We start from the raw sequence: 258,896 nt of genomic DNA on the forward strand, positions 1-258,896 counted from the left end.
TTACATTATTTTTTATTTTCTTTCTTTCTTTCTTTCATTTGTTGTTTGTTTTGTTGTAATGTAATGTATTATGCATATTTTATTTTATGTTGTTTGTAATTTTGTAAAATTTTAATATTATATAGGTGGAGGCTTCAAATAAGCCCAGTTGGCTTTCTGCTTCTTCCTGCACTGTGATATTCATTTATCTCTGTTATGTTTGTTTATCTTTAATTTTATTATTTGAATTGTGCAAAATAAAATAAAAAACTAAATGTTAAAAATGCAATGTATTCAAACTATAAACTATATAATTCATAATCTGCAGATAGAGTGGATGTTGTGGTGTTACAGGATTAGAGCATGGGGATTGTTTTCTCACACTATGACTGATGTTCTTCAGGGTGTGACAAGTCTGAAGTAATGTTCCCTGCCAATTTTGTAATGGAAAAAATTCCCATACCCGCTTTGTGTGAGTCTTTTCATGCTGAAATACGAAATACCAAAAACCAGGTTGTCTTTTAAGTATTTATTCTCTGCGCAGGGAAGGTTCAATCATCACAACAGAATGCGTACAGTCTCAGTGAGGAAGAACCCTGAAAAAAGTGAACCAGCTTTCTTTATACAGAATGAGCAAAGGTGGGGGCCGATGGCCAATGTTACAGACATTTCAGTCTCAGACTGATAGGAACAACATTCAAAAACAAACGGTCAGCAACCAAAACAAGCGGCCCAAAGAAAGGCCTTGTTGGTGGAACATTCTCATACATTCTCATACATAGTTATCTTTGTGAACAGGCAAGAGAGAACTCTTCTTCTGCACAGCAGAGACACCGTGAAGTTACTTATGCATGCATACAATATACTGAGTAGAAATATATACTACATAAAAAATTACCATTACAATTTCAAATACTGATTAAAGCCGCTTTTATAAATTTGTGCTTACTCACCTGGACTAAGATGAACTGCCTGACCTGAGACTAAGCAGTGTTATGTAGGAGTGTTCTGTGTACTGCAGTGTCTGCATCGGTATACAATGGGAACTTGGAGGAGGTCAACAAGGGCCCAACAAATTTTGCCTCGATTTCAGCCGCCACTTTACTACAAGAGACTGTCTCTCGCTCTTTTTCTAGGTCTCTCGCCCCTGGTCAGAACAGCTGTTTTGCTCCAGAGGCATTGTGGGTCTGTGTTGCTGTGGCAATGCCTCCAGTTACGCCAGCTGCTGTTGATGTCAACATCGCTACTGGCTACCACGATGAAAACAACATCCCTTTCATCATCACAGTCTCTGAAACGGTCAGGAGTAAAACCTTCATTAGCATAGATGCAGGATATTGTGTGTGTGTGTGTGTGTGTGTGTGTGTGTGTGTGTGTGTGTGTGTGTGTGTATGTGTGTGTGTGTGTGTGTGTGTGTGTGTGTGTGTGTGTTGTTTCCGTCACCACAAACCAAAATGTCTCTTTGTCTCCTCCACGCGCTGCTGCGTTCACACACTAAAGACTTTTTTGTTCAGAATAGAAAATAGCTGCATTTTTCTCAGTTTCCCTCCGATGGCGTTCAGCTGACAGGAAGTGACCTCACTGCTGCTCTAGTCTCTGATTGGCTGGAGGTCATTGCTGCGGCTCTCCGCTTACAGGATGTCCCATTCCTGCCATTCTGTCTCACTTCCTGTTTGTTTATTTTAACCAGGAAAATAAACATCTGAATGGGAAATTCTGGAAACTGGTTACAATGGAGATTGATTCCACACACAGGCACACACACACACACACACACACACACACACACACACACACACACACACAGCTGTGTGCAGCTTACAGCTGGTTGAGAAGACTCCCTCACTGTTTGTTTGGGAGAGATTTGATATGATAGAGATGTCAGGAAAACATTCAGCAGACATCATGTTAAAATATTCGAGATGATCCGCTCTGATCTGTGAGGTTTTAAAAAGAACACACTTAAATTGAGTAAATGTTTAGCCGCATGTATGTTGTGGTTCAAGAGTGTGGCCTTTTTTAAAATAAAAAACACTTTTTATAGTAGAGATGAAATGAAAAATGCTTTTTTAACCCTTCTAGATCAAATCCCTGATCATGCTGTGCGCCTATATAACAATATAATGCAAAACAAAGGACAAAAAAATCTATTTCTTCATATTTGATATCATCTTTTCTATCTGTAAAACAAAATGTGACACATGCTTACATGAGCTAGTACCAACCAATTTCAACCATCCATCCATCAATCAATCTGCAACTTTTAGTGACAAGAGAGGTGTGTGTGTGTGTGTGGATTCACAGTCATGCAAAGGATTTTATTCAAATCCTTCTTGTAGCTGTACAGCACTTCAATATTCTGTTTCACGGGGGGCATACGTCACAGTAAAGAGGCTAAAGATACTCTAAATTCCTTTTCACTGGGACTTTACGTAGCCTTCTTTTTTAAGCCCTTCCAAAACTACAACAGCGAAAGTTTGAGGAACGGATACGTCAATGTGTTTTTCATCGGCTCTGAGTAAGCTGCAAACATTAGCATGTCAGGCTAACTACATGCAATAGTATCAGTGTTACTTCCATGGCCAAAGAGCATCTCATTAGCTAAGACTCAAGAATAGTCCAACATATAACCCCCATTATAAAACTACAACTTGCTGCTTTTAAATGTTTGTGTTAAGATTAAGATTAAACATATGACATTTACATGCTGCATGCTGCATGTTAAAAAGACCAAAGGTTCCTGCAGGTACTATTCCTGGGAAATACCTGGTTCTCAATTCTCTATATTCAGACCAGAGGACAAGTGCAGCCAACCATATACTTAACAAAACATCTCATATATCCAGGAGAATCTTGAGAGTTTTATTTTTAGTTATTAAGGACTTTCCGTAATCCAATCAGGAGGAAGCAAAGCCTTCCCTCAGCAACCACTACTTTAAAGCGAGTAGATGGAGAAACAGTTGGTGGCTGTATAAGAAAGATTGAGCAACGCAGGAAGAGAGAGCAGTGTATGTGTTTGTGTGTGCGTGTGTGTGTGTCCAGGATGTTATTTTTTTCTCTGACAGGGGTGAAGGACGTAAACTCTTATTTTGACAGAAGGTCAGTGTTCAGGGCTTTTATTTTGATGTCCTTTAAACAGGAGAGGCCTTGACAGAGGTGAACTTGAGGAAGAGGGAGCGACGGAAACGCAGGATGAGCCAACATCTGTTGCCTCCCCAGCAACGCCCAATCCAAACTAGCGAGCCTCGCTGTCAAAAAAGCATGTTGCTATGGTCACCAAAGTATTTATAGGCAAAACCAGCTGTGAGGAAGTGGCATGCATTGTGGTGACCTTTGACCTATCTGACACATACATTTTTTCCAACCACTGACAGATTTACTCAAACTTTCTTAGAAAAGCTTCTCCAAGTTCAAATCCAAAGTTCAATTACTTTCTTGCAGCTTGCCAATCACAGCGTGAAGTGGATGTTAATGTCAGATTGTCTGTTTTGGAAAATTACAAACATTAACATCTTTAAGGTGTTGGCTGACATCAGCTCTGTTGGTGTATACTGGCCCTTTTAATGTCTTCTTCCACGCTAACAGCTCTATGAGGCTGTAATAAGACACAGCGGTGCTTTGAGCTGAATGCTCGCATGCTCATGACGAGGCTAAGTAATCCGATGTTCAGCAGGTACAATATTTACATGTTTTCGTTGTTTTGTTTTGTTTGTTGTTTTTTTACAACATATTAGCCCATCTTATGCTGCCTATAAATGGGGTTGTGTTTACCTTTTTCACGAGAAGAGTCCATGTCAATGCCCCCCTCTTGTGGTATTTGCAACCTCCTACGTGGAAATCTTCTGAAAGCTCAGAGTTCATGCGTTGTGACGTGTTTGCTGACGTTGAGTTTTTTGGTGGATGGTAAGTTAATGTACTGTACTTTTAGTCGTATACATTTTTTCTTCGTAATTCCATCATATGCCTGAAGAAAATGTTGATTTTCCCAACAGCCTCATCTTTTTCCTCTGTCATTATGCCTTAGCATTTCCTGTATTACATTAGGGGTGGGGGGAAAAATCGATACAGCATAGTATCGCGATATTTTGCGTGGCGATATTGTATCGATACACGGACGCCAAGTATCGATCTTTTATTATATAAACTATTTTTTTTTTTTTTTTTGAAAAATCAAATCAATTGCTTTTTCAGTCCACTAGATGGTACCGAGTTGTTTTCTGGTGAGGTCAGGAAAGGTCCCGGGTCAGCGTGATTGGTAGGAAGTTGGTCAAAACAAAGATAGAGACATCTGGCCTCACAACGGGGTTAAATCTGCCAACAGTAGCAGGCTCATGGGGAGAGTGCAGCGCATAACTGTCTCTCTGCCCTTGACAGTTCAGTTTGTCAGATTCATGCAACATTTATGACATTGTTGGTCAGTCTGTCTGCTTGACAATCATATTTTACTGCAATAAAAATGATTGAAGTGAGATGAACAGACTGAAAACTTTATCTTATTAGATAAAACATGTTGACACAGTTTTCCTTGAAAAGTTGAAAAAAGTAATAAATCGCAATATAGGCCTATGTTATCGCAATACTCAGAATATCGCAGTATCGTGATAATATCGTATCGTGATCCAAGTATCGTGATAATATCGTATCGCGGGACCTCTGGTGATTCCCACCCCTATATTACATACATCCCTTACATCCATCTGCTAGCTTGCTAAATTGCTAGCAAAAAAAGAACATGAGTCTTTTGGCGTCCATGTTGTTGTTGCCTAACAGCAGTGTTTTCATGACTTAACCACTTGAAGGGTAAGCATATCGTGTACACAAATTCCCATGTCTTAATCACGTGCTCACAAGGTCCGGTGAAGGCAGCATATGTTTAACATTTTATCATGCTAAGATTAGCTAATTAGCACTAAACACAAAGTACAGCTGAGGCTGATGGGAATGTCATTAGTTTTCTAGGTATTTGGTGACAAATAAAAGTATTAGGACAGAATAAAATTTGAACCTGATGATGGCGCTAGATGCAAAGTCAGAGGATCAACAATGATTATTAGAATTTATCAAGAGGTGGATGTAAGTATCTGAACCAAACGTCATGGCAGTCCAGGAGAGAGTCCTCTGGAGAGCACGAATGTGATCGGTAAATTTCATGACATCTTAATCAGTAGAGGCTCTGGACGTGTTTTGAAGCACTGTCATCACCATCCTGAGGCTATTTGTGTGTGTGTGTGTGTGTGTGTGTGTGTGTGTGTGTGTGTGTGTACGTGTGCGTGCGTGTACGCGCGCGCGCGCCATGTGAGCGAGTTGCATTCAGGTCACCATGTGATTCTGTGATTCCAGAAGGACCAACAGGAGAAAGAGGTAATTTCGCTGATGAAATACAGTCTGTCTTCAGTCATGGGTTGAACGTCCTGGAGATATATGGGTCACATGACAGGAAGACATGTACAGAATGAAACCACACACAAACACATCAACAATCTGACAGGATCTCTGTATGCTGATTTAGACGTCAAGACGACAAAGTGACTTACGCTATTTCATGCCATCTTACATGCAGTACATGCATGACAGTAAGAAGCAACTGGACTGATTGTTGCCCTGCTGACGGGCATCAGATGAGAAAACGCTCCTTTGTGTTGATCTGCAGGGCATTTAGTTACAAAGAGGTATTTTGTAATTTTAATTTAGAGGACTTGTAACTGTGGCGGGCATTTTTAAGCTTCATAGCACAAACAAACCCACAACGGTTCAAAGGCGAGCTGTCTGATGTGGCCAGAAGCCTGGACTGGACCGTGGTGTCACCCACCAGGGACACACCAGTTATGTCACTTCCTTTTGTGTAGATCGGTTTTCATGATGAACTACATCTGCATGCGTCCGATGACGCCCTGTGTCAAAGCATAACGAGACACATTTTAGAGGACCGACATAAGAAAACAGCCGTAACACAAAGCGTCCCATCAGGAGAAAAAAAGCTTTGCTTCCGACAGCCTGTTAATGAATCATTAACAGTTGGAAACCAGTAAGAGAGCTGTGGGAGACGACACAGCTGCTAAAGGGAGTGTGTGTGTGTTTTGCAGTTAAAGACACTGCAGTCTCTGTGTTAATGCTGACATCATCATTTTCCATACCGAATAAGGGTTTAGGATGAATGAATAGAAGAAGCTCCCAGTAGATGAAGGGAACCTCCGATTCGTCAAAGTGAAGGTCAAATTTGTTTTAATTGCTCCTTCATAGCTTTTCACAGTGTGTCATTTCAGGGACGTTTGTCCCGCTTGTCACTTCACTGAACTACATACTGTGTAATGATGCTGACAGTGCACTATTCTGTCACTTTAATTAACTTCATCTACTGCTCTGTGTTACCAGATTGTACAAGATGTCGATCAAACTGTGATCCTCGTAAACCGCAGGTCTAGAAGGTTCTGCATACAAAGTCAATGGACAATTCAAATGGGCACAAAAAGACTTCAATTCAAGTTGAAGGAAGGAAGAATGATTAAATGATCGTGGGTATGACCTCAGTGTTGATGGTATAGAACAGAAGGTCAGAGGTTCAAACCCCAATCCATCAGATTAAATCTGGGTGGCGAAAGTGAGAGAGTAGTAGTAGTTTTATGTAATATTGTATGCTCCTTACACAGCCGTGATACTAGATGGTCGTGGATCAAACTTCATTGCTGATGACCAGAGACCAAGAGTCCTTCATATTAAACTAAAAGTATGTTGTTTGTCCATACCACTAGTGATTTGGGTAACCCTTCATAACACAGCCCCGATTTACAGTGTAAGTGTGTTGTATGAATTAGGTACCAATAAGATACTTACTGGTTCCTATTTGTACTATAATGTAAGTACAGAGAAGGAAAACAAGAGTTTTCAGTACTTTTGAGTTACAGTACCGGGAAACACAACAGCTAGTTTACTGTACCCCCCACAGTTTTGGTGGCAAATTATGTACGTTATTACTTGATTATTGGTTTTATTGGTTTTATTGGTAATCAGTGTTGGCACCATTTTTCCCGATGCTAAATTGTGTTTCTCATTACTGTACTTTGTGAGTAACCGGTATCATTTATTTCTCCTCCTACAAAGTGCCCACTTGTTTCTCCCTTGATCCCCATAGTCTTGATTTTAAAGGAGCAGTGTATTAAATGGCATCTTGCAGTGAGGTTGCAAATTGTAACCGACTGAATACCTAAGCGTGTAGAGACCCTACGGTCTTTGGTTTTTCCATTCTGGGCTACTACAGAAAGATTGCGGTGCAACATGGTGAAAGAGGACCTGGTCCGTATGGAGATATAAAGGGCTAATTTTAAAGCAACGAAAACACAACAAGCATTAGATCCAGGAGATTATACACCAATTCAAACATAGTTGTGAATACTATATTCATTTCTGCCAATAGAGCCCCCTGAATACTACACACTGGCCTTTTAAGTACTTTATTGATACCTGATTCATACAACTAAATTACACTGTAATTCTCAGGATGTCTTATAGAGTCTAATCATTAGGATGATTGTGCTGTCACTTGAACGTAAATCGTCTTGTGGCACTGCCTGAAATAGCCGACGCTGTTGGCTTTCTATGGAGGACAGTCTGAGATAACTATTCTTACTTCTAAACTGTTGAACACACAGTGTAAACACACACACACACAGGAGCTTCATTAGAGATATTAGTGTGAGCCCGATAGCTTCCTTCCCCCCAACACACCGGCACACAGCGACCACAGGAGGTCACAGATATGAGGCCAACAGCTGGATCCAACACACACACACACGCACACACACAGATCCTTTCCTGTCTGGCAGGAGACCAGAGTGGGACAAGGTCTTGAATATGTGTGTGTGTGTGTAGTTGTCAGGGATGTCATGGCCACAGAGAGATAAAATTCACGATGAAGCCCCCCTCCACACACACTCACACACACACACTGTCTCTAACTGCCGTTTGAGCCAATCAGATTGTCTCTCACCCGTCGGCTCTTGAACAGACTATCAGTTTCCCCCCAGGGGAGATTTTAACTGCAGCTCATTAACATAATTAATTGATGCTCGTTAGCTTAATGAAGCTGCAGGTTAACAGACAGAACAAAGTCCTCAGTGTTCATTAAAGAGTCTGATGCAGCAGAAGATTTCACACCAGCTCTATGAATAACTAAACAAACGTGTGAACAATCAGTGACAAATTAACTCTCATTAGCAGTGTGTTCAAGACGATTTAACAACAGGAACGGACAGCATATCTGTCATGTGAGCGTCATCGCCTGTGACTGTGAAAAAATCCAACAATACCTCAATGATACAATACATGACAAAAATAATAAAGTACACACTAATAAAACTATGGAGACCATTTTCATCAATGGTGGAATGAAACTGAGTACATTTACTCAAGTATTGTACGAATTTGATTTACTTTATACTTGAGTCTTTTCTTTCATGGTACTTGCTACTTCAACTCCACTTAATATTTATTCTGCTTTTTACATTCTATTATTTCACAGCTTGAAAATGCACAAGTACAGCTGAAACAATTAGCCAATTGACATAAATTGAATTGGCCAGTATGATAATTGCTTTATGACATTTTTTTCCCTGTTTCCTGCTTCACAAGCTAAAGATTTGCTGTTTTTCCTTTTTAATTGTTGAAGGGGTCACCACAGGCTCTGGGTAATTGTGACGGCATTTCTACTTTTAGAATTTCTACAAACCAAACAATCAATCGATTTAATGATGACAATAATCAGCAGAATAACCCGTAACGTATAAGAATCATTAATTGCAGTACTTGAAGTATATTTTGCTGATTATGCTTACATACTTCTACTTAACTAACATTGTCAGTGCAGGACTTTTACTCGTAAAAGAGTATTTTAGCAGTGTGCTATAATCTGAGTACTTTCTCCCCCACTGTTTTTCATTGAACTGATTTGATCCATATTGACTAATAATAGTCTGGGGATTGTTTTGTCTATTAGACAGCGAGCGATGGCCGCCTCTCCCTCCATTGTTTCTGATGTAAACACGACGGCAGCGGCGAGGTGAGAGAGCACGACCGCCGCCATTTATTGCCTCCGCCTGAGTAAACGACGATTGAAGTTTTTTAACTTTTTCCAGAAATATTTCAATGAGAAGAAAATGGTCTTGGAGCAACATAAGCTTCAAATTCTGATTATCTTGGACAACGAACAACTTATGATATTAGTTAACTAAATGTGGCTGTATTAACCATGTTTCGTGATGTGTCACATAATGCTAAACATTTCCTCCGGTTTAACACGACACCACGCTTACTCTGTGGTAACATGATGAGGTTAGAGTCCGTGGATATCGCCAACTTGCATTGTGTGGTAACGGTCCTTAATAGGATCGGATGTAGCAGGTACCAGAGGCTTCAAACACCTGCGCTTTGTCACATCCCTCAAGCAAAAAAAAATGCTTTTGCGTCTTTACTCAATGAGATTCACCCGGTTTTCAAGTACCTCCAATGTAAGTTGTGATAGAAGATTTCTATGATTAATCAGTTGTTCACATTGTGCCACAAATGGACCCAAATCTCTCCATTGATCAGTCCGTGCTTTGGACAGGGAAATGTGTGGGTAAGAATCCTCGACTTGGAACATTTCCTGTTGTGTGGGTGAGAGACAGACAGACACAGCAGATTTGTGAGTTGACCAAAACAATGTTGAACAATGCAAAGTGTCATTCACGTCTTCAAGGAAAGCGTCAGCATATTGGTCGTCAGGACCAAAAGAGACATGTGAAGTGCAATGAAGGTGTTCAGGGTTCATGCGGACAGCATGAAAAGAAACACGAGAGTCAACTGCATGAGTCATTGCTTTTGCATGGTCAATGGGAAGCATCCATTGATAGACATACAGTGGGTCAACATGAGTGTGTTGCAACATTTGTTTCACTACTCGTCGTCTCACTACTTTCAAGCCGTCAGGAGAAGATGTCAAAGAGATGCCAAATGAGCACATCAAGTCTCTGCCCATCAGGTTAATGGGACAGAAAGAGGAAAGTAGAAACGAATGTTTCACTTTAATGTCAGGGTCTGGGTCGGTCACGTCCGTGTGTACACTTGTCATTGGAACAGTACATTTTTCTGTAACAGTTAAACCTGAAGCCCCTTGAGAATAGACATATCTACCACTCATACTCTGATTAACAAAATGTTTTTTCTGAATAACAGAATGTGTGGCCCCTGAGTCGACCAAAAATGACAATGTTTTCCCATTTACAACCACATCAGTGAGCGGCATTTCTTTAAATGGTTCCGTAGAAAACTTTGCATATGTGTGTGTGTGTTGTGCTTGGGGTGTTCGTTCATGCTGTTGTTCTAAGTGTTTGATGATACTGAGTAGAGCTGTATGCTGCTCTGGAGTGTGCGTGGGAGGAAGCAGGTCTTCGTTGCGAGCAAATGTGTGTTTGAGTGTATCGTGCATGTGTGTTTCACTGGATGTGTGTGAGTGTGTCATGCATGTGTGCGTGTGTTTCACTTTCCGTATCTGGCTGAGTCATTGGAGCAGAAGTCATCTTCCCTACACACGCACCACCTCCCTCCCCCACATCACGTCAGTCTGAAGTGCCGAATTGGTGCAGGTCCTCCCTTTCTCCTTCTCTGTTGTCACGTGGTTGGCGTTTTGATGGCCAACCTCCTCTCTGGGCGGGGTGAGGGGGTGGGGGTGGGTGAGGGCAATCCCTGCGCCAGTGTCCTGATTCGCCACAGCGGTAACACACTTAATTTCCTGTAGGCGGGTCTCGTTGTGCTCCTGCACTGCTGTTGAAAGATGTTCTCCCACGTCCCATTCCTCGTCCGCGAGCCCTATGTTGCCCGCTCCAGTTGCTGTTTCGTTGGAATGTTCCTCTCTGACTTGCTGCTGCGTGGTTTTGCATTGAAAGCTGTGATATGGCTTGAAGCATAGAGAGTTGAGATTTCTCCATGGTTATTTTTGTGCACTGATCTTGGCGTTGTTGATTCTCAGTGTGCATTTGGTAATTGTGTTTTGCATGTTTTACCACTTCTGTGAGTCTGGCGTCCTCCAGGCCTATTACTGATCGCTCAGTAGCGTACCTTATGTCGGGCAATAGTCCATTCATGAACGCATTTTTGAGGTGCGTTTCCCACACTGTCATTTGAGCTTTTTCTGCAGTGGATGGTTCAATTATACCACCGTGCGCTTGGAAAGCGGTGAGCATGCGTTGGTAGAAGTCCCCAACAGGTTCATCTTGTCGTTGTTTGGTGCTGTTGATGAGGGACATGTCGACTTTAGGTGGAAACTTTAAGTCGATGCCGGTGCAGAGCGCGGTCACGAAATTTCGATAAGGAGCGTTGTCTGCGTGGTCCCATTCAGGTTTTAGCAGTGTTGAGTTGGCTCCTGCTGCGAGGAGATAGTCTTTGATCGTGTTGTGGTGGACTGGACCAGCATGCAACATGATTAGACGGTTCAGTTCTTGTCCTGTGGGCAGGAACTGTTGGCAGAAGAGTTTAAATACCGCCGTGAATTGTACTCCTCCCGTTATAGGGGGCAAGTGGGCCGAAGCTGCCATGATGTCCGAATTCGTCCATGGGCGGAAAACGAGGTGCGCTGCTCCGTCCACTCCTGGGACTTGGATCATGGGATAACTGCTGCTGTTGTTATCGCTGAAGTTTGGCTGTGGCTCTCCCCCTTCTGCGCCTGCTGGGCTGAGAGAAAATGACCGAGCATCTCTCATGTCCCAGCTGCGCGGGTCAGTCCACTGGAAGGAGTGAGTCTGCTGTGGAGTAGTTGTTGCTGGAGTCGATGATGCAAGAGGGTACATTGTGAATGGATTTTTGTTGTTCTGTGGTGGTGTAAACGGAGTGGCCCGCAGCTGACTGTTCTGATCATCAGCGAGTTGCTGTTGTGTGTACAGACGAGTATCGCGCCTGTCAGTCAGTGGGCCTGTTTGTGGTTGTGAGGTGACAGCCGGAGTTGGTTCTGCTGGTGGATTGTATGGTGGTGGTTGTTGTTGTGGTGGAGATTGGTGTGAGGTGACAGCCGGAGTTGGTTCTGCAGGTGGATTGTATGATGGTGGTGGTTGTGATGGTGGAGATTGGCGTCTGCATGTGTCAAGAAGAGGACCTCCAGCTCCCGTCAAACTCGGATACAGGGAAGAAGAAACAAAAGGATTATTGGGATTTTGTCCCGTTTGGATCAGTATCGTGTTGCTTTTTATCAGTCACTTCTTGTTTCACACATGTCAGTTGTTTCATGTTCTGTTTTCTCTCCCGACATTCACTCTCCGATTCCCACTGAACCAGACATTTCTGGTTTTTCTCCATCATTTCTAAATCTTTGAGTCTCACATTCTTCCTCTTTTTATTTCTCAGGTCTTTCACTTTAGCTTCTAAATCCCTTCTTAACATTTTAAGTTTCGCGGAACTTAATGACCCGTTCTTTGGAAAACCAAAAGTGCATGTCCAGTAATTTAGACACTCTACACATTCTTCACCATATTTTTGTGTCATCATAGCCACAATTGGTCCCTCTGGAACATGTTGTTGACTCTGTTGTCCACCCATTCTTTCAGGCGTGGTAAGTACTTTTATTCTTTAAGATATAGTCGTCACTATAAATATTAGTTTAAATTCACACTTAAATGCACACGTTCAAGGACGACGTGGTCTTATCAGAAATGGTCTTATTTATCAGAAATTCACACTTAAATTCACACGTTCAAGGATGACGTGGTCTTATCAGAAATGGTCTTATTTCTATCCGTGGTCAAGATATCTGTATTACGATCTTTAAATGTTTTGTATTTAAAGTACAATCGTTATTGTCATGGTAGTGCGGGGCTGGACCCAAAAGCAAGGACTCGGAGTTGGAGTTAAACACAATTTTCTTTATTTGCCAGAGAGAGGTGTGGGAGCTGGGCTGGCGTCCTCTGCGGGCTGGTGGCTGGTTGAGGCAGTTCTCCAGGAGAGTTCCGGGGGGGGGGGGGGGGGGGGGCAGAGAGGCTGTAGCTGGGGGGGAAGCACAAGGTTACAGACGAGAAAGAAATACAAGTCCAAGAGGCCGTAGCTGTCGTTCACGGAGAGAGAACAAACGATCTGGCGAGGAGTTGAGGGAGAGCTGAGTAGATATACTGTGGGAGCTTGATGAGGGAATGAGTTCCATGTGTGTGAGTTGATTGGCAGCAGGAGGGGGAAAGGAAGGCCACGCCCAGGCAGACACACCTGGGACCATGACAGTACCCCCCCCTCAACGGGAGCCTCCGGGCGACCCGCCGGGCTTGTCAGGATGGGTCCGGTGGAACTCCCGGACGAACTCAGGATCCAGGATGAAGGACCGAGGTACCCATTGCCGCTCCTCTGGGCCATATCCCTCCCAGTCCACCAGGTACTGGTACCCTCTGCCCCGACGACGTACGTCCAAGATCCGTCGAACAGAGAAGGCTGGGTGGTTGTCGACCACCCGGGCGGGAGGTGGGGGATCGGAAGGAGGGCAAAGAGGGCTGGAAGAAACTGGTTTTAATTGCGAGACATGAAACGTGGGGTGGATCTTCATAGTGTGAGGTAGTTTTAGCCTGAGAGCAGTTGGGTTGATTATCCGTTCTATGACAAAAGGGCCAATGTAACGGGGTGACAGTTTCCTAGAGTCGGTCTTCAGCGGGATATTTTTGGAAGAAAGCCAAACACTCTGACCTGGTTGGTATGCTGGGGCAGGGGTCCGGCGGCGGTTAGCAATGCGCCGGTTGCTGTCGGCAGAGCGGAGTAGGGCTTCGCTGGTGTCTCTCCAGACCTTCCGGCAGCGGCGGAGGTGCATCTGCACCGATGGGACAGCCAACTCGCACTCCTGGGAGGGAAACAGAGGTGGCTGATAGCCCACAGAAGATTCAAACGGAGACAAACCCGTGGCAGCACTGGTCAGCGAGTTGTGGGCGTACTCCACCCATGCCAGTTGCGAGCTCCAGGTGGTGGAATTGGTGGCGGTTACACACCGTAGAGCAGCCTCAAGGTCCTGGTTAGCCCTCTCCGACTGGCCATTGGTTTGCGGGTGAAAACCAGAGGAAAGACTGACCGTTGCGCCAAGAGCACGGCAGAATAACCTCCATACCTGTGAGATGAACTGTGGGCCACGGTCAGAGACTATGTCCAGAGGAATGCCATGGAGGCGGAAAACATGGCTCACTAAAACGTCGGCGGTCTCACGGGCAGTGGGCAGCTTAGGAAGGGCCACAAAATGAACAGCTTTAGAAAAACGGTCGACGATGGTGAGTATGACTGTGTTACCTTGAGACGGGGGTAGACCGGTTACAAAGTCTAGAGCAATGTGGGACCAGGGACGGCTAGGAACGGGAAGTGGACGTAGTAACCCAGCCGGCGGACGATGGGAGGTCTTCCCTCGTGCACAGACCGTGCATGCAGCAACATAGGCCCGGGTGTCTGCTTCCATGGATGGCCACCAGAAATGTCGCTTCAGGAGGGACAGGGTACGGTTCATCCCTGGATGGCAGGCAAAACGGGAAGTGTGCACCCACTGGAGAACCTGAGACCGGACAGAGTTAGGGACAAACAAACAGTTTGGGGGGCCGTTACCTGGGTCTGGCTGTGTCCGTTGAGCCTCCCTGACCATGGATTCGATCTCCCAAGTAACTGCCGCTACCACACAGGTAGGAGGAAGGATGGAGTCTTGGCTGGGTAGAGAATCCACCGAGACATAAAGGCGAGAGAGGGCATCAGGTTTCGTATTTCTAGAGCCGGGCCGATAGGTGAGGGTAAAATTAAAGCGGCCAAAAAACAATGCCCAGCGGGCTTGACGGGAGTTGAGGCGTTTGGCCGACTGGATATACGCCAAGTTCCTGTGGTCGGTCCAAACCACAAAAGGTTGCTCTACTCCTTCCAGCCAGTGCCTCCACTCCTCCAACGCAAGCTTGACTGCGAGTAACTCTCTGTTGCCAACGTCATAGTTGCGCTCGGCTGGGGAGAGGCGATGGGAGAAAAAGGCACAGGGATGGAGTTTCTGGTCGGAGGTAGAGCGTTGCGAAAGGATTGCCCCCACTCCACTGTCTGAAGCATCCACCTCCACAATGAATTGACGAGAGGAATCGGGCTGAATCAGGATGGGGGCTGAGGTGAAGCTACCCTTTAGGTCGTTGAAGGCAGACTCCGCCTCAGGGGTCCAAGCGAAGGGGATGGAGGTGGACTCGAGTCTGGTTAGAGGTGCTGCCACCCTGCTGTAGTCTCTGATGAATCTGCGATAGAAATTTGCGAAGCCCAGAAAGCGCTGTAGCTGCTTTCGGTTGGAGGGTCGGGGCCACTCCGTCACTGCCTTGATCTTGTCTGGGTCGGCCCTTACCCTCCCACTCTCAATGATGTAACCCAGAAAGCCGACTGAACCAGCATGGAACTCGCATTTCTCTGCTTTGACGAAGAGCCGGTTCTCCAACAGTCTCTGAAGGACCTGGCGGACATGGGAGACATGGTCGGACATGTTCTGGGAGAAAATAAGGATGTCGTCCAAGTACACAAAGACAAAACGATGGAGGAAGTCTCTTAGCACATCATTAACCAAGGCTTGAAAAACAGCGGGAGCGTTAGTGAGGCCGAAAGGCATTACCAGATACTCAAAATGTCCGAGTGGAGTGTTGAAGCCGGTCTTCCATTCGTCCCCTTCCCTGATTCTGACCAGATGGTAGGCATTCCTGAGGTCCAGCTTCGTGAAAACCGTAGCACCCTGAAGAGGCTCAAAAGCAGAGTTTATTAGGGGTAAGGGGTACTTGTTCTTTATTGTAATATTGTTTAATCCACGAAAATCAATACAGGGTCGCAAAGAGTGGTCCTTTTTGGAAACAAAAAAGAATCCAGCTCCGACAGGGGATGAGGATGGTCTGACTATGCCAGCTGCCAACGACTCCTTGATGTATTTCTCCATGGCCTCCCTCTCAGGACGGGACAGGTTATAAAGCCGACTAGACGGGAGAGGAGCGCCCGGGAGAAGATCTATGGCACAGTCGTAAGGGCGGTGAGGAGGCAAGGAGAGGGCTAAGTCCTTACTGAACACAGTCCCAAGATCGTGATACTCCGCTGGGATGGCGGACAGGTCAGGAGGCTGAGGGCTCGGTGGTGATGTGGTGCCCTCTGCAGGGGGCAGTGCTGACTGCAAGCAGGCAGAGAGACAAAAGGGGCTCCAGCTAAGGACTCTCCCTGCCGACCAGTCGATGTGTGGGTTGTGCAACCTTAACCAGGGATGGCCCAAGACTAGCGGCGAGTTAGGGGAAGAAATTATGTTGAGCCGAATAATCTCACTATGGTTACCAGACAGGACAAGGGACAAAGGGACTGAATGATGGGTAACTTGCGCAAACGGCTTGCCATCTAAAGCAGTTGCCAAGAGGGGGGACTGTAATCGTTCTAAGGGAAAACCAGCCTGGATGGCCACATCTCTATCTAAGAAACTATCCTCAGCGCCAGAGTCGACCAAGGCTAGGAGGGGCAAGGATAGTTGTTTGTGACAAAGAGTGGCTTGAATCAGCAACCTAGATGGGAGTGACTGGCTCGGGGAGCTGGACTCTGAACTAGACAGGGAACTAGACGGGGAACTGGGTTGGCTCGCCAGAACCCCCACTACTACTGGCGAGCCCTGTCTTTTGGGCGGACTGGGCAGAGAGCAATGAAGTGACCGGACTGGCCGCAGTACAGGCACTCACCCACCCTCATCCTGCGCAACCATTCAGCAGGAGAAAGATGAGCCCGGCCCAGCTGCATGGGCTCCTCGCCAGGAGGAGCAGGGTCTGGAGGCGTGGAGGGATGAGCCGGCATGGGGTACTGAACCGGGATGGGGGGTTGCACTCCCCAGTTAGCTTGAGGTGGTGACGAGTGGGAGCTGGCAAACTGACTGGGACGGCCGGCCCTCTCCATGTGTCGCTCACGCAGGCGGTTATCGAGCCGGATAGCTAGGGAAACCAGAGAATCAAAGTCTACAGGTTCATCACGAGAAGCCAGTTCATCCTTTAGGTGTTCGCTGAGCCCATTCAAAAACGCCCCTCGCAAGGCCTCATCGTTCCATCTGGAATCCGCTGCGAGTGTTCTAAACTCCACAGAGTAATCAGCCGCACTTCTGGGGCCCTGGCGAAGGTTAAGCAAGCGTCTAGCCGCATTACCAACGTGGTCCGGGTGGTCGAAAACCCCCTTCATCCTGCAAAGGAAGTCTTCATAGGAAAGGGCTGTAACTGCCAGATTAGAATTAACGGCTTCTGCCCAGGCTAAAGCCCTTCCTCTCAACAGTCCCAAAATATAGCGTACCTTGGAAACATCGGAGGGGAAGGTCAACGGCCGCTGGCTAAAAACCAGAGAACACTGGAGAAGAAAACCTCGGCACCTACCCAGGTCTCCGGAGAAGGGTTCAGGGTCCGGAGCATAGGACTCTCTAAGTGGAGTGGGTACTTCCGGGAGCAGAGCTGGAGAGGGCTGGAGGCCGGGCTGTGCAGGATCAGCTGAGGGAGGCAACCGAGAGGTTAACAGAGACACTTTCCTTGTTAATTCCGCGATTTGGTCTACCATTGCCCGGTCGTTGTCAAATAGGGTGTGGAGATACGCTTGATGTTGTCCGAGTAAGGCTCCTTGGCTGGAAAGCGCCGTCGAGACGGTGGGCTTCTGCACCGGTTCTGCTGGGTCCACTGCTGGGTCCACATGGCCAGATCGTTCTGTCATGGTAGTGCGGGGCTGGACCCAAAAGCAAGGACTCGGAGTTGGAGTTAAACACAATTTTCTTTATTTGCCAGAGAGAGGTGTGGGAGCTGGGCTGGCGTCCTCTGCGGGCTGGTGGCTGGTTGAGGCAGTTCTCCAGGAGAGTTCCGGGGGGGGGGGGGGGCAGAGAGGCTGTAGCTGGGGGGAAGCACAAGGTTACAGACGGGAAAGAAATACAAGTCCAAGAGGCCGTAGCTGTCGTTCACGGAGAGAGAACAAACGATCTGGCGAGGAGTTGAGGGAGAGCTGAGTAGATATACTGTGGGAGCTTGATGAGGGAATGAGTTCCATGTGTGTGAGTTGATTGGCAGCAGGAGGGGGAAAGGAAGGCCACGCCCAGGCAGACACACCTGGGACCATGACAGTTATTTCGTAATTACAACTCTGTCTTCCACCGTAAACAACTCGATGATTGATATAATGCCACAAAATTTGTTTTATTACCCTACTATAATTTCAAGTAAAAGAATGATACATATTATCAACACAAATGCCCAGACAAATAAACACACTCTGTTTCCCGTCTCTGTTTGTTCGATTATATTACGTAATTCTGAATTTGGATCGGTAAGACTTTCGTCAACCCGTAAACTATCAATGATTGGAATTTCAAAACCCTTACCCGGTATGAAGAAATTAATTCGTTATCTGGATCGGTGTGAAGTCAATCAGTCATCCTCGGGGCGCCGGTCCTTTCTCTCTGTGTCTAATGAGGTATCAGGCAAGATCGTTTTTTGTGGATCCTGGAAAGGCCTTTTCCCCGGACGTCCTTCGGAGTCCTGACGGACGTTCAACCGATCCCACTTCTGACACCAAGTAATGATGGAAGATTTCTATGATTAATCGGGAGAAGGGTGGAAGTTTTCAATCTGGATCAATAAACAGAGTCTCGAAAGAATCAAAGTTGTTGGTCTTTATTGCAATAAAGAGAGAGCAGTCCCAAAAACACGTATCTCGGTGTACTGTGAGAAGGCTTCTAAAAGGTGCAACATTCAACATCATTAGGCGTTATCGGCGTCAGACCACACTGACTGACCCTCGGCGGGAAGAACGAACCGTCCGCGGGAAGCTCCCTTCCTGGCGAGCACAATGGCTGTTGTTCCAGACGGGATGTGACATCATCGTGAAGGACTCAGGGACAGGAAGGAGCTCTTGTGGGTGGAACTCGCCGTCTACTGTTTAAGTGAAGCACGGAGCGTCGTGTCTGTCCACCCATCTTCTGATCAACTTCCACATCATCGTTGTGTATTCAAACTAATCCTGTTGACATTCTTTCATTCTCTGTAAGAGGAACGATCACAATAAGAGAGGAAGGTTTATATAAATAGTCCCTACATTTAGTTATGGGGCCAAAACGGCCAACATTAAATAAATAAATGATATTCAGAAATAAAGAACCATGAATGCATTTAAAATAGATATAGATAATGAAAAACTGTACATTCATTTCATAAATTACCAAAACAAATCTCAGTATTATTAGATGTTCTTACCTATTGTCTTTATAATGCAGAGAATTTTGGAATTTATTACTTAAGGATTTTGATTAATTTTCCAATTTTGTAAGTTGTTCAGTTTTGGTCAATTTGAAATACCAGATTTTTTTTTTTGGACTGTTCTGTTGTCTTCACAGTCTAATCATTTAATATCAGGAATATAGAGCAGGAAACACAAGCAGTCCCAGCTGACCAATCACAGCCCTCCTGCTCTCCGTGGGGCATCACTGCAGCTCTGAGGTGTTGTTTCAGGTTTGAGCTGCAGAGTCTCCACACCAGTCTCACACGGGAGGATAAATCCAGCTGTGTTTGGTTCAAAGTGTGAAGGCTCAGGCATCACTCTGTGCTCGTCCTAACCATCAAAGACTGCATACAAACGTGAACACACCAGACTCGAGCTGTTCAGACTGAGAAAAGATCAAATTGTCAATATATCAGATAAAAAAATTACCTGCTCATCTTTACACTTATGTGATGATACTTTTAAATGTTGGTCTCATGTTCTCTCTTGCATAAAAGCCATGACTCAAATCTGATTTATCTATCCTTCAATGTGATGACTTTTTGTCATTCAGGCATATGAGACTTTAATGTTACTGTTCCTTTCGGCTTCATTTAGACATGACAGCGCATTTATAGAAAGAGCTCAAGCAATATTTGGCACCTGGTGCATGAGATGGATCAGAGAGAGAGAGAGAGAGAGAGAGAGCAAAGCAGCGTGGGTTAAAAATGTTATGCATCAATGTCATCATGTAATGTTATTAGCATGCCTATTCTGCAGCCTGTCTTATAATACACCATATTTGTCACCCTGCATCAGATTAGATATGTATGTTGTTGAGAACTTTTTAACTCTTGTTGCAAGATGCACTATTTCTCTTCAAAAACTAAGGCGAGCTTGTTGGTTGACTTGAATAAACACAAACATGCTGTTATTGTTCAGTAAATCTTTTTTCTTTCTTTTTTTTCAATACATGAAGGAGGACAGTGTTTAGAAAAGAAAGAGCTTCTAAAGAGTCTCACTGTGTGTAGAGCCATTTCCTCAGTTACTGTGTGTGTGTGTGTGTGTCCGAAGGCATCTTCTTCAGTAACAGCTTGTGTTGCCTGTGGGACAACACACACACAGAGAGTCTAACTGCTGCAGGCCTATAGCTCATTACTGATTCAACATATGGCCACACACACACACACACACACAGTAAACAGTCTCTTTCCTATAATTTTGGCATTCATTACTGTTGTATTTGAAATAAGACAGACTGACGATATGAACTCTGACCCAGTTCACTGGGGGGAGTTTATTTATGTTGAGTTGCACAGTCGGGACTCCTGCATCGTTCTGTGATCAGTTTTCTGGCTTCAGTAAACAGTCGTTTTTTTAATTGGTCTTGCTCAACTCATAGAAAATCTAAAATCATTGAGTCGAAAGGCAGCTGGGTCTGAAGATGTTTCTTTTCTTATCTGAGAGGCTTCCTCGGTTCTCCTGACTGGTGAGAAGTCCCGGACATTTTTAACCTTCTTTTTTTTAATTCTGTCTATTTTTGGCATGTTTTCCGGTCATTCTGTAACATCCAGTCCTCTCACACTGCATCCCTTGTCTCCCTCTGAAGGCCCTGAAATACTCCAAACGGCTCTGTGTATGCTGCCGCACAGGCACACATGTGCTGTCGGTTTGTACGGTCGTAAAGTTTGCGAACATCCAGACCTGGGCTGATGACAGAATTTATCATGTGGAGCCTCACTGCTCCGCGCTTTTTTTCTTTCTCTGCTGAGAGTTATAGATGAGAAGATTGATACCACACTCTTAATTAACTGTTAAATATGAAGCAACAGCCAGTAGCCTGTTAGCTTAGTTTAGCACAAACACTGGTCGGATTATTTCTTGGTTTCTTTTGTGGCCAGTGACGTCTCCACTGGCCACAAAATGTTGAACCACTCCTTTAACTCAACCGTTGTTCTGTGGAGGCTGCAGACAGATCTGTTCCACCTCTGTGACACACGTCACCAGTAGTGGAAAGTAAGTAGATTCACTCATGTACTTTACTCAAGTCCGGTTTAGTTGTGCTTGTGCTTTACTTGAGTTTTTAAAAATACAAAAATATTGTACTTTTTACTCTACATTTATTTGATTTATAAATTAAGCTACCTAGCATTATTTTAAGTCCCTAAAATTTGCCCCAGCTTTACCAGTTGCAACTTAAAGATGATCTTAAATAGGCCATCTGAATAATGAGTAGTTTTGTTTTTTACTTGGGTAAAACTTTGAATGCCTGACTTTTACTTGTCAAGTTTATTTCTCAACTGTGGTATTCTACTTAAGTGAAAGATCTGAGTACATCTTCCACCATTGGTGTACTGTAGGTCGGTGTCACTACCTGGAATTGAACCCCTTGATCTCTGGGGAATTGTTTTGCCTTGTTTTTTTTTTAACTTCTTCTGCGTCTTTAACAAGTTGATGTCACCTGAGAGTTGGTGAGGTCACATGACCGAGTTGTCCAAGACAAAATGAATCAAGATGAATCGGTGTGAAACCACCTGTGAAGGATGTCGGGACACGGTGTCACACTCTCGTCCCTCCACCTCCGCTACTTTGGCTGCATATTGTTCTTATCTTTTGCTCCAAAGTGGTGACCGACCCTTTTTGCCACGGAGCTTTGGAAGGAAACGAAAAAACTGGCTTAAAACATATACTTGCAGGCAGTTTGTAATAGTTACTGTGAGATAGTAACTATACCATTGACCACAGAGCGCACACACACACACACACACACACACACACACACACTCTGAGGCCTGATGGAACCAATTAGCCGACGTTATCATGGCCTGGAGACGTCACAAGCTGTTCAGACACCCCCTGCCTCCCCTCCCTCCCCCGGGGGGTCTGTGCATGTGTGTGTGTGCGTGTGTGTGTGTGTGTGTGTGTGTGCGTGGGTGTGTCACTGCTAAAATATTTACAGTCCTCTGTGTTTTACAGTTTATATTACTGACCTACATTCATCACTGTGTGTGTGTGTGTGTTTGTGTGTGTGTGTGTGTGTGTGTGTGTGAGTGTGATGTCATGGCTCACTGTCAGTGACCTCAGCTACAGGAACATCTCCATATAAGGCTGCGGACACAGAGCTTCACAGTGCTGTGTGTGTGTGCCCTCATGTTTTAAATCAGACATTTTTTGTCTCTCAGTTCCAATCTGTGTGTCTGTTTACCGCTGTTGCTAGGAGACAACATTGCCATCAATTTTGACATTAGCAGGTAAATGGATATTAGAACAATATATAAGGGCTCATTCCAGTATTTTCAAAGCATTGTCCACTATTTCTATAGTAATACTGTTAATAACCAAGTTAATGTGATCTTAGGACATGGAAACATCACTAAAAAGAAGTCGGACAAATTGACGATCAACTGATTGTGAACTAACCTCTGGGTTAGACAAACTTACTTTGAAGAATAGACGAAGTTGAACAGTAAAACTTTGACCCAAACTGTCATCACAGTTCACAGTCCCACTTCCTGTTTAAATTTTGACAGTTGGATGACGGACTGAAGGCCTTAAAGTAAAATAAGACCCACGTTGTAGTAACCAAAATTAATTATTATGTCTTTGGTTTTGCCTGCTCATAATGAAAGAATGACGCTGTTGAGTACAGGGGATATTTGGACTGCACACAAGAATGAAGTTCATCTGGTTCTGGTGGACTTGGTCCAGACCTTGGTTTAGAAATAAGGTCATGCCGAGTGAGGAGTTCAACTTTGGTGAACGTTGACAGGTGAATTAGATTTTTGAGGGAACTGAGAGCACTGTGTTGCACAACCCACTTTTATTTTAACCTCTTCTGTCAGAGAGGTTGAATAAAAGTTATAAACTGTTCCACGAGAGAGGAATGGTTAGCAGACTCCTGTCTGACGTTGCAAATACTGCCCCGTTAGCAAACAAGCTACCTTGGAGAACTACTCTGACTGACTAAAGCTTGCATGCATTCATTGCATTCAGGCTGGCTAGTGTGTTAGCAGTCGCCAGCTGCAGTAGTTTACCAACTAGCCAATCAGAAACAAGCATTTTCTGTCACAGTAGCACAGTGCGGAAAAGGTTTAATTCAACGAAACATGAGGGGACATTTTAAAGGTTTGTATCTGATGTGATCAGTGTGTGTATGTGTGCGTGTGTTTGTGTGTGTAATAAACAGTCATTTCCTCCCATTTTCAGTAATGTCAGCAGCCACGCCCACCTCCTCCATGTCTGACCCGCCCTCTCCAGACCTGTACATCCTCACACACACACGCACGCACACACACACACGCACACAACCTACTCTGAGATCAAAGTCCTCTATCTGATCAGGCTGATCAGTAGATGTGAACACAGCAGGGATCAGCTGTCTTTTAACATACAACAGATAACTCATGAAGTGAGTTTAATCTGTGAATATGTTTGTTATCTTGTGGAGCTCCATCAGCAGAGAAGACAAACAAACCGTTACAGACCTCTAATCTGTTGTTTATTCGTTGCTGCCTCAAATGTATCTGCTTTTTGTCACTTGCTTTTACAGAATTGATGCATTTGTTATTTCTACATTTTTGGTTTAATGCTTTCCATTTGCTTTATTGTTTAGTAGGGATTATTTGTTTCCACATCAAAATAAACCAAAGATCTAAATTGAAACTTGAAAATTAAAGTAATCTAATCTAAAAATATCTAAACAAAAGTAACTTAACTTCTAAACTCTATTGAAGAACTATACTAAATTAAATGAACTTAAAAACTAAAATAAATACAAGATAAAGTTTCCATTAATTACTTCCTGCTTGTAAAAGTATTTAACTTAATGGGTTGAACATGGCATTTTGAGGTAATTTCTGTTGTTTCTCTAGATTTTAGTTATCACGTCACTGCAGATGTTGTCGTTGACAAACTGTGTTTGTGTTTCCGTTGTCATGACGACTGCACCAACATTGTGAAATGGTTTCATAGAAGTTAATAACTGCTGGAATACTGTATATTGAGAAACTTGTTTTCTGGGTATCGCTAGGGTCACTCCTCTACGTCTATAAAAACTAACACATCTGTGTTTTAGGAAACTGTAAAACTGAAAAAAGCTGACTCTTTTTGAAAGAAAAGACAACACTTAGTAACAATAGTTTTTAGGTTTTATTCCCCCTGGTCTGAATAAATGATCAAATGCCTCGACTCCAGTCAAAGACCAGCTGACAGGATGCACTTACACAGTTGCTAGTAGGTACACCTAGCTAAAACCAATGCAGCCAAATAGTCAAGTCAATTTTATTTATAGCCTAATGTCACAAATTTAAGTCAAGGGGATTTAGTAATAATACAACAGTCCTGCAATTCTTCCCTTCATTAAGGTTACAATGTTCAGTGCTTTTTAAACTGTATTGTCATGTTGGAGCATGTAGTTTGTTGTGAACCGAATTGAGTTTTACTGACAGGTGTTTCAATTACTTTGCCCACCTCCATTTATATCAATGAGCGTCCACTAAATAACAGAAACACCTCTGTGTCCTCCAGCTCATCCAGAAGTCAGTTGTCGTTTACACATGTTTTATAGTAGAACGAGTATGAAATAGTATTTATTACTGAGTAGTAATTGTGGCTCATAACCAGCTGTCAATGCGGGCTGATGCACTGTGGTGACAAAATCATATGAATTCAGGTAAATAACAGCAGCTGTGGTGTGTATTTGGCTATAATGACGTTTAAATTCCCTAACTCTTAACCCTCATTGGACAACTTCCCTCTTTGTTTTGGAGAAGCCCAGTTTTTACCCTGAACACACTGAAATGCCAAGCCAGAGGTTTAAGATCTATACACTGTTGAAATGGTTAAAAAAGTTCAGTTTTGTTGGGAAAAAATGTTGTTTCAGTCTTGACGTATAGAGCTGAAACTGAGATCAAATTTGAACTGGGACTGTGAGAAAAAAAAAAGCGGAGGAAATGAAACAGAACAGAGGAAGTGGTGAAGCTGTTTGCTGAATCTGAAACAAACAGCCACTCATGTAGCACTGCATGACTGACAACTGCTTTATATGCACCTAATTGTGTATACTGTATATAATAACTGGTCTTACTGGCAGTGCGCTTTCAATCCTTTTAGAGTGGAAAAGCACAGAAACAGGAATGGGAGTTCACATGTTTTTATCTGCTTCACATCTTCTGTCCTCCCGTCCCTTGACTGTCTGCCGTGACCTCTGACCTCCCGATTGCTGGCTGTGCGGAGGTTCACAGTGACCTCAGTGGAACCTGCTCACGGCAAAAGGGATGCAATCAGTGCTGGCAGGAACACTTAAGGCAGCCAGTATGTGTGTGTACAGCACAGCTACAGCTGATAAAGTCTGCTGACAACAGTTTTCATCTCAGCAAAAACGTACCTTTGGTTTTATTTCAAGTTTTAAGAGTTGGTGTGTGAGGAACACGTTTTTGTTTAATTCTTAGATTTTTTTTATATATACCCAAAATCAGTATGAGTATAAAAGAAAACAGCCACATTTTGTCCACTCGCTTTTCTCGACAACCGTTCACCTGATCGACTTCACACATGGCAGGTGTATTACTGAGGACCTAGGGGAGAGCAGTGTTGACTGTGAAGGTGCTTGGATGAGAGGTTCTCGAGAAAGCTGCAAGCAGCAACACCCAGCATTCGCCCAAATGGGCACTGCATAGTGACAACAAACACCCTTCAAAACATGAAGGAAACGTTTTTTCTGCTTTCCCGTTTTTTAACATAAGGGGTCTCAGAGTGTGGGGGAGGGTGGGAACAGTAGCTGGTCAGATTCCAGCATAATAACTGCAGGGTCATTAACAGGAAATATCAACAAACAAACTGAGTGGACGTGTATATGTGTGTGTTTGTGTTTGAGTTCCTGTCCGCCATTCACGCAAACAGTCTACTCCACAACTGTCTTTCTATCTGGGGCTATTTATATTTATATATCTTTTGCACTGATGACTTTCTGTGAAAAGTCGTACAGATACTGTAAATAAACTTGAAATAGTTTGAACGTTTGAAAAACGCTCTCCCTCTTTTATTTTCTTCGTGTCCCTCGATCTGGTTTATTTATTGATGGCCGGTTGTGGTTGGAGGCCTGGAATGAATCACAGAGCTGTTAGAGTTCATTAGCGACTGTTTCAGGACAAATACTCTTCATCTGAACACAGTTAACACCAGCTGCTCACTGATTTAAATTACTTATAAAGTCATTGTTTACTGCAGTAACAGTAACTGAATAAAACAGTTTGGATCACACAAAGTAGTTCTGTGTAAATATTCCCTAAAAATAAATTCTACAGAATAATGGCGGGATCAGTTGACTACCTGACTAATGTCACAACCCGGGTCGTCACACTAACTACCAACACAGAAGAACTGATATGATAGATATAGGATGTATTCACCACTGGACTACTTTTTCTTCTTTTATTATATAATTATGTCTCCTCTTCTTTTACTGCTGACGTTTTTTAGGATTTTTTTGTCATCTAGGTAACAACAGACAAACTAGCAAGACTGACGGTCCACAGACATGCTAGCAGCTCTGTGAGGCTGTACCACAGACAGTCGATGAGGCTGTATTTGGGCACAGTGGTGCTTAGCGCTAAATGATAACTCTGGCATTCTAACACATTGGCAATGCTTTTTATTATATAATGTTAAACATGTTCACCATCTTTGTTTGCTGTGAAACTTTGTACGGACGTTCATGATCCCCAGAGGATGAAGCCTATGATGACTGCCTGACTTTTCTTGTCATTCTATGAAATATCATAATATCCAATCGATTCTTTGACATATACGTATGGTTCACAGGCGATGTGTCCTAATGACTCGATTGGTCCTCTGACTTTTCAAGAGGAGCCATCATGAGCTTGATATCTGTGGTTCAGAGTGACATGTGTCCACAACTATTAGATGCCATGAAGTTAAGGTACAGACATTCTTGTTCCCCAGAGGATGAATCCTTATGACTCTGATGATCTAGCGCTTTGCCCTACTTTGGTTTATAACTAAATACTGCAAACCTAATGACATTCCCATCATCCTTAGCTGCAGCCTTTGTGTTTTTATGCTCATTAGCCAATGTAAAAACTAAAATGGTCAACATGGTAAATACTCTGAGCATGTTAGCACGCTGACATTAGCATTTAGCTAAAGCATTGCTGTGTCTAAGGCCCTACAGCCTCACGGAGCTGCTAGAGTAGTTATAATCACTCCCTATTTACTGTATGTGTATATATTTATTTGATTTGAGTGTGAAAATTCTGTGTGGAATAAAAAAGAGTGTTGATGCAAAATGATGAGGATGTATAAGCTTACATACCTAGTTACACAGTGAATGAGTTTGTTTGTTTTTTACACAGCCCTCTGCATCAGGAATCCCGCTGTTTTACGCAATGCTAATGTTGCACTGAACACCGCGATAATTACATCTTGTACTACAAGGAGCGTCACTTCAACTGAGCAGGATTACAGACCACATGACAGCCGTGACGTCACAGTGAATGTAAATCAACTTTAAGTGCACTTTAAGTACGCTTTTAAAAACTGTTTAGTGTCCTCCTGCTCAGATCTTTTACGAGAATATTTTTGGTAAAAGTAGCAACATTGTGGACATACTTTGTTAGAAGTTAGAAGTCCTGCATTCAACATTTTACAAAGTAAAAGTGTGAGCTTCAAAAAGTACCAAAAGTAATAGAAGGCTACTTTTTTGTGCCTATTTTAGGATCGTATATATTACATTACTGGGGGATATTATTGAGCCAAATGTAAGGATGACAAAAGAAGTGAAATCACGATGAAACAATAAACAGTAGTGTCCAACAGAAACAAAAACAAAAGTCACAAATACACACCAAAAAAAAAAACAGAATCAAAAACACACATTATGCTACATTACTTATATGTTGTAGCTGGTGAAGGTGGGGCTGATTTAGTAGTAGCTTAACCTATAATAATATATCATGATTTATCGGTTGATTATTCTATCTGAGACTGGAAAGTGACTTAAGTTATCAAATACCTGTGGTGCAGTAAAGAGTAGGCTAAAATATTTCCCTCCCAAATGCAGTGAGTGATGGCAAAACATGGAAATGATATGCAGCCTACAATAGGCATTCCACCACTGTGTTCTATTGTCACATCTGTAACATCTGCACAAGCTCTGACCAACATATTCCGATTGATATTCATGACGCCATTTGTTTGCTTAATTGTTGTTTCTAAAGTTGTATATTTGAGGAGGGTATTCTGTGTTTCAGCGTTCAGACAGTAGAAATCTGATTAGAGCCACGCTGACTCCATTCACACTATAGTGATAACTGAAGAGGAAACACCCCGAACACACACACACACACACACACACACACACACACACACACACACACACACACACACACACACACACAGAGAGAGCCGCGTGCACACCCTCGCGCGCTTAAACGGACATTGCGCGGGTGGAGAGGAAACACCGTTACACACACGCACAGACACGCACACACAATACACTCGCGCGCACGGAGGGACGGAGGGAGGGTCTCCGCGCGCTCACTTCTCAGTTTCATTGACTTCATCTAAAACTCAAATGAACTCTAGTTTGGGGTTTTCCTCTTCAGCTTTCTTCCACCCAGCTTCACTTTTTTTCTGTCTTGTCACACAATCCCAGAGCCTCGTGCGCTCCTCCAGCCCGGTTTCACGCACGAGACGGTTAACGGACCGAGGAGCAACAGGAGGTTTCCACGAGCGTGTCACGCAGGGAAACGAGAAGGATTTAACGGATACTTTTTGGAACACACTGGTTCTGGTTTAACATCTGCTGTCTGGAGGTGGCCCACTGATTCAACATCTGCCCACCGGACCCACAGTCTGACCCGGGATATCTGCTAACGGTACAGTAAATTCCCCGTTAGTTACACGAAACGATGACCGGTAGTCGGTTAATAAATTAGTGCTCGGGCAGAAAATTAGTGACTGACAGAGTTGATGAAGAAACGTTTTCAGCCATAAAAACAAACATTCTCTCCTTTTAAAACTATTTATTCTAAATGTTGTATTTATGGACTGTTGGTCAGATTAAGAAAGGTTTATACATTTACTGTTTCTTTATAGACATTTTAGATTCAGAACTGTCATTGATTAATCAATATGAATCTGTAAATATAGCCTTATAATAAGAGTAAGGAAGGACATTTTTGCTCAGTAAGAGAACCACAGCGTAAACATGCTCAGTTTCAAGTCCTGATATCAAACTTTTATTAATTACAAATAGAGTTAAGATTTCCGTTGACACGGCCTGACCAAGAAGTTTGGGGGACCTCTGCCAAAATGTGTTCCTCCGACTGATTCTGTCTGATTTAATTATTTTTATTGTTGTTTTTTTATAGAATAAACAAACGTGTTGAAGGGTAACTTCTCAACCGGGATCTTATTTTCCCATGTTTTTGTGTTTAAGTGATTAATGTAAACGACAGTTTTTGAAATGGGTCCAGTTTTGAGGTACAGCTGCAGTAGGCCTAAACGGGCTACAGTGTAATCGCTCGGTGCAACTCCATCAACGTCAATGTGCTTCCACTAAAAGTGCTTGTTGTCAGATTGTTACTGATTACTGATTTGTGTCTCTCTGGTGTCCCTGCAGTCTGTCGTCCATCATGCGTCCCTCAGCGGGCAGCATGTGTGTGCGCTGCAGCCTGGTCCTGGTTCAGGTCCTGGTCCTGATCCTGGTCCATCCTGCAGCAGGGTACAGTCTGGATCAGGACCACAGTCTGGAGTTCAGCGGCCCCTCCTCATCCATGTTTGGATACTCAGTCCTGCTGCATCGCCATGGAGCCCATAGCTGGTATTGATCTACCCTTGAACTTATTTTGATCTACTATTGATCCTTTGTTCATCGTCTATTCCAGTGGTTCTCAAAATTTTTCTGTCACGCCCCACTTTGGAGGAAGAAAAATGTTCATGCCCCACCACCCCAACAAAACTGTAACAAAATGGTCCATGTTGAACTTTTATTGAAATAACAACATTTTGTGACTCCTCCATCTGTGCTTTTTCAAATAATAGAATAAAGAAAATTGCAATCACTTTCAAGTAAACCAGATTGCTCCATCAGACAAAAACAAATACAATGTGCAATCACTTTGTTAGAACAATGCAAATAAAGTTATATCTGTGCAAAAAATAACTAATATTTGGCAAAAAATAGCTTATTGTGGCTGCAATTCACCTGTTTTGCACTGAATATCTTTCTAAGATAATAACAATAAACTGCAACCTGTGCAAAACTAAACAAAATGAGTGCAGATATGTGTGAGCCATATGCTCACACATATCTGGAGCATTTTATTTTAAATATGAGCTTTAAAATGTAGCATTCTAAAAGTAAAATAATAGCTGTGATAATAGCTGTGATAATAATAATAGCTGCGCGTGGGACTGTTGGGACTGTTAGTACACTGGCTGTGGTCATCACGGTGAACAGTGATGAGAGGGCATGTGAGCCCTTGTTGCTGTACTTTATCTCCTTGGAGCAGAGGCTGCATTTAGCATACCCTGCCTTATCAATGTATTTAAAACACTGTGACAGCGGGAAGCTGTACTCACGTCTGTTTAGACCTCCACCATTATCCAGGCCCAGCTCCACCTTTATCCAGGCCCAGCTCCTTCACATCTCAGCCCTGCTTCAAGCTGCGCTACAGACAGCCTCCTCTCCCTGAAGCTCTTTGACCTCATCATCTCATCAGTATCTGGGCCTCATGAAAGTTATTCTGACCACGAAATCATCTCATTCTACTTTGAGTTAAAAAACAACCTCTACGGACCTACACGATTCACGTGGATGATATATTTTGATTCAAAACGGCGAATTTCGCCGAAAAGCGACAAGTTTGCAGGTATAAATAAAGTTCTTGAAATAAAAAAATTCTGCATTTCCCCCTGCGCCCCACCTGCAATACCTCCGCGCCCCACTAGAGGGGCGCGCCCCACAGTTTGAGAAACACTGGTCTATTCAGTTTGTTAATCCTCTATTGGTCTTCTGTTGATCCTCTGTTGATCATGCTTGTTGATCCTCGTTTGACGTGCCATTGGCCCTATATTGATCTGCTGTTAACCCTCTGTTGATCTGCTAGAGATCAGTAAATTTAGATCCATTTGATTGTGTTAATGATGCTCTATTAGCTGTCATCCTCACAGAAGGGATGTGAGGATGCATGTGTTGGTCTGCATGTGTTGGTGTGTGCATGCTAATTAGCCAGTCCTTGTCAATGAGAGACGCTCTTTGATGCTTCACACACAGATGCCATTCAGACACTGAGCAGACACAAAGACAGATCCTGTCTAACTGTCTCTCGGTCTGTCTCTCTCTCTCAGGTTGGTGGTTGGAGCCCCGGTGGCAAACTCATCTTCCAGCCCGTCGGTTCGATCTCCCGGAGCCGTTTACCGCTGCAACATCACCGCTGAGTCCCGCCGCTGCCACCCCATGCACGCTGGTGTGTTTCTGTCTGTGTGTGTGTGCTGTTAAGTCTTTTCTCCTGCATTTGAAACTCTAGCATGTTCCTCGCATTATAGAGCAAAAGATGAGGAGCATTTTCTGAAGCATTTCCTATCTTACAAAGCAAAATTAGGTCAAATAATTCCCAGATCATACAGTAGTGCGAAGCAACACAAACACACACAAACAGACACACTAAGAACCAGTCTGAACATGACTAAACACAGTATAGGACTCAGATGTCTACCATGTTAACACTATCAGCTGGTCAGATGTGGCCTTTACCAGTGAAACACCAATTAATCACCCGTGAAGGCTGCATGTGTGAAACTGTTGAATTCATTTGTGTGTGTGTGTGTGTGTGTGTGTGTGTGGATGTGTGTGTGTGTGTGTGTGTGTGTGTATGTGTGTGTGTGTGTGTGTGTGTGAATGTGTGTGTGTGTGGGTGTGTGTGTTTGCAGACGTTCTGAAATGTGGGAAGACATGTGATGCAGAGAGTGATCACCAGTGGCTGGGAGTCAGTCTGTCCAGACAACCTGGAGTCAACGGAGGACATATCCTGGTAACACCTTCTTTACCAAATGCCTTGCCTCAAATTGTCCTGAGACAAAAAATATATGTGAAACACTCAGAGCCTCGAGGCCTGGACGCTGTTTCCACAAACGTGTCCTAAATGATTTTATTCTCTTATGAAAAACAGAAAATTATGCACATTAAATCAGTGTAATTTATATTGCCTTGCACAAAAAAAAAATAGGATTCATCGCTGTTCTCCAGCAGTGACACAGCGAATCTGTAGCTCTACACCCATCCTGTCAAGTGTGAATAAAGCCATCACGGAACATTTACACAACACAAAGCTCTGTTTGAAAACCTCCTTTCAGGCTATTTGTGAAAGAGGCTTTACATTTAGACAGTGACTGAAAGAATAACGGCTTCCCTTCAGGTTTAAAATAGGCTGATGAATGGGCTGATAATGGTCGATATACACACACACACACACACACACACACAAACAAATACACAAAAAAATGACATGGGTCATGAGAATAACTACACTCAACTGCTAACTTGTGATTGTGTTATTGTCAGTAATGAGTTTGTGTCACATGGCGTTTGTATGCTCTGTGTGTGTGTGTGTGTGTGTGTGTGTGTGTGTGTGTGTGTGTGTGTGTGTGTGTGTGCAGGCATGTGCTCACCGCTGGAAGAACGTCTTCTACTCAAAGAAAGACGGCCAGAACCACAAGCTGCCTAACGGAGTCTGTTATCGCTACGGAAATGACCTGAGGCACGCCCAGCCCATCATTCCCTGCTACAGAGGTACAAGAGCACTTAACAGTGTTTGGTATTATAACAATGATGATTATTGCCACTTTTCAAATGCATTGTGACTAACAGAGACCCCTCTGCAGTTTGATGGAGACACGTTTTGGATTTTGAGATTATGTCTCACTTCTTTCGTGTGTGTCTGTGTGTGTGAACACAGCAGCTGTTCAGCTGCAGAACGAAAACATTTGGGTTTTATCTCCTTATTTATTTGTTCACCTTCACCCCTCGACATGTCTGTTCGTCTCTTACAGACCACCAGAGGAAGTTCGGCGAGGATTATGGGTCGTGTCAGGCCGGCATTTCCAACTTCCTGACAGAGGTCAGTAAGCTCCTTTAAAATCCTCTTTGTTTTCACAGTTTCCACTGAATGTGATCCATCTTCTGTAAAACTTCAGACGTACATGATGTTGTTTTTTAATCTGTAAACTATGTGCTCTCTCATTGTTCTTCCTCATTCTCTTGAAATGTAGCAGTTTTTTTTAAAGAGAACAAAGACTTCCTGTGACAAAAGATGAAATGTCACAACTCCCATTCTTAAGCAACAGATGTAACAGATATTTAGAGAAATGTCACGTGTATTACCGAGATACGATAGAGCTTTTTTAAGAGATGTACGTCACATTATATCATGCCTGTGTCTTTCTCAGGATCTGATCATCATGGGGGCCCCGGGGACGTCTTACTGGACGGGTTCAGTTCTGGTCTTTAACACGTCCAGCGGGGGGATGTCGGTGTACCTGGACGACGACGCTGGAGCCGTCAGCTTTGGAAGCTACCTAGGTAACAGATACACCTGCTACTGTACACCTCTGTACCTACTGTAGTCACTGCTACAGTACCACAGCCACAGAACTATGCTACTGCTGGTGCTATTGTTCCTACCTACCTTCTGCCTTCTTTCTTTTTTTTATCCCCAAAAAGGTGAGACGTATCAGTCCGTTGCAGCTACTAAAACACAGATAAACTCTGACTCCCAGTCTAAACAGGATGAGTTTTGTTTTGAACAAGTCCGTCTCATATAATTTAATTGATTCTACACAGAATATCTACACAGACTTTTTAGTCTTGTCTATTTTCTCCACACTTAGGCACATAACTACAGTGATTGTGTACTCGGCTCTGAATGCTGCCAAAACGCCACTAAGCCCACAGCAGTCGTGTAGCTGAAAGCCTCCTGTGTGCTGACAACACTACTCACAGAGGACTCTGATGATGCGCTGCCTGTAGACTGCGTGATAGTGTTCAGCTGCATAAAACCTAGTTGCATGAGACAGTTGCCATTCAGTTAGTATTCAGATATTTGGCACCTGGCGCATGAGAGGAAGCAACGTTACTGCTGGAAAGGTTTAAGGGTATCACAGAAGGAAGAGTGTTTTCTGTCCTCCCACATTTTAAATCCTTTAATATTTGAATAGTATGCGGAGACTTCATCATGCAGTGCTGATGTCGGTCAAAAAATGACCTTAAGTTACATCTTATACAAACCAAATATTTATTTCTGCTTCACATTCAAAGTGTTCACTGGCCAACCGCTGGGAGGCTTTTATTGTGAATCACTGTAAGAAAGGCAGGTATTTATCATCAGGATTAAGCGGGTCTCTGATAGCGGTGTTGTTGTTTGGTAAAAAGTGATCTGCTACAAGATAAGCATGTGTTCTGCACCATTTGGTCGGCAGAGCAGTTTTAAACATTGCAGGGAGGAATAATACAAGAAGAAGCAGCCACAGTGGGCTTCCTAAATGAAGATATCATGATGGTAAACAGCTTACACCATGCCGCGTTGTCCTGTGCTACAGGTGCTAGGAAGCTCTAGTGTGAAGTTTACATTTTAATCAAAACTTAAATGAATTCATCATTTTCAATTGGTTAATCCATTCAGCCTTTTCTGCTGCTAATTCGGCTACAGATCACTTTAATTGAATTAATTATACCATAAGAAAATTATTTTTATATACCGCTAGGAAGTACTAAAAAAAATGATATGTTGATAAATAATTGGTCCCATATTGCCAGGTAAAACCTGTATTAAATTGCATTCTCTGTGTTTTAAAAAAACTTACATTTAACTTGGTGAACCCTGCGAAACCTTGCATGTAAAAAGTCACGTGCATACATAACCAAGAGCCAAGTTTCTTTAATCCTGATTCAAGAAATCAGGATTACATGATAAATTACGAAATGAATTATCTGCAGCAAGACAAAAACAAAACCATGTCGTGTGATGCTCACTCAACAGGAAGCTGAACAGAAAGGTGTGATGTTCTTCAGATGAAGGCTGTTTCTCTTCTCTGTAAACATCTTCACTGTTCTCACCGTGTCAGAAAAGACTGACGTTAATAGTAAGACTGATGAGTGTGTGTTGTCTTCAGTTAGGAGTGTGTGCACAGCAGTTGAACTCGATGATCAGCACAAATAAACAGGAAGTAGTGGTTTACACCAAAGACGGAAGACGGATGTTCTCTTTGCGTTTTGCATAGACTAAAATTTTCAACCATAACCACTGTGTCAAACCCTAACCCAAACCAAGAACCTTCATTCAACCAAGAGTTTCATTTTTACCTTTCAAATCTTAGTTTCACATTTTAAGCCTGATATACTCTAATAATGATTAAGTGCAGATGATTCATTGATTCATTTGGATCGCCTTCGGTTATTACCGTGTGCTCACATTTGATAAGGGCCACCAACCCAACAGTTTGGGAATCAAGTAGTATCATCTTTAAATGAACTTGGGTACTTTCCACCACTGCAAAAGTCTCAACATGTGACACTGTGTCCTGCTGTTGTTCAGGTTACGCTGTCGGAGCCGGTCCTTTTTTGAGTACTGGTACTGTGGAGGTGGTGGGTGGAGCTCCGCAATACAACCAGAAGGGCAAGGTGAGACCTTATATACAGTCCATGGGTGAGACCCACTGTGCCTGTGTACCCATCTACCTGTCTGTTTACTGACTGCACTGAAAGTCTGAATGTTGGTTGTGTGTGCAACTTCAAGACAGTCGGTCTCGTTACTACTTCCTCTTGATGGTGTTGTGAAGTGTTGATATTGTGTAGTGTTATGTACTTGTGATGGTTGAAGTCAGTGTGTGTCTTTGTGCTGTGCAGGTCTTCATCTTCACTATTGACAGCAACATGCTGCGAGTCGTCTCCGAGGTCTCCGGAAAAGAGGTGAGAAGCCACTTAGCGTTAGCATCCTCCACTCAAAACAATGGTATACTTAGTACTTGGCTTGTGTGCGTTTGTTTCGCAGCTGGGATCTTACTTCGGCTCCAGCGTGTGTGCCGTGGATCTGAACGCTGATGGTTTGTCAGATCTGCTGGTCGGCGCTCCCATGGCAACAGGCGTCACTAGGGAGGAGGGAAGAGTCCATGTGTACATCAACCAGGGCAATGTGAGCACACACTTCAACACAAATACTAGTATTTATCTGACCCCTGACATCAGGCTCAGGTTATTGTGTTCCATGCTACATAGTAATCTATTACTTTTGTGAAATAGACCTTTTGAGACACGGTTTGTGTCGTCTGTTTCCTCACAAACTGACTCTGTCTCAGGCGAAGCTGTTGGAGGCGGAGTTTCAGCTGACTGGCAGCGATGCCTACGCCGCCCGGTTTGGAGAGACCATCGCCGACCTGGGAGACTTGGACGACGACGGTTTCCGCGGTAATGAGCACTCCTGCACAGCCTGACCTGTCTGCTTTTATTTTGGTGGAACCATTTCAAGTATACACCACAGTACTAATACTACAGCTGCTAAGACCATTACAAATACTAAAACTATTGCCACTGTTAACAGTACTGCAATGTACTACATCTTCTACTATGTCTGATACTATTAATACTGCTTCTACTACCACAGCAACTACTTCTGCTACTGCAGATACTACTTACAACTTATGGACTACTGCTATACAACAAAATGTTTCTTCTGCTAATACCACAGCAAACACCATAACTATAGTACTGATAATAGTACTCCAACACTGCTTATACTACTGACACTGGCAATATTATGATTCTACTAATAAGTAGTAGAAATAAATAAATACTACTTCTCTTTCCGATACTGCTAATAACTGCTAGTACTACAAACTACTACAAATACGTTACTTATTTTGATACTGCTAAAAATTACTCTATGCTACTACTGAAAATACTCCTCTTTCTGTTGTTACTACTACATAATACTACTGTAATAATAATACTAGGCTACTCCTGCTACCACCACTGCAAACATACATGTTACTAATAGTACTCCAAAACTGCTTACTATTATTTATGATACTACTCCTAGCATTACTTTAAAAGCTTGTACTACTAACACTTCAGCTGCTTCAGTAGTAGCAGTAGTACTATCTTCAGTTGTCCACTAAGTATTTCCACTGGAGCAGGTAGGAGTGCACATCGTTGCTCAAGGGCACCTCAACAATGGTAATTAGGGAGCTGCTCTTTGAGCTGCTCTTTGATTTTCTACCCAGATCTGCTGCCTCAGAAATTATCCTACAATACTACTAATACTACTACAATACTTTGATGACTGCTACAGCACTGAACAACCAAAAACACATACTGTTGTATATTTTACGATTCTTATCAAGGGTACACATCCACCCACCAAAAACAGTAACTGCAACTTCCTGATAACTAACATCACTGACTTTAACACAACGCCCTCACACATACACACACACATAGACCCCCCACCATCATTAAACCACGTTCATTAAAACTGTAATGACAAACTGTTGCCGCTCTGTAACTGAACCTGCCTTCTAATCTGCCACAGCTAGATAAGTTTGTGTGTTTGTGTGTGTGTGTGTGTGTGTGTGTGTGTGTGTGTGTGTGTGTGTGTGTGTGTGTGTGTGTGTGTGTGCGCATGGTCCAGAAAAAAATACAGAAACTGTTTGACTTTCAGACCCTCACATCTTCAAAGGACTCAGGTTAAATATTAAAGGACCATGCTGCTGTTTTCTCACGTTTATGTACTAATCCTGGATACTTTCATCCTGCTGAACATTTTACAACAGGGCCTTGCCCACACACACCCTTTACCAGTGGCGGGCCATGTGTTTTATACCTGGGCCTTCAGTGCTGTCCTACTACAGTTGAACCACCTCCTAATAACCTCATTATGACGTCAGCATGACGGGATGCTTCGTCATTAACGGGCAATGCATATTCTCAAAATCAATGTAATTAACACAATGAGAAGAACAAACTCACAAGAACCAGTCACATATAAATTATTTATGTGACAACAAAGCAGGTAGAATAACATAAAACCCAAATAACACGATTCAACAGGCCTCTGCACATTCCAGCAAAACTACGGTGCTAAAACACGCATTCGGTCACACACTCAAGGGCACCATTCAGATATTATTCACATCTCACAGACCCACCTCAGAAAATTTGGACCTGACCTCCCAGAGGATTAATTAACCACATCTGCAGCAGGTTTCAAGTCTCTGAACGTTTTGTAGATAAAGCAACGTGAAGCAATGGCTACCTGGAAGGAAAGAAATCAATTTGTAGGTTTAAGGTTGAGGTAACGCTGGGGGCTACGGAGAAAATCAAATATAACATCAATATACCGCCCAGCCCCAGATTAAGTTTAGGCTGATGGGTTAGCTAATGGAGACAGCAATAGTCCTCACAAATGCAGTAACATGAACTTCTCTGTGTGTGCAGATGTGGCGGTTGGAGCCCCACAGGAAGACGAGCTAAAAGGAGCCGTCTACATTTACAACGGCAGGGAGGAAGGCATCTCACCAACTCCATCTCAGGTACAAATAATAATGCTAATAATAACAATGCTAACAAAAAAATGAATACGTCAATGAATAAATAAATAAATATAATTATAATGGATTTTATGATTTGATTTTATCCCTTTTCAAGATACTTTAATATACTTAATAGATAATTGCAGTTTATTACAACTTGGCTAATAGTTTCATTCCTATCAGTTGTATGATGGGAAACTTGTGTGTTTTGTATGAATTATAAAATGATTAGATACCTCTGTGTACAACTGTGTAGTCAAATGAAAGGAGAAAGAGAATAGATAGAATAGTTTGATTCAATAAAAAGATATCAGTATTATTCTCAGAGCAAAGTAGTGTAGATCTAGAAGTTTAGGAACCGAAATGTATTCGAGCAAACACAAGTGTAAACCATCGCTGCTCATTCAGGACACATACACCTTCTGTTTCTACAAACTGAGTGCCAAGTTTGATGTCATTAAAAATGATGCAAGGCAGGCAGTAAGACTATCCTCTCACTTGATTCTCATGATGACGAATATTCAATTTAACCAGGATTCACTTTGCTGAGTCCGAAGATGAAATTTGAATGAACTTGTTCTGTTTTGTTAACGTGGTTTGTGTGTGTGTGTGTGTGTGTGTTTTCAGAGGATTACTGGATCCACTCTGGGTCGTAACCTCAGGATGTTCGGCCAGTCTCTGAGCTCTGGCATTGACATTGACGATAACGGCTACCAAGGTAACCTAAACAACCACTTCCTATGTCACAACATCCGTCATGTTGTACATTTAAACCAGATTAAACTCTCCGTCTCTGCAGATGTGGCGGTTGGTGCTTTCCTCTCAGACTCTGCCGTGGTTCTCAGGTAAAAGCTGACTGTTCTTTTCAAACAGGACCTAGAAAAGCTCCAATTTCTGTTCTGTCTCCTTTCATACAAGTGTACAGGAAGGAAGCTTCCTTATTTTAGCTGATTTGGAAGGAAATTGTACTGCAGGGGAAGCAGGACATCCTGTTTATCCAAAAGCTTCCCAACATATTGTGGAAAGAAATCTTTGCTTTAAATAACAAGATTTTGTCGAAGCAGATTCCTGATTGTAAATAATAAGATCCATACTGTTTTCAATCCACATGAAATGACTGCATTTCAGTCACTATGCTGTAATAATTTCTCTGAATGTGTCCTGTAGGACCCGTCCGGTGATTCAGGTGAAGGCATCCCTGATTTTGCCCGAGCAGATTGACCAGCGGGTGGCGCTGTGCCAAGAACACAAGACTCCAACTGTCTGCTTCAATGTTACCGTCTGCTTCAGTGTCAAGTCCAGACAGTTCAGGGGAGCTATAGGTACTGTAAACATACACACAACCCTCCAAAGTATTTAAATGCAGCGTATCCCTCTTATTATAGCAACATCATGTAGAGAAAGGGCTGCTGCGCCTACTTACGGTTGCGAAGCTATGATTGGCCGGTTGCTGTTTAGGGGAGGGGTTCAGGAAATGGTCAATTATATTGTACATAAGTGTGTATGACTTACCTACTGATATTGAAGATTTTCCCTCTCTCTTCAGATCTTCAATACAATTTGACCTCTGACCTCCTCCACAAACCATCTTTCCCTCATCGTTTCTATTTCCATGGCAACGGGTCAGCCAATAGCACAAGGGGGCGTGTGAGAGCCCGACATGGACAGCTCACTTGTACAACACACGTGGCTTACCAAAGGGTAAAAAAACACATATTCACTTGAGCAAAATATATATACAGCTAATACTTTTAATTTGGGCGTAATACCATGATTGGATTAGCTGTGGGGATGCTAATTTTGTTTATTCCTCCTCTGTTCCTGTTTGTTTCTCCTACAGAAAGATGTGAAGGACATTTTTACTCCGATCAAGTTTGAGGTTTCTTACAGTCACAGAGAAACAAACACCCACAGAGCCTCTTCCAAAACCTTCCCTCCATTAAAACCCATTCTGCAGCAGAGCGCAGGACACCAGAACACTATCACCAACCAGGTAGCGACCAGTGCTAACTCCAGCTAGTTACAGCTTGTGCTAACTTTAACCAGGTGCAGGCTAATGCTATCACCAGCAATTTAGCCACTTATCAAAGGGAGTTGCAAGTGGCGGTGTCTAGATGTAGCGTTAATGTATTATTAACTAGAAATGAATACTAGCCTACAGTTAACTTTTGGGTTGACTTATATTTACTCATATGTGCTACTGCTACTACTACTACTACTGTGTGCATTGTGCTGTCGCTAAATTAAGAATAGTATGTAAAAAAGAATAATGATAACTAAGCCATCAGTTTCGTGTTGGAACAGCTTCCGTGTCAGATCGTTCTATCCTTCACCAAACTGATCTGTGTTAAAGGGCAGGAAACAGCTAATCTGATTTCACATGCACACACGCACACACACAAATACACACGCGCGCACACAAACGTGCATAACTGAAAATGACTTCCTGCTAATCCAGATGTGTTTACAGCTGCAGCTCATTAACCAAGATCAGTCAGCTCATCCTGAGTCTGCATCATGTCCCACTGACTCATAAAAACTGAGCAGGACGGGTTAACGTGTAGGAATTTGCAGCTGGAGTTATTCATCAGCACATTAGTCATCATCTGTAAGACTGGGCTCAGAGGATGTAATGTCATCAATGAGGAAATTTATGACATTCATTATTATTATCATTGACGTCATCAATAAACTCACGGCTTCTTTTTCTCTGCCAGACTTGGTTTGCTCGTTCCTGTTCGCTGGTCAACTGCTCGACCAACATGCAGCTGTCTGCTCAACTAGTGCTGCCACGGTAAGAAGAGTCACACACACATACATACACACACATACACACACACACATACTGTACATACATACACGCACACATACACAGCAGGAAGTTGTGTGTGAATTATAAATAAAGTGACGGAAAGATGAACAGATTAAAACGACAGCAGTATTGTATTTTATTAGTCCAGTTAGAACACATAAATATCAGCCAGGAGGCTATTCTGGTCATAAACTAACATATGATGCTAATTAGCTGCTGGCTAATTCTGGAGGATTCATTTAGCAGCAGCAGGGATTTGATTTTGTTTCTGGTTGTACCATTCTGGTTTTTTATGTTTGTCAGGTTAATGTACCATTTTTGTGTAAAATATGCTCATTGGCTTTTCTTCTCGGTTGTCAGGATGTGGCTTACCTAGCTTAGCATAAACATTGACCTGGCTCTTACTTAAGATAAAAAAATATACTACCAAAACAGCAAATAGTCATTTTTTTGTCTGTCCGTGTGTGATATAACATGTTAATTGGTGAGCTGTAAAGATTCTGGTAGATATATTTTTAAACTATTGCCAGGCTAGCTGTTTCCCCTTCATGCTAAGCTAAGCTAACCGGCTCCTGACTACAGTTTCATATTTAACGTGTGCAGATATGAGAGTGCTTACCGATCTTGTCATCAAACTCTTGTCAAAGAATGCAGATAAGCTTATTTCAAAATGTTAACCTATTTCTTAAAGTCAATATTTTTGTTGAAAAATACTCCTGGTATTGTTGTTAGCAATGTTAGCCTTTGTCTCTGTGATGTGATTGGTTGTTACATTGTCAAGAAATGTAACAATACATCGAAGTTTATCATTTCCTTATCGGGAAAATGATTCTATAAGGGAAAATGTTACAATCATTTCTTTTGCATAATCTTAGTGTTTGTTGTTGTCATGAGTCAGCAGCTTTGCTTTGATGTCGGTCTGACTGGAACATCGGTGTTGTTGTTTATCTCGTTGTTGTTTGTTGTTAGTCAGCAGCAGTACTTTGCCCTCGGCTCTGGACAGACGATCATGTTGAAAACCTCGCTGCTGAACTCTGGGGACGACGCCTTCCTGCCGAGACTGACGCTGCGTTTCCCCGACAACATCCACTACATTAAAGTCCTGCAGAACGTGAGTTTAAGTTAAAATCCTGAGGATTCAAATCCTGGTTGATTTGGCGACACCTGTGGTTACCGCTGGTAACAGCAGGTGTAGTTTTATAACCAAACACTCAACAGAAGAGCAGCTGGTATATCTGTTTACAATGCAGCCAAACAAACTCACATCGTTTTAATAAAGAAGTCAGCCAATAATTTGCCATTTCCCATCATGCAATGAGACAACTCGATCTGATTTCATGCTGCAAGTTTTTGACAGAATGGTTTATATTTTTACTGGTAATTAATGAATGAACACACAATTAATGGCTGTCGCTGAAAAAAAATCCAACGATAAATAAAATCAAAAACATGAAATCTAAAGAATTATAACTTGCTCACAACATAAACTCATTACTCACATCTCATTAAACAAAGTGCGCAAACTGTCTGTGTGTGTGTGTGTGTGCAGCTGGACAATGTGGTCAGTTGTGATGTCACACAGGAAGTCAACAGTACAACGGCAGGTGTTGACTGCAGCGTCACCAGCCTCCTCCTCTCAGCCAACGCCCAGGTAAACCTCAGCCAATCACACACACCTGGATTGAAATTGTTTATGTTAGGTTAGTGTGGTAGCATGCTTAAAATTAGCACAAAATAAATGGATGTCTGAACCACATTTCATGGCGATCCATTCAATGGCTGTTGAGACTTTTCACTCCAACGCACAAATGTGAACCTCATTGGGGTTCACCAAAATCATCAGCATTAGCAGTCTGCGAGTCATGAATGTCATAAATAAATAAATGTGTGACTGGGACAGACGGACATTGCCGTCTTTAGAGCCACAGTTCGCTAAAATGATCCTCAGCCCCGTCTAACTCAAAACTCCCTGTGGATCAACGGTCAGATCCAGCGTGTCTGTACTTTTTGATCCCCAGTGTTTTTCTGGTCAGCAGATATTTGCTGTATTTCCTGTGTCGCAGTTGTTTCTCAGAGTAAATGTTGTGAAAGACGCTGTTGAAATATTTGAGTTCCCCCCAGAGAAAGACTGAGCAGCAGTTTTAAGGTGGATGTGAAACGTTTAAACTTAAAGAAGAAGATGAAAAAGGAGTAAATACACCAGATTAGAGTCCACAGTACAGGAAGGAAAACATTTATTGATCATCCTGCAGCTGTCCACTTAAAAATCACTGACGCATTTCCTGTTTCTTGCAGTTGAACATCAACTTCCTATTGGACGTCAACCAGAACAGCACACCTGGTGACGTCACCATTCACGTCAACATTAGCAGGTAAGAACACTTCCCCACCTCTCGTCTCCACAGGTGAAGAAAGTCCTCAAACCCTTTACAGGAGTAAAAGTATAAAATCATCCACAGTAAAATAAAGTTATTAAAATGTATTAAATCTGTTTTCTCCTCAGTGATAACTATGAGAGGGAAGAGTATCTCCTTGACAACTTCGTCAGCCTCTTCCTTCCTCTCAAATATGGAGTCAACATTAACATCCACGGGTGAGTCGGCATTCATTACTATTATTCCCTTTAAAAATAATATCAGTAATAATATATAGCATAGTGCACTTTTCAACACCCAAGTGTTTCGCACAAGGTAGCTAATTAAAGTCAGCAAAGTATAGAATTATTTAATTTTATGATGAAACAAATCACACCAATTCCAGTGATGTAAGACAATTTTTATTTTTTAAAAGATAAAAAATAAATGAGAGACCATCTTGCGATTGGAATCACTTCGGCCGCAAAGCCAAATTGGGCCAAAGGCTTAAACTGTGGGGGCCAATGGCCTCTTCCCTACTTCCCTTGCTTGGACCGCACACATCTTCAGACTCTGCCTTCATTTTGATCTTAACTTCACACCTGTAATGTTTCCTGACTGCATCATGCACACTTGTGATGCTATCACTGTGACAAAATCTGTCCACAGACGGAGATATTAATAGACACACAGACTCACAAGGTGAAAACAATACCAGCGTCGCTGTCGTGGCTGGTCATAAGAACAAATTCAATTTCATTTTATCGCAAAATGCAATTCAACTAAAAAGAAAAACTAAAATACGGACAGAGCTCTCTGATAAAAGCATGTTTAATGAAGAGAGTGGAGGCTTGAGATGCTGCAGATAAAAACTATTTTTAAATAGTTGAAGTGAGAAAATGAGCAATTAAGCATTTTAATATTACTTCAAATATGCAACATGAAATTAACCATAAAAATTAGTTTATATTGTATTCTCTTTCCTAATGTGCACAGTCCCAGCCAACACACACTAATCCAACACCTGCTTCCTCTTGCTCTGATCTCCATCTAAAGTAAAGAAGTGTAAAGAAACCCCCAATGAGACTCATGAGTGAGCTCACACAAGAGAAGATGACCTCAATAACTGAGGCTCATTGCTGAGAAATTTAGCAACTGTATTCCACTTATTTAAGAAAGTATTAAAGTATACAGGAAGGGGACACGAGTACTAGTACCATTACAACATTAGCCTTTACCAGCTTCAACTTTTATTATTTCTTTATCATTTATTTACAAAAGACAATTACAAATACTTAACATCCCACCTGTTTTGACTGTTACACATCACAACAAAATCAAGTGCTTAAAGGAAACAAGCAAGCAAGTAAAAAAATTATATAAAACGTAATCTAAAAAACAAATGAAATCCATCAGATTAATCATCAAGACAGCCATTTCTATCATCTGATGGGATCGTTTGCATATCGTTATTGCTGTAGCTTTCACAGAAGCATGAAACAGAAAATCTGAATATTAAAGCCAAGAAAATATATTTTTATTCTGGAATATGGGAATGAATGTACATTCAGCATTTAGTTTGTTTTAAATGTTTTTACTTTAACTAAACTTTTCTAGTTTTTAGCTCGGACTAATGTCCAAGGTTTGTTTAGTTTTCTTTCTGCTTTGTGAGAAGACAGACTGACAGACAGTTGGATTAAGTTGCCATGCTGAGCTGTTGGATTGAGTGTTGCTGTCAAATTTACAGTTGAACACAGACTTCTACAGCTGGAGCCCACGCTATAGTGCACCAAGGCTGAGAACAACATTGTTAGTGCGTAGCCCCTCACTGACTGTCTGTCGTCTGTCCTGCAGTTTTGTGACTCCCACCTCATTTGTGTTTGGAGATGAAGACACAACTCCGGTTGACTGCTACGCTGAACGATTCAACTACACATACAAGGTATTACTTAACCCTCTTCTGGTTGTAAACTGCACAAAGGAAGGATGGATATGAAGCAGACGTCAACGGTACAACACCTCTTTTGATCTATGTGAAACTATTGTACCGTCGTCGACCAATCTAATAAGCTTGCTTGCCAATTAGCAACCATGTAATACTACTTTATAGTTCTACTCTACTACAATTCAGAGGGGAAACATCTTAGATTTCACTTCCCTTTTTGCATTTTGTTGATCTCTTCTGGTATATCTGTTGTTTTGTCTGTCTGCAGGTGTTAAACTCTGGTCCCAGCAGGTCTGTAGATACTGTGGTTGACATCGCGCTACCGAAGATCCTCACACCGAACCGACACAGACTGCTGCAGGTGGTGGACTGGCAGGTACGTCCAGCGCAAGCAACAGCAGCAACACAAGCAGCAGTGACTGAAGTAGACGTAGCACAGTCAGTATAAGAACTATTTGCAGTTTGAGCTCCCTCGCAGGTTTTCTGAAGACACATTTCAATTGCCAATGTTTGAGTTTACAATTTGCTGCCATCTTTGTCGGTTACTGGAGCCAGAGAAACTTTTGGAAAAGTAGGCGGGAGCTGAAGTAGAGCTGGATCGTTTTGGAACGTTTTGGAACATTTTGACGCTGTGTCAGCCATTGTTGTAGCTTCTTGTTGGAGCTTACGATCTGGCACCTGGTACCTAGGGTTTTATAAAGGTTGACGTCCAGAAATGTCTTGAACATAGTAAAATAAGAAAATGTAACCAGAGGGCAGGGACTCCTGCAGATACAGAGGATTTATATCTACTCATCGTGCCTTGAATAAAAGAAGCAAGCAGCTGAATAAGAACTTTGCCTTAATAAAATAGTTTTAAACTGGAAAATAAATATTTAAATCAGGAAACATCTTTTCAAAGAGTAAATCAACAAGACTAAGAATCCGTCTGGACATTTAATGACAACTGTCAGAACACTCAGCTATGGTGGTTGCTGATTGGGTAGAAGTAGTGGTTGAAGTAGTATTAGAAGTACAGTAGTAGTACAGTAGTAGTTGTCACGTCATGGTAAATTAATTTGTGGATATAATATTAATATATACATTTTCTCTCCCTGCAGTCGTCTCACGGTGTGTGTTCGATCAGTGACACGACTATTTCAGTCCTCGAGGACTGTGATGTGCCTCAAGCTTCCTTCATCAAACAGCTCGTCTTCTTCTTCTCCTCCACCTCCACCCGCAGAATGGTACACACAGCGCTAGCATGGCCAATCATTTGTGGCCGAGATATTGAGATGGAGTCAACGGTCACCACCCCACTGGTCTATAGTGTTTGAACTTCAGTCTTTTTCTCTGTGTGTGTGTGTGTGTGTGTGTGTGTAGTTCTGTGGCCGTGGCGATGAACTGTGTGAGCGGTTAGTGTGTCGTCTAGGTAACCTGGAGGCGGGGAGAGATGCCTTCATCCAACTGGAGATCAGACTGAACCCTGCTGTACTACTCCAAGCTCCGGTAACACACACACAGATTTCTCTTTTAACTCAAACTTTATGAACTCATGTGTAACTACAGTGGTTGTGTGTGTGTGACTCTAACTGATGCCAAAACGCAGGTATCCTACACTCAGTACTGAGCCTGAACGCATCCCTTGTGGACACAGACCAAGGAACAAAGCGGCTGCACTGCTAACATGCTGCTTTCACGACGCAGCCTGCGTAGAAGCGATGTAAAACTGATCCAAACTAACCTCAGCTGATCTATGCTCAGTGACTGCAACTCAGCGCTTCCTGCAGTAGCTGAAGCAGCAAAAACAAATTCAGTTTCTTTAGTGGGAAGGGTTTTATTAAGGGAAGTTACAGGAAGTGTTGAGTTTCAGTTGAACAACCAATACTGTATTTGTCCCTCAAGGCGTAACTCACAAACAATTCATTCACACACAAAAACACTCTCAAAATCAAGAAAAGAAGTTTAAGTTCAAGAAATTACTCAAATGCATTTCAAGAAACGGATTAAAAACTCCTGATGTCTTTCTCAGGGGCGTCACGGTGTCATGAGGCTGGAGAGCACAGCAATGATGTCCAATCCCAGAGAAGGTCCTCACACCATCCTCATCACCGAACAACCTGCAGCGCAGGTAAAACACCTCGACACCAGTCAAGACCCAACACCGCTGTAGAGTCAAGCAAGAGCTCATCTATGTTTTCAACCTGGAAATGTGTCTCCATTTCTGTACGTCTATCTATATTCTAGCTGTCCCCAGTAATCATATACTGTATGTGGTACATTTACAGGTGGTGGTAGAAGCTCTTTTTACCCAGAAACCCACAACAACAGTGAAAGTCTTCATCATCGTGGTCAGTTTAGTTTTGGGTCTGATGATCCTGGCTGCTCTCATCTGGTGTCTGTGGAAGGTAAATTATATACACTATATCTTTTTTACCATAAAGTATATTTTAATATAACGTACTGGTAAACTCCAGTGTATCATAATATAATGGTACTGAATGGTCCACCTGTCTGACTACCTGTGTGTTTCTCAGGCTGGTTTCTTTAAGAGGGAGTTCCAGAAGAAAGAAGAGGAGGAGGAGTTCAAGAGAGACAGCTGGGACTACGTCCCTAAAAACGACAAAAGAGAGAGCACTTCATAATGCCGGCTGCCTCCTCTGGCCACGACCTCTGACATCTGACCATAGGATGAAGGCGTTCACATTGTGACTGTGCAACAGTTCCAATGAGATGAGACATCTGTGCTGACGGATGGATGGAGTGCTGCTTATGAAAGTATAGCAAGCCAGTTTGTCTAAAACATTAGAACAATACTGCTGGTGAGCATCATCAGCCAATGAAATCCGTCCATTACAAGTCAGCTGATCTGACTCTCAACAAGTCAGGTGGTTTCATCACATACCTGACAGTGAGATGGGTGACAAAATGTCTCCAGTGAACACACCTGAACCTGACCTTTCAAAACTATTTTGCCGGTTGTGCCTCCACAAATACAGATGATAAAGACTTAAAGAGATGGCAGCGATGGACGGAGGATGAAATAAAAAAGGGAAGTGAACCTGAAACCACCTGTTAGAAGGCCTCGAAGCTTCCTGGAACCCATCGAGGACAGTTATCGATGACCGCCATTTTGACTCTTAAGAGGAAACTAATCAAAGGACAAAAGGAAGTGACTCTGATGACCTTCGATCTCGGGCGATGGAAACCTGGCCTCTGATTGGCTCATAGCTCTCTGGAAAACCCTCCCTTTTGTCTGTGTACATTATTGTTTACCTGCTGACCAACGCTTCATGCACTGCTCACGCACGCACGCACGTGCACGCACGTGCACACACACACACACACACACACACACACACACACACACACACACACACACACACACACACACACACACACACACACACACACACACACACACACACACACACACACACACAAGTAGAAGTGATGGCTGCTGGGATGTGCTGGTACAGGGTGTTTTAATGGACGCTGAACATCCTCACAGTGTCACTTCAGCCTGTTTTTACCTTATTATTTTGAGTTTTTGTCCCTCTCAAGGCCCGGTCAGTGAGATTTCGTGGCACTATCACTTCAATGGAGGCTGATAATGGAGTTGCTCTCAAGGCAACTGTGGTGAACCGCCTGTAGGTGTCACGAAGACAGAAATGAGCGCTTCTCTTCCACTTTCCTCCAAAGTACAACTACCATGTGACATCAAGTAAGGCTTCAATAGTTTCTGCTTGTTTGGAGATACATTTAACTTACAGAGCGCTTTTTGAGACGCTTACAGATGCTTTACGTGAAAAATTAAATCCTGTAAGAACGCATATGTACCACAGTCTCACTGGAACTGATCTTGGACCACTTGGTTCAGGTTAATCCAGATCAGGCGGCAACCTCCGGTTCTACCGAGTGAAGCCGATGCGGAAGTGTCTTAAAACTTGCATTCTCTCTAAAGACCAGCAGGGTGCGATTCCTCTGGTTGCAAAAAGAAGTCCGATTGTATAGAAGTCTATGAGAAAATGAGTCCATACAGCAGGGTATAATTTAGGGCGGGGCTACCTTGTGATTGACAGGTCGCTGCCGCTACCAGAGCCGTATCCGGTGTTTCTACATCACTCCTCCGGATTCCAAATACGGTAACTTACTTTCATCGGATGCAAAAAAGCCAAGATGGCGATGGACGATCTGGATCCGGACTAAACTATCGGTGTGAAATCTCAGTAAAAGAAGCAGCTTGTCGGGTCACAGAGCCACAGGGTTGGATGACTACTTGAAGGAATGTTCAAAAGCAGTTTTAACTGTCTGTATTTTGTGAATGCAGACAGTTAAAACAGCTGCCACCCTCCATTCTGTTCTATCTATTTAGTACAAATGCACATCACACATATTAATGTGTTAATTAATATTTTAATAAATGAGTTTGTTTTATTTTTATGTGAAGTTGTTCTGCACTGGAAAGTCTCACTGCTTTTATCAACACTTTTCTATTAAAATTAAGGGTTTTCTATTTAAACTTTTTCTTGTTTGTTTTTTAATCATCATGATTGCAGCTGTTACACTAAAAAACTGCAAGACTTTCTAATACAAAAACAAACGGCTCTGTTATATTAAAATATCTAACTTTTACAGTCTTTGGACACTTTAAGTTCATCCAGTCTGGTTCTTCTCATCTGAACAGAAAGCTGCTCGACTATCACCAACAAACATTTATTATTATTATTTAATCAATACTCACAATTTTGGATTATATGAACTATTTTTAGCTCACACGTTTATAGTTTCAACTACTGATGATTGTTTGCTCTCTGCAGCAGAAACAGTAATTGTTCATGAAAAAACAAAATGAAAAATGTAATAAAAAAAAAAATATCAATATTATTAATAGAAGAGCTGGTGATTAAAATGCAAACATGAACTTATACAAAAAACATTAATCTCCATCCTCAGGTCAGGTCTAGAAGTGTGAACCCTTTGAAGCAGGTAGTCTAAGGTTAAAGTTACCTCCTTGTTAATAAAGCTGCAGTAATCAATCATACGATGTGAACAGAAAGCTGCAAAGCTCTGTCGCTACTTTTATGTGTTTTTGCTACTGTTAATCAAACTTCTACGTAAGTTGACATCGCCATGGAAACAGTAATGACCTAGAGAGGGCACTGTTCAGTCAGTGTGGTTACCATGGCGATGTGTCTTTGTCCTCTGCCGGCCTCAGATGCAGCTGCAGGAGACGGTCGACTCGGCCTCGTTCACCTCCTCCCCGTACAGAGTGATGAGCTGCGGGTGGACCCTGAACGCACCACGTAAACACACACTTTAATTACATTACATTACAGTCATTTAGCAGACGCTTTTATCCAAAGCGACTTACAATTCAGATTCTGTCACATTTCTACACCGTAGGCACAGCTACAGGAGCAATTTTTGAATTAAGTGTCTTGCTCAAGGACACATCGACATGCAACTAGCAGAGCCGGAGCCGGGGATCGAACCACCAACCCTCTGATTAAAGGGCGGCCCTGCTCTCCACTTAGCCACAGTCACCATTTAATATGACATAGAGTGATTATTTAATGAATGTATAACTGGTATTGATTGCCAGCCGTGGCACTGACGCTGGCGGTGCATTGTATTGAGTCTGAGAGTCACGAAACCTCACAGGTCTGTAGTTGAGATCTAAATGAAGGTTGAGTTCAAGATCGCTGTGGTCCGAGCAAGGGCATAGGAAGTAGGGGGCATGGAATGAGGAAAGGACCCCGGCCCCACACCCCAAATATCCACCATTGACTCCATCGCAAGATGTCTCTAGTTACTTTTTAGTTTATTATTTAGCTTCAATTGACAGATAGAAATGTGAACACGTCACTATGGATATTTTTTGGAAATTGTGAAACTTTTCCCTTTCTTCTGACCAAACAAATAATCAATTAATTAATATGATTGTTGGCAGGTTAATTGGTATTTAAATGAATCGTTAGCTGCACCCCTGTTTCACTCAGCATTATAAATCATAATAATATGATAATAAATTATATTTACAACGCATACCTGACAAGCACTTCGTTAGCAATCTCCACCAGCTCTCCGTCGATGTTCCAGGGGAAGGCGGCTCCCTCTGATTGGATGATGGGCGAGGTTTTGGACTCGCCCTCTTCCTCACTCTCCTCCTCTGACCAGCCAATCAGAGAGCGGGGGGAAATCCTCACCGCTGACACGACTTGCGTCTCCACGAATGAGAAGCTGAACTGCAGACAGATAATCAGTCAAGACACAGAGAGAGTGTGTGTGTGTGTGTGTGTCTTCACATGTCAAAGGTCAGCTAAGGAGGATAGAAAGCTCGTTAAAATGCTTGATTATCTGGAGGAGTGACTGGGTTTGTTTCCTATCCGCTGTCCTTTACGGTCTCTGGTGTAACACCATGAAGCTCCAACAGGGGGCAGCAAAGACCAACAGACAGACAGAAAGACAGGCTGTCGCTCTGTGTCCTGTCTCCTGTCTTCTCCTCAGGTTTGCTCTTTCTTTATTAAAATAAAGCAGATCGTTTTTAAAGTCTGTTTTTTTGTGGTGGAATGTCAGTAACTTCATTTACTACAGTACTTAAGGACAAATTTTCCATTTTGTGGCACCTTATACTTCTACTCCACTATATTTCTCAGCGAAATGTACTTTAGACCCCACTATGTTAATTTGTTAAAACATGAAGAACTTTTAAAATGTGATATATGCGGTGTATATGCTATGGTATCTAGCTTAAATGAGTGATTAATTATTCAGTGACAATTTTTCATGCAAAAATGCCAAGCGTCTAATAGTTTTAGCTTATTATTTATGATCATTTGCAGCTTTTTTTAAAATTTAAATTAGAATAAACTAAATCATTTTAAGGTTTGGACTGTAGGTCAGACTCGACAACGGTAAAGGTCTCATTTATCAGCTCTTGGTAATAACGGCGGACATTTCTCACTGTTTTAATAATAATTTGTTGCAGCCTGATATAAAATAGTTAGAAATGAGCTCCACCTCAACAGACTACGACAGTAAAATGCTGCGTAACACCCGTCTTGTCGTGTTTGACTGTGAGCTGTCCGTCTCTTCACCTGGATGGAGGCGAACAGGATGTAGGTCAGCGAGTAAACAGCCTGTTTACTCCGGAGGACGGGGAACACCACACTCTCAGTATATTTAGTAAGTGGGTTAGTGTGCGATCTCACAGGCCAGGCCAGACCGAACCAGGCTAATCCACTCACCAATAACTAGTTTGTTTATTTTTATCTCTTTGAGAGGTGGAGGCTTAAGGACGGCGATGTCAGGAGTGACACAACACAGCCCGCATTAGGGATGAGTTCGGACAGCTGGCTCCATTTTGGATCCGCTTCCCGGGTGGCAAAATACCTGGAATTGTCAAACCAGGTAGCGGCATCTCATTTTAGCTGACTGTTGCTAGTTTAAAGTGAAAAGCTTGTCGAGTTAATGAGGTGGTCCTCTACAGGTGGTGTCTCTATTCAGCCTGATGATTGTTGGAGAGCGAAATCCCTCTCAACACTAAACACTGTACAACCACGAGTGGACGGTGTTTTATTTATTTTTTTAAGTTGAAAATGAACCAACAGAGTGTTGACTCGTCTCTAGAGAAATGATCTTGTCATCAATCGCATTTTTACTCTGCCTTGTCTCGTCTCAGACAAAAAGGACTCAGGACTTTCTTTAAAGACAGACAACAACTCTCAATGAACTGCATTGTCTGATTCATTTGTTAACATCAATACTGTTAGGATGTCAGATTCCTGTGATAATTCTCTGTGAGTGCATCACTACGTGAAGCCTCTTTCACTTTGTCATTTGACACATTTGTGCTATTGTAAAAAGATAGTGATTACAGCCGCTTTAAGAATCACCCAGTTTAACTTTAATTCATATCATCGCTTACTACAGCTGTTAATTAAATGTGTCAGATACATTTAATAAACATTTCATGTTTGTGTTTTTGCCCCCTCTGCCAAGAAAAAGGGATTAGACATTTCAAGCCTTTAGATACTTTTAAATGTTGAAAGGTAAATCTAATGAGATCTGATAAGAGATTCCTAAGAATTTGGATTCCATAAGAAGATTCGATACTTGATTTTCGAACCCCATCCCTAAATTCCAAACAACACTGTAAAATGATAAGCAGTAGTTTCCATTTTGTTTGGAGAGTACAGACTGAGAGGGTGTTGATTGACAGCTGCTCTCACCTGTCCACTAGAGCTGCTGTATCTCTTCAGATGTTTGATGAACTCTGACCTGGAAGTGTTTCCCACTGCGATCAATGCCGCGCTGCCATTTGCCAAACTGTCACAAACAGGGAGTGGAAAAGTACGTTCAGGAGCAGAAACACGGTGACATAAACCTGCGGTGCGTTCGAGGTCACAACGATTAACTGTTCGTCAGGTACCTGGTGTTGGGAGCCAGTCCTCGGGGTGCGTGTGGACTCAGACAGGGGATGGACATGATGCTGATGCTTAGATACAGGCCTTGATTAGTGGTCCAAGACTCCTCCACTTCTGTACCGACCAATCACAGAAAACAAATCTGTAAATTCAAACTGGGTCGACAGAGAGGGAAATCTGAACCAGCTGTTTTTAATCTCCTGTCCTGATTGGTCTCACCTGACTCTGGGTCCTGGTCTCTGAGAAAAGAGATCTAATTTAGTTTTGAACTTAAGACAGTTTTGCTTAAAGAGAATCAATATGACATGTATAAACACAAACGCTATATCTCTCTACAGTAGAGTCTTAGTGCATTAAAGTCTTAGTGCACCAAAACAACATTGTTGGTGTGAATGAAGACGCCCTCGGAGTCTGTAGCTCCGCTGAGGTAAAGAATCACCAGAGCCCACTATTACAAAGTCTTAAAAACAAAACCTAACTGCGTTGTTTTACACAGTGCTGATGTCGTGTGTGTGTGTTTCTCACCTGTTTGACTTCTTCGCTGGTAGAAAAGACAGTTGACAGTCTTCTGGCCTGAGGGAGACAGAAGAGAAAACGAGGAATGAGGAACCAGAGTAAGAGCTCTGTGAGGGTTTACTTAGACACAGTGGTGCTAAAAGCTAGCATCAGCATGCTAACAATGAAGGTACAAACAAATTTACCATGTCCACCATCTTGATTTAGCCTGTTAGCATGCTAACATTTGCCAATTGGCAAAGAGGACATGAATGTCTGGCAAAAATGTCTTGGCTATTTGTATCAAATACCAAATCCAATACGCCGCTAGCATGGCTGAAGTGTACTTTTTAATATTTTAAATTGTAGTGACATATTTATTCAAATCTGAATTCAAGTCAGTGAACAATTATAATATCCAAAATCACCATTTTGTTGTAGTGGTCTTAACATGTGTGTGTGTGTGTGTGTGAGTGACCTCAGCCTCGCCAGCGTCTTCACGAGAGCGTACTCTCGCCTCCGTGACGACGGCATCCACCTCTTCTTCTCCGCCCGCGCTAAGCTCCGCCCACCGAAGCCGAACATGGCGGAGAACCCGAAACACACCAACTGACCGAGAGACGAGAAGCTGCACATGTCCACCTGCTGCAGGTGACCTGCACACGGACAGAGGGGGAGGGGGAAGAAACACGGATGAAAGATTATTTTTTAATTATTTATACTTATTAGGAAAACTTAGGACCCTACACACACACACACACACACACACACACACACACACACACACACACACACCTGTAAGAAGGCCAAGTGGTGAGAAGCTCATTAATATTCATGAGAAGCAGCACAGAAAGAGGTCAGGAGTGTGTGTGTGTAATATCTATAAACCTCAGAGGAATCACATTGCAGTAGAGTGACCAGTCTGGTTGTTATTGCTCCAGTTTGACCAACATGGCTCTATATCTATATATTAGTCCAGTCTCTGAGGCATCACAATGCAAAGGATATTTACAGCAGATTTAGGACAAATGTGTCTTACTCAGTGAAAGACGAAGATTAAAAGACAATCTGTTCCTTTTAAAGTGGACTTATCATGAAAAACTCACGTTCCAGTTGTTGATCACATACATCTGGGTATCTAGAGTGCTTACCAACCCTCAAACTGTGAAAAAAAGACAACCCAGTCATTTTTTTGTGGGCTGTGGATCAGAAAACATGTGATTCAACACGCCATTCAGATGTGGCTCCCCTTCCTATGTCTCATGCATCATGTTCCAGTTAGAGTAAAATAGACCATAACGCAGAGTATGCTTTAGGGCGGGCTTACTGTGATTGACAGGTCGTTGCCTCTACCAGAGCCATATTCAGTGTCTCTACATCACTCCTCCACATTCCACATATGGTAACTTTTGTTCTTTAGTTGTGAAAAAAACAACAACATGGCAACGGCCGTAATCCAAGATGGCGAAATCGCTGATCTCGAGGCTTCAAAACGGCAGTCCACAAACCAATGGTGACGTCACGATGACTACGTCCACTTCTTATACACAGTCTATGGTTTAGACAGACAGGATGAGAAAAATAATATGTTTTTTAAACATTAAAGCATGTGAACATGTTCCAGTAGAAACCCAGAATACAAGTTTAAACCTGAAAATGAGCATGTTATGTCCCCTTTAATGTTTTCCAAAGCAGGAAGATGATTCTGACTTGAAATCTTGAAATTCTCTTTTAAAAGGTATAATCCCTCAACAACAATATTCTTTAGCGTCTGACACAAAGCAGCGGAGAATGGATTGTTACATCGCTGTGTGTTTTTATGTGGCACCTTCCTGCAGGTTTGTGAGGAAATATGGATGTGTTTATTTGTGCTTTAGAACGTGACCACCTTCAGACAATCAAAAAATAACATTTTATTATTCTTTGTTCTCTCTAGGTAAGAGTATGTTGTTGAAATGTATAGCACATTTCAACAACAAGGTAATTCAAAGTGCTTCACATAAAACCATTAAAAGCATCAAAACATAAGGCAAAAGAAAAGGAGATTTAAAAACAATTAAGAACATTCATTGAAACAATAAAAACGCCAGTCCCTCTCTTCATTCCCTCTCTTCATTCACTCTCTCCCTCTCTTGTTGAGCCGGAGAACAGCAACCCTTTAAATGCTATAAGAACAGAAACAACGTGAAACCTGAGCTGATGAAGGCCAAGATTTGACTGAAAACTAAATTCAGCAAGTTGACATATTACTATGATTTTTTCACTGTTTATTTACACACAATCATTGAGGTGTTGTAAATGTAATTTACTTCATTGACCTTATTTCACAATTAAGACCATTCAGTAAGATGCTCTACAGTCTCTCTCTCGCTCTCGCTCTCGCTCTCGCTCTCGCTCTCGCTCGCTCTCTCTCACACGCACAGGCACACACGCACACCATGCCATCTGGCCACATACCTGCTGTAACCTACTGAACTGCTCTCTGCCCACCTGTCTGTCTGACTGAATGCCTGTCTGTCTCTCCGGATAGCATTTGATTTCCTCTCCATATGGCATGTTGTGTGTGTGTGAGTGTGTGTGTGACGGTCAGTCTCACAGTCGGTGTGTCAGTGAGATCAAACCTGCAGTGCTCCTTAAAGCTGTAAACAATGTTCATTTTGCAAGTAAAAAATATACTGGAGAGTTTGATTTCCAAAAAAAAAAAAAAAAATCATACTTTTCTGTCTGTTGACTGATCTTAATTGAATACTTTGTCCTGCTTTGGCTTCCTTTTTGGTTTACCCAATGAAGCGACTTCATGGAGTCTCCACTGGTTGTCGTGGCGACTGCTTACAACCAAAACATAGTCTGGCACATAACCAACTGTAAAATGGTGAATTGTCATTTTAGAAATGTGACATTTTGCGACATGTTAATTACTGCGCGTTAGAGGTGCTGGTAGGTGGATTACATTGTATTTGGAGAGAGCCAGGCTAGCAGCTTCCCCCTGTTTCCAGTCTTTATGCTAAGCTACGCTAACTGGCTGTAGCTTCATACGCACCGTACAGACAGGAGAGACATGCTGCGATGTGCTGCCAGTTACAGCTCAGGTATGTTGTGTCGTGAACACACCTGAACTCACCTGTAGTCCCCTTCGTGTCTGTGGGAAGAGCTTCCTGCCTGGGAACTTCAACTGTTTTCTATTGTTCAGGAGTTAGTCTCATTTGTGCCACTGAATACTCCCATCTGTCACACACACTCACAAAACCTAACGAGCCGCCAGTCATTCAAACACAGCAGCCTGTCCCGCTGCCAGCTGATTAGTCGGCAGGTTTACCTGAGAGGTGAAGGGGGCGGGGTTACAGTGAGCAGAGCAAACCTGTGATTTAGAGTTAAACTGATCTTTGCTGTTAGACATCTGTCTGTGTGCCACCTCCAGAGTCCAGTCACACAGTCTGTGCGTCTGTTTGTTCTCAAACAATCTGAGTGACCATCAGCCAATCACGGCAAAGCTAAGCAAGAACACAAGCTCCTGATTGGCTCCCTGTGAGTTGTTTGAAGTAATGTAAATCGTAACCATGATGGGGAGGTGACTTTAGACCTGGAACAAGTAGACTCACACCAGGATAACATGAGTATAGATCTATAACAGGTAGAAACTACAAAGGACGATAGATCTGGAATAGGTAGAACCCACCCAGAACAATGTGACTGTCCAGAGAACGCAAAACCCATCAGGGATTATTAGTAGATCATTCTAGAACAGGTAGACCCCAATGAGTAACAGCAACTATAGATCTAAACTAAAATAGACCTGACATGGAATGGTGTGACAATATATATAGAACAAGTTGAACCCAGTCAATACAATGTGTCTACAGATCTAGAACAGGTAGAACCCACAAAGGACGATGTGATGGTAGATTTAGAAAAGGTAGAAGCCACCCAGTACAACTCGACTTTAGAACTAGAAGACGTAGAATCCACGATGGACATAGTGACTGTAGGTCTGGGACAGGTGGAGTCCACCCAGGACAATACAAACTGACTCACAACAGACAGAACCGACCCAGAATGTGACTGTAAATCTATTACAGGTAGAACCCACCAACCTGACTAAGCTAGAAGAGGTATATGCCACCCAGGAGAACACAACTTTTGATGTAGAAAAGGTACAATCCACCGAGGAAGAACCAAGAGAGCCAGCAGGTAGAGTCCAACCAAGACGACAAAAGTCTAAACATAGAACAGGTAGAACCTACCCTGGAACCCATGGTTATAGATGTAGAACAGGTAAACCCAACTATACCCAACAGGTAAACGTAACATTAGACACACAACAGGTAGAACTTACCAAAACCAATGTGATTATAGATCTAGAACAAGTAGAACCCACCGTAGCCAATGTGACCATAGACCTAGGATGTTGTACCTACAGAAGAAGAACAGGTAGAACCTACCCAGGACGATGTGCAGGGCTGCAGTGACTGGATCTCTGACTCCATGAACAGAACAGGAAACCACGTCTGTAGAACCTGTAACGATGGACAGACAGACAGTTGATAAAACACCCCGTCTGGCAGTTTCTGATGTGGATAGATGTGTTTCTGCCCAATGTTGGTCTACAGTGTTTGGTTCTATATGAGGATGTGTCCTCTCTCTCACCAGCAGGAATGATTCCAAGTGGCAGCAATGGTTTCACTGGTTTCTCTGGAGAATCAGCATCCAGCTGAGCTCTGAGGACCAGAGCGTGACACAGCTCCGCCACCGACCCGTCCCCACCAACACACACCACCCTGACAGACAGGTGGGCAGACAGGTATAGTCAAACAAATGATTTGTGTCTCTGTAGAGCTGTCTCACTCATCCATTAGGTCCAAATAAAACGATGGAATATTATTGTGAAGTTGAAGACATTTTTGACTGATCTTAACTTTGGATGGCGGACAGTTAATCCATCGACAGTGAACGCTTTGTTTTTGCCATCTTTAACAGGTATCCTCAAGCTCATGTTCATCCAGAAGGGGGCATGGCTTCTCCATAGGACCATTGCTGAATATTTCCTAACTGACAATAGCACTCAATAGGGCTGGGCATCAACCCTCAATATTCTTTTGGTACCGACCAAAATGTGTCTGTAGTTCCAAGGATCCAAAGCTGTTCAGTACGTAATGCTGGAGCTGTTTTTCACATTATTTTTTACTTGAACATCCCAATCTAAATAAAAATTAGACTATTTTTTATTTAGACAAAAACACATTTAGCATTTGAAAATGTTGGCTTCTTTTGAATATATATATATATATATATATATATATATATATATATATATTTCTCAGATTAAGTTATCAATAAAGTGAAGCGTAGTTAAGGCATACGTGCTAAAACTTAGGTATGGAAAAATGGTGTATGAATGATACCCAGCTGTAACAATAAAAGTCTAGTGGATTGTTTTACTTTGAGACAGACCAAAACATAGACAGGAAGTACGAAACTCATTCAACTTAAATAATTATAGAAGGCTACATTTTTATATTTCAAGTCTTCAACCAGAATTGAAAAAATTGCACTCGCAGTAAAAGAAAACTAGATTGAAATATATCAAAACAAACTGAAATATTTACAGGTCTGGTCAAAGTGAACACGATGAGTTTCAATTTGAAAGGCATCAATAACTGTTGGGGCTGTAGCTACACTTGATGTCATGTCCTCTGATATTTCTCAGAATTTACCTTTTTATATATATATATATATATATATATATATATATATATATATATATATATATATATATATATATATATATATATATATATATATATATCATATTATTACATAAAATATTTAATACATTTTTTTAAACACTTAAACAAAAATGAACAGGTAGGTGGCTAAAGTCAAAAGTTTCTTTTGAGATTTGGACAGGTGAAGGAGTTTTTGTATTAATGTAATAATAATTATTATTATTATTATCATTAGCAGTAGTAGTAGTAGAGGTAAGAGACAATAATAATAATAATTTCTTCATCGTTTTAACAGATTCGTCCATGTTTTCAGGAGCTCATTAATTAAAAAGCGAGAAGGCTCATCTTCAGAGTTTGTGTTTCCAGTAAATGTGAAGTAAACAGACTTCGCCTCCGCCCCCTCCTCCTGTGTGTGGGATTACCTGAAGCTCCGGTCGCCAAGGTGACAGCCAGCCTAATTGGCAAATGTAGGTTTCAACCAAATCCTCACCAGAGCAGACACACACACACACACACACACACACACACACACACACACACACACACACACACACACACACACACACACACACACACACACACACACACACACACACACACACACACACACACACACACACACAGCAGCAGCTAGCTTAGCAACGCCGAGCTAATCTGCTCTAAGCACATTAAGCTTTATGAGGGCTGAGCACAAAAGCTGCTTACACACACTCTCTCACACACACACACACACACACACACACACACACACACACACACACACATAGAAGGACCATCATAGATAGTGATGATGAGTTTGATCAGTGTTTTTGTGCTTTTAGTTATTGTCTTGAGTTATTTGTCTCAGTAACATAAAATATTATTTAGATTTTTCATTTTGATTTCATTAGTGAGGTTAGCTGAGTTAGCAGTTGCAGTTTGACCTCACCTGTGTGTGTGTGTGTGTATGTCAGTGTGTGAGCATCACGATCTAACTTGCGTGGAAGAATAACATCAGAATGTCAGAATAAATACCCATTCATGCAAACTTCACCACAACAAATTGAATTAATATAAACTGTGGCATATTCACAGCCAAGTAATCAATTTAAAATCACAGGAGAGAGACAGACAAGGGACAACTAACCCATCATATTCATCCAGCTTGCATTCCTTCATCACTGACAGAGCATGACCTTTCCGTTCTGTCACTAGAGAGAGAGAGAGAGACAGACAGACAGACAGACAGACAGAGAGACAGGAGGAGAGAGGGGGAAACAGATGGAGAGACATTGAGATGGACAGAGATAGAGTGTTCATATATGTGTGTGGTCACAAGGACACACGCATGTGTTCGATGGCTGCCAAAAACAAAAGTGGGACAACGGATATCACACCATCTGCTTAGAGGAGTTGAGAAGATATGAGGAGGAGAGGGGAGGAAACAAGGAGAAATTGGGAGGAGAGAAGATATGAGGAGAGGAGAGTGGGAGAGAGGAAACCAGGATGAAAAGAGGAGAGGAAAAAAAGAGAAAATATGAGATAAAGGGAGGAAACAACAAGAGGAGAGGAGTAGAGGAAAGGAAAAGAGGAGAAAAGAAGCGGAGATGAAACTAGAAAAGAAGAGGATAAGGAAAGGAGACAAGGAGAGGGAACAAGAGAGGAGATACGAAAAAAACAAAGAGAAAAGAGGAGACAAGGATGGAAACAAGATAGGAGAGGAGACAAGGAAAGGAGAGGAAGTAAGAGAGGAGAGGAGAAGGAGAGAAGAGGAGAGGAGCAGGTTGTCTCCCTGTCACAACAGATGGGCTAGGCTCCACCCCCTGTATCAGGTTACCTAGCGACCAGAGACTGCCATTAACTCTGACCTTTGGACCTCCTCCACATACACACACACACACACACAGATTTCACATCGTCTTCTCTAATATAATAAAGAAGGAGGGATTGTTACAAGTATTAAAACTACTGCGACAGCTCTGCTGCACGTACACATTATTTTATGACAAATCCAAAAATCAGGTAATAATACCAATAATATGCACAATTGTTCTTCATAAAGATGATCAGCAGATAAATAAAGTGGGTGGACTGACCAGTGATGTCAGTGCGGACGTCGGCCATCTTGAAGAGCGGAGCCACATGTTCTCTGTAGATGTGAACGGCCTCCTTCTTGTGGCTGCTGGGGTTGATGAACACCTTTAGATACCTGGGACGACTGCTGGACACTGCACGCACACACACACACACACACGCACGCACACGTAACGTTGTACAGTGAAAATGGTTTGTTTTCAGCCTTGCCAGTGGTCCGTCCACCACTTGGGTCTAGAATGAAAAATCTCAACAATTGCACTGGGAGTCACCAGAGGCCCCACAATATGATGTTATCACGATATTTAAGTAACGATACAATATTATTGCTATTTCTAACATTTTGCAATATGCTTAGTATTGCAATATCAAATTTTGCGATTTATTACCTTTTTGCATATTAGGCAGTTCATCAACATCAGTTTTATCTAATAATTCAAATGATTAGGAAATAAATGATTGTATTTGTATTGATAGAAAAATCTTGGTATTCTTGGTCATTTAAATAATGTATTATAAGCTGCTTAGAGCTATTGTTAGAAAGTTAAGCCTCTCCAATATCTATTAATGTTGCTTTGAAAACATCTCCTTAAAAAGACTGGATTTATTCGTTTCTCACCAAAACTACATTTTACATGATTATATTTGAACACATCATGATAACCTTACAATGCTCATTTTTACAGATTTGAGCTTAAACGCACCACAATTTAACCAATGTTTATGCCAAGCTATGGCCAAATCGGTTAATCCCCACATTCCTAATTGCAATATTAATAGTTTGTATAATAAAAGATCGATACTTGCTGAACTAAGATGGTGAATGTTGTATTCCTGCTAAACATCACTATGCTAGCATTATCAGTGTTAGCATGCTGACGTTAGCATTTAGCTCAAAGCACAGGAGTATCTAAATACAGCCTCATAGCGCCATTAGCAAGGCTAGTCTCCTCGGATGTGTCTGGGAAATTTAAAAAAGGAGTGAAAGATGTTCCTTCTCAATTTGCCAGAATTTCTAGCTTCTCAATTGTGAAGATTTGTTGCTTTTCATTATTTTATATCAATGTAAACTTAATATCTTGAGATTTTGGACGGTTGCTTTGTCCCTCTAGTCATGAAAATCCAAAAGCTAAACTAGCAAAAGTCTGGATGATGAGTAGTAGATTGTGCTACTGTGATACCATTCTAACGTTGCAGAGGTCTGTTTGATGCAAAATATTCAGCATATCTTTTCCATCCCCAACACTGGTAGACAGTGTGAGCGTGTGTGTGTGTGCGGTTACATGGTATCGTCTCCAAACTACAGTCACAAACACACACCCCTGACCCCCTGTACAGCTCATCATTAGGCAGATTTAGAGGCCGCATTATAAATCCCCATAGACCCGCACAGATCAATACACACACACACACAGGCTCCATTATCCAGATCATTACTATAATCTGTTCCCAGAAGGCTGTGACCTCGCCCTGTTAATGACCCACACTCACATGCACACAGTGCACACCTCCTGCCATCACTCATACCCCACGGCTCTGACCAGGTTTCTCAGGAGTTCCCGTGAGGACTCAACACCCCCCCCCCCCCCCTCGCTCTCTCTTCTCTCTACTGGACCCCCACCATTACCAGAAGTTCCACCCCTTTGGTGCCCCTCCCCCCAAAAATGTAGACCGACCCCACCATTAACCAACACGATTCCACTACAGCATTTATAGAACTTCCATTCCTACCCTGGTTTATAAGTGTCACCTCGTTGAGAATGATGATACTAGGAGCCAGGGTGGCAATGGCACTTGGGACTCTAACTACCCAACTTGGATGGGGTCCGGAGGCAGCACTAGGAGCCAGGGTGGCACTAGGACCCAATTAGCCATTCATGACCAAACTGTTCCATGTACTTTGGAACCAGAGTCTCTTATCTCCTGAACTAAAAGTCCCTTTTGTACATTGCTGTTTGCATTTCCTCCGCATCTGAAGAACCATGACCATTATGCAAATAGGGCCGAGGACTGATATAGTGTTGATCTTTGTATTTACTGTTTACTGTGACCCTGTTGTTTGAGCGGATGTGATGAATGAACGTAAACTAGAGTAGCAGAGATGGAAAGGAGACTGAAAGCAGCTGTCTCCATGGTGGACAATCTGGTAAGCTCTATCGACCACAACCCTCCCTCTTTGTCTCTCCACATAACTCCACAACATATCTTTGTTTCTAAAATGAATTAGTCCAGAAATCCCCTCATAATATCATGAAAAAAAAGATGCTTCTTTTATTTCCAGAAGTTGCCTTTTAAGGTTTTCTTCAGTATCAAAGTAATCTAGTGATCCTTGTCTGAACCTCCATGAGTAATTTGCACAAACACGAACAGCTAATAGCTAATTCGGCATACTTTTAATGGTGCCAATTTGGCCAAATGTGAACCAATATAGACTTTTTACAGGAAGTATAATGTTTGTATGAGCAGATTAATAACCATGGTGTCAATGACAAAAATATTAAAATGATGTCACTAAAGAAAATAAGGATTCTGATGCCTGAACTGGGTCTCTCTCTCTCTCTCTTTCTCTAAGTGATTGTTGCATGATTGATGCACTCTCTCTCTCTCTCTCTCTCTCTCTCTCTCACACACACACACACAAACACACACAGTCTCATAGGAAATGAGGTCATTCCATTTGTTGATATGTTTCTAAGAAGAAAGGCAGACAGACAGGTACATGTGAAGAGATCAAGTATCCATCAGATCATCTCCTAACCTCGGCCAGCGGCAGGTTGCTATGGCGCTGCTAAATCGTTACCATGGTAAACAATCCCAGTGTTGAGGACTGAAGAGTGAAGCTGCTGCTTGTTGTTGACAAAAACAGATTATATCTTGGTGCAGACTACACCGAAGGTCAGCGGACAGAAGTAATCAAATACATGTAAACACCGTTTACTCAGAGGATTACAGTCAAAAGATGTTTTATAGAGACAAGACTTAAAGCTAGCGTGAGTAATGTATTTGTTGTGTTTTTTGAAAATTCTCATTACATCCCGACAGCAATCAAAAAAAATTAAAGGCTGTGACAAAATAAATGAAAAGAATCTGGTATCCGTGGCTGTCGCAGAACTGTAATAAGCCGGGCCAAACAGCAACGTTACTCAGAACCTCTCTGATGGTTCTGAGTAACAAACCATCCGGCGGGTCAGGTTAGTTTTACACGCAAATTACAAAAAAGGCAAATAAAACTGAGACGAACAGGTGGATGGAACAGGTATTTGATTGTAATCCAAAGTATTGGACAAATTCTGACCTGATGGTGCTAGATAAGAGGTTCAGGGATCACCAACATTATTATTACAATTCACCCTGAGGGGGACATGAATGTCTGTACCAAATTTTTATGGCAATCCATCCAATAGTCCAAGACATTTCACCACAAATTATAAACATTAACCTGCTACTGGCTCTAGAGGAAAAGACAGGGGATCACCAAAGATGGTTGGATTCATCCTCTGGGTACCATGAAGGTTTGAACAAAATGTCAAGCCTATTAGGGGTTGAGATATTTCTGTCTGGACCAAAGCCGTAGACTGACTGACTGTTTGAGTTGCCAGGTTGCATCAAAAGCAGTGTGCAAATGAAAGGGGGTATCAAAGGTTTGAACATCTGATACTCTCTGTATATTGATTGGTTACTGTATGAGTGTGTGCTGCTGTGCAATAAAGTTTGTGTCCTGTCAAACTAATAAAGCCTTCAACCTGAATATGAAGGAGGGATTAAAGAGAGAGACAGGTTTCTCTCCTCGTGTCACTATGGAGACACTCGCTGACTTCACGGAGGCACCAGTTAATATGTAACACAGAGACACACAAGGCCATAAAGCAGTTCATACCTCCTCTTCATGTTAAAAGAGACAAACTAGAAGAAGAGAGCAATCATTGCATGTGCTCACTGTGTCTTCGGTAGTAAAACCCTCAGTAAAACCAATTACTGTGATTCTGTGGTTTTTACAAGGAGATGTCTAAATTAGAACTGAAAGGATTAGTCGATCGGCAGCTATTTTAATAATCAAACAGTCGTTTGTCATTGTTCAAGAAAAATTATTCTATTGTTCCAGCTTCTCCATTGAGAGCAATTGTTGCTTTTCTCAGTTTTGTATCATTGTAGACTGAGTAACTTTGGGTTTCGGACTGTTGGTCAGACAAAGCAAGACATTTGAAAAAGGCTTCAGGGAAATTGTGATGGGCATTCATTTTCTGGCATTTTATAGACCAATAGATTAATGAAGGAAAAACAATGCAATAATATCATGTCAAATCAAAAATGAAAAACTCTTATTATAAAGTTTTTTCTTTGCATCTGTTGGGTGTTGCTGTTTACTGGCCACTAGGAAGTTCAGATCGCGGAGTTCCCCTTTGGATCTGGTTCATTATGGAGTTCTTCTATCAACTGAACAGGCTTCTCATTTTTAGCCCACTGTGCCTGTTGCTCGTCAAGTTGCATTGTGGGTAATGTATGACAGCAGCAGCAGTCTCAACCACAATTACACCAAAAACTGTGTTTCTGCCTTCTAAGCCAAGAAGGTGATTATAACTCTTAGAGTTGGAGATATCTTAGCTTTTAGTTGACATTATTAAAATATATATAGAGATCCCGATATAAGAGAAACGAAGAGATTTGGATTTGATGAAATGCTACTGACCCACATCCCTACTGGCCACACAGTGTGTTGATGGCGCCACTTTGACCTTAAGACACCTTACACTTACAGTACCCCCAGATCGACCAGCGCCACCTCCCACTGATTTCACTTTGTCACGCTGAACTCAAACTAACAGCTCTGTAAGCGAGCGGAAAACTGACGTTGGATTGACAAGACAATTGATCTGGGAGGAGTCGCTACGGCCGCTGGTGGCCCGGACCAGCTCCGTCTGGCCGTCCCGTGAGCTCCGCCGCCGGCCTGTCAGTCTGTTGTGCTGTTTAAACAACTGCAGTCAATCCATCCCGCCGTCCTGACTGCATGTATGGAGGCAGACTCTATACAGCAACGCTGCCGGCCTTTTGTCACTCTGACTGCCATTCACTCTCTGCGCGGCGTTCTGCAGCTGCTTCACACAGCAAACGACGCTCTGGAAACAGAGAAGTGTCTCGTTCTCCGCTCACCATTGTGCTGCTGAATGTTTTCGGACCTGAGGGTTACGAAGTGGCGGAGGTGTCTGTGTCAGTGGAGGGACTGCCCGCTCCGCGACGCCACGATTTCGCACAACAATGCGCTTTTCACACTGACCCCTGGCTGGAAAATAGGCTTAATGTCCGCACCGCAGCAGAGCGGCCGACTGTTTACCTTCCTCACACACATACACACACACACACACACACACAGAGTCCTCCGCCGCGGAGTGTAAAGTCACAAAAGCCGTCACAGCTTGATGTGCGGTGTGACCACGCGAGCTGACACGCGACCCGTGAGCCATTTATGTGTGTGTGAGTGAGTGAGCGTGCGAGTGTGAGGCCAAAGACGACACACTTAAAAAGAAGTTGCGACTTGGCTGCAGGGCCTCATGGGTAATCCGGTTTGACGAACGGGCAGACGGGGCAGACAGACAGGTGACCAGCGATAACGTGTCACACCGATGCCATGGTGACGAGACGACGGTCGCGTGCGTGTGTGACCGTGTGACCTCGCCAAATTTATGGATGGCTTGTAACGTCTCTGTTGCAGTGGACATAGAAAAAAAAAAACGGAATGTAAAGCGTGTTTTGTGTGAGTTAAATCCATACACACAGCACTCTAACATTTCTATTGTGTGTTCAGTGTCAGCCCGGCGACGCCCACTACGGTGCACCTGGGAAACTGCGTCTGGGAACTTTGGTAGCAGCGACGTCCAGAACTTGATCTAACTGTCAGGAGGTTGGTTGACGCACAAGTTGCCTGAATTCATGCAACCCATGTTGCTTAGTTTAGCTTACTTTCAGCTGAGAGAACAATCACATTTTTAAAAGGCACAAGCTGTAAAAACAACACTGACATATTATCACCTTTTAAAGTTGTTAGCAAGAAGCGGCGTATTTGCACCTATTTCTAGAACTATTTCTTCCAGAAGAGACACGGAGCCACATTAGCATTCAATTGAAGTCATGTTTGTATCCACCTGATGAGTTAAAGTCCAATATTCACATTCTTTTTAAAAACTACACCTATAGCTCTTCAGCTGGTGAACGCTCCACTTGCTTCACTTTGTCTGTCTGACATGTGGTGCTGAGCAGGTAGTGTGGTGTGGTTGTTGTTTTTTGTTACAGAAAATGAGAGTGAAACAAAACAGGAAAGTTTCAGGCTGAAAAACAATAACACAGAAAGATCCTTGAATGCTCAGAAGGGGAACTGCATAGCGGTGATAATTCTCTGTGGGTTTGTTTCTATGAGTGGAGTGATGTCTTTTACATGACATAAAGGCACAAGAAGATGTCAGAAGATGTCATTGTGTGATAGTTTACTAAATGTCAATCTATAATGTTACCTTTAGTGACCAAACAAAGATGCTTTTGTATTGATAGAAGCTTCTCCAGTTGGTCAAAATATATAATTTTACAGTTTTTTGTTTTTTTATGTTGTAACTCAGTAGATCTCATGTCTGTAGTTTTTCCCACTTTGATGTAGAAAAACCTGGATTTAAGGTTCTGACCTTGGGATGAACCAGAACACCTACTCTGATCCAGACCTCAACAGAGTAGGACCTCATTGAAGTTCTTGTGGTTGACTGGGAGCAAATCCCTGCTGGTGGAAAGTCTGACACCAGTACCTTAAAAGCAGATTAATGGCCACGTTTTTGGAATGACACGTTCAGCTCATCACACACAGGTGCCATGTTTGAACATCCACATACGTTTGGCCTTCTGATGTACGTTAGCGGAGGTTTTCGTCGTGAGCTAAAGTGAATTGGACACGCGTACATGTTTAGCTAATCTCTCTTTCAGACAACATGATTCAATTGCTGACAGCACGGTACTGCTGAGTGTGTGTGTGTGTGTGTGTGTAATCAGAGTCTCTTTGTTCCGGTGGATTAGCAGATTGGCTCAACTGTCTGATGGAACTGTGACTCGTCTCATTAAACTGAGTGACGAACAGGCTGATAGAAAACAGTGAAATTATAATCTGAGCAGCTCGCACCACGGCTACTGTAAACCTGGTTTATACAGTTTGAAAGTTTGTCTTTCCTTTCATGCCACTGGAGGCCATCTGTAGAGATGAAGGTGACTTTGATTTATATCCCCGGGCATCACGGGTGCCTCTTTTCCACTGCTGTCCATTGGAAAAGAAAACAGGTCCGGACTAGCTAGCTAGCCGGATGCTAACCAGAGTTGATGTAAATCACATGCACTTAAGTCCAAGCTAAGATGCACAATACGATGTCAGCTCCGCTTCACTTGAACAGGACGGTCTACAGTCCTCTGAGGGGGACATGAAGGACCGTACCACATTTCATGGCAATCCGTCCAACAGCGGTCGAGATATTTGACTAAAAACCCAAAATGTCAAGTGGGGCGACTGTGGCTAAGTGGATAGCAGAGCCGTCCTTCAATCAGAGGGTCGGCGGTTCGATCTCCGGCTCCGCTAGTCGCATGTTGATGTGTCCTTGAGCAAGACACTTAACCCCAAAATTGCTCCCGTAGCTGTACCTACGGTGTAGAAATGTGATAGAATCTGAATTGTAAGTCGCTTTGGATAAAAGCGTCTGCTAAATTAATGTAATGTAATAATGTCAACGTCACGGCGCCGCTCGTGTTAAAATTCATCATCTGGGAATAAAGACTGTACAAAGTTTGATTGCAATCGATCCATCCAGCAGTTGTTGCAAATCTGATATGATTCAATATTAAATCCCAGCAGGAATACATTTAACTTGATTGATTGTCACGAATATATCGGTATCATTTCAATATCACATCATTAGACTGTGTGTATATGTGAATACTTAACTCTGTCTGTCTGTCTACAGTGACAAAGACAGTTAGTGTTTATTATAACAGTCTTATTCCTCAGCAGCGTGTGTAATCATCTTACAGTATGACGCTCATAGAAGTGCTGAGTCATGTTTCCAGTGTATCTCAGCTCTTATGTAACACAGAAAAGCTGACGATCTCACAGTCGGCCTGGATTTGTTTTTCTCAATGAGTCCATCACGTTGACAGAGACTCCGTGTGGGGCCAAGGAGGTTCTGTTAAACGGCTGTAGACCACATCCCCGGCTTAAAGAGGGTTCACTGCTCTCATCTGTTGAAAATGAATAAGCTTGTGACCGTCTGAACATGTGTGTGTGTGTGTTACCTGTGAGCAGCTCCTTCAGGGTGTTGTACCAGGTTTGTGTGTGTTCTGCGGAGGCGTTGTGGAGGTGCAGCGTCTCCTCCTCCAGCCTCCTCCCCCTCCTCCGGCAGCAGAAGAGGGCCACGCCAAGCACGGGGCCCCCCGACTGCTGGCCCGCCGCTCGCCGCCGCTTCACCTTCACCGCGAACACGTCGCGCAGCTGCAGCACGCCTGGCTGCAGCACGCACACCTCAACTGCAGGGAGAGAGAGGTGGGGTCAACACGCAGCACCTGAACACAACACGCAAATAACTTCACTAATAATACCAAAAATAAACAGCGCCGACTTAATGTGATGTCTGTGAACAACCATAATGATATGGTTGTAATAATACAAAATAAATCATTACTTAAGAATTGTGTGAATAACATCTGTTTACTGCAAAGAGGAGGTGTTCACATTATTTCGTCCACCCCTCTTGTCAGTCAGTAAACTATGAAAGCATACTGCTACTGGTTCCTCTGTGTTCACATTACATAATATCATTAACCTTATTAATCACTAATCCATTGATCAGCAGTACAGTACAGCAGCACCTGTCAATCAGTCAGCGTGATCAGGGAGAAATTCTGAAATCTGATTGGTCCGTGTCAGATTAATCAGCCGATCCTGCGAGGATAATGTCAGAGGAGCTCAGACAGTACACTCAGAGTTACATAACACACACACACACACACACACAAAGATTTTATCCATGAGACAGTGTAGCGGAGTCAGCCTGTTGCCAGTTTGCCCCAGTGGTCGACGGCGGTACTGCAACTAAAAGAAACCCCTGAAGTCGATGAAGCAACCACCCTTATCCAGAATAGCTTCTGTAATGCTGTGTTCACACCAAACGCGTCGCGAATTATTCGCGCGAGTAGATTACATACAAAGTCTATGCACAGACGCGATGAGACTGTCGCGGCGCGAATCTGCGATGGCGCGTCGCGATGGACGCGAATTTGCGGCGCGATGGACGCGATGGACGCGAATCCGCGTCAAACGCCAAATCGCCCCTACGTGCGAGTTGACATTTTTCAACTTCTGCGAAATATTCGCGTTACGCCCCGGCGCGATAGCCTATCAGCGTTGAGTTGCTCCCCCTGTTATCAGTGACTTCCTGCCGTTGTTGAATCAGGAAATAAATACTGTAGCCGGTGTGAACGCAGCATCACTCAATGCAATCTCTCATTCAACATTTCTGTCATTTGTCCTTTTGAAAAGAGTCAAACGTGTTCCCAGAGTTATAGTTCCCGTCATCAAAGACAGCTCTACTACTGCAGCTCTTACTATTAGAAACTGAAACTTGGGATTCTAACAAAGTTAAACAACGATTGTTTTATGACTGAAGGAAAAACTACAAGCGGTGCTGGTACTCATGTCATCGTAATTTGGTTTCATGAATCCATAAAACTCCAGTCATTTCTTCCACTTTTCTATCGTAATCTCTGCTGTCTAAAAACGTCTTATTTTCCTTAATATTTGAACATCTGAAGCGAGCCACACAACATACTGCTGAGGCTCTGGTAAGAGAATGTAATCTTGTTTCAAAACATTTACTTTTCTGTTCTTATTTTCTCTTTTCTAACATTGTCAACTGAATACATTTGAGTTTTCGATTGTTGGTCAGACAAAGTGAGACATAATCACATCAGTTTGGATTCTGGAACTTATAATGGACACTTTTCACTATTTTATGATATTTTATGAATAAACAATTAGTCAAGAAAGTAAGCACCAGATTGCTTGATGATGGCAATAATCATAAATTAGTTGCAACACTGTTTATACGCTTGACATGAAAAATGGCTTCTATTTTGAAGATCTAAAGAGCTTCACAGCAGGTGGACAAACATCTGTACATGAAAAAACAAACTCCTTAACGAGATATTAATCCACGTTAATCATCAGAAATATTCAAATCCATCCAGATTTTTTGGGGAATTAATTATTATCTGTCCAGATTTAAACCTCTTATATTTTACCGCCCTGCTATAGAGCTGTCACTTTATATTTAAAATTACTGCTATAGTTCAAATTAATTCAACTGATTGGAGGCATTTAATTTGTTCTTAGATTTAATGATTGATGAAACTATTGTTCAAACACCTTTATTTGGATTTTGCTGTAATTATGGGTCAAGGCAGTAGTTTAAAAACGACCTCATTAAACATTTTCTTGTGACAAAAATTAACAATTGATTGTTAACACGTACAACAATACAAAATGTGCAACCCTACAACAAACACGTAGTCAAAAAACACACATCAACTTTATATATACACAACAGAGCTGAGTACAAACTCTTAAGACGGTGACAAATCCTTCAGTTCCTCTACAGAACATATGATGGACTGAGACAATAATAATAATAAAACCAAACAAACAATCCAACACCTGCAACAGTATGAAATACACAGCAAACAGCTTATACGCACATAGAGGAGACAGATCCATCAGAAACAAATTATATATGATGATAGCTGATTAACTCCCCCTCTCTGTGAAATACCCTCCTGCTGTTATCAAATACCAAAAACCCCAAACCACCCGCAGAGGCCAGCGTCCATATGTCAGGGTCACAGTGTGTGTGGCCGTGGTCTGTCTGCTGTTGTTGCTCCACTCTCTGCTCACTGTGTTCATTTCATATTGTAAATAATACAAGTGATTTGTCTGTCTGCAGTTTGCTGCTGAGCAGGTAGTCCACAATGGGTTTATCAGAGCTTGTTTAGTATTGTATAATATTGGGTATCTGCCCATTCCGAGTCCTGTCTGATACTACATACACTTCAATTATTGAATATGAATCTGACACATTTAAATAACAGCTGTAGACTACTTAAAGAGCTGCTTGAGCCAAATGCTGAAGGTCCTGGTGGGAGAATGGGATCTCAGAAAACTGACGTGAGGCAATCCGCTAGAGAGAAGAAGTATCACACTGTGGCAGGAAGGCTTGGCCACTCGGATTGTGCCGTGGTGTTACAGAGTGGAGCGCCTTCCCTCACGAAAGTGAGTTTCATTCTGGCCTGCTATAAAGTTTATTTTCTTTTCAATTTATTTGTAAAGCCCAAAATCAAAAATTTCCCTCAAAGGGCTTTACAATTTGTACAGAATATGACATCCTATGTCCTTAGACCCTTGCATTGGAAAAGGAAAAATGAAATGAAACCTTTGGTAACAAACAGAATTAACAGGAGAAGATGCTCCCTGTTTTGGATACTGCTCTCTGCTAATGGTGACCAGAGTTACACACTCTCTCATATGCAGTGAAATGCTTCACTGTAGCGCCTGGCCTTATTCAGAGCAGCGCTACAACATTGGCAGGTTAGGGTGAACAAAACACAGAAAGAGTTCAGTAGAGAAAGAGTGGATTTTTATCTATTGAGTATTTTAGCTGATCGCGATCCATTAAAATAAGACCACATCAGTCTCTAATCCATTGTTTTCTGAAATGTACGTCGCTGTTCATCTCAATAAAGAAAATGGAAATAAAAGAAAATAAATTGAAAAAGAGAGAGAGACAGATTTTCCATCCACCCCAATAGAGATGACACTGATCTGGGTTGACGGAACCCACTGAGTTTGTGCTCTCACACACACACACACACACACACACACACACACACACACACACACACACACACACACACACACACACACACACACACACACACAGTCTATTGCCTATCACAGGTAGCGTGTTGGTTGGTACCAGATGGAGATGAGTTTCCCATCATGCCCTCACCGACCCACTGTGCAAACACAATGACATTCAAACACACACACACACACACACACTCCTATATATATATATATATATATATATATATATATATATTAATAACTGGATAAACATAAACAATAGGGATGTCCCCACAACACACACACACACACACACACAGTGGCAGTCCAGTCTCATGGTGACCAGGCCATGTGGCTCACTGTGGGGCGTTATAGATCATACATAGTTCACACACACACACACACACACACACACACACACACACACACACACACACACACACACACACACACACACACACACACTGAGACTGAGGCTGCAGCACTCCTCCAGTGTTGCTGTAACATTGATCATGTAAACTGCTCTAGCGCTCTGATATTGTAAATTGATTGTAAAGTGATCAGTTTGTTCACACTTCTTAGTAACCCTCCAGAGATACTTTACTGCCTGTAGGAATTCTCAGTTTTCAACCCAGAGAAAGGGAAACTGAGTCTCCCAATTCCAAACTAATGCTTAATCAGGGTGTTTCTTAATGTGTAGTGGAATTGTGAAGTGGTTAAGTTTAATAAATACATAAAAAAATGCAGCTGTGTTTTTAATGTGCTGTTGATGGACATGATTGTCCCACAATGCACTGCACAAAGGAGACTGGGGTGCTTAAAACAAATTGCAGATGATGGTTTGAAAAATACTGTTTTTTTGGCCCTTTTTGGCATTACTTTTTTGAGGACCATGTTTGTGATTTAAGTACATTTGAATTGACAATGGCAAGTGTGGCATTCCCCTTTAAGTAACATCCTCAATGTTCAATATCCTCAACATAGAAATACAGGACTGTCCTGGGTAACGGAACGATCACAGGTTTATGTTCTGACCACCAGTTCAAATGATTTCATTAACCCAAATTTCTCCTCCCACTTCAAAACTCTGTTGAAATCTGTCTGCATGTATATTCCTTTTATTCATGATAATACAAAACAGTAACGTACTTTGATTTATTGTCTACTAATTGTAAGTTGGCTGGGTGTCGGGAATGCTTTCATACAGCGGAGTCTGTCTATCTGACTGTCTGTCTGTCAGGGAGACCTGAGCAGACAGACAGACAGTCAGACAGACAGACAGACTGGGTGAAACGGGATGAATTCATGTGTACAAATAAACAACAGCAGCTGATCCATTTATATAGAAATATCTAATCAACACACACACAGCATGCTGACAGGCTGACTGTGTGCGTGTGTGTGTGAGAGTGTGTGTGTTAATCTCCTCACACTGAGAGACACTAATAACCCCCCACGGGCCGAACCAACTGCTCTATACTACTGCCAACACACACACACACACACACATACAGTGTTGGCTTAATGACATTAGCTTGGATAAAATACAGCAAAACAGATTGGCTTCAACCACACACTGTATCTACACCTTCATCCTCCTCCACTAACGAGTTCTGACTGAATGGATTTAAACTACAAACAATCACACAACATATTGCCAAAATTGTCAAAACAATACCACAATATGCCACAATGACACCAAAATATTACCGAAATATCACCACACCATGACTACACCAGAGACTGTGTTAGGGATGGGCAATTTATCAATATCATATTGATATTCTGAAGTGAGACTAGGTATCATCTTACATGTTGGGTATCGTAATATGACATAAGTGTTGTCTTTTCCTGCATTTCAGTAACATGATGTCATTTTCTGAACACACCAGACTGCTCTAGCTCTTGCTTTCACCCACTTAGTCACTGTAGCCACATTACTGAAGATTATCTCATGTATATATTTCGTGAAAGCACCAATAGTCTGTCCTATAATATCATGACATTTCAATTTTCTCCATATGGTCCAGCCCTGGACTGTGTCATCCTAAAAAGGATCAGTCCTAGTCTTAGTTGTGTTTAGTTTTAGCAAGTTGAAGATGTAGCTAGCTTGCTATCGAGCTTCTGCCACTTCCTGTAATCACAGGAGAAGGGATCTTCTGATGCTGCGATCAGAGCTGTGTGAGACCAGCATGGCTGAGGTGAGTGTATGGGGGGGTGTGGTAGTCCGGCTAGGAGGCCTGTACCTACAGTCACTCCAGGTAGAAGGAGCTGAGATAGACTAAATAAAGAAAAGACTCATCTGACAATGCATTCTTCTCTGAGCTGATTCTGAATCGATTCACAGATTCCTAAAAATCTATTTTTTGTAGCTTGATAATGACATTATGTTAGCAGAACTCATTCACTGCTCCTCATAGTGACTGTTTGTGTTTCAGCAGGTATAAAGTGCTTCGACTCCATTCCTTTTGTCTTTTAACGTCACTGTCTGAACTGGAAGATGTGCAGATTAATTGTTATTTAGCGAATATGATATTTGATTAGTGGTAAAGTGAAGAAAATAATGTTCATAACTAAATAACCTGCAGCATCGTATTGATGTGTTTCACATTTTTTTAATGTAGAACATTGGATTATGTAAAGGGGGCAAGTGCACAATAACAGAACAAATATTGTCATTTCTCTTCATCTGTAGTTCCAGGACAGTTGGTACAAAGCCACCCTAAAATCAAATAGCATCAGAGCTCTTGAATGTTGTGCTTTGTGTTGCTGTTACTTGCAACACAACCTGAGCTCCTTGTAATAGTTAGCGCTGTGGGTAACTTTATGGCAAAGACGGTATTTTTATTCTAATGTCTGTGGTGGTGCCAGGTCACAGATGTGGAGGTGTGTTTCCAACTTCAAATAAATAAATATAAGTATGCTAGGCTGTGTTAACCAATCAGGACTGCCACTTTTCCCTTTGACTACTTCACAATAGTTAACTCTATAGTGAGTAAAGAAAGTGAAAGTTCAGACTCAAATCGGTCAGGATTTTGCACCATCACTGACGGGTGTAGTGTTGCACGACTGTAATTTTCGCATCTATAGGAGGCAACACATTGCATTGTGGGATCATGGCATATATTTAACACTCAGAAGTCAACTAAAATAACTCAGATCAAATGGTGGACGGTAAATATTGTGCACTATACAGCAGATATGGATTGATTTCTGACAAAGCCCGAGACGTCATCTTTAAAGAGGATGGATTGGATATTAAAAATTAAATAGCTTAATAAAAAACTAAAAAAGGTTAAGTCTATTGTGAATCACCCAGACACTCATTTCAGCCGGTGAAGCACAGAACTCCAGAACACCAGTGGTGGGCCGTCAGGGCCAGCTAAGCCTTCTCTGCTGGCCTAAACAGAATCACAAAGTTATAGCTATATTATAATTTAGGGAAACGGTCGACGGGCGCACCGGCACCGGTCGCACCGGCGTCCATGGATCGAGAAGGACTTCTTACTGGAACTGAAACGATGTACTGGGATTCAAGTCTTTGTCAACAAAGAATTCGGTAAGTGACAAACTGCGTTTGTTTTTTTACATCTGCAGTAACGTTTTTATGAATAATATTTGAATGGCTCGTGCTCGTGTGTGGTGGAATGCGTGGATCCGCTGCAGGTTTGCTGGATTGATATGTCATGCTTTGTTGTCATATGCATATATGTGACTGGTTGTTATGACTGGTTGTCATTGTATTAATTACGTTGATTTGACTATGCATTGTCCGTTAATGACGCAGCGTCCCGTCATGCACGGATTCATGTATCTGCACCGTAGCTGTTCAACTGTAGTAGGACAGCACAGAAGGCCCAGGCATAAAATGCACGGCCCGCCACTGCAGAACACAGAGCCCAACGTAAGGAAAGTGCATGAAAGTTGCAGATATGTTCAGACGTAGCTGTTTGAGGGATTTGACGTCATCCAGCTGAGTTTAAAACAGCCAGAAAGTCACCAAAACTGAAGAATGTAACACCAACAACCTCATAACCCAAGTAATACTGTGTGTGTGTGTGTGTGTGTGTGTGTGTGTGTGTGTGTGTGTGTGTGTGTGTGTGTGTGTGTGTATGTGTGTGTGTGTGTTAGTATGTCCAGATGTCCAGTTTCAGGTGGTCTCAACATGACAGAACATCTCCATTACAGCACCAGCTGCCTCGACACCCACACCCACACCCAGTCTGCCTGTCTGTCTGATATCAACAGGACTACTGTGATCATCAAGACAGCTCTGTCACCGTGGTAACTGACCTGTGGGGGTCTCCGGGGTGATGGGGATCCACGTCAGCCTGGTTCGGGTCAGCAGGACGTCATGACTCTTCTTCCCCAGTTTGAAGATCCCACGCAGCATGACACACTCACTGACGCACACACAAAACACATGTACAAGTACAGTTTATGTCAAACAATCAGAGTCTAGATATTTTGTCGTTTACACATATTTATCAATGAGTCAATTTTAATATTCTGAAAGGATCCATTGTTTTAGATTTACTTTGGTAAAGTTTTGACTGTGGGGCTCTTACTTTGAAAGAGTTGTGTGATGGTTGATAACTGAAATGGAGGATTTCTTTCGTCTGACCCATCAGTTTGTTGTGTGAACTAATCAGAGAGCTCTCTGCTCTGTGTGGAACCTGAATCTGAAGGAAACCTCAGAACAAACACTCACCTGTTCTCATCTTCCTCCTCCTCTTCCTCCTCCACCTGCTCTTCCTCCCGCTTCTCCTCCTCCTCCTTCTTCTTCTTCTTCTTCGCGCTTCGTTTCTCTTTCTTCTTCTTCTTCTTCGTGCTGTCTCTCTGCTCTCCCTGGAGCTCCTCCTCAGGCTCCGACATGTTTACCGGTTTAACCGACGAACAAACAAAGAAACTCGCTTATGATTTAGTTCCTCTTTGATAAACAGAGCGGCAGGTAAACACGCGGTGAGCTTATCGCCACTGACGGGTTGTGTTGTATTTCCGGGGTGTCGTCGCTATGGAGACACGGGGAGCGGCTTTACCGGACCATCTCGTGCACGCGGGAGATCCATCGGTGTCTAAAAGGCACGCGCACGCTCCCGCGTTCATCCAAGCGGGAGTGCGCACACTGTAAGTAGTCACTATATCACTTTATGATCGAGGCAGTTCTTACTGATTATGTACAGGTGTTTACTGTTGTGGGCTCAGCAAGAACATTTAATAGGTTTACTTGTACGTTTACTTTACTTTAGCATTTCCAATGTATGCTAGTTTAAAGACTACTTTTACTACACTTAAGTTAATAGGTAGGCACATTTTTATACATGCATTTATTACCAGTGGTAGGGGTACTCTTTTAATATTTTACTGAAGAAAAAGTAATAATACCACAGTGTAAAAATAGGCTGCTCTGGTACAAGTACACTTGTGCATTCAAAATATAAGTACAACAATAGTAATTTTTTAATATGCTACAAAAGTAAAAGTAGCCTACTCGTTATGCAGAACTATAATTATTGATAGATAAATGTAGGCTACATATCATATTAAAGGTGCAGCTGGTAAAGGTTGGGCTACTGGTAGTTTGACAGCTTCTGGTCTTTGAATCACCAAGTTGCCAGGTTGGATTGAGGGTTGCCAGTTTGATCAACAGGCCTGTGTGTGACTGTTGCTGCTTTCTGTCTGAGGTCACGTTCAGTTAGTTTTATTTCACAAAAGACAAAAACTTTCTAGTCAACTTCTTTTTAAGTTTTTATACGTTCTGAAAACGTATTTCCTCAATAGGCTCTGTATACTCTGTGAGACTGAGAGATTTCTGTATTTTCGTTCTTCTCTGCGCTCTTCAACCAGGAGGCTGAAAACCTTTTTTGGCACATGCTCAACAATCAACTTGCATTCAAGTAGGCGCCATGTTTGAGTCCAGTGTTCAGCTCTTATAATACATCCATGATATGGCGCCAAAAATGCAGAAGCTTGAGGAGGCCGCGGAGCCTTTTTTCTGCGTATGTGCCCAGTGAGCAACTCTGAATGAATGGGCCGCCATATGTCTGGTTAACTTCTTTAGCTCCAATAAAGAGCAGCGCATAGCGTCTTCTCAAATGGGGCGCAATATGGAATGGAGCTTGGAGGTGATTAGCTTAGCTTAGCATAATTACTGGAAGAAGAGGGAAATACATGGATGTATAGAGAGAACGGGATACAGCGTTGGAGGCGGGACCCTGTTCATGCCGAATGAAAGTTGCTGTATGATGCCAAAATAACTCGACTGCTGTGTATAGCATTACACAGATCTTCCTCACTTCTTCCACATCCGTGGGCCCATGGAGCAAGAGCACTAGTGTTTCTTAACTAGCTGCTCGGTTTCGGGCTCATTCCTATAAACCTCAGCACAAAAAATAACTGGATGCGGCTGTTAGTGCATTTTACAACTTTTAGGCCCTAATGATTGAAATAATGGTTATTCAAGTGTTTGTACTAGGAAGTTGATTTTACAGACGCCTCTTTCATAATGTAAGTCTATAGGGAAAAACATTTTCGGTCCCTATGGCATCGCGGAACCAGAAGTTGTAATTCCGTGCTTTGGCCACTGCGAAGATTGGCTTCAAAGCTCGGAGCTGTTCCTGGGGGCTTTGGGAAATAGCAAAAGTTCAAAAACACACATACCAACACCCCAATTTACCCTGCCTACTAACACCCCTGCTATAAAGTCTACTACACTGAATACAATCCTCCCACTATATGATTTTAAAAGACACATGGCAACCAATCAGAGCGCATGGTGTTCCCTCGCTGTGGTATGAACACCATCTTATGTGTGTGTGTGTGTGTATGTGTGTGTGTGTGTGTGTGTGTGTGTGTGTGTGTGTGTGTGTGTGTTGATGGCAGATGGCTGGATTTAAGCTGCATTAATCAGTGTTATGATCAGCCAACAGACTGAAACACAAAACCTCCATCACAAAGACTACTGCTAATACTACTATTGATACTGCTAATACTGCGGATGCTAGTACAGTGGCTGTATTCTGAGTGTAATTCAAAATGTACACATGATGTTTTTATTAATATCTTTCTCCAAAAAGCAATAGAAACAGCGTAGCTTTTTTAAATAATATGTCCTTTGTATTTTCTCCAGATCACTATATCTATCTGTACAATGTACCAGACAATTTAGTATTTTATTTTTGTTCCAGATACCTCATAGGATTTGATAGAATAGTTTCTGTTCTATTTGAACAGGATGAATCTTTATGCTGCAGTCTGACTTTCTCTCATTATTATTCCACTTTAACAGGGAGGCTAAATGGTGGGATATGGCCACCATATTGTCCCTGTTGACTTACACACTAACACACACATGCACACACACACAGCAGGACATAGTGTGTATGGGGGGAGCTCTCATGCATAAACAAGATCATTTTCATAAATTAAAATCTTGCCTGCAGAACAAACATCTGTGCCCTTCATACATATACACACACACACTTACAGTGATCCTGGTTTTGTCGTTCAGTGTGTGAGATAATGTTAACGTGTTAACAGGGTTTTCTCTGTAAGGAGATATGTGTTTTCTCCTCATGTGTTTATCAATACTCGGAACTTAAAATCCACTTTAAAAAACACTGTCGTCACGTGGAAAACCTGTACCTGCAAGTCTTCGACATTTAATCCCATTTACGATGACGGACTTCTGCAAGTTTCTGAGCTGGTTCTCCAAAAATATTACAATAAGCTCACTACCGTTTAGAGTGGATCTTTTGACAGCAGCTGTGTGGAAAGTTTGATGTTGTAATTATTATGTATTATAATTATAATTTCATCTGCTGATCATTTTCTGGATTAATTGTTCCAAAGAAATTTGAAAAATGCCCTTTGCAATTTCACAGAACCAAAGGTAATGTCTTCAAATGTCTTGCTTTGTCGGACCAACAGTCTAAAACCCAAACAGTCAGTTTACTATCATAGAACATGAAGAAGACAAATATTCACATTTGAACCAGTAAAATTTTCAAATTATAAAAAAACTGGTCATTACATTTGTCAACAATTATAACTCCTCCAATGAAGATATAGTTTATTATTAAAACTGTTTGTAATATTGACATTCATTGTCAGTGGACCAATCGATTAATCTTTCATCTACTGTATATACCAGAAATCCATCTGGAAATAAAAGGTCTTTTATACATCACGTGACTGCTTGGATTTTTCTGTGTTGTTCGTGTATAAATGTGTCGTTCAAACATTTTGAACGGAGTTGAATTCGATTGAAGGGAACTCGACCAAACTGGCCTGAAGGGGACTGAACTAACCTGGAAGAAACCGTTCACAAGCACAGTGAAGCGGACCGAAGGAAGGTGATCTGTTGTGTTGTTGCTGATGAACAGAGTCTCTCAGTTGAATCACATGGAATTCCTTTTAATGAAAGGCCTTTATAAACATCTATCTTATAAAATATGAACAAGAGTCACATGAAAAGTTAACAGAACGCTACAGGAACGTTATAAAAAGCAAAAAGTAAAAACCACATGAACAACATGAATATTTCGGCTCAACACCGGCCCAAACCCCGGCTCAGAGCCGCCTTACACACCCAAAAATAGAGAAATCTTTATTCTTTCAACATTTGGAATTATCAACTGAGCGTCGCTCAGGCTTGAACAAAATTGCATAGTTTCCTTCAGATTATTGCTCATTGATTATTGATTATTTTTAGGTGATAATATGGATAATAACGAGACATTCAGAGGGCGTCTCCTGCAGGATGAAGCGCTACAGACAAGGTTACATCGTCAGCGTGACTTTGTCATCGCCATCGTAGAGCAGAAAGACAGAAAGAAAGGAAAGACGGAAAGAAAGACAGCTATGGAACGATAGACATACATAGAACTGTCTGTCTCTCTAGATAACTGTCTCTGTTCGTCTCTCTGTCTTCGTCGGTCTCTCAGTCCTTCGTCCTCCTCCTCAGGAGTCGTGGAAGATGGCGTTCAGCTGGGCGTTCATCATCCGCTCGTGGTGCGTCTGTCCATCAAAGCCCATCAGCCCGTCCACCTGGAGCTCGCTGCACCGCGGGTTGGACCCCCCGCCACCATAGATGGCAGGGTGCCCGCCGGCTCCTCCTGCTCCTCCGTAGTGCACGCTGAAGGAGAAGCTCTTGTCGTAGTCGGCAGCCGCCGCGGCCTCGTGCTTGTAGGACGAGAAGTTCCCGTTGATGCTGAGCGGCGGGCTGAGGGGCGGGTCAAACGCCGGGCCGTCCGACACCAGGACGCCATCAAAGAAGGGCTCCAGTGGGCCATAGGGCTGACCTTTGACCTGGTTGAAGATGTGGGAAGGCTCCATGGTGCCGTAGGGCGGGCTGGGCAGGCCGGCCGTCAGCCCGGGGCTCTGGTAGTAGTGTCCGGGATAGGTGGCAGCGCCGGCGGCGGGGAGGTGGACCGGCAGGTCGGGCATCTGCTCCGGCAGGAAAGTTCGAGGGTTCAGCTGCAGGCAGCCCGCCACCAAGTTAGTGGTCGGCTGAGACAGACCTGAGAGCAGAGAGACAATAATCAGTCAATGCTGATAAATAATACCAATAAATAAGAAAATCGTTTCTCGCTTCCCTTTTGGTTGATTTTACTGACATTTCAAAATAAAAAACTCTCCCCGGTTGAGGGCAAATGGTCATATTGTTTCCCTTCATCTTAATTTCATATAACCAGAGATCAGACCCCAGACTAGCTCGGGGGTTTTGGTCGACCCGGTCCGGTCTGGTGCTGCTGTAAGGTGACACTGACCTTTGCAGAGGGCCTGGACGAAGCTCATGACGTCGGGCGCCTTGCCAGAGCGCAGGACCTCGCTGAGGGCCCAGATGTAGTTCTTGGCGAGGCGGAGCGTCTCGATCTTGGACAGTTTCTGGGTTTTGGAGTAGCAAGGGACGATTTTCCGCAGACACTCCAGAGCGTCGTTCAGCCCGTGCATGCGGTTCCTCTCGCGGGCGTTAGCTTTCATCCGACGGACCTTAAACCTGCAGAAACACAAAGCGAGTTCAACATTAGCCGCCGTGTCAGTTGTCATATCTGTATCTGCCTAGCAGTGATAATCAGCATCTAAATACTTCATGCAGTAATTTGCAGCAAAACAAATGTCTGCAAGCCCAAGTCGTTAGTATGTTAGCTTCCAGGCATTTTAGCAGCAATCACAGCTCAACGTACAATACGGTTGATAGTCACTCAAATATAGAACAGAGGAAAATAAACACTTGAAGCATAAGAAAAATGCAATTCTGTCAAAAATGAAGGCGACTAATCAAAATATAGGTGAAAATACGGAGAGGCGGTTGTTATTTTCAGTTTGCAGATTTTCCTCTCAGACTGCACGTGGCCACAACGAGTTCCACCAGTCAAAGCTTAAGTTTTATTTCAGGTTATATTGTGGGTGTTATTCTGTCATCATAATACTGTGTATAACGTGAGGCGACCAAGATAAGTAACAAGAAAAGAGAAGATACTGACACTGAAAAATTTCCATTGGGAAAGGGTCATTTCAGCCAGAAGAGATAAATATTTTAGAGAGTGAATTCATTTGTGTATTTGTGTTAGTTGAGTTTTTGCATTCAAACACTATAACTCATTTTACATGATTTTACACAGAACATCAGTGTTCAAATAAAATTATAGTGTAAATAATTAACAGAAAACTTCTAGTTTATGGTGGGTGGGAGGTACTTGTTAATCTTGGCTTAATTTCTAAGCATTACTTCAGTTACAATGGGAAACACGTCTTAAGCTTAAGAAGGTATTAAACGGATTTTACGATCATCTTCGACTGAAGATGTTTTTGGGAAATGAAACCCAAACTGAGACTCAAGAAACGAAACATTTTTGACTCAGATCGGGAGAGCAGGACGACTGCTGAGGCTTCTGGGTAATGAAACACTGGTCCAATCGTCCCACTTTAACATATTCTCTGATCCATAGTTGTTTTTTTAATCATATCCTTCTAAGTTTGATGGTTCTTTTTTTATTTTCATCAAATAATGATTTTGCCGCCTGCTCAGTCCAGATGTTTTGTCCCTTTAGACCAGGGGTCTCAAACTCATTTTCACTCGGGGCCACATCAGCATCATGGTCGCCCACAAAGGGCTGGTTGTAAATGTAACTACTCGTAACATATTGTTAAATAACTGTCTCTGCATTTGATTATTGTTTATTCAAGTGTAAAAATATTGTACATGCAGTTATATAAATGTAAAAATATATTTAAGCACATTTCTGTTATTATAACTTAAATCCTTTTACTTTAGGGTTAAGAAACCCACATTACTCTATCAAAGATCAAACTATTAAAGAAAATATCAAAGACAAATATCAAACACAAGTTATTACAATAACTTTGTTCAAAGCTTAAAATCCTTTCAAGGGTGCGTTTGCACAATCCCACCTGAAGTATTTCATGTGTTTTAAAGCCAGTTTAAAGTAGTCTTCAATGTACTCACAATACATTTCCATGTCAAATGTACAGTAACCAGCCAAAGAGCTGCTTCTGTGACTGTGTGTTTAAGTATCTCATCATTTTGACTTTCTATTTCATAATTTTGACTTTCAATCTCTTCATTTTGACTTTCTATCTCAGAATTATGACTTTCTATCTCATAACTTCGACTTTCTATCTCATAATTTCGATAATAATAATTTTTTTTTTTGCTGGCGGATTCGCGGGCCACATAAAATGACATGGCGGGCCGGGAGTTTGAGACCCCTGCTCTAGTGAGACCCTCCGGACAAACTTTACACTTTTGCATTTTAGTTTTTTGAAAATACTAGTTTTTAAGAGCCGTCAATCTCCTTCACCTCTGAACTCGAGCCTTAGTCATCTTCTTCTTCTTCGGCCCCCGCCTCTTGGGTTTGTTTTCGCCGTCATCGTCCTCCTCTTCCTCCTCATCGTCCTCCTCCTCTTCCTCCTCAAGATGGTGGGGGCTGTCCTCCTGCTCTTCTTCGCCTCCTTCTTCTTCTCCTCCTTCAATGGGGCTGTGAAGCTCCTCCTGCTGCTCCGACTCCACTGACTCCTGCTCCTCCTGTACAGACCTGGTCATGATGCTGATTCTCTGTTTGAGAGCAAAGGAAACAGAATAGATATGTTCATTAGAAAACGATAAAAACTCATCACCACACTTAATGTCTGTAGAAAAAATCTTATTTAAAGGAAATAATTAAACTGAGGCCTGCTTACAGTACAGAATGTTCTCACCGCTGTTATTAAGGTTTTAATAAATGTAATAAAATTATAAATGACCTCCTCATTTGCTAGTTTTTTATATTTTCATGAACAAATGGCATTTTCTTAATGATTTTACACACATCCTGCAAGACGGTTTTATGTAACATTATTACATTATTTATTTTGCCAAACAATAACAATAAAAAAATGTTTTTGCTCTAAACTCATTTTTGCTTCTTTGGATTAAAGTTCCGTTGGATTTCACTTTACAATATCATGACTTATCAGATAAACCATACATTTATGTTTTTATTTAATGATGAAAAGATTTATTCCCATGGGATCTGACTTTCATTTCTGTGTTGAACAGAATACGCAGCTATAGGAGGAATGATGTTCTATTTATATTTGCTTTAGAATAAAATGGACAGAAACACAATTTTATATATATATATATATATATATATATATACTTTGATTCAATACTTGAAAAACATAGAGGTTTTTTGTAGTTCTCAAAAAGTTCTCAATCTAATTCAGAACGGAATCTAAAATCAAAGAAATGTAGACGAGTTTAAATCGTAATTTGTGCGGCTTTGTGTTGTGGAAAATAAAATCAGTTCAAGTGTGATTCTTTTTATGTGTCTGTACAGGAAAAATGCAATAGGCTATGCTAGAACATCACAGTTACGGAGAAATAAACGTCGGCCTTGAGGCTAAAATAAAAAGAAGGAGAAAGTTGGTCAACGTTTAGCAAATAAAAATAATTCCTCGCAGAGTTAAGTCAACTGTATTTCATTTAGACCAAAAATCCCGCATTTGATGCGGACGGCCTAACAGTATTTAGCCCAAAACCTACGACCTTCAGTTTTAGATTTGGCCTAATTAAATATAAAGTAAAACAGCCTTAAGGTGGTAGATACAATGCTCAAATCTGCAGATTTGGTCAGTGAAATGAATAGATTGTATTTGTGTAACAGACGTCAAAATTAAGTCCGTTAAAAAAAAAAAATCTTGCGGATGATTTACGGACGTCTTAAAACGACTCACCGTTCATTAAAAGTGGCTGGAAGTAAGCTTTTGAATATTAATTGTTACGCTTCCCGCTTTCTGCTTACTGGTCCCGTTTATTCAACAGACCGGCAGACAGTGCGAGGTGAGACAGGTGTGAGCAGACATAAGGGACGAACACATATAACAACAAATAACTGAATAAAAGACCAAAGAAAATTCACACGTCGAAGAAAAAGCTGAGGGGAACAAAAATATATTCATAGGAGTTTTAAAAATCGGCTATTAACATTGAAATAAAAAAAAAAGAAATAAAAACAATTAAAAACAAATCACACTTTAAAAATAAGGAATCTTCGTATATTTAGGCTATGCGCATGGCAAATTATTTTTATACAGCTGAAAGGAATTATTGAATTACTGAATCAGTGTTAATGATTCTCTGATTACAATTAGCATTGATGGGTCATTAATTTGGTAGCCTATACAGAATTAATCAGAATTATCATGCTGAAGGTTAGATTACACCGATAACAATCAGGAGGAATGTATCTATCAGTTGCTCATCTTTAAAAGAAGAATAACCCTACCTGTTGTAGCAAGCCGCTGTTCGTCAGATTGCACGCATCCCGCTCGCTGTAGTGCGTGTCCGGGCGTGACTGTGCGTGATCTGCTTTGAGCTTTCTGAGGTGTGTGTGTGGGAGGATGCTGCATTTATACTCGGCACCACACACACACATACACACACACGCACACACACTCACGCATGCAGGAGGGGGTAATTAGCATATCGAGGCCACACCCTCCCGGCACGCGCCATATGGTACGAACGTCATTAAAACGGCCCCGGGGATCACGTGACAAATCCATTTGTATGAGCCAAGAGTCTCTCTCTCTCTCTCTCTCTCTCTCTCTCTCTCTCTCTCTCTCTCTCTCTCTCTTTCTCTCTCTCTCTTTGTGAGGAAAAGTTGACCATCTGTCGCCACATACAGCCACGCATGCACAAACACGAACGTTATGCACATCATGGAACTATAATATGATTAAGGTTTATCCTTATTGTTGTTGTAGAAGAAGAAGAGAACTGTGGAAATATAGAATATCACCCTGGACCACCTCAGATGGGCTCTGACCAATCCAGTAGCATTCTGATTGCAATGCATTCTGGGTGCATTTACACCTGCATTAATGTGAGTTCTTCGTGATCCAGATTAAATATCCAGATTACAGATTACCAGGGGGAGATGGGGTCCAGATGATCGTCTGTACTAACTGTCTGGTGCAGGTTCAGGTGTTGTGTCAAAGTCAGTCTCCCTGTCAATATGATTCCTCTCACCTTCACCTGCACTCAACCTTATGGCTAACCCCAACCAGTTATTGCTCTGCTTGAGACGGAGCCACACCTGTGAAGCTCGTTGGTTTGATATAAGGTTTTAGACCAGTGGAGACGCTGTAGAGGTGGATGTTGGTCATCACTAATTCATAATTTTTCCTTACGACATGGCAGCTAGCTCTTTTCTAGCATAACCTTAGATTTATATAAACCAGGCGGCAACCTCCGGTTCTGATGAGTGAAGCCGATGTGGAAGTGTCTTCAACTTGCATTCTCTCTACTGACCAGCAGGAGACGACTTCTCTGGTTGCAAAAAGAAGTCTGGTTGTATCGATGTGAGAAAATGAATTTACTTCTCACTTGATTTATTACCTCAGTAAACATTGTAAACATGAGTTTATGGTCTCAATCTCTAGTTTCAAGTCTTCTTCAATACAGCATGAAGTTCATTTAGTAAATTATGGTCCATTTAGAGTCAAATAGACCATAAAGCAGGGTATGCTTTACAGTGGGCTTACTGTGATTGACAGGTCGATGCCACTACCAGAGACGTATCCAACGTCTCTAAATCACTCCTCCACATTTTAAATATGGTAATTTACGTTCATCGGTTGCAAATAAACAACATGGCGACGGCGAAATCGCCGAACTCAAGGCTTCATAACGTCAGTCCAATGAGTAACTTCACGATGAGTACGTCCACTTCTTAGACACAGTCTGTGATTTAAAAGTTAGCTTGTAGCCAGGGGCGTCGTTAGGCCTATTTTAGGGGGGCTGACTCCCCTTGGGCCTAAGCCCCCCCTGTCTTTCAATCCTAGAAACGCCCCTGCTTGTAGCGTGTTGGCTACATCGACTGAATGTTAAAAGAAACGTCAGCAGAAAATGGAGAAAACCAGTAGGCGTGGCTTAAAAAATGACAAATTAAATGATATAAAGTTTAAAAGTGAATCGTATTATAGAACACTGTTTGCTGTCCACGATGTACTACCGTGTAAGTGTGTGTGCGTGTGTGTGTGTGTTGAGTTTTCCTTGGCTGCTTCGTTCTATTTATGAATAGGTTAATCTGACCTTCTCCAACCACACATGCACACACACACGCACACACACACATACACCACCTGCAGTATGGAATAATAGTTCTTATTCATCAGCGAGTTGCTCTTTTTTCCTCACTTTGTTTTGAGTAACAAAATACTTCTCTCCCTTGAATTATTGTGAGCTCACTGCTGTTTAATCAAAAGTTCAAACTCTTCTTTATTCTTGTTTCTCTCTCCTGATGAACGTCTGTAAAATAATGTATTTTTCTCTGGATGTCTTCATCCATTGAAACTGTGCATGTAAATAAATTCAAAGCCACTTACAGCTTTGTTTTGACTGAAAACCATCAAATCAAACTGTGACTTCTGTGTGTCCCGTATCAGTAAGTTAATTCTTGACATTATAAAGACTGTTGTATAAATAAGTTATTATGCTTCCATGTTATACTACATTCATGAGCAGCACAGAGCTGTATATTCATTCATCCTGAAGGGAACGGCAGAGAGACCGGTGGATTGATTTTGAGTTAACCATTAGCTGTCAGAGGATCACGCTCATGGGACAGACACACCGGTCCTCTGAAGTTGCTTGGTAACTTCCTAGCAACCAGTTTAGGGTCACCATAGCAACCTCTTCACTGGAGAATAGCCTGGTCCAAAGTCCGCTGCTCTTTCCGATTGGTCAGAGCGACTAAACACAACCACCAGAGTGATAAGCCCCTCCTTCTGCCTGGTTAAACAACACTTTACTTTAAACTCCTATATCTAGCATCTATAAGCAGTATATACACATTCAATAAAGGCTTTATAACACACAATTATGTAGTTATAAGCAGATATACATGAAGTGTTTTTTAATGTTTAGTAAATTCTCCTATAAAGACATATTTTATATTATAACAACTGTATTTTACTGTATTGTTTTTCATCATGTGTTTATACAGCAGCTTGGGGGCCCACAGGTGGAGTTATATTTCTCGGCAAATACATTCATAAACATCATATGACATTATGTTACAATGACATTACAGTGGGTTATAAACCATTTATTGAATGTTTATGTACTAAGGTTTAATTTAGTGGGAGGGCGACCCACAACAAACACTCACGTGAACAAGCTGAAAATAACACAAAAGACAAAACAACAATGCTGCACCAGAACAAATAAAACAATTAACTTTTAACAAAAACAAACGGGACACCCTCACTAGAAAGAGAATGAAATTAAGAAGCAAGCAGTGATAGAATCACTGAAAACACAAGAAAGTTGTTTTAATGTAAGAGAATATAATCTTTTTATTTATATGAAGATAACAACAAGGGACAAATAATTGTTTTAAGCAGTGAGGATAGTTAAAATGCATTCGATAATAATATACCAATGAAGAAAAGATCCACTTCACATGAATCTGCAGAGCAAGTTATATGACACGGAGAGGAAGACAAATGGCATTTTAATAAACACAGTCAGTGTAATCAGTATCAGTAAAATAAATTGTGTGATACGATAAAGAACATTAATACACTAATTCATTTTCTTTCTGATGTGATTTGTGTGTGGTTTAAAAGTAAGTTTGGTATCAATATATTTCATATTTCATTGAACTTTCTGGAATTACCTTTTATAGTAAAAGTAAATTTTTTATCCTGGTGATTCTGTTTTTCTGTTTACAAAATGACTAATCTGAGAACACCTTTTAATAGTATCAGAAAAGTGATTAGTGTGGTTTACATTTAGATAACTAAACCTACGTTTGTGATCAAAGGATTTGGCAGCTGTTGGATTATCGCGGATGTTTTAGCAGCAGCGTTTTATTAAAAGATATTCATCTATGTAATGGTGTTTGGTTCCATCTGGTGGTTAAAGGAAAGTACTGCAGGTAAAAGCTCAGGTCACCACACAATTTCTTTCTTTCTTTCTTTTGGATCATTTATCGATCTGTCAATCTATCTCCATCCAAATATAGTTTAGTAAATGTACTAATTATTACCTTTTTATTATTATGTATTACTATTTCCCATCACTGTATAACGTCACTGTTTCTGCTGCAGCAACTCAGTATTTTCAACTCAGTATTTCCGCACATCATACAAACAAACAGCAGCAACAGTTTACAACAATAACAGTAGTATTTCTTTTTTCAAGTTCTAATTGTCTTTAAAATGCGATGAAGTATTTTTAATATTGTAAGTAAAATATGTCTGAGTACTTCCTCCATCCCTGTGTATTATGACCGTCCTGTGTGTACCGAGTCAGTCCGCCAGGTGTCGCTGTTTGTCGGCTGCAGCTGGTGGAGGACACGCCCCCTCTCCTCCTGCAGGTTTCAGGAAGCGGAAGCAGGAATGTTGGTGTGTTTTCAGAAAAAGTTTGGACAAGTTTGACAGTTTGGGAGCGGATACATAAACCGCGGAGAAACATGACGGTGAGTAACTATATCGGTTCATAGTACAGCTAGTAATTACTGCTTGTTGTACTAAACATGGTAGTACTGCCGGTGTTTTTAGTTAGTGACGATACGGAGAGTTTAGCTGCTGTCAGCCTGTCCTCCGTGTCTACAGCAGGAACCACTGAACAGGACAAACAAGTCTGAGCTGAGACACAGGGACACTTTAATGGCACGTGGGGGTTTAATAATGTGGCTTACTTTATATTTAATTTAAGAGTACGCAGGTATTTAAAGTTAGAGTGATACAGCATGTCTTGAAGCTTGACAGTGATGGAAGTAGGCTACATTCAATCCACTAACGTCACTGTAATTTGTACTTCAGGATACTTGAGTCTTTTTTCTTTTTATTTCTACTCTACTACATTTCAGAGGGCAATGTTGTACTTTTTAATTTATTATAATGATCTCGCAGCTTAAGTTACCTAACAAATTTTAGAGATTTGCACTCAAAACGTACAGGGAACCTATGAAATATGATATTTTGTTATTAAACAACAGTATACTACAGCTCAAACGGTGAATCAATTAGTCGATGGACTGAAAATGAATCAGCAGCTGTTTTTGTAATCCTCAAATCATTCTTCATTCAAAAACATTTCAAGGTTCAACCCTATTTGCTGCTTTTTATTTAAATGATTTAAATGATTTCATTTCATTTCATTTGTTCTGCTGATTTCAGTCTGTGAAGATACTTTTTGGCAATTGTGACGAGATTTTTCACTATTTTCAATCCATCAATGAATGGTGAAAATATTCAACAGATTAATACATTATGAAAATAGTCATTAGTTCATATTTCAAAATGAGCTCCACCTCAACCAACCTTTGTCACTAATGCACGGGTAATAATAATCTAGCGATATAATATGAAAGTGTATTACAGTTGAAAGGGACATCTTTTCTACTTTTAATATTTTACATTACATTTTCCTGATTATACTTATGTTAAACATACTTTTGAGGTAACATTTTCAATGCAGGAGTATTTTTTACAGTGTGGTATTAGTACTTTTACTGAAGTAGATGATCTGAATACTTCCTCCACTACTGCATTTCAGAGAGAAATATCGCTCTATAGTTACTTTTCAAGATTTTACACAAAATACATGTGACCATCTTCTAGAAGATGATGCATTATTAGAATAGAATAAGCTTCCCAACAGTATATTAAGTAAGTAAATACTACAGCTACAACAAAGTACTGCTGACATGGTAATACATTAGCAATAATTATCTAAAAATATAGTTACCTAACAATGTCAGTGGATTTTGCATAATGAGCTCTTTTGATACTTTAAGTTCATTGTGTTCCTAATAGTTCTTCATTTTATTACTTTTTAAAAACAGGACTTTTACTTGCATAATAATGTTATGTTGTGGTATTACTACTTTTACTTCAACAGTAGTTGTTTTGAATACTTTGAATAAAAGGATGTTTTCTAGATTATTTGTGTAGTTCACACACACACACACACACACACACAATATTAATTGAATAATCTACAGATTTTTGTGGCAATCAATTACCAGTGAAGGAAGAAGTCCTGGGATCCTTTACCTAAGTCAAAATTTCCTCAAGCATTAAAAGTACTTGTTATGCTGCAGAATGGCTCCTATCGGTGTTATAAATGACATTATTAGATCATTATCACGGATACACACTCCTGTAGGCAGAGTTTTAGTGTTGACGCTGCTTAAAAATGAGTTAATTCTAGCTACTTTATTCACTGCGGGGCAGTTTACTGCATCATATTGTTATAGCGGAGTCCTTTGTGTTTGTAATGTAAAACCCTTGAAGAGAACACTGTAGTGGAGTTAAACGAGCGGCCTGTAGAAGCGCTTTGTCAAAGGACAGGGTCACATTATTAAAGTCTTAAAATTATATTCAATTGCTGATGAACACTGAAACTGTTTTTGGTCCCATAATAACAACTGGCTGCAACGGATGATTATTGTCATTACTGAATGCTTCCTATTATTCTAAATAGTCTAGACCTTTTGATTATTACATAACTGGTGTCCATGTTGCATAGATGTGTAAGCAGGCCAGAACAAAAGCGTTTGATATTGATATCCAGTCTGACTCAATCCTCCGATAATCTTCAACCTGAAAACGAGATAATACAGAATTTAAGAATACATTGTTAAGTATATCAACATATCAGCAGCATGTTTAATAAACAATATGGCACACCTTGTTTTTTATGAGCTACTCGATCCAAATACCAAAGGCGATCAAAACGATAATTTAAAGTTTATCCGGCCAAATGATGCCACTCCCTAAAAGTTGACATGATGGGATCAGCTGATCGTCTTAAGAGAGAAGAGGTGTCACTCTGTTGGAGTTGTTGGAACGACAAAAACAGAAACTCAGTTCACTCGCGGTGGTACAGTAATGTTACAGAGATCCTTTACTGAAGTAGAAGTAGAAATACACAGTCTAAAAATACACCATTACAAGTACACGTCATGAATACAAAATGTTACCTCAGTAGAAGTACAGAAGTATGATCAGCTAAATGTACTCAGAAGGGCTCCTTTCACAGTGTCATGTTAACAGTCTATTGTTGTGTTTTTATCACTAAAGAGCAGTTTGATGTTGTAGTTCATCAATGGGGAATTGTACGTACTTTGTATAGTATTGGGTAGATTAGTAGTATAGTGCTATTTTATCATGGTTCTTTATGGAAAGAATTACTAGTATGTATAATAGTCAGATGAATGTATTGGAGTAAAAAGTGCGGTGATCTGTGGATTATTTTCTTCATACGTTGTCTAGTCTAAAAGAAATGTCAGAAAATTGTCAAATATCAGAAATGTCAATTATTGTCCCAAGCTGATCAAGTTTAAATTGCTTAAATAATTGAATAAACTCAATTTACGATCATAGACAAGTGGTGACAAAGAAAAGCTTCAAATCGTCCCATTTGAGGATGCTGGAACCAAATCAAAACTGAATTTTAATTTTTGCTTTTGACATGATTCTAACAATTTATGCATTAGCGAAATCTTTTTTCTGTCCTCCTGGTGAACAGGTGGCGTTAATCATTCTGAAACAAGCCTTTAACCGCGAGTTGAATCGTCTGAGTTGAAACATTCGTACGCGCAAACCTCACACTAAGAAGTAGATATGAAGGATACAAAAATGTTGCTGCAGTGTTTCCCTCTGAACTGTAGTGGAGAAGAGGTATAACGAAGCATGGAACAGCGCTGGAGTGAATGTAATTGTTGACTGCACATGAGGATATAAGTAGAGCCTTTGTTCCGCTTCTCTTTGAACTTCCAGGGTGACATCCTGCAGTTTACTGTAGCAGAAATATAAACCGACTCCGTGTCCCCACTTCCACTCTGCTGCAGTGCGTTTGATCAGGGTCACTGAGATGAAGTCTGACGAGTGTCTGCTGTGTTCAGCTCGCAGGAGTCGTGACCTCTCTGAGTCTGGTTTGTGTCAGTGGGTCATCTTCTCTCAGACGTTTAATTTACCGTCACGTCAAACGGAGAGAGGCAGAACATCCTCACCGTTTGATATTCTTCTCTTTGCAAGAGTGCTCGTGGTGGAGGAAGTGATCCAGGTCCTTAGTAAATGTACTAATACCATAACGATAACATTCTTAAAAAACATTGTTGTAAAAGTAAAAGGCCTGCATTGAAAATGTTACTGAAGTAAAAGTATGTAATCAGAACAGTATTAATGCTGTGACAGTTGTACTATTATGTAACATTTATACTGCTCAAGCTTTAATATAAAAGACTGATTTTACAGTTATAGTTGGTTATGGTGGAGCAAATTTTTAAAACTATTTTATATAGAACTCCAACTAATGATTATTATCTTTATGGATTAATCTGCTGATTATATTCTCGGTTAAGCGATGAATCCAGGAGCATAAATTCACACCGTCACAATGTTTGTTTTATCCAACCAATAACCAAACCTCCAAGTCAGACTATTAGAATATAAATTACATTGATTAAAATTAATAAAAAGAAAAGCAGCAAATCTTCACATTTGAGAGGCTTGAACCATGAAATGTTCGGTGTTTTCACATGACTATAACAATAAATCAATCATAAAATCAATCAGTTGATTAGATGATTTTAGGTCAAAGGTCGTTACGGTTAGAAAAAAGATCACGCTTTGTGTTACCATAGCAACGTGACGGTGTAACGTCACAGCTGTAACTACGTAACTAGTGTACATTAATAACAATCGCCCGCAGCGGTCTCTCTTATGTAATGTTACCATAAAGTCAACAAAACGTACAATGCCAAAATAAAACATTCCCAGAGACACAAAAAATGTATCTGTAACTGTTTCAATAATTGATAGATCATAATTATAGGTAGTAATAGGTTTTTAAGCAAACATGACGGTTTCTAAATGGTGAGGATGAGCTGATTTTCCTGACCGACTAGCCCTAAAGCTAGCAATGGGCAGACCTTAAGGTGGAAAAAAGGTTTTTAACTGATCACATCAATCTGTCTAAATTCTTGCTGTTGGTTAATGGTTAACATACCTAGTGATAGTAAATTAAATATACCAATCAAGCTAACCAACCTGAAGCTTTCTCCACTAAACCTGAATCCTTTACTAACCCTCAGAATCCAAACCAAACACAGCCGCTGTTCTCTTAGAGAAGGACACAACGGACCCTTGGTAGCCTCCTTAAGCCTCCAGGAGTGTTCCTGTGAAGACAGATGTGAGGGTGAAGGATGACTGAAGAGGCCTGAGAGGTGAGACGGAGGGTGAGACAGAGGGTGATACAGAGGGTCGTGAGGGTGAGACGGAGGGTCGTGAGGGTGAGACGGAGGGTGAGACGGAGGGTCGTGAGGGTGAGACGGAGGGTAAGACGGAGGGTGATACAGAGGGTCGTGAGGGTGAGACGGAGGGTCGTGAGGGTGAGACGGAGGGTCGTGAGGGTGAGACGGAGGGTGAGACGGAGGGTCGTGAGGGTGAGACGGAGGGTCGTGAGGGTGAGACAGAGGGTGAGACAGAGGGTAGTGGTGGCTGCAGAGGACTTGCTCTCTGCACACAGTCCCTATGTTTGTTGTTGTTTGTTTTCTGACATTCCAGTTTGTTTTGCATTTATGAGAGGAATCTAAAAATAGATCGATCCCTCCCATCCCTCTCCCTGTCTGTATCTCGGGCAGGAAGTCGTTCTGTTATTCACCCTAAACACTCGTTTCCTGTTTCACACGTTCTCTTTCAAAGTTGGCTGCACGCTCCTCTTTTTTCCCCCTCATCCTTCTACTCCAGTCAAATGGACACTCTGTGTTCTAGTTCTCTCAGCCTCATTATGTAATCTTGAGTTTTGTTTTTTAAATAATTAACTTTGTGACTGTATCCCCGTGTTGGCTATTATCAGCAACCACACAGCCAAAGTCCCTCTTATTACGTTTCTGTTTCAGACTTCCTCAGTAGTAAGCTGTGGTCTGGTGGTTCCCGTTTGTATCAACCGTCGGCTGAAGCCTCTCGCCTGTCAGACTGAGCTGAGGGAGTTGTTGCCAATAAATTTAAACAGCTGCTACTAACAGATTGGCTTTTGATTGATTTGATTATGTTTAATGTTACGCAGCAGATGTTCATATGCACCTCGACTAAAACAGCTCGTGCTGAAACGTTTAAAAATGAAATAGTCAATCAGTAGAATATTAACAATCAGACATAGAACCAGACAAGACATTTGAAAACGTCCCCTTGAAAGCTTAGAGCTTCTTTTTGGCATTCTCTGCTATTTTATAGAATAAATTGTTAATACATTAATCTTAAAGCACTGTAGATAATGAAAATAATCATTATTTACAGGGCTAAAAATCATATTTTTTCTTCTTAGAGATAAATCCTGCTGCTTTAATGGAACGTGTGTTTGTCAGGCACCCCGGGTTACTGCTGACTATGGTCGTGTTTACATTGACCGCTGCTAAACCAACTTGCAAAGACTTGAAGCTCGTTTTAAACAGACGACGCATCAAAGTCAACATATACTCCCCTTTATTTTTTTTGTCAAATTATAGTTATCATTGCGTGGTAACTGTTAGGAAAACTCCCTATTAGTGCGTTGATAGACACTTAGACAGCTGAACATGTGAGAGATGAGCAACTGAAAAAATCCTTTCACCACCTAAAAGAGTCCTCACTTTAGTAACTACAATGTACAAGATCTCTAAATGTTACTTACATGTGAGGAACTTTTAACGGGTTACGAAACAGTTTAATACTGATGACTCTATATGACCTACATCAGTAAACAAGACCAAGATAAGCTACTTCTATGGAGTTATTCTTGATGCTTGTCATCGCCACCACCGGGTCGGATTCTGCCCGAAATCTGATAAAACCCTGCAGGTTCACCAGAAACTCCTTCAGCTGAGACTGCAGCTGGACCTCCTCCAGTCCCAAATACCATCCACAGCTCTGACACATGTGCTTTGGCTCGGACCACAACATCTGTGTCCACAGTGCACAGGTTGATTTAAAGCCTTTTTGCAGCAGCAGCATCCAAAGCATGGAGTTGCATCTTTGCATCTGCCTCTTCATGCACGTAAGGGGCAATCTGATCTGTTTGTTGTGGGTGAGATGACAGAACAAGAACAAGAGTGGATTGAACAATGTGTCCTGAGAGTGGATGAAAACAAAAAAGGAGCTCTTTCCCTTTCTGGCCCGGAACCTTGTGTTAATGTCAACTACCGAACAAGTTGTTTCCACTGGCAGACCCAATGTTCTTTCAACAAACCTGTTTCTTTTCTTTTTTAGTTTGTTTGGGTTTAACACATTCTCAAAACAAGTGTTAATGCTTTTATGAAAAAGTGAACATATCACCGACAATTTTGCAAGTTGCTCTAAACTTAAGTAATTGCATTGCTTTCTATCAGTGATTGTCTTGTAGGTTTGATTTATCATTCTTTTCCCAAAGGGTTAGGATTATTTTTATTGCTGCACCTGTGTGTGTGTGTGTGTGTGTGTGTGTGTGTGTGTGTGTGTGTGTGTAATCTCAGCTGTCCTCATTAATATTATACTCTACTATTTATTTCAAGCTCATTTTAAGAAATTCATTAATCAGTGTTTAGCTTTGTCAGCTGATGTTTTATTGTGCTAGAGTGATTTATGTATTTGAGGTACTATATGTGTAGCTTTTAATGTCTCTGCATGTTGTAGTTAGTACTTAATAATGCAGCACAATGTCCTATTTTTATGTTTCTATTAGCTGTAATATTGCCCATTTTATTGCTTGCATGCCATGTATTATGTGCTTCTGTGTTGTATGTTTTCATTGGTATGTAGCAATGTAGTATAATTATGTGATTTTTTTAAAATATATATATACGAAAATGAATATTTTCTCTTTTTATTATTGTTCGGCATTCTTATAAACTATTTCAGGAACTTAAATGTTATGATTTATAATTTTTTAGTGTCACTTTGTAACATCTGTCCAGGGTCTACAGACGGAAATAGCCTTTTGACTTACTCTGCCACATTTACAGCAATGTATATTTTTGTGTACTGTTTTTGTTAGATGAACTAATAAGTTAGATGAATTCTCTCTCTCTCTCTCTCTCTCTCTCTCTCTCTCTCTCTCTAGGTGTTTTACCTGCTGCTAATGTTGCTGTAGAGTCCTCAGTCTCCTCTGACTGACTGACCTCGACCAGACAGACACAGGTAGAGATGGAGAGTGGACCTCTGGGAATGGACACCAACATTGCTCCAGGTGAGTCATCTTACATCAAAACTTTGACTTTGTATCATTGCAGCGTGGGAAGCCGATGATTGTTTTTCGTGCTAGCTTAAAGTAATGGATAAAAAGTGGGAATAAATAACGCTAGCTTAAAGTAATGGATAAAAAGTGGGAATAAATAACGCTAGCTTAAAGTAACGGATAAACTGGGAATAAATAACGCTAGCTTAAAGTAACGGATAAACAGTGGGAATAAATAACACTTGCTTAAAGTAACGGATAAACAGTGGGAATAAATAACGCTTGCTTAAAGTAACGGATAAACAGTGGGAATAAATAACGCTTGCTTAAAGTAACGGATAAACTGGGAATAAATAACGCTAGCTTAAAGTAACTGATAAACAGTGGGAATAAATAACGCTAGCTTAAAGTAACGGATAAACAGTGGGAATAAATAGCTAAAAGTAACGGATAAACAGTTAGTCAACAGACAATTAAGGCTGTTTTTCACTTGATTTGATGGATGGGTATTGCTTGATGTGTCAAAGTTTATCAAAAGTGAACCTCAGATGGCAGTGAGTCTTTGAATATATTGGATTCAATGTAATATTACATTATTTACATTTAAAATGATTAGCTAAAAAGAAAGTGATAAATGGTTGGAATGGTTAGCTAAAAGTAACGGATAAACAGGATAATAGCTCTCTCGGTGACCTACTGTATATATGCAGGGCATGGTTGCATGTGATCGCTCCGCTCGACTCAGCTGCTCTGTGTGTTTGTATTGAATCAGTTGTTGTTTCTGTTTGTCAGGTTGAGTCTGCCAAACCTGATTGATGACTTAATAGTAGTTATGCTGCCTGACAAATTGTGTGCTTGATTGATCCTCAGATCCCAGAGTGCAGTCAAACTGCAGCTTAGCCTTTCTGCGGCGTCGGGCCTGGGCCCAGAGCAAAGACTCCACCTGGCAAGAATCAGAAGCTGGGAGCTGTGGCCCCCAGGAGCCCCAACAGAACCAGACGGACGGGGTAGAACAAAGACCCTCCGAAGAACCAGGTTAGACTGAGCTCAACTGTCACAATCTTGTTATTGGGGATATGTTAACGTTAACTGTATTCTTATAAAGCAAAAGCTATATTTGCTGAGAAGATTTTATATTTTGCAACCACCATGGCTGAGTGCTAAAGTCAGTGCTAAATAGAGCAAATTATCAAACAATTTCAAATCATCCAAGTTATGTCAGTATCGCCGTATATTTCGTCTGATAAGCAACAAGAAATTACAGAACAGAAAGCCAGAATGCATTTAAGGTAAATTAAAGACAATATTCTTATTTCCATTCATGTGCGTAACGTTGTGGTACTACTCTTTACAACAATTTTAATAAAGTAGAAACCAAACAAGATTTTCTACAGACTGAAAAGATATAGGCTGAAGCTGTAGTTTATCATGCCTACCCTTTTTGCAATAAATGACCGACGTCAATCATGCTCCTTATATTCAGTCCTTCATTCCAACTTTTCCATAAATTCATCCCTTGAACTGAAATACATGAATTCTCACCCTTTGCTTTTAGCCATGCTAGAGTTTGGTTGATTGGTTCAGACTAAGATATCTCAAAAACTATTGGATGGAGTGTCATGAATTTTCGTACAGGTCTCCATGATGCCCACAAGGTGAATCCTCTTGATTTTAGTACCCCCCCCCCCTTCCTCTCACCCCAGCATGAGGTTTACATTTGAAGATTTTGTCGCCACAAATATTCGATGGATGGAATTTGTAAGAACGCCTTGTCCCTTCAAGTAAAATGACTTCCACAACTTTCCATTTAACGATACTTTGTACCTGTAAACCAGTGGCGGGCCGTCAGGGCCTGCAAGGCCTTCTCTGCTGGCCTAAACAGAATCACAAAGTTATATCTTTTTTATAATTTAATATTTTTTCTTAAATGCACTACATGTATTATAATTTATAAAAATATTTTCCCATTATCTTATTTTCTCATTGCACAGCTACTGTCTTCCTCAATTGCTCTGCTTCCAGTGCAGCTTGTTTTAAGTAGAGCTTTTATCCAATCAGATGTCACCTCTGTGTCTCTAGGTAAGAAGAGAGGCCCGAGGCCTGCAGACTCACAAGTGCATCCATGTGCAGTTTAAGTGAATGGGGACGATATTGTTGATTGTCATAGTGTTCAACCAATCAAGTCTTTAGTTTGACATGTTGGGCGTATTCTTTGATGTGTCAGCGCCTGCTAGCCGGCCTATAGCTACGTCAGCATTAGTGCAGCTCAGTTTTCATGTGCAGCTCTGCCGCAAGGTGCAGAGTGTGCTGTGATTGGTCAGTGGGCGAGCACGTGACTATCGTGAAACGAAACTTAACAGCAGAGGCTTAGTCGGGTAGTGAATCACATCACGTGATGCAGCTCAGCCAATCAAGTATGGGCATTCTGACAAGTTTCCTGACCTGAGTGAAATGTACCACACACTGTGACACAGGGGGCTGAGACAAGGAAAGACATTGCAGAGCAGTATGTTCAATGTTCGAGTTGTTAAAGTCAAATCCTAAAACGATCTCTGTGGGTCGCGGCTTGTCATTAAGGAATGATGGTGGATCCCACAGCCAGACCAGCTGAGAAACACTGTCCGACATGAGCGCAGAAAACATTATGTTTTCCTGAATTTAAGCTTCTGTATTTTCCAAATGCTCGAGCATTATTCAAACATATTGTAAGCCTCGTACCGAACGGCTTAATACGAAGACGTACATAGTTACAGCCTTAAAAACGAATAATAGCTGTGGCGCCATCATGTGGTTATAAGGTGGTATTTCAGCTGCAGGACAACAGTGAAGGCCCAGTTATAAAATGCATGGCCCGCCACTGCTGTAAACCTAATGAGCTTTTTCAACAGCCTCAGCTGTACTTTGTGTCCTGTGCTAATTATGTGATCGTGGTAAACGGTACACCTGCTAAACATCAGCATGTGTGCATTGTCATTGTGAGCATGTTGACGTTAGCATTTAACTCAAAGTACAGCGAAGGTCATCCTCACAGAACTACTGGCATGGCTGCAGACTGTTAGTCTTGTTCAAACATGCACAATCCTCTCAAGTCCCTAAGAGGGTTTCTTTCTTTAATTATGAAGTACTTTTGGATAGTTGGACTTTGAAAATCAATTGTTTGTCAGTCACCCTGCAAAAATGCCAAACATTCACTTGTTCCAGCTTTACAAAAACAAGCGCGGTGTCCATTCAAAATGGGCCTGTTCAGAATGTGCCGAATTCTTGGCCTGTGGTGTATGCAGCTTTCTCATGAGCCACTCATACAAACACCTTCACACACTGCGCTTTCTTCTCAGCAATACGCCTGCCATGACATACAGTAGTTGCATTACACACCCAAGAAGCAGCTACTCACGGTCCGAAACACCGGCAAAATGCACTCCGGTTCAGGAAAAACCACCAGGGCTAGACTTAACCGTTAGGTAAGGTAGGTACCCTGGGGCCCTCAACCAAACAGTTATAGATTTATTAGGATGTTTACATAGGAAGATATTGGTTGATTGGTGATAGATTGAATGATAATGAATAGCTGCAGCCACACAGATAATATTCAGCTGAGATGTTGAGTTATATCCCAAAGTCTGGCACCGCTTTAATGCTTTTATAGCATGTTGTAATCACTGTGTCACACAGCATATGCTACCTTTAACATGCTCTTCTGTCTCTATGGCAGGGCGAGTTCCCAACAACATCACCAGCTGGCTGATTGAATGCAGGTATAGTATCCATTCACCGCCTGATTAAAGGACCATACCAAAGTTGTTTATGTCCTGTTTGCCGCATGTCATGTGTGACTTGTGAGATCAATCTGCACTTGATGATAACTTAAATAAAGCTGAGACATGTTGAATGCCATCAGTTACTGCCAGTTGATTTTCTTAGAAATGAACTGAAACCAGTGACTGCTTGGGAAGATCAATCACAAAACTGATGGATGATTTGAAAATGATCAGCAGGAATGTGCAGTAAACAGACTTAGTATTTAATTTACTAAAATATGAAACGTATGGGATATAGCTGACTGGTCGAGTGGGTAACTGGTTTTCTTGCTGAAATAGATATTGTTTGTGTGTGTGTGTGTGTGTGTGTGTGTGTGTGTGTGTGTGTGTGTGTGTGTGTGTGTGTGTGTGTGTGTGTGTGTGTGTGTGTGTGTGTGTGTGTGTGTGTGTGTGTGTGTGTGTGTGTGTGTGTGTGTGTGTGTGTGTGTGTGTGTGTGTGTGTTTAGTAGCAGTGTTATCTATTGGCTGCTGACGTCGAACCACACTGCCAACAACCTAGTCATACAGCACACACACATACACACACAAAGGGAGCAGACCAACGCCCAGAGATAGGGCACATAGAGCGGTTCAGGCGAAGAAAGAGGGCCAGAAGCAGGAAGAAGCTGACAGAGGACGGAAAGAAAGGCAGAAAAAAGAAAGCAGAGTAAACAGAGGAGGGGTTTCTCCTGCTGTGTCAATACTGTTATCACAAACACACACTGTGCTCGCTGCTGTCACTCACAACCCTGTGACTCTACAGCGCTCTGACATGTCCTCTGTAACGTCACCGTGGTAACATGACCAGCAGAAGCAAAATCACAGGTTACTATAGCAACAGCTGCAGGGCAGGGGCTTGATGCCAACATGGCTGCCGGAGGAAAGTAGGAGGAGTAACGAACACTGCGGCTGTGCACTGTTGCACAACCGTGTGTGTGTGTGTGTTTGTGTGCGTTAAATGGTGGCAGGAAGTGTTGTCCCATTGATAAGAGTGGCAGGTTGTGTAACCGCTCAGTGTTCCCAGCGCTCGGCTGCAGACAGAAGCTCAGACCTGACAGCTTACTGCCACTGTCAACTCGCCTGAGCTGTCAGCTAGTTAACCTGGGACAACTAGTCTGGTCAGTAGGACACCTGGAATGGGTACCAAAAAACAGCCTGGGATAATTAGTCTTGCCTGGTCAATAGTGGACTACAATAGGTAGCCTGGTCTGACCAGGAGTTAGCCTGGGATAGTGAGCCTTAGCCCGAAAGGCAGCAAGCCTGTGTTCCTTAGCCTTGACTGGACAGGTAGATAGCCGGTGTTACTTAGACTTAGCCTGACATGCAGTTATGTTAAATTTCACCTGACAGGCAGCTAATGTTGGGATGGTTTACCTTTGCCTGTCAGCTTGGGGGTCCCTTTTCCTTCGCCTGACCTGCAGTTAGGGCTGGGATACTTGGCCGTCACCTGACTGGGAGATAGTTTTCGTATTGGCAAAGCTCATCTTAGTCTGACTGGTAGTGTGGGGCCGTTATCCCTCAGCGCACTTAACGTTGTGATAGTTGGCGTAGGTCAGTACTTCACGTGGACTCATAGGTTTTGATTTGTTGTTCGCGGGTCTAGCCTGTTTGGACTGCGCCTACAGGTATTTTAAAGTAGCCAAATGTATCAGTAAAATAATGAGCATTGAAACACACCTGCATAAAATACTTTCTATATAAGCATACACACTCAGTCTGTTTATGCTTTTCATGGTCAATTTATGTTTTGGGTTGATATATAACGCTCTGTGTCTTTGTGTCTTGTCCAGGACTCCCCTAGCAGCCTCTCTAGATGATCAGAGTGCTTCTCCCAGCAGAGGTAATCCACATTTTATGCTTGTTGTTTATATATTACGTTGTGAGGACCCAAACCTGTTAGGACACTTAAGGGGAACTAAATACTTGAAACCAGCCATCACAACTTAGTTGGAATTTGTTCACGTTTCATGTCAGAATTGATAATGAAATGTCTCTCACCCTATGTTACAATGTATGTGTTACTTAAGGTATTTCACAACTTTACGACTTTGTGTGTGTGTGTGTGTGTGTGTGTGTGTGTGAGAGCAGGAGCGCTGAAGAACGGCTGCAGCTTTGAAGATGACCTTTCACTGGGAGCTGAAGGTCAGTACAGAGAAAAACTCACAATACAACCAAGATTACAGATTTGTGCTCATTGTTCACAGTTTCCCCCCATGTTCTAATTCTGTATTTGAACTAACACCACCAACTTAAGAAAGGCTTTGACATTTTGAAAAATGTCCCCCAAATGTCAATTATTGGTGTCCTTAAATGAGAAAGCCCTGATTCGATCATTAACTGCATAAACTAACCAAAACTGTAATGAAAATACAAAAGTGTGACTGAAACAGAGGGCAACAGATTTGATCATGTATTACTACCCCAACAACCCATTTATCTCCATAGATAAATTATAAAATGCTACATGGTGTTAAGATACATTGACGGTGGGTTTTATCCGACAGGAAGAGTGAGTTCACATGTTGAGTGTGATTCAGGACAAGTTGGTTGTCACTATCTGTTGTTAATGCGGTCCAACAATGGCCTCAACAGAGTCAAGTTTCAAAAAGATAGACTTAGATGTTGCAAAACATCAACAATTCACCTGTTTAGTTAATTATCTTAAGTAGGGCTAATGTGCTATGGTACAAGGTACAATGAAATTGTAATGTGAAAAGTGAGTAAGGTTCAGTTTTATTGTCATTATACAATACAGTATATGCAAGTTAAAGTAAAAAAACAACTTACGGTAATAGTGGAAATGAGTGTTGATAATTGTATTGTTTTATGCAAAAGAAGATGGCAATGGTTCCGTGAAACATTCACAGATTCAGTGCAATGTATAGAAAAGTGTGCAATATACAAAAAAAATAGCAATAGCGTATGGCTTCTCAATGTGGCTCAGTACGTCTGCTAACTCTTGAGTAAGGGCAGGATAGCTTCCTCAGTGATGGCGTTGCACCACTGGTCGGAGTGAGTGATGAAGTAACAACATTGAAGAAGTTACAACTGTATTTGGAGAGTGTAGACACTTTGCATATGTTATTAAAGTAGAGTGGTGTGGGTTGATCAAGTCGTCGGTTGAACATGGAAGAAATTAACAGTAAAGTTGCTTCGCTTTAGTAGATGTACAGTGTAGGCTTCAATGTGTCCATGAATAAATGCTGTAGGTCTCCAAAGTGAGCATCATCTTCGGCCTTGGAGGCAAAACAAAGTCCCCCTGTGCTTCCCCACCACTTTTGTCTTGTTAGGCTTAAAATCTGCATTATAATTATGAGTTGTCTGAGCTAACAAAGAACTAATTATAAGCTTTTTTAGTATTATATGACCATTTGTGTGTTGTGCAAAAAATCCTTTGTATAATGATAATGCTGCTTGATCACATGTGTATAAATGAAGATGTCTGACAAACACAGTAGTGTCAACAGAACACAGTGTGATACATAATGATACACCGCTCCATCTTCATTCCTCAGTCCTGTTTTTTTACAAAAGGAAAAGTCAACAATCACAAAGGTGTGGAAGTGCTGCATGCATGACTGACTGTCTTCTAAGTGTGTGTGTGTGTCATCATTTCTCTGAACTGCTGTAAATACATCTGTAATGGTTCTGACAGCGAGACGATGTTTGTGTTATTGAGTTTGTGAATTGAATAGACTTTAATGACTTTATGTTGAACCACCGTGTGTGTGTGTGTGTGTGTGTGTGTGTGTGTGTGTGTGTGTGTGTGTGTGTGTGTGTGTGTGTGTGTGTGTGTGTGTGTGTGTGTGTGTGTGTGTGTGTGTGTGTGTGTGTGTGTGTGGACAGCTGGTGGAATCTGGGGCTGAATAGGTGCTAATGAGTTGATGCTGAGAGGCCAGTTTGTATAGACTTGATCGGAGACACCTTGTTCAGCCTCTGGGTTTCCCAAACCTGGTTGAGTTTTTTGCGAGTTCATTTCTTGCTAGCATTAGAACACCCCTCCCAAGTTCTTCTCATGAAAAGTTTGTTTGGTATTGCACAACATTTTTCTATCGTGTAGGCAAAGTGCAATCACTGTTAGAAAGCTTTGTCTTCTGCATTTGGTTGACTTTTCGTCACGTTTATTGAATTAGTTTACTCTTCAATTTAGTGAGTAGCTGGAGACTAAAATAACTACAGTACAATTGTTCAATCACCCATTGTTGGCTCAATTAACAGCTGTGGTCTACTGTAATCCACTCTACTTACATGTACTGAAGATCCTGATTTTCAACTCTGAAGTTGATCAGATAAAATGTTATATGAATCAAAGTTTAACCGGGAGATTCTTGAATTGACATAAGGTGATCAGTTGACTGTAACACCACTGTAACCAACAGACTAGTGACTGTTGACTTTGCACTCAGATCTGGGAGCTCATTAGCCAGAGAACTGACAAACTTTTCATTTTCAATCACTTTTATTGTTTCTACAAACTCCTGCAGGAAATATCTGTCTCTAAAGCTGCTAAATGCTCCAGTGTGTTCAACAGCTGTAAATGTGGTGTAAATGTTCTGCGGGTTCAGCTCTACCCATAGACTGTCTATAAGAAGTGGACGTAGTCGTCATCCATTGGTTTGTGGAGTGCAGTTTTGAAGCCTCAAGTTCGGCATTTTGTCCGTCGCCATCTTTTTTTTTTTTGTTGCAACCACTGAATGGAAGTGTCCATATTTGGACTGCTGAGGAGTGATGCCGTCATAGAGACGCCGTATTTGGCTCAGGTAGCGACCTGTCAATCACAAAGTAGCCATGCCCTAAAGCATACTCTGCTGTATGATGTATTTGACTCTAAATGGTCCATAATTTACTGAATGAACATCATGATGTATTGAAGGAGACTTGAAACTAGAGATTGAGAACATTAACTCATGTTTACAATGTTTACTGAGGTAATAAATCAAGTGAGAAGTAGTCATTTTCTCTTAGGCTTCTATATGAATGCAAGTTTAAGGCACTTCTGCATTGGTTTGGAGGTTGTCGCCTGGCTCTACCCTATCCATCGCTATTATAAAAAGATGAATTATCCCCCTTTATGTAAATTTTTACACATCAATGTAGAATGCTGTGTGTCATATAGCAACATTTACCAAATAGAAAAATGTTTTATTGTGTAAAATATATTCAAATAGACAAAAGGGTACAATAACTAATATTAATGCATCAAATCTATTATTTCATATCATACTAAAGACTAATTTTGAGGCATTTGGAGTGGGGTGTGACTTAAAATGTCTCCTTGGTTAATGCCACCAAGACAGAGTTTGAGTTTTGTGTCATGTCTTATCTTCACACACCACAACCTTCCTCCATTTGAGCTAACTGGCTTTGTGTTTATGTGGATGTTACATTAGGATGAAAAGATAATGGTACCATTTTTAGATGATGGTTTAGTATTTGTTGAAAACCTATTTAGTTGAGTGGCTCCGGCTACTTCTTGTCATCAGCCTAAATCTCAGCTCATGTTGTCATTAAGTACCCTAATCATGCTGAGAATGACATACATCAGAAGTAGCTTTAGTGGTGCAGAATACTTTGGATTGTCATGTATGAACCCATCCTAATGGGCTCTAATGATGTCAAACATTATCAGGACAGGAAGGGAGGAGATTAAAGGGTTATCGTGTGAATAGCATGGAAGTGAATTAGTTCATTATAGGATTCCGGGTGGATTGGATGGAAGTGAGTCGGTGAATTACACTAGGAAGGCTAGTTTTTGTCGCGTTATGCTCCTTTAAACCAGAGGAAAATACTGTGGATTCAAAAGAAGAAGAAGAAATTCAGCTGAAACTAAGTGGAAAGAAAGAGAGGGAGACATTCAGAGAAAGACATTGACAGGACGACATGTCCCAACAGGTTCTTTTGAAATGAAAGAGAAAGCAGTCACACCTGCAGTTGGTGATGACTTTCACTGACGGTATGAAAGGGAATCTGCTTCAACATTATTTAGTCAGAACTGAAGCAGATTTAACATTTTTTGAAACAATGGGTCCTTGATTTCAGGCCGACGTGGACCAACACAGCTTGTCACAACACGACTGTTGATTATGCTCACTGAAATGAGAACTGTCGCTGGCAGTTTTTACATGTTAAAGTGAGCTAGCTAATGAAGCTAACGTTCGCTCCCTGAGTTAGTTGAAAATGCAGTCTCTGCCTTTTTAAAAATTATTTCAGCAGACAAAAGTGTCTTAACTGTGCACTTGTATACATGATATGCTAAAAGACTGAAGCTACAGTGGCATGTCCCAGGCAAAAAGTCAGCATCCTCAATGTATAACCAATGTAATGCAATTTCTGGTAACGGTTGCTTGGCTAGCTGGAGTGTAAACTTTCAAAAATCTGTCCTACAGAGCTGCTCGTCTGCCACATATGCCAAAAAACGTTTCGCTACATAGTAAATTAGTCCCTAAGATAATCAAGAACTACACGGGTGAATTTAGATGTTTATCTTAAGTCCTAGAAACAGCTAAGTCTATCTTTGTGGGACTGGACCATGCTCTTGAGAACACGTAACCCATTGTTGGACCGCATTAATAACTGATGCTGACAACAAACTTGTCCTGTATCAGGTTTGCTTCCGAGGCTATGCGGCCCACTGAATTTGTGTTTGTCCCATCATGCCTCTGTCCGTTCAGCAGTGAAGTAATTCAGAAAATTAAAAGACTTTTCTGGGCTTTGGTCAAATTTGACAAAGATTAAACCCCCATGGCTTGAAAATATATAACACCAAGAGTAATAATTGGCCATTTTTATAGCTGGAGATCCTGTCAACTGTTTATTTTACAATGGTGGTCTATGGGGAATCAGTAGTTGCAGACTGATATATGGGATGTTGTTTTTGTTGATATATGAGTAATCTTAATGTCCTTGTTTTTCTCTGCAGCCAACCATCTTCAGTCCAGTAACAGTAAAACCGAATCCTGGTGAGTTCACTTTATTTTTATTCTCAACATTCAGTAAATGAAGTAGATAACTCAGTGTATGTGTGCTAATGCTCCTGTGTGTATGTTGATGTGTAGTTTTGGTCTTGCGGCGGATCAGAAGAGGAGTCAGTATAAAGAGAGGGCACGAAGTATGAACTCCACAGGATCAGGGAAGAGCAGCACTGTGTCCAGGTCAGTTCACCGCCCTCAGTCTTCAGTCAGACTCACGGAGGTTTCTGCGGGAAGTTGTGCAAGTAGAGAGGGGTCGAGACACAGAGGGCTGTTGTTAAACTTCGAGCCAAATAAATGGTACTACAGAGAACTCAACCAAAAGAGGCACAGGCATGTAGAGAAGTGGTTCCTAAGCACGGGGTCCCAGGATGAAACCTAATAGGACACAACGTGATTAAAGACAGTAAAAATAATGATGACGACGATGATTTTTTTTTTCTTTTTTTTTTCAGCAGTATCCACGATGTGTATTTACAATCCTACTGTTGTTCGTTCACATTAAAAGGATTGCAGTGGCTTTTATTGTGAAGGAGTCACGGGAAAGACCTTGTATTTGTAGTTGAACATTCTTTATTTGTGTTATGCGTCCTTGAAAAAAATCTCTCGATGTGTCATTGGATTTTTTTGAACTCTCAAATATTAATGTTGGTATGGGCAGGACGGCTACATTGGAATTGGATTCCTGCGGGAACACATCTCTCCAGGGAGCGGGAGGTTAAAAAATAAACCACGGGATCCGGGATTTAGCACTAACCAGAAGGCTGTATCAGCAGAATTCCATAAAAAAAAAAAAAAAAGGAAAATAACAATGTGGCTCTAATTACTGACCAAATGTACCAATAAAGTTATCTTCACAATCTTTTCTGAATCTGTCGAAGCATCTCTTGTGATTCGGCAAACACATAATCCACCAAAGAGCACGTGTTTAAGTATTATTCTAATTCTATCCGGATATTCACCCCTGGTGTCACCAGACACCTTTGTGTTTCTAATTAACTTAAATGGGCAGAAAAGGAAAAGCAGTCTGGCGGGAGTGAAGTTCTCTTCTCAAACACTGCTTCGACACAACACAGCGCTTTCTACAGTTACTTTTTCGAGGACGCATAACACTGCTTCCTGATTTTAGCAGCTTTCCCTTATCTACTACTCACAGAACTACAGCTGAATTTACTATCATCATTTTGTGGGGTTTTTATTTTGAAAGCCTGTCGCCGTTTCCCGTTGTGCAGTAGCACTTTCTGTCTGAACCCAGGACCCCCTTATAAAGAGGTTCAAAGCCAGTATTGGTCAGGCTATGGTCATGGGTAGACATTGCAACATTTTAAGATGTCGAAATCAAAAAATATTGGCAACAAGTTATATAAGACTATGTTAGCTGTACACAAAGATGTAAATATATAAAGACTTTAACATTGTTATGATTGACATTGCTTAGTTTCTGAACAAATCATTTTGCTTTCTCTCTCTAATGAACTGAAGCTTCTCTCTTATGCTACTTACAACAGATGAAAACCAGAATCTTCTCAGAGCTCCTCTCAATGAAATTTGACTGGTTTGAATAATAATAACAGCTCACAGTGTCAATGCTCTATCAGAAATGTGGGGGTTAAACTGGTCAGTGGTCAGTAAACGAATTAAATACTGTAAGTATGTTAAGCGTCATCAGCAGATTTGTGAGCTGAATGTCTGTGATGGGAGTTCTCATGGAAGGCTGATTTATTGGTGGTGGTGGTAGGAGGCTGACGGTGCCAGGGTTTTTCACAGTGCTCCAGCCGTTGGAGGTGTTTGGTGTATTGTGTGTGTGTAATGGTTCATAGTGGGCTATGGGTGGAGCATTGTGGGTATTCCATTCTCCGGTTGATGTTGTTGATACAGGGTTCGAGAGACTCCTGGGCCGTGTTCAGTGTCACAAAGTTCTGCAGAAGTTTGAAAGAGTTTTCAGGTTTCTGAGTGTGCCAGGAAGAAAACCAATCAATTCATGTCGAGCAATGATGTATTGAAACACCGAATATGCCACACCGAATATGGCAAACATATTTAAACATTCCCTGTTGGTGCAAGGGGACAAATAGCTGAATTTATTCACCGTGCAGCAGCTCATAGCAGCTCATAGCAGCTAATAGCAGTTATGTGATACAGGATAATGATAATAATAATAAAGAAATCATCATTTTACTACATCATATAGTCCCTCTAGGAACCTGTGAATTAAGGCACATCCAAATAATTCCGGCAATTTTATTTTACAGTTTTTTTTAATTTGCGTTGGCTCAATTCTTGAATTTGTTTCAAAACAATAGGTTTAAATCTTTGAACTATAAGTTCATTGTGACCAGGGTCCGACAACTACCTGGCTCTGCTCCATAGACTCTTGTGCAATCGCTTCAGATTTTCTTCATATTCAGGCTTGTTTCGTGGCTTTAGAGGTAGTCATAGTTAAACGAGATATATATATATATATATATATATATATGAATAAAAGAAACATTTCCAAGGTTGACTGCCATGGTGAAACATCTAAACATTTTGATCAGTGCGGCTCACACGCTGACAAAACAACTTTTCATTTCGGAGAGCATGAATGAAATGTTTTGGGTGAGTTTCTACATATTGCAGACATGCAATAAAGTTGTGATTTCCCATGAAACAGTTGTAACAATTGCACTTACAGAATGTTACGACGGAAGATAGAAGTTGAAGAAATGCGCCAAAACAATTGAGAGAAACTGTAAATGCCCCAAATCTTTCTGCAAAAAACAAATGGCTCAAAGAATGCTTGGCAAGTTTACCAACCAACCAATCCAATGCAGATCTACGGAAGCGTATTGCTGCCACGTTAGTAGAAGAAAAACAGACCAGTATCAAGCTATAAAGTGAGAAGTTTATTGCTACAACAAGACTTTTTTCAGAATCAGAATCAGAACCGTTTATTTGCTAAGGTATGTTGCACTTACAAGGAATTTGACATGATGCATAACAAACAATCGACAACAATCAACACATTTCACATTATATCAAGTATCACGTTATAACAAGATATTTTCATGTTAATATGACAAACAAATTTATATTTTTATAACAATATACTATTTATATTTTTAAAATGCATGGGGCTGTACCGCAGGAAGAATGAGCCGGAGGGAGAATCATTTCTCATTGATTATCTCCAGTGTTTCCCATTAATTACACTCAAGTGATCACGTTATAACTTGTAACCTAATTTATATTGTTATAACATGAAAGGTTTCCTTTTGTAACGTGATACAGATCAGTTTCTCTTCAGGTCTCTTCTGGTCTTCATCCTCTAGCTGGGGCGGTTGGAGGTGCTGGGAAAGGGGCAGGGCATCGTCACACTTTCTAAACTACCTCGCTGACCGACTAACAAAAAGCTGTGTGTGAGAAATACTAACTGGCTGTCTGTGTTTTCGTAGTGTTTCAGAAGTGTTGGAGCAGTCAGAGGAGCACCCTGAGGAGACCCTCCTTACCCTGCGGTTAGACTGACGAGACTAACTCACTAGCTAACTGACTGACTGAAAGACCCACTGACAGTGTGTGTGTGTGTGTGTGTGTGTGTGTGTGTGTGTGTGTGTGTGTGTGTGTGTGTGTGTGTGTGTGTGTGTGTGTGTGTGTGTGTGTGTGTGTGTGTGTGTGTGTGTGTGTCCACAGTGTGTCAGAGCTGCTGGACCTGTATGAGGAGGACCCCGAAGAAATCCTCCTAAATCTTGGTTTTGGTCGAGAAGAACCTAACCTGGCCTCGAAAGTTCCCTCCAGGTTCTTCAGCAACACCTCCACAGCACGAGGCATCGACATCAAGGTACGGACGATGGCAGTGTGTTAGCACTCGAAACAAACTCTACATGACGACAAATTTGGGGTGACTTCAAAGCCCTCTGAACCGCTGGTGACCGCAGTTCAAGTATAATAATTATACTCTAGCAGAGTACGACCCACGAACATACTCCTTCAGTAACGCGCAGTCCTGCCCAATTTAAACCAATCTAAACTAAATTGAATCTAGGAACACCTCATGGCGACAATAGAGGACACTTCATGGGATGTCTGTACAACATTTCATGGCAATCCATTCAATAGTTGTTTAGATATTTCAGTCTGAACCAAAATTATGGACTGAATTACTGAAAAGCACCAAACTCGCGCCGCATATTTGGTCTTCAACATCATTTTATCTGTGAGAACACACCAGATCAACTTTTCTTTTTTTTTTGAGTCTGCTGCCTGCCTTGCACCGTTGATCACTGGTACTGTTTTTTAATGACACCACTTCCTGTGGTTCCACCTGCAGGTCTACCTGGGAGCTCAGCTGCAGCGCATGGAAGTGGAGAACCCCAACTACGCTCTGACTAGTACGTGTCATTCTCCCTACTCTCCCCTGTACTCCTGCATTTGTACTCGTGTTTGTGGCTGTACTCTACTCTCCCCTGTACTCCTGAATCTGTACTAGTGTTTGTGGCTGTACGCTACTCTCCACATCCTCAACAGTGTGTTGTACTGCGGTCAGTTTCAGAAGGGCAACGGCAGCCGAAACACCTCAGCACTGCCGATCGAGGGTTAACCATATTAGCGATGAGGAGGTTCATGTCCTGAAACTGTAGACAGAGGAAGTGAAGCTCAAATACTATGTGTGTGTGTGTCCTGTTCCCAGTGTTATTAGGGTGTTTTGTGGGGTCCTTTAGCTCTTTTAGCTGGTCTGCCAACTGCCTGGGCAACAGAGCCAACAGGGACAAAGATCTGTTTGTCCCAGACACACATACACACATGCACATACACGCAAACCTGCACTACTAACATCCTGGCCTCTTTTTGTTTTCAAGCTTGTGTTTGCATGAAGGTTCTGGCTCCCTAATTGAACATACACACGCATACACACACAGACACACACACACATACACAGCTGATTCTCTTCTTTTTGACAGTTTAACTGTCTTGGTGCTTTAAAAAAAGGATTTTCCAAAGATCCTGTGTGTGTGAGAAGATATCCACAGATGAAAGTACTTCAGGATTGCAAAAGTTTTATTTTACACTTTGATGGCTGTTTTGGGCGATTTGAAAAGTCATCACTCGTCCTAGTTTGCTTTACAAGACAGTTTGAGTGTTGTTTAGCAGAGGAGCTCTAAATATTTGCACTTCAACATAGAATGAATAGGTTTTTGACTAGAGTTCCTGTCTCAGATATTTTGGACGTCTGTGTGTTCTTTATGTTGTTCAGTGCAACAGATTTGTATTTTAGCCACTATGCACCAGTTTCTCAAGTCTTACTGACCTTATGTGGGCCGCCCAATTTTTCATTGTCTCATCTCAGGTTTTGTCTCTCAACTTCCTCTTGCTATTGCTGGCTGTAGGAAATACAAGTAAAAAGTCCTGATCGGTTAACACAGCCTGCCGTACATTTGTCAAAGTGGGAAAATACGTCCACGTTTTTGAGGAGGTCATGTGAACCAACAGCACCACATCCACCACAGATATCAGATAAAAAACATGCAAAGTTCTGTTCGGCGTTAACTTGCTTATAACTAGCACATACATTTTCACATTAATGGTCTGAAATCAAAATTGAAATGATTGAAACACAAACTATTAAATATATATATTTGATGAATGAGATAATTTGAAATAATCAGCTTGTTATACATCAATTAAAAGCCCATGTCATGGTATACAGGACTTTCTGCAATAGTGTATCTAACTGAGTCTCCACTGTGACTTTGCGTTTTGGATGAAAAACTATTGTATTAACACACACTCAGACAGCTGTTATTATATCCTATTGTTTTGAATGCATAAAACAATAAATAACAAAGACCAACCCATCCTGACCATGAAAATTAGAACCGTAATGTGACCGGATGATCCCAGATCTGTGTGGTAAAACTGATGTAATATCGGTCGATATTTGTCCGACTGCCACGAATGAACGTTTCATTTTCTTCCAGCTATGGCGGTCCTTTGCGCTGTTCATCATTTTGTGAAACTGGTTAAATATTTGGCAAAATGCAGTTCCAAAGACATCACAAGCAGCAGATGTCCACCTACGCAATGCAACACATTCCCACCTCTGGCGTTGACAGGAAGTTAAAGATCAAACAATGGAGCGGGAGCAACTTTTTTGTACAGATTCACTCTGATTATTTTTTCCAAATGCTCGAACATCCACATAAAAGTCTAATTAATTTACTTGATATCATTGCGAGTGACTGACACTGGTAAACAAACTGATCAGTCGTTCCATTTGTTTGGGACTAAGATTTCCCTTCAGTCATTCAAAGGTCACCAGAGGTGTTAACCTGGATGTTGGGTTTCCAAAACAAACAAACTGACACAGTGCATTCTAGACTTTCATAACTAGTGGTTCCTTATCTCAGGATCACGGCCTAATTTTCTTGTTATCTGCAGATAACAACTAAATGAGTCACGCGCTGTTTGGTCGCACGCACACTGCAGCTCAGTGAACTGAGTCCGGAGGAGTGGCGGGGAGGAAAACAACTCATGGTGTCACAATAAACTTGTGAATGAGAACTCATTAAAAGGCCAGCTGAGAGAAAATAAAGGAGCTTCAGAAGCACTTGTTCACTGTTAGAACGCTCTTCACTGAACCACTGATTAACGTCCATCACTGGAACACACTTTGTGATATAAGTCCAGCTTTGGCATCCCTCAGGGCTAAGTATTAAAAAGAAAAAGACACAAGGGTATGATCCCTCTGAGGGACACTGATGAATGGGCTTCATACATAATTTGGTTCGGTTACAACAAACTGGGGTGTGATTGCCTATTTGGTTGTGTTTATTTGGGCAGGTGTGAAAGGAGTCAGTCGAACTCTGTCGCGAATTCAACAAGCGGGTCGAGACCACCTGAACAGGAGGGAACTCTGGTGTGGTTTGTTAGTGGTGTGAAAGCAGAGAGAACCATTCACAGGGCCATGTTATTGCGTATTCACATACGAGAAAAAAAAGGATGATTCATGAGCTCTTTGTGAATCCAGAGATATTTTAAGGTATAGCAGATTGCTTCCTGATGGAACTTGGCGTAGTACGTGTTTGGCTTTAAACTGCAAACTAACTTTATGAAAAGCTGTAGTGACTCAGATCAGAGCTGGATCAGTTTTTTGTTTTTTTTAACTGCTCCTTTAACCGTCTCTGGTCTGTCAGTTGGTCCTGGAAGATTTCTTTTTTCTTTTCCAGAACATTCTCATACTGTTCCATCGGTTCCCCGGAGCCCAGACGTGTGTGTGTGTGTGTGTGTGTGTGTGTGTGTGTGTGTGTGTGTGTGTGTGTGTGTGTGTGTGTGTGTGTGTGTGTGTGTGTGTGTGTGTGTGTGTGTGTGTGTGTGTGTGTGTGTGTGTGTGTGTGTGTGTGTGTGTGTGTGTGTGTGTGTGTGTGTGTGTTGTTGTTTGTTATGTAAGCTCTGTTCTCACCATCAGAAAGAATCTCTTGGGATGAAGACAGAAAAAAAATAGGGAGTACGTGTCGTTTTCTCTTATTCCTCACTTCCTGTTTCAGGATCCGCAGAGTCAGCAGTCAGCAGGAAACGGACTCACACAGCATTACTATCATCACACACGGCTGCTGTAATAAGGGGTTCATGTTCTGCAGTCCAGATGTGACTGAAAAATTCTGAACTGTATGACTGACTGGTTTGTAGCTTGAACATCATCGTTCCTTTCCTACGTGTTTTAACTAGAAGGTTTTAATTTATTTATTTGTAGCTTTTTTCAGAATTTGCAGCTTGTTTAAAAAGGTGCATTACCAGATTTGTTTTTTTGTCACTTTGGGGCAGCAGAACAAGCCGATAACTTCACTCTCCTTTTAGCTCCGGTTTGGTCTCCACTAACTCCAAAGAAAAACATCTGCCTCTTTAGCTGCTTAATGTTCCACCTTCTTCATCAGCTCGTTGTTAACTTTGTCTACCTGCTGTTTGGTGATGGAAAAGTACATTTGTTTAGATTTAGTCTAATTGGCTTCGTTAAAAGTATGCCAAATTAGCTATTAGCAGTTTCTGTTGGCAATGTGCCCATGGATGTACAGACAACTATCAGTAGATTACTTTGATATGGAAAAAAACTTTAAAACATGAAGATTCTCAGGCAAGTTTTGGCATTGGTGTCCTTTTTTTCTATGATTTAAGTGGACTTATGGATATTTAATTGCAATGATCATCGGAGATATTGGTATGTGTAATGATATGTTAAAGAGTAAGTCGCACTGAATCTATATATATATATCTGTGTCTTGTCCGTGTGTTCAGAGCTGTCCGAGTTATGACTCTGAGAAGGAGTGTGACTTATAACACAAACGGTGGCAGTTTGCTTGTGAAGCACCCGATTGTCTGATTGTGTCACAGGTTTGTATGCTGTCTGTGGCCGGAGGCATTATGTTATATTATGTCTGGAGGGAATTTCCTCAAATTTGGCACAAACGTCCACTTGGACTCAAGGAGGAAATTATTAGATTCTGGAGGTCAAATGTCTGTGTCACTTTGACCTAATGACGGTGATATTTCAGGAACACCTGGAGAGAATTTCTACAAATTTGGTAGAAAATTTCCACTTGGACTCAAGGATGAACTCTTACATTTTGGTGGTAGAAGGTCAAAGGTCAAGGTCACTGTGGCCACCTTTTTAAATCATCTTTTCAATACCTTTAGATCAGTTTGAATACTACTGTAATTTCCTGTGAAGATGGGCTGATTTTGGCCGTCCGGATAGTCTACTGGTTAAGATGCACAGTATGTAATCGCGTCTCTTATTCCCCTCTCTCCACATGTTTCCTGTTCTTCTGTCTAAAATGCCAAAGGCGTCGCCTATAAAGATGTAGGGATTTTAGTTGATGTATTGGACTTTTCATTTGTGATGTTATCCGTCAGTGTTTACAAAAGTTTCCTGAAGTACTATTGCAAGTATAAACTCACTGTAACAGTAGTTAAAGTAGTTTTCTTCCATCCAGAGAGAAGACCTTTCAGTCCGTCATCTAAGATGAAATGAGAATGATGTTAGAAGATTTCCACCTGACAACAGTGATGTAAATGAAAGCTACCACTGAAACTAGTCTGTCTTTTAGTTAGAAGTCACAATGGGATCAGAGGTGAGAGAGGGAGCAGCACTGTGCAATGTACTTCAGGTGATTGACATCAGAGCGAGTCATATGGTGACAACAGAGCGGCAGACAAAAGACAGAAGTCTGTGTTTCATAACAGACTGACAAGTATTTAGACAGGGAGGGATGGAGGGGAGGGGGGACGAGCACGGAAGGAAGGAAAGTATGCAAGTCATCATCTTGTTACAGACAAGACTGACAGCTCGACTTACACAACCACAGAAGAAGAAGGAGGAGGAGGAGGGAGGGAGGAGTGGCTCTGACGTCTGTATCCAGTCCAAACATGAAGCTTTTTGCTAATCAGTCTTTTACTGTAGATAGTTGTTGAATCCCAAACTCTTATTTTTGTGTAAGCCAATGGGATTTAATTTCTTTCAATTCGTAGTATTTTTTACAAGCATAGTGTGACATTTTTCTTAATTCTAGTACGGTGCTTTACCATACTTTTATCAATAACATGGAAGACATTAATAATAGACCTCTATACAGTCAATAGGGAGTGTTTTTGGAAATTTCGGTGACACCAGCTTCCTGGAAGAAGACGAACTGCACTGGAAACTCACTGGTGTAGTTTATTCTGGTTTGAGAGGGGGCTTCATGAGGCTGAAGATGAGACTGAATGACCTCGTACGGTGGATCTTTTGTTGGGGGGGGGGAGTGCTTTAAAAACAAGCACAGAGACACCAGAAAACATTCAAGCAGCAGAGATATCTGAACTGAGGAAGGATCAGAGGAGGAAGAGCGCTGCTGGACATGGACGTGTTCAGACTTTTAACTAAAGTGCCTCTTGATCGCCTCGCTGCGAATTATTACACTTAAAGGAGCAGGTTAAAGCAGGCTTTCTTCAAACATTTTCAAGAAACCTAATCGGGGCAAGTCTTTAAAAGCATCTTTGTGTCTTCATTTTTCCGCTCTTTTGGCAACTGTGAAGAACTTTGTAACTGTTGTTTTGTTTCTGTCTTTTTCAGGTCGTTTCCGTCAGATCGAAGTCTTGACCACAGTAGCCAATGAGTTCTTTCAGCTCTACAGTCAAGTTTCTGGTCAGCCCGTCCAGTGCATCAGCTCCAAGGACCAAGGTAACCCTGGCAACCACAAACAGTCCACCAAAGGACTGTTTTTTTTTGTAGTCTAGACTTTTAAGAGCTGTGGGCAAAGTATTATGGAGCATTTCCAACAGATCCGGTTTAGGAGGGCATCTCAACGCTCTCTATTCATTTCCTATGGAGAGCCGGAGAAGCAGTCACGCAGTGCATTGTGGGACTGTTGCAGCGGGTTTGGAGGGGGGTTGAGCTGCGTTGACAGGTCTGTATTTGAATGAAGTTAAAAAATCTCAACTTCATTCAAATGAGCCCGCCCAGCGTGATGCACCGGGCTCACCAAACTTGGACCAATCTGCCAAATAGGCATCACGTAAAATGAAAAAAAAAGATTCAGCAGGGGCATAGCCTATTTCTCACTGCAAATGTTTTGAGAAGGACCATTTGAATTTTACTCACTTTTAGTCGAATTGATCTGTAATGCTGTAACCTTATTAGAAGAGGAATACACTATTTAGTTGATCAAATCAACTTTTGTCAAGACCAAGTTTGAGCATTTTAGTTTCTAAATTGCTTTTTATTTGATTGATTTAAGTTTCTTCTCAGAAATTTGTGCTGCCAAATTATTTTTTCTGTTAGCTCTTTTGGCGACGGTATTCTGTATAAAGTGAAAGTTTTTGCTCCATAAAGTCTATTACGTCTCAATTGTGTTCACCATGAACCAAAAGTTAGTTGTCAAATATATATTTTGTCAACTATAGAATTACCGTATTTTCCGCACTATAAGGCGCACTTAAAAGCCTTTAATTTTCTCAAAAAACGACAGTGCGCCTTGTAATCCGGAGCGCCTTATATATGGATCAATTGGTTAATTGGTTGATCCATACTGGTTCTACACGGCGCTCTGTCAAAATGTTTCAGTACGACTGGTAAACTACAAAGCCGCACCGCGGTAAACACCGGTACTGTGCTTACTCCTAGTCCAACACCACTTGTGTGTATAAAGACCCCAAAATGGCACCTTTCAAGAGACACGCTTACGACGCTATTCTATTCTATGCGCCTTATAATCCGGTGCGCCCTATATATAAAAACAGTTCTAAAATAGGCCATTCATTGAAGGTGCGCCTTATAATCGGGTGCGCTTTATAGTGCGGAAAATACGGTACATTTGAACTATATTGAATTTTATTCTGATCTGTTGGTCTTGTATCTCTCTCAGGGCGGGAAGGAGGGGGAGATGAGTCGACTCCTCCTCTGAGGAGGAGTGGCTCGGCTCGGAATGTCGCCAAACTCCTCAAGACCACCCTCTCCAAACACAACCTGCTCGCGGCCGCCCCAGAGTCCCTTGAAGCACATACGCCTAACCAACAGACACAGCTGAACGGACACGCCCCCTCTGGTCAGTCACACACCAACGGTCACGCACACGCCGGTCCAGAGCAGGACGGCTGCAGTACCGACCCCGCCCACCAGCCGGAGACAGTCAACCAGAATCACATGCGCAAGAAAGACAGCTGTTCCTTGGCGACAGTCGCCGAGGAAACCAGCGGGGATGGAGACGACAGGTACTGCTGGACGGACCGGTAGCTAGGGCATTCTCGACCGCTGCGTTTTAGTAGTCATTGACTACCCCAAAAAAAGTAGTCGACTAGTCAATAAATCCGAGAGATGTCATGTTCTACTCAAAAGCTCATTTGAACAGCACCGAACCACATATGAATGATTAATCTACAACTATGCACAGTGTCAATGAGTCCTAGTAGCTAATGTTTGCTAGCTAAAATTTAAACCAGTTTGTCGTGGTGGAAGAAGTACTCAGATCCTTTAAAGTTACTGTGAGGAACTTTGAACTGGTTATTGAAAAAGTCTCAATGTAATACTGATGCCTCTATGAGTCCTACTTGAGTAAACAAGACCATCAGTGAGAAGATTGGCCATTTCTACACAGTTATTCTTGATGCTCGTCATCGTGCCTCTAGGTCGGATTCCAGAAAAGAAGATATCAGACGAAATCATGCAGGTTCACCAGAATCTCCTTCAGACTCTAGCTGGGCCTCCAGTAGTGACCGGCCCACTGCAGACAGACCCGGAGCCAGGAGCAGAGTTTTGCCTTGCTGCTCTGCCGGTCCCTGCTAGGAGCCCCAGGCCGTATTGCTGGGCCTGCTACCCCAAAACGTTTTTGTCCACAGGGACTGCCAAAATCCTCACAAATTGATAGTTCCTCATAGTAGCTTTAAGTAAAAGTACCAGTAAAACAGTGTGAAAAATCTCCATTACAAGTAAAAGTCCTTTATTTAAAATCCTACTTAAGTTAAAGTAAAAAATTATTATCAACAAAATCTTAAAGTAATGCGAATTTCTGTGCCATAACATCTGGCATTCCATTAGTCCTGAACAGAGCAGAACCGGACCAGCATCCAATGGAGGGAATCATCCAGAGTCAGCTGACTCTCAGTCATCCAATGAGAGAACAGAGGAAGGAACCCAGATGGTCAAAGAGGAGCAGGTGGAGGAGAAGATCCTGACCTCTATCCCAGAGAAAGCTCCTCCTACCCTGGCCCCGCTCAAGCTGGCACAGCTTCGCACGGAAAACACAGACTCTTTCGACATGGAGGAGGTACGTTGTTCTTCTCGGTTCTCTTGGGTTCTTCCTACTTGCGTTCGGAAAAGTTAGGACTCCTCCGTCACAGAGGAAGTGTAGGGTTGTCCTTGGTCACAACGTTATCACTGATTCCGTCTTAGTCGTTGCTGATCATTCAAACCACCCTACACTAGGCTCGCCCTTGACCAAAGAAATTCTTCGTCGATTTTGTATTCTAATCGATTAGTTGATTTAACTGACGGGTCTGTTAAACTGAGTTTCTCCACAAAGAATCACACAACAGCACCACTTTAAATCTTGTGTATACCAGATATGTGCTCATACATTTCTTGGAAATAAGTCTTTCTGCAAAAGAAAAAAGCATAAAAACGACTAGTGGACTTAAGAAATCTTTGTCGACTAAGACCGAAATGGGGGCAGCCCTATCTTACACGCTGAGGACTTTGTGGTGTTCTCCTGGGTTGACGACACCATCACACCACCCCACATTAACAGCATTATCCTGCTGCGAGTTGTACATCTGTGCCCCCTGTTGCCAGTAAACACTAGTTATCCAGCACGAACACTAGCAGTGGTTTCATGCAAATAAAACCAGAAATCCTTTTCTCTGTGTATCCAACGTGCTTCGACTCAGAGTTCACACCAGAAGTGAAACATTAGTCATGTGAACTAGCAGCAAGTCACGTATGTCAAAAAACACACCAAAAAAAAAAAACAGTGTGGGTTAACCTTTTTCAGTGAGTCCCACCTTGTGTGGAGCTTAATGAAAGGTCTGCTGCCGTAAGGGAACAAGCATGTGGGCCCCAATGTCTTTTACAAGTCGTTTGTCTTTCAGATTCAGAGTAACGAAGATGATGCTTTGCCACCCAGAACTTCCAGAGGCACTGGTGAGTTCACCTTAACTTCTGTTTTCAACTTTCAACTGATTGTTTGACTTAACTTCAGAAGAAAGTTTCCTTCATTGTTTCAGAGTCCACGTTTCTTATGGAAATCTTGAAAACAAACAAAATGCATTGTGTGTATATTTGGGATTTAACAAATGTGTTGAATGCATTTCCTTACTTATAAAACATCTGCAAAGCATATTTTTTTGGAATATTTTGAAACCTGCATCCAAGTTAACTTGCTAGATGTCTCTTCGCTTTTCGTTCTTGGCTTGTTCCTGCATTCTTTTCCAGTGTATCTATGAGAGTTTATGTGTGCAGCCTGTTTCTGTATGCAATAAACATGTTTCCTGTGTCTCAGTGCACTGAGGACACACTGTCCTGCTTCTTTATGCTTCATGCTCAGCATGAATGATTCTTTTCTGCCACCATTTGGACAGACGGGGTACTGCCGAAAATAATAACAGAGCGTCATTGTCTGTGTCTCTCCCTCAGACCTGTTGAGGACGGTCAGTCAGCAGTCAGACAGCAGTGGTTTTGCTGAGGAGCCCTCTGCTGACTCCAACAGCTACCTCAAGGTCCGTTTGTGTGTCTTTCCTAGCTGTGTCTCAGTTAAGATCACCAACATGTACCTTTAAGTTATTTGAATTGACGCATGAAAGAACAGTCTGGGCACTTATCTCACCAGAAGGGGGAAACATCCCTGCAAATCAATCACTTGTGGAAGAAAATGACTTCAGGATATGTAATGGAACCTTGTAAGGCAGTCTGGAACATGTGTCTCTGCTGCAGGTTCTTATATGTCCGCAATAAACCAGAGTGAACCCCCCCCCCCACACACACACACACACACACCCCCCACCCAATTGGAGTACAAGCCACTGCAATGTTTGTGCTTAAACACTGGGGATTTTTAATTCTGGCAGATTACTACAGATCACATATTTAGATGTTTTCCACGTTTGAGTGAATGCGTTATTTTTTTGTGCAGTCTCCTTTCCCTTTTTAAGAAGGCAATATAGATATATTATTAATTTAAATAGACAATTAATCTCATGGGGACTTCAACCTAATTAGTCTTTCCCTGTAGGTTCTCAGAATCTTCTTTTACTTTCAACCGCTGATTAACAGTGGTGGAAAGTAACTTGGCACATTTACTCAACTACTCTGCTTAAGTAAGGTACTTGTTCATTAATGGAGTATTTCAATCATATGCTGCTACTTACTTACACCACTACATTTTAGAAGGACATTTTTTTACTCCATCACATTTATTTAATACATATATTTACTTTATACTTTTGAGAGGGCCATTTGAATAAAAAAAAAATGTTAGAGGCTTATCAAATGCATACACAGTTAAATATTAAAGATATCAGATGTCTGCCATTTGTGATCAGTCAGTGATTTATTTTCACAAAACCACTCAGATGTTTTCACTGAGATAACTGCTTGATTACATAAGATTATGTAAGTGAAATTATCCAATATCCCCTTCCAAAAATATAATATATATAATATACAGTGTATATATATTTATGGAGCTGAACTTTGTTTTAGTAATAATCTTATTAATCATCTCATGACTCGTCGGATTTATCTTGTGACCAACCGACCTATATTCGATGCCACCGAATGAAACTACCTAACTGTATATTAAGTTGTTAAAAGTAGCTCCACCTCGACCAGCTACAACAGTGGAATGCTACTTACACATTGATGCATCGACTGCAGATAATACTTCAAACTGTGCTTTGACTTGATAAGGAGTTTGAATGCAGGACTGTCACTTGTAATGGAGATGTTTTTCATTGTTGTATTGGTACTCTTACTTCATATAAGGATCTGAGTACCTCATCCACCGCTGGTATTTAATTGTCGATTCATTGTGAATAGGTGCAGGAGAGCAGTGACAGCTGTGACAGCGAGACCACTGTGACATCACATCCGTCAATAGATGTGGCCACGCCCCTCGCAATGGATCAGCCAGCATTCGAGCTGCCAGATGGCCAAGAGGAAGAGGCGGAGCCTGATGTTGCTGCTGAGGCTGATGGGAGAAGTAATTCCAGGGGAGAAGACAAGCATGATGGGAATTCAGAGCAGATACTCCAGTATACAGTCCACCATCTCCCCAGGAACAGACCAATGGGAACGCAGGATGAGACCAGGGAGGAGGAGCAAGTTGAGAGAGGGGAACAGACTGATCCAGAACCAGAACAAAGGACTTCCCAGAGTATGTCTGCTGCAGAACAAGAGCCACAACCAGAATTAGAACACACTCAGAATCAGACTGCTTCAGAACAAGAACCACAACACACTCAGAACCAGAATGAGACCGCCACAGATACAGAACCACCCACAGAGGGAGTGTGTGCTGAGGACGAGGCCAAAGAAGAGCATGCATTCTTGGCTGATTATGGTTCACTTTGTCGTCCTCCTACTCCTTCGTCTCCAGTTCTCAGTGCTCTGATCCGAGCCAAACAGAAACAGGTGACCCGGGGTGAGCAGCGGGTCAACCCCCAGTCTGCCAATTTGCCCCAAACCCCAGGGGGAGAACGAGGAAGACGTGGTATCCCTCTACAGAGGTCCTCTTCCTTGCCCTCCTTGCCCTCCTCGTTCCCCTCGCCCTGCAGGATCGTGTCCTCTGTCAGGATCCAGTTTGGTCGAGGCCAGGCGTCCTGCACGCAGCCCAGGTACTCCTTTAAATACAACCATGTTGCCGAAGGGCAAGATGAAGAAGAAGAAGAAGAGGAGGAGGAGGAGGAGGAAGGACAAACCAATTGTCTGTCTACTCTTATTATAAACCCTGCCCCCTCGCCTGACTCTAACAACCAACCACCAAGGCTCCCCACAGAAGCTTCCATCCCACCTAAACCCATCCCACGCTACCTACTGCGGTCAACCTGTTCCCTGCAGAACAGCAGCCCTCCATACGACTTGTCACCAGGAGACGCCCACACCTGGAGCACCCAGAGCGTTCCTGATCTCTCCTCAAATCAGCAGCAGCCGGGCCAGTTCCATCAGAACATGACTGCCAACCAAAATCAGCAAAATTGGAATCCAGGGCAGACGATGTTCCATTATCCTAATCCTAATCCTACAGCTCAGTACGCATACCCAAGCCCAAATCCCAGCCCCAGCCTTAACCCCAGCCCATACCCCTTCTCTCTGAACCCTCCTCCGCAGTACCCATCCCCTCTCCATCCATACGCCAGTTTTCCTAACCTCCTTCACCACCAAAACTTGACCCAACATTCTAGTCTAACCAGTCTCTACCAATCTACAACTCCCACACACTCTCAGCACGGCAGCCTCTCCAACTTGCATCAGCCCTCAACTTCCACGGCTCCTCAACCCTTCAATCTGGGCAACTTGCATCCAGGATCTCCAGCAATGCACCACCAAGCGTACAATCAACTATACGGTCATCAGTCACCTTACCATGCCTCTCCTCGCGGCTCACAGTTTGCATCACCCTATCTTGGTAACCATGTGTACAACGTGAACCCACACCTGGCGTTTCCCCACCCCATCACCCAGTGTCCACCGTTGGCCCCAGAACACGGCCTCCACCCGGGGTTCGCTCCTCCTGCTCCAGGTTTCTTCCCAGGCCTGACCTCAAGCCTTGGCCCGGGTCAGAGCCTCCAGCCAGGGTTCACTACTCCTGCTGCAGGTTTCTTCCCAGGCCTGGCCTCAAGCCTCGGCCCGGGTCACAGTTTCCACCCGGGGCTCACTCCTCATACTGCTCCAGGTTCAGGACCCAGCCAGGGCCCATCCAGTACAGAGATGCAGCTGAGGAGAGTTCTGCATGACATCAGAGGAACGGTTCAGAATCTGAGCCAGGTTAGTCCTTCTCAGTCCCAGTCCCTTGAGCTCTTGTTACTTAAACTGTAGTCCGTTGTGGTTGTAGTCACACTATATTTAAATTTGGTTTTATTTTCATTGCTATGTTGCCATAAAGTTAGATCCAATGGAATAACAAACGCAAGAGGTTAGATGATCAGACTATGATCAGGCTAACACTTTAGCTTTAGATGTTAGATTAGCTACCTCTGTATTTGGAGGTAAAATTGAAAACACGTCCATAATTTTGTGAATAATCTTTTATTGGGACCGGTAACTTCCTTCAGTGTCCACTGGTTGTCTGAAACAAATCCTGACCAAAGCATAGTTTGGTACATATCCTCCCATACGGTATGGGTTTTCTTTTTACACTTTGGGTTTTATACAAATTGAACAAGGGATATAAAACATGTTACTAAGTGAGCTTCAGAGCACCTCTAAGGTGTTTTTTGTTATTTTTGGACAGAGCCACTAGCTGTTTCCCCATGTTTAAGACTTTATGCTAAGCTTAGTTAGCTGGCTTCAGGTTGTAGCTTCATATTTAGCGTAAAAACATGAGAGGGGTATCAATCTTTTCATCTAACATTTAGCAAGAAAGTGAAGAAGCATAGTTCCCAAAATGTCAGACTTTTCTGTAAGCTGCGGTTGTAATTTTACAGTTCACCAGCACTCTGTGTGTTGCATTTATTCCAGTCTTAGTCTAATTAGCATATGGTCTTAAGCAGTAATTTTCTTTAGATCTGGTGTTTTATACATAGGCCTCTAGTTCAATGGTGGTAAACTGGCAGCAACGGCTGTTAACACTGCAGGCGGAAAATTGTGCGATTGATCAGCTGTTCCCTGCTGCTCCCGACCCCTAAAAATGTCTCTGAAACCCCAACACCAGGGGTAATGACATCACTTCCTATAGTTTAGTTTTAACTAGGTTAGCACGTATCCTTTCATCAGCTTGTCCTGTTCCGCTTCCTGTCCTGACATCACTGTCCTCCCTCCATCTAGAAGCGAGCCGACACTCCGGACGTGTTCAGTGAGCACAGAGCAGCTCTGCCCAACCACCAGGTAAGGTCATCACTTATCTAGCAATTTCTATGGGTTAGTTTGTGTGTAGAATCCAGCAGTGAGGCTTCCTGCACTTAAAGTCTATGTCAATCTTACAATACACAGTTTTCATTGGACTTCCATGACACAAACACAAAATCACAAGTTCCCTTTGAAGGCAGATATGTTCTCTGACCGGGTCTTTACTTAAGAGATGACGTGTGAAGACCACATGTTCAATACTAACATATTTCCCACCACTTTGTGTTCAGATTTATATAATAAACTGACATAGTAGCTTTGCATAACCTAAACTATACATACTGTAAGTTTGCAGTATGATGTATTTAGACCGTTTTCATCTAAGATGCCATAGTTGACAGTTGTCGGCATCATTTAAGTGTGATTCTCTGATTTCAGTCTTTGGCAGAGTTTCAGCAGAAGAGGCAGAGTCTAAACTTGTTCCGCACTCAGATGATGGACCTGGAGCAGTCAATAATCCGACAACAGGCCCTGGTCTACAAACACCTGAGCCCTGCTGACAGGTGACTCATTAAAGCAAACAGATACATGTTTGACAGTAATCTGGACTGTAATAATATGCGATACAAAACAAACCTCATGCGTGTGTGCAGGATGGAGGTAGAGCAGCTTCAGTCTCTGAGGTCAGCGGTCAGAGAGGAACTGCAGGAGCTAGAACAGCAGCTGGAAGACAGACTGATGGAGCTGACACATCACACACAACACAGGGTATGTACACGCAAACACACACAACACAGGGTATATACACGAAAACACACACAACACAGGGTATGTACACGAAAACACACACAACACAGGGTATATACACGCAACACACACAACACAGGGTACATACACGCAACACACACAACACAGGGTACATACACGCAACACAGACAACACAGGGTATATACATGCAAATACAAACAACACAGGGTATAAACACACAACACACACAACACAGGGTATATTAACACACAAACACAACACAGGGTATATACACACAAACAGATAACACGGGGTATATACACGCAAACACAACACAGGGTAAATATACACAACACAGTGTGTATACATACAAACACACACAACACAGGGTATATACCAGTGGTGGGCCGTCAGGGCCTGCAAGGCCTTTCTATTTTATAATTTAATAATTTTTCTTAAATACACTACATGTATTATAATTTATAAAAATATTTTCCCATTATCTTATTTTCTCATTGCACAGCTACTGTCTTCCTCAGTTGCTCTGCTTCCAGTGCAGCTTGTTTTAAGTAGAGCTTTTATCCAATCAGATTTCACCTCTGTGTCTCTAGGTAAGAAGAGAGGCCCGTGGCCTGCAGACTTGCAAGTGAATCCCTTTGTAGTTTAAGTGAATGGGGACGATATTGTTGATTGTCATATTCTTCAACCAATCAGATCTTTAGTTTGCCATGTTGGGCGTATTCTTTGACGTATCAGAGCCTGCTAGCCGGCCTATAATGACATCAGCATTACGTGCAGCTCAGTGTCCATGTACAGCTCTGCCGCTAGGTGCAGAGTGTGCTGTGATTGGTCAGTGGGCGAGCACGTGACTATCGTGAAACACAACTTAACAGCAGAGGCTTAGTCGGGTAGTGAATCACATCACGTGATGCAGCTCAGCCAATCAAATATGGGCATTCTGACTCGAGTGAGATGTACCACACACCATGACACAGGGGACTGAGACGAGGAAAGACATTGCAGAGCAGTACGTACAATGTTCAAGTTGTGAAAGTAAAATCATAAGACGATCTCTTTGGGCCGTGACTTGTCATTAAGGAATGATGGTGGATCCCACAGCCAGACCAGCTGAGAACCACTGTCCTCCATGAGCGCAGTAAACATTATATTTTCCTGAATATAAGCTTCTGCATTTTCCAAATGCTCTAGTACTATTCAAACGTATTGTAAGCCTCGTACCGAACGATTTAATACGAAGACGTACATAGTTACAGCCTCAGAAACAAATAATAACTGTGGTGCCATTATGTGGTTATAAGGTGGTATTTCAGCTGCAGGACAACAGTGAAGGCCTCGGTATAAAATGCACGGCCCGCCACTGGTATATATACAAAGCACACACAACATACACGATCTTCACACATCACGATATACACACAAAACCCACAACACGGGGTGTACACAATACACACAACATATACAACACAAGGTATATTCACACAAAAACACACAGCACATGGTATACACATACAATACCATAGCTGAAGTTTTTAAAACCCTTTTGAGACAATTTATGTGATTTTGGACCAAACTGATAGACATGATGTGAACCGCTCTCTTCCTCAGGGTCACCATAGGGACAGCAGCTTTGACAGTATGTCCACCACCTCTGCGCTGAGAGCCATGGAGCCGGTTAGTGCACACACACAGACACACACACATGTCTTAGATAAACATAATAATTACATTACAGTCATTTTTTAGAGAATAATAATGATTAAGTTTGTGTTAATGTACAACCTTTTCCTGTCTGTTCTTTAGGTGTCAGACCTCCTCAGAGAGCAGCTCCTCCTTCAATCAGAGCTCAGCTACGACGGTCACTCCCCCTCCACCGCACCTTCCTCCCGAACCTCCAGTCCAGCCCCAGGAGGAGGGGATGGCGAGCAGAAAGGAGGCGTGTACCGGGCATCAATTAACATAAACCCAGTCCCCCCTCCTCGACCCAACACACGTACTGAGGAAGAGGAGAGGGAAGAGGGAGAGAGTGACGGGGGAGGAGTACCAGAGGAGCAAGGAGCATTAGGAGGAATCGGAGTGGGGAACCTGCACCAGCTCATCAGAGAGGTAACAGTCTGTCAGCACTTTTAATTTTACTGGTACTTCACTGGTTAAGTAAAGTCCACTCTTATGTTTATTACTGCCATTGTGGGAATGTTTAATGTTAGCTGTGTATATAGAGAATAAAAACAGCCAATGAGAAAACATGTCCATTTGTCCATCTTTAACAATGTCATGTTTTATTTGTTGATGGAAATTGTAATACGTTTTGTCTTCGTTTTTGTTTGAAAGGATTTTGTTTTGTTTAGTCTTGTTGTTGTGGGACCTTATATTATATTTGTTGAGAAAATAAAAATTGCATTTTACATTGTTAGGATGAAGTAAAAGTTTGGTAGCTGCAGAATGCTTCCTTTAATTAATACCAATCTCTTGTCTGTACTTTCAAACTGCTCATTTAACTCTCAAATAAGCCTGAAAAAGGACCTGAGTGTTTAAATGTTAACCAATTCTGTCTCTGCTCTCTTCCAGATTCGAGAGAGCGTGGCGCAGGAGGTCCGACAGGAGATCTACAGGGAGCTGCTGGCTGCCATGTCGCCACGGGAATCGCCCCTGCCCGGCAGGCAACACCCGCTGTAGTCACGGCAACAGCAGAGCACCACCCCTTTCACTTTCAGCCTCAGTAACCACAGCAACACTGTCTGTCTGTAACACTGTATAGCTGAGTAACATTGTCCGTGTGAACACTATGCGTCTGTAACACTGTATGTCTGTAACACTGCTGACGAAGGAAGCACATCGCCGACGTGTGATAAGCCCTGCCCACCACACCTGTGGAGGGCGGGGCCTCAGACGGGACACTTGCACTTCTACGTGTCTGTTTGTTTCTGGCGTGCTGGTGTGATGCATGCTGGGTACACCAGCTGTCCCTGTGAACCATCAGTGGTGATGTGTCGTCGTCACATCCTGTTTCCTGTTTCTAAGCTGTTTTGATCAAAGCCAGGCCTCACACTACTACCACTAATACTACAAGTACTACAAGTATTACTGCTAATAGTACTCTGCCAGTACCACCACAGTCCCAGTCCTGTGAATTTCTTTTGCCCACGATCCCAGTCTGAGATCAGATCAGTATGTATGGATGATAGTAATAATAATAATTATAATAATAATAATGATGAGGATAATAATAATAAATCAGTAGCTTGTTACTTAAAACATATTCATTCATTTAGTAATTTGGCTGAGTTGAATCTTTCAAAGCCACATACAGGGGGAATACTTCCCTTAGAAATGCTGTAAGTGCCTTATTAATGATATTGTAATCTAAGCCCTCCTTCCCTTTTGTTTGCGTTTGCATTCCTTAAACTTCAAAAAGAGTGGAGGTTTCTGTCAAACTGAGCTTTTACTCTTTAAAGTTATTCATTCCATGCACATTTCACCTTCATGTAAACGGTTTAAAGAGGTTTTAAAGATACACCGTTAAAGGTTTATGCTCGTACAGCTGTCCACACAACTTTATCATCATCATCACCATCATTGTCATTGTCATTGTGCGTCTGCTCCTCTAGCCTCATTCACAGTTGAATCTGTCAGTTTCCATTTTTGTCAGATTTGTTTAGCAAAACCTATCCTGAACTGAAAAGATTTAACAAAATGTTGGACTGTCCCTTTAACACTCACAGTCTTTGTTTTGTGTGTGCGTGTGTTGGTTGTTACAGAGCAGGTGATGGGGTTAGCGAGTGATGTCATTAGGTACTGCAGAGGTCAAAGGTCACTCTGCAGCAGCAGGTTTCAGTAAGTTGTCATGGCGACAGTGATGATGTTGGTGATGATGCAATGCCTGGTCAGCAGACCATGTATGGGGGAGCAGGCAGAGTAGCCCAAACCTTAGCTGCACTAGCATGTTAGCCGCGTTAGTGTGTTAGCTTCCGACTGTCCGATGACAAATCTGTGCAATAATATGAACATGTATATGGATTCCTGAGACTGTGGTATCAGTAAATCACTGCTAACGTTGCAGGTCATCCTGCTCCACTGCAGCATGACTGATACCAGCTAATCTGCAGCTTGCTGGTTTTGTTGAGAAAATCGGATGTTCCTCCTCTTTGCACAGAATCCACAGAAGTGATTGATCAATGAACAATGAATTACTAATGACCATTTACTCAACATCTGTTTTCTTTAGCATTAAAGCCTTTTGTATAGTGTGTGTGTGCCTCGCAGATTTTCAGATCAACCATCAGTGACTGAAAGCAAAATCTTGGGAGTAGCTGAGGTGACACACACACTCTGCACCCACCATAGCGGGGTGTGATTGGCTGAGAGACCTGTCAATCAAGACAAACACCCTCCCAAATACCTCTTTTTTTTTTTTATCTTCGCGGAACTGATTTTCTGAATTTCAACACAAACTCACATTAGAATTTTAATTACATACTGAAAGCTGAACTTTTGGGAAACAATTTATTGATTGTCTTTTTGTTGATGTTTGGGAACAATATATGGTGACGAGAATCTGAGCTCAAAGGTGATGAGTCTGAGCTTTCAGCCACATCTCACAGTCTTAATTCGATGCTCTAAATCATAACTGGACCTTAGAACCTTTATTCTCATCATCATTTATCGACTGTGTTTGTTTAAAGATTATAATTTTTGATGATCACAAACTTTGCTCTGCTGGACCAACACTCACTGTGAGCTCTAACGTGTTTTTATTCTCTTTTTTTTTTTTACTGATCAAGAAAATCCTTCACACACTTCTAATTTCAGTTCACTGTCTGACTATTGGTGTCTAATAATTTCTATTGATGTTTATTAATGATGATGTGTACTTTGTATTGATGTCTTCTCAGTGGGATGCAGGGGAGGGATCACTCTGTAGAGATGAGAATAATAAAGATGTATTTATTTTCAGTACAGATGAGTCCTGCTTAACTTCCTGCTGATTATAGTTCTGCTTCTCTACAGTTCAAATGGAAATATTGTACTTTTTACTCCTCTCATTTATCTGACAGCCATAGTTTCTATTTACTTTGTAGGATACAATTTTAACCAATATTGAGCCTTTAAGATATGATGCATTGTTATAGAGTCAACTACACTGACTGACATTTCAGCTCCTTTCAGTGCTTGAATTTCAACTGAATCTTCAACTTCATGCAGTACTTACACTTTTTAGAAAAGCATTTATTTGCTTTTTCAAATTCTTCTGGCATTTGTATTTTGACTGCCACTTCAACAGAAACTTTTTCAAAAGTTCAAAGTGCGATAGTACATTTTCTTTAGACATGTTTGCCGTTTTTACGTGGATATAGTTAAACTTTACAACATTGCTATTGTTTTCCTATCCTAAATTACCATCATAATGGACTAAGGACTTCACATTGTGGAGGTAATTATTTTCACCACCAGGGGGCGATACAGAAAAAAGACATTACTTTCAAGCAGCCTGTGGATTTTTATTGTGAAATCCGGAAGCTGTCCGTTACCTGGAAGTATTTAACTTATTGTAGGAAGTTTTCCGCCATAAGAACGACACTGATTTAACGGACAAAAATAAGGAAAACAGAACGGTAAGAGGACATTAAAAGTCACAGAAAATGCAGATAGAGTTTCTGTTGAAAGATACAGAGTAAAAAGTCAGGAGGTTTCATCGACAAATAACTAGCATCTTAGCTAACTAGCTGGAGCTAAGGTAGGATTAGCTTACTAGCTAACTTAGGCGCATCCAAACACACATGGCGATAAAACAGACATGGTCTTTGGAGTTTGGGTTTTATATATACAGGTGATATTGTTGTAGTAACCGGCCCACATGACTAATTTAGGCGTACGGCTCTATTTATTTAATATAAGTTATGTCGGAGACATGGGCGCTTAACTATTAGGACGTTAGCTAGCTACAGGTACATATAGCTAAACTCCTTTGAAAGTGAAACTCTTTACATTGTATTTTAAAGGGTCGGATCACCGAAAAGCGAAATACAAAAAAATACCGTTTATACCTGCTGTGGTTTAGTAGTATTTGTCTCAGACATTGAGTCAGTTGGCACAGAAAAATATTTGGAAAAACTGTCTTCACATGGTGGAAGCTGGAAAGATTATCCGAGTAATCGACCAAGTGATGGACAGAAAATATATTGGCAACTATTTTGAAAATCATATAATTAATTTGTCAAGTTAAAGAGCCAATACTATCGTGATCCCAGAAAAAATGCCGAAACTATTGATGTCTTTTAGAAGTGACATTCACAGTAGCGTTTTTCCTGCTGACAGAAATACTCAAGAGAGCACCTATGAGTAGTAATCTCCCGAGTGACGTGTGAGGAAAAAACACAGCAGCCATTTGTTTTTTTAGAAGTTATACAGTGTGTTTTAAATATGAAACGATGTACTTGTGAGAAATTAGGAACCAGTGGGTTTGAGAGCCACAGAGTTGGGAAGTCCGATATTATTGAGAGATGGACTGAAGCACATTGAATGTTGGTTTTGGTCTTTTCGTGGGATTGAATAACGATATGAAAAAATTGAATATTGCTGATAAAAAGGCCCGTTTGTTAATCAACGGAATCTTCCTGTTTTTCTTTGTGTATGAGTTAATCTGTGATCGCTGTTGCAATATTTATTAGAATCATAAATGTGTATGTGTGCGTTGTTTTTTTTCAGGGATGGACTCTCCAGGCAGAAGTCAAAGTCCCTGTCCTGCTCAAAAGCAACAAAGTGGTGAGTAAAACCTGCTGTAACTATTTTATGTTGAAACGGTGGCCGTACTAGTGGCTGTTGTTTTGATATTCATCCAATAATGCCGTCTTCAGGACCTTCAGAGGACGAGTCCAGTCCTGCAGCAGAGAAGCCTCAACAGGCCGGCTCGGTTGAAAGAAGCCCCAAAGAGAAGTCGTCCCCTCGAGCCAGTCCTGCAGGCCACTCTCCCGCCGGGAGCGCCGCCTCCAGCAGCTCAGACGACAGCGGCAGCAGCAGCAGTGATGAGGATGAACATAATGGTGCACTGAGGAAGTTAAGGAGCAGTGTGGCTCAGATCAAAGTAAGTCAGGCTTAATGTGGACGTTACTGGTATTTCATGTGTTTACATGCACTGATAAAGTACTGTTGACTTCCTGCTATTGTTAAACTAGAGAAGTTTGGTGCCCCCTGATTGTGGGCACCAAACTTCTCTAGAGGTTCAGGGTTTGCAAAACTTCTGCTGGAGAAACTCCAATTTGTTGGGGGGGAGGGGCGCTATGTAGACTTCTACTCTTATGCATGTACAGATAGGTGATGATAGGAAAAATGTTGCTGTGACGGCAGTGCTGCAATAAATATCATAATTCATGTGTATGACTAAATATTGAGATTCTGAAGAGCCTCTCAAAATGTATCCATCTATCAGTTTTCTGCCACTTCTCTGGGATATACAGTTGTGTGAAAAAGTGTTTGCCCCCTTCCTGATTTCTTATTTTTTTGCATGTTTGTCACACTTAAATGTTTCAGATCATCAAACAAATTTAAATATTAGACAAAGATAACACAAGTAAACACAAAATGCAGTTTTTAAATGAAGGTTTTTATTATTAAGGGGGAAAAAAAATCCAAACCTACATGGGCCTGTGTGAAAAAGTGATTGCCCCCCCCTGTTAAAACATAAATTAACTGGTTTATCACATCTTTGGAAAGCTGAGTTCAATTTCTCTAGCCACACCCAGGCCTGATTACTGCCACACCTGTTCTCAATCAAGAAATCACTTAAATAGGACCTGCCTGACAAAGTGAGGTAGACCAAAAGATCCTCAAAAGCTAGACATCATGCTGCGATCCAAAGAAATTCAGGAACAAATGAGAAACAAAGTAATTGAGATCTATCAGTCTGGAAAAGGTTACAAAGCCATTTCTAAAGCTTTGGGACTCCAGCGAACCACAGTGAGAGCCATTATCCACAAATGGCGAAAAAATGGATCAGTGGTGAACCTTCCCAGGAGTGGCCGGCCGACCAAAATTACCCCAAGAGCGCAGCGACGACTCATCCAAGAGGTCACAAAAGACCCCAGAACAACATCCAAAGAACTGCAGGCCTCACTTGCCTCAATTAAGGTCAGTGTTCATGACTCCACCATAAGAAAGAGACTGGGCAAAAATGGCCTGCATGGCAGAGTTCCAAGACGAAAACCACTGCTGAGCAAAAAGAACATAAAGGCTCGTCTCAGTTTTGCCAGAAAACATCTTGATGATCCCCAAGACTTTTGGGAAAATACTCTGTGGACTGACGAGACAAAAGTTGAACTTTTTGGAAGGTGTATGTCCCATTACATCTGGCGTAAAAGTAACACGGCATTTCAGAAAAGGAACATCATACCAACAGTAAAATATGGTGGTGGTAGTGTGATGGTCTGGGGCTGTTTTGCTGCTTCAGGACCTGGAAGACTTGCTGTGGTAAATGGAACCATGAATTCTGCTGTCTACCAAAAAATCCTGAAGGAGAATGTCCGGCCATCTGTTCGTGACCTCAAGCTGAAGCGCACTTGGGTTCTGCAGCAGGACAATGATCCAAAACATACCAGCAAGTCCACCTCTGAATGGCTTAAGAAAAACAAAATGAAGACTTTGGAGTGGCCTAGTCAAAATCCCGACCTGAATCCGATTGAGATGCTGTGGCATGACCATAAAAAGGCGGTTCATGCTCGAAAACCCTCCAATATGGCTGAATTACAACAATTCTGCAAAGATGAGTGGGCCAAAATTCCTCTACAGCGCTGTAAAAGACTCATTGCCAGTTATCGCAAACGCTTGATTGCAGTTGTTGCTGCTAAGGGTGGCCCAACCAGTTATTAGGTTTAGGGGGCAATCACTTTTTCACACAGGGCCTGTATGTATGTATGTATGTGTGTGTGTGTGTGTGTATGCATACATCCCAGATCTTCAACACTTGTGTTTGGGGTTGTGCAGGAGTCTGCACCTAAGTGTGGATTCAGCTTATTCGGGCTCTCTTGGCTCTCGCTGAACATGTCGTGACTAACCGGCCGTTCTCATATTTGGCTGGTTTGCAGTTTGAGTTTCCATGGCAACAGAGTTGACATCAAGACATCTTTGTGAGATTGAGACGCTAGGGATAAAGTTAGCACGCCGGCTTCATGAAACAGACCAGTGACTGGTGAAGAAAATACTGAAAACCTCTGTATTGATGCACACTGACTCCATCTTCAACTGGGGCTCTGTTGTCTCTCTGAAGGTCTTCTCACACCGGGGACGGAAACTAAAGTGTGGAATATCCACTGGCAACATTCATGACTTGCCAGACTCGTATGAAGCCAATGTGTTTATTATTATTATTATTATTATTATTGTGTTTTTCATGGCTAATACAAGGCATCAGTTTATAAGCGTCAGCTTAATACCTCTGTGGATTTTTCAAGGAAAGACGGTGAGCTCATGTGCTTGCTTTGCTAGAAGTCGTATAAATAGGGCTGTAGGTTTGATGCTTCATTCATAACGTTGATATTCCAATTATTATTAAGAATAACCTACAGACCAATTGTGTGCAATAGTCCTCCTCCCCTCTCTCTCACAGACAGCTCAGTCTTTGTCTCTGTACTTGTTTCAGTTCAAAATATATTGAACAATTATACACGTTATCATTTCCTAATTCACGACATGTGTTTATCTTGCTAAATATTCTCATAGAATTCATATTTGTTGGCATTAACCTTTCAAAAACAAAATTATCTTTTGTAGAATACTCACCATCTTCCACAGATGTTGTCTTTATAATCATCCCGTTGTTTGTCAAAGAGGACTCTCATTTGCGTAATAATAAGCATATTTATGTGTGACAATATGAAAAGAACGACATTGATGTCATAGGAAAACTATTGATTGTGTGAGCGAAAGTTGTTATTTTATTGGCTACAAATGAGTTGCGTTTGTTCTGAAAATAACTTAATTCAGCTAAACTCAGACATTTAAAAATGGCTGCATGTTTTGCTGTTGGTCTAGTTTTCTCTGAGGGGTCCAAGTTTATCATTCAGGGACCATCCAGACTCTTTAACATGGCCAAAGACTGAAGAAATACTGCTGACACTATTCTCTTATTTGATGTTCAGAGATCAAGATCCAAGTCCATGTCCAGAGAAAGAGACCGATCCATATCCAGAGAGCGAGACAGATCCAGGTCTAGAGAGAGAGACCGATCAAGATCCAGAGAGAGAGACAGGTCCAGGTCAAGAGGACGAGACAGATCCAGGTCCAGAGAGAGAGACCATGACCGGGGGCGCCACGACAGAGGACGCTATACACGGTAAAGTACAGACACACGCAGTTGTTTTTAACTTGGAACATTTTGGTGAGTTACTTTTTATTAGTTTAAAATTACGTGATCTATATGTTCAAGACCCTGTGAAACCAGGTCATCAAACACTTTTTCAGTCGTAAAGCAAATCACGCATCAAAACCAGGCGGCAACCTCCAGGTCTGAAAGGTGAAGCCAATGCTGAAGTGCCTTAAACCTGCATTCCTAATGTCCAGCAGGGGGCGACTCCTCTGGATGTAAAAAGAAGTCGGATTGTATCGAAGTCTATGAGAAGATGACTCTACTTCTCACTTGATTTATTACCTCAGTAAACATTGTAAACATGAGTTTATGGTCTTACTCTCTAGTTTCAAGTCTTCTTAAATGCAGCATGATTGATGTTCATTTAGTTAATCAAGAAGGCGGCAGCTAAAAACCAAGATGGCGCCGTCCGAATTGACGAACCTAAGGCTTCAAAGCTGTCGTCCACAAACCAATGGCTTCCATCATCGTGACTATGTCCACTTTTTATGTACAGTCTATGATCGTAATATTCACCAAAAAACAAACTGATTGAACCCAATATCAAACAAGAACATGCAGAAACACAAAATAGAATATAAACGGCATATAAAACAAAGTGTTGTATAAAAGCACGATACCGGATCCTTTGTTACAATACTGACATGTGACATACAGCTTTAATTGGGTATACACAATATTTTTCATTATACAAATTGTATATTCTTACTAAAATACTCTATACGTTGACCCATCTCTCCTCTTTCCATTTCACTCGATAAAACGTTTTTACATCAGGTTTTAAACGGTGTCTCTTTCGTGGTGACATCATCAGTGAACTTACTCAAACCAGTAGAACCTTCTGACATTTTTAAGCCACCAGACCAGTTCAGACTTGAGTTGTTTTTGAAAGTGGAAACAAAATTTGTTTTTTGAAGATTATTTTGCCTCCTCCTCTCTGCCCCGCCCAGGGATCGCTATGACGATCGCCGTGACGATAGGGACGGGCGGTTTGACCGGTGGCCCAATCGGGATGCAGAGTCGGACCACAGGAGGAGAGGGTGCTCCGGCTCCCCTCCAGCAGACAGGGAGCCGGCGGCGGCAGGGGAGCCGGCAGTCAAGAAGAAGAAGGAGGAGATCGACCCGATCCTGACGAGGACGGGTGGAGCTTACATCCCCCCCGCAAAGCTGCGCATGATGCAGCAGCAAATCACTGACAAGACCAGGTGAGACTGTTTTACTTATTTATTGTTATAGACACAAGGATTAGACACCATCCCTCAGTTTGTAGATTTATTTTCTTTCCTCCAGGAAGCTGTTTCTCTATGAAGGTTTCCATGTGGAGACTTGAAACTTGCTGCTGAGAGATGGTCCATCATATTAAAAGTTTAATTACACCAATATAAACCATTGTAAACACCTTTATCTCTTGGTCAATGTTGAATTGTCACTGTGTGGTTAAACTGTTGAACACGGTGCATTCAAGGTAGAGCTCTGATCCCTGAGCCCACACAGACTGACCTGAGCCCAAACCCCTTTAGCAGTTTCGGGCCAATCCCGATTAAATACCCGAATTTCCAGAGTAAACATATATTAAAATATGTATTACTAGCTAAAGTCAACTTCAGTCTTTTCAGTGCATCAACAGACATTTATGACACAATCTCTGATATGCGTCTTCTCCTACCGAATGTTCAGACTTCATATCTCAGGCTATAAGGAATGTAACATTGGCTCAAACATGACCCGATTCAATTCTGAGGGATTCTTTTATACGACTACATATAATTTTTGTTGTCCCTGACGCCCCGCCTCCTGTGCAGCCTGGCCTATCAGAGGATGAGCTGGGAGGCCCTGAAGAAGTCCATCAACGGTCTGATCAACAAAGTCAACGTGTCCAACATCGTGTTCATCATCCAGGAGCTGCTGCAGGAGAACATCGTCAGGGGGAGGTGAACAATGGAACTTCACATTAATACTCAATAGCTACTTTACTAAAAAATGATGCTTCCAGCGTGAATGATAAAAGAGAGTGAAACAGAGCAACCTTCTTTCCTCTGTATTCCACTGGAGGTTATGTCTCACTGACTGACTGTCTCCCTGACTTCCCGCTGTATCCGTCTGCCTGTCTGTCTCTCAGGGGTCTGCTGTCTCGCTCGGTGCTGCAGGCTCAGGCGGCATCTCCGACCTTTACTCACGTCTACTCCGCCGTCGTCTCCATCATCAACTCCAAGTTCCCTCAGATTGGAGAGCTGATCCTCAAGCGTCTCATCCTGGCCTTCAGGAGGAGCTACCGCCGCAACCTCAAGGTACCCGTCTGTCTGTTTATCTAACTGTCGCTGTTTGCGATGAAAGGTGGGGTATTTTTTTGTTAATAGTCAAAATACCATCACCCGGAGATGCCTCACCACTTCTCAAAACTTTGACCAACTGTGGACAAGAACTTGATCCATGGTCTGTTTCATTTTACAAGAAATACTGCTGTACAGCGTTTTTAATAACAATAGCTTTCCCCAGAGAGAGCTTGTTCACCATTACGGGAGATCTAACGTTGGTAACAACACAGCAGTGGTTAAGTTGATCAAGGTAACTTTGATTCCATTATTCTCATACAGACAGAAGACTCTTTCACACTTTCCTGTTTGTCAGACTGTGACCTTCATCAACACCATTTAGCTCGACTTCAGGTTATGTTTCATAGTGCATTGAACCTTTCTGTTTATTGAATTAAGAAACTGGTTTGAATTAAGAATCTCTTCTGAATCTAACGGTGAGATTCCCACCTCTGCTCAGGTGACTGAGGTGAATGTTTTAACTTGGTCAGGCTGGATGATTCAGATGTAGAGAGACGAATATGAAACTACACCTAAATGATTAAGACAGCTGGTTGTCCACCTAACTACAGATATTATCTGTGCTATCTGTTTATAAGATGTTTAAGATTAGATTCATAATACCAGATTTGTTTTCACAGCCATTACAACACAGCCCCATACAGAGGCAGGCAATACAAAACATCTTCATGTATACATGCAAAGAGTCTTTTCTTTTGTCTTCTTGACATTAAGTTTGAATTGTGTTCCCTATCATTATAGACATTGACCGTATTCACTTTATTAGTTTAACTAGTGTATTAAAACCAGTCTGTCTTTTGTGTTCTAGCAACAGTGCCTGACAGCCTCAAAGTTTGTGGCGCATCTCATCAACCAGAACGTGGTAGGTCCTGCTGTCTGACTTATAATATTCTACTTCTAATAATATTAACAGGTTTGAGTGTTTGTGTTCAGCTCTAATGAAGTGTGTTTACTTCTCTCTCTCTCTCTCTCTCGGCTCTGTTGTCTCTCGCCCTCAGGCCCATGAGGTTCTCTGTCTGGAGATGCTCACTCTGCTGCTGGAGCGTCCGACTGACGACAGCGTGGAGGTGGCCATCGCCTTCCTGAAGGAGTGTGGACTCAAGCTGACCGAGGTGTCCCCGCGAGGAATCAACGGTAGCTCCAGCTGTTGACTCTGGTCTATTTCAGGCCGGGCAACTTTGTTGCATGTCACACACCTCTCCTTCCCCCCCCCCGTTGCCTGTCAGCCTCTTCACTATCGACTGTCCGATAAAGGCCAACATGCCAAAGAAAAGGATTGCTTACATTTTTATTCATTTTTATTTACTCTATATGTTTTGTTTTAGATACCTTTTCATTTACGATCACACATTTCAGTTCACGCTTTTGCATTTAAGATTTTCTTCTTTTTGTTTCAGGATTGAAAGTTTCCATTTCACAAAATCGAATTGTCATTACATTATCAAATATCCTTTTTTCTTTTTAGCATTTAATTATTAGCTGATAATCCTGAGTTAAAAAATATTATTATCATTTCTAATTTACCGTTTCCTTTTTGATTTTCATTTTGCAATGAATGATCCGTAGTTACAATTGCAGAAATTAACGACAGCATTCACTCATTCATTTCTGTCTTTACGAGTGCTTTGTGAATAAAGTAAAGAGCCCTGTTGGGATCCAGCTTTAACAAACCTGCTTCATTACAAAAACATGAACATTTCAGGGACTTTGTTTCTCCTGAGGTTGTCCTCTCAGGCAGAGCTTCCCCTCAGACTGTGTATGACCTCCAACAAGCGAAAATATCATGAAAATATTTCTAGCCTGAAAATCTTAACTTAACCTGAACCGTTAAACTTACAGTATTGCATTTGTAAGAGGATCTGGCTCTTTCTAATTAAAGTAGATCCCAAATATCGGCACAATTCATCGTAAATGTGACTACAAAACCTGTCTGTCTCTCTTTTCAGCCATATTTGAGCGTCTCAGGAATGTCCTCCACGAGTCGGCCATTGATAAGAGGGTCCAATACATGATCGAGGTGATGTTTGCCATCAGGAAGGACGGTTTCAAGGATCATGCAGTGATCCCAGAGGGCCTGGACCTGGTGGACGAGGAAGACCAGTTCACCCACATGCTGCCGCTGGACGACGAGTACAACACCGAAGACATCATCAGTAAGACCTCCACCTGACTCTACAAGTCTCTCTGCAGAAATACATCCGTATATGTAATTGTAACGTGTGTGTTTATGTTCACTCAGATGTGTTTAAGATGGACCCAGACTTCCTGGAGAACGAGGAGAAATACAAAACCATTAAAAAAGGTCAGAATGCACACAAACATCAAAGCGTCCAATCAGCTGTCACTTCCTTCTCAATTTAACCAATCACCTGTCACCTCCCGATAGATATCCTGGACGAGGGCAGCAGTGACTCGGGGGAGGATGGCGACGGCAGCGACGAAGAGGAAGACGATGAAGATGAGAAGGCGGCGGAGGAGGGAGGAGGTGAGACAGACAGACGGGGAGACCTGCCAAACGGTTGTATGATGTCATCTGTGGCTCTGGAGGAATTTTGTCAAGTTGTGAAAATAACCCCGATGATGTCATAGTGACGTCATCAGGGTCATCTCAAGTGGAGCTGCCGAGTTTAAGGCGGGTCTTAAACGTGGCAGGGTTCAACAAAAAATATATTGTGTAGTTGCATTATGGGAAACATAGGATCCAGTGTTTCTGTAGCTGGACCCGTACTACAGGCACTAAGAGTGCTGCTTATTTTTAAGGAATAGTTTAACATTTGGGGGAGAAATGCTCTTTTTAAAGCTCTTTCCGAGAGTTGGATGAGAAGATTGATACCACCCTCATTTCTGAGAGTGGTTGCATCAAACTCTTGACAATAAAGAGAAGAAGCATAGTCTTTATCCCAAAATGTCAAGCAGTGTTTTTATTCTGTCTCTAAGTGCTTTAACTTTATGAAAACCACTTCAATGCACTGGGAAACAGAAATATAATATGTCAAGTAGATGTAAAGATGAAGTAGTTACAATGAGGGAAATTCCAGTTCAAAGCTTGTGTAGAGCAAAGTTAAAGAATAGCTAACTGACCATGTTTACTGTTCACAATATTAATATCTCATATTAATCAATATTCTGGTATGAACCTGTTTTAACAGGATATTAATCAATTATTCATTAATATTGATATTATTAATTCTCCCTCCCTCAGATGAGAAGGTCACCATCTTTGATCAGACAGAAGTCAACTTGGTTGCTTTCAGAAGAACCATTTACCTCGCTATCCAGTCCAGGTACAAACACACACACACACACACACAGATTACCACACTCTTACAAATACAGTCAGTTGTCTCTCAGGGTGTTGGCAGTTATTTACAGCTCCTTCTATATTTGATGGAGTTGGACTAATATGTAAAGCTGTGTTTAAACCTTGTGTGTGTGCAGCCTAGTTACCATGGTTTCATTGTAGAGCGGCTCACAGGTTTGGAGAACAGAATGAAACACTGAAACAGATTGAGAAAATGACACACACACACACTGATGTACTCTTACTAATTTTTTTCCCCTGTAGTTTGGACTTTGAGGAGTGCGCTCACAAGCTGATCAAGATGGACTTTCCTGACAGCCAGACGGTAAGTCCACACACACAAACGCACACACACACTTGGTAGATTTAAAAGGCCTCAGTGACGCAAACAGATGAGGATAAATGTGAGAACTTGTCGTCTTTTTCTCTTCGTTTCCTCACTGAGGATAAATCGCACAGTAAATACTCGTTAACTAGAAGTGTTGGCAAAACAGCTGGACCTAAAAGCCAGAGCAGAAACAATTACTTGATCGATTAGGGGATTAATAAGCAACAATTAGTTTAAATTAATTTATTAAACAAAACACCGAACTGCGGAAATATGAGGAATTGTTGCCTTTTTCTCTGCTACTGCTGACCAGAAGGTGGCGCTGATAAACTAGTTGATAGCTAAAGGTGGGTGTGTGTGTGGTCAGAGCTGATGACCTTGTCAGCCAGGGTTTCATCATCATCAGGACTGAATCACTCGACACAACAGCAGGAAGAAAAAGCACATTTCCATTTAAACACACAGCTTTCACATCAAAGGAAAAACAAGACGTCTGAATGTTAATCAGACCAGAAAGACGGGTGACAACCTCGCGACTGATCGGTTTCCTGTTTCCCGACAATCACTCGTAGACGTTTCTTGCCAACATTCTCACGATGGAGGTGTGGGCGAGCTGATGGGTAGGGGATGGAACGTGTACCCTCTTCATTTAGTGGGTTAGCATGAAGGCAGCACAATTGATCAAAATTTTATCGAAAACATCTGTCGTACAGATCGCAGCAAAAATCACACCATGATCATTTATTAGGAAACGCCTCTTCAGATTAAGAAAGTTCATCAAATAGATTTTAATATCTTTGCCAGCATGTTTTTGGGAAAGGGGTGTGTGTGTGTGTGTGTGTGTGTGTGTGTGTGTGTGTGTGTGTGTGTGTGTGTGTGTGTGTGTGTGTGTGTGTGTGTGTGTGTGTGTGTGTGTGTGTGTGTGTGTGTGTGTGTGTGTGTGTGTGTGTGTGTGTGTGTGTGTGTGTTGAGACAGACACTGACGTCTGAGATAAGTGATGTCATCACAGCTGCTCTCTACACATCGCACACACGGTCCAAACGGAGCGTCTCAAGTCGTGGGTTTCCCTCAAATTAACGATGAACCTGGATTTCGCACCGCCTCTGGGATTTCACACCTGGCTGCTGCACTCGTATTCACATCATTTGAACTTTAACCCCATTTAACGCCGAGCTTTCAGAGAATGTCCGATCGGATCACAGCTGGTCGAGAAGCCTGAACATGAAGGAGCAGACGTGTCACACTGCATATTATGATTGTTACCATAACTCAGTTCAGATATTACAGTTTGATAAACATGTGATCTTTAGTGTGTGTTTTTTGTTCTCATAAGATCTGTTTTGTTTGTGTGAACAGAAGGAGCTTTGTAACATGATCCTGGACTGCTGCGCTCAACAGAGAACCTACGAGAAGTTCTTTGGTCTGCTGGCCGGGGTGAGACTAAACACACCATCTTTTCTCTCTCGTGGTTTCTATCAAATCACATAGTTCTCATTTTATGAGTCCTGGTTCTGAGATACTTTCTTCCTCCCCAACGCATTAGAGGTGAATGGAATTAAGTTTGTGGTGCTCATCGTTTTACGAAATTACACTTCAATCAAACAATAAAATCAGCAGTAATTTCTTTCCAGATGCAGTGTCCCCGTTACTGTGGATAATCCATTTTTAGAATATTCAGTACATATCTATTTTCCCAATGTGAACGATCACCAACACAAAACATCCAAAACAAGGTTTTATTAAGTCCTCATGTGAATTTTACATCAAAGTAAATGGTGTTCTGGAACAATGCCGTCAAAATGCACCAACACGAATAAGAGCAACAATATTAAAAAATACTTTTTATTTAGCTTTTATTGAGTATATGAAACGTACCATACAAACCAGATTCTTTAGAATAATTATTACTAGTGCCTCGTATTATTTTAACTAATTGTCTCACATTCAACATGGTAGCAAGTGGCTCGGCTCAGTGGAAGAAGTGACGCAGTAAGCAGCTGCAGTGTGAACTCAGGTTCAGGACTGCAGGTGTATGAATGTCTGTTTATCAGTCCCAACTGTGATTCGTTGATGAATCTCAAAGTAAGTTTAGCGGTCGCATCCATGGAGGAACATACGGACCCCCCCCACCCCCCAACACACTGTTCTGAGCTGGAGGTTTGTGTATTTCATCTCCTCGTTATGAGAGGAGATTCCCCCGGGAGTGGAATAATCGGTGTCTACTGGGTCCAGTCTGCTCCACTAGTTCGTCATCAGTCTGCAGATATCAGGCTTCTCAAGAAACACAAAAAGCAGGAGCAAATGATTCGGTGTGCAGACTTTTTTATTTTCTCTATCTCCACTGAAACTGATTATTTAACAGGAGGCCTGTGCTCTACTTTGTCAAAGCATCTGATGTATGTGATAATGTGTCATATTTCAATATGTGTAGGGCACGTGGTGCACGTTTCTTATCATGGTGATGTGATGTTTCGATCACGTTTGAGTCTTGCTAGCATCCCAACGTGATAAGTGTCATGTGATCAGGTGTTCAGTCCATAAACCTGTACTGCTGAACTACGTGTAACTCTGTCTTTGTCTTCAGAGGTTCTGTCTGCTGAAGAAGGAGTACATGGAGAGTTTTGAGGGGATTTTCGCAGAGCAGTACGAAACCATTCACCGGCTGGAGACCAACAAACTGAGGAACGTGGCTCGGCTGTTCGCTCACCTGCTCTACACAGACTCTGTGCCCTGGAGCGTAAGGACGAACACACACAAACCCTCATCAACCGGGTTGTTCTTTCTGATTGATTTTCCTCAGAATTCATGGTTCTCTCTCTTTCTCTTTCTCTCTCTCTTTTTTTTTTTCTTTCTCTCCCCTTCCCCCTGTGCCTTGTGAATGTCTCTCGACCACCAGGTGCTGGAGTGCGTCCGGATGAGCGAGGACACCACGACGTCGTCCAGCAGGATCTTTGTTAAGATCCTTTTCCAGGAGCTCTGTGCCTACATGGGCCTCCCCAGACTCAACCAGAGGCTCAAAGACCCGTACGAACACACACACACACACACACTGAAACATGAGGTTTTCTGCCTCTCTTCAAAAGATAAATGATTCTCTAATGCTGTAATGGACAGTAAGATATGAACTCTTTATTTTAAGAAAGATAGCAGATGTTTTTTAAAGCAACATGGATATTTTAGAGAAACGATTCTGAGGAATGACGATCAGAAAGAAACAGTTTTGAAAATGAACAAGACAATGTGTGATGGGCCTTTGGTCCAGTGAGGAAGCCTGAAAGAACTTTAAGGTTAAACACAATGATTCTGTGGTGATCTGAGAACTGAAGATTATAACAAACAAACATCATATTAAGCTGCAAACTGTGTGTGTGTTTCAGGACTCTGCAGCCGTACTTTGAAGGTCTCTTCCCTCGGGATAATCCCAGAAATACTCGCTTCGCCATCAACTTCTTCACCTCTATCGGACTGGGAGGACTGACGTAAGGAACACATACAAACATATTGTATACACACACTATACTGTGGCCAGTGTACACTTTGGCCACAAGTCAGAGGATGCTTCAATGTTTGAGCCGTATGTGATTGTTGAACATGTCATTCCTAAACCACAGGCGTTCATCTGCTGCTATAACTGTATCTGCAGGTCTTGAAAAGTCTCATGGCTTTTAATTTAGTTTCCTCAAAAATGTTTTGCATCTATAAATTAAAAGTGTGATTGTGTCGACAGCGGATTGTGCTCTCATAATTGGTAAATGTCAATTTTAGCCAAGACAATGAATTTAAAGAATGAATCATTTTCCCATCCAGCCACGTCGAAGCATTGTAAAATTATGAATATAATAAATAATTGTAGTTTGTATCGTCAGGTAAAACGGGCATTAAATTGCATCTTAAATTTTAACTTGAACTCTGCAGAAACCCTGTTAGAGACTTACAGACAGAATGATAGAAAGTTCAACACAAGAACGGAAGAACTTTTGCTTCTCAATGTAATGTTTGATCGATGGTGTATTTGTGAAATTGTAATACGATTTTTTTTCAATACTAAATGAATTTGTTAACTTCTGTGTAAACATTGGCGTGAATGTTGTGTATGTACAAACATTTCACAAACATAATTCTCTTTCTCAGGGACGAGTTGAGGGAACATTTGAAGAACGCTCCCAAGATGATCATGACTCAGAACCAGGAAGTGGAATCCTCTGACTCCTCCTCTTCATCCTCCTCATCATCCTCCTCCTCAGACTCCTCCAGCGAATCAGATTCCGACTCCTCCAGCAGCAGCTCAGGTACATCCATGTTTTTTTTAATTAAAAGTGAATCTGATTGCATGTTTTTAATCTGTAAATGACGTGCTGTATTCTTCTTCTGAAAAATCTGAAACAAAAAAAGAGTAATATATATTTTATTTTACCCTCTTGTCCTCCAGACTCAGACAGCAAACACAGAAAGAAGAAGAAGAAGAGAAAAGAACAAAGCGAGGTGAAGAACAAGAAGAAGAAGAAAGGGGAGGACAAGAAGAAGAAGAAGAAGAAGGAAAAACAGTCGGACAAGAAGCAAGTCGGACGCAAGAACGGCGACGACGAGGAGGATGATGACAGCAATGACGAGAAGCAGGCTAAGAAGGACAGGAAAGGCCTTGCATGTGAGGTGGAGGCGCATGAGCGTGCACGTGAGGTGGAAGGGCGTGAGCGTCCACGTGAGGTGGAAGGGCGGGAGCGTCCACGTGAGGTGGAGGGGCGCGAGCGTCCACGTGAGGTGGAGGGGCGCGAGCGTCCACGTGAGGTGGAGGGGCGCGAGCGTCCACGTGAGGTGGAGGGGCGCGAGCGTCCACGTGAGGTGGAGGGGCGCGAGCGTCCACGTGAGGTGGAGGGGCGCGAGCGTCCACGTGAGGTGGAGGGGCGCGAGCGTCCACGTGAGGTGGAGGGGCGCGAGACTACCCGCCGGAGCAGACGGGACGAAAGGGCCGAGGAGGAGCAGGATGAGGACAGGAGACGCAAAATGGACTTTCAAGGCCGACAAAGAGAAGGAGAGAGTGAGAGAGAGCAAGGGAGGGAGAGAGAGACTGAGGAGAAGAGAGAGGGCGAGAGAGAGCGAGAGAAGCCGAGGGACAGAGAGAGGAATAAAGAGAACAGAGACAGGAACAGAGAGAGAGAGGAGAGGAGGAGGAGGTAAAACATCAGCGATGGACTGACGGCTGTCATCTCTTGCTTCTTTACCTCATCCCGTCACTCTGGTTCTTTTGGGTTTGGGACCTGTCACTGTCTCTCGTCGCCTGTTTCTCTGGTCCTAATCTGTCTGTCTGTATTTTCTATTATTGATTTTTGTTGTTGATGAAATTTGAAAAAAAAAAAAACATTAAAGTTGCTTTAGATGTTTTTTTAAAATCTGTTTCCGGTTCAACTGTTTTCAGCACCCGACCAGTATTCTTATTTCACTGTGCAGTCACTGATCAGCCACTGTCCTCAGTAAAACATCTATATTTTAATATGTTCTACTTATCACCATCACTACTACTGCAGTTTGTAATATTTAAAAATAGTGATAGCTATTAATCATGATCTCAATATGAAGCCAAACAGTTTTGGTCATCATGCTTTTTATATTCTGAGCAGAATGCTGCAGTGTTTGCTCTTCAGCTCCTCTTCTCCAAAGAACAGACTGAGGATGAGTGTAATGTAGCTCTTCCGATTGCTACGTCCTTTGAATACGTACAATCAAATTATAAATGTGACCAATGTGATTTGGACCAAAAATTTGACACTTTGTGAAAGTCGCTTGTTAGCTTAGGAACTTCCTTTGTACAGAGCTGTGTCTCCTCGTTTCTAGTCTTTATGCTAAGCTACGCTAACGAATAAGCATATTTCTGCAAAATGTCAAACTGTTACTTTAAGAGAGAAATAAATATATACATATACAGTATATTGGAATACTGGAAAAAGACAAAAAAAACTACAGAAGTAGAGCCAATACATTATCCGCAGTAGAAGAAGGGACCACACTGCAGGAATACAGATGATGCCGATATAAAATCTACAGAGTAAAACTAGTGGAAGCAGCTGCTTAAAATTGTCCAAACATTTTGTGAAACCAGGTGATACCAGTACCAACGGTAGCACCAACAGGTGAAGACCAGCTGGACCTCTTTGTACCACGGTTATGTAGGCCTACAGGTGTGTCCTGGCTTATACAGGCTCACCTGTTTCAGGTTTCACCACTTGAATAATAAAAAAAACAGTTCAGGTTGCTGAAGGCAGCATTTTTGTTAACGGTAAACATCAGCTCGCGTCTGCACAGAATGCTGATGTCGGCAGTGAACATGTTTCATCAACAGAAGCAACGGTGTTTCTGCGGTCCGGCGCGCCCTCACCTCTCACATGCTTGGTATCTGTGGGCTGACGTGAGGGCGCGTCACATCACAGAGGAGGAGCTTGATGAACAGGTAAACCACTCCATGAGCAGGAAACATCCACCACTATGGATGCTGAGAGACGCTCACTCGCCTGTCTGTGACCATCGCCTGTGCCTGTAAATGTATAATAAAAGATATTTCATTTTATGTAGTCTTTGTAATCTTTGGAAGAGTAGAGACTCAAGTACTGTACATAAGTAGAATTTTAAAATACTTGTACTCTACCTGAGTAGTTCCATTTTATGCTACTTTATACTGGCACTCTTTATTATTCATACAAAATACAATCAACTGATACATTATTAAATGTTTTGGATCAAGACAGCAGCGGTATAAAAAGTAGTTGGAACACTTGCACAATATTGCATCAAAATTATAATCCAGTTATGTATACATCTGAAATGGGCCATTCTGCATGATGAGTACTTTTACTTTCTTACTTTTTTTTCTTACTTATCTGTGTGGGTTGTGAGTCAAATCCTACTAAACTAAAGTTGTTTTTAGTAACTTCTGACTATGTAAACACCTGATTTGCTTTGAACAGTAAGCATAAATACACAGCCAGTCCTTAGCTCTGGTTTAAGGATTTGACCCCATCATTGTCCAAACACACTTGCAATTAATATTTTGTATTATATAGCTTATTTATTTGTTTTTGGGACACCGCTGTTAGCTCATGTAATTAAGCTCCACACAATTACCTGCCTTTGCTAGTGAGCCTTTTAGTTTGATTTCAGTCCAGAGGAAGAAGAAGAAGATGCATCTACCTTCTCGTAAATCAACAGAAAACTATTTACTGACGGTAGTTTTAATCAGTGAGGTTAAACAAGCTGCTGCACAGTCAAAGTCAAAAAGTTCAACCAAACCAGCACCTTTAAAGCTTGCTGATTAACATGTAATTTCTCTTTTGTTTAACTCCAGCTTCATATTTAGAGTACAAATATTTACATTTAACTTTCGGCAACAAAGAGAGGAAGCATTTTTTTATCAAAATGTCAAACTATTCATTTAAGAAGAAGCACTTTTGACTGACACGCTTCACAGGAAGTGGATCAGAAAGTTTGCACCACTCTGGAATTTATCAGCTTAAATCAGTGTGTGTGTGCCCACAGTTTTTTTATCATCTTTGTGTTTGTGCTGGTGTTACTGGAGAGTCTTCCATCTCTCTCTCTCTCTCTCTCTCTCTCTCTCTCTCTCTCTCTCTCTCTCTCTCTCTCTCTCTCTCTCTCTCTCTCTCTCTGTATCCTTGTACAACCTTGATGTGATGTTCAAGGTGAGGGGGGAAGATGTGATGTATGTATACGCGTGTGTGTCTGTGCGTGCGTGCTTGTGTGTGTAAGTGGGTCGCTGCAGTGCTGGACTGTGATTGGCTGGACGTCCTGAGGAGCAGATGAACTGGATTGGTTTGCAGCAGTAGCAAATGGAGGAACAGATCCACTGGGACCTGTGAGCTGCAAGGTACTCTGGGAAACCACATCAAGGTCCCGAGGGGGGAGGTTGAGGGTAAAGTCAGAGAATTGTGCAGGATCACTGATAAAGATGATCTCAATCTTTTAAATTCTAGTATAGACCCCAAATTTGTCAAACATGTCCTACTGACTATATCATTTAACAATGTTAACAAAATGATACAAAATATGTGGAATATTTTCATTTGACTCTTTGGGTTTGAATATCTCACTCAATGTAAACGTCATGAAGCTTCAGTGAAGGGGCACAAAATGTCAGTAAACCTGTAAACTCTCTTTTAGCTCCGTTTTTGGTCTCTACCAACTCCTGGGGGAAATATGGCTCATTAGCTGAAATGCTTCACTATGTTCACCAGTTGGTCTCCAACTCTGTCACTTGCCGTTTGATGCTGATCAGGTAATAAACAGTAGGTTTTTAAAACTTTTTGCCAAAAAATAAAAAATTCCTGTGAGAGCATTGACAAAGACCTGAAACGGTGATTCTGTAGGCTGTAAAAACAAAAAAAAGGTGCTGAAAGACGCTAAAATGCTCTGTAGAGCTGAGAGGAACTGCAGTGTTGGGGGATAATTATCCTTGGATTCATCACTATGGGAAACACCTTTCTCATAAAAATAAAAAAGTAGTGACATCACTGTTGGGTGTGTTTACAGGGGCAACAAAACACACTTCTGACCACACCCAAACGGGAAACAGGCTTCAAGAAACATTGTTTGATTTGCAGCACTCACTGGGAAATGAAAGAATGAGACTGGCAACAAATCCCATGAAAATACCAAAACCTACGATATGTGTTGATGTCTGACTTCTCCACCGTGTCTGTGGCTCTTAGAAGACGTAGATCTTTAAAAATAAATAAATAAATAAAGGTTCAGTAATTTCCTAAAATAGCTGGTCACTAGCTTTTAGCAAACGTTACTCAAAAGGATATAGTGCATTTGTTGGGAACTATTTTCAGTGGTGGATTAATACACATTTAGTGAGTATTTCCGGCAGGAAACATGTCACCCAATGCAACGGTTTGGCTCCCTGATGGGTTTTTTCTACAACAATGGAGCTCTATAGCACAGATGAATAAAACAATACTTATCGACAGATCAATTGATACTTCTTTGTTGGTTTTGGTCTCTTCTTGATATTTGTTGGCAGTGTAAGACAAATACAGAATATCACCAGATTTAACTTCATGTAGCTTTAGACTTATCTTTATGAGAGGTGGCTCTGCTTCAGCAGTTTCCCATCATGCTTTGGGTTTGTTGGGAGGTTGACAACATTTCTGAGCTTCAGAGAGAGAGAGAGAGAGAGAGAGAGAGAGAGAGAGAGAGGCAGGCAGATGTGTGTCTCTCTCAGAGCAGTAGTGTGGAATGTCTCAGCTCTCTGACATCATGTTACTGTCTGTCATCTGGAAATTTCCATATCTCCTAAAAATACGCCATTCGCCATCAGTCAAAGATAAAGCAATAAAGAACCAAATTAAATACAATAATTATCCACCATAAACTATCAGTTAATGAGAAGTTTTAAATGGTGTTACTGCAATGTACATACATTGTTTTACATTGTTTGATAGCCAGATAACTAGTTCTATGAGATGCCATTTAATAGATTGATAGGAATATATAAATGCAGGAAATAGCATTTCTATTTTTAAATTCGTTTAAGAAACTCTGACATGAAAAAGGTCAACAATAAATGATAATCTAGAAAATGTTTTGACAAAACCATAGGGCCAGAAAAAAATATCAATGAGTTGCAAACACGTTCGTGACATGAATGAACAATGAATTGTTTCTATGATACTTTAGTTGCAGTTCAGTCGTCATGCATGTATAATATTATTTTGTGTTATAAAATTATTATAATTATTTTTATAATTATTATTTAGTTAGTTTTGGTGGCCCGAAGAATAATTGCCCCTAATTTCTCCCCAAAACATCTGATAAACAGTTTTTCAGATATTGACTTCGTGATTTTCAACAACCAGATAAGAATGATATGATTATTAAAACGCAACATTGGCATCAGTCAAATCTGATCCAACCACAACCACAACCACACAGTCCTGATGAAACAGAGGAGCTGGATTATTGAGAATAATAACTGCACTTTAGTTATGGATATTTAATGTTTAATGTATATGGAATGTAGCTAAGTACAGTATCCTACTTAAGTACAATTTTGAGGTACTTGTACTTTACTTTTTTAACCTGTAGTTATCCTTCCACTCCTCTACATTTCAGAGGGAAATATACATTTATACTCCACTACATCTATTTGACAACTTTAATTAGTAGTTATTTACAGATTCTGATTATTAACACAATATATAATCAAATGATAAATAAGGATCTACTATCATAGATTAAACTACCAAACTGTGTGTCTGAAATATTAAAAGTGCTTCACCTTACCAGCTGGAACATTAAAGTGCTGAACACATTAATGTTTAGATAATTATAATCCAGTAATTTCAAATTTGTATGTAAAGGAACATTTTGCATAATGAGTAGCCTACTTTTACTTTTGGTACATTAAGTATGATGCTAATACTTTTGTACTTTTACTTGAGGTAAAGTATTGAATGCAGGACTTTTACTTACAGAGTATACTACTACACTGTGGTATTGCTACTTTTACTTAAATAAAAAAATCGGAGTATTTTACCATTGTTTGAAACAGATGTTTTCAGGGGCTTTAAGTGCTAGTTTCAAATCAGGGTGGAGGAAACTTCGAAAAGATCCTTTAACCTGACACCTTATGACGTCATGAACAGGTGAGTTGACAGTAAATACAGAGAGAGAGAGAGAGAGAGAGAGAGAGAGAGAGACGGGTAGACACTACCGAGCACTGCTGAGATAAATGCATGTGCTGCAGCCAGTATTTACAGTTTTTATCCGCCTGTTTGGCTGCAAAAAACAAGGAAATAAGTCAACCTCCTGCTCTCACACACACACACACACACACACACACACACACACACACACACACACACACACAATAAACTGCTTTCAGACGTTTTTTCCTTTAAAGCTTCATCCAATTTTTATTTTTATTGGATGCAATTTAATCCTCTGTGTCTCTCTCCCCTCTCGCTCCCTTTTGTGCGTGGCGCATGCGCAGTCCCACCATTCTGCTCTCGGTGCGGCGCAGAGCGCGCGTTGCTCCGACAGAGTTGATGATCAGTGTCCGGGATACCTGATGGATGGATAGATGGATGGACGATCGATGGCCTGATCAATCAAAAGCCCCGCGCGGACTCACAGTCAGGACACACACACACGCGCGCGCGCACACACCTGTTCAGTATTGAATATTGCTTAATGAGCGGCTGCTGATATTGTCTGTGTGAGTGGAGTTCAGCGCGCCTCTACTTTCTTCATCCATCCATCACCTCCGGTAAGTCACCTTCCTCTTCCTCCTCCTCCTCCTCTTCTTCTTCTACTTCTGTCTCTTTCCCCCGGTTTATTCCTCTTTCTTCTTCTTTCTCTTATGTTGTCTGGGTTGGTTGAAGGTTATAAAACGGACCGAACAGCAGCAGAGGCTGTAAACCGATTGTTGTTAAACCGAGACTGTCCGTCCGTCCGGTGTTTTTTTGTGTCTGGATCACTTTCTGCCTGCATTTGTCTGTCTTGCTTTTTTAAACATCCGTTTCTTCTCCGTCTGTTTGTCTTTTTAAAGCCTGTCTGTGTTTTCTATTTCTCTGTAGAATTTATAGTAAAACGATATATGTGTAATAAGCTGATTTTGAGCAGGCTACAATAGTTCTATTTGCTATTCTATAATTTGAAATGTAGGTAAAGGAATAAAGTAAAATGGAAATAATCAATTAAAAAGTACTAATAAAAGTAGTAAAAAAATACAAAAATGTCTAATGTGTCTTATGCATTGATTAGTCTATTAAGATGAACCATTGTCTATAGCTGTCACATACGTGTGGTGGACTACAGTACATTTATTACTACACCTTCTGTCCATTCTGCAGTATTTTATTCTTAGTACGTCAGTACATTTTGTTGTTAATACTTAAATACTTTTACTTTGAATGCAGGACTTAACCTGTAATGAAGTATTTCTTATCGTGTATTATTACTACTTTTATTATAATTAAGGATTGTAATTGTGCTTCCACCATTGCATCTGTTTATTTCTAGTTCTAGTCTTTCAATACTTTCCCTCTCTCAGTAATTTTTTTTTGTACTTGTACTACACGTGGAGCTTCTGTGATTTGTTTAATAAAATATAATAAAATATTTGATTGCCATTAGAAATTATTGTCAACTATTTTCATAATAGGTTAACCTCTTAGGTAATATATCAGGCACACATGGAAAATATGAGATGGTTGTAGGTTCTAAATCTGCTTCTTCTTCTTCTCGCACATGATAGTACATTTAATATTTTTGGGCTTTGGACCATTGATCGGACATAACTATAGACATTTAATGAGGCTCTAGAAAATTGTGATGAGTATTTTTCACTGTTTTCTTTTGTTTCATAAACCAAACGATAAATCAGTAGATTGAAAAAATACCATGACGATCGATCGACATGTGTTTCTGTCTCTCTTTTTTAAATTAAATGAACTGCAGTTGGTATAGGGGACAGCAGGTATGACTGACAATCTCTTGTAATTTTCTCCAAATTGAAATGTAAATGTTTTACAAACAGTTTCTAGACAGCAGACTAAAGGATTGTGGCTGACTGTTTTTTTTGCACATGGAACAGAGTTGGTTTGACCTGCAGTCTTTAATTATTTACATCAAAACACTTTAAACTGTAATCAAATATGAAAAAACTTTAACTTATTCCTTTGAAATGAGGGCTGAAGAGGAGAGCAGGCAGACAGACAGACAGACATTATAATCTTGTATGTGTATTGAACATGCTTCATTATTGTCAGATAATCCCTTACAAAGCCTACATACACACACGCACGCACACACACACACACACACACGCACACACACACACACACACACACACACACAATCCGAATCATAACAGTTGTCTCTCTCTCTCTTTCTGTCACAGAGATGTTGTTAATTTTCACATAGGTGACAGTATGACAGTCTGTGTTTGCGTGTGTGTGTGTGTGTGTGTGTGTGTGTAGGTGTGTGTGTGTGTGTGTGTTGATCAGTCTGATAATGACACCTGATCAGCTGGACTGTAGTGCCCCCTACAGCTCGAACAGAAACAGACCTGAACCCTGATTGTCATCCTAAAACATCTCCTCATTTGCTTTCCTACCTCTACCTTTTCTTTCCTTACCTCCTCCCTTCATTCCCTAAGTCTAAACCTTTCCTCCTTTACCTCCATCTTTTGTTTAATGCCTCCATTTTTACTACTTTTACTTTGTGACCTGGAAACTGATTTCAGTGTTGCCGTCTCCTCCGTCGTCCCATATAAAATGAACAACACCTCCATCTCCTTTCTTTCCTTCCTCCCTAGCAGAGGAGTTTCCCCCTCAGTGTGTTTCCTCCTGCCGCTCTTTGTTTGGATGTTTGGACCTTCTGCCTGTGCTTCTCAGGCTTCTGTGAGACTAATTAACACGAATTAACTTAATTAAAGTCTTCTGTTTAAGACAGAAGAGGAAAGCTGACAGTCTGAGAAGCAGGAACAGGAGCTCAACGTCCAATCAGAAGACAGAAACACAGAATGTTAGACTATACCAACTAGTCATTACTACAGTAGATAACCCGCTACTGGACCATATTAACTGACTCCTATCTCCACAAAGGGAGACAGAAGGGAAACACAGTGACACAATGTCAGCTGCTGTGTTTACAGGCGAGCCGTCGATGCGGTCATGGATCTCATTTCTGGTCGGCCATTTCCATGTTCCGATCTCCACACATGAAGCGGGAGGGATTGGAAGCAGTGCCCTGATGTCCACTGAATTCTTTTCAAGCATTGCATTGCCTGCAAGGCATCTTAAAGGTGCATATATACTTTCAGGTCGAGGTAGCTCTGAAACGCAGGATATTCTTGCATTTCGCCTTCCAGGGGATAGCATACAAGTACACAGACTGCCGTTTGGCTATGCCCTTGCCCCCCCACACCTTCAACAGTTGTGTGGACACAGCATTTCAGCTACACAATAGAAGCATGAGGGTCTTCTTTTATCTCTGAAACCTCATCATCGTGGCTAAGTCCATGAATGGTCTATGTTTCACACAGACTGGTTAACCTTACAACTAACCAATTTGGGGTTTACGATCAACTACGAAAGGGGAGCAGGCCCCTACCACACCTAAAGGTGGAGTATCTTGGGGGCCATGCTCGACTCGTGTCGTAGGCTGCGGCTGCAGGCAGTCTGCAACTATATAACGGTATAACAGTGATGTTGTTGACTGTCAAGCAGGCGCTGGGGTTTGCGGCAGCGGCCCATCCGGTGGTACCGCTGGGGCTCCTACACATGCGGCACTTGGTTACCATTCCCTCCTCCTTGACGGGGTGGGGAGGGTCCGGCCTGCGGAGAGTTGTAGGTGATGTGGGGCCCCGACAGAGGACTGACACATCGGCCTCGAGCTACGGGCAGTGTTCTTGGTCCTTCAACACTTCAGGTACCTGATACTGGGGAGGCACGTGTTGGTAAGGACCTACCACTGCACCGTGGTGGCCTACATCAACAGGCAGGGCGGAGTTCGGTCCGCTGCCCTGTTGAGGATGGCGGAGAGCCGGTGGTTCAGGGCCTCAGAGTACCTGTTGTTGCTGAAGGCTCTCCACATTCCCCGGTCGGTAAAGCTCTTTTTTTTTGTCAAACGAAGCAACCCCCGCTGCCCGCTATGATTCTCCCTGACACAGCAGGACAATCCAGCCCTGGGGGTGGACGCCTTTGCACATGTGTCATGGTCAAGAAAGCTGCTTTATGCCTTTCCTCCGCTCCATCTCATCCCTCCCCTGTTGGAGAGAGTGACGCGATAGCAGTTGTCGGTCATTCTGGTGGCCCTAGGTCGCCGCTCGGCATACACGGTATGCACAAATGACAACGACTATGACACCCCAGTCCTGGACCTTTCCCCCTGTCTCAGGAGATGGGTGCAATAGGCGCACTGCCTAATCCCGGACGTTCTTTCCAGGCTTGGCTGAGGAGGGATCTGCAGCATCTACTGTACCCATAGAGTCCAGTAAAGTCACACACAAAGGTTACGATATTGTAACCCTTGTTCTATAAGCGCAGGTGGAGCCCTCTACCAAGGTCACCCTGCTGCCACTACGCCACTCGCTGCAGAAGGCGTGGGATAGTTTACAGCGTTGTGAGCTGCCTTATATACTGTAGTAGGACAGTATGTAGGACATGTATTTTGGTTGGCAAGTCATGTTTGGCCAGCTACCCTAATGCTACCTTTGGTGCTCGTTATTGGAGGAGAGTTTTACCCATGGAGTCCAGGGCTCCGCCTGTGTTTATTAAACTAGGGTTACAATATCGTAACTTCGATAGACCATACAAACTGACTCATAGATTTTTTTAACCTGAACTGATGGTGAGTAGCTTTGACACCCTGTTAGTTTGCATTGTCAAGTTGTACAGTGCAGTTATCCTACTGTAACACACTCTCTCTTGTTCTCCTCCACACAAATCAATTTTTACCTATTTATAGAACATGACAACATTACTAAACACTGCGTTTTTGTGTGTTTGTTTGTGTGCCAGGACTCCAGCAGTGGGCAGATTGAGAAGCAGCATGTTGTTACGTCAGGACAGATTAGTTTGAAAACCTGCAGAGAGCACACACACACACACACACAGCTCACACAAGCAAACTGTTGTTTCTGTACTAAACCTAACCTCACTCTTTGGGCATGAGTGTGTGTGTGTGTGTGTGTGTGTGTGTGTGTGTGTGTGTGTGTGTGTGTGTGTGTGTGTGTGTGTGAGTGAGTGAGTATGGACTGACAGCAGCTTTAATGAGATAATCGTAACAGCAACAGAGAGATGAATATTGCATCAATATTCAATTAAGATCAACATTACATTTATTATTTTTATTTACTTTCTTGCAGTCACATGAGAAGATTGATGCACTCTCATGCCTGCATGTTAAATATGAAGCGTGTTAGCTGATCACTTTAGACTGAGCATATCACTTTAAAAAGGTTTTAAACAAGTTGTTCTGAACTCATAAATCAGTGTTTCTGTTAAATCTGGGCTCAAAGTAGTTTTGTGCTTGTGCTTTTGATGGTGGTGAAATTCCCACACACACACTACTTGTGTTGTGTAACAGCTGTGTTTCTCCTCAAAGATGTTTTTCTGTCACTGTATAGCAGTAAGACAGAGTATTGCAGTATGTGGAGTACTGTGTGCGTGTGTGTGTGTATGCACGCTTAGCTAGCTAGGTGCTGCCTACCCTAGGAGCGCTAACAGCTAGCCACCTCATTACTCCCATTCTGTCTGCTGTGATTTATGGACCTACCTGCCTGTGTGTGTGTGTGTGTGTGTGTGTGTGTGTGTGTGTGTGTGTGTGTGTGTGTGTGTGTGTGTGTGTGCACCTGCTCCCCGTGTTGTCTCAGGAAGTTTTAATTAATTTCCCGTCATGTAACGAAGAGGAAGTGATGATAGTAATGAAATGTGATTGGATGATTATCATCAAAAATGCAATTAGTGGCCTGAAGGCAATCTGAGAGAGGGAGATTGAGGGAGGGAGAGGGAGAGAGAGTGAGAGAGAGAGAGGGGGATAGAGGTGGAAGAAGAGTGGGACGGGTTAGGAAATAGTTTATAAAAAGTGTATAAAGGAAAAGTTGAATGTGTGTGTGTGTGAAAGAAAGTGTGTGTGTAAATAGGACGGCAGTGATGAAGTGTTTCCTCGTGACTTGTGTCTTTAAGGTTATTACACACACACACACACACACACACACACACACACACACACACACACACACACACACACACACACACAGACTCTCTCTCTGAAGATGTGAAGGTCACACTGACACACATACACACACGTACACACTCTGTCACCAGTTTAGGGGGGGGGGGGCTTCAGATTCCAAGGTGTCATGGAGTTTAACCTCTGAGACAGACAGACAGCTGGACCACGTCCTCACTAATCCACCTGAACGAGGTTGTTTTCATAAAGATCTCAGTCCATACTGAAACAAGAGGAAAATGGAAAAATATCTTTGGCCTCATTGTCTTTTGGTTACTCGAGAAGATTGACATCACTCTCATTTCTGTCATTTAAATTTGAAGGTATAGGCCAGTTAGCTTAGCTTGGCATAAAGACTGTTAAATCCAAAGGGACGCATGAGAACAGACTTGCTGTCTTGTCAGTTACATCTACTGACTTGGTTAATAGGGTTGATTGAAGGTCTTTGAATTGTTGGGGTTTATATGAGAGCACTGGGCTTGATGGTAGTATGTGTTTACAGTGCATAAATAGGTAAAAAAAAATCTAGGCATGTTCTATTATTTGCAAAATACTGATAAAAGCTCAAACGGCTTCGAATGGTTCGTTTCTATTGCTGCAATCGGCAAGTTGGAAAGTTGGTTGTAGCGTGACCTTTGGATTTAAAGGGGAGCACCAGCTAAATGAAGAATTCCAATATGTTATTTCCATGGCCTAGGGAAGTCGATATATGTGTCCTTGTGCTACTCTCTCTCAAAGCCACAAACCAGATAAATTAATCTCAGACTTATTATACGTATAAAGTCTGGAGCTGCTCCATAGACAATGAATGGGAGACACATTATGTTTGTTTTCTTTTTTTATACACAAATGAGCTTCATTCTATTGTACCATGTCCTCAGTTCATCCAGTGTCACCGATAACATCTGTCACAATTCACACTTATACTTGATGACATCACATGTTTGAGTTTTAGCACTCTACTTCTTTTGGATTTGGGAGTTGTTCATGTTTACTAATATTTTTGGACCATCGTAGAACTCAGGAACTACAGGTATGAAGTCTGAAAATGCGCGTAGTTCCCCTTTAATGACAATAACTGTATTGTGCATTGGCTGTATTCACATTTGAAATGAATGACCACAGAGAAAACTTGACTTCCCTAATCAATCTGTTGTAGGAGCGTGGAAAGAAACAACGAGGCGAGTATTCCCTTTGGCTGCACCTTGTGGCCGTTTATTTCCATCCATACAAACATGTTTTCACCTTCACTTCCTGCCACCCTTTAACCCCCCCTGTCACCAGGGGGGTTACGCCCCTTTCCTTAAAGGGGACCCATGAATTCGGTCGTCCCCTACATGCCTCCCCCCAGAATTCACCAACTCCCGAGATTAGTCCCAACCATTAATGTCTCGGGGCCCGGATCAACCGACCAGCCCGACTCCGTGTCTCTGGGGCCGGAAGCAGGACCACAGTTGAAGGCTGCCTCCGGGTCCTGTCGTGCTGAGGTGGGAGGGCACGAGGCTGCCCCCGCCGTGGGGGCTCAGCCAACCGTACCGGTTAGTCCAGGTCTAGATGTGCTGGTTTAAGGCTGTCAACCGCTACGTACTCCAGCTTGCCGCCCATGTCGACCTTGCAGGTTTTGTCTCCGGTCTCCAGCACCCGAAACGGCCCAACGTAGGGGGGTTGAAAGGGTCCACGGTGGCCGTCCTGGTGAATGAACACATACTCTGCTGACCTGAGGCTGGACGGGATGTATGACTGCGGAAGGCCATGCTGCGACGTGGGCACTGGTTTGAACAGCCTGGCTTTTTCCAGGAGCGTTTCCCGCTGCTGGGTTGCAGACCAAGGGTCTGTGACTTTGGGGATGAACTCCCCCGGGACCCGCAGTGGCTGTCCATAAACCAGCTCAGCCGATGAAGCTTGCAGATCGTCTTTGGGGGCTGTCCTAAGCCCCAATATGACCCACGGAAGCCTGTCCACCCAACTGTTGTCTTTGAGGCTGGCCCGGAGAGCAGCTTTCATCGACCGGTGGAACCGCTCGCATAACCCATTAGCCTGCGGGTGGTAGGCGGTAGTGCGATGGAGCTTCACCCCTAGGCTTTCTGCAACTGTATTCCAAAGCTCTGATGTAAACTGTGGGCCTCGGTCCGAGGAAACGTCAGCTGGGGCTCCGAACCTGGCGACCCAAGCCTGAATAAACGCCCGAGCCACCTCATCTGCCGTTTTTGATGACAACGGGACAGCTTCTGGCCAACGAGTGGTTCGGTCTACCATCGTGAGGAGATGTGTGAAACCACGGGATGGGGGCAAAGGTCCTACCAAGTCCACATTCACATGATCGAACCTCCTTTCTGGAACCGAGAACTGTGCTAAAGGGGTCTTTATGTGACGGTGCACCTTGGAGCGCTGGCACACCACACAAGTCCCGGCCCACTTCCATATATCCTTTTTCAGCCCGTGCCAGACGAACTTTGCTGAGACCAACTTCTGAGACGCCCTCTTGCCAGGGTGTGACAGCCCATGAATAGCATTGAAAACCTGTTGTCTCCATTCGTCGGGAACAACCGGCCGTGGCTGGCCTGTGGAGACGTCACACAGGAGCGTAACGCCAGTTTTGCCAAACGGGACGTCCTCCAACCGCAGTCCCGTAACTGCCGTCCTCAACTCCTGGACGCCCGGGTCTGTAACTTGATCCTCTGCCATCTTGTTATAGTCCAATCCTAACTGGACAGCCCCGGTGACAGCCCTGGAGAGACAGTCTGCGACCAGGTTTTCCTTGCCTGCTACATGCTGTAGATCCGTGGTAAACTCTGATATGAAGGAGAGCTGGCGCTGCTGGCGTGCAGACCATGGTTCGACGCTCTTACTCATGGCAAACGTCAGTGGTTTGTGATCCACAAATGCAGTGAACGGCCGAGCCTCCAGCAGGAACCGGAAATGCCGAATGGCCAGAAAGAGGCCGAGGAGCTCCCGATCGAAAGTGCTGTATTTCCGCTCATTAGGCCGCAACTGTCGACTGAAGAAAGCAAGCGGTTGCCACGCCCCTTTGACCCACTGCTCATGCACCGCGCCCACCGCGTAGTCCGAAGCGTCCGTGGTGATGGCAATCGGAGCCTTAGGTGACGGGTGCGCCAGCATTGTTGCGTTTGCCAGAGCCGTTTTCGCATCAACAAACGCAAGTTCCCTCTCTTCAGTCCAGTCCACAGCCTGCTTGATGGCCTTGCCTTTCAGGGCTTCGTACAGGGGCCGCATCACTTGCGCTGCTCGGGGAATAAAGTGATGGTAAAAGTTCACCATGCCTAAAAACTCCTGCAGGGCCCTCACCGTGAGTGGGCGTGTAAAGTTAGTCACTGCCTCCACCTTTGCCGGAAGGGGAACCGCCCCTTCCTTTGTGATGCGGTGACCCAGAAAGTCAATGGTGGTCAACCCGAACTGGCACTTAGCTGGGTTGATGATCAACCCGTGCTGGCTGAGTCGCTCAAATAGAGTCCGGAGGTGAGACCTATGCTCCGCTCTTGACGAACTGGCCACCAGGATGTCATCCAGGTAGACGAACAGGAAAGGCAGGTCCCTCAGCACCGTGTCCATTAGACGCTGGAACGTCTGCGCTGCGTTTTTTAGGCCAAACGGCATCCTCAAGAACTCAAACAGGCCAAACGGAGTGATCAGCGCAGTCTTGGGAATGTCCAGCGGGTGAACAGGCACTTGATGGTAACCTCATACCAGGTCCACTTTCGAAAACACCACGCTATCTGACAAGTGGGTAGAAAAGTCTTGAATATGTGGAACCGGATAGCCGTCCGGGATTGTTGCCTCGTTGAGCCGGCGATAATCTCCACACGGGCGCCACCCGCCCCCAGGCTTCGGGGCCATGTGCAGGGGTGAAGCCCACGGACTGTCGGAGCGGCGAATGATGCCCAGGCGCTCCATGTTTTCAAACTCTGTCTTGGCGATGGTGAGCTTTGCCGGATCTAGGCGCCGGGCACGGGCATGTACCGGTGGGCCGGTGGTAGAGATGTGATGCTCCACCCCATGCTTGACCGTGGAGGAGGAGAAGGTGGGCTGCGAGAGGTCTGGGAACTCGGCCAGCAGACGCAGAAACTCATCCGCCGCTGCAAGCATGCTAGTCAACCTGGTAGAGCCCGCTCCACTTAATGTACATGGGTAAGAACAAAAAGTCACAGCATTTATCAGGCGGCGGCCCTTGACGTCCACCAATAGCCCATAAGCGCATAGGAAATCCGCGCCAAGCAGGGGAATGGCAATTTTGGCAGTAACAAAGTCCCAGCTGAAACACTGCCCCATAAAACACAGCTCCAGGCACCGTGTCCCAAAAGTGCGTATGGGAGTACCGTTCGCGGCTTCCAGAGGGGGGCCCTGCCCATTTGTCAGCATGTCCACCCGCGATGCAGGCACAACGCTCCTCTGCGCCCCCGTGTCGCAGAGAAAGCGCCGCCCGGAAACGTCGTCCCGGATGAACAGCAACCTGCCTTCCCACCCGACGCTCACGGCAGTCACTGAGCGCCGGCCCTGGCATTTCCCGTCCTGCCGAAACTGCATGGTGGACGGCACCTTGTAGCCCGCGGCCCAAACCTCGCGTGGTAATAGCACAGACCCGTAGATCCCTGCCGTTGGCTCGCTGCTGCTCCCCCGGCCACGCCATTGCTTGGGCCGGCCTCAACGCGGCCGTGTAGCTTTGTTGGCCAGCCAGAAAGAACTTATCGGCCTCCTCGGCCAACTCCCGACAATCGGTAATCCTGGTGTTGGCCAAAGCGGCCCGCACCTGCAGCAGGAGCTGCTGCAGAAAAAGTTCAGTAAACAGAAACTCCGGCTCGTGTTTACCTAGCAGAGCTAACATTCTGTCCATTAGCTCCGACGGCTTGCTGTCGCCGAGGCCATTCAGAGCAAGCAACCGGCGAGCCCGCTCAGAGTCCGAAAGCCCGAAAATGTTCAACAGCCGGTCTTTCAAGGTATCGTACTTGTCCCTCTCTGGAGGATTTTCAAGAATGCTCACCACTCTGCCTGCTGTCGAACTGCCGAGAGCCGCCACGACATAATAATATCTTGTCGCGTCCGCTGTAATGTCTCTGAGGGCGAACTGCGCCTCAGTTTGAGCGAACCATACCGCCGCTTGCGTCTCCCAAAACTCCGGCAGTTTCAGCGAAACTGCGTGCGTCGTCATCCTTTCTTCTGGAAACGTCCAGGAGTGTCAGGGTCACCAATGTAGGAGCGTGGAAAGAAACAACGAGGCGAGTATTCCCTTTGGCTGCACCTTGTGGCCGTTTATTTCCATCCATACAAACATGTTTTCACCTTCACTTCCTGCCACCCTTTAACCCCCCCTGTCACCAGGGTTACGCCCCTTTCCTTAAAGGGGCGTAACTGTGTAGTTTTTAGCAATTGTTAGGGCTGCACCCTCTCAGTCAATTAGTTGACTTATCAGTCAATTTGGTCTTAGTTGACTAAGATTTCTTTAGTCAATTAGTATTTATTCATTTTTTTTCATGTTGAGTGACTTATTTCCAAGAAACTTATGAGCACATCTCTGGTAAACACAAGATTGAAAGTGGTACTTTTGTCTGATTCTTTGTGGAGGATCTCAGTTTTAAAGATCAGTCGGTTAAATTATCTAATCGATTAGTTGACAAAATAGTATGAATGTTACTTGACTAAGAAGTTCTTTGGTTGAGGACAGCCCTAAATGTTACTCAAACAGGAGGAAACAGTGCATTTTATCATGGACTATTGGATGGAGGGTCAAAAACAGAAAGATTTGTTTTCAGATTGTTTTTTGCTTAGTGTAGACATTACTCCCAGACCGCTTCTATGTGTCAGCAGGAACATTTCAGTAAAGCGCACAAAGCCACATTGTCCCTAAAGTGAAGTTGAGTCAAAACAAATGAGTGTGTACTGACTTAAACCACCTGATCACCAAGGTGTGTGTTTCTTTGTGTGTGTCTCGTGTTTCTTCTTCCATTAGTTGAGTGAAGCAGCTGTTGAATGTTTGATGAGTCAGCATATTAAGAAGGAAGTGATGTCATAGCCATCCTCTCGTCTTTCGGGGCCGGGTTATAGTTTTCCCGCAGCAGCTTCGAGTCTTAAACTTCTACTGTGAATACAACAGACACTCACACTTTTTTGCTGTTTCGGCTTCAAAACCGGAGAATGGTGGGTGTGGGTGCAATTCTTAGATAATAACAGGTGTTATCTAACAGACGTGGACACATATTTTGCACTATTTGGTCAACAGATCAGTTTTAAATACTGTAGGGTGTAAACAGTACAAATAGAAACCGCTACAGTTAGTAGAAAAGGACTGCAGGTGACATCTCTTACTGTGATTTGTGACTAGCAGCACAAAAAGTTTTTTTATTACACTTGGCTGATTAAGAGTTGGTGTAGTACATTGTCACACCAGTGCTCCTGAGCTTCAAACTATGATGCTCTACGTACCCCTCTAGCATCAGTTTTGGACGTGTCAGGGACACATGATACATGAAACAAACATAAATGTCATATTTCCATTGCGTTTTTAAGATGGATTTCCATCATTTCCGTCATCTTGTTGCACCCTTTTTTCCTGCTTCATGGCTTTCTCCAACCGGCATCAGAAACTTAGAGTAACTCTGAGAAAACGCAAGCATTCCAAACCGACCGACCACAGTTCTTATGTCTTATCTCTGTAGCCACCATAGCCCCGACATGTAGTTACATTTTTGAGGAGCCGCACATCAGGTGTGTTAAGTGTTTAACTTCAGTCAGCTGATGACACCTGAGCCAGTTCCATTTACTGAATGGAGACCATGAGATAAAGTCAACCTTTGATTTTAGATTATTTTGTCAGGTATACTAGACCCAAAGTTCAACAACCAACTTCCATGCTCAAAGTGTGTATCTTATTCTTATGCACACTGACACTGTTCACCTCAGTGTCTCACTGACACACACACACACACACACACACACACACACACACACACACACACACACACACACACACACACACACACACACACACACACAAACACACACTGAGTCACAGAGAGGTCCCAGGAGTTCAGTGTTGTCCTGAGAGACACTTCAGCAGGGAGGGGGCAAAATCAAACAACTGTCAATAGATGTTCAGATGAGTGTGAGTGGTAATCTCTATTATTAGACCACAGATTATACTGATTGAGCTACAACATACACACGCACGTACACACACACACACACACACACACACACACACACACACACACACACACACACACACACACACACAAACACTCATCTGTGGATGATAATCCCAATCCCACAATCCCCTTCTGGCTCAACCAATCATGTCCCACCAAATCCTGCACAGCCTGCTGGGTAACCTACATGCAGTGGTGTGTATACGTGTTTGTATGTGTGTGAGCGGGCACACGTTAATCCTTGACAGTCTGTAATAGAGGAACATCTGGTTTATCTCTGTGACTGTGAGGCTTCCTGTTCAAACAGGAAACAGAATCATTTATAAATATTCACTTTAATCCCATAATTACTTCACTTTTTTTTTTGCACGGTGTGTCAGGTGACGGGGGGTCTGCACCTTTTGTTAGCGGTAGCAGTTAGCGGTACGAGTTCAGTGCTGGCTCTCCATTAGCGTGAAAGCTTTTTTTATTCTCCTTTAACAGTATAAGTGTCAGGTCCTGATGGAGCAGAGCGGCTATTTAAAGAAGGAACAGAAGTCACGGTGTCCTGGAGTGAAGGTTGGAAATGACTGAGAAACCTCACTGTACCTGCTCTCTGTGTGCGTGTGTGTGTGTGTGTGTGTGTGAGTGTGTGAGATCCCTACTGCGGTATGTTAACTATACAACATGGTGTCAGTTGTATAAACAGTAACTAAACACAACTCTGATCCAGCTAGGAGAGTGAACAATAAACAGTGAGACTGGATTCAGAGCTAGGCTTATATCTATATTCATATAAACTGTAGCAGGTTATAGCCGATAAAATATTATTAGTTGCGGCCTAAAACCTGCTGAGATTCAATGAGTGCCTGATCCAGCCACTCTGCTGACCTGAAGAACCAGCTCACTGTTTGACAAAAGGGGAAGTTGGATAGAGTCCCTTTAGAAACCACCTGCACAAATAAAGTGAGCATGTGGACGGAGAATAGAGAGACTGTAGTTCACCTTTCATCTGTCTGTCTGTGTGTGTGTGTGTCTGTGTGTCATAGTTTCCCAGTCGACCGACCGCAGTGACATCACCAGTTGTGGTGTTACCACACAGCGCTTCCATGACAACCAAAAAAACAGACAGACAGGAAGCTGGACCGTCTGCAAACCTGTCGTTCCACCTGTCTGACTCGGTGGTTTTCCATTTAGCTAACGTGGCTCCTCCATTCCATCATCTGCGTCTTTCTCTCGTGTCTTAGCTCCTCCAGTGTCATTTTGAGGAGACCACAAATACTCATGATGGAGGCTCCCTTGACTGTCCTATGGTGTGCAGAAATAATTCAGTAACCGTTTTTAAGACCAACTTATGTCTGATAAATGCTCCAAACTGTGCCTGATATAACCACCAAGAGACATATGAAATGTGTTTATTAGTTAGAACAGTTGTGAGGGAGCAATAAGAACAGCTTTGAATACTTTTATTAAAATACATATGTTGTTTGTGAAAAGCTGCAGGTACAGTAAGCCTGATCCTTTGCAGACCGTTTCCACGACTGTGCAGCTGTTTGGGTCAAAACATTTGGACAGGATACCTCTTTTTCCTGAAGGAGGAATGATGCATTTTGCCAACGGGAAATAGCAAAAGAAGAAGAATATTGGCAAGTGAAGTGAAGAAAAAGTCGACAAAGAGTTTGGACATTCTGGTTAAACAAACATGTATTCATTTTTTCAACGTTAGAGTCGCTGTGGGCGTTGTTATGCCACGGGTTCGTCCAACCTGTGATCCAGTGATGCAATAACTAATTATTTAAAGTAATTCATACAACATTCTTATTGTTGTTTCCATAGCAGCCCAGCCCGCTGGCCAATGAGCACAAACTTATCAAAAGGCTGTTGCCGCCTGGATAAAAACATGCACATGTGGTTCTCGATGATGGAGAACCAGGATTGATTTGGCTCGTTGTGTCTGGAGGAGGGAGGAAGTATAATTAGCTGAATGGAAGGCACCTTATGTGTCCTCAGGAGTGTCTTCAGGTTACGGCCTCCTGCAGGTCTTCAGATTCACTGCAGTAAGAACCGAACGTTAATGGACGTCTTCTCGTCAGACCGGCTGGTTGTTAGTGTCGCTGTGAAGCTTGTGTGGTTTTATGGAAACGGTTTACGTCTCTCAGGAGAAAGGGGAGACAGTTCAAGTATTCGTAATATAACAGAAAGAGATGCGTTCTTTAGCACAGAGAGTAAGTAAACTGAGAAACGCATTCACCATTTTGAAAAACACACACATGCGGTGTAATAAAAACTATAGGAGGAAGTCAGGTGATGTTACGGAGCAACAAACTGCTTATAGGTAGGAGGTTTTCTTTTCACCATTTTTTTTATTCTATAGCCTTTTAAGGCATTAAAAGTATTTATTAAGGTCACCATGATGGCAAAGCTCCCCTTATGTTTACAAAGTAGTAGTAGTAGTAGTATTTTCTTGAATTAATTATTTTAAAATTAATTAATTATTTTTTCCCTTTTTTCTTTACATCTGTACACGGCTAATCTTGCATGCTACTGGACCCATATTTTTGTGTTAATTTATTACTTTATGCATCAGGACCTCTCGGGGTTGTGGTGATTTTTGAAAACCTGTTTTATTGACTGTTTTACACCGTCATTAACTGCTGACTCATCGCTCCTCTTAACTGGCCGGTAGACGCTGCATGTGATCAACAACTGCTTCATTAGCAAAAGGCATTTCTGGCACTCAGCTAGGTTAAAAACAAGCCTTCCCCTTGTCGGTTTGAGGCCACATTCTGACATTTGTCGTGGCTCAAAACCTGACACCCACTTAAGTTCAAGCACGGTAAAATGAATAAATCCACATTTTAGTTGTCTTCGCCGCCATCTTCACTGTAAGGGAGCTGGGGAGGGACAATTGAGTCAGATTCAACTGTTCTCTGTTTGGGAGGGGAGACAAACCTTGTGGGGATCTGCACTCTACCGACTGCCCTTTTCTAGTTTGATTCTGTTTTGTTGAATTGCATTGAGGGGCCACCATACAGACATTACAAATTAAAAGAATTAGAGAAGAATTAGAAACAACAACAAGTTTGTCCGTTCCAGGGATCAGACAAACAATAAATCAATATATCATAGTTTTTCTGCAGTATACCCACAAAGAGGGTTGGAAATGAATTTGCGGAGGTTTGAACTCGTGGAGCCCGTTGGAGGTCATACACAGCCTCGGAGGAAGCTCTGCCTGAGTGGACATCTTGAAAAAAACACAATGATATAGATATCCATGCATTTGTAGGTTCAATTTAATTTGACCTGGATTCATATCGCTGGTTCTTAGAGGGAGTACTATTGGAGAAAAATGGGAAATGATTTGTCAATGTGAGGTATGTTTTTTTTTCTTTTTCTGATCAAGCTGTTTTTGAGGCAGCGGTTTGAGTTTTCTCCAGTTTCTTCTGATTTGTAAGATCTCAGATTCCTGGAGGGACGAACATGTAAACATCAAACTGTATGTAGCAGTTTGTTTCAGCATCTCTGCTGCCGCTGGCCACTGCTCTGCTTACTGTGTGTGTGTGTGTGTGTGTCTGTGTGTGTGTGCGTGTGTGTCTTTGACCACTGTCATTACCAGCTACTGGCCTCAGGGTGAGAATCAGCCACTCTAAGACATCTCTCTCTGTCTTTTCACATCTCCATTAGTTTCTTTGTCCTGTCGTTGGCGTACCCTCAGGTTACTCAGTGTGTCTGTATATGTCGTACGCTCTCTTTCAGGGAACAGGGACATACATTTGTGTCCTCCTCTCTTTATCTTTTACACCCAGCAGGGTTCAGAGCTTTGGACAAATCAGACGAGCCCCTCGTTTGTTCACTTGCTGACATTAAAAACAAGAAAAGATAAGATAGCTGATGGTGTAAACCTTGTATTTCCATGTCTAGTGATTTCCAACAGTGTCAGATGAGTTGAAAGTCTAACACAACTCTTCTTCAAACCTGAACAATGACTCATAACAGATTTCATACCACTCTGAACAATAACAGTGCAGTTTAGTTCCTGTAAAGCTGACACACATTTCGGACATAAAAGGTTTTCACTCAGCAACAGTCAAGTATTAATTGTGAGTGGAGCTGCCATAGTGTTAAATATAATTTTCAGATTTTTCTACAAGTGAAATAGATTTTTCTTGTTAATGAGATGTTTTTTTCTATGCTTTTGAGGTTAAACAAATAAAAGAATCAGTTACCAAAAGTATAAAATAATTACATTTTAGTTTTTCCTAATGCATACAACAGCCTTTCACAACTATTAGAGTTCATCATTTGGTTAAATATGCTTGTTTTCCATTTCTAGCCAAGAAAAGATGATTAGAAAATGGATTCCATAATTATATGTCCGCTAAATACAAAGGTTCAGGGGACGGTTAGCTCATTTTAGCATACCACTGGAAATGGGGAAACACCTAGACATGATATTGTCTGAAGAATGTTAAAGGCAGATTGTTTTCTTGAGTTAAAGAGGACTCATATGCATAAAAGACTGTGTCATCCGCATAAAAATGGATACCATACATCTGTGTTTGAGTGATAATATTATTTATTTAGAGTGTAAAAAGTAAAGGAACCAGCACAGAACCATGTGGTACTCCCTTATTTATCTCAAGGGAGGTTGTTTTGAGAACATCTGTACAAATCGCATGTGTTCTATCAAACAAATATGTATGACACCAGTTCTGAGCAAAAACATCCAAAACAATACTGCGTATAAATAAAATGCAGGGGTCAAAAAATGTCCCCAGGAAGATCTTTCTTGTCCAGGGAATGTCTGACAGCGTTATATTTCATTATGTATTGATATTAAAGACTTGGACTGAAACTCAGTCAAGTGTTTCTTTGCGCTCCATTGAGTCTCTTTGAAGTCGGAAGAAGAAGTAGAAGAAATTCAGGTTGTTGTGAAGCACTCACGCTGAAGAAAATATTTCTGCTTTTCCTCACATTGTTGCTTGACTGCTGTGTGTGTGTGTGTGTGTGTGTCTGTGTGTGTGTGTGTGTGTGTGTGTGTGTGTGTGTGTGTGTGTGTGTGTGTGTGTGTGTGTCTGCGTGGGATTATAACCCACAGCTGGCCTCTCTGATTACTGCCTGCCTGGTCAACCCGGATTAGACTCACACACATATTACAACATAAAAGGTAAACACACATATTTCATTTCATTTTAATGCTGAATGTTCAGTTCACTGACTTTCTTTTTCTGCGTCTTACTTCATGTGTGTGTTACTGTGTGTGTGTGTGTGCAAATGTGTGTTTGTGTGTGTATGTATTTACCTGTGTTTGTGTAGTGTGTAATTCCCAGCTCAATAGAGCAGATATATTTAATCCTTCCCTTGCTAAAGCTGATGTCAGCATCAGCTGGCTCTGTGCATGTGTGTGTGTGTGCATTTTGTAGCTAATTCATCACAGTGGCAGATTAACCAGCTGTCTGCAGAACATAAAGTTGACGACTAACAACCAGCTTGAAGAGAGAGAGAGAGAGAGAGAGAGAGAGAGAGAGAGAGAGAGAGTGTGGAGTATAGGTTTGCTAAAGATCTATCTCATGACCATCAGTTACAGATGTTTCACATTCCTAACTGACATTACATTTTTTTTATTTAGTTTTGTGGAATAACTCTAAATACTACAGTATCTATTAGCCAAGTTCAAAACAGCGATTTCCAAAATGTCTCCCTTGTTCCCTCATTCACTACTCATTTACTTCATTGTGAGCAGTAAACAAAGATCCAATGCAACTTTTAATCATCAACACTTTGCATCATCACTGAAGGGTCACATTGCTTTGTGGGACTATTAGCACAAAGCAAAAGTGTTTGTTGTGCACTTTATTTTATATTCTTTTATATTCTATTGTAAATTGTAATATGTTTCTATTTCTTGCACTGTGTTGATTGTTGTTGATTGTTTAATGTTATGCACCACCCGCCATGACAAATTCCTTGTAGGTGCAAACTTCCTTGGCAATAAACAGTTCTGATTCTGATTCTGATATACATAGACCCTACTTTTCTGAATTTTTTCATTTTTTTTCATTTTCACTTTCAGTCTGGATACTCAATTAGAACGACACAATGGACAATGCAGTTAATGGGAGTGATTTCTGTAACACGGCAAATAACTCAAAAAGCCAGTCGAAGGTGTGAATCAGGGTGGTAGTGAATTCAAAACACAGCACATTAGTTACTGAATTCATCCCACATTGACACAGACTCCCGAAGTGAATTCATTTGAACAGCAGATTGTAAAATCGTTTTTCTCCACACTAATATTTGGCTCCCATTCGCCGCTGGCAGTGCATGTAACAGCATTTTAAGCTCTGTAATTAGATATTTCTTGCCAAAATGCACCTTGGGAGTTGAAGTTAACTTTTCACTTCATGTTTTTATGTGCACAGGCTTGTACCTTTCACTTTTTTTTAATCAAAGAGCCAGATATTTTCTAATGCAGTTCATCTTTTGTACCGATGATTCACCCACGAGAGATTAATGCCTATTCGGTCATGTAACATTGTCAACGGGAAAAATTAATGGGACGTGAAATAACTTCTCTCACTTCATAACTCTGTGAACATGACTCGTAGCGTTCTGGCATATTCAGAACACTTTGTCACTGTAATCAGAGAGGAAACATGTATAGCTATAGCTGCTGTACGGTTTCTCAGTATATCCCACAGCCGGACCCCTGGTCATGGAATAACAGCAGCGGCTTCCTGAAAGTCTTAATGTAAAGTCAGCTCAAGTCAATTTTGTTTATATAGAAAATGTATTTGCCCAAGAGGGTTTTAATGTTAGCCAGTGAGCGTGGCTGGTCCAGCTGGTGTGTGGATGTTGATGATGGAGACCTTGATTTCATTTGTAGACCTTATGGGCAGCTGCTATACCACTCCATGTCTTCTCTGCCATTGCAGCCTTAATGAGTTGATCCAACTCTGATCCAAATCTCTAAGTCCTTTTAAAGTAATGTGGTAATGTATGTAGGTCATTGCAATATAGATAACTGAGTATAGAAAAAAAAATTGCGTGTGTCCTGTCAGATGTCATGTGACTTGGCAGTGCTGACAGGATAACAGATGGACACAGTCATGGACTGACCTACACACACACGCGCACACACGCGCACTGTACACTGGACACACACACACATATGTCCTCCTGCCTCTCTCCTCTCCTCTTACTCATTACTTCATCACTCTCCCTGTGAGCGTTTGATGCTCCTCACTCTGCATCCGGTGTCATTCAGGCCTCGCTCCAGTCCGTCCGTCTGTCCGTCCACCTGGCTGTCTCGCAGTAAATGAGTTTCATGGTCATTGCTCGTTGTGGATCAGCTCTGTATTCATTGCTGCGGTGTTGGATCACCGTTGTCTTACATCTGGAGAGGTTTCCCTGATTCCCTATTCCCTAATGTCTTGGAGAAAAAAAAACAGACTTTGTCATAACATGGATTTTTGAATGAGCTGTTTTTAGCTGCACAAAAATGAAATTCATCTGCGATACTATAGCTGGCAAGGTAACCTTAACACACCAGGCATCCATCAACATGCTGGCAGTATCAGTCACAGTTAGGTCTCTGAGCTTCTTTCCAATTTTCTTTTCCTGTACTGGGCAGTTTACTGAGCTGGCATTTTGTTTTTTGGATTGTTCTTTATTTCATTTTATTTCATTTCGTCTTCTTCATTAAAGTGTTATTGAAGAAGGAGAAAATGCTCTCAGAGCTAACAAGCTTGCAAATTCTGAGCTACCTCGTTGTTAGCTGTTTTGTTAACTGGACAATAAGTTCACACAGTTTATTGAAAAGACATCTAATGACTGAATGTCTGAAAACCATCACTCTTTTGTGGAGCAGTTTATATTCCCACGGAGGAAATGAAATAAAGGTGGAAGGTGCGACAGTAAGCTATGCTAGCCTCCTTAATTCCCTCAAAGGTCAGCACTGTCAAGACAGCTTGCTATCAGTCAATGTCACAAATTTCTGTGTCACATCTTAACGCGAAAATATTTGCACTGACATGCTTTGCACTTTCAAACAAATCCACTAATTGTGGCAACTCCATTGCAAAATAATTGTTTAAACTTAGAAATGAGTCTGTTTAGTGCTGGTGTGAATGGGTCGTTAGTTCTCTTGGACCTTAATGCCACATTTGACAGTATTGGTAACACAATACTTTAACTCATCCTATTCAGCATAAGCACAATATAAATATTTAATACACTTTTAATGTCTTTGTCAATAACCATAACTCCCCCTGTGGGCGCCCGTAAGTGGAGGCTGAAGCTGATAATGTATGACAATGTAGTAAGACACAATTGTGTTGGCATTTCAGGTGCTGTTTTTAGAAGTTTTTCCTCTAGTTTATATAAGCTATATTTAACATTAGTGATCACTATTCATTCTCTTCTTTGATTTCTTTTTCTTGTTCTTCTTCCTTAGCTTACCTTAGGATGAAGACTCCCCTCAGCCCCTCTCAGCTCCTGGAGCGGGGGCAAATATTTGCCTTTGGAGGGATGTGTCAAGAGCTGATGGACCCCCCAACACCTACAACCATCAGTCTCTCTGTCCAGCAGAATCCATCCCCAGGTGATTGACATGTTCCAGCACCAATGCTCGGTATTATCTGCTGTTTCCAATCCATACTTTTCTGCTACAGTTTGAATCATCCTTGTTGTTTTCTGCTACAGTTTGAGTCTTCCTTGTTGTTTTCTCTTACAGTCTGACTCTTGTCTCTGTTGTTTCCTCCCAGGTCAGGGCGGAGCTTACTCACTGTGTGAGGTGTGTAACCTGCAGCTGACTTCTTCTGCTCAGGTCCAGCTGCACTACAATGGCAGGTCTCACCTCCGGAGAGTGAGACAGCTCCAGGCTAGAGAGACAGGACAACAGGCAGCAGGTACACTACAACCACTACTGTCATGTGATTGTAGTAGTAGAAGTACAGTTGTGTGAAAAAGTATTTGCCCCCTTCCTGATTTCTTATTTTTTTGCATGTTTGTCACACTTAAATGTTTCAGATCATCAAACAAATTTAAATATTAGACAAAGATAACACACACAAAATGCAGTTTTTAAATGAAGGTTTTTATTATTAAGGGGGAAAAAAAATCCAAACCTACATGGCCCTGTGTGAAAAAGTGATTGCCCCCTAAACCTAATAACTGGTTGGGCCACCCTTAGCAGCAACAACTGCAATCAAGCGTTTGCGATAACTGGCAATGAGTCTTTTACAGCGCTGTAGAGGAATTTTGGCCCACTCATCTTTGCAGAATTGTTGTAATTCAGCCACATTGGAGGGTTTTCGAGCATGAACCGCCTTTTTAAGGTCATGCCACAGCATCTCAATCGGATTCAGGTCGGGACTTTGACTAGGCCACTCCAAAGTCTTCATTTTGTTTTTCTTAAGCCATTCAGAGGTGGACTTGCTGGTGTGTTTTGGGTCATTGTCCTGCTGCAGAACCCAAGTGCGCTTCAGCTTGAGGTCACGAACAGATGGCCGGACATTCTCCTTCAGGATTTTTTGGTAGACAGCAGAATTCATGGTTCCATTTACCACAGCAAGTCTTCCAGGTCCTGAAGCAGCAAAACAGCCCCAGACCATCACACTACCACCACCATATTTTACTGTTGGTATGATGTTCCTTTTCTGAAATGCCGTGTTACTTTTACGCCAGATGTAATGGGACATACACCTTCCAAAAAGTTCAACTTTTGTCTCGTCAGTCCACAGAGTATTTTCCCAAAAGTCTTGGGGATCATCAAGATGTTTTCTGGCAAAACTGAGACGAGCCTTTATGTTCTTTTTGCTCAGCAGTGGTTTTCGTCTTGGAACTCTGCCATGCAGGCCATTTTTGCCCAGTCTCTTTCTTATGGTGGAGTCATGAACACTGACCTTAATTGAGGCAAGTGAGGCCTGCAGTTCTTTGGATGTTGTTCTGGGGTCTTTTGTGACCTCTTGGATGAGTCGTCGCTGCGCTCTTGGGGTAATTTTGGTCGGCCGGCCACTCCTGGGAAGGTTCACCACTGTTCCATGTTTTCGCCATTTGTGGATAATGGCTCTCACTGTGGTTCGCTGGAGTCCCAAAGCTTTAGAAATGGCTTTGTAACCTTTTCCAGACTGATAGATCTCAATTACTTTGATAAACCACAGTTAATTTATGTTTTAACAGGGGGGGGCAATCACTTTTTCACACAGGGCCATGTAGGTTTGGATTTTTTTCCCCCTTAATAATAAAAACCTTCATTTAAAAACTGCATTTTGTGTTTACTTGTGTTATCTTTGTCTAATATTTAAATTTGTTTGATGATCTGAAACATTTAAGTGTGACAAACATGCAAAAAAATAAGAAATCAGGAAGGGGGCAAACACTTTTTCACACAACTGTATATGCATGGTAGTTTTTTAACAATCAGGTTTTGAGGCAATAATAAACAATATTAAAATGACTGCTGACTGCGACTGTCAGATTTGAGAACCCAACCCAACCCAAGATCTGAAGCTGTGCTTTATTTCAACTATTGCCTATCATTACCTTGCTTGGCTAAAACATGAGCTACACTACACCTCACTTCCTTTTTCCACTGGGCAATGTCTTTCTTCTTACCACATATGACATGCATAGATACAGCTGATTGGCACAGTCATTTATTTGGTTTGGTTATTTTAAACCATTTTGAATCTGACCTGAACCTGAAGACTTATATTCATCTCACATAATAGTTTATAACTCCAAGCAGCGGTAGTAGTTATAGTTGCTGCAGTTTAGTAGCTGTAGCAGTAGTAGTAGCACAATAGTAGCAAGGTGACTGCAGTAGTAATAGCAGAATCACTTGTAGGAGTAGTCATGGCAGTAGTAGTAGTAGTAGTGGTAGCTGCAGCAATGGTATGAGCAGGAACTGTAATATTAGTAGCAGCAGCAGTAGCAGTATCAGCAGTAGTCGTAGTATTGGCAGCAGTAGTTACAGTAGTAGCAGCAGTAGTTTATTATTGTCAGTTCCTTGTATAAAATAATGGGTCTTGATGTCTTTGATTCCAGCAGGGGCTCAGTCGAGGTCTCTTCCCCAGGCCACAGGGCTCAGCTACCAGCCTACAGGACTAACTCCGACCCCAGGCCTCAGTCCAGGCCTCAGCGCTCCACCCAGCACAACTGCAGGTAGAACCAATGCTTCTTCTTCTACTACTACTGGTGTGCTGCGCTGACAATCATCAAACATTTTGTGTCACCTCCCCCCCCCCCCCCCCCCCCCAAATTGAATACACCACAAAGACTACAGCTGACACGTATTAAATGCTTTACCTGCATGAGAGGAAACAAGTAGTCTGACTGTCTGTCTGCTGAGTGAGAGTTGCTTTGGCTCATTCATCAACAGCTGCTGCCATCTGGGAGAGGTCAGAGAGTGGCGGTGGTGTGTGTGTGTTGGTTCTCAGTTGGACCCCTGAAAGAATGAACTGACCCTGCATTAACTCAGATCATCACTGCAGTTTTATCTCTGTATGGGTATTGTTAGCTCCATTTAAACACCTGTTGACAAGCTGAAATATAATATGGTATGTGAATCTATATCTGTTGTGTTTGGAGGATGAAATGATACTCAGAGATGTTTAAAAATGACCTTGAAAGTTACACATGCCTGGCGCTTGATTATTTCTTAGCTGACACTTGGTCTACGTTACTGATCCCAGGCAAGAAATAGTCCAGCAAAATAGCCCAGAACAACCAACCCTCGTCTCAACACACTTTACACTTGAAACCCTCAGATTAAACAATATAGCGTGGCAATGTGTGCGCTTTAGAGTTGCTGGTAGGTGGATTTTGTTTCGTTTGAACGGAGTCAGGCTAGCTGTTTCCTCCTATTTCCCATCAGTAGAAGCCAATTTTTGTGCAGTTACAACTTCATAAAGTGTCGCTGTTTCCATCTGCTTCCTGCCTTAATGGTAAGATTACTTAACTGCATAGACTGTATATAAGAAGTGGACGTAGTCGTCGTGGCATCACCCATTGGTTTGTGGACTGACGTTGTGAAGCATCGAATTCGGCGTTTTGGCCATCGGCATCTTGGATTGCGGCCGTCGCCATGTTGGCTTTTTGCAACCAATGAATGGAAGTGACCATATTTGAACTGCGGAGGAGTGATGTAGATACACCGTATACCAGTGGCGGGCCGTGAATCTTATACCTGGGCCTTCACTGCTGTCCTTCAGCTGAAACACAGCTACGGTTATTATTTCTTTCGTGTAAAAATGAAGCCAACACCTATAGATACACTATCTGCCGAGAGTGAGTCTCCTCTTTGCTCTGACTGCAGCTGGGACTGCTGCGCGAGGCTTCTGTGGGCGGCGGCGGAGGGGCTCACGGCAGCACCCGCTGCTCGTTCACGACAGTGCAGAACGTACGTGCTTTAACGTCAAAACACCAGAAAATTCTCCAATAACACCAGAACAAGTCGCTAGATTTGTCACTAGTAGCTTTTGACAAAAAAAGTCACCATGAGGGTTTTGAAAGTCGCCAGATTTAGCGAGAATGTCGCCAAGTTGCCAAAACTGGCACCGGCTAAATATGTCCCCAGAGCAACATTGGACGTAACAATGGTTCCTATCACATATTAAACCAAACAAAAATCTTCATTAAAAACAAGTTGTACAAATAATAATATATAAACAAGCATATTAAAGCTACTGCAGATGTAAAAACAAACGCATTTAACTTACCAGAGCTGCTGTTCACTATTTAAAGACAAAGTGCATCCTCCTTTCGTTGTTAATAAAGAGTTTAATCCCACGGTTGTTCAGTACATCCGTGCGTTTTAGTTCCAGTAAGAAGTCCTTCTCGATTCATGGACGCCAGTGAAGACAGTCGAGCCTCCCCAGTTGTATTTCTTGAATACGTTTTAATGCGTTTGAGGCTGAAAATGTCCGCTCGGCAGAGGCAGCAGATATTGGGATTGTCACCGCCCAACATGTCAGGCTAGCCCACTGACCAATCACGTACTTGTAGGCCAGCTAGCAGGCTCTGACACGTCAAAGAATACGCCCAACATGTCAAACTAAAGATCTGATTGGTTGAAGAATATGACAATCAACAATATCGTCCCCATTCACTTAAACTGCAAAGGGCTGCATGTGAGAGTCTGCAGGCCTCGGGCCTCTGTTCTTACCTAGAGACACAGAGGTGAAATCTGATTGGATAAAAGCTCTACTTAAAACAAGCTGCACTGGAAGCAGAGCAACAGAGGAAGACAGTAGCTGTGCATTGAGAAAATAAGATAATGGGAAAAATATATTGTTAAAATAAATATTTTTATAAATTATAATACATGTAGTGTATTTAAGAAAAATTATTAAATTATAAAATAGCTATAACTTTGTGATTCTGTTTAGGCCAGCAGAGAAGGCCTTGCAGGCCCTGACGGCCCACCACTGCCGTATACGGCTCTGGTAGCAGTAGCGACCTGTCAATCACAAGGTAGCCCCGCCCTAAAGCACACCCAGCTTTATGATCTATTTCACTCTAAATGGACCATAATTTACTAAATGAACATCATGCTGTATTGAAGAAGACTTAAAACTAGAGATTGAGACCATAAACTCATGTTTAAAATGTTTACTGAGGGAATAAATCAAGTGAGAAGTAGAGTCATTTTCTCATAGACTTCTATACAATCAGATTTAATTTTGCAACCAGAGGAGTCACCCCCTGATGGCCATTAGAGAGAGTACAAGTTTAAGACACTTCAGCATTGGCTTCCCTTTTTAGGATTGGAGGTTGCTGCCTGGTTAACTGCTAAACTGACTGCTGGTTGTAGCTTCATATTTAATGCACAGGCATGAGATGGTATCACCATTTTCCTCTAAATCTGTAATCTTATTTCTCAGAATGTCAAGATATTCTTTTAACAAAACAAGATAATATATCTTCTTATCAGTAGTTATTGGACAATGAAACACTATCCAAGTTTGTGTCTTATAGTGTTGGTTCTGATATTATGTTCTGATATTACTGTTTAGTTTAATGAGCTGCAGTATTTTCATTATTCTCATTGTTTAATCATTGCAGCAGGTTTCTAAGTGCTTCCAGCGCCCTCTGCTGCTGAAATTACAGTTGAAGCTTTTCACATTGCTTGACTCTCTTTGGTTTTGTGATCAGCTGTGAGTGGAATGGTTCCAAACGTCTTTAGCAATTCAGACCCAGTTTTTAAAGTCAAACTGCTGGTCAACAGAGTGAGCATGTGCTGTGTGATGCAAAGGAGTTAAAGTGGAGCAGACAGCAGCGGGTCATTAAACTGGGACATAGCACTGCTCCGCAACCGCACTGACATTTCTCAAAGACATCGCTTGCATTGATTCTCATCATTACACTATCTTTGGTGCTAATGTGTCTGTCTCCACAAAAATCTGTCATGATGACACCTTTTTGGGAATCACCTTATAATACAGTGTTCCAGTTTGTTGTACTTGTTTTCGTGATCTAAAACACAATGCAAAACTTCTACTAGAAATCTGTCGTTTTAGCCCTGAGTGAAACTGACTTCCAGGTTAGACTAGAAAGAGACAACATCACTTGTATAGTATAGTAACATAAGATAAATAAGTTCCAAAATCCTCAAAAACAAACAAATATACGCACACACCTAATTACAGGACATAGCAGAATGATGTCAAGAGAGACAGGAAACCGATACACAATCTCACACACACCAATGCAGGTGTGTGTGCAGCAGTTGTAATTACATACTATGTCTCCATATCAGTGTACAGGCTACAATAACACTGATTAAAGATTAAATCTCTCTCTACTGGACACACATACACTCACACACACACAAACACACCACTCAGCCTGAATGGTAACGTCTTTCTCCCCCCCCTCTCTCTTTCTCACTCTCGCTCTCTCTCTCTCTCCCCCTCTCTCTGTCCATTACGTGATGCTCGCTCGACCATGAAAAGCTCTTTGGCCTGAACTCAGCTCCTCCAGGCCAGGCTGTGTGTGTGTGTGAGACAGTGACCTGGCTGGCTGAGCAGCCTATCAGCAGTTAGGTCAGATGACATCACAGCCAATACAAACATGGTTACAGTCGTTCTTACAAAACTGCTGGAATCTGCTTTTTAATATAGTCTTTACAATTGTGTAAAGTCAAGTTACGTTTCCAATTTTCATTTTTTATTCTCTTCTTTTTCTTCTTACATGAATAATATAAATTCCACACACTGTTACCATTTTTATAAATATCACCAGGATGGAACAAGTACTCAGATACTTTACTTAAGTAAAAGTATCAATACGACAATGTAGAAATACTCCAGCAAACATAAAAATGTCTTTACAGTATCAAAAGTAAAAGGACTCATTGGGTACGATAGTCCTGTCAATGTTATTTTGTTATATATTATATTACTGACTTATTGCATACTTTCATGTGTTAGCAGCATTTTCATGCTCTAACTGGTGAAGAGCTAATTTCTACTACTTTATAGACCGTTGCTTAGTTTCATCTATAACAATGCATCATCATTTATGAATTGGTTGTGTATAAAATCTTAAAGTAACTACAGCTGTCTGATAAATGTTGTAAAAGGAGCAATGTAGTAGATAAAAGTATAACATTTCCCTCTGAGATGTGGTAGAGTTCTTCATCCCAGACTATGTGTGTAGGTGCACATCTACAGCATGCCACAGTAAAATAAACACTTAAATACAGCTTGCAGACAAGTTGTGTATGTGATGTACAAAACAGCTGTAATAAATGAGTACCTAAAGATAATGTTCCAATAAGACTACTAGCAACAGAATGTTCATCTGAACCCAACAGGAGTAGATGTTCAATGTGAAGTACAACTACCTCAAATTGTAATCAAACACAGTGCTGAGTAAACGTACTTAGTTAATATCCACCACTGCTGCCAGCCACATACATAATGTACAAAGGTGAAAACACACATACATTTACAACTAATGAATGACTTTTAAAAAATACTACATTTCAAACACACAAGCACAAAAATGAAAATCATGGTTTTCTCCGACTGAGGAGCTGAGAGAACCATTACTACTCATACTAAATAGTGGGGATCTGCTGTATAGAGTGCTTCACCAATCACACTCATAGTTGTGTTTTCTCCTCAGTGGCAGTTAGTGACCACTAGGCGACAGCATTCACACTCTTAACCACACACTCATGCACACATCCAGTCACTAATGAAAGAAGTGAAGTCCCATGATCGCATCAGTACAAATAAAGAGATCAAGTCACATGAGACTAATAACATTTACAAAATTGAAGCATCTCTCTTCTTTTAATTTTCAGTATATGTTGTGGGCAGAGTTGTTGCTGGGTACTGAAGACAACAACACCAATGTAATTTGACTGCCTTTGCTTTTCATGTGAAAGTGTGTGTGTGCAAGCTAGCTCTAATTAGCTTTCCTGGGCTGATAGAGGTCAGCATGTTGTCTGGCTGATGACCTCATACATAATGAGAAATATACGTTATTAATAGACACATTGTTGTGTGTGTGTGTTTGTGTGTGTGAGAGAGATGGAGAGACTGAGCAGGTGTTGATGTGTGGTTTTGCGTTGATGCATTCAGCTGTTTATGAATAGACACTGCTGACAGATTCACACACTCATAGTGCTGTACAGTGCTGACAATAGGATCAGAACAGGGAGGAAGGGAGGTGGGGGCGTCATATGACCAGATTTGAACCTGTGATGTTTTGCCCACATGACCCACATCTGTGACCACCAGTTGACAACTTGTAATACAAAATGTGTCTCTGAGGGCTGGCAGAACTAGTAGATTGAAAGGCGGCGCTGCTATCACCTTAGCCACAGTCGCCCCCTAGTCATGGTTAAGTAGAGAAAACCGGTAGGACTAGTGGACCTAGTAGGCTACAATGCTGGTTGGACTAGTGTGGTAGAAAACTGGTAATTCTAGCAGAACTAGTCAACAACTTATCGAGGAAGTCTACGTCTAGTAAACTAGTAAAGGGACTGGGAATTGGGGATAGGACTAGTCAAGGTTATGTAGAAAACTGGTAGGGCTAGTGGAACTAGTAGATTGCAGGTAACAGTCAAGGTCTAGTATTAGCAGAAGAGGGCTAGTCATGGTACAGCATAAAACACAGAAAATAGATAGTTGATAGTAAAGGACTGGTTAGAGGATTAGTACAGCTGGTTGGAGGACTGATAGAGGATGACTGCTGTTTGCTGTTTATTTGTCGTTTGATTTTTCTCACTTTCATTCATGTTTGGCAGTTAACTTGCTTGCTTCTTTTTATTTTTCTCTTTGCCCCTTTTTTTCTCTATTGATTCTTTAGTTCAATTATTTGTTCGTTTATTTATTTGCTGTTTTCATCAGTTTTTCTTCATTCTATTCTGTATTTATTCTGTATTTTGTTCTTGAGAATAATTAACTAAAAGCTTGTATCCTCCTCTCCTCCTCTCACGATGCCATGAACTGGCTGAGAGCGCGTGAGCAGCGCAGAGACAGAGAGACAGTGAAAGAGGGATTTCCACTGAGACAGAATGGCTGTCATAACCCGCTCACCCTGAATATCATCACCTCAGTGATTCAAATACCCTGTACACTCTGTCTCTTCCTCGCAACGTGTCGGTCGCCCTCCTCAATCCACACAAGTGTCCCTCTGCGCTCACACAGACTGCTGTGTGGTTTGGGTTTTTTCTTCCTCTTTGCTTTTTGTTATCGGGGGAGCAGATGATAGAGGGGAGAGGGGGGTGGAGGAGGAGGAGGAAGTGATACGGCTGTCTCCCTGTCGATGATGTGGAGTAGTTTCCTTAGTCGAGGTAGGAAATCCTTCTTCTGTCTATTTGTGTCGGGGCTCCACATTAAGCCATTTTGATTTGGAATGTTTGTGTCTTTCTTTTACCCTGCAATGTGTGAGGTTTGTTCTTTGGGGCTTGGTGAGGATTACATGACCCGCAGGTCGTGACCTGGACTCAAACCCTATACTGAGGTTCCAGTCTCTAAGATGTGAAAACTTTCATCTTCTTACGGACATAATCAGCTGTCCATCAGCGCTGGATTATAATTGTTATGACGACGATTATTTCCAGATCACATTTTCTTGGGGCTATTTTGTACTTTGCTGTAGTGTTATGACAGTTAATCTGATCAAGTGCTCTGGAAAGTGGTTCACAGACTCAATGAAGTCTTGACACAGTCTCGATCTCTCTTGTGTCCATATTAGGTGCAATGTAAAGATAAATGATGATTTTCAAGGTTTGAATCATTTAGGTTACTATTCATATCATAACGTTACTATTAACCTGCTTCAGTTTGGAGCTAAAATATCTCTAAACAGTGTTTTCTCTTGGTTGTGGTGTAAAAGTTATGCTATTAATGAAAAGGAGATGAGATGAAAGATGATGGAAGCTGATTTAAACTACAAAGGATGATGTTACTAGACTAGATATTTGTAATAGATAAGATAAATATAATTATAATTAAGTAACTACGGAAGTGCCGTTACTGACGTATGCAAGTTACGTGTCAAATAAATCAATGCTGACCTCCCATTTCACATGGGAAATTGAACAGTGGTCTACTGGGTGAAAGATCTGTGTTTGTTGGACCCATCAATGTCTGAGGTTTGGTGTCTTTATACTTCCTTGTTTCATGATAATTTCATGGGATATCCAAGTACCGACTTATTACCTTTCGTAGGGATAGCTACTGTATATATGCTGAATGAGACCAGCCTGACGAATTTTCATGGCAATCCATCCAATAATTGTTGAGATATTTCACAAAACAAATGTGAACTTCATGGTGGTGCTATGAAAAGTCAGAGGATCACCACATTCAGTAGGATTCATCCTCTGAGTACCACGAATGTCTGTTTCACCACAATCCACCCAAGAGTTGTTGAATATATTTGAGGGATCTGGACCAAAGTGTTGGACCGACCAACAGACACACATTTGTTCTTCATCTGTTTCCAACAGCTATTGTTTTCTCTCTGTCTGTATGCCAACTTTGCCACCTCAATGAAGTGCAGATGGAGATGTAGCTGCTGTGGAAAGTCTCTACTGCTGCAAACAACACGCTCTGCAGCTTCTCTTGCTTTATTTGCTCACTCTTCAGTGATGATGATGATGATGATCTTCTTATGCTCACTCTATTATGGAAATCTGATGTTTTCCAGGAATGTCATTAGCTGAATGAACATTATGGATCCAGTTTACACTTCTGGAAGATTCCTGGAAGAAACTATATTTTTGATCAAAGGAAAAATGAGGCTGCGATTGGTTCGCTGAATCTGTGACTTCCTGTCTGACATTCCTCTCATTATAGATAGCGTGACTGTTGTGATTACCCACACACTGCTGCTCATCATCACAACACAGTGTGTGTCTGTGTGGCTCTATTACACACGCACACACACACACACACACACACACTCACACACATCTACACACACACACACACACCTGAGCTTCATACCTCACTGTTTCTTTTAGTAGTTTGTAGTTTTTCTATAAAACCAACTAAAATAAAAGGTTCTTATGACAATCAGATACACCTGATGTCCAGTGTTTCCATGGTAACAATCAGGGACACCTGTGCTACATTCTGACAATCTTGGCTGAATTTTCTCAATAAAATATCCTTGTAGCTGTTTGAATTTCTCCCCGTGGACATTTTCTACTGGATTGAACAGAGCTGAGCGATTCACTGCTGGTCAGCCATGTTTTTCAGTCTGCTAAAAGTGTCAATTTACCCAAAATTCATAGCAATTTTTTCCCATCTCGACGTGGACGTAGTTTGTTATTGCAAAGAACGTTTTGTTAGTACAAAACGTTCTAGAGCGAGATATGTTTCATAATCCACAGGTCAAATTTCCAATTTAATTTGCATTTTTATCTCCACTACTGGTAAGGCTGAATCTCACAATAACTAAATGATCAGTGTGCTGTTTGTTCTGTCCAACACTTTAATATACAATGTTAGCTTGGCTCTAATCAGATGATTTCGCAGTTTTATTCCACTGAGTTTCAGACTGGAGCTGTCCTGTCTGCTTTCATATTCCTGACTGGTCTGATGCGAGCGTTCATGCTTGTCTTTGTATGTGTGTGTGTGTGTGTGTGTGTGTGTGTGTGAATTTGGATGAAGAAGGATCCGAACGTGACCTACTTAAACACACACACATGCAGGCTTGTTATGCTAATGTGTGTGATTCTCTGCATAATAATAATGCAGTGTGATGTCTAATGCTGCCGTCAGCAGAAGCGCACTTTAAGTCTATGTCGCTCTCCCTCTCTGTGGATAAGAATTTTTTTTTAAGATGCAGATGAAGGTAGTGGGACATGTTCTCCTCCCAGTAGGATCACTGGTGTATTAATACCCAGAGTTCTTGCAGGCTTCATCTTCAGCTGCAGTGGGAAGCCAGTGAGGGATCCTGTCCCTCTGGCCTAAAAGCTACACTTGTACCCACCTTCACCACTTTGGAGCAAATAGTCAGTTGGTACTTAGAGAGATATTTCTTCATTGCTCAATTTTTTGATGGAGTACGGACGGGGTTAGCTTAGCCAATTAACATGTTGTATAGCCTCGTGTTTGTTTAACCGGTACACAAATGTAAAAATTACATTTTGTAGCTTAAGGAGGTGTTATGTGCTGGAATAAAGTGCTGCAGGGATGATGTATTTTTGTAAACTAACCCCGGAAGTCAGCATCACTCTAGTTCCCTCGACAAAAAGCCAAAGGGACCTTTCCATTGGATTTAGGATTATTGCAGAAAATAAGATATGTGGCAAACAAATGTTCATGATACTTGAAATTTTTATTCAGCAAGATAATCTTCACAAATGAACATCACTTTTATGATTCTTGAAGCATGAATGCATTCACCAGAAGTAAAAAGGATATAAACAAACTACGCTATGGTCACATGACCTTAAGTCACCACCACTAAGCTAGTCTACTGGTCGGCGTGATAACGTTTTGTAGTCTCATTTAGCCACTTGATAGCAACCGCCTTTTTTAAGACACATCAAAACTTCTTCATCAAAAATCTTTTAAGCTTATGTTAACCACAGACTTTATTTCAGGCATCGAACCAAAAACCCATTAAACTTTGAGCCGAGGGAACCAGAAGTGCAAAAAGGCTGACTCCTGGTTTTAGGACTCTTTCCTGCAGCACTCTGTAAAGATAATGTATATTAATACAAACATAAGACAGTAAGTTATTTTTAAAGAAAAATTGCCCAAATTCTCAGGTCCCAGCTTTTCAAATGTGAATATTTTCTGTTTTGAAGATGTCTCCTGAAGGCATTTTTTACTATTTACTGAAGTAAAAAAAATACAAAAACATGTTGGATGCAGCTGTTCAGCTGTCGGAAAGGTGTGGAGAGGGGAGGGGGCTTCACACGCACTTCAAGAAGCACTTCTGTTGAAGCATGCTGACGCCTTTACCGTCTGTGGCTGGAGTCAGTTACAGTGAACAACTGAAACATCTGATATCACACTTTGTTCTTTATTGACGGTGAACCAGCTGGTTTTGTGTGCCTCAATTTCTCTCTCTCACACACACTTGTGCTCTGTGTAACGGGAGACGGTGTGAACCAACAACAACAGCAACAACACACACTCACACACACTCTCTCTTTCTCCTTCAGTGTTTATGTCTCCCTTTTTGTCTCTCTTTTTCCCTCTCTCCCTCACACACACACACTCTCTCTCTCTATCTATCCCTCTCTCTCTCTCCCTCTCTCTCTCTCGTCCCCAAGGATAGAGTTTCTTCTCTGTGGAAGAAATGGCAGCAGAGGATTAAGAAGAAGTAACACACACACACACACAGACACACACACACACACACACACACACACACACCTGACGCTCAGGGTTTGGGCATTCAGATAGCGATGACACATGCCACTCTTAGTCCAGTCACCTGATACGCACTCGCTCTCTCGCTCACACACACTTTGAGTTGTGAGTGTGCATGTCTTTTGCTCTTTGGTTGGTAAAAAGACGAGAACAGATGAACAGAAACAGACCGAGGACAGCAGAGTACAGTATAGGACGGAGTAAAGTAGTAGAATACATATGGTCAGAGGGGGAAGGAAAAAGTGAATCTGGATCGAGATAAAGAAGGTCGTCTGGTTCAGGTAGGAACCTTCCATTTAAATAAATGCCATCATCTTCGGCGCCGTGCTCCTCTTCCTCAGCCTCAGGCTTCATCACTTCCTTCTGTCTGTGTGAGAAATGTCTCTCGCTGCTGTCGGTTTCACTTTAACTGCGTCCGTTCACATCCCTTCACAGTCTGATTAACTGCACCAGATGCTCAGTTGGATGATGATATAATGAAGCTGTAATAATGATACACTGACACTTACACAGAAAACACCACAACTTGTCTCCAGCACACCATTCACACCTTTATTCACCAAACTCTGAAATAAGTTGTTTAATATCGAGAGGTGGACGAGATTTGAGCAATCTGTGTTTTGAAAAATGAGATTGAAAGAATGCCAGATTTGTTGTTTGTATTGACTTTTCTCCTAACACTACAGAAACCTCCCCTTTAAAAGAATGAAACTTTTTTAGTAGTATATGCTATGAGTGATGGATTTGATGATTCCCTATGGATGTTCTCTTGTAACATAAGCAAGGTGTAACTTACTCTGACTAGGTTTCATTTTGATCTCGTATTCAGATCCTCCTTGTCCAACTTGATTATCTTTTGTTGTTATATTTGTGTATAACTTTATTTATTTTGTTGGTATGTCAGTGGATTTGTATATACTTTGGTAATTCAGTCAATCAGGTTTCATGTCTTATTTCAGATAACACACCTTATACCTTATAGACACAACCAGTTTTTAGTCGGGTTCACTTGAATTATAACAGGTTGATATACTAATACTAACAGTGTATTAATACTGATAGTAGACTAACATATTTTTTACCCCACTACAAATATTGTACTTTTTACTCCAACACATTTCTTTAACATCCATAATACTAGTAGCTTAAGTTACACAAGAAACCCATTATACATTAAAATCCGGCAGTATAGAAATAGTTGCTCCACCTCAACCTGCTACAACATAAAAATTCTGCTTATACTTTTTGCATTAGGGATAATAATCCAATAATGAAATGCAAAATATTATATATTTTCTACCATGTGAAAGGTAAAGTATTTGAGCTAGTGGGCTTTGTTTGACACAATTAAGAGAATTGTTTCACCGTCTGTCTCTACATTACCATGCTGTTCCTTTGATGATTGTAACAAGTTCCTTACCTATTTTATTGATAAGGTAATAGCTATTAGGTCTGGCATTCAGCCTGGGATCTGTTCATCTACATGTAGCTCCTCTCAATCTCCTACTGTTCTGGACTCTGTCCAGCCTATCAGCCTTCAAGACCTGATGGACTTAATTAACAAAACAAAGCCACCATCTTGCCCTCTGGATATAATACCATCCTCTCTATTTAAGAAAGTTGTGCTAATTATTGGCCCTGCAGTAACATCTATTGTCAATTCCTCATTGTCTACAGGAATTGTCCCGTCCTATTTTAAACATGCCACTATCCAGCCTATATTAAAGAAACCCAACTTAGATCCGGCATTGCCTATGAACTACAGGCCCATATCAAAACTGCCTTTCCTGTCGAAAATCTTAGAGAAAGTGGTGGCCAACCAACTTACTGCTGCACTGGAGAGGCACAACATGTACGACAAATTCCAGTCTGGGTTTCGTAAGCAACACTCTACTGAAACCGCTCTCCTGAGGGTTTCAAATGACATTCTCATGTCTTCTGATGCAGGTGACTGCTCTGTGTTAGTACTTCTGGACCTCAGTTCTGCATTCGACACTGTAGACCATAACATCCTGATTGGGTTGGCATATCTGGCATAGCGTTAGACTGGTTTACATCTTACCTCACTGACAGAACTTTTAACGTCTCTGTGGGTGATATTGTGTCTGTTACCTCTCCATTGTCTTGTGGCGTACAGCAGGGCTCGGTTCTGGGGCCTCTGTTATTTTCCCTTTACTTGCTACCTCTGGGACCGATTATAAAAAGTTACAATGTTGCCTATCATTTATATGCAGATGATATCCAGCTCCATCTGTCATTCAAACCCAGCCAGGCCTTCACATTAACTAGGCTCCTGGACTGTGTCAATGCCATCAGAGACTGGACGGCAGAAAACTGCTTACAACTTAACGACAATAAGACGGAGGTTCTAGTTATTGCACCGGATGAGTTTGTCCCTATGATCAGGCAGAGTATTGGTCCACTCTCCTCTGCTGCCCATTGCAACCTGCGCAATCTAGGGATTTTCTTTGATCGATCCATGTCGTTTGACCCCCATGTTAAGCAGCTGTCCAGATCATGTTTCTTCCACCTAAGAAATATCAGTAAACTGAGATCTGTAGTATCAACACCTGAACTAGAGATGATCATACACACATTTGTCTCTTCACACATTGACTACTGTAACACACTTTTCTCATCACTCAGTGTATCTGCTCTTAACCGCTTGCAGGTCATCCAAAACGCTGCCGCCAGATTACTCACCAGGACAAATCGACGGTCTCACATCACCCCCATACTCCGATCTCTCCACTGGCTCCCTGTAGCATTTAGGATACACTTTAAAATGCTCACCCTCACTTACAGAGCACTACACGGACAGGCTCCTACATATGTAGCTGATCTACTTCACCCCTATTCACCCGCCCGCGCTCTCAGGTCAAATGTTTTAGGTCTTCTGTCTGTCCCACGCACACGTCTTAAGACCCGTGGTGACCGAGCTTTGGAGGCAGTAGCACCGAGGCGGTGGAATGCTCTGCCTGCACCTCTACGCCTCGCAGATTCTGTAAACACTTTCAGAAACCATCTCAAAACGCACCTCTTTAGACTGGCGTTTGGGTAAAACCCATGTCCTAGACCTGCATTTAAACTATGTTTTAATTTTGTGTGTATGTAAATTATTGGCCATATGGTCACATTGTGTTTTTTATGCTTGTAATTTCTGCCCTGTTAAGCACTTCATGACTTTTGTCTGTGAAAAGCGCTTTATAAATAAATTTGACTTACTTACTTACTTACTTTCAAAATATCAGTCAACTGTACAACTTGTAAGTTTGCAAGCTCATTAGCTCATTAGCTTATTATCTAGGGGACAATAAATTCAAGAGAAATATTTGTTGTATGAAATCCGTTTCATAATCATTCCTCTTTAGTGGAGCAGTTTATATCAAACTGGATGGTGCAACGCAGCAAATAAGCTACTATATGTTCCTCTGTTTCAGATTTTCAGGCTCTTTATTCCCTCAAAGGTCGGCTCTGTCAACTCGGCTTACTAATGTTTAAAAATCTTTTCATGGATTTAAAGTGAATCCTCTGTATGTGTTAAAGCTGAAATCTGTACAACAACAAAAGAGCAATGTTGATTAACGACTACATGACTGCTGCAGGATATCAAAGTATCTCTGTCATTCAGAAAAGCACCGGTATGACTGCTTGCTATGTGCAAGTATTATTTTAATTACGCATATCTGGCACTGTGTGTTTGTGTGTAAGTTGCCCAAAAACCTTTTTTTTTTCTTTCCCTTCCTTAATTTTTGTCCTATCTCAAACCAGCATGCAGCTCATGGTGACAGACGTCGTTCTGTCACTACGTTTCCTTTCACAGTATAGGTTCAGGCTGCGCGACAGCAGCATGCTGTGTAACGTTCACAACATATTAAGCTGTTAAGTTGAAAAATGCCAAGCTGTTGTGAATCTTTCTGTCTTTCTTTTCTTTTCAAATGAAGATGTCATTTTCTCTAGTTGGTTTGCTAAAGTATCACTATAATTTAAATATACCAGTGTCTTAGTCCATTCATAGCTTGAGGTGTACCGTTTTTAAAACAAAACTGAAAAGGTCTTGCTTCTAAGTTTATTCCTCTCTACTTTTTTTTAATCTTATATCTGTTTGTGGAAAAGCAAACCAGAAGACAAACACAAGCACACACAAAGGGTAAGAGAATAACATTATGGTTTGCATTCTTGCATTATAGCTGAAAAAAAGGGATCCTCGAGGAGGTTCAACGAGTTACTGAAGTGGTGATATTGTTTGTTTATGAAGTTTAACAGTCCAGATTTTACAAAAATATGTCATTTTAAGAATAATAACCAGATAACTGAAGTTATTTGTGGATAAACCATCGGCAACACAAGTCATTATTCCAGAGTATTTATAAATGGATTTTTGTTTTAAACTGCTGTGATGCATATTGGCTCATCACTGCACCTCTCCACAGCCTCGATAATTTTTTTCTAACCGTAGGAACACCAGGGATGTTCTGTTTGACATTTCATGCAAATAAATGTGACGTTTGTCCCATTTGGATTCATAAACCAGTGGGGGGATGTGAGTAATTAAATATCAGACACACTTCCTAGAAACCACAGCCATTGGCTACATTATGGGGGGTGGTTTGTGACAGATGACACAGAGCTCTGCAGGTCAGATCAGTTACAGGAGCCTCAGTCTGCAGCTGACGATACAGCCGAGCCGATTTTCCTTCTTACGTCTTCATCATATGACAATGTGTGTGTGTGTGTGTGTGTGTGTGTGTGTGTGTATATACATGTGTGTCTTTGTGAGGTGTGAATGCCAGAGATAACCCTGGCTGTAGCCACAATCATAAATCTTACCGCAGCAGATAAAACTAGACTGACCCGCAGGAAACTGGACACGAAGAATCAGAAAGGGTTTACAATGAATTCAAAGGCCATTTAATCTCAGCAGCTGCTGATGCCAGCAAACACTACACCGGTAAAAGACCCTTTGATCACTTACAGTTTAAGAACTGCATTTAAAATATTGAAATTCTGCAGCAAAATAAACAATTCAATGGAACAGCTGTGGTTAGAGGCTAGCTCTGCACATCCTCACGCTGCATTATCCAGGATAAGTACTGGTGTGCAAGGCCACTGACCTCTGTCGGTGTATTAAACTGCTCCACAAAAGAGGGATAGTTTATGGACAGTTGGTGACAGGAGTTGAACAATAAATTGTGTGAACTAATTGTCTGTTTAGCGACCAACCTATCTATAGCTTGCCGGCTCTGAGAACTTGTTTCCCGCTTCAGTCACTCTTTATTGAATGAAATAATGTATAATCCTGACTTTTGCTGTTTTACTTTTCTCTTACTATGTTTATGGTGATCGTCATGCACCAAAACACCAAGGCAGATTCCTTGTATGTGATCTGATTTATTAGGTAGTATCAGACTAAACTGGTCGTCTCCATGCAAATGCAGTAGCAGATGTGTGGCAGTATTTATAGCAACTTCTTAGATCAGCAACTTACTGTAAGACAGCAGGGTTACTGTGTGTGTGTGTGTGTGTGTGTGTGTGTGTGTGTGTGTGTGTGTGTGTGTGTGTGTGTGTGTGTGTGTGTGTGTGTGTGTGTGTGTGCATGCGCGTGTGTGTGTTGTAACAAGATCTCAGAGGACAGGAGGACAGAATTAAAACGACCCTGTCACCACACCATTCATCACACACGCACATACCAAAACATATCTCTAATTCATACTGATACAGGAAAACATGTCCGACTGCACTCTTAATATGACTCTGTTTTCAGTATGTCATACATTCACATTTTTTAAATGACAAAATTAAGCGCAGGATATCAATCACTGGATATTCAAGTACAGTGTTGATGGACACTGAAAAAATTATACCGGAAAAAAGATCTGATTTCTTTTAAACGTAAAGGCTGAAGGAGTCCCGGAGAAGGCTTCAATAGTCACTTCAAGATGTTCGAGGAGTCCTTGTTGTGGTTTAAGTTGTCCTTAAGGAGGTTCAAATGGTCCTTGAGGTAGTTTCAGAGGTCCTTGAAGAGATTGTAAGGCTTCCATTGTCCCAGAATTCTAATCCACAGCTATCTTAATGCCAGTCGGAAAATATACCCACAGCTGACCTGGCCTGGCCTGGTCTAACCAAACCCCTCAATCCAGTTTATTGAGATCAATATTTAAGGGTTATAACTGAATTCAAAACATGTCACAATGGATTATAGTACATTTATAATGGGTTAGAATGGGTTATAAGGCATTTAGAATGGGTTAGAATGGATTATAAGGCATCTAGACTGGGTTGACATGGGTAACACTTCATTTAGTATGGATTATAGTGCATTTATAATGGGTTAGAATGGGTTATAAGGCATTTATATTGGGTTAGCATGGGTTATAAGGCATTTACAGTAAGTTAAAATGGGTAAGAGTTCATTTAGCATGGGTTCAAATGTGTCACAATACATTTACAGTGGTTTATGGGTTGTAAGGCATTTAGATTGGGTTAGCATGTGCTATAAGTCATTTTCAGTGGGTACAGTTCATTTAGCATGGGTTAAAATAGGCCACAGTACATTCAGAGTGGGTCATGTAACAAACCGTCTCAGCAATCGTAGGATTTTTTCTCTCCCTTTAAAAGTGTCCTCCAGTGTCTGTTGCTACAGTGCAGCCTCTGCCAGAGTTACTTGAATGATCTGTATTTTATTGAGTGTTTATTGTTGTCGTCAGCACATCCTTTGGGCGGATTACATTCAGAAGTTACGCTTATTGGCTTTTTGCTCGTGATGCTTTTGTTGCACTCGCAGTGGCGCGGTGAGTGTGTTTGTCTTTGGTCCACTCTCCACCGCTGTCTGTGCTGTTCACAGAGAACCACCATGCAGTATAGATGACAGCAGAATGCAAGAGGGTCTGACACTGAACTGACATGAAAGGAGGGCACATAAATTAGGTAAATAACATAATGCATGTTTCGCTACTCTTACACACACAAAGAGCTCACAGCGGAGAGATGGAGAGTTGACACCTGTGTGAAAGCTGATGTAAAATTCATTGGATCGGGCTCATAGCCGATACCGATAAATTGAAAAATGTTTTGATCAAAAAATGATTGGTTTGATGGGTTTATAGTGTATTTAAAATGGGACAGAATGGGTTTACCTAACTAAACTTAGACAGATGGACAAAACCAGTAACTTCTCCTCCTCCTCCTCTTCCTCTTCCTCCTCTTCTTCCTCCTCCTCCTCCTCCTCTGTCAGGGCTGATTCAGTTGCTCTCAGTGTTTCCTCCCACACTATGTTGTTATGAAAGAATTCACTGCAGGGCTTCTTCAAACTGTGACCATAAACAGATAGAAGAAATAAACTTTTGTTTCATCCGATCTACTTTTTGTATTTGTGTATGTATACAGTGTATGTAACACCTCCTCATATTACATTTGGATTCACACCGTCAGATGCAGCACTACTTTTCCTCAAACGGCCCACCGCACACATGAATGTTACAAAAATGATGTGCACGACTCTTGGTTTTAAATGTGTATTGTAATGTTCTTAGCAACCCTCTGCCTCTTTAAATGGAGATGAACTCTTACTGGCCCTGTGGCAACAAAGCACATAGACTCATTATGTGAGCCACACATTCACCTTCTTGCTCTTTTTTTGTATTAACTCTGTCTGCCCCCAGCAGCTGCAGCTCCATATGTTCTTCATGCTTGTTACTGTAGAGCAAATCAGCTGCTCAGATCTCCAGGTTGAAATTACATAAATATCAGTGGGAGTTGGATTTCTGTTGTGCCTCTTTGCCAAGAAGGGTAGATTTACTGACCTGCTTACGTTAACACTAATGGTTACTGGTCCAACAGTTTGTTAACATATTACTAGACCGACTGGAACACTGGGCTACTTTGTGTCTCGACATGATCATATATCTGAGTGGGCAAATATGACATGCAGAGTTCCCCAAGGCTCCACTCTGGGGCCTCCTCTGTTTAACATCTTCATGTTTCCACTGATTATGGAAAACAACAAAGTAAGTTGGTGCATTGAACATAACTCTGTTATGTTGTTCATTCTGTACACATGACATCTATTGCACTTCTGCCCATCCTAAGAGAGGGATCCCTCCTCTGTTGCTCTCCCTGTAGTTTCTTAAGGTTTTTGTGGGGGGAGGTTTTCCCCAGGGTCCTGGGACAGAGGATGTCGTATGTGTACAGATTGTAAAGCCCTCTGAGGTAAATTTGTGATTTGGGGCTATACAAAATGAATTGAAGTTACCATAAATTTGCAGATGACACACACATTTGCCTATCACCAGGGGACTATGGTCCAATACAAGCACTGAGTAAGTCCATTGAACAAATCAACTGGATGTGTCAGATGTTTTTTTCAGTTGAACAAAGACGAGACTGAGGTAGTTTTTTTTGGAGCCAAGGAGCAATGATTAAAAGTCAGTGTTCAATTTCAACGGTAATGTAATAAACCACAGACCGAGCCAGAAATCGATGTAGTTATGGATTCAGACTTGAGTCTCAGCAGCCACATTGAGACATTCACTCAATCCTATCACTTTAAGAATAATATTTCAAGGATTAAGGGATTTATGTCTCATCAGGTTTTGGAAAAACCATGCACTTATATTCTGTACTCTGTTCTCTACTGTAATGGTGTCCATACAGGTCTCCCTAAAAATGGGTTAGACAGGGGCTGATTCAGCCTACTGCTGCTTGAGTCCTCAAGACCAAGAAAATGGATCACATCAGTCCACTTATAAGGTCTTTTGACTGTCTTCCTGTATGTAAAATAATTGACTTTAAAATGCTACTGTTGGTGCATAAAGCACTGAATGGTTTAGGGCCAAATTTCTTTTCTGATTATCTGCTACATTATGAACCATCCAGGCCTCTCAGGTTGTCTGGAACAGGTCCGCTTTCTGTCCCCAGAGCCAAAACCAAACACGGAGAAACAGTTCAGTTTTTATGTACCATATATCTGGAACAATATCCCAGAAAACTGCAGGTCAGCTGCAACCCTCAATTCTTTTTAATCAAGGCTGAAGTATTTTGTGTTTGCCTTGGCTCTTTATTAAGTAATTTCTTGTAGTGCACTGAAACCTTTATTCTTGCATTACACCTGCCTTATTACATTTTTGCTTTGGACTTATTATGACTGTTGTTAATTGTATTTAAATGTCCTTTTATAATGTGTTTCTTTTGCACTTTGTCTTTTGATGTTTTATGCAAAGCACTTTGAATTGGAATCAATTACTATTATTTTTTTCTCAAATCAAAGCCTGTATTTGGTCTTGTTTGTGACTCCCTACTCAAACCTTAGAGAAAAAGTAACATCGGAATGTTTTATTTGTTATCTAGAATGCGTTGTGTCTTCAAAGGTATTTTCATAATTTCACAGGTGTCTCCAGCTTGCCTGCGAAATGCAATATGTACGTTCCATTGAAGAAGAAGGCGAGAGCGGAGTGATGTAGTTTGTAGAAATGTTATATTCAAATATCAGTTTCACCCTGGGCAAAAATGTTATTATTTACACAAGAGAGTACACATCTGTAAGATCACAAAGTGTTGTTTAATATTCTCTCTGTAAGAACATCCAAAGTATTAAAGATGTCTTGTCTATTTCTATGTGTGGAGCCATTTTGAAATGACATCCCCTTTTTTGTTTGAGGTTAAATGGACCGCCAATCACCTCCAGTGATGTACCAAAAACTAAAGAATACCCTAATCAATAACGGTGTCATCAGATATTGTAAATCCATTATTCAGACTCTCTCTGTTTGTTTCCAGGAAGTGGGTGTGGTGCAGTGGGCGGAGCTGTGCCAGGGCTAATTGGCGCCACTGGTCCCTCGGTGATGATGAAACCATTCCTGACGTTTCCTGTCGAGACAACGCCGCCAGTTGGTCTTTTTCCGAACTTCAACACGGTATGACTTTGTGTGTGTGTTCTTGTACATATGACTTTATGAGGACCAATTTTAGTTTTTGGAAAGAGAGGACATTTTGGCAAAGGCCTGTTTCATGGTTCAGACTTGGATGGTCCTCACTGAGATAGAAGATAGAAGACAGAGATAGAAGTACAGGGTGTGTGTGTGTGTGTGTGTGTGTGTGTGTGTGTGTGTGTGTGTGTGTGTGTGTGTGCGTGCGTGCGTGTGTGTGTGAGGGACAGTAACAGTGACAGGGTGCTGTAGCTGAAGGCGGTACAGACTGATTGTGATAAAGAGACCTGTCACTCTGTCAACATCACTCTGTCATCACTGTTCTGCCAAGCAGGCTGCTGACCTCTGACCTCTGTGTGTAACCCCGCAGATGGACCCGGTACAGAAGGCCGTCATCAACCACACCTTTGGTGTTAGTTTGGTGCCCAAGAGGAAACAGGTCATCTCATGCAACGTCTGCCAGCTAAGGTTTAATTCTGATGTAAGTGTCAATGTTTGTTTTTCTATGTGTGTTTAACCTGTTTACTAAATCTGATTCTTCACACCCTTCCACTCATTTTGATTACTGTATTCTTCTATGATCATCTCCCTGTCATGTCTGCATCTGCACATCTGCATTCTCGTCATGCTGCGATCTAAATGTCTGAAGCACATTTAAAAGACTAGTCTGACATTTCTAGAAAATCCTCTTATTTTCTGTCTTCCCCAGAGTCAGATGAGAACATCGGGTGTTTCATCCCGGACCTGTTTAGCCTTTCTTAGCACAAAGACTGGAAGGGAGAGAAGCAAAAAATATACACCCTCCAACGAGTAATTCAAAGCTATCTGACTTACATGCTGTTGTCCTGCCTACTCCAAACAATGGACAGACGTTTTGAGATGCAGTCACTGCGCCCAGTGGTTTTTGGTCAACAATTTCACATTTCTATTTCTAAACCTGCTGATAAAACAACATACTACATGTAAATCAGACATATTTGAAGTTAGGGTTAGCAGTGTCCCCTCTGCTTCTAGTTGTGCTAAGCTAGGCTAAATATCCTGGATCTCGCACTGGATGTTTTGAGATGAAAATATCAATCATCTCATCTAAATTTGCAGAAGACATACAGAAAGGTGATTGCTAAAATGTCAAGCTGATAACCTCAGCTCTCATTAGCAACCAAACTCAGTGCAGGATTGAAAGAAATGAAAACAGTGTTGAACATAAAGTGTGCTCCAAAATTAGCTTGCTAGCTTATGTTATGTTGCCCTCATTCTTTTATTTCATTATTGTGAAAATAGCAAGAGATCATGTGTGATAGTCCCACCAGGACCTCACAGAGTGTTATGATGTTGAAAATTACCAAATTCACAGTGTATTTTCTCTTTTTTTTACTTTTGAAAGAACAAGAGACAAGCAATTCTCCCCAGCTTCTAGTCTTTTTGCTTAGCTTTAAATACAACCTGGACACTAGGGTTTAAATGGGAGTCCCGGGAATGCACGTCCATCCCAACAAATATGATTTCATGAAAACAGGAAAAACTAGTTACGTTCTAGGCATAAACCAATTAGTACTGCTTAAAATATATATATGTTTTGACTGAAGCTGAAGTTATACCTTAATCAAATTCCTGGGATTCCCGGTTCCTGGTGCTTCTCTATATTCCTTGGTTGCTTGTTTACTTTAGTTCACATATTTGCTAAAAGATAAAGTTATCACTTGCTTATAAATGTTATATCATTAGCAACTTAAATCTGTGTTTTTTAGGGAAAAAATGAAAACGGTATTGAAGAGAAGAATATAATATATAACAAATAGTAGGCTCTAAAATTATTATTTACCTTTTAGCTAATATTAGCATAGCTAGCTGTAAATCCTTGCTAAATGACCAACATTTGCAGTGTATTTTCTCACAACAGTTTCCTCCTGCAACCAGTTTCTGTTAAGCTAGGCTAATGACCCTCCTTGTCTAAATGCACAGATTAACTGTCAGTAGTTGATGTTGGACTCGTCCTTTGAGGAGATTTCCTGAGGACACGATTAACATTTTTATTTGCACTTCTAAGAAAAAAAAGATTTCCTGATGATGCTTGATTTAGATGAGACTGATATTTTTGAGGCTTTTTTGTTTTTGTATACTGGATCATCCTGTCAGGCATTCCTGCAAAACAGCAGGTTAGTATAATCAGGTATAACCCCTGCCATCTATATTATTACAGTGCAGTTTAAATGACACTCAGCTCATTCACACAGTGACTGCTAAGAGGTGCAAGTTGCATCGTTGGTGACACGCCAGTCAAACGTGACTAATTTATGAGCTGTTAAAATTAGCATGAGTGAACATGAAAACAGGAATCACTGTTGAGGAGAGGAGACAAGGAGAGGAGTAAAAGGGCAGCATTAACTCAGTCTAATAAACTGAATAAAAAGCTGAATCATAGAGCTTCCAGACAGTCACATGAGGACACTGTTAACCTGGAGGTTTGTTTCAGTGTACTGTCTCTGTCACTCTGGGATTGTTACAATGCGTGGTGACATGACTGATGATGTTTTAACAGTGTCGAGTTATTCTGTTTATCTGAACTGCTCACACAAACACAATTCAGGGTTCACATTTCAAGTCCATATACAACACAGTGGCTCGCAGACAGATGAAAGACTCCATCTCCACCTGGTATTAGCAGGCTATCTGTATTTGGATATCTTATCTGGATAATGACAAAAACAGGCAGCAACCTCTATGTCTGAAAAGTAAAGTCAATGTGAAAGTGGCTTGAACTTGCATTCTTTCTAATGGCCATCAGGGGGTGACTCCACTGGTTGCAAGAAGAAGCCTGATTGTATAGAAGTCTATAAGAAAATGACCCTACTTTTCTATCACTAGATTTAAGTCTTCTTCAATACAGCATGATGTTAATAGTAGATAATGGACCATTTAGAGTACAATAGATCATACAGCAGGGTATGATTTAGGGCGGGGCTACCTTGTCGCAACAACACCGTTGTCCGATCTGGGAGTTGTTTGTGTTTTCATCTTAGAAGTTTAACCCTGTTTTCACTTCATGAAAGTTAATTGTAACATTTTGGGTGACATTTTGGGTGACTACGTCCACTTCAATAATAGTCTATGTGAAAATCTCATGTTAATGCACACAGATTATTGCAACCAGGTATTTTTTTTATTATTTGTGATTTAATACTTTCAGAACTACTAACATTCTTATCAGCAACTGCACTTTGTGTTAAGTGTTAATTAGCAAATGCTAAGATGCTATCTAAATTAAGATGGTAAACCTGGTAAATTACTCGCTTAACATTTGCATGTCAGCACTGTGAGCATGTTAGCATGCGGACATTAGCATTTAGTTTAAAGCACCATTGCTCTTACTCTTGTTTAGACAGCAGACATGAAATGTCAAATTAGGGAGGTGTGGAGTTAGAAAGAAGTGAGGTTACCGGACCTCTCCTCATCTCTGCTTGAGGCTATACATTAGCAGCTGCTAGCATAATGCACTGTGATGGTTGAGTTGCATTCTGGGTAATGTAGGAGCCAGGATAAAAAAGATGATCTGGTTCTGCTGCATCAATTTTTATACTTAAAAAAAAAAAACTTTCCTTCATGAGTCCAACAAAGTTATAGGTGTGCAATGCTACATTTATGGAATACTCTTTTATAAATAAATGGGTTTTATTTCACCAGTCTTTCTGAAAACTGCAATATTACAGTTTTTAGAAAGACTGGTGAAATAAAACCCTCAAGATTGTACCGAGTCTCTAAAGCTAGAGGAAGGGTGGCTATACAAGAAGTGACATCAGGACTTCTGTAGATGGCAGAAACAAACAGAAATATAAAACATTTCTGTCTCTTGCTTCAGTCTCAGGCAGAAGCTCATTACAGAGGCAGTCGTCACGTCAAGAAAATCAAGTCTCAGGAGAACAAGACCAAGGCCAAGCAGACGATCACTGGAGAGACCAATGGGAGCATCCCAAGTCCTGTTTGCCCCGCCCCTCCTGTCTCAGCTAACTGCAGCACCAATCAGCACACAGGTTGATTTTAATAAGACAGATGTAAACACTGTTAATGTTGAGTACGGTTTGTATATCGCAAGGTGTTTTCATTTCTTCCCCCTCTCTTTCCTCCCTCCAGATCTCTTAGTCAGCCTGGCCGACTCCTTTCCTCTCAAACCCTTCCGCCTCCCCTGCTCCTCCTCCCCTTCTTCCTCCGCCTCCCCCTCCTCTAGCAGACCAGGGAGCGAGCCTCCTCCCTCCAGTCCCCCCACCGCTCTCCCTGCCCCGGGCTTCTTCTCCACTTCTTCCTCCTCTCCCCCGTCTTCCAAAGCCTCTCAGCTTCCTGCTCCTCCAGCTCCTGTCACCTCCTCTTCATCAGCTCCTCCTTCCCAGGCCTCCTCCCAGGACGCTCCTCTCTCAGTGGAGTCCGAGGAGGAGAAGGCCAAGAAGCTGCTGTACTGCTCTCTGTGCAAAGTTGCTGTCAACTCTCTGTCTCAGCTGGAGGCTCATAATGCAGGTGAGGAGGAGCAAGAAGATATCTGATCTGACACCATTTATTATTTCTTCAGTAGGAGCTTGAGTGATGTCTAAATCCCATGCTTCATATACGTCATGAGAGCTTTCAACACTTGTGTTACCACGTGATTATGATTATTACAGCAAATTTCAATTCTCTGCAGTGTAGTGGGCTGGAAGGAAGAAATTCTATCTTAAAACTGATGGATGATTTGAAAAAGGAGCAGCAAAAATTGAAAGTACACAGGGTTTGTGATTGTCATCACGTTTCCTGTTTATTAGAACTTTGGTTTCCGTGTGTCCTGTTTGCAGGTTCAAAGCACAAGACGATGCTGGAGGCTCGGAGCGGTGCCGGCCCAATCAAGGCCTACCCTCGAACCGGAGCCAAGCTGAAGAGCGTCAGCGGCTCTGTGCTGAAGGGCTCCGGCCTGCAGAACAAAACCTTCCATTGCCAGATCTGTGACGTCCATGTCAACTCCGAGATCCAACTCAAACAGGTAGAAACATCATTCTTACTTTCAACGTTACTTTATACGAACGCAAATCTTTCACTGTTCTTCTCCAGATCTACAAACAATCTCCTCATGATCAGACTCATGGTAAAGCAGCTTAAAACATTGAAACTTTAACATATTCAGCTTTTAGTTAATGGCTTTATTTCGTGTGTGCTGTGGAGCTAAGGGGACGATTGTTCCACTGCATTAGACAGCAAACAAGTGAAACAACTTGAAAATGAAGCAGCAGTGTAGTTTGCCGGATATGCAGCATAGCCTTTACTCTATAAGCTGACGTTTCAGCAACGTGTTATCTTTCTGTATTTGACTTGACGAATTCTTTACGGGATTTAAAATGATTATTGATTTCTGCTCGTTCTCTAAATGTTTTATTTTTTTGGAAAACTGTCTTAACGTCTTCTCTCATCATTCTCTTTCGCAAATTTGCTTTATTAACATAAAACCTAAATAAGTTGAGTATTGCCAAAATAAATTGTACGAGTAGTTTAGTTAGAATACGTCATAATTTGGAGAAAAAATGGTTTGGACATTACTACATTGAATACAGTGATTTATGAAAAAACAAATCATTAATTGATTAAATGATTTAGGCCTTTTTCACAGAATGCATTTTTGACATGTCACAGTAGGAAAAGCACAGGTGTAAATAATCAAATGAATGGTGGCTGAATTCCATTTAGCTGCTGAGTTTCAGGGTCCCGGTATTGTACTTATTTTCGGGCACTTATAAATCATTTTGCTTTGTCGACTGTTGTTTTTACATCTATAAAATGCATTGTGGGATTAGCATAAACTAGGCTACATGTTACTTCATGGACACTACTCTTTATTGTAGCTACCATTGTGAAATGTTTGAGAGCACTTATACTGCGGACACATTTACACACTCAGAATTCGGACATTAAAATAAAAGGTCATAGTAAATATGGTGCGCTACCGTAAAGAGGAAGTGATTTTTGGACACAGCCATAGTTTACCAATGTGATATATTAGTAGAATATCAATGTTTGTTGTTGTTGCAGCACATCTCCAGCAGGAGGCACAAGGACAGAGTGGCAGGAAAACCCAGCAAACCCAAATACAGTCCTTACAACAAACAGCAGCACAGCTCGCTCACAGTAAGTGTCTCTCTACCACACACTCCACACTCTCTCTCTCTCTCTCTCTCTCTCTCTCTCTCTCATTCAAATTCACATATGCTTTATTGGTATGAACCACAATTAAGTAGAGTGTAGTGCAGATCAATAAAATCAATAAAATCGATAAAAGCTGCTATAAATCAATACTTGAGGACTGTAAGAATCGATTTCACAAGACATTTTTATTTGCTCCTGGGTTAATTGTTTAATACTTTTATTTGATTTTGTATTTACTCAATTTTTCAAAAAATCTCTTCTCTCCTTGTTGCCATTCCACTCATCTCCTCTCCTTGTTGCCTCTCTTCTCTTGGTTTCCTCTCCTCCCTTTATCTCCTCTCCTCCCCTTGTTTCCTCTCCTTGCCTCCAGAAGGAGTTGGTGAAGCCCTCCCTCTCTCCGCCCTTCCTCTCTAATCCCTTTGCTCCTCCACCCTGCTCCCTCACTTCCACCATCTCCCTTCCTCCCGCCCCTCTCTCCTCCTCCCTCCTCACTCCCATCTCCTCCCGCCTCACCCCAACAATCTCTCTCTGTCCTCGCCCTCCAACCTCCTCGTCCCTCTTCACCACCTCCTTCCTGCGTCCGGCTCCTGGACCAATGAGAGCGAGCCAAGGATCGATCCTCTTCACACCCTACTGATGGCAGCGTCGGTGGGGGGGAGTCGGACCTGGCTACCTTTCACTTCTGACCTCCAGTTTGTTGGAGAGACATCAGCTCTGCGATCACGTCTGCAGGGATTCAATCCTACAACCTCCTTCAAAAGAAGACTTGAGAGGACAGAACCCTCACCTGTCTGGATCTCCTCCTCGGGTCTGAAACGTCCCAGCAACCGATTGTGATTTTATCCAAACCAGAACAGAACAGAGACTGAAATGTTCCAATCATAGAGAATATTTATATTTGTTTCTTTCTTTGACGTTATAACTAAAAAGAACCCCAAAGTACCTCATCATGTTTGACAAATTACTCTTTGTGGCAGCCGGAATCTACTGAAAACAAAGCTAGGGTTTGTTTCGAATATATTTTGGTTTGATTGAAATAAGAATTCAAAACTAGGATTCGGTAGGAACCAGAATTTACAAGAATCTAAAAAATATCTCAACAATCCTCGAAACCCGCTCCTGGATAAATCGCTGTGATTCACAGGCTAAAGATGCAGCTTGTGTTGAGACCAACCACAAAGAAGAAGACAAAGACAAGAACGTGTGGACTCAGTTAAGGTCTGTTTGGGTCGGGTCCTCAGAGTTTGGAGGAGACAAATTTCCTCCGAACACGCTTTTTTTCCTCTTGCTGGACGAGCTAACCGTGAACGAATACTACTGCAGATGTCGTCAAGTTATATAAACACTGGACTGTGATGCCACAATGTCCTCCCTCAGTCGTCCCTGCACTAATGCTCAACTCGTTCCTAAAATACAGCGTCTTGAGAAAACAAACTGCGAGGTTGAGAAAGAGAAATTAAACCGGACACCATCTTGGGATGGGATCACACCAGGGGCGATGGCAAATCAGGGCCTGGGGAGTAAAGTGGCCCTCCCCCACCCTCCTACGTCTGATGACCACAAAGGAAAAGACCACAAAGGAAAAGACCAAACGGAACGATTTATTTGTCTCTCAGTTCTTTCTGACTTCATGTCTGTGGCTCTCAGCTCCAAGCCCACTGGTTTCTACTGAAGACATAAATCTTTCATAACAACTTCCAAATATAAAGTGAAAAAAAATAATTCCCCTCAACTGTAATTCATTCAGTTTTTTGCCAAAAAACAATTAAATCTAAATATATTTAGACTAAAAAACAAAACAAAATTATCTTTAAAAAACTATAAATGTGTATTATGTGTGTAATTGATGGCATGTAACCCTTCTCAAACTACCCTAAATATCACCACGGACATCACGTGTCCTCAATGGTGTCTACAGCCCTACCAAGGTGGAATAGAGGAATTATCCTTTATCCTTTACTACTTAAACTCTCTCTTTTGGTTCTGTGGCAACACAAAATCCAGACAAAAAAAATCAGTGTTCACTCCTTCCATTTAAACTCCCCAAAACCCTCAAACAATAAGCCTTAAGCCAAATCAGGATTGTTAATCCAGGACAGTTTGTTTTCGCCTACCGTTGACTCAATTGCTGTATGTTTGGAACCAGACTTTGAAATGATATATAGACGGCTGATATCCACACTACTGCTTATACCTGCTGTCCTCTCCACTGCCAGCGTGTTACAGACTCACTCTACACTCTGGACCCGGCTACTTCCTGGTTTTACATTGAAAGAGGCCTTTCGTCCTGACTGTTGCCTGGTGGGAACAGTCCGTCGGTTTCACCTTCCTGCTGTCACTGAATCTGACCAGAACTTTCTGGAGTTTTTAAGGCGTCTGAGCAGAAACTTTTACTCAACCCGAGGAACTTCTTAAGACTTTTAACACATTACTGGAACTTTTCACAGCCTGCCACAACAAAGGAACTCTTTTCTTAATGAAGCTTACTCACTCTCCACGAGGAAACAGAACATATAAACATTTCTCCCGTTGATTTTTTCTGAGCTCTGATAAGTTACTTTACAGTGTATGTTGTAAATATTAACCCTAAGCTTTATCACGACTTTCAAACAACAGCATGATCTTTCCGTCCAGCCAACATTGGTCCAGAGCCTCATTACCTTTCCTCTAGTGCCACCCTCAGGATACACATCACACGTTTATCTCTGCTCCTAGTAAGGCTCTACGAACAGCTAATAATGAACATGTGTGACAAAATATTCCTCCTCTTACTACCTTTACTCTAAGCTTTCAAATGCATCTGCTTCTGACTTCAGATGTTGATAGTCCACCTTGATCTTTCTCTGGCCGTCCACTGACTCCTTTGCGATGACCTTTGATCTCTTCCCAGTCAATGCTGTCACTGGCTTTGATCCGGCATTTCCAGACAGATGATGTTATATTCATTCAGTCTCTTGTAGCTGAGGTGTATTTGTATTTTTACACCCCATCTCAATACAAGTATATATGGCTAAACTCACCTATGACTGTTGACATCTGAGCAGAGAAAACGACTAACTACTGTAGGTGGGTATAAATGCATGCAGCCCACCAGACACTGACTGACAGACTTTAAAGGGCTCAAATGCCTGATCAGCGACCCAAGCTGTCTTTAAATGTGAAACCTTTGAGGATTGGAAAGGAGTTTCTCAATGAAAGAAAATGTCACCCGTAAGTGGCTTAAAGTGTGTCACTACTTTGCCAGCTTTTATGGCTCCAATATTGCGAAAAAATGCCTGCTGCTGCCCTGAGATGTCACGACATTAACCCTAATCAATTCTGAATAACTTACGTCTCTGCCATCGTCTCCATCATGAGTCACTGTGCGACCCTGTGATGGTAAAAAATCTCACTTGTAGGTCCATAACCGCACTTAGGGGCATCTGCACAAGCAAAAATACAATTTAAAAAATATCTCAAATAGGAAAATGTTTAAATAGTGACTTTATGATGGAAGGGAAAGACAGATATAATTGTCTATGTACATGTATTTAACAGTCATAACCAAACGAAACAGCATTAATTGATCAAAAATAATGACCAAATAGAAATCACACTGGACAAAATTGGATAATAGACCTAGAAATATCAGGACGAACGGCAAATGGTCTTCTTTAGTATTTTGTATTTATTGGTCTGTTCAGACAGCCTCCCAAGCACTGAACTAAATATTCAAGTTCAAAGGCAGCCAACAGCGAGACTTTTAAAAAAATGGGTTTTGTCATGTCTGTGCTGAGAGGGTGGTTATCTTGATTACCCTACTTTCCTCACACTGCCCTTTTTTTTGCTCATAAATGAAACAATAATTTCTATATCCTAATCATGTGTTTTGTTAAAGTTTTGGCTGTTCCCTTTTGGTCTTAAATTAGGAGATTTTCATCATCCTTCATCATGTATCAGATTTAGGTCATGTGATGAGGCCTGAGCTAGATCCAATCGCTAAAGAAGTGTAGATGTGGTTGAAAGCTCAGAAAAAAAGCTTGAGTGGAGTTGAGATTATTTTGTCACACAAACTGAATCTCCCTGCTCAACATCAGCATATTGTCTTGCTTCGCCATCGATTTCATATTGTGGGAGTAATGAACACAGCAGCCTGTAGGGGCACCAGCAGAACCTTCCTTTTTGCATTTTTAGACTTCTATGTAGTGAATTTAAAATGATCAGGTGGTTGTTTGAAGGTCGTGAAAGGGCTTCCCAGAACCAGGAGAAACCATAGAAAACGTGACACCTTTAAGTTAAAGAAGAGGTGTAAAAGTTCCTCCTTCTGATGATGTAACAGGATGTTTTTTTAGGGAGTCCACTTCAGTCTGAAGGCTCTTCTCTGATTGGCTATCAGCAATTTGAATAACTGAACCACCTGGGGGTAGAGTCGCTTGTTCCGCTCAGCAATCAGATAATTCAAAAGAAACTGATGAAATGTGTGAAAGTGTTTTGAAAGGGCTTCAATCTAAGTGGCTGGAGTAGACACAGGACAAGTTCACAGTTCACAGTTTCTATACAGCCAATATGGACAGGAGGAACAGTTAGTGACCAATAACTCTTGGATATAATATGTAATTGTGAGTGTTGTATTAGGACTCAAAATAAAAGGAATACATAATATGTCAGCCATTCCACAGCTGCTGTTTTTGTAAGTACAAAAACATATTTCTAAGCTGTTTTACTTAGTAAGAAACACTGTTTAGAGTGCACAAAAGTTATTTTCAGGCAAAAATAAATGTTGTTTGGTATTTCTTAAAACAAAGTCCCCATCTAAACATTTTGGGTTTGAAACCAGCCAAACTTTTCAGATCAAGAACAATCCATTAGGATTGAGTGGCGATTATTATCTATGGTTACAAATGGTTGATATTTTCTGTCTGTCTTCCTGCCTCCTCCTGAAGAACTTGAAGCATCTCAGTCTTCCAATAATGAACAAACAGGTTTAAGGACAATATGTGTGTGTGTGTGTGTGTGTGTGTGTGTGTGTGTGTGTGTGTGTGTGTGTGTGTGTGTGTGTGTGTGTGTGTGTTTATCTATGCAGTATTTTGGTCTCACGGGGCAGTAACGTTAATCAATTTTATCAACATGCAAACTGTAAAAAGAAGACAAAGTGTCAAATCAAATGTTGATGATGCTTGTAAAACGAACCTCTGAACTCGTCAACTAAACTTCCTCCTCTGTCCGATGATGTCATCAAGATGCAATAATGTACAGATCAGCTGCTGCTTTTCTATTCGCTCCGCTTCTTTATCAGCAATACGGAGGCCTGAGAGTCTTGATACTAGCCTGAGTCTTGATACTGGGGTTGTAATACTGAAATTAAACAAACAGGGTTGCACTGTTTGATTTGTTTCCGAGTTGACAGGATATAAACTTTTCATTTCTGTTTAAACTGTCGAAATGTTTTTGGCGAAAAACTGAGTATGTATGAATATCTGTCTGTGTGCGTGTGTGTGTGTATATGTGTGTGAGGACGTTTTTTACCTGTGTTGTGGGGACACATTTTGATCACACGGTCACATTGTGGGGACTCACCTTCCTTTTGGGGTCAAAATGCACGTCCCCATATTGTAAATCTTTACATTTTAGGGTGAAGACTTGGTTTAAAGTTAGGTTTAGGTTTAGGCTTAGGTTTAGGTCTAGTGTAAGGTAAAGGTTAGGATTAGGTTAGGTTAGGTTATGGTTAGGGTAAGTCTCCAGGAAATGAATGCAAGTCAATGAAATGTCCCCAAAAGTCATGTGAAAGCAACTGTGTGTGTGTCTGTGTGTGTATTCTCTCCGTGCTTGGAATGAATCATCGGATTTAATCACTTCCAAAGCTCATTTTCTATTAATTCAAGAGGATGTGCAAACAGTGAAAAATTGAAGTGTTTGAAGGAGCAGTTCACCCAAAATGCTACAGACAGGGCTCCACTCTGAGCCAGACAGGAGTTGTTTTTAACACATCTGTAATATTGTTTCGTTGAAAAGTTATTTGCACCAGTGGTTATTGAATTTTATCTTTCAAAATTGTAAACAGTAAATCAAGTTTTTTTTCTTTTGACATTTTTCACTTACGGTATTTAAAAAGAATAATATTTATACAGACTTTTTATTAATATGTCTGAACCGTGTTGACACATCAAGTTCATTTTTTCTCCACGCAATAAAAAGGAAAGTCAAAGATTCAATTCAACCCATCTTCACCTTTTAAACCTTTCAGATATTATTTTGAATAGAAACAGGTGAATCGCTTAAAAAATTGAATCATCAAGATGTTGACAATGAAACAAGAAAAAGTTCAGAGTTAAAAATAGACTGATATTTCTTTTGGACTTTGGCTCAGATCAGCAGCTTTCAATCGTACTCATACGTGCTAAAACGTGACACTTCCTGCTTCAGAGAACCTCCGTCCACTTCATATGTACAGTATTTATTTTCAGAACTTATTTTTTTATGATGATTATAATGCAAATATGCAATGCAAACTTGTCAGGTTGAGCATATGTAACATTTCTCTCCTTACCATTTTATTTATGTAACTTTGTTTTATTTGTTTTCATTAAAAAAAATGCTTAACATACATTCGTCCTGCATTCTTTTTAAATAAAGCTATTAGCTGATTTGATTTTGATCTATTGGCAGAAATGGAACATAATATTAATAAGGATGTTTTCTTTAGGGTATAATCGACTGAAAATAGTAATTGTTGTGTTTTTGTTACCTTGGTGTGAGCCATTTATACCTACATACAGAGCGGCTCCTCTTCACACACCCAGCCGCCAGGTTTCTACAGTAGCCCAGAACAGACAAACCCAACACTCTAGATAGGAACATTCACGTTTTCACATTTTTCACGTCCGCCACCTTAGTTCTTCTATACCAGGGGCATTTAAATATAATTCAACGAGGTCTATTTAGAGAGAATTTCGTCGTGCAAAGGTCCGGAACTTCACAGTAATGTCTAACTTGCGCTATGATTTAGTCCCATATATATATATATATTGAAGTAGCCAACAGTTGTATTAACGTCTGTATGTAGTCAACAACTGACTGTCAAATCAAATAATGAAAGTTCAATTGAATAATATTTCAACAGTATTTATTGTCAGTTTTCAAATTGAACTGGATGAATTATAAATAATACATAATCTAATAATAAAGTAATGTTCTTATCTCGCTTCAAGTAAAATAAGGGATGCATTTAAGAATAAATTACATAACAGAAAGCTTTTTAAAAATCTGCATCGTAAAATAAAGTACTTCATTTTAGAAAAATGAATTGAACTGAATTGACCTGCAGATTTAAATTCAGTTCATTCAGGTGTGAAGTGATGTCAACCAAAAAAAAACATGATATTACATTATTGTCATCTTCTAATAAGAGAAGTTTGTGTACAGGGACTTTAATTCTCAATTACCGGTTTTAGCTCCAGGGTCCAGATACAACGGCGTCTGGGTCTGGACTCGGACCGCAGTCCGCCTCTTAGTGACCCCTGTTCTACACCATTGGCACATGGGAGTTTCAGTTGGTTGCAATCTGAAACCTCACCACTAGATATCCCCAAATCCACGCTGCACCTTTAATGCATCATCTATTACAATCCAGTGATATAATACTTTATTCTGAAATGGGCCATTCTGCATTATGAGGACTTTTAATTTTGCTAATACATATATACTTTTACTTAAGTAAGGTTTTAAATGCAGGACTTTATTGCTAATTTTTCTTCAGTAAGTGATCTGACTACTTTTTCCACAACTGCTGGAAATAGGATTCCAATGTTACTAGAGTCTTATCTCATATCCACTAGAGGTCACATAACCCACATCCACGTGAAGGGGCATGTTGACTCATGAATGACATTAATAAGAAAACTGCTACTCTCGCTGGTTTGACTCTGAAACATGGACGGCGTGGAGAGTCAATGTCAGGAAAGAGCTGCAGAAATTTTAACAGCTGCAGCAAAAATGGCCAACAAACTAGAAACTACAGATTCTGACCTTTTACTCCTCAATAGATAGAAGAAACACAGTAACTTTTTCACTGAAGCGAAGCATCACGTTGAGCCTACGATGGACAAAACAGTGTGATGGGAAACTGCTCGCTCTCATCCTCCCCCCCTCTTGATTCCATATCCGCAGGCTGTGTTTATGATAATGACAGTCAAAGGATCATTTGTAACAGAGTCTGTATTGTTGGTTTTGGTCTTAATCTCATTTCAGGACTCCAGATTGAATGTTTATTTAATGTGTGCAGCCTCGAAAAACTCAAAATGATTTTAATGTGGCAGGTTTTGACCACCAAAAGTGGAATGCAGAAAGAAAGAAAAAACACTGAGTCAGTCTTAACGTAGCTGAACAAACTGGTATTACTGAGGTCATCGGACAGGCAGGAGTGGCATAGAGAGAGACGACTGGATTGGACTGGCTACACTGGTTTTATCATTTACTGAACATCCAGTATCTCCTGCCCTGTGGAAATTAATGATCGGGCCAGTTCAAAGTTGACGAGGACTTCAGGACTCACCTCAGGGTCCTTCATCTCGCATGACAATAGGATTGTTGTGCTCAGTCAGTGCGACACAACCGACACACACCCACCCACCCACCCTTTTCACCCGTCCTGTGTCGTTCCAGAGAGCAAAAGGTGCCCAACATGTCCAAGAGTTAGAACTGTATGAACGGACAAGGCATGGACTATGCTGCTGACTATATCTCTTTATACTGCTGCATAATATGTAATATGAGTGCTGAATATATTATAGAGTGATACTATAGGCTACAAATTAAGCAGGAAAGAACTTTAAATATTTACACTATGGGTAAATGTACAAACCCACCACTTTCACCCCATAATGTTTCAGCTGGAGTATTATAGGCACACTATAGAAGATGCATAGCCCAAGTGTATTATTATAACAATAAGATTACAACTCATTATGACTGACACAGTATAACATGCTTAAAGAAATAATCCATGAATAGAAATAAGTAGCATGAGATTGCTGGTAGCGGCCGATACACTACAACATTTGAATAAGGGGAGTACTGGCATTTTATGTTTTACACTTTAAGCATTGAAAAAACAAATATCAAGAATCATAAATAGAAAATGAAAGACATTTCAATAAACACTTTTGCACAAAACAACAAAAAACATATAGTCTTAACTTTATTTAATCAAACTGTACGTCTTCAGACTTATGACTCACTTCCTTATCTTGTCATTTAGTCACAACAACTGGGTCTCTCTCTCTCTCTCTCTCTCTCTCTCTCTCTCTCTCTCTCTCTCTCTCATATGAAGTGGGGATTTTTTTTTTCCAACATGAGAAGTTGCAACAAGTACTTTAGCTATGAGCACAGTCTTTTGAAAAGAGGAGGAGAGGTGTAGTTATTTTGTCTTGTCTGGGATAAAGGGGGTGTGAAGCCTCACTGAGAAGCTGACAACTGCTGCAACAGGTGCATTAGCAGTATTTTTATTCAGAGAGAAAAAAACATTTATAGTTTTTTGTAGTATTAGGAGAATTGTATTTGTTATTCTTGTTGGTATATTGCCTAGCCTACATATTGCTAGTTTTTGAACCTGTCAGAGTAACATTTCTAATTTTCGTCTAAAAGTATTATTAGCTTCAAACTATTTGTTGAGCATTTATAGTCAAGCTGATTGCCAATTACTTTTGTGGTTATAGTAGTTCTTAATAAATTACAGACTGCAGGTGCACAGTAAAAAAAACAAAAAACATAACAGAGTCGAACAGAATAGAGTATAAGTACAGTCCAGTAAAATGCAGGACTATGAGGAGTCTCTGTCTTTTTTGGGGACCTGGGGCCCGTTCCAGAAGAGAGTCTTCTTCCTGCTCTGTCTCACCATTATCCCAGGTGGATACAACCTGCTGTCCGTCATCTTCCTGCTGGCTACGCCCCCCCACCACTGCTCCATCCCCCACCACAGCAACCTGAGCCAGGACTGGATCCAGGCTAGCATCCCAGTACAGGTCAGAACTGCGCCTGTGTCTGTGCCTTCCAAAAGTGATCCACAAAATCTCCTTGGCTCTACGGAGTATTTTACCATCACTGATATTTCATCGTTATTTTCGGTCATAGCGGGCAGCTTTTTTTTAATACACAAGCCCACTACACTACCTACTCACCACCAAACAGCACACAGACACAGTTAGCAACCAGTTGGTGAACCGAGTGAAGCATCAGGCAGCTAAAGAACCAGATGTTTCCCTCAGGAGTTGGTAGGGACCAAAACAGAGTTAAAAGAGAATGAATATTAGACCTCATCAAAAATACTTATATTAAAGTTGATGACTCACATTGAAAAGGTCAGCTCACCTAAATCCGAAAGCATGAAATCCCACTAACTTTTCCTTTGTCCGTGGTTTGACCAAACACTTTTAGGTTTATTTATCTCCCCGCTGTGTAACAAGTTTTATGTTCTGCCACCTGAACTCCCATCTCATTACAATTACAATAGTCCTGAAATATTGTTTGTGGTTCACAAAGCATTGACATTTATATGTTTTTGCAGAAGTATTCAGACCTTTTACTAAAAGTAGAAAAACAATACAAAAAATACTCAAGTAAAAAAAATCCATGCATTCAAACTATTAAACAAGAAAAGCACAGAATCAGTAAAATGTACTTTAAGTATTAAAAGTGCTTGTTATATTACTATATCTGAAATGATTTCATCACCTGTACTGATGCATAAAAATGTAAGAAGCATTTTACTGTTCAAGGTTAGGTTGAGCTCATTTTAACAACTACTGGGAAGTTTAATCTATAAGAATTTATCAGATTTTATTGTCTTGTTAAAAGAAATGGATATGAAAAATGTATCTTCAAAGTAAAGAGTAATGATAGGTGTCGAATAAATGTACTGCAATACTTACTTCTGACTTGTAGTGGAGTAATATACAGTATAAGAATAGTGTATTAAGCAAGTATAAAGCAGAAAGTAAAGTACAAGTACCTCAAAATGTACTAAGTTCATTTCCAGTAATGTGATTTTCTTTCTTTAAGATAAGGTCATGTTAATTCTGTTCAAGTTTAGGTGCCTAGTTTATCATACAAACTAGCAAGGTATAGAAAGAGACTACACATATTTCATCAAATGCTCACGTTACAGTGTACAGGACAGTAATACAGTAAATGATTTCCAAATAGAATGTTTTTCTATACATCTGGATGAATGCTGAGACACGACACAGCTGATGTTGTGCACAAGCTAGGGTTTTCAAATACTGTGAAATCCAGTCAGCTAATAATTCACTACACATCTCTGATCCAGGAAGCGAGCCTCGTGCAGGTTAGAACTGGTCTAGTTTGATCGGATACGGTCTGTTTGGGTTCAGTCTACCTCCTGTTGTTGCAGCACAAGTTGGATAATGATGATGTTGTTTTTCCTGGTCAGCAGGTGGCCGGACGGCCAGAGAGGAGCAGTTGTAGCCGGTACGAGCTGGACCTGGTGCAGAACCTGTCTGCCCTGGGAACCAGACCCAGCCATGATCTGATCCACAACGTGTCAAGTCCAGAGGTCCTCCTCTCCAGCTTGACACAGGAGGGCTGTAAAGATGGATGGACCTACAGTACTGAACACTACCAGTCTACTGTAGTCAGTGAGGTACTGAGCTACTGCTGCTGCTGCTACTATGGAATTTACTATTGCGAGTATTAAAACACTACGTTTTATTTTTACTGTTTCCATTGGTCACCCACAACCTTCATCCATCTACTGTTCATAACTGTTTAGATTGTTATATACTTCGAAAACCCTTGGTCTGTAAAACACTGAATGGCTTATGACTTCTCTCACTGGTCACCAACCATTGCCTTATAGGTGATTAAACTGAAATTACTGGATTGGTGTCTCTCGCATAATTCATCTACCTGTGTGGTGTAATGCCACAACTTCTGTTGCACAACAGCTGCAGCTACTAAACCTATGTTTGTGTTTGTTATTAAATCTGGATTGAATTTTTAGTCAGATTATTTTATGTGCACATACAGAAAATAATTGAAGTATTTCAATTTCTGTTGCGCTAATCTAACCTGCATCCCATTTACACACTACAAACTACTTCTGACTGGGTTTTGACTTCTGAGTTCACTGAGGGAAACTGGACACCTGAATTTCCCCAAGAGGATGAATAAAGCATCGTCTGTATATCTTTTAACTGCCAAAACAGTGCAGGTAACTAAATAGTATACTTTATAGTTTATTGATTACATATAGAGAGGGATTTTGAATACATATCTAGTTTTTGTTTCCATGTTTGTAGAGGTATTGCAGCTTGTTTGTCCTTTTTTTTCTTTTGTGAGTTTGACACAATAAATACTTTGGCTCACTTAGACTTACTTAAGAGGTAGACTGTAAGATTAACAAAGAACATAATTGAAACTGGGCTCAGCAGAGCAGGACAATAGAAGACTGTTTCTAAGAATATGAATACTGAAGGACCAGAATATGAGAAGCTGAACACTGCAGACCAGACTCAAAGGAGTTGGTTGCTGGAGGACCGTGATCAGTGGAAGTGGGTTTAAGCAGAAAACAGGGATTCAGAAGCTTGGGCAAAAGCCTGAGATGAAGAGAGACTCAGGGCATTTAGACTCAGGATAACAGCAAAACAAGCACAGCTGGTCAAAAGACTGCTGGTGACCACTTCATGCTTTTAATGTCTGTTTCTTGTGTTAATCCTCCATTCCCATGTTTGCTTTGTATTCCAGTGTTATACAATACAATACAATACAGTGTATCCATAGTATTATTTCACTTTATAGTTTTTATGTCTGCTGCAGAATTCGCATATGTGCCTTGTCTTTAAGTTCAACCTGGTGTGCAGCGACCAATGGAAACAGCCGCTGTCCTCCCTCGTCTACTTCCTGGGAGGATTGTCCGGATGCTTCGTCTCTGGACAGATCTCTGACCGGTACTTTTCAGATGTAGAATGTTTTGCCAAAGTATGTCTGGTAGTTAGCTGTGACCGAACCAAGCATTGACTAAACACATGCCACACGTCATGAAAAAAAGGAAGTGTATGGCAAAAACTTAAGTTTAGACATACAGCATATGTTTGAGGTTGGGTCAGACGGACTGTATCTATATTGCACTTTTCTAGTCTTAGCGACCACTCAAAGCTCTTTACAACACAAGCCAGCATTCACTGTTCATACACTGGTGTATAAGCTACCATTCAAGGTACCAACTGCTACCAAGGAGGGATAAATCGAGCAATTTGGAGTTCCGTATCTTGCCCAAGGACACTTTGACAAGTAGACTGGCACAGCTGATTGTACGATTGGTGGACGATCCCTCTCTCTCCCGAGCTGTAGCCACAGGTTAGCTGAAAGATACTTGATGTTCAACCTGAACATTCAAAAACATGGTTTGCCCGGACTTGGACGACCGTCATGGTATCTTCCAACAATACCATCCTATTTCTAATTAATATCTGAATAGAGGAACATCTGTGCTGCAGTTGTGGCTGATACCACTCTGTTGTATTTATACTTGAGGTTTGGCAGGAAGCCGGTGCTGTTTGGTGCCATCATCACCCTGAGCATCTTCAGCAGCGCGTTGGCCTTTGCTACATCCTGGCCCGTCTTCATCGTGCTCTTCTTCATGCTGGGCTTGGGTCAGCTCACCTGCTACGTAGTTGTGTTTGTACTGGGTATGGCTTTTTCATTTACTGTGACTGCTGACTTTTGTCCTTCACTCCACGGTTGCGTGCTCTTGTATTATTGTTGTTGATCTCGATGGAGTCTCACTGGAGGACGGAATAAGACCATGTCGATACCGATGAGGACGCATTTGAAATCTTCTTCTGTATGTTTTGGTCGATGCTTTGCCTGACACTTTTTAAAAAATGTTTCCTTCACAGGCTCAGAGATCCTGATGGGTTCAACCAGAGTTCTCTTCTCCAGCCTGTGCATGCCTTGGGCCTACGTGTTAGGTGTATTGATGCTGCCTCTCACTGCATACCTGGTCAGGAGCTGGAGACACCTGTCTCTGGCGATGGCTGTGCCAGGCCTGGCCTGTATCCCCCTCTGGTGGTAAAATGACCTCAGTACACTATGAAGATCAATCTGCATTTGATACTATTCAATTAATTCGTTTTCAGATTATTTTTTCCGTAATGTCAAAGACTTCTTCGTGCCACGATCAGACGGATAAAAGAACTGCGTGAAAAACCAAAAGCCTTTCTTTCATTTGAATGGGACCACTTGCTGAGGTTGGGCTTCAGGAAGAAACGCGCAGTGCCGTGCGGCAAAAAAGTTAAACGTGGCTCAGTGTTTGCTGCAACGTAATGCATCATTGTCCCGGTCAAATACATGCATGTGAACATTCCATGGTATATTACTTTGTTACATGGACACCATATATATCCATGTTCTTCTACCAAACGATAAAAGAATTGTCGTCGTGATACCGTATCACTGTTCTAAAATCCTGTATCATTGTATCATAAAGGGTTGCAGTACAGTGTTTTTCTGTTGGATAAGCCTTAAGACTCATGGATTCATCACTCAAACTGGCCTTCCCCATCCACACAGCCACTTGGGAACACCCCACTTAAGGAACGCCCTACTGCATGTTTAAATTTAGCCCATTTTCATTCCCAGGGAGTCAAATACTGACGCTTTTTCCCGGCCTTCAGCATCCGATAACGACTTTTTATTTTAGCATCTAATTAACTGCAACATAAACCTATCCGTGTCATTATTAGACGCACGGAGAAAATGCCCTGGGAGAGTGATGACGTATTTTAAAAACTAAATACCAACATTGGGCAGGTGGGTCAAACAAATACAGGACTTTCAACCAGGAGGCTGGGATTCGAGGCCCGTGTTCATGTCCCAAAGCGTTGTTGAGTTACTCCTGAAAAAGCGTCATTATGTGACGAGTTGGGGTTGGAACGTGTTGTGAAAGTTCAACTTCACGCCCCGTTTTAGCTTGAGCATATTCTGCACCTATTCAGAAAATACATTTTAAGCCAGGCCCAAGGCACGGTGTTGTGTCTTGTAACTTTTCGCCATGCTTCTCAGATCATTTCTGACCTTGATGGACTGCATTGCACACAGATGGATGAACCAGGGTGATCTAGATTCCATCTCCAATCCTCACCAAAACATTTGCAATTTTCTGTCCAAAAGGCTGATTCCAGAGTCTCCGCGCTGGTTGGTGTCTCGTGGCCGTATTCAGGAAGCAGAACTCCTGCTGAGGTCAGCGGCTCTGGAGAACCGAGTGGAAGCTCCACATGTCATCTTCCTCTCAGCCAATGTAAGAACCTCAAACCTCAGCCTTGTTTCGAGAACTTAGGGACGATGGACATTGTACTGCAGTTTCTGTCTTTCCATAGGTTGAAAAAGCAACAAGTGAGAAGGCAGAGTCCCCCAGCTTTCTGGACCTGCTGAGGACATCAAACATTCGACATATATCACTTATTCTGTGGTTCATATGGTGAGTTAAGGCCCTTTTCCATCACCAGAATTTACTTGAAATTCAGGAATATTTCCTCTTTCTTTGCTAACCCTTGATTGCGCTACCAAGGTTGTTTTGTTTTTCCATCGAGAGCATGATACAGTATCTCAACGACTAGTTGTTCATTTCCACAACTTTTACTGTGATAAAGTATTGTTCTCTTGTTGTCTGCAGGTTTTCTATCAGTGTATGCTACTTTGGATTGTCATTCAACATGTCAGGTCTTTATGGCAACCCCTTCCTGAACTACTTCCTGTTGTCGGCTGTTGAGCTCCCAGCGTACACTGCTAGCTGGCTGGCGGCACGCAGTCTTCCTCGCCGCCCGTCATATATCTTCTTCACACTGCTGGGGGGGCTAGCGCTGCTGCTCATCCAGATCACTCTAAGTAAGACAAAGCCGCCAGGAAAAATTTGACATAGTTGCCAAGCCCCGTAGCTACAAATTACATGTCCTTCTCGGGATGCGTTTTTGGTTAATCAACTTCCCAGGAGTAACACTTGAATAACCCTTGTTTAAACAATTAGCTCCTAAAAGTTGTAAATGCACTAATAGCTGAATCCAGAGATATTTTACTTCTGCCATTCATGTGACTGAGGTTGAGAACGAGGCAGGACCAGGTGGCATTGGCTTCTGAAAAGTGCAGCCAATCTGAAAGTGCCTTAAACTTGCATTCTTTCTAATGGCCATCAGGGGGCAACTCCTCTGGTTGCAAAAAGAAGATTTAATGTATAGAAGTTTATGAGAAAATTACCCTACTTTTCCCTTGATTTATTACCTCACTACACATTGTAGACATTACTCATGGTCTAAATCGCTAGTTTCAAGTCTTCTTCAATACAGCATGATGTTCATTTAGTAAATTATGGTCCCATCAAAAGCAAAATAGAAGATAACACAGGGTAAAGCAGGCTCCCTTGTGATTGGCAGGTTGCTAACACGGCATTGTCCGGTCTGGGATTCATCTGTATTTTCGTTTTACAACTTTAACCCTTTCACCGTGTGTTTTCAGTTCATGGAAGTTAATTGTAACATGTGCAAAGTGTATTTTCTAAGTATTTTAAATCAGCATAGTTTACATGCTTGTCTACTTCACTGCCATTGCTGGTTTATTGGTTTTGTGTACTGGGACACGAATTGTCTATTTTTGTGAAGTCACTCGGCACGAATTATTTTTGGGGACGAGATTACGCAGCAAAACAAATATTAGGTTATGTAAGAGCTCCATAGCTCTGCTAAAGATCAAGTTGAACCTTTAAATGTGCACTTGAAGGCTGCATACATGATATAATGCTAACACACTGGGACAGAAATTGTCTATCCCAGGCCAAAGTGTAATTAGGGATGTTTCTAACGTAACCTATAATCCCACAAAATAACGTAGTTAGCTTTTGCTCTTTGGCTTTGGGACTAACGCTAGGTTCCTACTGTAAATTATGCAGTAAACTTGGTGGCCTCGCATGTTATCGACTCATGTTAGAGTAGATAAAAACGGGGTTTAAACTATTCCATGCAATTTTGCTCTGGTGGTTTTGGAAAGGCTAAAAAATAAGACGCCACCTTTCAACCACTTTATATACAAAATATCTCTCTCATTACAGCCCCATGTGTATCACACCTGTTGAGAAATACAAATCTTGGCCGGCCTGCCGTGCCTAGTCATGGTACGATCCCCATGTCTTGGGGAGTGCTTCAGAAATGTTTGGTATCCCCCAATCAATTACTTACATTCCTCCTCCTTCCTGCAGGTCAACCAGTTCTCACCCTGATCCTGGTGCTGGTGGGTAAATTTGGCATTCTGGGCGGCCTAGGGATGTTGTACATATACACCGGTGAGCTGTCTCCCACAGTCATCAGGAGCACAGCAATGTCTACCTGTGCCATGTTCTCCAGAGTGGGATCCTCTGTTTCCCCATACCTGCTGGAGCTGGGTGAGACCTCTCCCTTCACACATTATACTGTGGAGTTTATAGAGTATATACAATAACTTATTACAACAAAATATGTGTTGTCGTAGTGGTACCGCCAGTACCAGCTCAAGTAGTAGCCATGGACGGATTAAGAGACAATGGGCCCCTGGTCACAGGCAGTTCACCCAAATGACAAAAAAAATATTTTTTCAGTTGCCCTCGGTTTGATCTGGGGATACAGATTTGGTAAAGATTTGAATAAAGGACCGTATTGGGCATAGTATGAACTCACTGATGTGGTCTGGTTTTGTCTCCAGCTGTTTTCAATCAGTTCCTGCCGTGGATCATTATCGGTTCTCTATCGTTGCTCAGTGTTGTGATCTGCATCTTCCTGCCGGAGACCTTCAGACAGCCACTGCCCGACACCATCCAGCAGATGGCGGTCACACAGCGGTCAGTCTGCACATTTGAGTGGTGATGCAATCATCATAGGAAAAAGTATAGTCTACGAATCTGACTGTGAATCTTTGAAATTTAGTGACTGAAACTATTGGAATACTAGTCTACACAACAACAAATCAGAAAAATACGATTGATGATTCTTGATGATTTGGTGTTTATCAAAAAACACATTGCAAAAATCAAAAGACAATGTAAAACAGAAAAATTGACATATGGGCTTATTCTGGTCAGTTTTGATTGTTGGGAGGAATAATACAAGCCGAAACAGCCACACCACCAAAAGGTCATCTACACCTTTTACTCCACAGTGCTGCTTTTTAGAAAAACACTCACACTGTGCCAGCGTGGCTTAGATCTTTGCAGCTCAGTTCTCAAAAAACAGCATTAAAAAATGAAACAGCAGGTTTGAGTTTTCAATGGATGCAACAACAAAATAGCGTGGGCACAAGAAGAAACAGCAGCTGGCCATGAAGAACCAAAAAGAGAAAATATACATGTGAAAGGAAGATCTACCATATCGAATTACGTATCCAATATAAACATTTGTGAAGAAATCTAAAACAAAATATATGAAATTTAAAAACAACAACTTGACTACAGGGTGAAGCAAGACATTGTTAATGTGCAGATTGAATAATGTAGCTCTCCTCATCCAGGTTCAAGTGGCCATGGGCCTCCACACCTCCTCCAAAGGATGATGGGAAATCAACTAAAGACCTGACTACTGCACCTGAGATCATCTGCACAACTCGCCTATAAGACTCCTGACACAAATGGATGGAAAAACAGAGCTATGGATAAAACTAAAACCACCCACATCTGTTAGATTTAATGAACTGCATTTTAGTCTTGTGAACATTTAGAGTGATGCATTCACTTACACCTTATGAATAGTAAAAACTGTTTATTGTTTTCACATACAGTAAGGACATGTTGCTGTGCAGTGTGGCATCTAATGGTGAAGTTGCAGATTGCATCCAACTCAACACTCCTCCGTTCACCCCTCCCTTTTCCAGCATGTCGGAGAATATGGTGATCTTCGGGTAACGTAACCAAACACTGGCTTTCTAGAGCCAGCGTTTGGTTTGTCTATTCTCTGCTACTGTTGGCACATGGCAGTGCAACATGGCACACTCGGTGCAGAGGACCCACTCTCTATGAAGATATAAACGGTTCATTTTAAGCTAAAAAACACAGCAATTCTTAGTTTCAGGTCATAATACACTAAAAATAAATATATATAAAAGCATAGTTATGAATATTATATTGCATTTCTTCCCATAAACCCCCCAAAACTTACACACAGTTCCTTTAAAAGTCAGCAGAACTTTAAAATGGACGTTAAAATGTACATAGCTTCATTTGCTTTAGACTTAGTTTACTATGTTTCTACTGATGGTTTGAAACATTGGGGCACATGAGATGATAAACATGACATGAATGTGACAATCAATCTCAGCATAGATATGAAGATGGAAAGTAATATAGATCATAAACTGAATTTAAGATGAAATTTGAATGTGTATTCTGAACAGATTTGAGGCCGTCAGTAGTAGGCCTATTTTGCTCCTGTAGCAGCAGTCACAGCAGTAGCAATGCCACATTAGAAGATTCAGATAGGTAATATAAACTTGAATTTTAGTTTTGTATATAAAGAATGTATTGTTTGGTTTCTATTGCTGCAATGAAGAAATATATGGATATGTAGGCTATGTATTTAATGTGATGAATAAACTAATGAATCAAAATGGAGTCATTCAAAACCTCTATATTAATTATTATATTAATGTAATGTCTGTTGACTTGATGTTTTCATATATAGGGCTTATTGTTTTAATTTGAACATAAATCGGATACTATAAATCGGATACTGCAGTTTCTGAGGTCACCTGAACGTGTCAGTGGTCTGAACAGGATAAGGCGTGGCCTGTCTGGCTGTGGCTCCGCCCCGGATACGTGGTTCCAGTTTCATGAAGCTACAGGCCCGCTATAGTGTGACTGTTTACCCTTGGTTTATTAAACAGAGACCATGCATAACAATAAGTTAGCCAAGAGGCTATATTGTATCCGTGATCCCTGAATATATGTCACAAAGTCATTCTAAAAACAGATTATATGATTGAAATGATCATTATTATTGAGCTACTTAGAATATAATTCCTTTATTGCCGTTGCACAAAGTACAATGAAATGAAGTATCAATCTAGACGGTGCATTCACACACCACACAGTAATACAAAATATATAGTATAAAATATATATTATGAATAGAAAATATATATTTGCTGTGGCCTAAAAACAGTAAGATAGCTGAGATATTGCACTACTGGATATTACACATTTGCTGAGACTTGGTGTTTGGAGCTACGCTAAGCTAACCTGAGGACGCCAAGTCACGGACTTAGGTAAAGTTAGAAAGATATTCACAGAGAAGTCCGAATCTGTCAATATCTTTCTAACTTTACCTAAGTCCGTGACTTGGCGTCCTCAGGTTAGCTTAGCGTAGCTCCAAACAGCTCCAAACACCAAGATGCTCAGTTAAAATGAAACACATTCCCAGCCATAAAATGTGCGATGCTGTCAGCCAGGAACACCGTTCATACAAATAAATAAAGTACACTAAGCAAAACCCTAAAAATGTTATAGTTTCTTCCATATCTTTCAATTTGAACTCTTACTACTCCAACTAACTTCTGCCAGCTTCCTTAAATTTCACATTAGTCACTGACCAATCAAGGCGCACATTAATGCTGACGTACTACCTCGGTGCCACTGGCACGTCAAAGAATACGCCCAACATGCCAAACTAAAGATCTGATTGGTTGAAGACTATGACAATCAACAATAACGTCCCCATTTACTTAAACTGCAAAGGCTCTCTAGCGGGCATCGGGCCTCTCTAGAGACATAGGGGCTGAATCTGATTGGATAAAAGCTCTCTTTAAAACAAGCTGCACTGGAAGCAGCACTGCAGGCTGGAAGCAGAGCAACAGAGAAAGACAGGAGCTGTGCAATGAGAAAATAAGCTAATGGGAAAAATAATTATACTACATTAAATTATAAAATAGCTATAACTTTGTGATTCTGTTTGGGCCAGCAGAGAAGGCTTAGCTGGCCCTGACGGCCCACCACTGCTATAGTCTCTATAGAGTCTGTAGAATAGATGGATAAAATAGAACCTGACAATGTAAATCCTTCATATTGGTTTGGTTTTCTGATATTGATGTTCTCTTTTCCTTATTCTGCATGCTTACAAATGTTCAAAAAGGAATATGGTATATTCTGAGGTAAAAAATAAAAGAGAAAATTAAATTTAGTTAAAAGACATGCTAGACATACAAAGCAATAGAATGGGAGATACAGTCTCGAAATACAGACTAAATGAGATGACATTGTACTGCATAGACACTAATTGACACATGCAAAAACAGAAGCATATAACAAAGATAAATCAGTCTGGCACAATAAAAGCAAAGCCACAATAAAATACATTTTATCGGTCCACAAGCTCAAACATAAAACATCTTAATGCATGCAAGTTCACTTAAAATGTTACTGTTTTAAAAATGGTTTACCAAACATTATGGATTGAAATAAATAATAAATAAATATGTACATGAAGAAAACATATTGGGGGGAAAAAATCGAACAAATTGTTAACAAATATAAATATGGATAAGACATGTAATTGAAAATTCCCATTAGATATATTATGCATGATATTCAGTCGTCCAGCTTCTCTATTGAAAACGTGCGGAACCTGCGGCTCCTCCAGGCTTTTATTTGGAAAGTCACTTTACCGGAAATCGTATTTTTTTATTGGGCTTCACTGAGGCTGCGCAGAGTCGCGAGCTCCACCGCCTGCTCCCTGTGTGTTTCCACTGTTGTTCAAAGCTAACGGAAAGCAAACTGGGATCTTCTGCGTCTGATGGAAAGCAGATTGACCATCCGCTGACAAATCAGCCCGAGAGGAGAAAGAGGAGGAGGAGGAGGAGGAGGAGAGGAAGAGGAGAAGGAAAGACACGGGAGGAGTAAGGGAGAAGGACAGGGAGAGAAAAACCGGGACAGGATAATGCTGCAAATTTGACTAAAAGGTAAGAAAAGCCGCCCGATCGATACATATTGTTGATCGATCCCGAAGTTGTCGATACTGCGTGTGGGTCGAGGCTGAGGCGAGGGAGGTCAGAGCCGCAGCAGCCGCAGTCTGCAGCCGCTGAATGTAGGTCATTGTTTCTGTGGGCCGAGCCGAACCAAGCCGAGGCAAACCGAGCCGTGCCGGGCCGTCCTGCCGCTGCAGCCAGGCCGCAGGCAGGCAGGCTGGCTGAGGAGGAGGAAGAGGAGGAGAAGGAGGAGGAGGATGAAGATGAAGCCCTGCAGCAAGATTGGCTGGTGCTGCAGTAACCACACTCTTTTATTACCACTAATAATACGACTAATGGTGATCATAATAACACTCGTATCAAATAATGGAAACAAACAATACAAATGTTTAGTAACAGTATAAAAGTAAACACAAAAAGCTCAACATATTAAAGCCCTGAGGAGTAAGTGTCTTGGTTGTAAGTAAACAGCAACAATTAGAGTTGAACTTTGGGGGAAAAAACGCTTTGTTTCATTTATTAATAAGTCAACTGTAATAACATTATAGCATCAAAGAATGATCAGAAAAAGAAACGATGCAAACATGAGGGACAGGGACATAACATTGGTCCCAAATAATGCTTAGATAAAGAGATAAGTCAATGTTTGTGGCAAATTATATTAAGTCCAGTATTTGAATCTCACCCAAAGGTGTGCCAGGATGGGAGTGAGAAAAAGTTAGTTTGAAATGCTCAATACTAACATAGATATGGTATAACATAGTATAATTATACTATTTATATAAGCACACACTATACGAAATACAGTAGAAGTATAAACAATGTTTTTAAAAGGAGGTTTAAAGTGCAAATGATGGTTCAATGCATGTACAATATCAAAGGGTGGTTCACCGGCTACTGTGTCCCAAATTATAACCTGTGAATGAACTGAGCAGAAAGATTAATAATAATTATTTATCACAAAAGGCAATACAAACAACGAATGCACAGTCATCCTGAAAGATTTCACAAGGAATAGTAAAACATTTTTAGAAATATGGTTATTCATTTTCTTGCCTAGAGTTCGATGATAAGTTTGACTACACTCTCATGTCTGTCGTCAAATATGAATCTGGAGACGGTTAGCTTAGCATAAAGACTGGAAACAGGTGGAAACAGCTAGCATGGCTCTTTCCTAAAGTAACAAAATCCACCTACCAACATCTGACTCGGAGTGTTAAATAGGAAACTAGTATATAAACCAGTATCTATCGTTACATGATGAAACAATGGAAATTTAATGTCTGTCTATGTCTATGCTGCTACCGTGTTTACTGGTGACCCAGTAGTAGTCATCTGATCAGTGAGAGACAGGTAGCATACGCAGCTGTGAGCTGCTGAGTAAGAGTGTGGACTAGTGACTAAGATTGTGGACTAGTGACTAAGATTGTGGACTAGTGACTGAGCATCTGAACTAGTGACTAAGATTGTGGACTAGTGACTGAGTATGTAGACTAGTGACTGAGTATGTAGACTAGTGACTGAGATTGTGGACTAGTGACTGAGCATGTGGACTAGTGACTAAGATTGTGGACTAGTGACTGAGATTGTGGACTAGTGACTGAGATTGTGGACTAGTGTCTGAGATTGTGGACTAGTGACTGATATTGTGGCCTAGTGACTAAGATTGTGGAGTAGTGACTGAGATTGTAGCCAAGTGACTGAGATTGTGGACTAGTGACTGAGATTGTGGACTAGTGACTGAGATTGTGGACCAGTGTCTGAGATTGTGGACTAGTGACTGATATTGTGGCCTAGTGACTAAGATTGTGGAGTAGTGACTGAGATTGTGGCCAAGTGACTGAGATTGTGGACTAGTGACTGAGATTGTGGACTAGTGACTGAGATTGTGGACTAGTGACTGAGATTGTGGACTAGTGACTGAGATTGTGGCCTAGTGACTGAGATTGTGGCCTAGTGACTGAGATTGTGGACTAGTGACTGAGATTGTGGCCTAGTGACTGAGATTGTGGACTAGTGACTGAGATTGTGGACTAGTGACTTGACTTGCAGACAGGTGTTTTACAGGAGGAAATATTGCAGCAACCAAAAACAGTTTCAGTGTACGTATTGTGAATGTCATATTAAGGTAGACTTTAAATGAATACAATTTGAACCTTCCTCCTTTTAATTGTTGTGTTTGCATCTGTCTACAGATGTCCAACGTTACCGTGGAAGCGACCAACATGCTCCCCATCCTTAAGAAGAAACTGGCCTTTCTGTCAGGTAACACACACACAAACACAGAAACCATGATATATCATGTCTACATGTGAGGACTCTATAATCTCAGTGTACTTGCAGTAATCTACTCATCTGTCTCTCTTCAGGGGGCAAAGACCGGCGCAGTGGTCTGATCCTGACCATCCCTCTCAGTTCAGATCAGACCAGCATGGAGGAGCTCAGCGCCACACTGGACTACCTGCTCAGCATCCCCAGGTATGTTGGGAGTCAACTCGTCGCTGAGGAGCTGCTGGGTCTTTGTATCTTTGTATCTTGTCTCCAGGCAGCGTCTGAATCCAGCATGTCCAGCTGTACTTTAAAGGGCTTAAAGGATGATTCCAGTTTATTACACCTCGTCTTGGCCCGAACATCAGACGACCCTGATTATTAGATAAGCCCTCCCTCTTCCAACAGCTGTTTGTGAAGATATAAAAACTCTCTCCGATCGGTCGGAAAAGTTTCCCTGCGATGAGAGTTCCCATGGCAGCTTGACAAGTGATTTATTCCCCGTTTTATTTCTGCAGTAAAGATGTCGTCCGATGCTTTCAACTCGTTAGCACTTGTCAGGAATTTATTTCCTCCACAACACATAACACACGCTGTTTGAAATTCCTGTAGGTCAAACTGTGCTTCATGAAAACAAGGAGCATCAAGGCTACAATCGACAACACTCTCTGTAGGAGCTGGTGTTACACTCTAATAATAATTTCCAGAACAAACAAAAAGTCTTTTATTCGGGCCAACACCATATTTTCAAGTCTTATTTTTCTACTTCTGGATGCGGTTCATATCGGTGATGACTCGAGAACACAGCAGCTGCTTGAGTCCAATGTTATCGTAACTGAAATTATTTCCCAATGTACAAATATAACACCAAAGTTGTAATGAACTTGAATGAGCCTTGTTGGTATGGTTTGTAGTCTGCTAGTATTCGGAAGAGCCAGCAATAAAACGGCATTGCATTCGCAAGCTAACTTCTGATTTGGGAACTCATTCCTCAGATCTAAGTAAGTGGACATGAATGCACCACTCTGACGCTCCTGAAGTAACCTTCACACTTAATCTTAATTCACATACAGTCAGTTTGGATGTGCAGCCCAAATGCTGGATGAGCAGGAAACCCTGTCAGTGAGTGTTGTTCATAGTTTGAGTAATATACTTGTCTTATAAAATGCTTATAACATTTCTCTCTCTCTCTCAGTCAGAAGTGTAAGGCTCGGGGTTTCACCGTTATCGTGGACGGACGGAAGTCTCAGTGGAACATAGTGAAGACTGTGGTGCTCATGCTGCAGGTACGAACACGTGATATGGATCCCAGTGATGACATGAATGACTTTATGACTTTCGTGTTGTGACAAAGCCGAGTACGATGATGCTGCTGGTGCCGTTTCAGAATGTGATTCCAGCCGAGGTGTCGCTGGTCTGCGTGGTGAAGCCGGATGAATTCTGGGACAAGAAGGTCACGCACTTCTGCTTCTGGAAGGAGAAAGACCGCCTGGGCTTCGAGGTGAGTCTCTCAGCTGCCGTTCCGAGTTTTATTCGCTCCCTCTCCGGCGCCGAGAGGTCACTGGAATGATTTTGAGGTCTTTGTGGTTTTCTGTCAAACATAATTTTCACTTCAAACGATCACGAAAGGTTTTCTCAATCGGAGGCTATTTTTCCATGAGATTTCTGTATGTCGAAGTGTGAAAGCTGTTATTGAGCTTAGGCACAGTCCAGAGAATCTTCCCTGGTCAACCTGAAGTTGTTGTGTTGGTTGCCTTTCCCTCTGTGGGAACTTAACAGCCTGTCACATTTGGTTTTCCTGACCTGAACTTTTCTGAACCCTGTGAGGCTTCTCCTTCTGCTTTTTTTACAAATTGAAACGTTGCAGATATACAGTTTGTCATTAAAAAAGCAACTATGTAATTTTGTTGCCACGCTAGCGGCCTGGCTTTAAAGACGGCAATGTCGGTCTGCTGGCTGGTCCAGATTTAAACATCGCAACTATTGGATGGATTTAAGAACGTACAAGGAAGTAAACCGGGACTGACAACAGTGGAAGAAATGGTGCTGATATTATTCAATTCTTTTACATTATTTTTGTCTAAAAGTGCTTTCTGGGGACCGCCGACCCTGTTGGTGTCTCAAAGTGGGTGTTGGCTCCACTGCACGCATTATGATCTCTATTCTATAATCATATTTCACCTGTTTTTAATGTTTCCTGCACTGTTTGGCTCATATTTTGTATAAAAGACGTGGACGTGACTCCACCCATTGGTTTCTGGACTGCCGTTTTGAAGCCTCGAATTTGGCATTTTACTCGTCGCCATCCCGTTTTTTTGCAACCAGTGAATGGAAGTCACCATATTTGGACTGCGAAGTACTAAAGCTTACCCTGCTTTATGGTCTATTTGACTCTAAATGGACCATAATTTACTAAATGAACATCATGCTGTATTGAAGAAGACTTGAAACTAGAGATTAAGACCATAAACTCATGTTTTCAATGTTTACTGAGGGAATAAATCAAGTGAGAAGTAGTCATTTTCTCATAGACTTCTATACAATCTGACTTCTTTTTGCAACCAGAGGAGTCGCCCCCTGCTGGTCAGTAGAGAGGATGCAAGTTTTAAGACTCTTTAGCATTGGCTTCACTTGGCAGAACCAGAGGTTACCGCTTGGTTCGGCCGTGTGCTGATTCCTCACTTCTCAGCCAGTTGTTGAGAAATCTTCTGCTCCACTCTTTGGCCTCCTTTCCCCAGATAGTGAAGGGCTTCATATTATTGACTTTTTGTCCCACCACGCCTAACAGGCAACCGTGTTTATAGCCGTTCTGAACCAGAAGAACCAGTGTGGAAAACCCAGTTTTATCCAACTTTTGCGATAACCTCAGAGACAAACATACGGTCTGTATTTTCAGTTTTTGCTCTTGTGACGATATTTTGGTCCAAAAGCGCGCACGCACACACACACACACACGCACTTCATTGTGTTGTTAAGCTGATATCAAATAGAGAGAAAAACTGAGCCAGTTATGATAACCTTGAGCATTGTTAACTGTCCTTATTGTTGCTGGAAACCTGAGCCGGGGTCGATGGCGTGTGTGTGTGTGTGTGTGTGTGTGTGTGTGAGTGAGTGAGCGTTTGTGCGTCGTGATTACCGGCCAACCTCCCTCTCTATTGAAACAGATGGTTTTACTGACAGAGATCAGTAGTCGCTGTGACCCAGATTTCTGCAGCCATGTTAGCTCTATAGTTGTTGCCACGGTAACCGGAGCAAGTTGGTGGGTGTGTAGCAACTTGTAAAGTTGCCGCTCATAATAGACATTTAGTGCGTTCAAAGACGCTCCGACATTTAACAGTCGGCTCGTTAACAGCAGCAGTTTAATGGTTGTAGGATTGAGGTGCTTCGATAGATAACGCGCTGGGATTGAGTTTGTTATTTAAATGTGTTCGAGAACTCTTCTTCTTCACTTTATTTTAACACACACACACGCACACACACACACACAGCTGCTGGAAGGGAGATTCCGGTGACAGTGTTGAAATGTGACTCATCTAAACTATGGAGAGTGTGTGTATGTCACAGTGGGGTGTGTGTCGCACAGCTGCTCTAGAGTCTGACCTAACATTTGAATAAACACACACACACACTGAGTAGAGTCCAATTTCTCCGACAGCATCTGCTGCAGCGACAGCTGGAAGAACGGCTCTCTACCAGCTGTCCCTCAACACGAGTGCAGGTCAGAGTGCGTTATTGAGTGATAATAGGAAAGGATCAAATGTGCAGACCGGCACAAATAAAAAACACTTCTGTAAAAACCTGATCCAGATCAGCTCGCAGGCTGCTGATGAACAGTGAGCTCTCTATCTCCAGATTTAGAATGTGCTCTGGGAGGCTGAAGGAGAAGTGCGTCTTGTGATCCATGAACTCCTTTGGGTTGGTAAACTGATCTGTGTAATCTGTGATCAGCGCTGCTGTGAACAGCTGGTATAAAACGTCTTAGAAACCGTCTTAAGAATGGTCCTAAACTTTGATTTACGTGTCAAAACGTTCTTCTAAAGTGTAGGGAACTTTGTTTGTGTGTCCCAGCTGCATCACAGCTTCATGCACACATGGAGTGCTTTCCATTCGCCTGACGTGGCTCCTCACATCCCTCATCCTCTTCCGGGGACATAGGAATAGAAATGACTCACTACGCTCATCATCTCCACTGTCCTGCATGTATAGAAATATAAAAATGTGCAGTGTGTGGGGTTTGTCGTCGTCTGGCGGTGAGGTTGATGATCAGCATCCAACCCAAACTTCTCCCGTGTGCCAAGCATGCAGGAAGACTACGGTGGCCGACGCAAAAGTGTGAGATCGCGATGAGCCCCTATCTAGAGCCAGTGTTTGTCCCTTCTGGGCTACTGTAGAAACATGGCGGCTGGCTCGGGGATGAGGACCTGCTCCGTATGTAGATCTATAGTGGTGGTGCAGGAATGATTCCTAAAACCTGGAAATGATTCAGCATTGTTGCAACTCCGGTTCCCTCGTCTGGACGTCAATGGTGTTTTGTGTGTGTTGTTGGTTAGATGCCTGAAATAAGGTCTGTGGTGAACACAAGCGTCGGGTTAGTTTGTCATTTCAATGACTCGTTCTTCATTTTCCTTCAGAACTCTTGTATTTCACAGCTCTGATAGTCTGATACACACACATTCTAAACCCCTCAGATGTGTAATTAATAGGAATCACACTTAATGTGAATATTTGATTGTAATCATGCTGAATCATGATCATTGGTAGTGCGGGTATTTGGACAGTCTGTGTCTCTTTTACATGTGGGCCCAAACCCAATCTCCACCCTTATGGATTTACAGGATTTGTCCCACTGTCAAATCATCGAGTGTTTGAGTCTCTCGCAGACATTTTGAGCCCTTTGTGAACCTTTTCCATAAGTCAGCATTAGATGCAGACTTTGCCGAAGGGAATTACCCACAAATCATTGTAATGTGACTCTTAACACGGGGTAACCAGTGGACGCATGGAGACGTAAACAAAGAGGACGGGTCACGGGTGTTCAGCCTGTTATATTAAATGTACTCCGAAACATTAAGGGTTAAAGATGGAACAAAAATAACATGAAATCAGATATTTATTTATTTATTCATCAAATATTTGATTTTGTCATTGAAGCTATTTTGACAAAATTGAGTGAATAGATTATTTGAAGTTGCCTCTCATCTTGTGAGGAAAGAGTCTGGAAGACGTTCAAATCAGGGAGTACAAAGTATAAAATAAATACCCACATTATAGATCTTATTTGTTGTTGTCATGGTAAAGTGATAAGTTGCACTAAAGTGCTGTCCCGTTCATATTTACACCATTTCAAGCCCTCACAGTCTCTCACACTCAACCACTTACCAGGTGACGTCAGTAAGTCCCTGAGGGTCTGAGGCTTTAGGGGGAACATTGATTGGGCCTTAAAGATAAACAGTTTACTCAGTGCTGGCGTCTGTGCTTCCTGTCAGGTGATCCTGGTGTCGGCCAATAAGTTGACTCGTTACATTGAACCCTGTCAGCTGACGGACGATTTTGGGGGAAGTCTGGACTATGACCACAACGACTGGCTCAACAAGAGACTGGTCAGTATTTTTATTTTGAATAAATCCATGTGTTTGATATTTTTACTAAACTAAAATAAAAAGGAAGCTTGTTGCTATGGTAACCTGGCTCCAGGTCTTGGCCCGTTTGTTGACGTTTGTTTCATTTGTCGCAGGTTTTTGAGAAGTTCACCAAAGAGTCGACGTCGCTGCTGGACGAGCTGTTGATTATCAATGACAGCGACAAGGGCAGCGCGGTGGACAGGGAGAAGTACGCACACACACACATACGCACACACTCACACAGAGCTACAGTTTAAAGTGCACCAACAGTAGACAGATGACAGTCAGAGCTGTGTGTCTTTCTGTCCTCAGATCAGCTGACTGCGCCCTCTTGCCGTCTGTCGACCCCGAGACTGTCCTTCAGACCGGTAAATATCATCGCCTCTCTTTTTAACCCCTTTCAGACATGTTGCCCTCATGTCTGAGACCGATTTTAAGAGACTGTGCCTCCACTGCAGCGCTACTGGGAAACACAAAGAGGGTGTTCTCGCATAAAAATGAGGACAGTGGATTTTGTCCCCCGTCACTCACATTGAAAACACTTTAGGAGGGGATTATTTTTACAGCCCAGTATGAACAGGAGGAATGATCACAGCAAGCAAAATCTCTTTCGATGTTCAAATAGACATCTGACTGTTTTTTTAAGCCAGACTTAAACAACAATTGTCAATAAGACAAGAGTTATTGTCTTATTGTCTTACTGTCAACACAGCTCTTCTCACTTGTTGTCGGGAATTCTGGGTAGTGACTGAAAGAATCGTGCATCCAAGCAGCCAAACCTCCCACTCCATGACAGAGTGAGCTCTGTTTGTAGTCACACTCACAGCTGAATGAAGCGGCCTTCTTTAAGGTGTGTGTTATAAATACAGCGGCAAGCTTCAGGAAGAACTTCCCTCTCTCCGGCAAGGAAACTATAAATACATATCGGAATCAGAAATACTTTTTGTTGATCCTCGGACGGAAATTAGGGTTACGTTACAGTTGCTCACATTCTAGAATATAAATATTTAACTGATAAATTATAAGAAAATATGTGTAAAATATGTGCATCAATCCACAGTATAACAACAAAACATATGGAAAAATCTAAATGAGAAATCTGTAAATTATGTGCACTAAAATATAGAACTGCAAATAATAATACTGAAAATGGCATTTATGATTAAGTATGTAGAAATGCAAGAATAGTATAGATAAATAAGAATAGTAGAATAGTTAAATGATGGGGTTATAGCTGCTGATAGGGGTCAAAATATGTTATATTACAGACAACTCTTATCTAGCGTTTTCTAGACAAGACCAGGCTATATTTGATTCTAAATACAGAGTAACATTTAAGTTGTCAGGATCTTGGTGATAACATTAGATGCCTAACTTAGTTTTGAGCAGTTTACGAGTTTGTACGGATAGTCGCTCTGAATCATTTGTATGGAGTGCGTTCCAACACCACCAGCTGCCCATGTTTTTAGTCAGTATCGATGTAATGCTGCTGGAGGCTTTATAACCCATTTGCACTCCTTGCTAATTGGTTTAGGATGGTAGTTAATATGCCGGCAGAAAGAAAAAGCATGTTTTATTTTAAAAAATCGCCAACATTGCACTGTTTATCATAGCCAGAAACTGTAAAAAATGCCATCATCATCAGATTTTCATCTTTCTGACAGTCCTTTAACACATCCTGTGTGACAAACGCTTCTGTCACTAAAAGCAAACGAAACTAAGCTTAAAATTGTGATGTTTCACCAAAATATTTTTTATTCTATGCGTCTCATTTAAAATCTCGCCCCGAATAAACCTTTTGCTCTAACCAGATCCTCTAAAAAACAATAAATTCTGCGCAACTACAAAGCCATGATCAACTCTGCTGAGACCAAGAGTCACTTGACAAAAATTCTGCGAAACTTCCACTAAACTGCAGGCTGCTGAGCACAGTGCATTGAGGAGAGGACAGGAAAGGTTGTAAGTAGAGGTTGTAAAACTGTGAATAGCTTAATATATATGTTATGTGGAGCCTCTGTTTTATTTCCAACATTCGTAACACTTGGAAACAAGTTGTATATATAGATTCCATTGTTTGCCAATTTTTGTAAAATGCATGATGACGATGTGGGTGGAGAGTAAGAGGTCTTGGATAGTTGGTCGGCTGCCACCAAGACCTGGAGCTAAATAGACGCCGAGGATGGATGAGCGATGGATGGCTGCATTCACTGGACTGAGCGGCCTGTGTCTGTGGAAGGTGAAAGGAGGCCTTTGTTTGTGGTGCCACCCTCCTCCCTCTGCAGCATGTACACAAACACTGACACGTTATTGTTTCAGATGCTTTTTGTATAACGGGCTTTTAAATCTCAACCCCCCACCCCTCTCTGTCTGTCTGTCTGTCTGTCTGCAGGTCATGAGCTGCTGTCGGAGCTGCAGCAGCGGCGTTTCAACGGCTCAGAGGGAGGAGGACAGGGAGGTGAGGAAGCGGCTGTCAGTCATCCAGGTGTCACTGTGTTAGTCGAGCTCAGACGGACAGATGGAGGAATGAATGGATGAGTGGATGTCTTTTGTATCGTTTTGTGCAATTTTCTTTCTCAGAGATGAACAGCTGAAAGAGATCATTCAGTTGTTCCAGAGTTTCTACTACAGTACGACGCAGTGGATGAAGGTGCTGCGTAGACTGCTACAGTCCTTGGTACTTTATCACCCAACATCAGTGTTGGACCTCACTAATGCTCTTGAGGCCCGATGGTTGCAAATCCCTGCGAGCCTGGTTACCTAAAATCTGGTGGAAAGCCTGCAAGTGGAGGCTGCTATAGCAACAGATTAAGGCCCGTGGGTTTAGAATGACATGTTCAACAAAACACATAAGCATGCAGCCTGTGAGTGTCCACACATATTTGACCATTTTCATGAGACGTACGAGTGATGGATGTCTAAATCACTCCAAAAAAGGTACCTCTTCTCAGACAAGGGGTTTAAAGAAAACAAACTTTTAATGTCCTGAAAAGGAACCACTTTGTACGATCAGACCAGAGATCCCCCCCCCCCGCGCAGTTCTTCACGCCTGACCCGTCTCTGACCTCTGACCTCCAGGTCCAGCCTGGTGTCCCATGGAGGAGGAGCTGCTGGCTCAGCCTCAGGTGATGAAGCTGCTGGACTCGCTCAGGGAGCAGTACACCAGATACCAGGAGCTCTGCAGGCAGCGAAACAAACGCACCCAGCTGGACGAGATCCACGCCAAGGTCATGCAGGTAACACACACACAGCTGTGACTCTCTGTCTCCATCTCTGAATCACGTGTCAAAATGCTGTTTTATTTCATATATTGGCCAGAATCTCGTTTTCTTTTTTTTTTCAACCTTGGGGATGATTCATGATGGGTTGTTTTTTTTCTGCAAAATGCAGCGAGACTAAAACATGGCTGAGACATTAATGGTAGGTGGAATTGTTTCTAAAAACCTTTTAGACAGAGCCAGACTAGCTGTTTCCCCGAGTTCACACGTAGACAAACGATGTATGCTACATACATTGCTACAGTAGCCTCCTGAGTCTTTAAAGTCCTGTCCCGACTCGTTTATCATCCAGACTTTGACCTTTGACCCTCTGAAACGGTATCAGCGAGCAGCTCTTCTGTAGAAGTAGACTCCTCTGTGGTTACTGGGGCTCCTGCAGCCGCAGGGGCTGCTGGGTAACACCGCTGTCTTGGAGATGAGCCCGGGGTTGCCATGGGAACCGCACCGTGTCAGTCGCTAGCCTGGAGGATTTGAGGTTGGGCAGGGGGGGTGGCCTACTTCTGGATCGAAGTGTGTGTGTGTGTGTGTGTGTGTGTGTGTGTGTGTGTGTGTGTGTGTGTGTGTGTGTGTGTGTGTGTGTGTGTGTGTGTGTGTGTGTGTGTGTGTGTGTGTGTGTGTGTGTGTGTGTGTGTGTGTGTGTGTGTGTGTGTGTGTGTGTGCGCTCTTTAAGGCATCACTGACCTGATAAATACAATTAAATCATGATACTACTGACACACATCTGGATGACCATTCTAGGTAATACTGCACTGTATAGTACTACAGGAAATACTCATGACTAGATCATTGTGTATTTATATTTTGCAATAAACAAACACAGAAAAGCTTTTTTAACTGAATTATTTTTTTAAAGAATTTAAACATAAAACACGGGGTCACTACTAAACAAGGCACACTCACTTTTCCACAAATAGCTGTAATATACATTGTAAATATTATGTAAAACACAAACATGTTGTATTAGAGAATTAAATGAAATGAGTAAATACATTATTTAAACTATGAAAAGATACACAATGCGTTTTTCTCCCCATTTTTTATTTCGGTAAAATTGAAAGGGCCAGTCCACCAATTTCACACTTGAAGTTGTCTCAGATCAGACTTGACACTTCACATTTTGAACAGGCTGCTGGCGTGACAAACTCGGGGCATGGTGTTTGAAAGGTGCGGGCATTTACTAGGTCGAGAGGGTCTATCGTAAGAGTTGCATTTTGGGAAATGTAGGATCAAGCGTTTCTTGGAGCTTGACTCATAGTTTCTTCTTCTGCTGCTTCGATTTTGACCTTCCTGTTTTAGAATGTACTTCTTGTGTCTCCTGAAAGAGCAGTGCTAAATCTCTGGAATGCCTCTTTAATACCCAATTCATAAATTAAGTTATACTTTGATGAGTTCTGTATGTTTTCCGATTTCCGATTTCCGATTTCACTTTGTCACTGTAACATGTCAATTTATTTGTGGAAAACGTAGTTTATTTTAAAAAAAAAGGAAAAGTGACTTTGGTACTTATTCCTATTTACATAAGAATAGATTTATGGACAGTGTACCTCGCAGTAAATGATATGACGTGATATCATGTTTGATTGCATCTGATAGCATCACAGACAGACGAGTAGAGGCTGAGGGCTTCCTGCTGGTCGCTCTGCTGCTCTGCACCTCAGACTTCCTGAGGCCGAAGGAGATCCTCACAATCGCCATCACGTCTCCCAGTACACATTCTCACACGTCACAGTAGGAGACACGCAGATATGAATAATATAACAAGAAAATTTCGCAAGAAATTTTGACAGTGTGGCTTCTACTGCCCGAAGACGTCGTAATATATGGCTACACACGCCGATGTTACCGGTAGTATCGTTGAGGTTCGATTGATATATCGCTTTTCTCTTTTCTGCATTTTAGATTATACTCTTGGATTCAATCTTGTATTCCTGATGGACAGTCCACAAATGGCTCCCGTCATTTCTGTACTGGACATATACATCTTTGTTTGAGAAGCCTTTGGAAATGCTTTTGGAAATGATGACGCTCCCATCATTTCTGTACAAACCTCATTCTGAGCTTCATGTTAAGATACAGTTACTCTATGGGGCTTTTATTTTGAAAGGCTGGGACTGAGTGGGTGAGAGAGGGGGAGAGGAGACATATTCATAATGTTTGACACACAAACACAGAGGTTATTAAATGACAGGCTTCATCACAAGCATTCCAGTTAGAATTCACTCTCTGGGGCTTTTATTTTGAAATGGGAGGGGGGGGGGGGGGGGGTTCTCTAAAAATATCTAAGACCTGAATGACTGTATGATAGAGAGAGAGAGAGAGAGAGAGACATAAAGAGAGACTGAGTGAGAGACAGACAGACGGAGAGATACAGACAGACAGAGAGGAGGTTTTTAGCAAATTGGCAGGAGTCTGAGTGCCAAAATATGGATACCGTGAGAAAGATAAGACTCTGCCAAATGCAGTAATGTGTTTTTTATGTTTGTGGTGTTAAAAATGTGAGCTCCAGAGCAATATACAAAACTGGTACCGTCTGCTTTCTTTGAGAAATGAATGGTCAGATTTAACATGGAGTCTAATGGCTCTTTGAGCCAAATGTGTAAGTCTGTAAGCACAACATTTCCAAGCTTTTGGGCCAAAAATGGTGTATAAAGAGTGAATTGTTTGGAAAAATCACAGAATATTTTCATGCTCCGCTCCACTCTGACAGTTATGCTCTCACTCTAGCTCTTAACGAGCCGTGCAATACACACCCATTATAAAATCTGAAACGGACCCAAAATTTTCCTGAAACTTAATCTGTGACTTCATGAAAACTGTGCTAGCTATCAAAATGTCCATTTGGTTCAATAAAGTGCAGCGTTTTGTCTACGTTTTAAACTTTGAATCATGTTTCTACGTTAATGTACGGCTAGTCAATATGGGCCCAAAGTTAAGTGGTTTTTTAGCTCTCTTCACGCCGAAACCCCATTCAAGTGAATGGAGAAATTTTGCTCTGTTTTTTTGGGGAAACCGCTGGGCGAATCTCTCCGAAAAATAGATAGCACACTTCCCGATCACGCCGCTGTTGGCAACGCTGTGTGAGGAGAAGCACGCCAAACTTTTGGATAAAGATTATTATTATTAAATCCGCAGGATTACAGTCGGTGTGCTTTGGCACAGGCAGTTTTACTGCCTTTGTGCCACAAAGGCACACTGAATTAATGGTGGTTGAGTTCATTCATATTCTGCTTCAGTTTCTGAGCCCTGGTTTCCAAACCGTGCGAGTGCTCCAGCTATGAGTCGGAGGGGAGAAAATGAATGGGACCGGCGTCTCCCACTTGCTCCCTCTAAAGCATATCACTCAGTGTGTGTTGTGTGTTTTCTCTCCCTCTTCATCTCAGGTGGTCACCTGGCTGCAGGGTCCAGGTTCAGAGCTGCTGAAGACTCAGCAGGCGATCGGGGACTCGATGCGCGCGGCTCAGGCCCTGCAGCAGAAACACGAGGAGATCGAGAGCCAGCACAGTGTAATGCAACGCATCGAGGAAACACACACACACACACACACACACACACACACACACACGTCATCATGTGACAAGCACATTGATGAATCAGATTTGGGGTTAAATACAGATCTGAGTAGAGTTTTGACCGTGAAGAAGTCCGCCAGAAACAAATTCACTCTTAATGCATTTCACATGACACTTTCATGTTGGGGTTTAAGTGATTGATACCATCAGCAGCATAAAAAAACGTTCACTAAAAGTCTGTTGTTTGTGCCTTTATGTGCAACTTTTTATGCTGCTGTCTTGGCCGTGAGTCCCTCGTAAAAGAGACTTTAAATCTCAATGGGAATATACCGGTAAAATAAATGTTGGATGACATTTTTTAAAATCTTCATCACTGTTGGCCGACTTACAGCAATATCCCTTGAATCGACTCAACAAACATTAAAGGACCATTTCCATTTCTTGGCCAGGAGAGATCACACCCTACAGTCAAGACTCAAATTAAACAAACCGTCTCCGGCCTTTATGCTAAGCTAAGCTAATTGTTTCCAGACTCCAACTTCACATTGGACTCACAAATCTGAGGGTGGTCTCGATCTTCTCAGCAAGAAGGCCAATAAACTTATTTCCTAACATGTCAAACTCTCCTCTTGAAAATTCCTTTTCATGGTATATTTACAGATTTTACCGCTCAGTCAGAGTGGACTAAATATTAGCAACTTTTCTCAGTAAATTGCCCACACAATTCAACCTTAACCTTAATGAAAGCAGCATTTATTGCATGACTGTCGTATTAGAAGTTTTAGCTAGGTGTACCTAAAAAGTGTATGCTAGTTCTGTATTGTGTCGGGCTCATTCTGGGTCTGTGTGTTCTGTACAGGAGTGGTTCGCGGTGTATGTGGAGTTGAACCAGCAGATCGCTGCCTTGCTCAGTGCCGGCGAGGAGGAGGAGGTGTTGGAGCTGAAGGCGCTGCAGCAGCAGCTGAGCGACGTCTGCTACCAGCAGGCTGCTCAGCTGGAGGGTCGACAGAATGTCCTGCAGGCGGCGCAGGGCTTCCATGGAATCACACAGGAGGTAAGCACACACACGCGCACACACACACACTCTGCATAAGCTTGCTGGATGTTCAAACTGGAAACAGCCTCCAAAAAAAGGAACTTTTTGCACATCCAGTACAGAGATAGGTCCGGGACTATTTAGCCTAGCTTAGCACAAAGACTGTAGATGGAGAGAAACTGCTAGCCCCATCAAAAGTGAAAAAGATTTGCTCTTCAGGAGGTAAACTGATGGATCACATGTTGTTCTTTCCACAAACTAAAACCAGAATGTTCCATGATGAATCCGAATGTGGATCAAGTGGCATGAAAATATAAGTGCATGTTAATTATTCTGAACAGTTAAAGCTCTGTGTCCCCCTCTGCAGTTGTCCCAGCAGTTGGACGGCCTGCTGGGCATGCTCTGTGCTGACGTGGCTCCATCTGACGGAGCTTCGATTCAACAAAACCTCAAGCTGTTGGAGGAGAAGCTGCAGACTGTCGGTCCGTGCTCTACGAATGATAAAGCTTGTCCTCTGAAATGATAATGCTTTTTTGAGGCGTTAATCGAAGTGTGTGCGTCTACGTCTATCCGTGCAGAGGCAGGTCTCGCTTCTCTGCGTCAGAAGGGGGGGCTGTTAATGGAGCAGATGTGCACCCAACCGCCGTGGCCTCTGGAGGAAGCGGAGGAGACTCCAGCTGGGGATCAGCAGGACAACACTCAGCACGTCCAGACCGTGATGGAGGAGATGCAGCTCCGCAAGCAGAGGTAGCTGTCTTTTCTTTTTCTGTTCAAAGCGGGGAGCAACGTGGGGTTGATGATACTTGAACATGATACAAACTTCAATTGTTTTAGATAAAATGTGTGTCTACTGCTGAACTAGATGATCAGATTTAGGCACCTGGAGTATTTTGCTTACATTCCACAACTACAGCTCCCAGGAGTCTTTCGATTTTTACTGTACGTTAAGACCAATAGTTGATCAATCAAATTTTTATTTGTATACAACTTTTTGGTTTTAAAGTAAAAGCTTGAAAGGGAAACAAGACTTTTGTTTCTAGATTATGCATTTATGGGGTCACTCTCAATTTTTTTTATGTATGTAACATGCAAACTGTGCGACTGTTAAAGCTATTGCAGACATTTTCCTCCCTACCTGTTGAGGTCCTGTGGTAGGACTTTTTGCTAATGCTAATGTTGCACGGAGTAAAACACATTTACAACTACAAGTATACAACCACTGGTCAGATTTTCATCAAATTTCCAATGTCATTCCTGCTCCTCAGAGGATGAACTCTATTCAATTTGAATGTGACCAAGACTTTCCCTCTAATGCCCCCCCCTCCCTCAGGAGAAAGTTGACATTTTTAGCTCCACTACAGGTGAAACACTTGAGAATAGATAAATCCTCAATATGTCGTTCATTTTATCCAACTCTTTCATATTAATGCTGTAATGGACATTGCAGCTTCTAGGGGCCGATAGCGGCGCGACAAACTGTTAGTTAGGATATGTGAATGAAGCCTGTGTGTGTGTGTTTCAGGTGTGAGGACATGGTGGATGTGAGGAGGCTGAAGATGCTACAGATGGTCCAGCTGTTCAAATGTGAAGAAGATGCTTTACAAGTAGGACACAAAAACAACAACACAACCGACAATACTTCCTGTATTGATGAGATAATCATGTGTGTGTGTGTGTGTGTGTGTGTGTGTGTGTGTGTGTGTGTGTGTGTGTGTGTGTGTGTGTGTGTGTGTGTGTGTGTGTGTGTGTGTGTGTGTGTGTGTGTGTGTGTGTGTGTGTAGGCAGTGGAGTGGCTTGGCGAGCTGTTGGACGCCCTGTTGAAGACCCACGTCAGACTGGGCGACGACTCTCAGGAGACCAGGATCATGTTGGACAAACACAGGAAGTTTGTGGACGTCGCTCAGGTGAGACACCTCCAGACAACTCTTAGGATACTCAAATAATAAATGTAAAACTGTCAACTCTAAGAGTCGGAAAAAATAACGAATTGATGCTGAAAATGATAACGGACTCTCTGTTTGTCTCCGTCTTCCCGTCTCTTCCTGCAGAGCACGTACGACTACGGCCGTCAGCTGCTGCAGGCGACCGTCGTCCTCTGTCAGTCCCTGCGCTGTACGACGCGCTCGTCCGGAGACACTCTGCCGAGACTCAACCGAGTCTGGAAGCAGTTCAGCGTCAGCGCTGAGGAGAGACAGCAGAGACTGGAGCTGGCCCTGAACTTCCACACCGCCGCCGAGAGGGTGAGACGGGATGAAAGAGAAAAGACCTCACCATTTTAAAAAAATTATGTCTCAGGTGTTGCAGCAGCAGTAAACATTTTTTTAAAAAGGCATGTGCAGTCGGGGCACTTGTTGGTGGTCTTTTCAGTGGAAGCAGCTATAATCAACGTCGCACAGGGACCCCGGCACACCACTGTAGCTACACAGATGTTGAAAGTTAGATTTTTACTGTGTTTCAGGTGTTACAGCAGGAATGTGTGGACCCAGAGTCTCTGGATGAAGTCGACTCTTCTGGGAAAACTCTGCTGGACAGACTGACCTTGCCTGTTATCTTTCCCGATGGGTACGGACACACACACACACACACACTGACGTACGTTCCCTGGAGTCTAAACACTACTAAGCACTACATGCCTAACTCCAACCCTATTCTTAAAGGGACAAGATAAGAGATTGGGAGCATTTCGATTGCCGCTCCACAGCTCTCAACATGGCGACGTCTGAGCCGGCAGCTTTATCACCTTTAACATATTCACCTTTTATGTTTAAGGATATCGGGAACGTGTTAGCAAACAGCTGTTTATTGACAAATATATATATGGGGCAACATTAGCATTCATTTGGATTTTTAAGTCAAATGTAAGTCCAATTTTCCCTCTCTTTTAGCTGTTTTGGTCTCTACCGACTCCTGAGGGAAACATCTGGCTCTGTAGCTGCTAAATGCTACACTGTGTTCACTAACTGTGTCTGTCAGCTGTTTGGTGCTGAGCAGGTTGTGTACAGTGGGTTTTTAGAGCTTTGTAACTGAAAACAGCTGCAATGAGAGCGGCAAGAGTCTCTGGTTGAAAGCCGCTTAAAGCACGGTGCCTTGGTAGCTGAATGTTAGTGTTGTGCCACATAACGGCAACTCCCCTGGTTCGATTACAAGTAGTCATGTGAGCCATTGTTGATATAGAGATATTGATTATCGCTGCTTATAAGCCTAAAATTCAATCACCTTTTTTTTCGTGCCCACTCAGGAGGTGAGTCCCCATAATGTGACACACACTTCATATGATACAGACTCCTAACTCAAAATCCTTATTGTTTCAGGACCGAGCAGTACTTCGGGAGTCCCAGCGACACGGCGGCAGCGGCGGAGGGTGTCAGGGAGCGCCTCCTGCTGGTTGAGGAGCGACGGCTGCAGCTGCAGGAGGTGGAGCTTCATAATGACGAGGAGGAGGAGGTGCTAAACGGGCAGGAGGCGCGGCTGGACGTGATCGGCGAGAAAGAAGAGGAGGAGGAGGAGGAGGAGGAGGAGGAGGCGGCGGCGGCGGGGCAGCAGGATGAAGACTTGGAGAGGACCACGCAGGACTGCTAATGGACTGCTGTCGGCGTTAAACGGAGCTCATTAACGAAAGGCAGCTCATTAAATTCCATCGAAACCTGCGACCGGTTGCTTCTGTCTCCCAGCAGCTTTCCATCAGCCTCACTGCTTACCCTTCCTGAAATATGGGAGACATGTTGGATGTGATCCTGTCACTCCGATCAGCAGAAACTGAGAGGGCTCTACCGCCGTCTGCTCTGGGAAAACAGCGCCCTCCAACTGTTTTTATGCCGTTACGCCATCCGGTAGAACTGTAAAATACTGGAATTATTAATATTCATATCTCTGGATGCTCTGTTGACGACGGCTCGACTGTGAAATAATATTTGGATAAGAATTCTTCTAATGTACAGCTAACGCCACCTCATCTTTCCCAGCATGCCTTCCCATGCCTTTCCCACTTGTTTACCTAAGTGGGTGGAGCTTCCATGGTGCTACCGCGGTTACCAAGGTTTCTGTCTGTGCCTCCCCCGACCTCTCGGCTTTCTTGCTTCCTCATCCCCCTTTTATTTCCCTCCCCCAACAGAAGATTAACTCGTTGGCCTGTACAGGAAGGGGCGGAGCCACAGTATATCAGGTGTGCAGCACCATAGACTCGTCAGGTGACGGGCTGAATGACATGTACAAATGAGCATAAGCATAGCAACTTGTGGAGACAGCTACTAGTCCCAAAGAGCAACAACATCCAACCGGCTTAAAGTAAAACATTTCCATTATTAGTGAAGTTCCTACATTGAGTCTTCCTTTGAAGTTGAACTTTATGGTTCCCCTTTAAATGTGGGGACACAGCATGTTGCACCTTAAACAAGATATTTTATTTCTGCCTTCTAAGACCAAAGGATGAGGATGACCCGAGGATATATCCCGGAAAAAAGTAACAAACTAAGTTGCCTGAGTTTGGCCAAATAATGTAATGTATTCAATTTAGAGCATTGATTATTGAATTATGTGCACAAATTTATTATTTTTCTCTCCCGGACTCTGTATCTTGGCAATTACAGATTTAACCAAATGAATACTCGAGTGGAAACACACAGAAAGGAGGAAGAGATTGATTTATAGAGAAGATTCACTTCAACTCGAGTTCGGCTGACTGGACGTTTCTTGAAATGGTCTGTGGGACTTGTAGTTGTAACATTAGTGTTTCCATGATGCTTAACATCTTTCAAGGACCCAGAGGCTCTGACCACTTCGCTGTTCTAAATAAGCTCGCTGCCTTCATGACGTGAAAATCAAACCTGTGCCGCTTTTTTCTGATCCAGACTGAAATCAGAAAAGGACAGATTCCTTTTTCTATTTATTTTCACTTTTTTTAAGCAAAGCCGTGACTGGTTGGTGTTTTTGACCAATAACTGCTGCTGTAAATGTAACCGCTAAATACTGCGTCTTGCTCTCTGTCCAATAATATATACATATGACATCATCCTCTAAATAAAGAAGCATTTTAAAGTTGCTGTCCGAGGTGTTTTTTGTTATTTGTCTGAAGCTCACTCAACCACAGTCACTCATTCTAAATGAAACTGTAAATGTTTTCAAATAGTTTATTTAAAAAAATGTGTTTCACCACTTCCACACTAACTGTTAAAACATGGACATGCAACATTGTCCTGCTCCTTAAATAGATTACATCATTACATTTTAGCTTCACATGCTTCCATTTGTACACTTTATACAATCTGTTTCTTGTTGATGTACAACAGCTACCACTAGAGGGCGACTGTTCACCCAGACGTTCCCTCAGCTGTAACACCTAAACTATTCAAAATGAGTACATGGGAATGTGTGAAGACATTTCAAGGCAGTAACCTTCACCCTTGGTTGACATACATATTTATATGTTCACAATGTTGACAAATTAACTTTGGATAAATAACGCTGAGAAGGAAACAGATTTTTTTGCCTCCAGGAGCCGGAGTGGATGCCTTGGTGTTGACGTTGGCTCAGAGCCACAGAGCGGAGATCTTTAAAGTGTTCGTTAACTGTGCAGGTCATCGCCGGTTCTCCTTGTCCAAAAGGTCTTTGGCCTCGTTGATCTTAGCGGCCAGATATGGTGACCCGCCTGCACACACACAAACAAACAGTCTGATTCCGTGATCACTCCTTTAACACTCAACCATCCACAAGGTCTTTGGCCCGGGTCACTGGGTGATACGTCAGTATGAGGAATTGGACATAGAACCCTTCTTATAAAAGCAATAAATACATGTCACCTTCTGGTACGACGCCTAGGCTACTTACGGATTTATTTCTTCTCTATTAACTCTACGTCATGCACATTTTTCTCATTTTAAAGTGTGTATGTGTAGTATGTCCGCTCTGGGTGTTGTTTTGTATTTGATCTCCAAATGGGAAACAAAACTTTTTTTGTATTCATGTTTTTATTAAGGCCTACATGTGCCAGATTTCTAATGTATATGTCAAGCCCTAAAGACTATTCTGTAAAGTTACATATTGTCACCATCAGATACTTTAACTATGCATGAACAACTTATATAAACAGTTTCTGCTCAGATTGTGCAGAATTTGTGACCATTTACATGTATTCATGTCACAGTTTATGTAATCTGACTCACGGGATGTAGACTGCCTGCCATTGGTTCTTTCGGTGGATAGTTGTAAACGTATACAAAGGATATGTTTACAACATTCACTGTCTAACAGACACATTTTTGCCCGTCCAGTGAGCTCCAGAGTCCAAGTATAGAAAGGGTTCACCTCTAGGGCACCAATGATCAAATTAGGTTTGTCTTTTTTTAAACAGTAAAAGTCGTATCGTATAGATTGTGTGGCAAGTTTTTTTTTCTGCACGGATTAAGCTATCAATGCCAGGACTCGCCTCACCACGTGCAAATGTTCCACCAAAACAACTTCCCTCTACTTTGATTGGTTTTAATAAATACTAACAACCCAGGGTGGCTTTTCTTCCCCCTTAGTGCAGAATTATGAGGGATTCAGCCAGACCTTCCTCCAGCACTGGCACAGCGCTAACTGCAGTCTTACAGACATCTGACTTTCTGTCACTTTGACGGTCAGAGTTTAGGCTCACCTTTATCTGGATGGTTCAGGACCATCATGCTCCGATGGGCCTCGCGTACCTTGGCCTTAGTGCTGACTGGGCTGGACAAAATAAACAAATAATACATCTATGTGAGCAATCATCCCGTTACTCTGAGCAGTGAGTCACACACACACTGAAGGACTTTCAGATAACATTTAAGAGATATAAACCACAACACATCTTATTACCCGATGCCGAGAACGAGGCTGGCCTCTCGTTTGGACATCTTCTGCTCAAAACCTCCTTTGTAATACGACGAGAAAGCCTGTGGTGACAGAACAGGACTAGAGCTTTGATTTTCAATTTCCAGAGGTTTCTCTATATATTCTTTTCTGAGGTATCGCAAGAGTTTCTTTGAACCACCTACAACGTGCACAACAAAAACAAACAGGAATAGGTCTGGATGGTAAACATCACGGCTGATGTACAGGAGGTGAAATAATGACTCACGGATGAGGGCATCTTCCTGACGGTTTCAGAGAAGACCTGCCCAAGAGGCTTCCACAGCTGGAATGCATAGCGGCCTGTGGATCAACATTCATGGAACAGTTTAAAGACAAACACATCTTCTAAATGAAAAGGGAGCAACAAAAGCAAAGCAGAAATCTGAATGGAAAAGTCTCACTTAAAAATATAATTAGACGGCACGAAGGGGTCAACATTTTAGCAATGAGTGAAAATAAGCCGAAACCTGGAAAAGAATAGTGCACATGCAGATAATGTTATCTTGGCAAATTACTGATCTTATATCAAACTGTTCTTACCCGCAAAACCTGCAGCAGCCACACCGAGACCAACTGCGATCAGAGTCCCTCCCTGTCAACAAAACACCCGTCACACAACACAGGTTCTTAAAGAGAGAGCAGCGAGCCACGGTCTACAAAAATAAACCTGATGGATAATCGTTTGTCAGCGATTGTTTGTGGAAAAGAAAATAAGTGCTCCAATAAAACTTGGTATACTTTAATGCAGAGGTGCCCGCGGGCACCCTGTCACCCGCAGGGACCACGTGAGTCGCCCGCGAGACACGTTCTAAAAATAGCACTAGTCACCATTGGAGCTCCGTCTAAAATTGTAGTTGCTGTTCTTTTTTAATCAAAAACGCTTGCATTAGTGTAGATTTTAAAATGACAATATTTCTTGTCATAAGAGAGTTGGGTACCCGGAGGCGCACGACGGACAGCCAGGACGAGGCCGCCGCAGCGCACTAGGTTTTCAGGTTCCGAATGGCGGGCGCTTCCCGTTGGCGCCAGACGCGCGCCGCGAGCGCACCCCGTCGTCAGGTCTGTAAATCCTCGGAACAGGCCGCGGGGCAACAACTCAGGGGTGGCGGGGGAAGAGGCGAGGCAACGCAATCCGACCGAAAAGGCCCAGACTAGAGGTTTGAACGCGGGCGCCTGAAGAAGCTCGCGCGCCTCGGAGGGTCGGATCCCCCGCTCGGATATAGACGAGACTCGTTACTAGTTTCTTCGTTGAGAAAAAGGTACCGTTGGAAAAGCTGGTGTCGGTGACAACAGACGGGGCTCCCGCGATGACGGGCCGGCATGCAGGCTTCATTGCGCAATGCAAAGGTGACCCAGACTTCGCAAAATTTCTACATTACCACTGGATCATTCACCAGCAGGCGCTATGTGCAAAAGTAACCGGCTTTAATCATGTGATGATACAAAAATATCAGAGATGTGATTCCTCTGACTTTCAAATGTTGAAACAGATTAACAGAAATAAAAGTTGCATGTTTATATATATATGTGTAGCTATACCATCATTGTTGTGGAAATCATTCTTAATAATTATTGTGAGGAATAATTAACTGACATGTGATCAAACAGTCTCTTCACATATATTATTATTATTAAGGTGATCTGTGCAACTTTGTTATTAAGGAAGTTTGTATCAAATAAGTAGCCCTTCGTACTACTCGGTACCCTTGAAGTAGCTCTCAGTTTCAAAAAGGTTGGTGACCCCTGCTTTAATGAGTACTTCAATTAGCAAGTAAATAGATGGAATTCCAATGGAATACTACATTTCCTATTTAGATTTTAAGAAAACTATTTTCACAAAGGCTTTTTTTCTGCCAAGTTTATATTTTCTATTCTCAGGATCTCTTCCATTTTGGCCTCTACGATTACTTAATAATGTGCCATACTGATGATATTTAGTGACTTAACACATCTAGATTGTGTTGTGTCAATAAGTTGTACGAATGATTTTATAACTATAAAGATTGTGCAGCTATCGAAATTAAAGTCATGAAGACGCCTCAATTTTATGAATATTATGAATTATTTTCCACAAAAAAAAAAGGTGTTTCTATCCCTTGTGAAGAGTTATTCTCCATCATAAGAAACGTTAGTACAACATAGATCTATCCACAATCGTATTATATAACTGTTATATATATATACATACTGCAGGGTGAGCATCGTATGTGCACGCAGGGTAACATCTTTTGATTTAGGCATAGTAATATGCAAAATAAAAAGAATGTTAAGTACCTGATGCAACATGGAGGTAGCTGTTAGCTAAGTTAAATGGCAGGACGTTCACCTGAATCGATATTCAAAAGGCATTAATCATGTTAAGTTTCTCATTAGTAGTAACGTTAGTATTACTGTGTGTACCAACTTGTCCTAAAAGATAAAAACGTAACGCTATATTAAACCATCGGTCAGCGGTAAAAAAAATTATAAAAAAACACAAAATGACCCACTATTAAAAGGGGCTTTAGCAGCTAGTTAGCTGTAGTAAGTTAGCTAGTTAATACACCTGGCGCTATTGCGACAGTCGTGACGTGCCGTTACGTTAGCGGTCACTGAGGTTACGTAACACACACGTTAGCAGGTACAAACCAGCCTGGTTTAGTTTAATTCACTCCACAAAGGCCTGCAGCGGGAAAACAAATACTTGCCAGTCGTCTGTCTGTATCTGTGTCGCTCCTGGGGTTCGTTTTAGGAGAATATTCAGCGTATCGCATCATGTCTCCTCCGTCAACGGTCACTCTACTGGCGTTCGCCATGTTGCTTCAACGACGAATGTCAAAATCACGTGATTCAACGATACAGCATCCGCTTTAAACTTTCAAAATAAAACTCAACGACCGAAATGCGAAGCCCTAAGTAACTTCCTGTCTAGTATCCAGCATCTTTGGGAGTTTCAGGAGCTCAATGCAACCTGATTTTTTGCCAGTTTTTCAGGGTTCCTAGTGGTAAAAAATGTGTGATAACATTGCAGCAATGGTAGCTTTCTATGTGCTATCGCTCCCCTTTTCATCACTCCATTGTTACAATTTTTCCATATTGTTTGCCAGCATAGAGGGTAACCTACACAGGATATCATGAAGTAATATATCAATGTAAATCTTAGACAAAATTCTATCTAACAGTTACATTTTAATGACACTGAGGACAACATAATTTGACCTCCAATGCTGCAATAGGGCAAACTTCCTATTGATCTGACGTGCCTATGCATGGGTAGTTCCAAAAAAGAGCTTTAAAATGATATTACATGAATAACAACAATAACATTTCTCATCAGAATGAACTTAACTTTGTGAAGTTTGTTTCTGATGGAATGTTTGATGTAATATGTGAAAATAATGTGCCCTATTTTCATAAAAGCACAAAACTTGAACAGTTTGGGACCTAGGGTAAAGTTTTCTAATCTAATCTTGAACATTTTCAGAAATGGAGCCATCGCAAAAACGCCTCGTGGTGGCGATAGTGGCCATTTCAAGTTCTGCCCTAACCAAATTATGCATTTTGCATCATCTCCTGAATCAAATATGATAACACCTTAAAGGGCATGTGTACCCCTATGTGTTGGTGGTCAAGGATTACAATGAAACCACATACATCATAAACTGTTCAGGTGATTAATCAATGGTGAATTCGGTGACATTGTGAGATGGGAATCAAAGTCTCAAAGAACCTATGCTCGACTTTATAATATTGTGTCTGCATGTATGTTGTGTTTTAAAAACGACCCTTTTGTTCATTAACCCTGAAAATACATTGACTTTAAAGAGTATAACAATATTCAAATTGATCTTTACAACTTAGCTTAAAAGGAATGTGTCAAACACAAAGGTTTATTTAAAACATATATTTTAGAAACACTATTTTACTGTTGAACCTATACGTCACACGTATCGCAGGAGCACTGAGGCTGGGTCGGGAGGCGGAGTAAGAGAAGAAAAAGATAAATAATGGTTCGACAGAAACTATTGAATTTATTGACTAAACAGTATTACATGGAGTTTCAACCAAATAACAGATATTATTTTCTCAGTCTTTAAATTCTAGCTTATTCTAAGTGATTTTATTTTGATGTCAGATTCTTTAATCACCCTATTATTTAAAGTAAGGATAAGCATGCTATAGATAAACAGATTTAAAATACAATAGCACACATTTGTTACTTTGCCTTTACATTATAGACTATGTCACTTTGTTTACATGTCAGAAGCTCTTACGTACCTTCTTCGTCCACAGTGAACAACAGCAGCTCAGGTGGTGGAGTAGAATTAAAGGAAAGTATGATAATGGTAAATAATAATTTAATAATTTGTAAATGTGTTTGGTCCTTGGGGTTTTTCTTCAGATCAATTATCCAACAGTTGCTTCTCCAGAAGTTAGTTTCCAGGCGATCAAGGTTTTTTCAAGATTTCAGCTTTCCAGCAGAAAAGTTTTCACAGGCGAACTCGTGTAAAGTCCAAGTGCGAATGAGGATTCAGAGAGACCTGATGACCTGAGGTAACCTCGGTAGAGCGTCACCGTTCGGTTTCCATGACTTTCACTGATGTGCGTGCATGCGTGTGAGCGAGTAAGAGGGTTGATGGACGGTTAATGGATGATAAAACATCGTTGGACTGATTTTATCTGTTTCATGATGTGTCTCATCTTCATTTGCCTCTGCAGAAACTCCTGCAGCATCTCATACAAAGAAAAATGTCCTCACTACTTTATTGACAGATATTCATTTACATATCAAGAAATGACTTAGTTGCCAACCGAGTAAAATCAAAGTAATAATATATTGTAATCTGAAAGGATTAATAACCACCAACCTGGTCATAACCTAGTTATTAACGATTAAAACTGACCCAATAGCCAACAGTTCATATTATAAAATTAAACATAATATAATTAAAACTGTCGAATGGAAAATATTTGCTTCCTATACAGCTCCCTCATTTTTTTAAATAGCTGATTAATACAGTCATGTGGAATATTGAATGATTCAGGTTTTGTGTTCGAGGACAAACCTTTAGCCAACATGATGACTAAACAAATGAAACGGAACAATAGTTCCAAAAACAAATAATTTCAACAAATATTGTACAAAGTCAGACAGATATCACAATATTATAGGCTCTGCTCCGGTGTTGTAGAGACTCTTCTGGCAGACCAACTGTAAGATGTCATGAATGTCTTTGAGCTACAAGTAAAGGTTGTGTAAAAATGATTACTGATCTATTGGCCTGAGATCACTGATAATAAAAATAATGGAAGAAGTAGCCTCGAGAAAGGTTCACCAAGCATAACGATTCGTAGCTTGTTTCATATTCTTTTAGACCAGTTTAGCACATGAATGATGGGGGATTACAAATGTGTTCCAGCAGTGGTTATTATCTTCCCTCAAAGCTATAAAATGTAAATCTGATTTAGAGGTAACAGCAAATAACTACGTTCTCTTCTGACATACGTTCAGCTAAACTGCAGTTAAACTGGACACATAACGATCCTTCCATCATTCAGACAACTTCACACAATGCTGTGAGTTCATTTAGTTAATTTACTTTGTAAAACTGCAATTAAGCTTATTTTTTGTTTTGTTTTTACTTTGCACCATTAACACTAATTCCTGAAAGGAAATATTCAGAAATGCCTCTAAAACAATATATCAGGAGCTGCACTTTTGATCATCACGAACATCAGGTTTATATTTTTATCTAAAAAAAAGTACATCGTATCCATAACACTTAATCTATAGTATCAATAATATGTCAACTAGCTTACATTAAAACTGCAGCGGGAATCAGTCATACAATACATTGTTTTAATGATTTCAGTTTGGTTTTGTTATCTGTGACCTGAATGAATCGACCGCTTCAGTTTGACAGATAGTCAGTAACCCTCATCTTGGCATCAAACATCAACT

The 258,896-nt window shown here is 41.8% G+C and overlaps 9 protein-coding genes across 12 annotated transcripts; 6 read left to right on the top strand and 3 right to left on the bottom strand.

Moving 5' to 3' along the window:
• Positions 1-28,723: 28,723 nt before the first annotated feature.
• Positions 28,724-50,420, top strand: itga4 (integrin alpha 4). 2 transcript variants are annotated; one of them, XR_012949671.1, is made up of 30 exons: positions 28,724-29,099; positions 29,846-30,046; positions 31,576-31,694; positions 32,158-32,258; positions 32,884-33,016; positions 33,277-33,344; positions 33,673-33,805; positions 35,817-35,902; positions 36,128-36,190; positions 36,273-36,413; positions 36,577-36,685; positions 38,714-38,808; positions 39,436-39,526; positions 39,608-39,653; positions 39,976-40,130; positions 40,355-40,509; positions 40,649-40,801; positions 41,526-41,602; positions 42,590-42,731; positions 43,170-43,271; positions 43,916-43,992; positions 44,124-44,213; positions 45,829-45,916; positions 46,188-46,295; positions 47,020-47,145; positions 47,282-47,407; positions 47,931-48,029; positions 48,187-48,306; positions 48,436-49,622; positions 49,981-50,420. XR_012949671.1 is itself a non-coding variant. In XM_076081882.1 (29 exons), exons 2-29 carry the CDS (start codon positions 29,859-29,861, stop codon positions 48,541-48,543), a joined length of 3,099 nt encoding a protein of 1,032 aa, XP_075937997.1. In that variant the 5' UTR covers positions 28,724-29,099; positions 29,846-29,858; the 3' UTR covers positions 48,544-50,420. The 2 variants fall into 2 exon arrangements, 1 of the variants encoding a protein (XP_075937997.1); XM_076081882.1 differs by having other exon boundaries at positions 48,436-50,420.
• Positions 50,184-79,404, bottom strand: cerkl (CERK like autophagy regulator). Its single transcript, XM_076081883.1, has 14 exons — positions 79,241-79,404; positions 78,823-78,932; positions 70,929-71,159; positions 62,621-62,752; positions 61,672-61,735; positions 59,467-59,597; positions 59,262-59,336; positions 55,301-55,478; positions 54,853-54,900; positions 54,547-54,566; positions 54,333-54,441; positions 54,133-54,229; positions 51,950-52,146; positions 50,184-51,191 (listed from the first exon to the last, which is right to left on the bottom strand). The coding sequence occupies exons 1-14, from the start codon at positions 79,402-79,404 to the stop codon at positions 51,113-51,115; spliced, it is 1,635 nt and encodes a 544-aa protein (XP_075937998.1). The 3' UTR covers positions 50,184-51,112.
• Positions 79,405-83,490: 4,086 nt separating this feature from the next.
• Positions 83,491-86,596, bottom strand: neurod1 (neuronal differentiation 1). The gene is made up of 3 exons (XM_076081935.1): positions 86,355-86,596; positions 84,300-84,529; positions 83,491-84,050 (listed from the first exon to the last, which is right to left on the bottom strand). Exons 1-3 carry the CDS (start codon positions 86,594-86,596, stop codon positions 83,491-83,493), a joined length of 1,032 nt encoding a protein of 343 aa, XP_075938050.1.
• Positions 86,597-92,412: 5,816 nt separating this feature from the next.
• Positions 92,413-135,234, top strand: itprid2 (ITPR interacting domain containing 2). 3 transcript variants are annotated; one of them, XM_076081763.1, is made up of 23 exons: positions 92,413-92,525; positions 97,152-97,283; positions 100,133-100,258; positions 101,117-101,281; positions 103,959-104,001; positions 105,834-105,883; positions 106,132-106,185; positions 110,963-111,002; positions 111,099-111,194; positions 114,681-114,828; positions 115,318-115,378; positions 121,093-121,200; positions 122,384-122,729; positions 123,553-123,781; positions 124,602-124,653; positions 125,146-125,228; positions 126,547-128,493; positions 129,493-129,552; positions 129,952-130,076; positions 130,167-130,281; positions 131,887-131,952; positions 132,082-132,384; positions 132,847-135,234. In XM_076081763.1, the coding sequence occupies exons 3-23, from the start codon at positions 100,216-100,218 to the stop codon at positions 132,952-132,954; spliced, it is 4,242 nt and encodes a 1,413-aa protein (XP_075937878.1). In that variant the 5' UTR covers positions 92,413-92,525; positions 97,152-97,283; positions 100,133-100,215; the 3' UTR covers positions 132,955-135,234. The 3 variants fall into 3 exon arrangements, with proteins under 3 accessions (XP_075937878.1, XP_075937879.1, XP_075937880.1); XM_076081764.1 differs by lacking the exon at positions 97,152-97,283 and having other exon boundaries at positions 92,416-92,525; XM_076081765.1 differs by lacking the exons at positions 92,413-92,525; positions 97,152-97,283; positions 100,133-100,258; positions 101,117-101,281; positions 103,959-104,001 and adding an exon at positions 105,056-105,161.
• A 554-nt stretch (positions 135,235-135,788) lies between these two features.
• On the top strand, positions 135,789-151,985 carry cwc22 (CWC22 spliceosome associated protein). The gene is made up of 20 exons (XM_076081831.1): positions 135,789-135,890; positions 136,984-137,040; positions 137,133-137,359; positions 140,409-140,602; positions 141,586-141,840; positions 142,438-142,566; positions 142,755-142,923; positions 143,777-143,830; positions 143,967-144,102; positions 144,915-145,121; positions 145,208-145,270; positions 145,355-145,453; positions 146,171-146,252; positions 146,534-146,594; positions 147,955-148,032; positions 149,183-149,335; positions 149,495-149,622; positions 149,976-150,077; positions 150,730-150,887; positions 151,028-151,985. The coding sequence occupies exons 2-20, from the start codon at positions 136,986-136,988 to the stop codon at positions 151,771-151,773; spliced, it is 3,096 nt and encodes a 1,031-aa protein (XP_075937946.1). The 5' UTR covers positions 135,789-135,890; positions 136,984-136,985; the 3' UTR covers positions 151,774-151,985.
• A 26,961-nt stretch (positions 151,986-178,946) lies between these two features.
• On the top strand, positions 178,947-209,053 carry znf385b (zinc finger protein 385B). The gene is made up of 10 exons (XM_076081879.1): positions 178,947-179,082; positions 179,258-179,408; positions 181,414-181,463; positions 202,139-202,248; positions 202,631-202,741; positions 206,117-206,285; positions 206,533-206,766; positions 207,078-207,262; positions 208,303-208,412; positions 208,777-209,053. The coding sequence occupies exons 1-10, from the start codon at positions 178,947-178,949 to the stop codon at positions 209,051-209,053; spliced, it is 1,533 nt and encodes a 510-aa protein (XP_075937994.1).
• An 8,811-nt stretch (positions 209,054-217,864) lies between these two features.
• On the top strand, positions 217,865-227,038 carry LOC142938650 (organic cation/carnitine transporter 2-like). Its single transcript, XM_076081964.1, has 11 exons — positions 217,865-218,414; positions 219,842-220,051; positions 221,254-221,357; positions 221,944-222,098; positions 222,309-222,480; positions 223,582-223,708; positions 223,788-223,888; positions 224,084-224,295; positions 225,656-225,838; positions 226,135-226,270; positions 226,936-227,038. The coding sequence occupies exons 1-11, from the start codon at positions 218,205-218,207 to the stop codon at positions 227,036-227,038; spliced, it is 1,713 nt and encodes a 570-aa protein (XP_075938079.1). The 5' UTR covers positions 217,865-218,204.
• Positions 227,039-230,114: 3,076 nt separating this feature from the next.
• Positions 230,115-251,125, top strand: sestd1 (SEC14 and spectrin domains 1). The gene is made up of 19 exons (XM_076081834.1): positions 230,115-230,373; positions 232,575-232,644; positions 232,749-232,857; positions 233,843-233,933; positions 234,035-234,148; positions 238,134-238,247; positions 238,382-238,476; positions 238,581-238,636; positions 240,658-240,723; positions 241,344-241,501; positions 244,924-245,046; positions 245,912-246,106; positions 246,456-246,570; positions 246,667-246,835; positions 247,611-247,692; positions 247,870-247,992; positions 248,137-248,328; positions 248,547-248,650; positions 249,400-251,125. The coding sequence occupies exons 2-19, from the start codon at positions 232,575-232,577 to the stop codon at positions 249,665-249,667; spliced, it is 2,244 nt and encodes a 747-aa protein (XP_075937949.1). The 5' UTR covers positions 230,115-230,373; the 3' UTR covers positions 249,668-251,125.
• A 75-nt stretch (positions 251,126-251,200) lies between these two features.
• dnajc15 (DnaJ (Hsp40) homolog, subfamily C, member 15) lies at positions 251,201-255,783 on the bottom strand. The gene is made up of 6 exons (XM_076081835.1): positions 255,643-255,783; positions 253,496-253,547; positions 253,182-253,255; positions 252,920-252,996; positions 252,720-252,790; positions 251,201-251,732 (listed from the first exon to the last, which is right to left on the bottom strand). Exons 1-6 carry the CDS (start codon positions 255,748-255,750, stop codon positions 251,662-251,664), a joined length of 453 nt encoding a protein of 150 aa, XP_075937950.1. The 5' UTR covers positions 255,751-255,783; the 3' UTR covers positions 251,201-251,661.
• Between the last annotated feature and the right edge of the window lie 3,113 nt (positions 255,784-258,896).

This window comes from Anarhichas minor, unplaced genomic scaffold, assembly GCF_050575085.1.
Source record: "Anarhichas minor isolate MPS153535 unplaced genomic scaffold, ASM5057508v1 ptg000087l, whole genome shotgun sequence".
Taxonomy (NCBI): Eukaryota; Metazoa; Chordata; class Actinopteri; order Perciformes; family Anarhichadidae; genus Anarhichas; species Anarhichas minor.

Bases quoted from the DNA above. Each gene is read 5' to 3' on its own strand.
- itga4 (XM_076081882.1), top strand. From the start codon at position 29,859: ATGCGTCCCTCAGCGGGCAGCATGTGTGTGCGCTGCAGCCTGGTCCTG. The intron at 33,017-33,276 runs GTACAAGAGCAC...CGTCTCTTACAG, and splicing joins CATCATTCCCTGCTACAGAG to ACCACCAGAGGAAGTTCGGC. The intron at 39,527-39,607 runs GTAACCTAAACA...CCGTCTCTGCAG, and splicing joins TGACGATAACGGCTACCAAG to ATGTGGCGGTTGGTGCTTTC.
- cerkl (XM_076081883.1), bottom strand. From the start codon at position 79,404: ATGTCGGAGCCTGAGGAGGAGCTCCAGGGAGAGCAGAGAGACAGCACG. The intron at 62,753-70,928 runs GTAACACACACA...GTGTGCGTGCAG, and splicing joins CCTGAAGGAGCTGCTCACAG to TGTCCAGCAGTCGTCCCAGG. The intron at 54,442-54,546 runs GTGAGACCAATC...TGGTCGGTACAG, and splicing joins AGACCAGGACCCAGAGTCAG to AAGTGGAGGAGTCTTGGACC.
- neurod1 (XM_076081935.1), bottom strand. From the start codon at position 86,596: ATGACCAGGTCTGTACAGGAGGAGCAGGAGTCAGTGGAGTCGGAGCAG. The intron at 84,530-86,354 runs GTGAAGGAGATT...GTGTTTCTGCAG, and splicing joins ACTAAGGCTCGAGTTCAGAG to GTTTAAGGTCCGTCGGATGA. The intron at 84,051-84,299 runs GTCAGTGTCACC...CTCTGCTCTCAG, and splicing joins CGTCCAGGCCCTCTGCAAAG to GTCTGTCTCAGCCGACCACT.
- itprid2 (XM_076081763.1), top strand. From the start codon at position 100,216: ATGGAGAGTGGACCTCTGGGAATGGACACCAACATTGCTCCAG. The intron at 121,201-122,383 runs GTAACCCTGGCA...TATCTCTCTCAG, and splicing joins CATCAGCTCCAAGGACCAAG to GGCGGGAAGGAGGGGGAGAT. The intron at 129,553-129,951 runs GTAAGGTCATCA...CTCTGATTTCAG, and splicing joins CAGCTCTGCCCAACCACCAG to TCTTTGGCAGAGTTTCAGCA.
- cwc22 (XM_076081831.1), top strand. From the start codon at position 136,986: ATGGACTCTCCAGGCAGAAGTCAAAGTCCCTGTCCTGCTCAAAAGCAA. The intron at 141,841-142,437 runs GTGAGACTGTTT...CCTCCTGTGCAG, and splicing joins CAAATCACTGACAAGACCAG to CCTGGCCTATCAGAGGATGA. The intron at 150,078-150,729 runs GTAAGGAACACA...TCTCTTTCTCAG, and splicing joins ATCGGACTGGGAGGACTGAC to GGACGAGTTGAGGGAACATT.
- znf385b (XM_076081879.1), top strand. From the start codon at position 178,947: ATGAAGACTCCCCTCAGCCCCTCTCAGCTCCTGGAGCGGGGGCAAATA. The intron at 181,464-202,138 runs GCAGCAGTAGTT...CAGTGGGCGGAG, and splicing joins CAGCAGTAGTTACAGTAGTA to CTGTGCCAGGGCTAATTGGC. The intron at 206,286-206,532 runs CAGGTTGATTTT...CCGCTCTCCCTG, and splicing joins CTGCAGCACCAATCAGCACA to CCCCGGGCTTCTTCTCCACT.
- LOC142938650 (XM_076081964.1), top strand. From the start codon at position 218,205: ATGCAGGACTATGAGGAGTCTCTGTCTTTTTTGGGGACCTGGGGCCCG. The intron at 222,099-222,308 runs GTATGGCTTTTT...TTTCCTTCACAG, and splicing joins CGTAGTTGTGTTTGTACTGG to GCTCAGAGATCCTGATGGGT. The intron at 225,839-226,134 runs GTGAGACCTCTC...TTTTGTCTCCAG, and splicing joins CCCATACCTGCTGGAGCTGG to CTGTTTTCAATCAGTTCCTG.
- sestd1 (XM_076081834.1), top strand. From the start codon at position 232,575: ATGTCCAACGTTACCGTGGAAGCGACCAACATGCTCCCCATCCTTAAG. The intron at 232,645-232,748 runs GTAACACACACA...GTCTCTCTTCAG, and splicing joins GAAACTGGCCTTTCTGTCAG to GGGGCAAAGACCGGCGCAGT. The intron at 247,693-247,869 runs GTAGGACACAAA...GTGTGTGTGTAG, and splicing joins GTGAAGAAGATGCTTTACAA to GCAGTGGAGTGGCTTGGCGA.
- dnajc15 (XM_076081835.1), bottom strand. From the start codon at position 255,750: ATGGCGAACGCCAGTAGAGTGACCGTTGACGGAGGAGACATGATGCGA. The intron at 253,256-253,495 runs GTAAGAACAGTT...GTTGATCCACAG, and splicing joins GGCTGCTGCAGGTTTTGCGG to GCCGCTATGCATTCCAGCTG. The intron at 251,733-252,719 runs GTGAGCCTAAAC...GTGTGTGTGCAG, and splicing joins CCTGAACCATCCAGATAAAG to GCGGGTCACCATATCTGGCC.